The sequence below is a fragment of the Canis lupus genome, chromosome 37, assembly GCF_011100685.1.
Source record: "Canis lupus familiaris isolate Mischka breed German Shepherd chromosome 37, alternate assembly UU_Cfam_GSD_1.0, whole genome shotgun sequence".
Classification (NCBI taxonomy): Eukaryota; Metazoa; Chordata; class Mammalia; order Carnivora; family Canidae; genus Canis; species Canis lupus.
This window is the reverse complement of record NC_049258.1, coordinates 14,097,464-14,385,821: the sequence shown is the minus strand read 5'-3', so window position 1 is coordinate 14,385,821 and position 288,358 is coordinate 14,097,464. Positions and strand designations below refer to the sequence as shown.

Genomic DNA, 288,358 nt, shown 5'->3' with positions numbered 1-288,358 from the left:
GACCCCTCCTGAGTTTTCTTCTCCTTCTCAAGCTTTTAAAGTTTTCTATGTGGACTTTCTCCCTCTCTGTGGTTTCTTAAATACGGGTGTCTCCTGGGTTCCAGCCACGCCTGTGTCTTTTTTCCTTTGTTTGCTGTCTTAAGCAATCCTGTGTGCTTTCCCTGGGTGACATGCCCCCCAGGATTAGCTTGGCCTGTGAGTTCCCGCATCCCCAGCTCTTGTTCCCCACGCCGTCGGCCTCCAGGGCCAGAGGTCAACACCCCTGCCCGTGTCCACACAGACCTCCAGAGCGCACTCCGCATGCGACAGCCTGACTTGATGGCCGCTTCCTTCTCTGACTCCTTGCCTCTGCTTCCGAATTTCCACCCTTACAAATGACATCATTTCTACCAGGCTTTTAAGCTGGACCCTGGGAGTCATCCTCGACTCTTTCTCCTTCCCTCCCAACACCCATGGGTCACCAAGGTCGGTTGGTTTCCCTACCCTGCTCTCCATCTGCATGTCTTCACCAGCTCCCTAAGCCACCCTGGGGGTGGCTCCCCCTCTCTCTACCTGCTTTCTCTGCCTCCAGCCTCCTCCCTGCCACACTTCTCGCCCCTTCCCAACTGAAGTCAGAAAGACCTTTCTCAAATGTGGATGCCATCCTGCTGGGATCTTTGTGATAAAAGGTGGGCTCCCTGCCAGGAGCACGAGTCCTGTGAACTCAAACCCCTGCTAGCCTTGTCCCATTGTCCCAGCACACCCCTATGGTCAAGGGTGCCATGATGTTCCAGCCCCACAGCCCAGCAGCACCCTGACTCCTCTGGGCTCAGCTCTCCTCGCAGGCCAGTCACAGCTAGCCCTCATGAGTGGGCTTGGGGCCGCTACCACAAGGATGCCTCCTCAACCGACCTCTGTCCCCATGTGGGTGTGGAAAAGGGGCTCTTCTGTCATTGTATCTGTCACACTGCATGGCAATTTTTCTTTCTCCCACCATGGGTAGCACAGGGGCTCTGACGTCTTTCATTCCTTGGCCCAGGACAGTGTCAGGCACACACTCGGTGCTCAGAGGCCATTGGCTGAAGGTGCAAAGGGTGACTGAACAGGAAGGACCCCCCAACCATGAAACCCAGTACAACTGAAAGCCTGTGGTCGTCAGGTGGCGCACCTGCTGCAAGGGTCGGAAAGGTGAATTAGACTCAGAACTGCCCTCCATGGAAACACATCTCGAAAACCAACACACAATGCAATGAATGGTTGACGTGGCTCTTACTCAGCTTTTCAGGTCCTGGTGAAGAACTGCGTCATGGTACCTGCGCCAGAGTTTACCTCTGCTCAGGTCTGTCCATGCCTGGAAGCCACCGAGGGGCCCTTCTGTTTCTCATAGACCAGCCTCGGCTCTCAAAGGACATCAGCGCCTTCATTTACTTTAAGTGGCCAGATTGCCTTGCTTGGGGACACCCAAGAAGGTCAGCAGATGACTTCAGCAGAAGAGAGCACAAAAAATGGAAAGAAAGATCATAAACGCCTTGGGGACTTTGCACCTGGAGACAGGTGGGAGATGTGGAGAGACTCAGCCCCGCAGATTCCCTTTCTGTTCGGCCGTGGACTCAGGAGGGAAGCGGTGCTGGGGGGTCTGCAAGAGAGGAGATACATGGTGGCCACAGGCCCCTTCCACTCTTGGATTCTTGGCTCTGTGGAGACTGATCTATTCTTGCTAAAGGGATGTGATGCAAGGTCATCATGCTAAAGCGTTGGTGGGTGGTCTGGTCGCCACACAGAGGCACATGGCCACAGTGTTTGGAGAACAAGTGACTGGGACCTTTTGGCTGTGTAGACCTCCTCTCGCTCCCTCCCTAGATGCTTATGGTCTCAATCACATTCCATTCAGAGTTGATTTTCTGGCAATGTCTCCCACGCGGCATGGTATCATCTATAGTTCAAGACTTTTCTTTATGCTCAGGTTCTTTTAATCACAGCCAAGGGTCCCCTAGTTCACCAGGATCAATATCCTGACAGGATGCAATCCATCAGCTCGGGCAGCCTGCCGGGGGAAGGGCTCTGAGCACGATGGTGGCCAGAATGGGTGGGCTTGGCCTTGCCGGGCGGACGCCTGTGTTGCCTCACCAGGTTCAAGTCAGCAGGGCCCGCCAGGCTAGTGAGAAGCCGAGGATGCCAGAGTGTGAAGGCCAGTCCCTGTGGCCCTCGGGAGCTGGGGTGCTTCTGCGTGCACCTGCTGGCTGTGAGATGCTTTGCCCCTGCATGCCGCCGTGGGCTGAATTGTGACGGTGGGACATGTGGCTTGCGGGTCTCCGCACCCGTGGGTCATCTGGTCTCCCCTCCCACCAGGCAGAGTATTCTCCAGAGTGTGTTTCTTCATTTCTGTCCAGCACAGTTATATGAGTCTCGTGTAACAGAGTTTCGGCCACTTTCCTTGAGGGAGTAATTCCACACACACAGGCAGTTGGTTTCACAAAGTCTGCAGCGTTACATGATGGATGCCGTGTGGGGCAGAGAGCATTCCCTGGTTGGGCACTCGGCTCTTCAAACAACACAGCACAAGGCTCCTTAACTCCTTTACTCTCTCTTTTAATTCCTTCCTTTCTTTTTAAAAATTAAATAAATTGAATTGCCGTAAGAACTGCTGCTTCATTCCTAAATATCATCCCTAAATATCATAGCGCTTTCAAATCTGGTGTCTGGATTTTCCTCTAAGCTGAGGATCTTCTATAATTTTAAGGCCCTTTCTAAAAGTGCTTTCCTTAATTTTTTAACATGCTGCATTGTGGTGAATTTAGCAAAAACAAATCCATGGGGCTCGTTTCGTTTATCTTTATTTATTTATTTTTATTGGAAAAGATTTTATTTATTTATTCGAGAAATCGAGAGAGAGGCAGAGACACAGGCAGAGGGAGAAGCAGGCTCCACGCAGGGAGCCCGACGTGGGACTCGATCCCCGATCTCCAGGATCAGGCCCTGGGCTGAAGGCGGCGCTAAACCGCTGAGCCACCCGGGCTGTCCCCATTTATCTTTACCCCAGTCAATCCACATGCACGGCTACTTGAAATTAGACTGACATGGGTTGAAATCTAAGAACTGTCCCTTTTTACTGGCTGTGTGACCTTGAGATACTTGTTTAGCTTCCCTGAGAATCCAGTTCTTTATGTGCCGTGTGGGACGTGCTTAGGGGAGCTTGGCACGTTGCAAGGATACTTCTTAGTATTCACTTGATATCAAAATGGCCCTAATAGGCAGACCCAAAGAGGTGTCTACTTATCACTCCAGAGCCGGGCTGATGTTATTTGAGGGGAGAGAGACTCAGAAGTAAGAATCAGGAGTCCCAGCTCTGCCGCTTACTTCCCTGCCAGCTTGACAAGTCACATCATCTCCCTCAGCCTCATGCCCTCACCTAGAAAAATGGCCATTGCCAGGATGACATGAGGTGATGTCTGGAGAAGCAGGTGGCTCTGTGCTTGGGACTTGCGGGCCTCTGTTGCAAAGACTGAGGAAAAGCTGTGAAGCTAACTGCTTGTTCCTTCTCTCAACCCCACTCACTCCCCCTCTTTCCTGCAGATAGAGACCTAGTAGCAGCACCACCTTCTGTGTGATTCTCAGTTCTCACCACCATCCCAGGAGATGCTCACTGTTTCCAGGTTACTGATGAGGAAGCACCCCTGGCCTCTGTGTGATAATGTCCCACAGGACCTCTGCACTACGTATCATGCTCCTGACGTGCCTGAATCGGTGGATTTTAGCAGAAGAGCCTGGAGAGTTTTAAGCAGTTTGAAGGCATGTGGGGGATGAAGATCTTAAGAAGGTGCTCTACACGGTACCCCCCTTTTCTATGGGAGGTGTTTGGCTAAGTGAACTATAGCAGCCCAGGGTCCTGCTGAAACACGGGCCATTTGACTTAACTCTCTGAGGAAGTGGACTCGAGTAGCAGTCAGTTAGAGAATCTTGGTCTCTATTCATACTCCACTTCCTTTCAAACCCTGGCTGAGGCCAGACCAGCACTCATTCACCCAGAGATACAAGCAATCGATGGTATTTAATGCATAAACCCCGCCGCAGGACCTTTCATTTTAATATCGAAGGAAACCTCAAGTTACAGGAATGTCTCTCTAATAAGAATCTTAGAAGTGAATTTTAGGCACTATCCAGTGAAGGAAGTATTATTTCAGCCAACTCAACCCTAAGATCACACCAGCAGTTCTAAAGACTGGCCTTGCAGACACAAATGCATTTTATTATAAAGGCTTCAAGGAGATGTCTGGCAACAATAAGTACTGGTACTCCATGGAACCACGACAGGCTTTTGGGAGAAAGTCCATCGAAGACAGATTTGCTCTGCAGATGGAGAAATTCAGTGGCAGGTCTCAGGCCACCATTTCTGACAGGTGAGCCCTTCTCCACCAGGCTGAGGAACACAGCTCTGGGCTGTCATATCCAAGGCTACGTTCAGATGCCTTGTGCCCAGGCCTACTTTGGCCCCAGCAGCGGCCACCCGGGCCTGCAGGCAGCTGGGGGACTTCTTTTTTTAGGATCTTTTCTACATACACAGTTTAGTTTAGTATTCCACGGGTGCCATGAAAAAAAGTCACGGAATTAGGAGTAGAGAAGGAAGGAAGAAACAGTTCAGCAGATCAAATGAATGGAAGTGGGTCGTAGGGTAAAAAGCGAGCAGATATGGTAAATTGAATTTCCAGGAAAGGCAAAGTGGAAATGAAGGAGCGGCCAGAAGCACTGTGATATAACCATCAAGCAGGGCAAACCCAACCAGGTTGGGTTCTCCAAATGGGAATAAGCAGGATCCTTGGTGGCAGGAGGGAATGGTGCCAAGGAGGGAACAGAGTGAGGAAAGAGGCCTTTACAGACACCTCGTGATTGGCAGAATGATGGCCCCTCAAAGGTGTCCGTGTTCCAATCCGGAATCTATGTTACACGGCAGTGAGGAACTCAGGCTGCTAATCGACTGACCTTACGATAGGGAGATTATCCTCCGTTATCCAAATGGGTGGCCCAAGCTAACCACAAAGGTCCTCTCAGTGTGGAGGAGGGAGGCTGAAGTTCAGTGTAAGAGAGAGATTTGGCAGATGCTTTGAAGGTGGGGAAGGGGCCGTGAGCCAACGAGTGCGGGCAGCCTCTAGAAGTTAGAAGGCAAGGGTGTGGAATGTCCTGTGGGGCCTCCAGAAGGTCATGCAGCCCCACTGACTCAGGCCTTACCTTTATAACCCAGTGGGACCCCAGCTTAGTCCTCGGACCTCCACAACTGTGACATACTAAACCCACATGTTTTGAAGCACTACCTCTGTGGTGGTTTGCTCCAGTGGTGAAAGGAAACCAACACACGCACTTTCGTGGCCTCACCATTTTGCTTGAGGCCATCACCGAGACTGTTGACTACAGTTAACTTAGGTACCTGCTCACTGTGAAGTCTTCATTACTTTCATTGAAAAATGGGACGGGTCCTCAGATGTTTTAAGCTTTAATGAAATACATAACACTAAAACAAGCCCATTGGTAATATTTCTTTGCTAATTTGAAGACATTGGCAGATCCTAGATGTCCCTGGATCCCCATTTGGAACGCCGATAGCCAGTGGGCAAGCCTGCCAGCTCACAGAAGTTTCTGTTTGAAGGGATGCCAGACGAACCGACGTGCATGCCACAGATCCAACCTTCCACACACGAGTTATAAACACACAGAGAAAGTGGACACTGGGTCCCCCTCCTTGGAACCTAAGCTCTGAGAAGGCAAGCCCATCATCTCCTGTGTCTCTGAGACGAAGCCACCAAGTGGCAGATATTGCTTGTTAAAGTGTTCATCAGACTACCAAGAAGGAGATCCCTGTTTCCAAATAGAGGCCTCTGAAAGGGCCTCACTTTAGTACATACCCCATGATTTATGGAGGAGACAGGGACACATTAATTGGGGCTGGGACTGAGGTCCCCTTCTTCCCTGCCTCATGTTAATGCTCTTGCACGAGGCCATAAGAGCAGCTGTAAAGTCAGCAGCAGCCTGCAGTACATGTTCAGCCCTGTTTTTTAAATACACATTTCCTCCTGCGTTAGTGCATTACTGGCTGACCTGTTAATTAGTCCTCTGGTCCTGGTAAGTCTTTTTACTTACAGGCTAGAATCTCCATTAGCACTCCCACAGTGGCAGTGCTCGCTTTGCCCATTATGTTTTGCCATGGAAGAAAAAGCATAGGTTTTTGCCATTTCTTTTTAAAGGAAAGGAAACGAAAAAGCACAAATACAAAGAATGTAGCTCTGGGTGTCAGCTGTGGCCCATGTCTTGGAAAACTTGATTAGGTCCAGTGGATGAGTGACTTTCTCTCATGAAGTGATTGTAAAAACTTCTTTTCTTCTGCTAGAGCTTCCCTCTGGGGACTTGTTGGCAGAGAGAATGCGGTTTCTCAGCAATAATACATTTCGAAGTTATTATGCGAGGGTAGGAAAAATACTGGGATTTGAGAGAATGTTTTTATGACAGGCCAAAGTGCTAAAAAATAACTAAACTAGTGCAATCTCCAGACACAGTCAACATTTCAGACTTGGCTGAAAGTTGGTTGATTGGAGAATGACTTGCTCGTCTGGGTTGTATCCTAAGATAAGGGTAGTAAGTGATACACTTGCGCTGAGAGACAGAGGGGGCAGACACAAAACCTTCCTAAGAGAATCATTGTTCTCTGCAATTCACAGAAAGTTTTGCTGTTTATTTCTCGTTGGCATCTGCTTACTATCTTTTTATTTTTAAGGATGAGATTAATTGTCAAAATCAAGGAAATCACAGTGTTGCTAGGAGGTCAAAGGGTGGGGGCTTGGGGTGTTCCTTTGAGCAAAGGGAAGGATCTGGAAGAGCAGAAGGACCCTCAGTGGAGGCTCAGTAGATCAGACTCACGAGGGATGAAGCGTGTGGTTTGGAAAATGGTTGTGTGCATTCATCCACACGGCGGGAAAGCAATGAATCCAAATGATTGCTGAGCCTGACGCTGTGTGGCAGAGCCATCCTGTCGAGGGACATCTGAGGGACAGCTCTCAGGACTTTGCTACCTGGCCGTGGAGCTGGGTCATTGACTCATTTGACCTTTTCTGGGGTCACGATGTAAGGTTGGTTAGTTTTATTGAACAGTTCATTAGCTATTGCTGAGGACTTAATTAGTGTCAACCAAGTCAAGGCTGTGCTTAGCAAGAAGGATTAAAACACTTGAGGAGTGTTCTCATTCTGATTTTCTATGGCGCCGGGGGAATCAAATCCTTTGTGGCCTTACACTCTTGATTCATTTGTTCCTCACCCATTCATTCATGCATGCCTGCATGCATTCATTCAACCAACATTTACTTTTGCACAGCAAATCTTGGGTCACGGTGACACCCAATTGCTGAGCAGTCTAAACACTTCAGAAAATGGGCTTGCTGTTGAGTTAGGTACAAGAGCTTAGAGCAGGAGCAAGGAGAAGACGTTATGAAAGGCATGGAATTATTTGGCTGGTCTCCATTATGTAGGTGCAATGTTTCAGATGGGATTTCAATTAGAAGTGTTGTCAGTGACATTAGGCACTGAACCTTATCCTAAGCACTTTGGATGAACAAAAAAGTTATTGTGACCTAATGAATGGGAACAAGATGTTTCCCCCCCCACCGGGGGATGTGATTAAACAGTCATCATCATTAATAAGGCATGCAAAGGAGCAGGGAATGAGCACCTTCCCTGCTGGGGGGTTAAAATACATTTCTTTCCTTCAGCTCAGTATATTTTAATTTTTCATTGCACCTGTAAACCTGATAATGTTCTAGTCTTTTTACCTAGGTTGGTTGCTGTTGTTGTTGTTGTTGGGGGATGAGTAGAATGAGGGTCTAGGTATATATGTGGCAATGCATTCTCTGGGGCCAGATGATACTGAAATCTGATTTTGTGGGGTTTGTCCTAGGTGCCAGGGACTGCGTGAGGTCATTAGCTGTCTTTCAACTGGGGTATGGATGCCTCTGGGAGTCTGTGGAAACTATAGGGGCATGGATAGCTCAAAGGGCATAGATCTCCTGGAACCCAAGTTCCATACATCCTCTGGGCTAACCCAACTCTATGATGTCTGTCTGTGCTCTGCCAGATTTTTTACTTTCTTTTTCGTTTTTTTAAAAAAATTATTTATTTTTATTTAAATTCAATTAGTTAACATATAGTGTATTATTAGTTTCAGAGGTAGAGGTCAGTGATTTATCCGTCATTGCATCACGTGCCCTTCTTAATGTTCATCACCCAGTTACCCCATCCCCCCAACGCCCCTCCAGTGACCCTCAGTGTGTCTCCTGTGATTAACAGTCTCTTACTGTTTGTCTCTTTCTCTGATTTCATCTTGTTTTATTTTTCCCTCCCTTTCTCTATGCTCCTCTGTTTTGTTTCTTAATTCTACACGAGTGAGATCATACGATAATTGTCTTTCTCTGATTGACTTAGTTTGCTTAGCGTAATGTCTTCTAGTTCCATCCATTTGACTTTCTTTTTTCTAAGTACCTTTCCCCACATTACAAAAGAAAAAAATTTTTCTCACCAATCTTGGCTTTTATGATGGTGTATATTCTTGGGGGATAGGATACCCCCAGGACAACCCTTCAACAGGAAAATTTAGTAACATTGCCGTTGAGTGTAAGATCTCATGAGACCAATGCAGAAAGAGCTTTCTTAAGAAATTTGAAGGAATATTTGCACACCCATGTTCATTGCAGCATTATTTACAATTGCTGAGAGATGGAAGGAACTCAAATGTTCATCACGGGATGCATGGATAAAGAAAGTATAGAATGTACATACAATGGAACAGTATTCAGTCTTTAAAAAAGAGGAAATCCTATCACATGCTACAACATGGATGAAACTTGAGGACATTATACTAAGTGAAATAAGCCAGCCACAAAAAGATAAACACGGTATGATTCCACTTATATGAGATACATAAAGTAGTCAGATTTCTAGAAATAGTGTAGGACTATGGTTGCCAGAGGCTGAAGGGAGAGAAAACAGGGAGTTGTTATTCACTGGATAGAGTTTCAGTCTTTCAAGATGAAAAATATCTAGAAATCTGTTCCATAACAATGCATATGTGGTTAACACTATACAACTGTACACTTAAAAGTGGTTAAGATGGTAAATGTTATGTATATGCTGTTTGCCACAATTAAAAAAATATTGAGGGAGAGGACACCTTCTTTCATCCAGGTGATAAACTCATGGTAAGGCTCTAATCTATTCATCCACCTGCCCATGAATCCATTTTGGAATTAGAATCCAAAACAAAGGATATAGTCATGGGAGCCTGTATAAACACATTTGTTTGAGTTAACAAGGTAAAATTAGACTTCTTCTGGCTTAAAGTGAATTTGACTTGATAATTGGTTTGACAATAAGATTAGGTTTTCTAAACAGGTTGTGTGGGAGACATTTTCCACAAATTGGACTTAAATTCTTAGCTCCAAGACTATGATAAAAATATATTTATAGTATGCATCTAATATACTGGAAGATATATCCTTTACCACTATTTAAATAACATAATAAAAGTTTGAGGTATTAATTTAATGACATGCAAGAGGAAAATCAAATATAGACCATGACTTAGGAGAGAACTATATTAGTTATCCCCATCATCTGCCTCTTCATTTAGTAATTTAGCTAAGAGTTGTGAGAAACTTCTTTAAACCTGCAAATAGGGATCCCCAGGTGGCTCAGTGGTTTGGCCCCTGCCTTTGGCCTCGGGCGTGATCCTGGAGACCCAGGATCAAGTCCCACGTCGGACTCCTTGCATGGAGCTGGCTTCTCTCTCTGCCTCTCTCTCTCTCTCTCTCTCTCTCTCTCTCTGTTTCTCTCATGAATAAATGAATAAAATCTTTTTTAAAAAACCCTGCAAATATTTCTTATATATGAACAACATTTCCAAGCACAGGAACAATTATTTGAAGCCTAAATTCCATTACTTTGATCAACAGAAAGTACTTATTAGGTAGCTCCTACTGATAATGGAAGAAGTAAGCTCCTTCTTGTTCCTTCTCCCAGTCTATAGATGTCTCGTATAGGAAGGCAACCCAGTATCTTGGCCTGAGGGCTTATCCTTTTGGCCATGAAATGTGAAGCTAGGTCTGAGGAAGTCTCTGGCCAACCTACAGTTAAGCCTATTTATTCAGTAATATTTGGTCCTGGCTGAATGGCAGCATACCTAAGGGCTTGTCACCCTGACCCTGCCTGGTTGCTCATGGGCATGGGCTCCATTTGGAAGACACGTTATTAGAGTGCAGAGCAAGAAATCAGATACCAAATCTGAAAGACAGAATCTAAATCTGGAGGACCCTTCCTAGACACCCCCAGCTTCACTGTGCTCTTACTGGGATCCTATGCAGGCATGGTGGTCATGAACCCTGGGGCTACTGTGTTCCTATCCTACCCCCACCACATTCCACCTGTAGACCCCTGGGTAAGAAAGGTACACATATTTGATTGTGCCTTCCTTCCATGGAAGTAAGTGTAAAGATTTATACATGAGGCTAGACCTCGTGGGATTGCCATGATTTTGAAGGTGTAGGCAGAGAGTACGCTCTAGGTCTAGAATGGTCTAGGCTCATGAATTATTTCTCGAACGGTAATTCAGCAACATGAATGCCACAAACCCATCCATCATCTTGTTTCTCATTTGTGTCAGGAGAACAGGAAAACAATGGGAGAGATAGATGGTGATGGGGAAAATGGTAGATTCTGGGTGCAGAGACAGAGAAGGCATAGAGAATACTCTGAGATAGTTACAGTGGGTGCACATGCCAGTGTCTCTGCCATTAGAGGACAGCAGACATGCGGGGGTACTTAGAGTACTATCAGAGAACATGAATTCAAGTAGTACTAAATGGGGCCCAAAGGTCTTTTTCCCTTTTGTGTCTTGGTGAAAGTTCTTCAGGGTCAGTCTCTACGTGAAGTTGTGAACTTGAGGTTTCATCTTCTTGTCAGATCCCCTGCCTGTGGCTATGCAGCTCGTGTACCCCACAAGGGGGCCTGGCTGAGGAGAAGAGTGGGAGCTGATGGCCAAGCTGCATGCCCTGCCGTGGCGCTGTTTGTCAGGAGGAAGGCGTACCTCTCCCCATTCCACAGAAGTGCCTCCTAGCCTCCAGGTGTAGCTCGTTGGACTGTACCCTGAGCACCTGTCCAAGTTTGGGTAGAACTTCCCCGACTCCTGACCTCCATTTCTCTTACCCTTAGTTCACTTTGCATCCTTAAATGTTCACGATTTCTCCTTTGCTGAAGAATTTGCAAGTATTATGCATGGTAATGAGCAAGGGATACGACATCTCCTGGGAGGAGTGTGTGGGAAAAAGCCATTCTCAACACACAGAGGTGACTTGATGCATCATGAGGGAGGTGGGTTTTTTTGTTTTTTTGTTTTGCGTGTCTGTGTGTGTGTGTGTGTGTGTGTGTGTGTGTTGGAGGGGGCAGACCTTCATTTTCTGCATTCCCTTGGTATTACCAAATGGTGTCTAGAAGACAAGGCCTGTGTCCTGACCTTAAAAGGGTTGTAGAAATGTGCAAAAACTTGGGCTGTGAATAATTCTCTAACAAAGGCAATGTATTTGTGTCAGTAGCTTCCTGGAGACTTCTCATCTTTTCTTCTTCCGGCTCCTTCTGTTGCTTTTCCATCCCTCTCTCCCTTCTCTTCTTTCCCCAGCAGTCCCTGAAGGAATATTGTGGCAGGGTTAGCACCGACATCTTCCAATCTTGGTGAAATGGGAGCCTCCTTTATTTCCAGGATGAACAGATGTGATCAAGGAGGGACTGGACTGTTTCGTGTTCTCCAAGGGATGGATGAAACCCTCTATTTCCTCCAGTGAAGAAATTAATGTTAATGAGTAAAATTCTGAATTTCAGGTCATATTTCTAAATGGCAGAGAAGATCACCTTTGTTCTTATGATCTTTTGAGCTGATAAGGATTTGTTCTGTGAATCAAAAGGTAAACATCTGGCATCCCTGCATTTGTGTTTCCATAGCGTAGATCGTGTTAATCTCCGTTCTTCCTTGTTCGTGCTAAGATTGGATTTCATTATTGTATTAACCCCAGGTCCTTACATACTGTTATTCTAAATCACATGTTAAGGAAGGAGAGAACTGCCAACATGCTGAATGGTATAAAATATAGCTCTATCCTAACCGAAACCTTCTTGGGATGCATAGATAAAGGATTTGGGAAAAATACCCTGTGCTGTTTGAGGCTTGTCAGGCAAATCCATGTTCTGTGTAACAGTTGGATGACAGCGTCCCAGGAGAGGTTTCACGGCTGCCGAGCCTCCCCCAAGTGTGACATTGGAAGGGAAGCTGGGCCTGGCTCTTGATCAAAATGGCCATCCAACTGGCAACTGCTGAAATCTGCTTCTGGAGGGGTCTTCCTGCCTGACCCAGAGAGTCCTGAGGGAGCATGTGCTGTGGGCTCTCTGGCTGCATTTATTTAGACTCCCTGGACTGTGAGTAATAAACGTGGTTAACAACCTGGCTGGCCAGTTAGTGCCAACCCAGCAGAAATAAAACAGGGTAGTAGGTTGAACTATCACCAGGAAAAGAAAGCTGTCTAATTCTATGAATTTTATTGAGCTGTTTGAAACAGAGAATGGATCAGAAAGGCACTTGCCTACCACCACCACCACCACCACCACCACCACCACCACCACCACCACCCTTGGCTATGTCTCAGGGTAGAGAGAGCCCTTGTGGTTTGTAAACGACCTAGCCTGTTGCTGAAGGCTGGTGAGCTCACGTTCATGGTTGTGACTACATTCTTAACCTTCAACAGCAGTGGAAAAATCATGATGTTTCCTCCCCATAATGGAGCAATCAAACTACACAGAGTGTGTGTGTTTATGTGTCTCGGAGATTTAGAGGGAGAGCAAATGCACGCATGACTTCTACGCAGGCAGGGATGCAGGCCAGAGAGAGGGAAGCTTAATAGCTATTTAACCATTTTTAAACAAACCATAAAATCATATTGACCAAAGGCCTACTGGGCATTCTCCACATCTGAGCATCGTCTAGTGAGGTTGTTTCCCAAATGGAGGATTGTTAGCAGAGACTCACGCATCGAAGCTGTCAGAGTCAGTGGGCTCGACGTAAGCGTGTGATTTCACGTTGGCCCTTGTTAATATGCTTATGTAACTTCCTCTGACAACAGCTGTCTGGGGTTTCTACTGCAGAACCTTGAAGTGTTTCATGCTCTGTGCTCTGAGATTCCCTGGGCCCCTAATGGAGGGGTAGCTGGCTGGTCACTGGAGGATGATATACTATCCCTGCTGTTAGCACAGGCAAGCTCGAGATACGTGGGAAAGAATTTTCAGAGACACCAGGGTAAGGAATGAGCCACAATCTACTTCTCATCTTGGCAGCAGGAGTGTTTCTGAAACAGTTTGTGTTGCACAAAATTGTAGTTTATGGAGAGTATTTTTGTTGATTCAGCCATAAAAAGGTGACCTACAATATGTTTGTTGAGGGGAATGAGCTCTGTTTCTTTTCTCTATTGAAGAATATACTCTTCAGGGTTGAACCCAGCTTCTAAAAGAAGTCTTTTGTGAAATTCTGGCTGTTTTTAATGCTTCTTTATCAGGGACTGAGGAAGTGATTCCTACAAAGTCTAATCTTACTGTTTAGAACATGTTAATTTGTTAACCAAATGCTAGTGGACACCCGTGTCTTAGGAATAAGAGTCAAGGTTGGTTGTTGGGGTTGGCCGAACGATGGCCCTGGTAGAGCAGGTTCTAGTCCCTGGAACCTGTATGTGCCACTTTATTTGGCAAAAGGGTCTTTGCAGATGTGATTAAGTGAAGGATTTTGACCTGCTGAGATTCTCGTGGATTATCAGGGTGGACTCTAAATGTAATAATCACAAGTGCCCTGTATGAGAGAGGCCAACAAACATGGAGAAGGCCATGTGAAGGTGGACGCAGGGTTTGGAGTGAAGTGCTACCAAACCAAAGAAAGTACCAGCTCTTCAGCTGGAAGAGGCAAAGAATGAATTCTCTCCTAGAGCCTCTTGAGGGAGTACGGTGCTGCCAACAGCTTAATTTTGGCCCAGCGATAATGACTTGAGACCTCTGACCTCGAGCACTGTGAAAGAAGAAATTTTTGTTGTTTTGAGCCACCAGCCTTGTGGTGATTTGCTACTGCAGCCACAGGAAACCAATATGTCTTCTATTAATTCATTGCATTTATGTGAGATGTATCTCTACCTATGTGGGTGCAAAGATGAACATAAGTATTAATACAGACATTAATATAAATATAAATATTTACAAAAGACTGTGTGTGTGTTGTGCATTGTGTGTGTCACACTGTGGGAGGGCACACTGTGAGGATTATAGAGCTTCGGAGCTCTCCTTAGAAGCTTACAGTCTAGCACCTTGCTTAAGTGCAAGGGTCACGCTAATTTAGGCTCAAATCTATGACTTCTGAGCTCGATCTTAGAAAAGTTATATAACTTCTTTGGGACTTAGATAGTTCTTTAAGGATTAAGCACACTAATCCATGTGAAAGCAGAGTGTCTGTCCGGAAGTTCTCTCAAATGTCAGACACCTGGTGATGGTTATCTAGGTTGTTCAAGCTATAACCAAGGCAGGATTGGACATCCACCATATTTATAGAATGAACCAAGTGTGTTCAGAAAAAAGGGGAAAGAAATCGCTTTTGGTTGGGGGATCAATGGAAACATTAAGAACAAGAGGGTATTTAGGTCTAGACTTGGAAGGCAGACAGGTTTTCAATAGGCAAAGATGGGTGAGGTGGGGCCCCCCCCCAGAGACAATCTAGGTAAAGGAGACACTGTGGAAAAGGAGGCTGAATGAAGAAAAACCCAGGATGTCGTCGTGGTCTGGAAGGATGATTCCAGGGACAGAGGAGGTCAGGCAGGTAAGACAGGTCAGGCCCTGCTAGAGAAGGGTCCTTGCAGACTTGGAATATTTGCAGCTCCACACAACTATGGCATGACCAATGAAGCCACAAGTAATTAAACCTCCTGCTGGAAGTGTGAGCAAATTCCTGGCACAAGTTGCTTGTGGAGGAGCAGGGGAAAAGAGTCTTCCACTTGTGAAGTGTTGGGCGAGAGAATGGCCAGACATTCCTCACCAGTCTGGAGAAAGGATTGCTTTCGGCCTGGCAATTAGTGGCCAGGTTTACAGTAATTGGAGCGGCGCCTTCTTTATCTGCAAGGGAATCATTTCGCCCTGCCTTCAACCATTGCTTCAGAATCTGTCCTGTCTAATGCATGAACGTCTGCCCATTAAATAGGTAAGTTTTACGCTAGTAGTTCTGGAACAAGCACAGAGGATAAATGGACTTTTTACAAAGCAAATAGCAAACCCAGTATCTCTCACATGGCTTGCTGCAAGGTGGACTCTCACTGCAGTCAACCTTCTGGGATTTAGGTGCTTGCACATGCAGAAGTCAAAGAGGGAAGACATTACACATTTAAGGGTTTCAAAGAGGCAACTGGGGCCTGAGAGCCAGCTATTCTGGGCTAAAAGGATTGACTCTGGAAAAGCAGCAGCCTACGAGTTGACACTGTGCTTGTATCTGGAGCTCAGTTGTCACAGCAAAGAGAAGTACACCCGTAGTCCCTTTGTTACAGAGAGTGAGACGCGGAAGGAGCCTTCCACTTAAAAAGGCATCAGTCCTGAGATACCCGGATAACATATTGAAATTAGCTTGCTTTATAACCAATGGGGAATGTCCCCTGGTTGGGTTGAGGTCTCAGAGATGTGATGGGGAAGGCGGAGGAAGCCAGTCATTGGGACCCTTATGTGGGAAACGTGAAAAGGAAACATTTGTCTCAAGTCACAGTGGATTCAAAACTCTAAACAGAATCCGTGGGGTTTTCAGTGAGATGTTTGAGTAGGAGGTAATTTCACTCTTTCTTGCTCAGCTAGAGGTAGGTGATAAAAAAAAGGCTTTATTTATGATGGAGGTGAGATATTTGGAAGGAGAGCAAAGTGAAGTACTTGCAGTGACAGATTAAGATGAATTGGTGACAGTGGGTCTTGGGGAAGCACAGTGGGGGAGAGAGTTACAGACTGTGGGAGATTCAGGGGATATTTCCAGCTCCTTCTTTTTGTTCTCTTAGCTTTATATCTCCACTGGTGATTTGTTCCTTCCCAGTTCTGAATCTTTCCTTAAGGTGGGTTTCCTGTTGATATCAGGGTTGCTAATTCTAGAACAAATATAGACAATCTGTGTTAGAATATATTGTAAGAACCCAATGTTTCCCAATTTTAGGATGTCCTCAAACTTTCAAGATAAGATTCGAAAAACCCTTAGCCTTAAATAAACTATTCCTACATGTGATAACATGGATGGAGCTCAAATGGGTGAAGGAAGTCAGTAAACAAGAGTCCATATTGTATGATTCCATTTATATAAAACTCTAGAAAATGCAAACTAATTTATAGTCACAGAAGGAAGATCAGTGGTTGCCTGAGAAATTGGCTGGGAGAAGGGTGGGGTAACACAGGGAAGTGGAGAAACTTTGGGAGGCAATGAATATGTTCACTGTCTTGATTGTGGTGATGGTTTCATGTATATAAAAATGTCTCTATTTACCAAAATTGTACACTTCAGACACGTGCGATATTTTATGTCAGTTATAAGTCAATCAAGCTATTAAAAAAATTCCCAAGTAGCTTTAGGATACCAGCTGGTATGGCTGGTACCACGTGGCTGAAGGTAAGGATCAGAGGAATAACCAGGTGGTCATAATGTGGTGTGGGAAGCGCTGGGCCAGAGCCACTGTGTGCAGAGAGGGGACCTCCTTTGTGGGAGGGCGAGCTCAAACACGCCATTGTTCCTGTGATTTAGGATCGCTTCCCCCTTCTTGCTGAGCTAACTGTTCTCTTTGATCAGGTCTACATTCTCCATGGAAAGAAGAGAAAAATTTCCCAAGACGGAAAGCAGGGCTTGTTGGTCCAGAACCAATGAGTCAAGTTCTTAGTCCCACTGTAACAGACCCTGGTAGAAAAATATGGGCACAGACATTTTATGTCCTAAGACTTTATCATTTATTTCAAAAGTCTTTGTTGAACAGATATTATGTGCCAAGATCCAGGCTTATACTTGGCAGTAAGGTGGTGAAGAAGATGGAAATGGTCTCTCATTGCACTTACTGTTTAAGTGAGATGACAAAAAAATAACCAGGCGATTATGACATGGGCTCTCTGTATCTAGAGTGGGCTGGGGAAGACTGGAGAAGACACTTGAGATTTGAGGAGTTGGAAGGTGCTTTTTAGTGTAAGACTGAGAAAATACTTAAATTTTTCTTTATGAAAATATGGAGGGTGATCTTTTACAAGGAAAGCGATTGACTACCCTAGAAATACTTAAGAGCTTAGAATAAAGACATATAGGGTGGAGTTCACTGGCCTTTGAGGCTGCAGCGAGGTCCTGGGAGGACGGGGCCCTCAGGTAGAGCCCACTGCGGGCACTGGACTGAATGAGATAGGGTGACAGTGCTGTAGCCCACTCAGGCTGGCACCCACAGGGTGAGACAGGCAGTACAAAAGTCCTAATGCAATGGATCTGAGACCGAGTGACAGGGAAATGGACACGCAGGTGACCCAAAGGAGACATGAACCCACTCTCCCTTCTCCCATGTGGAATTGTGAAGAAGTCTCAGGAAAAACAAGAGGCTTGGCCAAGATAAGAAATCAACTGTGATAACACAGGCCATAAGCTGTCGTAGGGAAAAAGTCACGACTCAGCTGACTTTTAGATTTGTGATTGACAAGCAGTTGAGCTGGGGAGATGCACTGTCCAGGGTCCCTCCTCCAAGTGGGGCTAATAATCACAGCAATAATCTCCTGTTGGACTCACAGCGGCCCTACTTGGGAGATGACGGCACACTCAGTCTGGATGCTGAGGTGGTTTTCTGTGAGCTTCCAGGACGTGCGGCATGATCCAGGCGGCCCAGGGAGGCTGCTGGGGCTGCCCCCGAGGAGATGGGTGTTCTACAGTTCTCCACAAGCTGCTTTTTCTGTTATCAGGATGGTCACTCTCTGGCTAATGAAAAACATCTCTCTGGTCCAAACATGACCTTGAGGTTTATCTAAATCGTTTGTTGCTCAGCAGAACAACATATATCAGAAGTGAAATATATGCCAAAAGACACTTCTAATGTACCATTTATCTTTTCTGTAATTGATTCTCATGCAGGACAAATGCCCGGTGGGGATTCACAGAGGGCTTAACACGCTCTGCCATTATGATGACATCATCTCACATAAAGCAGCCCTTCTGGATGCTTGATAGATGACAGGGTCTTTTTTCTTTTTTAAGTGCTGCTCACAGCACTACATTTAACCGTGAGACTACAAGGAGCGACCGTTCCTACCATACTCTCCACCCTTCATTTTCTGCCGGCACTGTCAGGCTAGTCCCACACTCCAATCAAAATGAAATTATTTCAAAATCTATACCCAATTGATTGCTCTTGCCAAAGGAAAGTATGTAACAATACATAGCCATCGACTTTCAGTTCTGGCCAGTGTTGAGATTTATTGTCTCAAGGCAAATATTGAGCTGGGTGAAGTTTCGGTCAGTTATGTCTTTCTCAGTCAATAAATAAGTGTTGACTTTGGGAGGAGTCAATGCTCACCATCAAGCATTTGTGTAGACTGATGCCTTTAAAGACTATGAAGGTGACATAGAGCCACACGATTCATTTCAAAACTTTCCAGGACCTGTGGGTTTTCAACAAAGGACCTCAAGATGTACAGTAAAACTGATAAACCAGGTTGTCAGAGGATACTCCTGAATGTCATGCAGGTGGATCAAGCAGCCTCCTTGCTTTGAAGAATAGCCAAGGAAGAAAAGGTCCCCACCTTTGAAAACCATTATATGCAGTTATACATCATAATAATATTAATTACATAATCATTGCAAATGGCCCTCCAGGATGTCATCCTCTGACCCTGAGGGCTGCTCCACGCAAGGCTGTTGAGTAGTAATTGGTAGTTTCGCTGCATCTGTTAAGTGGAGGGGGTAGGAGGCTGAACCTCACTGCTAAAACTGATGTCTTAAAGTGGGCAGGGGGCCTTGAGAGATGCTATCAAATCCATTATACCAGCTGGGGTTCATAGGTTCATTGCAAACTGCGAGAGTATCACTCAGCTAAGCATATCTGTTCTTTGAAACTTGAGCATACGGTTTCAAGTCCTAAAATTGCATCAAACTATTCTTTTCAAGCTCCGAAGGAAGGAGGGGGAAAGGAGCACATTGCTAAGGCCTGCAGAGATTCTCAGCAGAGTCCAAATATACCCTGCATAGTCAGGCTAGGCTAGGCTCTAACGCAGTAACAAATACATCTCCCAACCCAAGCGACTTTGCTCAACTGTTTATTTCTCGGTCTCGTGTGATCTAAGCGGCTTTCCTTAGTAAGCTCCTCTTTCTAGCTTGTGTTCCCCCCATGTTGAGAGTTTAGCTGAGCTACTCCATGGAATTGCTGCCTTGTCACTCATTTTATTTGGCCGAGGGGCCTGCAGGAGCATGGACCTGCCACTAACCCCTCCTGCAAGCACATGCTCTAGACAGTAGCTGAAGTGTCCCAATCACATGTAAGCTTCTGTTATGGATTTCTCAACTATCCTTGTGACCCGCGGTCTCCCTACCTCCCAGCATCTGCATGCCTTATGCTTACTAAAACCCCACTCTTTTGATTTGAGTTGACCGATCTGGGTCTGGCCAGGGAACCCCAAAGCGTCCTACCCATGTTGCGTAATGAAGGAATGTGTCCCAGGTCCTGTTGCTCTATTTCTGCCTGCACTCTGCCTTGACCTCCTCATGGGGCCCCTCCAGGGGTGCTATGTACTTTCTTCAGGAACTGTGAATAGTAAACTTCTCTATTTCAGTTTCTCTTATGATCTGTTGTTGAACTGCAGCTCACCATCCGCCCCCCTGTGCTCCACTTAACACATGTTAACAAAGTCACAACATGTCATTTAAAACATGTGGCCTCCAAGTTAGTCACTGAGAGGCAGATCACCTCGGAGGTTTTTAAGGGTCAGGCCTGGAAGGGACTTCTATCTCTTCTTTCCATATTCTACTGGGCAGAACTTAGTCCAGTGGCAATCCCTTCCCCAACTTAGTTGTGAATGAGGTGGCTTAATTACAAAGGAGCTTGGGACATGTGGTCTTCCTGTGTGCTTAAGGAGAAATGATGTGATGAACACATAGCATTGTCTCTGCCACAGTCTTTTAGAAGAGAAGCTAACCTCCAGTAAGGCAGGTGATGTGGCGGTGGTATGCTGCTGATGCTCTGCTCTTATCCCCTTGGCCCACCTCTGTGTTCCCCTTCAGGTGCACACCGATGGCTCCATACTGCAGATGCCATTGTCTCTGCTTCTCTGTCTGAGGGAGTCAGCCCCAGCACAGGGTGGGCCCCAGGTGTCCGGAATTTAATGGCCCCAGGGTATTCTTAGCCAAAAGGTTAAGAACTGGTGGATAAATACTTCAACTTCCTTGGTCTTCCCAGAGACAATTGCAAGATGTACGCTATACAGTTCTCTGATGAGGCCAAGCTCGAGAGTCCTCCCATGGTAGCTCACTCACCAGCTTGCCCTTTATTGCATGTTTCATTTTCTCCACTGGCTCACTTGTTCATGCTGGCATCATTCTCCATCACCCCTTCATTCTCAAGTCCTTGTCCCAGCATCTGCTTCCAGGAAAACCCAAACTATGGACAGATGAGAACAACTTAAAAGCCAATTGGAAGTGTAATCCTATGGGGAAGAGGCCCTTAGATGGATTCACGCAGGTCTCTTCATTGTGTTCCCTTCTCCAGGAGAGGAATATGGTTCAAGGAGCAGGGTCTTCAGTGGAAAGGCTGGGATGGAAAGGCCAGGGGAGTGTCTCATCAGGGATCGTGCTGACAGGGTGAAAATATGAAGTACATCTCACATAATTAAAGGCTCCTGATGAGGAAGGGATACGAATGGTGAGCTTTGGTAAATGCTGCTAATGTGGAACACTGTTTAGGGAATTTTTCCAAAATGCAAACATTTTGCTTAAAGTTCTTCACCTGCAAGATAAAAATTAAAACTCCAGCTTTCTGAACATGGCATACAGGGTCCTTCATGACCCAATCTCTACTTACATGTCCTCCCCTGTAAGCATCCGGTCACACCACCTGCCTGGTCCCCAAGCATTCCAAGTAGACCCTCTTGTCCTACTAGGATGCTTGTACTTTCTTCAAGAAATAATTTCTTCAAGACTAAGTTCAATCTAATGTCTTCTATGAAGCTTTCCCTGACTTCTCCAGGAAGACTTTCATTATTTATTCATTCAACAAATATTCGTTAAGTGCCTACAATGATGCCAGGCGCTGTTTGGTACTGACGAAACAGTAGGGAAAAAACTGACAAATATCCCTGCCCTTATGAGGTTTGCGTGATGGTGTGGGGAGTTAGAAAGAACCACCCATCTTTTCCTGGCCTTTAAGCCTCTCTCAGTCAATGGCCGTGTCTTTCCATCAATTTATCCCCAGTGTCTAGCAGAATACTCAATTCAGCTGCTTCCTGAATGTGTTCTCAGTGCTGGGAGATGGACACAGAATAGCTAAGCAGTGATAATAGTTGTATTTAGTAGGAAAAAATATTCATACCTTGTTGTCTAGATTTCCTTTAAATCTGGCTCCATATTTTATTTTTTGTTTATTCATTTCTTAGGAAAAGCTGTTAACCTATTTCAAGTTATTTTATTAAGAAGAGATTTTTAAAATTAAAAAGTGTGATGAAACAACATGGTGCACGTACGTAATGCCACTGAATTGCACACTTTAAAATGGTCAGTTTTGGGTTATGTGTATTTTACCATAATAAAAGAAAACAAAAATGAGACTCCACATTTCATTTCACAATGAGACACTCACTATGGACCAGGCACTGCTCTAGGTTTGGGAAATACCCAGACAGTAAGACGTGGTCCCCATCTTCAAGGGACTTACAAGTGTACCAGCAGGAGAGAGTCACATGAGCCATAGGGACAATCAAGAGTTGTTCTTATGCCTGGAGACAGCTCTCTGTTCAGCCCACATCACCTAAGTCACTGGTGAGAGCCACTGGATTTGGAGGCCCGATGAGGGCTCAGAATACAGAGAGGAATTAATTAGTCTTGTAGGGCTAACTTTGTGTTTTTCAAAATGCCAAGTAACGGAAATGTGATGGAACATTCATAAGGGCAGGTTTCCAAGATATCAGTTCAATGGTAAACTGAGGATCTAGCCAAGTGTGTTCCCATGTGGCAAAGCCACTTGATAGTAAAGCACATCCCAAAGTGATCGGACACTGCCCAGCGAGACACAGGCAAATTGCACTTGTCAGGAATATTTAGAAAAGGGGCAGCTATTTTGAGAAAATTGTCAGATTGACATTCGGTTGAGAGAGATGGGGTATGGACAGCAGTCAAGGAATCACACCGACTCTTGGCTTGAGGCCAAGGAAGGGCTCTCATCCACCAGCTGCATTACTCTGCTTCTTAGCAACGCAGACAGCAACGGGAAGCGCTGCAGTGGGCCGGTGTCTGGAGTCCTCCAACACAGAGGGGCTGTGTGCGGCGTGATGGGAGCAGGTTATCGGAGAGTTCGTACACCCAGCCAAGAAGAGAAAACCCGAGGCGTATCAAGGCCCCGAGGGGAATGGACCTTGCCTGGGGGTGAGATGGCTGAGACAGGGGACATTTGGGAAATTACGGAGGATGCCTTTAACAGAAGACAGATACATCATAATTGTCTGAGTAGTGGATTTTTGTAGCCAAACCCAAAATACTGATGGTGCCCTTTTGATCAGCCCAGTGATGCTTCTATTCTTTTGTTGTTTATTCACAGTAAGGAGAGAATATTAGTGAAGGACTATTTATTGCAGGGTAGTTCTTCTGTGCGAAAGAGTGGGAAGGGCTCTGAGAGTGTGTGTGGGACGTCCAGTACAACGTTTGCTCTGTTCCTGTGTTCCTTTTGGATGATATTATGTGACTGGTCCCCTTTGGAGATGGTTTTCCTTCAGGCTGACTCTTAGAAGTTTGGAGGGGGAGGAAATCTCCTTAATAATGTGTTTAACGAAAGTCATTTTAATTTACATTCTTTGAACTTAATTTCCACTTATATAAGAGGGATAGGCTTGTTCCTTTGAACTTCTCTGATATCTCCCCATGGTGGCTTAGGGCAGGTACCTTCACTTGCCAGACCCTCAGTTTCTACATCTGTAAAATGGACCAGTTGGACAAGTTGATTTACTGGGTGCCTCTGGTTTTGCCTTTGACTGATTAGTTCTATACTGATAATCCCTTCCACCCAATTATATACCCAACTGGTGGCTTGTGTCTATAATTACAGTAATGAAGCCCCAGAGGCTGAGACAAATAGTGAGAACACCAACTGTGGGATCACTTGGAACCAGGAAGATAATGATATGTTGTATGGATGTGTTTTGTACACACCTATCAACTTTGGAAATTTACTTAAGTCCTAAGAGAGTTAATGAAGCTCCAAGTTGCTGCTAATGTTGATAAATATGAGTAATACAAGACTACTGAACATTTCTGGTTTTGAAACAAATACTTTGGATTTTACTACTTTAGCACTTTCTCTTTCATTGTTTTTTTCATCATATATTTATTACTTCAACAAATATTTACTGAGCATGTTTCATGGGTCAGGCCTTGGTCCAGGTCCTGGGAATAGTGTAGTGACCAAGAGAGACAAAAATCCTTGACCTCATGGAGATTACACCAGAGCAGGGGAGAGAGTTGTAAAACGAGTTTCAACTATTCACAACGGCCATAACAGCAACAACAAAAATGGGCATAAAACAGAATTAAAAGGGAAAGAAGTGACTGGGATGAAGGAGATGAATGGTAAACATGCAAATCAAGGAAGGCCTTCCTGAGGAGGCAACCTTGGAGCTGAGCCCTACTTGAGGGAAATACGTCTAGGCCGAGGGCATGGCAAGGTCAAGAGTCCCGTGAATCAGACAGGACATAGATGGTGCCTCAACGTACACAAGAAAAGGCTGAGGCTCAAGTGGATTTTCTGAATCCTTGCCCCTTGTTCTTAAAACTAAACCATGTTGGGTAGGATCAGCGCAGATGTTTTAGCTATCAACAAGCATTTATGGAGAGTTCTTTGTGTAGTAGGCTCTCTTTTCTGGGATATAGCAGGACAAAATGAACAAAACCCCTGTTAGGACAGAGCTCATATTGCTAATAATCAAGGGCAATCATATGTGGGACAAAGCTTTCCATGTGAATTTGTCTTGGGATCATTCAGTTAACATAGGCTGGGAGGATGAACCACTGGGCTGACCATTTGGGTCTCCCCTCGGCCACTGCCTCACTGTAGGGCTTGGAATTAGCTGACAAATCTCTCTGGGTCTCAATTTTGTCATCTGAAGCTGGCCATCTGGGATGTAGGTGCTACCCAAGGCCCTCCCCACTCCTACTTTGAACAACGTGGGGATGTAGTTTGGGGTGGGGAGGAAGGTTTTAGGTGACTTAGGGCCTACTGAGGGCTTCTCAGTTGTGGACATGGGGACGGTCAGAACTTACTATTCTGTGTTTCCATGGAAGCAACCACTTCCCATGCCATTCTGCGTAGGTAGCTCATGTGCTATTTTATGGTGGGACCAAGCGAATGTTTTCCTCAACCTTTCCATCGGGATGCCTGGTTACTGCATAAAAGGGCCAGCCACAGGCATTCAGACGGTTGAGATGTGTGGAGACAAGTCTCCCTAAACAGAAGCCGTGAGTTTAATGAGTGGAATTAAAAATGCAAATGATGGGCACGATTGCTGGCTAATTACATGATTAGAGCAGCTCCATCAGACAAGGGCTGCAATGGTCTGTTTGTGGATCTGTGTCCTGTTTATGTCTAGGCAACTAGCTGGAGGCCTCCCCTTGCCTCGGGCTTGCAGTGTTGGGGGGACCCACTCAGCACCCGCCTCCTTCCCAGGGGGCCGTGGGGGCTAATGAGGGGGGCTTTGAGAGTCACTGATGAAAGGCGCTGTAAAAGTACAAAGTCCTCTAACACTATTAGGAAACCACATTTCGGCGTCTGTTATCCACCAACACCAGAGTGAAACCCGACAGCCTTTCAGCCCGTTTGTCAAGCGCCGTCACTTCGCCTCTCGGCACAGGTGAAACAACAATAAATAGAAATTGAATGTGTATCCCAGGTATTTTAATAAAGTCGATAAAACACAGTTGCGCTGGCCCCTTTGGCTCTGGCAACCCTCGCTCATAAACAGAACCCCCCATGGGGATATTCACCGACTGAGGTGGGTGCATGTAAGGTGCAAGCTCAGAGCCCGAGCTCGCTGTTTCATTTGGAGGAAAAGTGCTTGGTGGATGCGCTTGGGTTACCATGGCGACCGAGGGACAATGCTCTTGGGCGTGCAGACCCCATGTTTGCAGCATTATGCTTCAGAAGGGGGATTTAGAGATGCAGAACAAAACATAATAAAGAAGCGTCAAACCTAATAAGACTAGGGACTGAAAGAAAGCCAGGGACTTCTGTTTAGACACCACAGCGTTCTCGCGTTGTGGGTCTGGGAACCGATCCAAGACTGAAGCTTGTTCATTATACCTCCCAGGCCGCAGGCATTCAGAAGGGCTCTCTGCATTGAAATTGCAACTTTTTCTCACCTGGCTGCAAAGAGAACCCACTGAGTTTAGAACAGTACACGAAGGAAGAGATTTTCTCATTTAAACAACATCCCTTTGTACCTGGTCGATAAGATAGAAGGAAAAAAAGAAAAAAAAAAAAAAGCCCAGCTTGAATATTGAGCAAGTTGCCAAAATTGAGCCCGGAACAACCCCGTGGTGTCTTTATCGGGTAACATAAATATCATTCTTGGATATAGCCTCATTAATCAAAGCCACAAATGCTCCGAGAGTTCTGATGGAAAGGATGTAGCAAAAGGTGGCTTTCATCATTTACATAATTAAAAAAAAAAACCCTGGATTTTTGTCCCTTGTTTGATGCCTCTGGGTTATGGACAGCTGACACCTGCTTTCTGGGTGCACACTGTTTCTTCCTACAACTTCTCTTTTGTTATCAAGGAGTGGGGCCCCCCATTGCCTTGCAGGGAGGGAAAAGTTAACACAAAACAAAACAGAGCACTTTGAATGGAAGGTACATTAATCAAAGAAGCATATGGGTAGACAAAAGAGATGAGGAGTCAGGACCCCTGATTTCTAGTCCCTTAACAGCCATGGATTTGGTGTGTACAACTTTGGTCAAGTCGCGGAACCTCAGAGCCTTGATGTTGCTCATCATACGAGGCTGGGAGGTTGATTCTACTCAACTGCAATATCGAGGATGAGCACTGTTACTCTTTTCTCTCACATTGCACCTGGTCAGCACGATCTAACTATTTCTTGAATCGTTGAATCCCCAAGACTCTGCCTGTTTCCTGTAAGACTCTTGCCCAGAGTTGACTAACAGACGTCATTTGGCACCATCCGGCTGGGGTGGGCAGTGAATGACATTTCCCATGGACCTACATCATCTGAAGCTGCTTCAGAGTCTCCTCAGGGCAGATGCAAACGGGGGCAACTTGTTTGGCCTTAGAACCTTAAAACCACTGCTTAAATATTGAATTCCATCTTGGAGACCCTGGTCTCCCCCCTGGTTCACATAATAGATTACTGATGGGGCTTGGGCAGGGGGAAATCGGGATTTTAGGAGTAGACTTCAAGCTCTTCCTTCAGCAGGACAGGACCCTCTCAGTATTTTGATTCTTTTTTTAATTAAAGATTTTATTTATTTATTCATGAGAGAGACACACACACACACAGAAGCAGAGACATACGCAGAGGGAGAAGCAGGCTCCCCGGGAAGCCTGATTCAGACTCGATCACGGGACCCCGGGATCACGCCCTGGGCCGGGGGCAGACGCTCAACCACTAAGCCACCCAGGCGTCCCCCAATATTTTGATTCTGAAAACTTCCTTTATTGTAGCTCTACCTCCAATATTTGCTGATTGAGAAAGTCTGTAAAGTGGTAGGCAGCATTAATGTTCATGATTATTTGTTCCCTCTCATAAGAGGCTTATAGATTCCTGCCCTTCCTGGGCCTCCTGCAGGTGTTGTGATGTTTGCACTCCACAGCGGCGCCAGATGTGACTGCATAACTTGGCTAGGTCTCCTGCAGCTCGTTATAGTGGGGGGCTACTCCTTCAGCCCGACTCCCAGCATGAGGAGACACACAGAACAGAGCAGGACTCAGCCTCAACCAACCTGCAGACTACGTGTAGTCTGAGTGAGAAATACATGTTGCTTGTTGTTAAGCCACTGGAATTTGGGGGTTGCTTGTTACCACAGCAACCAAGCAACAGTAGGAAGCAACAATACAATGGAATGTATCTTTTTTTCCCCCCAGTGGATCGTATCTTAATCATCTTAACATCTACAGGTGTTTGAGAAATAGTGGGATGGCAGTTGGACTGATGAATGAATGGATGATTCTGTAAGACAGTCAACTTTTGTCTTTCCAAGTTTTTGGACCATGTCCCGTCTGAATTAGGTTTCTTGCCATAGCTTGGTATTCTTTGCCATGATTGGGTTTCTGACCCCCTAGTGTGGGAATATCCATTCTAGAGAAATTATTCTCCTTCAGATTTGTGGCAATTTGGAAAGAGAATGGGTATTTGAGATAGTGGGTGTGGGTTTGGGTCCTGGCTCTCTCATACATTCCCTGTGTGAACTTGGGCATGACCCTTGGCTTTTCTGAGCCCATGTGTTCTCTTAAAACTCTTACGTACGGAGCGTTGGAGCATTAAACGAAGCAAGCCATGTAGATCTTTCTAATGTGAATTGTAGGTGTTATTCTTGGAGTAAATAACCCAAGGATGAAAGAGCTCCTAACACTCTCACTTCTCCTCCCCATCTCCCTTCTCATGTACCTCCCAACCCACCAGCTGTGTGCTCCCACACATCTGAGTCTGAAAGATGGCATTGAGGAAACTCAAAGTCCTTATTAAAGGCACGGGGGCATTGGCAGCTCTGGCCCGAGCAGGGCAGATCTTTTGTTTGAGATGAAAGTTGATTCAGATTTTGACATCTAAAGGAAAGCCTCAGCTTCGTATTACTTCCTGTGAAAGGCCCTGACAAGTTGACTAGTGGTGGCTTTCTCCTTCTCTGCCCCCCACCTTCTGCTTCCTCCTCAGACATGGGTCTCTCAGTACCCAGTGCAATGGAACTAAAAGCGACTGAGTTAATTAGAACCGAGGGAAGCAGCACAACCAGGCTGCTTAAGTTACAGTCTCTGTGCCTTGCATGGAGTGGGAGGCACCTGCCTACAAGCCTGTGTCCAGGGGGAGCTGCTGGAGGGAATGATCAGAGTTCCTGTCCTGGCATCAACTCTCTGGGGTCACGAGAGGAATCCTGCAGGGCTCAGATTCAGGGGGAGAATTTCTGTCTTATGAAAGTAATTTCTCTTTCCAGAGCCTTCAATATCAGTCTAAGGCTTCTCATCGCGGTTGACCTCGACCTCCCTCATAGGCCCCCATGCCTTCCTGCAGCCCCCGCTCCCCAACTTTCCACCATTGCAGCCCAATCTGTGAAATGGAAAGAAAACTGTCCTGAGGTTGAGAGAGCCTTGGCCACCTTCCAGCACTGTGCTGAGCGCTTCCCATGCACAGGTTGAACCCCAAGAAACTGCTGGCATCTGCTCAATTTTTAACCTGTATAAACAGCAACTTCCTACAGTGCCATCACATTTGATTTCGCAATCTTGGGAAGTATAATTATATCTCCACTTTTTCGATGAGGAAATTGAGATGTTGAGTCACTGGCTCTAAATTGTACATTAGTAAACCACAGAGTGAGGACGTCTGTTCAGCGTCCCGACCCCAGGCCCAGCCCAGAGCCATCACTCTACGCTGATAAACCTATTTATATTAATGTCTAATTGATTGGTAACAGCTTCCAATGTCACCACCTCCGCGGGACTGGGCAGGTGTATTAGGGAGTTGCTCTAATGCTGGCACTGAAAGCTACTGGAATTGAGGGGTACTGTTTGCAACCAGGATGTCTCTGATTTGGTTTACCAGGGTCTGCCTGGCTCACTAGGCCTGTGAGACATGTGCTGGAAAGGGGGTAAGGGGTGGAGGTGGGGTGGGTGGAGGCGGGATGGTAGAGCTAGTGCAGAAACTCATTTCCTTTACAAAAAGTTACTGCTTTTCTTATTTAAGAAGTAATATCCCTTCACTGTAGAAAAGGAAGAAAATGCAAAAATAAAATAAAACAAAAATACCAGCAATCTTCACCTAGAGATAGTCCCAATGTCTGCATATATAAATTTTGGACAGGGGGATCTTTTGTAAACACTATTGTCCTTATTTATTCTTTATTTTATTCCAGCAAAGATTTAACATGGTTTACTAGGATGCATAAAATATGACACGATAGCACAAATTAAAAGTGGGGTTAAGAAAGAAAAATTCATTCCATGACATATTCAGATTTGTATTTTTTCTAGCTTTATTGAGATACAACTGACATATAATATCATGTATTATCAGCACACTGCTTTGATACATTTGCATACTGCAAAATGATTACCACTATAGCATTAGCTAATACCTCCATCACATTACATAATTGCTACTTCTTTTTTGTGCTGAGAATATTTAAGACCTGCTCTCTTAGCAACATTCAGGTATATAATACAGTCTATAACAGGATGTGTATTCAAGAATATAATACAGATTTGTAATTTTTAAAAAAAGATTTTATTTGTTTATTCACGAGAGACACAGAGAGGCAGAGACACAGGCAGAGGGAGAAGCAGGCTCCATGCAGGGAGCCCGATGTGGGACTCGATCCTGGGTCTCCAGGATCACGCCCTGGGCTGAAGGAGGCGCTAAACCACTGAGTCACCCAGGCTGCCCCAGATTTGTAATTTTTAAAAGAAAATTCTGTTATCATTTTTATTAAGTAAGCTTGCTTGCTTGCTTTATTTATTTATTTATTTATTTATTTATTTATTTATTTATTTAACGTGATCTGTGCACCCAACATAGGGCCCGGACTCATGACCCTGAGATCAAGAGTCACATACCCTGTTGACTGGGCCAGCCAGGCACCGCCAGATTGGTATTTTAAAAATTTAACATAGCACCCAGAATATTTGCCTATGCTATTAAACATTCTACAGCATCTTTTAAAAATGTAATCCCTTTCAAGTAAGTAAAACATATCAACACAGAAAAATGCACAGATTCGAAGCAAATGGCCCAACATAGGTTCATTTTTAATGACTCCGTGTCATCCCACTGATTGGTGATGCGGCTCTTTACCTGATCAGTTCTCTCCCATTGTCCCTGTAGTCCGTTTCTAAAATTTCAGTATTAGAAATAAAGCTGCAAAGCAGGTACATTCCTAGGACTGTTTGCAGCAACACCAGAAGCCACGGAGGTATCACTAGGTCTGAATCCCACACTGTCCTTGAAATGAAAACCATCTTCTGGGGTACGAACCCAGTGGTTGCCCCAACTCCTTTCTGCCCAAGCACGAACACTTGGAACCCTCAGCCAGGTCAGATCACCTCCCATCTCTGTCCCGTTTCCTCCAGGATGCCCATTTGCTCTGCCAACTCCTGTCCCTGCCACAGTGCCCTCCGTCGGGAGTGGGGTTCAGATTGCTCCCCGGAACCCTCTCTGTTGGATGCGGTAGAGAAAGGGAGTCAGTGCTTGCAGCAGGTGAATGGTGTTGGTGAGGAAAATCGCCAGCCTTTCCTTATTTATGTTTGATCCTCACCAAGTTTTCTTTTCTTTTAAATATTTTATTTTTTTTAAGATTATTATTTATTTATTCGAGGGAGAGAGAGAGAGAGAGAGAGAGAGAGGCAGAGACACAGGCAGAGGGAGAAGCAGGCTCCATGCAGGGAGCCTGATGTGGGACTAGATCCCAGGACCCCAGGATCACACCCTGAGCCAAAGGCAGACGCTCAACCACTGAGCCACCCAGGTGCCCCCTCACCAAGTTTTCCATAACGAAGATGCTTCAGATTCCTCTTTCTTAATTGCTGAAAGGGAAAGTGTGTCGGTGGTAGTAAAAAAGCAACAGGACTGGAAAGATCTTCAGCGCCAGTAACCGACCTGCCCACGAGATGGCGCTGTTCCTCCACCGCAAAGGACTAGAGTCGGTTCTGGGCGAGGCCGCAGAGGGGACCCCTGATTTAGAGCAGGTGGCTAGAGGTTGTGGGTGGGCGGGGGCTGTGAGTCTTTCCTGTCTTTCTCCTCCTTCTCAAAACATCTCCTCTTTCTCAGCGACTCCACCCCTCACATTATCCCCTGGGCATCCTGGGAGGCTGCAGGGGCAGCCCTGCCCCATCTGTGACCCCATCTCTCTGTTCCAAGCATCTCTGTCTCCTTCCCGTGGCTTTCTTGCCCCTTCCATCCTGAAGTGGCTATAATAAAAAATATCATATTATTATAAAAACAGATATTCTTCTAAAAATAGTATATTGGTGTACTTCATATTAGTTTTAGGTGCCCTTCTAAAATTTAAAAAGTAGGAAAATTGATCTATTTTTGTATTCCTTTATTAGCTCTTTTTCTCTGTAAACAGAAACACATGAAACCGAGATTAAGTTTTTCCTTCTTACATGAGGTCCCTGGTTGCTTGTTATTTTTATATTTATTTATTTATTCTGTTGCTCGGTGGACCTGAGGAGAAAATTGATGAGAAATATCACCAATAGTCGTTAGGCTCTTGGCCTTTGATTCATCACAGTGAGGGCTGTAAATGTAAGCACATCTGCATGTGGGTGGAAGTAAGGCGGTGAGATAATTCATAAATCGCAGCTGCGAGGTATCGGCTAAGTGGGTGACTGTCTTCTCCCGGGGTCCCCGCCCTCCAGGTGAGGAGCAAGAGCCTCCGTGAGTGCGGAGAACCTGGCCAGCATGGCCTGGACGAGAAGGGGGTGCAGCTGGGATTTGATGCCAGGTCTCAGGGGCTTGCACATCTGTCCCCAGGCCGCCAGGTGGGTGCTCTGACCCGGGCAGTGATCTGGCCTGGGAGGTCCGGGAGGCCCCTTCTGACAGGAGCAGAGTAGGAAAAAGGGTTGTTCGGATGTAGTTTCCACACCTGTGGTCGGGGCCTGCTTCAAGCAGGAAATCCTGACTTCCTGACTCAGCCTTAAGTCTGGGCACTGACCCATTCCCTGCCTTCTCCTCCTTTCCTGGGAACTGGGGCGTGATTGCATCTCAGGGGCCGACCAGAGAGGGCTAGGAAGGTATAAAGAGCCAGCCCCCCAAAGAAGATTTGGGGCCACTCCTGTGGGACATTAAGATCCAAGATGGACCCAGGTGAGTCCAAGGCTTTGATTCCTTTCTGAGGTTATGGACAGAGGGAGCTGCTCTTCTCAGAACCAGCACCGCTCCTATGAAGGGCAGGGCCTCGCCTGCCCCCACCGCCCCCCAGGACTGACTGCTGGGAGTCAGGGGAATCGCCTCCTGACCCCCCAGGGTTGTCTGCGGGTCAAGACTTAGGAAGGAGGACTAAGCAAGCTGCTGAATAGTGGGCCCTTTGATGAAAGAGCCCCCTCCCAGGGCACTCCACTAAGATACTTGATGTTTACACCACAGGCTGGGAATGGAGCCTTGTCCTCCCTCACCTCTGCTGCAGGGCTTTCAATGTTAAGCTTTAGCTCATTGAAAGGAGAGTTCCTGTCCTCAGTCCAAGTCCAAAGCGTTTCAGGCCACTCCAGGAGGCCCAGGAGCTCTTTCCAGGGCACTTGAGGTGGTGCTGCGGAGGTAACTGTGACTTCACGCCTCTCCTTAAAGGAAGAGTAATGACCTGGTCACACAAGCAATTATAGCCACCTTAGAAAATTTGGAATATATAGAAAAGCACAAAGACAGAAATAAATCACAAGTCTTTTCAGCTTAACGTCTTTACTTTGTTTCTCTAAAACAGGGAGTGTAGCAAGGAGGCCTTAAGCTACAAACTCTTCACATAACAGAAAAGCCTCCAACTCCTCTCAAGCTGAAGGAAGCGCAGACCTGGGGCTTGGACCCCCTCTCTTGCTTGAAATCAGTCATTGCCCACTAGTGATATTTTCTGAGATTAAAAAAAAAAATATTTCCTTGTTGGCAAACGTTGTCACGGGGCAGGGGGGCGCAGAGATGGGAACATTTTTGTTTGATCACTGCACTCTACATTTTTTTTTTTTGCTTTGTTTTGTTACATTCCGTTTGTTTCCAAAAATAATGTTTTCCTGCTTTGCTGTATTTGATAAAGTACACTCACATTTGAGAAAAAAATTTTTTATAAGCTTTTTCATGAGTTGTTGCATAAACATTCCCCCGAATCCGTCTTCACAAAGAGAAGACCTTCTTCCAGGCTGCCTGGAATCCAAGTAGAGAGGGAAGGATGGGTGTGAGCCTGAGCCCCAGGCTGGAGTGGGAGGCAGTGTGGAGGGTGCTGGCCCCCGGGGCCGCGGGCTGGCGAAGCCTTCCTCTTCTCTTAGTTATTCCCCAAAGTTGCTCAGCAGTTCTGAAAAATGGCATGAGTTCTTTCAAGGCACCATTTCCAAATATGTGAATCAATTTTACTAACCAAGAGATTATTATAGCTATTATTCCCACTGCCCGGAGATGACTGCTCATAATATTTTAGTAAATCTATAGCATCTTTTTTATATAGAATATTAAAAATTCCCCTCTGTTCTGAAGCCAGCTTCTTAGACTTGAAAATATGTCGTGAGCCTTTTCTAAGGGCGTTCGATATGTCCTTACAGTGTAATTGCCAATGACTGCAGAGGATTGCATCCCCACTTCTTTAAGTCCCATCGTCGGATATGTAGATGCCCCTTTTCTCAATTTTTGCTAATTATTTACAATGTCTCAGTTAACATACTTGGGTGTATGTCTGGGCACGTATCCATAATTACTTCCTTAGGTACATTCTTGTAGGTGAAAGGATATGTATGCTTTGAAGGTAATTAATAGGAGCTGCCTTAATTTGCTCCAGAAAGTTTGCATCAATGTGTAGTCCTATCACCGCATGAGAGCGATGCCGGCAGGCTGAGTCCAGGAGCCCAGGGGAGGGTCCCACAGGACCAGCCAAGGGGGCCCTTGGCTTCCCACAGGATCGAAATCAAATGGGAGCCAGAGGAAGTGAAAGCAGAGTTTATTGAATGGGGTGGGGGACAGAGAATAGCAGACAGGGTGTCTGGGGCACTCAGAGCGGGAAGGAGAATGAGTCTCATTACTTCTTAGCCTACGGGTTTATATTGGAAGAGGGTTTAGGGTAAATGTTCCTTCAGGAATCCAGGATGGGGTCCAATCAAAGGAGAGTGTCAGGTGAACAAAGGGTGCTATCCCAATAAATTGCCAAAGGTAAGGGCATTGATGCCAGTGCCAGCCAAGATTTGTTTGGAGCCAATGTCCTGGAACGTGACTTGGCTCTTCTTGGGTGTTATCAAGTACTGGGGGCCTAGGACAAAACTCAGAGAAGGATTAGCGTTCCTGCTTCCTCTTGAGGTCGGAACAGAGCTTCTTTGGCTAATTCGGAGGCAAAATACGGAACGTGAGTAAATGGGGCCTGGCACAGAACAGCAGAGATGGAGCCTTTCTAAAATGGAGTCCTTTCGGCTTTCCTACATCAAATGGACCTTCTCACCAATCCTAGGAATTAGACAGTCATTATTTGTCAGGGGCAGTTAGCTCAAAAATAGTATCTCGTTGGTTCAACTTTGATTTCTAGATTAAAACTGCATCTAGTTTTGAGTAATGTCTGTACCACTTTTAACCCAAAGGGGGCACCATCCCATTGCTAATGTTTATTGAACATTTACTTTGTGTCTAGCACTAGCATGTATTGCTTCAATTATGTCTTGGAGAAGGCCCTATAGAAATTGCCCCAGGTTACAGAGGTAGTAAAAGGCAAATCTGGGAACTGGACCCACGCTTGTCTGATATGGAAGTCCTGATCGTGTTCTTTTTAGTTTTTTCAGCCTGCACCCAATTTCCGTGGGGGGTTTGATTCTTATTCTTAACCATCTTGCCCACCTCCCTTCCTCCCAGAGCTTGCCAGGCCAAACCTTGAGTCTTGTGTTGAGCTCAAATAACATCGGCCTGAGGGAGAGAAAGAGATGAATGATAGATAACTGGAACCAGGTAACAGAAACACGATATGGTGAATATTTTCTCTCGTGTCCCTTCTCAAGCATAGCTCATGGCCACACTAGCACAGCGGGGTGTGTGGGTGGAATTCGGCTGAGCCTTCCATGACTTGCTGCTGCAGAATAAGATAGGTGGGCTCTGAACAAACCCAGGATGAGGATTCAGGACACCTACATCTATATCTAATACTTTGTGTTTTTGCTTCAATTTTTTTTTTTTTTTGCTTCAATTTTAAATGATACTTAAAATTCAAACTTTTTTTCTCGGTTCTTGGTATTAAGAAATACAATGATTTTTGCATTCTGTGTGTCCAGCAATGCTGTTAAATTTTCTTGTTTTAATAATTTGAATACACCAAGTATTTCAATAAATAAATCGTAGTAATTTATGTGTAATATCTTTTGGTGGTTTGGTGTTTTTTTTTTTTTTTTTTTATGTAGACAATGATAGTAACCAAATAGTGGCAGTTAAATTTCTTCCTCTCTCACTGAGGTGTTGTTTTTTTCTGTTGTTGTTGTTATTGTTGTTTGGTTTCTTGCCTTAGTGCTCTAGCTGAGACTCCCAACACAGTGTTGAATGCCCTTGCTAATAATGGGCATGTTTTCACTGTTTCACCCTTGAGCACGATGTTTCCTGTAAATGTTTTGCAGATCCCTTTGTCAGTTAGAGGAACCCACTTCTGCTCCTAGTTGGCCTAGCTTGTGGACTCTGCGTCCTCCCTGCATGAAGTCAGGCTTCTCAATGTCTGCCTTCACCCCCTAGGACCTCGAACAGGTTTTTGGTGTTCTATATTCTGGAACCACAGCAAAGATATTCACTTGAGATAGTTTGGGGGTGGGCGTTGGACAATCAGTGGAGTCCCTCATCACAGGGGACCATCCAGCAGGGAAAGGGTGGCATGAAAGATGTTCAGTGGGTGGTGTGACTAGTTCACCTCTCAGGTGCTTCTGAGGCTAAGATTTTCTGACTCTACTGAAATTGGTATCATTTTCTATTTTCAGTGAAAACATACAGAGATTAGGAGTAATGTGACTTAAGCATTCCCCCAAAGTGGAGGGCAACGTATGTTAACCATAAGTCAACAGTGTGAGGTTGGTCCTTGCCCTTGAGGGCCTTGCTCCTTTCCTGAACCCTGTCCGTGGGCTTAGTGAGGGGGACTTGGCAGTGAGAGGTAGAATGAACTGTGTCCTTCCAGGCCCTGGGAATGTCCACACCCGTCTGGGGTGCCAGGCAGCTGGGATAACTCAGCTGAACAATTGAGACAAGGTGGCAAGTTGATTTGCTGCTCGGGGCAGAGGCGGCCCCTTGCTAATGTCCCAGCCGGCAGGCCAATGACAAACACCTGTGCCTCATCCCATTGGTGCCTCACTCCACCACGGGACAGGGAAACCTGGAGGGGATGAGCTGACCACACAGGATGTCAGAACCAGAATCCATTTTCTTCCCTCTCCGTAGGTGCCTGTTCCTTATCACCTGACGATGTTACAGCAGCTGCTTGAGAACCCTACAAGTCTCACATTTGCCAGCAAGCAAAATCAATATATAAGTAAATTAAAAATCCATCATCAACTCCTGGCCTCCTGACCCAGTGTCGAACAGTGTTGCAAACACGCTGACACCGAGGTTGCTGTATTTAATGGCAGGCAGCAGCAGACTCCAGCTTATACCTGGGCTGGGCTCCACATGAATAGGCTTCAGGACCTTCTGCAGGCCGTGGACGTCACAGCACACTCAGAATGATAAATCCAGGAGAAGGCAGGAGAGGCAAAGCAGGAGGAGAAGGGGTCTGCCTTCTTCTAATGCCTTCCTTTAAATTTGAGAACAAGTAATGACAATGGCCTTAATTAGATCTTGAAGTCCCTCTCCTCGATCAAGGATCTCAAACATACCAGATGCCACTGTCTCATTAATCTTTACCTATGGTTGATGAGCATTCAGTTTTCATTTAGAAAGGCAGCTGGGAGAGGAGATCACTTAGCCAAGACTGAAGAAAGATAGAAAAGTGGCTTTAACCCAACCCTGGCTGCATATTAGAATCTCCTGGGAAAGCTTAAAAAAATACTTGCATATTACCCAGACCAATTGTTCCAAACATATTTAAAAGTTTTCCAATAACTGGGACACCTGGGTGGCTCAGCGGTTGAGCATCTGCCTTTGGCTCAGGGTGTGGTCCCGGGTCCTGGGACGGAGTCCCACATCGGGCTCCCTGCATGGAGCCTGCTTCTCCCTCCGCTTGTGTCTCTGCCTCTCTCTGTGTCTCTTATGAATACATAAATAAAATCTTTAAAAAAAAGTTTCCCAATAACTGAATTGAGTATAAGTTTTAAAATTGAAATTAAGTCAGAATCCATAGGATTAGGGTCTGATCATTCACCTCTTTAAAAAACTCTCCAAGGTAATTCCATTAGTTGCAACCAGTGTTGAGAGTCACTAATATGTATCCTTGTGGATAAGCTAAGCAACCAGCCTTCCCCAAACCTACCAGTGGAGGTAATTCATGATCTGAATTTAGGTGCCCTGAGTGTCTTATCATCCAAGGTTTTTCTCTCTGGCTGCTGAGGGGAAGAGAGACCTATATTTACTGATTGCTTTACTCTATACCAGGTGCTCTGTACATACGAACCCATTTTGGTCTTCACAGCAACCCTATGAGGTGGATGTAATTAATCTAACTCACATGTGAGGGAAAAAATGTGAGGCTTAGGGAGGTTAACTTGCTAAAGGCAGAGGACTGGGGGACATGTGGAATCTGAACCCGGGTTGGAGTCCATTGAAGCAAAGCTGTAAATGTGTACTGTTATCCCTTTCATGTGAGTGGAGCTGTGTCTGAGCCTCTTTCCTGATGGGGATGGGAAAGAACACATTTGTCAAATCAAGTGCCACATAACATGGCTCTAGAATACCATTAATCTGCTCTGGGAAAGAAATCCCATCTGACATGATGGCTGCATTTAGGGTCTCTACCTGTTGAGTTCGCGGTAGTCTGTTGTACTCTGGGATCTGTCTGGTGTTTGCAGGAGCCAGACTGCTGAGTTAAATGGAAATATAATTGGAACCACAACCTCTGCATCCTTTAGACCAGTGCTTTCCACTGTGTAAATGATATGAGCCACATATGCAATTTAAAAATGCTTAATAGCCACATTTAAAAAGGAAAAAGAGGGAGTGAGATTAATTTGAGCAATACATTTTATTTAACTCAATCTATTAACAATATTTTAATATGTAATAAGCAAAATACTATTGATATATTTTACAGTGTTTTTTTTTGATACTAAGTGTATTGTATGCTTACAGGATATTCCAATTCAGATGTTATGGTTTTATCAGAAATACTTGATCTAGGGATGCCTGGGTGGTTCAGTGTTTGAGCATCTGCCTTTGGCTCAGGTCATGATCCTGGGGTCTTGGGATCGAGTCCCGCATCAGGCTCCCTGCAAGGAGCCTGATTCTCCCTCAGCCTATGTTTCTGCCTCTCTCTCTCTCTGTCTCTCATGAATAAATAAATAAAATCTTAAAAAAAAAAGAAATACTTGATCTAAATTTAGGTTTCATAAAATTTACAATTGAAAAAGTAGACTCATATACTCAAGTTCTTCCAAACATATTTAAACATTTTCCAATAACTGATTTGACTATGTTTTAAAATGTTATTATTACTTTTTAAAATAATATTTCAGTAATCTTTTTTTTAAAGCATTTTATTTATTTATTCATAGAGACACAGAGAGAGAGAGAGAGAGGCAGGCTCCATGCAGGGAACCTGATGCGGGACTTGATGCGGGACTCGATCCTGGGCCCCCAGGATCACACCCCGGGCTGCAGGCGGCGCTAAACCGCTGCACCACCGGGGCTGCCCTAAAATGTTATTAATTAAAGTTAAATAAAATATTCAGTCTCTCAGTTGCACTAACAGCATTTTAAGTCCTCAGTAACCATGAGTGGTTAGGGATAGGAATTAGAGGGTACAGCTTTAGATCTTTGAGAGAGGCCCCATTTTTTGACATATCTTCTGGGGTAGGATTTTATTTATTTTATTTTCTTGTCTGGGAGGTGGCAGGTAGAGGTTTCTCCACTATAACTGCTCAACCTCTCAGTCCCAAAATGCAACGTAGGGGTTGTGCTCACCACTGAGTATGTCCGTGCTGATGATACATTTGGGAGCTGAGGAAATGACCACAGATGAGTCTGCAGACTCAATGGCTCCACTCTTGAGTTAAACTTTGGCTGAGATTCCATCTGTTATCTATCTCCCACAGGCCCCTACGATAACAGGCCTCTGGGTATCATTGTCTATCCGGATGCTATGTTCAATAGTCCTCAAAATGTTTGGGTATGCCCCCTTCTCTAACCTGAACAGTTACCTGACCAAGTAACTGAAGAATGAGGGAATCAGAAGAGTGTGTACTTGCTGTGGTTTGTAGGGTCTTTTCCGTGGGGACCTGGCCTGTACTTCAGTCATTGGGCTCTGGGTCATAACACTGGGCAAGAGATTATGATATTAAAACAACTGCCCCTGGTCTCCTAATCATTTGTATGATATCTTTAGTTGGGACAAGTTGAGTAATACCCTTGTTGGCAGCCTATTTTGCCTGAATACTTCATGTTTTATGAACCGACAGCAGAAACTTTTTGCAGGGCAATCCCCTCTCTCTGCCTCTGTCCAATCTTGCTGCTCCTTCTGACAACTGAATTCACCTAGCTCCTAAGGGTTAGGAGCATTGCCGACTTGCCCCTCTGGTTTTGGTGTCTCTTCATTCCTTTATTATCCGTGAGTCTACTGCTAGAATGGCCTTCCCCACTGACAGCCTGGGCCTAGAGAGGAGAGCTTCCACTGAATTTCTTAGCACTACTGGTGCCCCTCCAACTAGTACATTCTTTAGAGTCTTCTTTGGGAACATAATCATCTTGTAGATTTTCTGGCCTTTCTTAGAATATCCACCCGAGTAGCTCCACATTTCTGAGACTTTTAGTCCCTTCTTCCACCACTAGCCTTGGCAGTTCTGGCATTTCAACCTCACTTAATGTGAGCATTGCTTTTTGCATTCTTCCAGCAGCCATCTTGTTGTGAGCTTACACCATCTTCCAGGGTTCTTGCCAACATGTTAAATCTTTCATCCTGGGAGAGGATCTCAAATTGACAAACTCTTATTTATCCAATCTTATGCCAACCTTCTTGATGAAGCATCTCCAGAATGCAGTTCCATGAATACTCTCCCAGCTTTTGTTGGTGCATGCTAGCTAGGTCTTGGAGCTCCTTAAAAGTACTGTTCCTTTGGGGTGTCTGGGTGGCTCAGTCAGTTGAGCATCGGACTCTTTTTTTTTTTAGAAATTTATTTTTATTTATTTATTTATTTATTTATTTATTTATTTTTTAAAGATTTATGTATTTATTTATTCATAGAGACAGAGAGAGAGAGGCAGAGACACAGGCAGAGGGAGAAGCAGGCATCATACAGAGAGCCTGATGTGGGACTCGATCCAGCGTCTCCAGGATCACACCCTGGGCTGCAGGCGGCACCAAACCGCTGCGCCACTGGGGCTGCCCAGCATCGGACTCTTGATTTCAACTCAGGCCTTGATCTCAGGGTTGTGAATTCAAGCCCCGTTTAAGTCCCACATGCAGGCATGGAGCCTACTTAAAACGCGCGCGCACACACACACACACACACACACACACACACACACACCTTCTTTTTCCTTATCTGGCATGTCATTTCCTCAGTAGAGTTATGTTATGACTTAACCTAGGTGTAAGATTAGTGATCAGGAAGGAAGTGGAGGCAGATGTTGAGTGGGGCACCTGTGGCCTTGCGGAGGTGAAGACTGTCATAATCTCCCAACCAGTACTGTTTCTTTTTTTTTTCTTTAAAGATTTTATTTATTTATTTATTTATTTATTTATTTATTTATTTATTTATTTATTTATTTATGCATGAGAGACACACACAGAGAAAGGCAGAGACACAAGCAGAGGGAGAAGCAGGCTCCATGCAGGGAGCCCGGCATGGGACTCTATCCCTGGTCTCCAGGATCCTACCCCAGGCTGAAGGCGGCGCTAAACCGTTGAGCCACCGGGGCTGCCCTGGAGTACTGTTTCTTGATAGGAAGAGTGGGCCACTTCTGCAGGCTCAGAAGGTTTAGGAAATCTGTGGATTCAAAATTTGTGGGGAGGGGAGAGACGATATATCAGCCATTCCCATCCCTTCTGTCAGGTTTCATTTGATCCTAACCATGGTCCTCACCTCAACAGAACAGTTCTTCCTTGGTTGGGAGTTTACAGTTTGGTTCACCTATACTGACCATTATGTTCTGGTCCTGACCTTCAGCCGTCTCTGCTGTTGTCGCAGGAGAGATGAGAGATGAGATGAGATGAGATCCTCTTTATATGCTACCAGTGAGGTCTTCTGGCTTTCTTTTTCTTTCTTTCTTTCTTTCTTTCTTTCTTTCTTTCTTTCTTTCTTTCTTTCTTTCTTTCTTTCTTTCTTTTTAAAAAGATTTTACTTCTTTATTCATGATAGACATAGAGAGAGAGAGAGAGAGGCAGAGACACAGGCAGAGGGAGAAGTAGGCTCCATGCAGGGAGCCCCATGCGGGACTTGATCCCGGGACTCCAGGATCACGCCCTGGGCCAAAGGCAGGCACTAAACCGCTGAGCCACCCAGGGATCCCGTCTTCTGGCTTTCATACTTAGATTTAGTTGGGGTTAATCCCTTCAGCTTTTTCTTATATTTTTTTCAGAGTATTATTGAAACCGAGTAACAGCCAACATTGGTCTTATGATTACTATTATCACCACATTTCTCAAATGCCTGATGCACTGCAACAGTTAATGCATTCCCTTCCACTGGCTTCTATCTCAGTACACCCCCAGTGGCTACTTTTATAACAGGACTGGACTGCTCTGTTGTACCAGGGGCTAGCAGTGCTCTGAATTCTATGAAGGAGTCATGGGGTCTCTTTGTCAGCCAGATGGGAAATGATGTACCACCCCAAGCCCCTATCTAATCCCTTGCTTTCTCTTACCACTTATTCTACTAATTATTGCAGGTTGGGTTCCTTGGAAAGGAGACTCTGAGGTAGAGTTTAGCATGCAGGTTTGTTAAGGAAGGCCTTTGGGAGGGGAGTAGAAGAATGTGCATGCAGGGCGAAATCAAGCTTCCATACAGGTCTAGGACTGTCTCAGCTGAACTCTTGGCAATATCTGCAGCTAAATGGCTCTTCAGACTTATCTAGAACTGGTATCAGATGACTAGGCCTGTGTACTCGTGCCTTGTCTGGCTATTTGATGAGGACTATCAGAAGGGACTGGTATGTGGACTCTGTCTACTGTGGTACTTAAGACTGGGGCAACAAGTCCTTCATTGATTGGGTATCAGGATGGTGCAACCCTATGTCCACCATGATGTCCAATCCATGGAATCTTTTTCTTTTTTTTTTTTTTGAATCTTTTTCTTTATTGAGGTATAATTGACATATAATATTACATTAGTTTCAAGTATTCAAAGTGATGATTCAATATTTGTATGCATTGTTAAGTGATCACCACAGTAAGTCTAGTAAATACCTGTCACTGTACATAGTTACAATTTTGTTCTTATGGTAAGAACAGAGATTCTTTTTTTTTAAAGACTTTATTTATTCATGAGAGACACAGAGAGAGAGACAGAGAGAGAGAGAGAGAGAGAGGCAGAGACACAGGCAGAGGGAGAAGCAGGTTCCATGCAGGGAACCTGACGTGGGACTTGATCCCGGGTCTCCAGGATCATGCCCTGGGCTGAAGGCAGCACTAAACTGCTGAGCCAACTGGGCTGCCCCAAGAACAGAGATTCTTAAACTTGTTAAAATGAAGAGATATTATATACCTACTTTCATGCACTTCTGTTGGAGTCCATGGTTTCTAGAATTAGAATTGTATGTTTCTTTCTTTACCACTAAACTGTGAATTCTTTGAAGGGAGAGACTTTGTCTTCTGTATTCTGTATCCTGGGTCCTGAGTAAATGGCAAAAGACCTGGGTTTGGACACAGAGCAAGTATTTAAGACTTGTTTGTTATTGACTGTTGACTAAGGTTTTATGACTGATCACCTTGGATGGACTGATAGGCTTTTGGGAGTAAAGTTGTTAGTCATCAGAGCTCAAGTCTATAACTAAAATGATCTTTCCCATTGGCAATCCTGGTAAATTAATTCAGCAAATGCTAATGAGCATTTGCGTAGTGCCAGGCATGATTCTAGATGTTATGAGAGATACGATGATGAGCATGACATCATTCCTGCCCTCAATGGGGTGATAATTTTGAGGACCAGAACAGAACAAAGGGATTGGAGATGTCTGAAGTTGTATTTTTAGGTTCATCAGTGGGTTTTGATCTTTGGGCATCTCTGTGCTGATTCTTATAATTCTAACTGAGTGAATTCAGGCCAGGTAGGTGTGATAGGCTAGACAAGAAGAATTTGTGCAGTTCAAGCCTGCTTAGTGATGCCTTTCATGGTATTGAGTAGCAGTACGCTGAGGTATAATGTAGGGTTGCACATAATGGTTTATACCTGTGTTGTTTAATATGGTGGCCACTAGCCACATGTAGCTATATATAAATATAAAATTAAAATTAATTTAAAACTAAATAAAATTTACGAGTTTATTTATTTATTTATTTATTTAAATTTACAAGTTTAATTCCTCAGTTGCACTAGTCACATTTCAAGTACTTAATAGTGACATTTGACTAATGGTTACTCTACTGGGGAGAACAAATTTTAGAACATTTTCATTCCTACAGAAAATTCAACCGGACAGCAATGGTTTAGACTATCACTGACTTATAGAACATTAGAGCAGAAAATGCCTTTCTTATTTATTAGATAGAGACACTGGGACCTATAAAGCTACTAGGTCTGGGATCACCTGAGTCTCAGTTCAATGATTCTTTGTTTACAGATTTCTTATAGTTCATAGGCTTATGGGAGTCTCTTTAACAGCCCAAGGTACCTAATATAATACAAATTATCCATCCATCCATCCATCCATCCATCCATCCATCCATCCATTTCTCCTCCTATCCTCCAACATACTTTACTTCTTTTTCTGCCTGTAAGGGTTGCTGGGTCTATACCCATCAATAGGACACACGTCCTGCTGAGAAGATCATCTAACGACTTAACAGAGGAGATGAGAACATGATGATACGACATGATTAGTGATATAGTTGAGTAGGAGCGCATTGCATAGAGCCCAGAGGATATAGGATAAATTCTGCCTGAGGGCTTGGGATAAGCATTACATAGGATGTGACATTTAAATTGGGTCCCAAAAGATAACAAGAATTTATCAGGCAAGGAGGAAGAAAAGACATTGTAGGAAGAGGAAAGAGCATGTGGCGAGGTATGAAGGCATGAACTGTACTGACCTTGGGCTTGATTAGTCCTTTGTGGTTCCAGTGTGACTGTGGGAGCCATGGTAGGAGACCAGGTTGAAAGAGTAGGTTGGGACCATCTATATAAAAACATTCATGCTAGTACTGAGAGGGATGAGTTTTATCTAGCAAACAATGGAGGCCTTTGGAGGTGGCTAAAAGGGAAGGATGTGACTGGATCTGTGTTTTTAAAAGAAAAATCCATGGGAGCATGTAAAGAATGGATTAGGGGTACAGTTGGTCCAACTCTCTGGATTTGTCCAAGATGGAGTGAAGCTCCCAAAGCTAGCACAATAATGATATTGAGTCTTGGGGTTAAATAATAGTTAACATCCCTCCAATTAAGAATTTTCAACATTTCCAACCTACTTTTGCCTCTTCTCTTCCTGACCTGCAAACCCATCTGCCTCCTACTAAACCACATTTTCTCTAGCATCAGATCACACGGAAGGGTGAGTAGTATGGGAGAGGTGCTAGATAGCAGCCAACTGAGCTACTTGAGGCTTCTGCAGTCCTAATGCCTTTGCATCCCTGGGGGCCTTCATGAACCTTGTTGAGGGACGCTGCTCCTGTGGTTGCATTTTCCTGGTGCATTCTGGGATGATGGAGCATTGTCCCAATACCCGGCTGGAAAAGAGTTGAGGTCATGCACAGAGACCAATGGAGTGTTTCCTTGATTTTTGTCCAAGAAAACTAAAGGCAGAGAGCTCAGAGGGACTTAAGGAAACCACGTACCCAGTGGGAAAAGATTAGGCCAGGTCCCTATCCCCTTCTCCTGAGGAGAGAAAGCTTTGTTGGGCTAACCGTTATGTTGGACGAAGAGCTTTGACAATATGCAATTAATAGTGAGTTTCTTTGTAACAGATAATAGTCAAAACATCTTGAAGCCCATTCAGAGACAACTTTGAAGGGAGCCTTGGCTGTCCACACACACATCGAACACTGTCATTAAGCCCTCCTGGTATGACAGCAGCTATAGTTCATTATCCTGGGTGGTGGCTGTGGGGGGACTCTGGTCTTTAAATTTTCTTTGGGAAAAAAAATGTCCTTTAAAAGTTAATTTGCAACACAACACAGGCAAATAAATGGAAGGGGATGTGGTCTGGTGATTCATGAAGGAACCCAGAGGAGGAGGGGCCGTGCTCAATTTCTGACAGCTGAGTGATTTATTGAAAAAACAACCTTTCCTCCCCCATTGGCTACTTCTACTGACCAGAGGAGTAGGAGAGTTTCTCTGCAGTATCTTATGTAAATAAAATTAAGTCATTTCTTTACCTTTGGATAGAAATGCCCAAACACATCATTTCAAGACTTTATTTTTATGAATAAAAGCAGGCTGGTAATTTCATTTTGATCAATGTCACATACTGTGGTTAATGCTTCAACATCTATTCTGTACTTCTTCCTTCCTAAGGAACCCTATTTTGTTTAGAGTAACCATGTGCCTAGTTAAAAATCTCTGCTTTTCTGACACGGATTCCATTACTCAGGGGACGGCTAAGTGACTCAGTTTTGGCTAGCGAGGTATAAAGGTAGCTTACTGGGTGGATTTTTAAAACTGACAGGTATTATTTTTTGTCCTGATAAAAGAAGGTGAACTTAGCTGGTACATACCTTCTTCTCCTTATCTCTTCTCTTTTCTCCCCTTCATGCTTGAAAGCAGGTGAGATACCCAGGGTGAGGTAACAAATGGTAGCACCCTGTTAGGTCTGGGCATTTGGGGGTAAACAAGAGGGTTTCTAGTGCCGTGGAACTGTGCCAGAACACATACAAATGTGTAGATGGATATCCCATTCCTTTCATATACATCCCATGTGTATATCCCAAGTCCAATAATAGAAAGGGGGGGGGTTGTAAAATAGGTTTAGATCATGAAAAAAACCCACTCCAAATTTGTATGAAAACCCCCAAATTATAAAGTTGATGACCAGAGTTGGAACATTCCTCATGCTTATCTAAGTCCTGAATGAGGAACCTGGAAAAACATGGCCAGCCAGGATCTCGTAACTGAGAATAAGCATTCAGAGTGAAGAGTCCAAGAGTAGGGCAGCTGAATCTCCTTTTCTGAAATCCTAATCGAGGTTCCTGTGTGTGTCAGACCAGTGCTGAGCCCAGCTTGGATGTGATTCTAGGGAGCATGTGAGACTTGGCCCTTAGCAAGTGTCTCTTTTGAGAATGATTGAACCGCTGTACTAACCCAGGAAAATGAGTGGATTTGACAGCTCAAATTGGTGGAAGAAACACTTGGACCAGCCTCAGGCACTGCTTGGGCACTTGCCAGCTGAAGCGGGCATGACTAATCATGAAGCTCATTTGGTGGCATAAAAGGGACAGTTCCATTAGGGTCAAGTGAGGAGCCTGGGGAATATTCCCAGGCATGTGCTTCCCAGAATCAAAGGCAAAATGATTTTTTTTCTTTTTTTTAGCAATGACAGGGTGGGCTGCATGATCATTTCTACCATTGTTCATTTCTTTTTTCCTCCTATTCTTTATATTACCAGAGGGGCTGGCAAAAAAATATATATATAGAACCATCAATATGGCAGTGGGGCCAAATCAGAAGAGAGGTGGGGTGTGTAATGTGGATGGGGCCTCACCGAATGTCATCTCTGCACTGTCTTTGGGCTTCTTTCTCAAAGGCTCATATTATGTGTGCAACAACCAGAGCACACTGCTGCGTGCTGCACTTCCAGAACAGTGTGCACACTGCCTACTGAACAGCTGTAAGCCAAGACGGAAACCCTGGTACGGACAAGTGGCTTGGACACTATGTCTATGGGGTGTTCTGTGAAACACGAATCCTGCAAGGTGGTACGTGAGACCAAAACCCTTTTTTGTGATCAAACAGACTTGGGGAAATGCTTCATCTTCTGTTTTTGTCTTGGTAATCCACAACGAACATTTATGGGCTAAGAGCTTTGAGAAGTCTTGCAAGAAAAAAACCTATTTCATTTTGATATACTAGTCTTTCTTTTCTTTTCCTTTCTTTCTTTCTTTCTTTCTTTCTTTCTTTCTTTCTTTCTTTCTTTCTTTCTTTCTTTCTTTCTTTCTTTCTTTCTTTCTTTCTTTCTTTCTTTCTTTCTTTCTTAAAATCATAGAGCTTTCCTGCTCTCCTCTCACCCCCAAGGAATACCTATTCTTGGAACAAACTTTGGTCTTTGTCCTCAGATACATAAATAACAAAATAAAAACAATAAGACAAGATACAAATAAACAGCAAAAGTTTGTAACCATCTTCAAGTCAAGAAAATACCTATTTTCCTATTGGATCCAGGTTGGCTATTTAAGGTCTGTATGATTTCCTGCCTATCAAGGCCACAATCAAACCTTGAAGTACTGTTCAGCTAGAGGCAGTGTTCTGGTTACCAGTTTCTAAGGAACAAACAACTCTGGAACGAAGTGGCAGTAAATGACATTATAATGCTTAGGATTCTTCTGGGTCAGGGATTAGGATAGGGCTCAGTGGGAGCAGCTCATCTCTGTTCTTGACGATGGGGATGGCTCACGGGGCTGGAGATTGTTTGACCAGTTCAACTGGGTTCACTGGGGCTGTGATTTCAGCTGTCACTTGGCTTCTCAGTTTTTCTCCATGTCACATCTGCTGGGGATGAAATATCTGAGATGGCTTCATCTCTTTCATGTCTGTCTGGCGCCTGAGCTGGAATAACCAGAGCATCTTGGGCTTGGGCTGGCCAGTCATTGTTCCATCTCTGCTCTTCTTTTTTTTTTTTTTTTTTTAAATTTTTTTTTTATTGGTGTTCAATTTACTAACATACAGAATAACACCCAGTGCCCGTCACCCATTCACTCCCACCCCCCGCCCTCCTCCCCTTCTACCACCCCTAGTTCGTTTCCCAGAGTTAGCAGTCTTTACGTTCTGTCTCCCTTTCTGATATTTCCCACACATTTCTTCTCCCTTCCCTTATTTTCCCTTTCACTATTATTTATATTCCCCAAATGAATGAGAACATATAATGTTTGTCCTTCTCCGACTGACTTACTTCACTCAGCATAATACCCTCCAGTTCCATCCACGTTGAAGCAAATGGTGGGTATTTGTCATTTCTAATAGCTGAGTAATATTCCATTGTATACATAAACCACATCTTCTTTATCCATTCATCTTTCGTTGGACACCGAGGCTCCTTCCACAGTGTGGCTATCGTGGCCATTGCTGCTAGAAACATCGGGGTGCAGGTGTCCCGGCGTTTCATTGCATTTGTATCTTTGGGGTAAATCCCCAACAGTGCAATTGCTGGGTCGTAGGGCAGGTATATTTTTAACTGTTTGAGGAACCTCCACACAGTTTTCCAGAGTGGCTGCACCAGTTCACATTCCCACCAACAGTGTAAGAGGGTTCCCTTTTCTCCGCATCCTCTCCAACATTTGTTGTTTCCTGCCTTGTTAATTTTCCCCATTCTCACTGGTGTGAGGTGGTATCTCATTGTAGTTTTGATTTGTATTTCCCTGATGGCAAGTGATGCAGAGCATTTTCTCATATGCATGTTGGCCATGTCTATGTCTTCCTCTGTGAGATTTCTGTTCATGTCTTTTGCCCATTTCATGATTGGATTGTTTGTTTCTTTGGTGTTGAGTTTAATAAGTTCTTTATAGATCTTGGAAACTAGCCCTTTATCTGATATGTCATTTGCAAATATCTTCTCCCATTCTGTAGGTTGTCTTTGAGTTTTGTTGACTGTATCCTTTGCTGTGCAAAAGCTTCTTATCTTGATGAAGTCCCAATAGTTCATTTTTGCTTTTGTTTCTTTTGCCTTTGTGGATGTATCTTGCAAGAAGTTACTATGGCCGAGTTCAAAAAGGGTGTTGCCTGTGTTCTTCTCTAGGATTTTGATGGAATCTTGTCTCACATTTAGATCTTTCATCCATTTTGAGCATCTCTGCTCTTCTAGCTGAGCTACCTCACAGGATGACAGTCCCAGAGGAGTCAGACTCACGTGGTGGCTGGCTTCACTCAGATCCGGTGTTCTAAGAGTCACGGTGGAGGCTGCAAGGCTTCTACGACCTGGCCTCAGAAATTCTAGAATATCACTGCCTCTGAATTCTATTGGTCAAGCAAGTCATGGCCAGTTCAGGCTCCAGAGGACAGGAAACATACTCCACTTTTTTAATGGGAGGAGAAGCAAAGGACTTGTGGTTATCTTTAATTTACCACAGGCGTCTTTCTGATTGGCTTTCTTAGGCATCAGACTCTTAGCTGAAATGTCAGTTGGATTCCACTTGGCCTCAGATTTATCTTAAGCAATGCTTGGAAAAGTTCTTTTAGTTCGGGATGCCATTTAGAGAACATGAAAAATTGAGATGACCAATCCATCTAGGCACAGAATGGAAAACAGTAGTTTATTTTCATTTTTTATTATTTATTTATTTATTTAAAAAGATTTTATTTATTTATTTGAGAGAGAGAGACACAGCATGAGTGGGGAGGAAAGGGAGAAGCAGGATCCCAGCTGAGCAGGAAGCCTGACGCGGGGCTCGATCCCAGGATGCTGGGACCATGACCTTAGCTGAAGGCAGATGCTTAACCATCTGAACCACCCCGGCGCCCTGGAAAACAGTAGTTAAATGTTATAAACACAACAAACAAAATCGCTATTGCGTGTGGTTCTTGTGTTAATGCTCATCGTCCTGTATGATGGATGGATTGCTAGAAACTCTCTCCAAACTGCAGGAATCCTGGGAAATGCCTTGGATTTGGCCCTCTCCACTCTCCTAACATGCTGCTCCCATCTATCTGTTTTGTTATGATCTTCATTATTAGTTTGGGCTACTTTGGTCACATTTTAGGGTTTTATATAGACTTCTGAGAATTCTCAGTTTTTTGCCTAGAATTGCTGTATTTTTTGAGACAAAAAAATACAGACGTTTACAGAGAATATTTAACCAACATCTTTACTCCTACTTCCTAGAATTTACAAATATCAATATGCTAATGAGTTGTCTGCAAAATTTTTTAAATGAAAGAGAAAACAATGACAGAGAAAGTTGAAATATCTTTTGGTCAAAGGTTTTCCCCATACATCCCAGAGGCAACCATTATTATGAATTTAGTGAGTAGGATATTTTAAGAATAGTGTTTTCATCAACTATTTTATAGCTTCATCCTTCTCTGTTTCCAATTTATGGCTGTGCAGATATGCAGCTGAAATTTAAGGAGGCTGACCCTCTCAAAATTCTCTGCTGCTTTATTATTTGTGAGTGTGTGCTAGGAAGAGGGTTATTACCCAGCCTTTGGTGGACAAGAACTACTCCTAGGAAGAGGCCTCCTGCAAATATCCCCCAGTCTGAGCAGAAACAATGTTATGTCCCGTTCTGTGTGGTCCAGTACCTTCACCATGAATGTTATCAGCAGGGATTTAGTACTCAATTGTTTGGAGGCCACCACATATGTGACTTTTAAGCTATAGGCATGGAAGCCACAGAGCTTTGTCGGACAATACGTGTAAACAACTCTGTCCTGGCCAGTACTTCTAGTATCTCAACGTCATCTCATTTTCACAGATGCAAAGTGATGGCACTTCACTGACATGATTCGGCGAAGTACATTACAGAATGCTTACCACGTTGAGTGCAGTTCCCATCTGTCACCATGCAAAGTTATTACAATATTATGGGCTGTATTGTCCATGCTGTACTTCTCATCCCTGTGACTTATCTATTTTACAACTGGAAGTTTGCACCTCTTGATCCCCTACACCTATTTCGCCCATCCTCCCCCACCATCTCTGACAACCACTATTTTGTTCTTTGTATTTATGAGTTTGTCTCTATTTTTTGTTTGTTTTGTTTTTTTGTAGACTTCACATACAAGTGAAATCCTACGGTATTTGTCTTGCTCTGTCTGACTTATTCACTTATCATAATACCCCATAGGTCCATTCATGTTGTCACAAATGGCAAGATTTCATTCTTTTTTATGGCTGAGTAATATTCCATTGTGTATATATGGGAATCTTCCTTATCCACTCATCTATTGATAGACCCTGGGCTGCTTCCATATCTTGGCTACGGTAAACTATGCTGCACTAGACATGGGGAGGCCTATATATCTTCCTACTAGTGTTTTCATTTTCTTCAGGTAAGTACCAGAAGTGAAATTACAGGATCATATGATATTTCTCCTTTTAACTTTTTGAGGAACCTCCATAATGATTTCCATAGTGGCTGCACAAATTTACATTCCCACCAACACTGCATGAGGGCCCCTTTACTCCAAAGCTTGTTATGTCTTTCTTGTCTTTTGATAACAGATATTTCACCTGGTCTGAAGTGATATCCCATTGTGGTTTTAGTTTGTATTTCCCTCATGATTAGTGATGTTGAGTGTCATTTCATGTGTCTGTTGGCCATCACTATATATCCTTTGGGAAAATGTCTATTCAGGTCCTCTGTCTCTGTCCTTTTTAGAAAGTGACATCTTAATGGGTATGGGGTTCTCTTTTGAAGGATAAAAATCTTCAAGAACTTCTTTTAGGGTTCCTAGACCCAATTCAGTGCATGCATGTGGCTGTGGGCTTCCCCACACCAATAAGGAATTCTCTGGTACCTACCTGTGTCTGAAATTCAACTCTGCTCTGATGCCTATCTACCTGGAGATAGCCTTAGATACCACAGGTTAAGGGTTCAGTCCTACAAGATTATTGTCCCAGCACCCTTCACCAGCCTCCCACCCTCTGATGCTCATCATAAGTCCAGGTTATCCCTTGTGTCTCTGACCAACCAGCTGGAGACCGGAGGTTCCAACAACTCCCTCCTTGGACTTCAGATGCTAGTTCCAGTCCAGGTTGCTTTTGGCAGACTGGTTATAAATCTGCAGTTTCCACAACCTCCTCCTTGGGTTCAATTAATTTGCTAGAGCACCTTACAGAATTCAGAGAAACATTTTGCTTACTGTATGACTGGACTATTATAAAAGGATATAACTTAGGAATAGCCAGATGGAAGAGATACAAAGGGCAGGGAATGGAACAGGGTGTGGAGTTTCCTGCCCTCTGTAGAAGTGTGCCATTCTCCCCAAATCTCCATGTGCCCATCAGCCAAGAAACTCTCTGAACTCCATCTTTTTGGGTTTTTATAGAGGCTTCATTTCAGAGGCAATGTTTGATTAAAAATCTTTGGCCATTGGCAATTGATTCAACCTCAAGCCTCTTTCCCTTCCTTGGAGGCCAGGGGGCAGGATGGAAAGTTCCAACATTCTAATCACATGGTTCGTTCTCCTGGTAACCTCCTCTTAACCTAGGTGCGGCCCAAAAGTCCCCTCTTTAACATAACATAACACCATTGTTGCTCTCAATCACGTAGGAAACTCCAGTGGTTTTTGGAGCTCTATGGGAAGACCAAAATATATATATATAAATCACAACATCACACAACTCTGTAGGACAACAATGTGAACATACATTTACATTAGTGTGCTGATCTGTACACTTGAGGATAGCTGGTTTATGTTATATGAATTTCAGCTCAATAAAAAACAAATAAAATAGTAAAATCTGCCCTAGATTTACACCGTAAGTGCATTTTCAGAATTCAGTGAATATTAAAGCCAAGATGCTTGATGTCTACATGTAAATCCAAGTCAGGGTCCAGGCTCAATTAAACATATAAATAGGTTTTTCTCCTACACGATTGTGTGGTGAGACATTTGAAAGTTGGATAGGATATGGTTGAGCAGGCCAGCCCCTTCCCTTGCAGATTTTCTAGAGTCTGCATCCCCAGAGCAACCTCACACATTTCTGGCATGCGCTGCCCTAGCGGGGAGGTAGAGCTGAGGCCCAGTGGTGAGTGAGACGGTCCTCTGTCTGTGGCCTTCCACGGTCTGTGCATGCACCTGCCAGATCTGTGTCCAGTGCTCATGTGCTGCCTTGCTATCCTGCTCCAGGAATGGTTAAGAGAAATCACTGTGAGACCAGTGGGACAATGTTAGAAACATTATACCCTCTCCTCATCTTAAAAGAGAAAGCCTGGTACTTTATTCCTATGCTGACAATCCCAGTGCTGTGAGCAGACCTTTGGCTTTGAGATGTTGTTACATTTTGGTTTTGTTTTCTAAAGCACTAGTGCCAAAGTGATGGTGCTTAAATCCACTGTTTCTTTGGCTCCGTTTCTCTTTGGCTTTGGGGAGAGATGCTGATGCTAATGTTGTTTGGCTTGATCTGGCTGCCTGGTCTTTTAGAAGCCACTTGCTCTTTGCTTTTCCTGCCTCACTCCCCTGAGTGTACCTTCTTGGCCAGCCTTTCTCTGGGGTCAGCTGCAAGGCAGCCTACTGACAGTTCGCCTCTGGTAATGTCACCTTGTTTAACCACAGACCCCTGGGGAAGAATGACCGAAAAGGCGGTGGTGGGGAAAAGAATGGCCCAAAACATGGAGGGAATCGGTGGTCAGGTCAGGGCACACCTGTATGAGCACTCTCCTCCTGTTCCTTCAGGACCCGCATCATTCTCTAGCTGCTTGTCTGAGGGGCCCCGGGAAGGCCCTGCTCGGAAGGCCACAGAGGGCTTGTGTTGTTCCCTTGGGACCAGCTCAAGGGGACCGTGGGTTGTGGAGAGGATGCAGGCAGGAGGGGATGGTGCTGGGGGAGAGGACCGACCCCAACCCAGCCTGGATCCTGGCGGAGCAGCGTGATGGAGGAACCTGGGGAGGACCACGTCCAGGCATCTGGGAGTGATTTCCTCCGTCTGTCAGAACCAATGTACGTCTCAGATGTTTTTTTCTCTGAGCGCAGCTTTCTACCTCTTGCCACCAGTCTCTTCAGATGTTTACCAGGAGCTCGAGGCCAGCCACGTGGCGGCAGCCTCATTTGCTTTTATTTAGTTCACATGAATTTGAGCTGGTTTGCACATAAAAAGGAACCAAAGGAACATTAACTGCTAGCCACTCATAACCCTCGACGTGCACGTTGTCCGTGCACACGCTTGCACTGTGGGAACAGACTGTGTGGGGCTCTGCTTCGTTCATTTTGCATCATTGCATGTACACATGGCATGCACACTTGCATTTTGGTGCCCAGGTAGCGCTCTTTTGTGAGCAAACACCACAACCAGGCCATTCAGGCATTGCATGCTGTCTCGGGATCCCGGATTTGCTTTCATGTAACAAACAACGTTTTAACCTTCTGTATCATACTTTTTATGGATATTCCTCCCAAAAGGAATTGCCAAGTTAAAACTGTGAACTCTGTTGCTCCATTTACACACTCCTAGATTATTCCAGGATGATAGGCCCAATACTCACAGCCTTCAAGGAAGCAGGACAGCTCTCTTGCTCATCATTCATCCAGAATGGGTGTTTGGGGTGAATCTACTGTGTGCAAGGCCCCTGCCCGGAGCTGGGGAAACGGTGGCTGACACGACGCAGGCCCTGGTCCCTGCTCCCTGGCCTCTTGGTGCTCCCAGTTTCTGTGGTTTCTCAAGTTGTGGTCCTGGGTCATCACATGGGAATGGGCCACAGGCAGGTCCTGGAATCACCTGAGGCAGGTGCTTATTAAAAATGCAGAACCCTGGGCCTCGCCCCTGACTACTGAATTAGAATCTCTTGATCCGGAACGCCAGAACCCGCATTTCTGATGAACCCTCCCGACGCACGTCCCGTGTGAGTGCCATTGATCCAACAGAGTGAGCGAAGTTCCCCTTTGCTCAGGAGGAAACACGAAGGACTGGGATGAGGCGTGGGAGACCGGCTTGATGGGTCACCTGGAGCAGGGATGTGACGGAAATGTGCGGGTCTCCCTGCTACAATGTCCCTCGACACATAGACCAAGCCGCTGAACTCAGGACAGGCTGTGACTAATGAGCAAATCAAGTAGATAATCTTTTTGCGGCAGCTGAGCGGTCCCCTCCCACGGGCGGAGCAGCCTGGGCCACAGAGCAGGATTAGAGCATTTTCTGGTGTCGAGATCACTGTTTCAAATTAGTTGAGCGCAGCCAAGCAGCTGGGGAGGGAGCATGTGGTTCTGCTCCGGGAGGGAGCCAGGGAGGCATGCGTGCCCAGCCCTCCCTGCGTGCAATGCGGCCAGGCGCAGAGCAGATGAGCCAACCTGTCCAGAAAGATTGCCATGCTGCTTGGGGCGGAGAGGGGGGCATCGGGCCGCCCTGCCAAGTTAGGGAAGAGCGCAGATTTTAGCGGGCAGGGTGAGGTGGGGAAGAGGGCTTGGACCAGCTGTGTGGGAGTGGCTTGGGCAGGCCACCAAGCAGGACGGCATGGCTAGCGGCCAGTGGTAGTGCCGGGTCGGAGGAGATACAAACATGCAAGTGTCAAGTGTGTGGCCCTGGGAAATCCCCCAGGCTTGTGACATCCAGTGGCCAAAACTGAGGTGGCCTTAGCTTTCCGCAGATAGGGTTGACCTCTTCTGTAACGTACCACCCTGGAGACTCGGTGTCTTCCATGGCACACGGCCTGGCTCTAAATGACCAACATTCTTCTTCTGGCATTTTCTTGGGTGCTGCTGTTGTGTGATGGCTCTGGGCCCACTGGTGGTCTCAGCTCTCATTTAGTTCCCTATCTGGAAGTCCTCTGGGGTAGGCACGTACCCCCCGAACCAACAGTAGGCCGAGGTCTTACTGTGTTGCTCTTCACAGGTGCCAATGTCCTCTTTATGACCCCCAGCAAGCCAGGTTTCTGGAGCATCCACTTTCATTAAGGGCTGGGTCACTGCGAGTGTTAGAGTCTGAGTTGCAGTTTGGAAATGCTCCAGTGTGGCTCTATTTCTTAATTTGGGAAAATGACCGTCAATCACTTTTTTTCAGGCCTGATCCCACAAAGGCTGAGGCAGCAGAGGCCAGTCTTTGGATACCGGAGTGGCTTCCAAGTGAGCCCAGTGAGGAGGGCGCAGGGCCTCAGGTGGCTAGGCCCTCAGGACCCTTCTGCTGAGTACCGGAACCCACTCACATCATCTGATCAGGAACATCTCGTGTTTTCCAACGACTCGGGGTGTTGGTGGGGATTAGCATAGCTATAGAAAGAGCACGCCAAACACAAGGAAGTATCTGTGACCTCATTTATACGAACTCAAACTGCTTGCCATCTGTGCTGGGAAACAGAGGCTGTGTGCAAATGCGTGTGCGTACGCGTGTGCATGTGTCCTCAGAGAGCGCAGCTGTAATGTTTGGTTGAGGAGGAGAGAACTGAAGCAAACGACTGGGGAAGACCATCTATTGATCAGCCGAAATGCTGTATTTGGTGTTGGCTTGAAAGGAATCATTCATCATAAGTAATCAAAAAGAGAACAGAGGAGAGAGCAAACACTTCCCGCCCTTAAATCCCTCACTGTTGCCTTTCACAGGAACAGTTTCTCACGCAGAAAAATCTGTTTTCAGTTGGACTGAAAAACTGCCCCATGAGTCATAAACGTCTCTATATTTGTAAGGCTCTTCACAGTTGACAAAGCATTTTTGCAAAGTTTTTTCATTTGATCCTACCCACAGGGGTGGAGTGACGAATCCAAGACCGCACAGATAGAGAGATCGGCACTGTGGAGCTGGATTCTGACTCCAGTGAGGCCTCGTTCAGCTCCTGGGGTGGCTGGGTCTCCAAGACGGAGGCAGCTGCGATTGCGGAGGGGCTGTTGAACTTGACAGAAGAGACATTAATATTTTACATATTTTACATCTTGCCCTGATTTGGGGCCTGGGGAAACTCTCAGCCTCATTTTCCCTCGCAGGCTGAGGGTGGTGACATGGACCGCAGTCTCAGCAAGCAAAAAGGGTCAAATAGGCTTTCTTATCCCATGGGGAAAGGGACTGTGTAAATATAAAAACAACAAAAAATAGATTCCTGGAAGAATTTTTGGATACAACCACTTATCTTACTCATTACTTTCAGGAGCAATTCTGTTTCACCTCCCCAAAGGTGGGTCATGCCCCCAGGACCTGCTGAACAGCACAAACCAACTACCAGCAGATTTGCTTTATCAAGGATATTTCATTTTTCTAAGTTTTTATTTTATTTAATTTTTAGTTTTAAAAAGATTTTATTTATTTATTTATGAGAGACACAGAGAGAGAGAGACAGAGACAGAGACACAGAAAGAGGGAGAAACAGGCTCCTTGTGGAGAGCCTGATGTGGGACTCCATCCCCCTACCTAGGATCATGCCCTGGGCCGAAGGCAGAAGCTCAACTGCTGAGCCACCCAGGTGTCTCCTAAATTTTTATTTTAATTCCAGTTAGTTAGCAAACAATGTTATATTAGTTCCAGGTGTTTTGATTCAACAATTCCACACATCATCCGGTGGTCATCATGGTAAGTGCACTTCCTTATTCCCTGACACCTATTTTATTCTTTCCCCCCACCCACTGCCCCTTCTGATAACCATCATTTTATTCTCAATAGTTAAGAGTCTGTTTCTTGGTTTGTTTTTCTTTTTTCCCTCTTTGCTCATTTGTTTTGTTTCTTAAATTTCACACATGAGTAAAATTATATGGTTTGTCTTTCTCTCACTGACTTATTTCACTTAGCCTAATACTCTCTAGCTCCATCTGTGTTGTTGCAAATGGCAAGATTTCATTCTTTTTAATGGCTGAGTAATATTCCGTTATCTATATACCTCATCTTCTTTATCCATTCATCAGTCAGTGGATACTTGGGCTGTTTCCATAATTTGGCTGATGTAAATAATGCTGTTATAAACAGGGCTGCATGTATCCCGTTGAATTTTTAGTGTTTTTGCATTCTTTGGTTAAATACCCAGTAGTGCGATTGCTGGATTATAGGGTAGCTCTTGTTTTTAACTTTTTGAGGAAGCTCCATACTGGTTTCCAGAGGAGCTGAACCAGTTTGCATTCCCATCAAAAAGTTCCTTTTTCTCTACATTCTTGCCAACACTGTTGTTTTTTATGTCGTTGGTTTTAGCTATTCTGACAGGTGTGAGGTGATATCTCATTGTAGGTCTGGTTTGTATTTCCCTGATGATCAGGATGTTGATCATCTTTTCATGTGTCTGTCGGCCATCTGTATGTCTTCTTTGGAGAAATGTGTGTTCATGTCTTCTGCTCATTTTTTAAATCTGATTTTTTTGGGGAGGTATTGAGTTCTGTAAGTTCTTTATATATTTTGGATACTAACTCTTTATCAGATATGTCATTTGCAAATATTTTCTCCCACTTTGTAGGCTGCCTTTTAGTTTTGCTGATTGTTTTTCCTTCACTGCAGAAGCTTTTTATTTTGATGAAGTCCCAATAGTTTATTTTTGCTTTTGTTTCCCTTGCCTCAGGGGACCTATCTAGAAAAAAGTTGCTATAGCCTATGTCAGAGAAGTTATTGTTTGTACTCTTTTCTAGGAGTTTTATGGTTTCAAGTCTCACATGTAAGTCTTTAATCCATTTTGAATTTATTTTTGTGTATGGTTTAAGGAAGTGGTCCAGTTTCATTCTTTTGCATATTGTTGTCCAGTTTTCTCAACACCATTTGTTAAGGAGATTGTCTTTCCCATTGGATATTCTTTCCTGCTTTGTCAAAGATTAATTGATCATATAATTGTGAGTTTATTTCTGGGTTTTCTATTCTCTTCCATTGATCTATGTGTCTGTTTTGGTGCCAGTACCATACTGTTTTGATTAATTCAGCTTTGTAATATAACTTGAAGTCCAGAAATGTGATGCCTTTAACTTCACTTTTCTTTTTCAACATCGTTTTGACTATTCAGAGTCCTTTGTAGTTCTGTACAAATTTTAGAATTGTTTATTCTAGTTCTATGAAAAATGGTGTTGGTATTTTGGTAGGCATTGCATTGGATGTATAGATGCAGCATGGACATTTCATGGTTTCTAGGAGATCATTGCCATTCCTGGGACAGAGGTCATCCTCATAAGCATGGAAGTTAATAATACGAGTATAAATATGAATATTAAGCAAGGGCTTTTAAATGTTTCATCGTTTCAATGAATTTTGATTGTGAATAAGTAATATGAATTACATCTCAACTACCAAAATCTGCAAGACAGCATCTGTTCTTTTTAAGTCAACAACTTGAGCTTATTATTACTATTAAAGGCTATAGACATACTTTTTCTGTGCTTCAATCAGGAGCATAATCTGAATTTGTCTCTATATGCCTACCCCTGATCTGTTACTGGCTTTCCACTTCTATGTGTGTTCAATGCCTATCATTTCTGGACATAGACAAGCAGCTAATATTGCTAAGAATATCACTCTGAACAAACTTGCCATTTCTTTGTTTCCTTTGTAAATAACGATGCTAAATTTATATAAATCATCTCTGCCATATGTCCTTGAATTGTCATGTATGGAACTGAGCCGATATAAGAAAGATGCAGATACCCTTTTTACATCTTGCCTGGCTCAATCTACCATAGGATAACTCAGAGGCAGCTAGCCATACAGGACATAGAGTACTTGGCTGTGGCATGTGCATGTTCAACTTCCTAGTGTTGACTTCCCCACTGTTACCGCTGACAGTGAACTCCTCGGCGGGCGAGAGGAGCAGCCCCCCTTCACACACAATCAGCACCAGCTGTAGTCCAATTAAACTCAACAGTGAACAGGTGTTCACTGTAATGACTTCCACACAAAAGCATGCTTCCATTTAATACTCTTTACATCTGATACACTAACAGCCCCAATGAAAGGGAGTAGTAGAAAAGGAGATGGAATTCAGTGGAGGAAAAACAGCAACCCCCAGACTCCTTCACAATCAGCATCAGAAGCCCCAATTAGCCTCAACATTTCACAGGTGTCCACAGGAGGGTATTTTATGCAGAACATACTCAAGTCAATTGTCTCTTAAGGACTTCTTTGAAGACATTTTGAAGTTTTTCAAATTCAGACAGCTTGCTCATATTACTGTTACTACCACTATTTAATGGCTTTAGGATTCTATCCTGCTAGACACCCATGGGCAGAAATATTAATCACACTTATGTAAATCCTAGAAATGCTATTGGCTCATTCATTGCTCCTCTCCACCCCGCCCCAATTCAGGGTCTGTTCTTTATTTGAAACAGAGAAATCTAGAAAGCACTTCTTAGGAGAAGATGCCTAATTGTGTTCCAATCAGTTATGGAATTTCCACAGTATGCCCTGTTGGGGAAGAGAGGAATGACAATGGACACCTTTCCTGCTGCTGGGAATCGATGCAGGATTGGTTGACAGTTCAGAATGCAATCAGATTCACTTCTGTGGCTCACCCCAGGCTTGATGGAAGATGAATATTATGAGGGGACTCTGGTAAATGGGTTGGTGGCACTCTGTCCAGACCCTTCACTCTATGGCATGGTGGCCGCCAGCACTGCTAGCGCTGCTGCAGTTGGCCCTTCTTTGACTTTGTGTTTAACAGAGATTAATTGCCTCTGAGGACAGTGGGGAAAAGAGGTGAGTAGGTCTGAGGCAGGGACTTTAGAATTCTGCTTCTCAATTCAGTCAGGAAGTAAGGCCCATTCCTAAATGTACCATAGTTCATGGTGCAGAAAGCCATTTTTAAAATTTTGCCAGAATCAGTTTGATAACTCATACCAGAAAGAAATTTAGGTAAAAACCAATCACAGATGTGGAGCACATGCTGGTGAGGGTGTCAACTGATAAAATTACACTGGAAAACTAGGGGGTTTCCATAATGAAGCTGGAATTGTGACCAGACAACTCCATTCCCAATAGAAATCCCAATAGAAATTGTTGTAGGCAGACACAAAGATGGCTTCCAATGAGCTCTACCTCCTGAGATTCATGCCCTTGCAAAATCTTCTCCCCTTGAGGGTGGATGGGACCTGTGACCTTTTTCTAACCAGTAAAACACAACAATTATGATGGGATATGACCTGTATGATTACATTTCCTAAAATTGTAATTTCTGTCTTGCTAGCAGACTCTCTCTATTGCCTTCTTGGCTTCCATGCTTTGATGTTGGAGAGGCTTCCATGGCAAGGAACTAAATGTGGTCTTTGGCCAATAGCCCGCTAGGAACTGAGGCCCTCAGTCCAGTAGTCTTCCAGAAATTGAATTATGCTAACCACAGTGGGAGCTTGGAAATAAATCTTTCCCCACTTGGGATGTCAGATGAGATTCCAGCCCTGGCTGACACCTTGGTTTTGCCCTGTGAGGGACCCTGAAGCAGAGGATCTAGCTAAGCTGTGTTCAGACTCCTGATCCACAGAAGCTGTAAGATAATGTGTGTTGTTTGAATTTTTTGTGGTAATTGGTTACACAGCAATAGATAACAAATTCAGAAATGTTTACAAATGTGTTCCCAAGGAATGTACATAAGAATTTTCATAGCAGTATTCATAATACCAAAATAAAAAACAACTCAAAAGTCTGTGGACGATAAGTAGATAAATAAATTGCAGTATATTCATATAGTGGAACACTATAAGCAATGCAAAAATAACCAACTCTAGCTATCTGCAACAATATGGGTGAGTCTCACAAATAATTGAGCAGAAAGAGCCAGACACAAAAGAGTACATGCTCTATGATTCAATTTACATGAAGTTCTAAAACAGACAAAACTAATCTATCATCCTGTTTGAAACTTAGGGTGGTGGTTGCTTTTGGGGTTAGGTAGTGACAGGGAAGGGACATAGGGAAGCTTTTGAGCTGATAAATGTCCTGTTTCTTAATCCGGGAGCCAGTTACAGGACTGTTTTCCACACTTTTATGTATGTAAGTATGTTATAAATTAAAAAGTTTCCTTTTTTCTAGCAGGTGATCTTTTCAGCACATGATATTAATAGATGTGTGCTCAGAGGGGTGCATTATCTTTGTAGACACAGTGTCATCATACATCAGGAAAGGAGAGCACTGATTTCAAATGCCTCATTTAACAGAAGAGGTAAACAGAGTTGCAGAAAGGCTCAGAGAGTAAAATGAGTTGCAGAAGTCAAGCTTCCAATTACTACCAGAGCAGAAACTGCAAAGCAGGTCTCTTGTATATTCTGGTTAGATGTGAGTGCAGTCTGGCTGTGGACTGTCTTTCATGGAGATGCTTGAGTCCCTTTCTTTACCACCGCATGAGATTGCCTGTTGATGTCACAAACTGAGTTAAAGATTACTTTCCCAGATCCCACGGTGCCTGGCTCAGTCTTGGACTTTAAGCTGGCCAATATCCAATGAGAAGGAGCCTCTTGATATGCTGTTTTCAAGCTTCCACCTTGTTCTGTTTCACTGAAAGCCTCCTTGCTATTTGTTTCAGATGCATTTCTTGCACCATGGCTAGTGATCTCTATCTGACCCTCTATCCACAGTCTGGTTCTCACCCAGTAGAACTGAAACTCAATCCTTTTCCCTGGCACTGAACTTGGTGAACTTTCTTGGCTTTGATTAGGACTCATCTTACGGTGTGTATTTGCTGCTAGCAACTCTGGATTACGACCTTGACTGGGAAGCCTGCAAGCATCTGGCTGGGTCTGCCTCAGTCTCTGCAAAAGAAGAGAGAAGATTTTTTTTTTTCCATTCAAAGATTTATGAATATCCAGTCCCTCCATGTTCCAAATAAGTTCTGACACTCCATTTTAGGAAAATATCAGCTGGTGTAGGCAGAGAGGAGCACGAACTATCTGCCTTATCCCCTTTTCTCCTCTTCTGAGATCTGAGGGCCAGGTTATAAAATTAACACAATGAATGAGACTAGACATACACAAATGTACCTTAGAGACAAAAAGCTGGCCGTGTCAGAAGAAGGCAGAGGGTAGGTGTGACAGTAACCCTAACGATGGTCTGGATGTGTCTAAAGAAAGAATATGTCAATCAGAAATGGACTTGGCAGGCATGGAACTCAGAGGACAGGCCAGAGGTCAGGCCCTACCAAAAAGTTGATATGAATGTTCCAGGGGTGATGGTTTCATCAGGTCTCAGCCGTTTGATGCCATTAAGCTTTCAAGTCATCTAACTAAACTGCCCTTGCTCTGATTCCAGACTCACTAAGGAGCTTTCTGATTATAATTGACTTCCTGTGTAGACTTTCTTCAGGGAGAAAAAGTGCTGGGGAGAAGAGTGTGTGTATTTGATCCTTCTGACAGCTACACATTCCCTTTTCAATAGAGGTATTGACATTTTGGTGAGAAGTCTTGGTATTTTTTTGAATTTAGTTCACATAAGTCAGGCCTCTCAAGTCAGGCAAATCCTGGAACACTAACAAGATTGAATTTTTGGACCTGTAAGTCTTCTGGCCAGACCTCGGACTGTGAAAAATTCATTAAGATAATGCCACTTTGGAAGGCCTCTTGGTAGACAGCCAGCCAGCCATTTCCTGGTAATATTCAACATGGCTTTGGGCCCACTTTCAGAATCCTGATGGTACCTAACTGGATTGAGAGGATAAGAAAAAGAGCAGAGAGAAGAGGAGGTAAGTGAAGTAGTCCTTTCAAATTGGTTTCCATTGAGGCTACAGATGGAATCTTATTGAAAATAGACTACTTATGTGTTTCTTGAATGGGGATAGATATTCTTCTGGGAATATGTGGCAGTGTTCTTGGAGTGCGTAAAGATAGAGGTTAAAACTCAGTACAGCTTTCTGGAAGATTAATATTTATTAATCTTGGAGATTAAGATGATTTGGAGAGTCATCTTAATCTGACTTGGAGAGAGGGAGAAGTTAAGACATTAGTTAATGAGGTAAAGTTACCCAGAGTTGTTGCTGGGTAAACAGGGATTATATTTCCCAGCTTCTCTTGCATTTAAGTGGAGCCATGTGATGACTTTTTGCTCAAGATGTGGAGAGAATGGTTATGCATTCTGGGCTCAAGCAATTGAGGAGCACTCCTTTCTCCATCTCACAGTTGAGTGGAGGCGTTGCAGAGACCCTGAAGGAGGGTAGAGTCACAAGACCAAGGGGCAGGATGTCCACTCACTAGCCACACCCACATGGACTTCATATGAGTGAACACATGTCTAAAGAGTTAAACCACTGAGGGTTTGGGCTTGCTCTGTTACAGCAGATAGCATTACTTTCATAGAACTGAGCAATGATTTAAATATTTCTACATGGGGATCCCTGGGTGGCGCAGCGGTTTGGCACCTGCCTTTGGCCCAGGGCGCGATCCTGGAGACCCGGGATCGAATCCCACGTCGGGCTCTCGGTGCATGGAGCCTGCTTCTCCCTCTGCCTGTGTCTCTGCCTCTCTCTCTCTCTGTATGACTATCATAAATAAATAAATAAATAAAAGAACAAGAAAAAAAATAAATAAATATTTCTACATGAAAGCAAATAGTCATATGATAGAATATAAACTTTACATGAATTCTTAAGCTAAAACTGAGGCTTCAGAGACTGATTTTGCTCATGGCAGTCTGTTGGCCCTTGGTGCCTAGTTACACATTCACTTTCCTCCGCTATTGGGTGAACTTGATGGGAAAGTTTGACAAGGGCCAGATAAATTCACATAATGGGGGAGTAAAAGCTGTGGTTGTCCTCCAGACTGTAGAGTCTGTAGTACATACTCACTCAAGGCAAGACTGAAGTAGGTGAGGTTAGATTTCAGATAACTTTTCTCCAGTCCCCTACCCAGAAACTCACATGGCTCATACTGCCTATCAGAGGTTTATACCCTGGCCTGCTTTTTAGGCAAAACCCTCATGTTTTGGACCCTTCATAACTTATAACTGTTCATTCCAGTTTACTTTCCCTTAGGGGCCTGTGAGGTGAGGCTATATTCAAGGAATTCAGGTGACGTGACAGGTATGGCAAATATGTGGCATTTCCCATACCAAGCCTCTTTCCACATCCTTGAAGACATCAGTTGAGTTGTTTTGATACACACTACTTTCTGCTGAACCAGGTGGGGCCTCAGAGCCTTCTCACACCAGAGCTCCAGGTAGCTCCTGTGAATCTATCAGTGCTGGCTCTTGAATTGAATTCAATTTGTCATCCTGGATGAATGGTAGAATCTAGTAGCTTCATGGATTATCTCTCCTGGACAATATTTGCCTTCCAACATTTCTCTTTACTCCATCAATCTAGTAGAGGAACCTGGAAATTCCTTTTTTTTTTTTTTTTTAAGATTTTATTTATTTATTCATGAGAGACAGAGAGAGAGGCAGAGGGAGAAACAGGCAGAGGGAGAACCACACTCCATGCAGGGAGCCCGATGTGGGACTCGATCCTGGGTCTCCAGGATCACACCCCGGACTGAAGGCAGCGCCAAACTGCTGAGCCACCCAGGCTGCCTGGAACTTGGAAATTCTAGCACACTGGCAGCTACAGTAGGAGAGAGATTTGGGACAAGGACCATTTTTCCATTGCTCCTCCTACACCATTAACCTGCTGCCTTTCAATTCAATTCAATTCAATTCAATTCAATTCAATTCATAGCACATTTATTTCACTGACAGTAAAGCAGGCTTTGTCTAGCAAGTCACACTTAACTCCATCACCAGCAAGTTTTTACTGAGCACCTGCTGTGTACATGACATCAAACTAGGTGCTCAGGTGTTTCTTCTGTGATTATGCTGATTTGTAATCATCATTATCATCCCTCTCTCTCTCTCCCTCTCTCTCTCTCTCTCTCTCCATTTTTTCTCTGGGGAGCTGACTTCCTGAAGGAAGTTCCGCTGTCTACACAACCTGGGTTGTTTTGACTGCACTCAGACTCCTCTGACTGCCCTTCTCCAAGCACACTGAGTGGAGGGAGCACTTCTTCACTGTGCCAGCTGTCAGGACAGATTTGCCCTACTCTCCCCCTCTCCAGTGTTCCCAAGTCATGGATTTCTTTTTTTTTTTTTTTAATATTTTATTTATTTATTTAGGATAGTCACAGAGAGAGAGAGAGAGAGAGGCAGAGACACAGGCAGAGGGAGAAGCAGGCTCCATGCACCGGGAGCCTGACGTGGGATTCGATCCTGGGTCTCCAGGATCGCGCCCTGGGCCAAAGGCAGGCGCCAAACCGCTGCGCCACCCAGGGATCCCCCAAGTCATGGATTTCTGATGGTGCTACAACCCTCCCTGTGGGTACCCAGCAGCCTCTGCTGGTGGCTCATCAGACTTTTTTGTCATAATTTCCTTCAGGGCTGCTTCACTGAAATGCTGCTGGGGCAAAAGAGCAAGTTTATTATTTTTTAAAAGATTTTATTTATTTATTCATGAGAGGCACACAGAGAGAGGCAGAGACACAGACAGAGGGAGAAGCAGGCTCCTTGTGGGATCCTGATGCGGGACTAAATCCCAGGACCCCAGGATCACAACCTGAGTCCCGAGTCAAAGGCAGATGCTCAATCACTGAGCCACCCAGGTACCCCACCAAAAAGCAAGTTTAGAAAATCCTCTCTGTTTCTCTCTCTCTCTCTCTCTCTCTCTCTCTCTCTCTCTCTCTTTGAGAGGAGGAGACTTCAGTAGGCAGGATTTTTTCCCCACCCCACCCCACCCATTCTACATCATGTTCTAGACTGGTAAGAGCAGATAAATCTCTTTCCCACCAGTGAAATGTGTTTAACTAGATGACCATGGCTGCCAAGCAGAGCTGTAGCCATCCTGACAGCTGCAGAAGAGATTGGGGGAAGGCATCTGCCAGGACTCAAGGCTGGACATGTGCCTCTAGGTGACAGCCACGTGCATGGACCTAGTTACTAATGCTCCTACTTAAACCTTGGAAATAGAGTTAGAAAGGCATGGACATGTGGGCAGAGAGCAAATCTCAGCTTTCCCCAGCTGGGGCTACTTGTTGGGTGTTGAGATTTTATAAAGCTGGGCTGTGAGGGGAATGGGGCTTTGGTGCCTACCATGCTAGCTATGGATACCACACCACAGTGGGAAGGGCTGCAAACATATGATTAGTTAATGAAAACTTGGATTTTGCAGAAAACAGCCAAATCTGTGGAAGGATGGCAGCTGCTACATTGAGCTAAAGCCTTAGGAAAGCCCTGAAGTTGTAGAATCTGCATATTTCCCTTACCCCTACCTAGGAGGCCAGCACAGAGCAGTCATTATAGGACTTTCCTGGAGGCATCAGGAAGCCAAGGGTAGTGATTTGTTTAGATTTGTCTGAATAGTTGCAGGTTGCCAAATTGCATAGACAGCTGCAGTTGGTTGCTTTCTTCAGGCTGTTCAATCCATGCCATGCATTTTATCAGCTGCATCTCTGCTTCTCTCTGGACATCTTGGGAAATCACAGCTTCATAGATAGAGTTCTGAATCTGTTAATTTTCTGCAATATTGCTACATTTGCTCAACTGTATTATTAGCTGGAAGGTGATAGCTGACTGCAGCTTAATCATTTTTCCAACTTGGGGATTTGTTTATGGAATCCATGTAGGAGAACAATGGACTATGTACATCACTCTTTCCATGCCTCAACGTGCCTTCTTCCAGAAGTAGTGGTGATGGGAGTGAGAAAGAGAAATTTAATTACATATGCACTAGGAATTTGATATAATAGGAATTCCGTGGGCAGCCTGGCTTTATCTGGGATTCTGCCCAGAATTCCCTTGGATAAAAGCAAAACACTTTTTTCATGAATGATTCTTTTTGGTCAGTTTCCTGGTAGAGTAGAGATAAAATCTGGGAGCTGGCCTTTGTTGTGGTCTTTCTTTTGTAAGACTCAACCTGCAATGATCCTGGAGCCTATTACTGTTAAAATAGGAGGCAGCAACACTTGCACAGAATGGAGTCTGGAAGTCAGGCTGTAGGAAAGAGCTTATGTTTCCCTTGCTTGATCCATCAATTAGCTTAAACCAAATCATAGAATCTTACCACTGAGTGGAAACTTGGAAATAAATCTATTTCAATCTTTTCATTTTATAGATGAGAAACCTGAAGTGCAGAGAGATGACTTATGTTTATAAAGACCCAGACCAGTGGCAGTGATGCCCAGGTGTAACAAGTCTCCAGGTGTACCAATATTTTCTGGTTGCAAGCCATGGAATCCAACTCTGAAAACTTTACAGGAAGTTTATTAAAAGTTTATTTGGATGGATACTGGGGGCTTCCAAAGATGGCAAGCAACCTAGAGAACTAGATTTGGAAATGGATTCAAAACAAGGCGTCCCGGGATCCCTGGGTGGCACAGCGGTTTAGCGCCTGCTTTGGCCCGGGGCGTGATCCTGGAGACCCGGGATCGAATCCCACGTCGGGCTCCCGGTGCATGGAGCCTGCTTCTCCCTCTGCCTGTGTCTCTGCCTCTCTCTCTCTCTGTGTGACTATCATAAATTTAAAAAAATAAAAAAATAAATTTAAAAAAAAAAAAAAAAAACAAGGCGTCCCCAGAAGGCTAGGAAGGGAGCCATCTAAGCCATCCTAAGCTATTAGGAGCAATGTAGTCAGGGCAGAAATGGGCCTTGACCTTTCTAGTCTCATGTAAGTCCACTGACTTTTCAGTTTACTTTCGCAAGAGCTAGGTTAAGACTAGTCTCTTGCAAGCACTTTGGTTAGAGGAAAACATGACATCTAATTATAGTCCCATGAGATCATATCCAATGGAGAGGAAATCATTCTCCCAAAGAAAATTTCAGTGCCTTTAGGAAGGTCCTTTGGGAAGACTTCAGAACAAATATCCACAACACTTGTCCACTAACATCTTGGATTCATTTATTGGTTTGTGGAATGCTTTCTGACACTTATGTTCATTATAGATTTACCAATTCTTTCTTCAAAATACCTCATAAGTCCACTGTCTCTATAGCCTTCACCTGAAGCAGAGCCTGTTCATTACCTCCCAGTAGCCCTTGTCTTCTTCTTCCCTTTAGACCTAGATCACCTTGAAATTCATCCAGATAACATAGCCTGCCCAACTGAAGGTATTACCCAGCTTCCTTTGTAATTAGATGTGCCCAGGGGACCAAGATTCAATCAATGGGAGGTAGTTAAAGAGATAATGTGATATCTAGGGCATCTCCTTTCAAAAGAAATGACTTGTCCTCTCTCTCTCCCTTTCTCTCACCTTAGATTCACATAATTACAGTATTCATGATTCTTCATTGGTCCATACAGGCCATCCATCCATTCATACATCTGACTGTATTTATTTTTTATGTAATAGGCCACTATGAACACACCACCAGCACAAAAACCAGAATTATGTAAAAAAGTTTACACTTATGGTCCTTCTCCAGTCTAACCTCTTGCCTTCTCCCAACCTAAGTAACCAGCATTCTGAATTCTGTATTCACCATTGCTTTATTTGCTTAGATTGTTATATCTCATTGTATGTCAGGGTTTGATCATAGAAAGAGAGCCATAGGAATGACATTGAATATGGAATTTGTTAAAGAGATTCACCTTCCATGTAGTTGCCAGACCCTGTTAAATTATTGCTATATGGTTATTGTTCAGTATCTGATGCTGGGTATAGACCAGGAGTTGGAGAAGCTGAAGGAGAAGACCCAGCAAGAGCTGAGGAGGCATGATTTCAGCTGCTGCCTGAGGAGCTGCCCTCACTGGGCCAGGATTCACAGAGCCTGGAGGAGAAGGTGGAGTTGCTATGGACCCACCTGCTGCCCCATGCCAACATGATGAGCCAGCAGCTCAATGACAATGTGTGTGAGCTGCAACAGCACCCGGTACCTTGTACCAACCTGAACGTAAGGAAGATCCACTTTCTTCTTCTCCTTTTTCTTCTCTTTCTCCTCCTCCTCCTCCATCTTCTTTGTCTTTTCTTTTTTTTTTAAAGATTTATTTATTTATTTGAGAGAGAGAGAGAGAGAGAGAGAGAGAGCATGTATGTGAGTAGGGGGAGGGGCAGAGGGAAAGAATCTTTAAGCACAGAGCCTGAAGAGGGGCTCCATCTCACAACCCATGAGATCATGACCTGAGCCAAAACCAAGAGTCAGACTCAAACTACTGAGCCACCTACGTGCTCCAGGAAGGGCTGCCTTCTAAGTATTGTTCACAATATCTTTTGAGGGCCTTGCTAACCCAGAAAAATTCGGGAAAGAGAATTCTGGGAAATGTAGTTCTAGTTTAGCTAAGTTGACATAGCATAAATTTACCCACACTCAACCAATCATATGCACAAAGTATTTTTTTTAAATGTGCTTTTAATTTGATGAAAAGCATATTATGCTGTACTTATCTATTTAAGACCTACTATTTAAAAACAGCATTATATTTTTAGGATTTATTCATATTGCTGTGTATAGCTTTAGCTTAATCTTATTGAGTGATCTGTCATATTCTTCTTTCCTTCTTTTGAGGGGGGAGGGAGAGGGGCAAAGGGAGAAGAGGGGGAGAAGGAACCTTGAGCAGGCTCCAAACCCAGCACAGAACCCACCGTGGGGCTCGATCCCCTGACCCTGGGATCATGACCTGAGCTGAAATTAAGAGTTAGATGCTTAAGCAACCGAGCCGCTCAGGCGCCCCTGCTCTGTTATATTCTATTGTGTGAATATATCATAGTTTGTTGATTTGCTCTCGTGTTAATTGGTATTTGGATTGCTTCCAGGTGTTTTAGTTAGCTTGGGCTTCTACAACAAATATCATAGACTGAGTGGCTTCAGCAACAGACATTTGTTTCTTACAGTTCTAGAAGCTAGGAAGTCCAAGATCAAAGTGGTGACCAATTCAGTTCCCGGTGAAGTTCCTCTTCCTCATTTGCAGATGCCAACTTCATGCTTGTCTTCACATGGTAGAGAAAGAGAGAGCTCTGATTTCACTTTTTCTTGTAAGGACATTCATCCCATCATGGTCCTACCATCATGACCTCATGATCCAAATCTAATTACCTCCCAAAGACCTTACCTCCTGCTATAGCACTGGGAGTTAGGGCTTCAACCTCCAAGTTTTGGACAGACACAGACATTCAGTCTGTAACAACAGGTTTTCTGTGGCGAATAGCACACCTATGAACATCCTTAGAGCGTCTCCAGGTGTTCATGAGTAGAAGTCTCTCATAACTTCACATCAGGGATAGAACTGCTGGGCCTGACGGGGTGGCTTTGCATCGTGGTTGTCCTGGGACAATACCCATTATGCCTATCATCCAAGAATAATTATTATATATTGCCCCTATCTTTTCCCTATTTGCAGCTTGTTTTCACTTTCTTTTGATGGATAGAAGTTTTACATTTTAGTATTGTCAAATTTATAATATTTTAATAATTAGCATTTTTGGGGAATATTAAGAAATTCTTCTCTATCTCAAAGTTAAAAAGATATTTACCTGTGATTTTTGTGAAGAGTTTTAATATTTTAGTTATTGTGGTTAGAGCCCTTCATCCATCTGGAATTAATTTTGTATATGGTGTGATAGAGGAATCTAATTTCATATTTTTCTGTATGGATAACCTTTTTTATCTTGCTATATTTATTTTCCCACTGGTTTGGCAGGCCACCTGTGTCATACACCAGCTTCATACGTATGTGACTCTCTATTTGAGCTTTCTTTTCTATTCCATGCTCTGTTTGACCCAGTACCAATATCATCCTGTCTTAATTATTGCAGTTCCACAAAAAAAAACATGATATCTAGTGGGGCAATTCTTCCTTGCATGCTATCTTCTTCATAAAAGCCCAGGGTATTTTTTTCCCCCTCTTACTCTTCCATTCAGCTGTTAAAATCAGCTTATCAAACTCCATGAAATGCATATTAGTATTTGATTGGAACTTTATTGAATTGGGGAGATGGACAACACTCTACTATTGTCTCACTATGCTATTGTCTTCCTATTCATAATGTGATGTAGCCTTTAATTTATCTGGGTCATCTTATTGGCTACTAATAAGGTTTTATAATTCTCCCTGTAGAGGTTTTACATTTATATTTATATTTATTTCTAGGTTCTTGGTATACTTTGAAACTATTGTAAATTTTATCTTTTCTTTAATTACATTTTCTGGTTGTTTGTTCCAAGGGTACAGAAATGCAATTGACTGTCACTAAACTTGGTTACTATTTCTAATAATTTGCTCATAGATCTTTTTTGCTTTTCTGGGCAAACAATTATGTTACCTGAAAACAATGACAGTTCTATTTCTTCCTTTCCATTCTTTCCTTCTTTCTTTTTTTTCTCTCTCTCTCTCTGTTTTTTCTAAAAAGCTGAGGCCTTAAAATTCATGAAGAATAGAAATGATAAGACTGAATTGTCTTGACTCATTTTGGATTTTAGAGAGAATTATTCTAATATTTTCTCATTCAGGATGATATTTTAAAGTTATTTTGTAAGTACTCCTTATCAGGCTAAGGAAACTGCCCCTGGCTTTAATTTACTAAGGTTTAAAAAAAAATCCTTTCTTATGGTAAAAAATATATAACATAAAAGTTGCCATTTTAAGCATTTTAAGTATATAATTCAGTGGCATTACCTCCATATTGTTAGGCAGCCATCACTACAATGTTTTCCCAAACTTTTTCACCACCCTAGAAAGAAACTCTGTGACCATGAAGCAGTGACAGCTCTTCTGCTCCCCTTCCCCAGGCCTTGATAACTTCTAATCTATTTTCTATTTCTAAAATGTGCTTATTCTAGATATTTCATGTAAGTGAAATGATACAATATTTATTCTTTTGTGTCTGGATCCTTTTGCCTAGTGTCATATTTTGTCTTTGTGGTTTTGTTTTTGTTTCTGTTTTAAGTAGGCTCCATATTTAGCTCATGACCTTGCTCATGACCCTGAGATCAAGACCTGCACCCCTGCATAATACCATGTTTTGATGTTTCAAATCCATGTCATAGCATGTATCAGAATTTCAGTCCTTTTTGTGAATGAATAATATTCCATTCTATGTCTAAACAACATTTTGTTAATCCATTCATCTGTTGGTGGACACTTGGATTCTTTCTACCTTATAGCTATTATAAATAATTATTTAATAAGAGTTTCTTTTTAAATCATGAATTTATGTTGAATTCTATAAATGTTTTGTTTGCATCTGTTGAAATGATCATGTGTATGTATTGCTTTTTACTCTGGTACTGTGTGAATGACAGTTCAAGTCATGCAGCATCTCAATCACTTTACTCATCAGCCCTTCTCTGCATCTCATCAGCCCTGTCTCAGCATCTCATCAGCCCTTTCTCAGGAAGGAGGATATGTTCCACCAAACTGAGGGTGTAAACCAAGAAAGAGGAAGACACAGGAGATGGGAAACCAGACTCAACAAAGGAGAGAGGAGGAGCCTGGTAGCAGCTACGCACCCAGAAGCAAGGTGCTGAGGCCAATCTGGAACAGGTCAGGAGGACCCAACAGGGATTTTTTTTTTTTTTCAATAAGATGAAACTCAAAGTCTCTCTGCTGCATTCAAATACATGGAGAAGAGGAAACTGTTGAGTTGAATTAGTGGTAACAATGTTAATAATACGAAAGCAAAAAATCAACATCAGAGAAAAAATGTGCACAGGAAAAGTAATCACGATCATAGTTCATGGCTCATCTGTAAAGAGAATTTACTTAGAGATATAAACACAGAATATTAATCTACCTAAAAATGTGATGCGTGTCTTGGAGAATTGAGGGTGAGGGCAGAGGGAGTTGTGTGTGGGAAGGATGAAGACATTTGGCAAAAAAAGAGCTAGATCTTCATGTTTTATGGTGCGAAGTCTATGCATAATGCCTCAAAAAGAACAATCAAGAATTTAAAATACAAACATGTTATTTGCTGATATGGACATAAACGCCCAGAGAACTCATGGAAATAATTGAAATTAGTTGCCTCTGGAGATGGGAATAGAAGGGCCAGGAACTGCTATTTGTGTCAACAACAAGTCTTAAAGAATGATTTGACTTTTTAAATTTTGTGCTTATATAACCTTGACAAAAACTAAATTAAAAAGAAATGAAACACTTCCATCTCTACTATCCTCATATCCAATCAATCCCCACATATCTCCAGTATGTACTTCAAATCCATCCTCTTCTTCCATCTCTTTGTTTCCTGACTCTTTTAACTTTTGTCTATTTCAAAGGAGAGTTGAAGGGACTATTCAAATAAGCACTTGACTATTTAAAATCAAGAGAAACCAAGGTTTAAAATTAGATTTCAGAAGGAGAACAAGCCCATAGACAGGCACTCTGTCAATTTTCTGCCTCTACATCTGAATCCACACCTGTCCTCCTTCCTTTCCTGCTTCAGTTAAGAGGCTGGCTCTCCTCCTACCTGAGAATCATTTCTACACCTACTGTCACCCTCTTAACCTCCTCATGTATTTATTTCATTTTCTTTTCTATCTCTTCTCCTCTGGCCTCTTCATATGAACACTTCAACAAAATTTTGCCTCTCTTATTTTTTTTTAAAGCCTTTCCTTGATGTCTCAGCTCCTTCAAGCTACAATTGTCTTCCTTTACTTACCTATCTATTTATTTATTCATTCAATATTTGTTGAGTGCCTACTATGTGTCAGTCACTCTTTCAAGCCCAGGGGCTCAGTCCTTGCTCTCAGGATGCTTTTAGCCTAGCTGGGGAGTTTATAGTCTAGTTGGGAAAATCAGCCTTAAATATCCACACAAATAATTCTTTTTTTTTTTTAATGTTTATTTATTTATGATAGTCACAGAGAGAGAAAGAGAGAGAGGCAGAGACACAGGCAGAGGGAGAAGCAGGCTCCATGCACCGGAAGCCTGATGTGGGATTTGATCCCGGGTCTCCAGGATCGCGCCCTGGGCCAATGGCAGGCGCCAAACCCCTGCGCCACCCAGGGATCCCCACACAAATAATTCATTGCACTTGTGTTAAGTGATACAGAGGAACCGTGTAGGGGGCAACAAGAGATTGTAATAATGAAACCTAACAACATGGGTAATTGGAGGAGAAGGTGGGGCATCAGGAAGCCTTCACTAAGGACATGCCATTTAAGCTGAGCCTTGAAGGATGAGTAGAAGTTGGTTGGCCTGTGGATTGGGATGTGATAGAGGGAAGAATGAACTCTAGCAGAGGGAACAGCGTAGGTGATTGACCCTGATTTTGGAAGGGGACCTGAAAGAGGACCATTGGCTGAGTTATAATGAGCAAGAGGGTGGGGGCACCAGGTCAGCTTGTGTTTGGTTAGAGGGATGGGCAGGGGCCTCTTTAGGCCTGAATGAGGACTTGGGATTTTAGCCCAAACTCTGATTCAACATTTACTTCGTCATCCCATATTCACTCGTCCCACCACACCAGGTTCCTACTTTAGTGAAAGTCCTTTTTCTACATTACTAATGAACTTTGCTGCTAAACTCACTGGACTTTTTTCTTTCATGTAATTCACTTATTTTCATTCAACAATTATTTAGGGAGTACTGTTCTGGGCACTGAGGATACAGTCTCCCAACACCAGTTAATTCTATCGACTTGTCTCTTGAATTATTCACTTTCCCTGACTTCTATTTTTCTCTTAGTTTTTAGTTAGTCTTTAGTCTTTTTTTTTTTTCAGACTTTTTTCGACCCACTCTTAAAACATTGGTGTTCCTGTGAAGTCCATCCTAGGGGCCCTCTAATCTTCTCACTGTACTAGATGTATTTTAGATCCTCAAATTCTTTTAGTTCTGGTCTTTTAAATGTGCTGCTCCTTTTGTCTTGAATACTTCTCTTCTCCACGCTTCTACTTCATTTGGTAATTCTTTCCATCCTTTAGCTTCTGCTTAATTGTAACCTTTCTCAGGAAGTGGTTTCCCTAAGTGGATTTATTAACTACCCTGGCTGCAAAAAGCACGTATATTCTCTTGACTCCCAAATATGATTATAGATCCCAGATTTCTTTCCTGAGCTGTAGATCTACAAGTTCAACTACCTACCTAACAACCACATGTGAAGGTCCTTCTGACACCCATAAACCAACCTGTGCAAAACTGAACTTGTCTTCCTTCCAAATCTGTTCCTTTTCTGGGCTTCTTTTTTCTTTTTTTTAAAGATTTGATTGATTTATTCATGAGAGATACACACACAGAGAGGCAGAAACACAGGCAGAGGGAGAAGGAGGCTTCATGCAGGGAGCCCGACATGGGACTCGATCCCAGGACTCCAGGATCATGTCCTGGGCTGAAGGCAAACACAAAACTGCTGAGCCCAGGGATCCCTGGGCTTCTTTGTGTGCACAGATTACATGATCATTCACTTATTTTCTTGACCCAGAGTGTCATCATTACCTCTCTCCCCCAGGCTCCGATTCACCCTACTATCAAGTCCCTTCACTCCAAAAGAACTCTGTCCTCTTTCCCTGTACCCACTGCCATTCATTATCCCAGTTGAGGCAATTATCGATTATCACCCATCTGGTTTTTTGAAATAGCCTCTAGCTGGTTTCTATCTCTGTTATTGCTCTCCTGTAGCACTGTTCACATTGCAGTCAAAGAGATCTTTGGAAAATGCAAATTCCCTTGCTCCTGTTCCAAATCTTATTCTCACTTCTCAATACTCTTAGAATAAATGTCAAGCTCTGTGAAGTAACTTATGCGGCCCTATGAGGTTTGTCTGCTACTTACCTCACCAGCATCATCTCTCCTACGCTCTTCCCCACAACTCAACTTACATTTTTAGTTCCTCAAGTTCTTTTACTGCTGGTCCCTTGAACGTGTGTTCCCTTTATCTTGTACAGTTTTTATTCTACTCCATCACTTCATTTGTTAATTTCTACTTATCCTTCACTTTAGATATCACTTAGATATCACGTCTACCAGACAGCCTTCTCTGACTTTCCCTCATGGGAGGGGTGGTCCCTCCTATGGACTCCTAAGGATCCTTTCTCTCCCTCACCATACCAATTATTAAATTGGATAACGATTGAGTTATTTATTCTCAAGTAGGCTGTAAACTCTATGAGGAGAAAGATTATATCTGTCTTGTTCACCATTTTAACCCAGAACTTTGCACTTGGAAATGCTTGGCAAATGTTTGTTGATGAACTAGCTGGATGTATAACCCAATCTTCTTTTGGGACCTGGGGCTCCTTCGCAGGGCTGAGCCAGCGGGAAGAATGTTAAAAGCTCTATTTGTGGTCTCATTGTTTTTAAAGCCCACTTGTGGCCTCGGATTGTTTTAAAGCCCCAGAGCATTTGAACTAATGGACCTAGTTTGTGAGCTCCAGATGTGCTCAGGCCAACACATGTGCAAATGGGGAACCACATCAAAAGAGGAGGAAGATGGTACCAGCTGACAGAGACAGGGATGGTGGAGTGACAGAGGACATAAAGTGGTGAGCTACCCATAGCAGGGCTGGTTCTGCTGGTGGTTAAAAATGATGCTAACTTGACTGGGTTTCATTTGGGACCACAATAGTAGAGTCAGGGAGGTTAGCAGGAAATTCTCAAATCCTCTTAGAGAAATGTTCTCGAAGTGTGGTCCAGGTTCCCTGGTGGTCTGCGAGGCTGGTCTCCTGTAGGGTGAATGTTAATGTTAAGCTTTTTTTTTTTTTTTTTTTTTTTAAAGATTTTATTTATTTATTCATGATAGTCACAGAGAGAGAGAGAGAGGCAGAGACACAGGCAGAGGGAGAAGCAGGCTCCAAGCACCGGGAGCCCGATGTGGGATTCGATCCCGGGTCTCCAGGATCGCGCCCTGGGCCAAAGGCAGGCACCAAACCGCTGCGCCACCCAGGGATCCCAATGTTAAGCTTTTGTTGCTGGTATAGATTAGTAATTATTTATGATGGTCCTCTTTTGGTGTTCCTGTTAAAGCACCACCATTCTTCTCTTGAATTCTGCATTTCTCTTAGGATGGAGAGTAGGAGCTGTGAGGGTGGCATCTTTGTCTCTCTGTGAGCAAGGAAGTCTGAGAAGCACAGCATTGAGGGGTAACTTGGCCAGCAAAGGGATAGAAGCCAGGAAATTATCCCATGTCTCTTGCTGTTGCCCTGCAGTCATTCTTCATGGGGCTGGCTGCTAGCCTCTAGCTTCTAGCTGCCTGGAGTGAAAATTGTAGGAGGAAAACTGGAATTACCCAGAAAGTGTATTTTTTTTTCTGAGACTGCCACAGTGCAGCCACCATTAGGTCAGCAGGAAGCCGCTGTTGATGATAGTGGTGATGATAAGGGTAAATGAGTGCTTCAGCTCATCTGTGCAATTTTAGATGAGGCTCTCTAATAGCAGAAGGGTCCAGTTTTTGTTTCCCACTTTCTCTCCTCTGGAAGATCCATTCATCTATTCACTCAGTCATCGATATTTTTTTGAGAAACTATTATGTAGGAAGCCTAGAGCTGACTCTGAGATAACACTGGTAAAGAAAACAGATTTGGCTCCTGACTTCAGGATACTTACAGTCTAGCAAGGAAGGTGAATATCAGCCAGGTAAAGAGTCAACTGCTTAATTACAAATGGCGATGTTTGTTATAAAGCAAAATAACAGGGTGCCCTGAGAAAAATGGGGCAATGTGATTTAAATTGAGGGGTCAGAGAAGGCTTCTCTGAGAGGGCAAAGAGGGGAGGAAAGAACATCTTGGGCAGAAAAAACACGTGCACAGGGTAAAGCCTCAAAGGAGCCAAGAAAGATCAATGCAGCTGGAAAAAGTGAGCTAGGAGGAGATGATGAGCAAGAGGAAGGTGAAGCAATAGGCAAAGGCCAGGTGATGCAGGCCCTTGAAGGTCATGGTGAGGATTCTGTACTTTATCTGAATCACAATGGACAGGTGATGAAAAGTTTTAGGCAAGGAAATGATATACTTTTAAAAGATTACTTTGGAATCTTTGTGAAAATAAATAGGGGGCAAGAGTGGAAGCAAGGAATAAAAAGGAATGAAATACTCATTCATGCTGCAACATGGATGAGCCTTCAAAACATTCTACTAAATGAAAGGAGCCAGACACAAAAGGTCACATATTGTATGATTGCATTTATATGAAGTGTCCAGATAGATAAATCTATGGAGACAGAAAGCAGATGAGTGGTTGCCTGGGGCTGAGGGGAGGCGACTGCTGAATGGAGATGAGCTTTCCTTTTGGGGTCATGAAAATGTTCTGCAGCTAGATAGTGGTGATGGGTGCACAACATTGTGAATGTACTGAATGCCACCCAGTTGGGCATTTTACTACGGTAAAAAGGATGAATTTTATGTACGTGTATTTCACCATGAAAGAGAGGTTAAAACAAACAAATGAAAGGAAGGAAACCAATTAGGAATCCTTTGCCTCTGTCTTTGTGAGAGCAAAGGTGGCTTGGACCATGGTGTAGGGGTAGACATGGGAGAGAAGTGAATGGATTGATATAAGAGGGCTTGGTGATGGATTGGTGGTGGAGAACAATGAAGAAAGAGGTTTAAAGGATTGCCTTCAAGTTTCTGGCTTGAATAAAACTAGCTGGTCTGGAGTGGATTTGGGTGGGAAGGCTAGGTGTAGGGAGTGATGGGGGAAGGCAGACCCAGAACCCATATTTGGACAAGTTAAGTTTGAGGTTCCCATGAGACATCTAGGAAAGATGTCTAGTCAGCAGTGAGTCTGTAAGCCTGTAAGTGGGCACAGGAAAGGGATCTGGGTTTGAGCTGTGGGCCTGGAGGTAAGTGTAGTCACTAAAGGAGGCTGTGGAATGGTAGAGGAGAGGGCCAGGACTGAATCAGAGAGTTCAGTAGATGAGGAGGTGCTAACAAGAAGATTAAGAAGGGAGGTAAGGAGGATGGTGGCAAGAAAACCAAAAGAAAAGAGAACAGGAGTACTAAATGAGGAGGAAGATGGCGGAGTTTGGAACCTACTATGGGCTTCTGAGTAGAGAATAGTAGTAAAGTCAATAATGAACATTTATTTTTTATTTTTTAAATAATGAACATTTAAAGACTCACAGTTTACTAGATACTGGGCTGAATGCCTCACATAACTTCTGGTGAGTCTTCACAAGAACTCTATAATATCTCCTTTTTACAAATGATGAAACTGAGGCATAGAGGCGTTGAGCTTGCTCAAAGCCCCACAGCCAGTAAGCGGTGGAGCCAGGTCTCATACCTGGTTCTTGCTGACTCCAGAGGATCTACGACTAATCTCTACCCTTACTGCCTTGACTTTCGGCCCATATGGATGACGATGGATGTGCTTCAGACTCCCCGTTGATGTACTAGAGCTTAGATTGAAAGGTCTCACCTTATTGGCAAGTACACCTGAAAACAGCTTTGTTTTCTAATAATTCCTGCCAGCTGTGCTCTGTCGACCATGAGTCCCTCCCTACCTGCTGGAGCAGCAGTTTCCCTTAGCAACTTCTCAGTTGGATTTCATAATTTTTCACTCACTTCTGCTTATTAGAACAGTCTCCTTCAGGTTGTTAGAATTCGGCCTCATTCATTTTTCAGTTTCAACTTCAACCTCAGGTTCTATTCATAGCTCTTTGCCTTCCTCCCGGCACTGGTTGCACTCATGGCCCCAATGGCCCAGAGAGGAGGTAAAGGTTTGGTTGGCTGTCTTGTACACCCTTCCTTCCGATGCTTTTCCCACTATGGTGAAGGGTGGGGGTAGGAGGGAAGGGAGTATGCTCTTTCTACCTGATTACTAGTGGGGACCTTGTTTGTTTCCTTTCAGGAGATCATTACACTGGTGCAGCTTGTTGATCTTGGGTTTGGTATGGAGAAGTGGAAACCCCAACAAGCCCTCAAGGGTCTATTGATGGGAACTCAACAGCTACTGAGCTTTGGAATCCTGGACTATATCTTTCAGACATCCCCTAGGTAGTATCCTGGAGCCACATTCCCCTGATATTGTCCCAATTTGGCCCATGCCTTGGTGGTATCAGATAAGCCTGCAGCCCAGTGTTTACACTCCATGGCTTCATTTCTGGGCCTATAGGCAGAGGTAAATTCATCTTTAGTTCTCTGGAAACTGGCACTTTCAGTCTGGCCATCTGTCCTCAGTTCCTGCTATCAGGACTAGTCAGGAAGTCCATGGGTTAAGAAGCCAACCAACCAAACTGCCGGCTTCCTTTTCTTACACACATCCCTAAATGTGATGAGTGAATCTCTGAGGGTACCCACTTCCCTGACCTTGAGAGGGGTACCCTCTCTCTTCTAACAGCCTCTCTGCGTTCCCAGGCTTGCTCTTTCCTCTTTATGATGAAAACTATAATCCAGATCTGTGGTCTTGCCTCTGAGCACCAGAGGCTTCTTTGAATCCAGCTGTGGAAAATGTGGAACTTTTTCTTTTAGTAGAGATTTCTCTATGTCAGGTGTCATTTCTATAGCCTTAATGGTTGGGAGAAGACACCAATCGGTCTCACACCAGCTTGCTACAAGTGACTATATACCTTTCAGAAAGTGGCTGCCATGGAATTTTGGTGATCATTTGAATTTTTAGATCCAGAACACCCGTGAAGGAGTAGAAAGAACTTGGGATGTACCCCTTAGGCTGGAGTAGAGGGGGTTAAGGGGACATAGCTCTGGACTTTTTGCCTCTTTACATTTTCCCCCCCTCAGAGATAGGAAGAAGGAATGAATGATGTGGCTACACCTCTGAACATTAAGGGCTTCCAAGGGTAATGAGTGAGGTTCTGAGGCCTAGTTTTTTTAGCTACCCCGAGAAAGGCACAATGTTGCATCTTCCTTCAATACAGATTCTACTACCATATGTCAAAGGCACCTGCCCCAACATTAGCTTATTTGGTCCTCAAGATACCGTAAAGGAGACAGGATATTTCACAAATACTGAAGGTCAGAATGCTAACATATTCTACCAATGGTCACCCAATAAGAAAATGGCTTAGAGTTTCTGGCTTCACATCTGACACTGCTTGCTACCTCTCTGAGGAAGTAAGGAGGTGAGAGAGGGAGGTAAGACTGGCCATGGAAGAAACGGTATATCTGTGTGTGTGAGGGTTGTGGGTACATGGTTGAGTGAGTCTGTGTGTGTGTGTGTGTGTGTGTGTGTGTGTGTGTATTGTCTCATGTGTCCTTCTAGTCATTGCAGTAAGTAAGCTTCATGATGGAGTTGCCAGGGTTTCTGATGGGCATAAGAATTTAGAGGCTACCTTAAAAAATGTCAGCAAAGTGGTTAAAAGCACTGACTAGAATATGAGTTTAAGTTATGACTCCATTCCTTACCAGCTATGTGGCATTGAGTAAGTCACTTCACCTCTCGGAGTGCCCTTGGAGTGTTTAAATAATACCATCTTCTTAAAGTCTTGTGAAAATTAAATTAGTACATGTAAGTGCCTAATAAACACTATTATATTTAATATAATAAGTGCTATTCTTCTTAGTAATTACATCCCTATGGAAGATCACATTCTCAGTAATCAAACTGGTATTATTTTTAAAATATTCTGTTACATCTACTCTGCAGAGTTGCTATTAAAGCTACAAAAGCTGCAGGACAGTATTTAGCCTCTATATGCAAAGAAAAATTAATACATGTAAAATGTGAAGCTAGGGAAAAGCTCCAAATAGTCAATCAGTAGTAGGCTATTTAAGGACCTTATGTGTCTGTTTTTAATAAAATATTAATTTAAACAACTTTCCTGTTAATCTTATACTAAGATGACAAAGATTATAGATGTTAAGATCACGGAAGCCAGACTGAAATTTAACCACCCTGCAAATGGCTCTGGACCGGTCCTGAACTGCAACGTTTTGAGTGTGATGCAGATAAAGGCATAAATAAGCGTGCTTTGCTCTAAGGATCACATGCCAGGAAACATTGTAACACAATATCCTTAAAAACACTTGTATTTGCAGTCGGCCTCCCTTGCATTCCATTTAGGGCAGAGATTGGACTGATCTACCTTGCTGATCCTAACTTTAGAAGTCAGATATATGTCTGTGTCTATACCTGGCTTCTAATGTTGAAGTCTATGATGGAATTCAAAGCTTGCAATAGGAACTCTATGTCAGAATTGTGCCAAATCGAGCTATGTAATCAATCATAAGGACTAGATTCATCAAAACCATGAAGTGCTTCAGCTGTTTGTTATCATTTAAGAAGCTTTTCAAAAGGCACCATCTATGTGGTTGGATACTTAATTAAAGTTTATTATTTATTTGTTATTTTTAATTTTTTTTATTTTTTAAAGTTTATTATTTAACCTTGTGTACGCTCTTTTTTCTAGATTGGTTTAAAATAATTTCCAGTGATCATGATAGAGCTTTCCTTTCCTAAACTGAGAAGTTTTAACAACAATCTGCTTCTAATTATACTTTTTACCACTGTGGTGAATCCCAGCACCCATACCTCCTTCTGTTATCAGCATTCCAAAATCCCTTAGGGGGATTGTAGCACATGCTAGTCCATGTTTCAGGTGAGTCTTCCCATCAACCACCTAGACATGAGTGTAGCATCCAGGTAAGATCAGTCAGTCTGTTCTCCACTCTACTGTGACTGAGTGATGACTAAATATTCTGTTTTGGGGTGGAGTTCTTTGGATGTCTGTTACATTTTGCTGGTTTATGCTTTTGTTCAAGTCTCACATATCCTTGTCAGTCTTCTTTCTAGTTGTTATATTCATTATCAAAATTGGGGTATTGAAGTTTCAACTATTATTGTTGACTGAACTTTTTCCCTTCAATTCTACTAACTTTTGCTTCATGTATTTTGAGGCTCTACTGTTAGGTGCATACAGGTTTATAATGGCCATATCTTCCTGATGAATTAATAATTTTATTATTATAAAATATCCCATTTATTTTATAAATCATAGATATTATAAAATGTGTTTTTTATTTTATAATCCAGTGACACTATTTGTTTTAATGTCTCTTTTGTCTGATATGAGTATAGGCACTCTTGGTCTTTTTTTGGTTGCTGGTTGCATAATATACTTATTTCCATCCTTTCACTTTCAAACTGTTTGTATCTTTCAATCTAATATGTGTTGCCTGTAGACACCATAAAATTGAGTCTTGGTTATTACCTGGTCTGACAATCTCTGCCTTTTGATTGGATTATATATTCCATTCATGTTTAGTGTTTCTACTGATGTGGTTAGATTTATGTCTAACAGTTTATCTTTTTTTTTCTGTTTATCTCATATCTTTTTGATTCTGTTCCCCTTTTGCTGTCTTATTTTGCATTAATTGAATATTTCCTAGTGTAACATTTTAATTCCTTTAATGATTTTTAAACTATATTTTATACTTTTAACTATATTTTTTGAATTATTTTCTTAGTGGTCGTTCTAGGGCTTTCAGTATACATATTATCATATATTAAGATTTAGTAGATTTTCCTAAATGAATGCTTCTCCATTTGATGTACCTCTTAGAAAAATTTTCAGAAACTTTAAATGGTTTTTATTTTATAATTTTCAGTACTTAAATGGTATTCACCTGGGGAGAGGGTCTTCAGCACCCCTTACCTTGACTTTCTACAGTCAGTCCCCATCATACTACTTTTAAATCTGTTTCATGCAGCAACATCCAATCTGGGAATATCTTGGGTACAATTTGAACTAACTCCTGTCTAGAAAAAAATACCAGAAAAGGTTAAGCCATTTACTGTTCCACACAGTAGAGTCTCTCTTTATCTTGTGCCAGCCACTTCAAACAAAAAAATTCAAAGCCACAGCCAAAATGCCATGGTGATGGATTAAACTGATGATTTCTTTATGATCATAGCTCTCCAATGTTACCTGTTCTTACAGTTAGAGACACACTAATTTATCTCTGTTTTGGTCTTTGAAAATCATTTTAAAGAGCATCCTGTGCCTACTTCTCACTCTGTGAGTGTTGAGAATTATTGATTCATCAGGAAGATACGGCCATTATAAACCAATTGTTTAGATCTATGACAAAATTCACATGCAAGGAACAACTAGTGAACTATTAAGAACAAAACAGGGCAATCCTGTGTTGAAGTGCAGTAGAAATTAAGATAAAGGAGATGTTAGTGTTGGTTGGAGAATCTAGTGAGGACCCCAGAGGGACTTGAGCCAGGCATTGAAGGATGAATAGAATTAACTCAACACTGAGAAGGAAAGATAACTATCTGCATATGAAGGACCACAGATTCCTTTTCTTACCAGGGAAAAATTGGTTTTCAATTAACATCTATTGTGGACTTGATTGAAGAGACAGTAATGACCTCTTCTGATAGCAGTTTTCTTAAAGGTGGTGCTTTACTCAAAGTGTAATCTACAGACCAACACCATCATTACCCTGTCGGAAATGCAACTTCGTTTTGGAAAAATGTAGTTTTTCAGACCTTATCCCAGACTAACTGAGTCAGAATCCTTTGGGGTGGGCCTAACAATGTGTACTTTATAGTTTACCATTGGTTCTTATGCATGGTAAAGATTGAGAACATTTTCTCAATGTGTTTTTCTCAAGTGTTTTTCCTGGCCACTCTTGGCATCCAGAGCATATTTGGAATGAAATAGCCAGGGTCAGCGTCTAGGACCTCTGAGCATGGATCACGGCTGGGCAGGTATGGATATCCAATTAGCAGATCATGTAAATGGAAAACCACATGATTGTACTCTGGCCAGAGGAGTAGTTAAATAAATAGAAAGATGCCTGGCTCTCATCTCCCACAGCTGCCTCACATTTTTCGACCCCAGGCACTGGGCAGCAAAAGTAGTAGGAGTGGTGCTGGCTCCCTGGCATGAGGCAGTCTGGTTATCTAGGGAGAGGGAGCAGCTCACTTAAAATGCCCTCATGAAAATAACTCACTATCAGCAAGGTAATTACTCAGAGCTTGTTCTCCTGACAGCAAAGCAGAACCATAACCAATACTCCTAGACATTTTGTCAACCTGATTTTATACTTCCCCCTTTATTCTTTTTGTTAACACTAGTTTAGAGAAAAATTTCCTGATTCATTGAATCTCCAAGCCCACAAATCATTGAGTGAATCTTTGCTCCCACTCTAGACAGGATCTAGAGAGTGTGATGAGAACCACTCATGTATTCTCAAATTAGTATTGGTTTTTTATTTATTTTATTTTATTTTATTTTTTTAAAGATCTTATTTATTTATTCATGACAGACACACACACACAGAGGCAGAGACACAGGCAGAGGGAGAAGCAGGCTCAATGCAGGGAGCCCAACATGGGACCCGATCCCATGTTTCCAGATTCACGCCCTGGGCTGAAGGCTGCGCTAAACCGCTGAGCCACCCGGGCTGCCCAGTACTGTTTTTCTAATAGTCTCTTTTAGCACAATAATGCTAAAAAAAGACATTCAATGCTGGGCTTAGGGGAAAGGGTCTCCAGGGGAGGTCAGAATCCCTTAGAAAATGGGCTGCCCAGATGGATGGGCTGGGTTTTCCAAAGCCCAGCAGTTTGGTTTCCAATGGTGGTTGGATCCAGCTGCCAAGAACCCAAATTAGGGAAGGTTTCATTGACAGCTCATAAGAGGACACTTTGAAAGACTGATTGAAGGTTATTGCCAACCCTAGACAATAAGTAGAGACATATACAACCCAGAGAAAAAACATGTGCAAATATGTATTTGTAAGTGTATATATGTTGCAGTGTGTTACCAAAATAAGTGTGTTTCTCACAGTCTTTGCCATGGCTGAAGTGATCTAAACCAGCTGCTCCATGTAGTTCTTCATTGAAAGTAATAGAAGGGTGGAGCTGGCAGGTCAGGGGGATCCTCAGGCACACTTCAGCATCAGGCTGACTTATCACTTCTCTGGAAATGGTTAACATGCCTGGTTCGAACCACCCATCACGTGGATGTTATGTGCCTCTGAACATTTGTGTAGATGACAGGTATTTACTTCACCCCCAAATCTGTGGGGCAAAGGGTCACATCACAGGGGAAGCCAGTTTTCTTCTGAGCCAGTTCATTTGCATTTCTCATTAATCCAGGCTAGACCCTTTTCAAGTCTCCACCATAATCTATTCAAAATAGTTCAAACATTTGACTTTGTTTTGGTTGAGTTTACTCTAATGTGGTTTCTGCATAGCTCTCTCTTTTATGGTAATCAAATGTTCTGCCAACATTTCTCCTGCTATGTGCACCAGCTAAGGAAACCAGATGCTTCGGGTTGGTCTTTTCAATGTATCCGAGTGTTGTTTTTGTTTAGAATTTCAGAGGTTTGGCGAAAGAACACTGTTTTATAAATCTGACCCTTGATGCACTCCATTTCCCAACCTACTAATAGTTTTGGCTACTGCTCACATCTTGATTTGAAATTGCTCCCCATCACTATGCAGATTAGCATGTGGAAAGAGAAGCTCACTTAATTAATCTTGTTGGATTTGCTTAATTTTCCCGCTCATCATTTATTCCATTTTGTAAGTTAAAGAAGATGAGTAGAAGAGCTGCACAGTTGACCCAGAACCACGCCCTGTATTGTCTCTCAACCAATCACAGATCTGAGTAGGACTGCTCTTTGATGTGCGGCGTGTTGTTTTCCCATCTCACACCATCAGTGTGGGAAGGAAGCAAGCCAGCTCTCGTGGGAGTGTTGGCTTATAGTGCAGACTGAAAGTGTTTCAGAAAAGTCACTTGGCATTGAATCAAATTAATAAGTGGAACTGCTTGTCTGTATGGATTGAAAGAAGACTTTCTAGGGCCTCAAGAGTTTGTGGGCAAGAGAAGAGGAAAGGACTGAGGTAAACTCTGTGAGAGGGGAGCTTTGTAAAATATGGGGGCTTGAAGTCAACTTACAGGGAACAGTACCTCAAAAATGGGAAGATATAAAATAAAAACAACCTGGGAACTTTAGCCCTCTCTGACCCTGGTCCTATCCTCTTGCTTGGTTACTATGAGTCTCTAGTCTGATTGATTCTATACTAAAGACAGGAGGGGAAATTAGAAATTCAAATTCAGTAACTGAAGAAAACCAAAAAGGACCTAATGGTCCCCCACATCTGAGCACAGGATGGGATACCTGAACATATATAGATGGAAGCAGTGCTTGAAACTACATATAGTTATTAATAATTGCTGAGCCATGGAAAACAGAAGGAAAAGGCTAGACTTATGTTAGACAAAATCAGAAGGATTAGTCTTCCATTTAAGGGTCTTCAAGTGTTGTCCCTGAGACCTAGAAGTTGAGGCTCTAACAGACACAGGGTGAGGAAAGTATAAAGAGAACCAAATTAAAAAAAAAAAGGGCAACTGTTAATGGATTAAAGTTAGTTTAAAGCTATGAGTCTAAACTAATCCAAAGAAAAAGCACCAGACATTGGTTTTTCAAGAACAATAGCTATAACCACACACATTCAAACTCAAAAGAAAGACAAATCTGAAATCTCCAGGGAAGAGTGTTCAGACCAAAGTCTTGGCATGTATTCCAGATGTTCAAAAGACTGCACATTTTCATTATAAATTTGTGTCTTTGTGAAGTCCACTGACAAAGAGGTGGTCCATTTGAAATGGGTCCTGTACTACCATCATAAAAGATAAATACTTAAGTTTCAGCTATGTGCCAAGCAATGTTGGAAAGCTTGGAGGACAGAACGGTGGTGGGGACCAAGACCTTTGCATCTAGAAATCTGTTTAATAAGAGATAAGGTGAAATAAAAAAAAAGAGAGAGAGAGAGAGATAAGGTAAAGACATGGGCATCTTTGGAAGAACAGCAAGCAAGGGTTGAGAATAAAAATGAGCAAATACATAAAAATGTTTCCATTTTTTAGCCCAAATAGGACATTACACTCCAACTACAGCTTTTAGTTCTAGAAATTATTCACTGTGCTTGGATCTTTTCAAACATACTTTTGAAAATCCAGGGACATTTTATTTCCCTCATGGCGCCAATGAATTTAACAAAGGGAAAATAATCTTGCTTGGGAAGAGATGATTACTTTTGACAGTAGCTATATCAGTAAGATCTGGATTAATGAGTTTTCCAACAATTATGTCTGTATATTTTAAGTAGTCAGAGATGGATATACAGCATGAGTGACTGGATTGAGGATTTGATATATCATTTTCATAGTTTTCCAGGATTTGGCTCAGTTAGAAGAAATAGGTAAGCTGGATTTCAACTTTTGTGCCATTTGAGTTAGTTGTTGTTTTTCTTTCTTTTTCTATTAAAAAAACCATTCAGCTATTGATTCCTTTCTTCTTTTAATTTTTGAGATGTGGCACACCAATCTGTGCATAGGTGTGCAAATGTTTGTGGAGGAACATGACCAGCAGCAGAAATTTTTATCAGAGGCCAAGAGGGTCAGAAAGACATTCAAAGAAGGGGAATGTAGGTCTCTGTTTAAGATGACTTGTAGGGAATAATGGATCCCTGGAAATGTAGAAGTTGGTGAGGAAATGACTGTAAGAGCCAGGGTTGGATGTGATATGAAGAAAAAAAGATTCAGAAAATGCTGGAATTTTGAAGTAAGCTGAATGATGGTTTTAAATTTCGAAGCTTAGGGAGTTTAGGGTCTTGGAATGCTGCTAAAACTGCCAACAAAGTCGGGCACAAAGGTTAGCTTTTTCTTTGCTTGGACTTAAATGATGGCAGGAAAATTATGGTATAATAGACTGATTGGGAAAATGGCAGATATATGAACACTCCTAGTTGAAATCAGTTAAGTCAGATCCACATCACAAACCTATCCAGAGCACTCATATACTCACAAGCAATAAAAATTGGTTACTGTTTTAAACCACTCAGTTTTAAGGTAGTTTGTAATGCACTATTATGCGACAATGGATAACTGACACATGTACCTTGGGCAGAATTTATGCTGCAGAGCTAAAAGATAGCAGCTGGGGATCATACATCTAGTTGATAAGAAATCTACATAATTAGATGAAACACTTATTGGAAATGCTACATGGAGTAGAGTTAGAAGGGATGATCATTAGGCAGGAGGAGAAATCAGAATTTGCCGAGGAGTTATCAGAAAGGTTGGAGGTGATCTGCTATATGGACACACCTCTGAAGTCGAAACATAAACTATCATAGTACTAGAAAAAATGGTAAGAAGAACACAATTTCTAGAAAGATTTGTATATAAGGAAACTACTGCGTTTGACACAAATACAATCATATGCGGTGATGAACAGGAACCAGATTACATGGTGTTCAGGAGGGAGGAAGAAGAGACAAACCAAAGTCAACAAGGTTTTCTATGCATTCTAGGGGAACAATATGGTAGGGGCTCTAATGGATGGTGGAATGACAAGACAGCTTTTTAGGAGCAGATGATTAGATGTGTTCTTAAGTGGGCGGGGGGGGGCGGGGGGACAGACCAGACACAAGAGAGGGATGACTTAGGAGAGGGGGTGATAGTACAGGGGCTATTAACAGCTACTCTATAATGATAATACCATGAAATCAACATTCAACCTGAGGCCCTTTAGGATTTGCAGATCTTCATTAATTCTGTGAAATTCCTCTGTGAGATTTAGTTACACATTCAAGGTTGGGTGCAGCCCAAGAGCCAAAAATAACATGGCTATCATATTGTTTTACTCATGTTACAGATGAGTAACTTTAGATATCAAGTAGTTAAATAACTTGCCCAAAGTCAAACAGGAAGCCTGTTATTGAGTTGCTGAAAGACCCCAGTTCTGCAAATAAACTTCTAGTCCACCAGCTTTTCACCAAATGAGTTAGTTAGAAGTCAGATTAAGTTCATTTATTTATGGATCCATTGACTTAAGAAAGAAAAAAAAAAAGAAGTTATTTCTTATGGGAGGTCCTAATATCAGAATTTCCTTACACATGAGGTAGTGTTTGCTTTTCCATTACTTATTTATTTTTCTTACTTTTTACACACCCTTTACCTTCCATACAGACATTTTAGGTTTCTTTCTGTGTTTTAAGATAGTACATGTTAGGTCTGAGTCACAGCAGCCAGTTTTTTCATGATCTAGGTTGAGTCTAGTGAGTGTAAGACTCTTAACTTTTTATGGAAATCCCTTCAATCTGCTGTTAAGTGTAGGATGTGAAAAGATGATCACCATCTTTGGGAAATGCACATAGGTGAATTCACTGCTGAAGTTTATATGGCTTATCACTTTGAAGCTTAAATTTCTCCCCCAAGATCTTTTCTTAACTTTGCTGATCTCCCCTTTCCTGGGTTGGTCCAAGGAAAGTCTCAAACTCCTCCCCCCAGAACTTTTAGGCCTTCAGGTTCTCTATGGAATGAGAGATATTATATATTAAAAGATATAGACTGCTAATCAACCATTTGACACAAGGAAAGGAATCATTTTTTTCTGTTTTTACTGGAGATTAAGAAAACTAATGAATATTAATGACCAGATGTATTCACCTATGAAATGACATTGCATTTGAGATGCACTCTAGTTTCTGAGACAAATGGAAGGCGTGAGAAACCTAGGAGAGTCAAAATGGCCGGCAAGACAAGAAATGGAAACCAGGAGAGGAAAGCAGACTGAAATTTGATAAGAAAGGAAAAGCAGCTAGGAAAAAGAAAGGCAGAATGTAGAATATAAACGAAATAGAGAAAAATCTTAAGCATGGAGAAAGTATATGGGTTTTTTCATATTTCAAAAAGCTGAAAAGGTTGCATTTCAGAAATCCTTGGGTATATATATACATACACAGACCATTCTCACTGCATCAACAATTAAACTTAAGTTCAAAGGTTTGAAGCATACCACGGAAATATTAATTCAGTTAATCCTCTCCTGCAATTGTGAAACACATCCACCAACTTCCCTTCCACCGGGAGGAAACTAAGACAGAGGAAACAATGCTTCACTCTGGGACATGGGTGAAGCTGGCATGAGCCCTGGCGACCCACGCGGTGCCAGTCCTGCTTTTCCAGTCAGGCCTACCCTGAGGGCAAGGCCACTGAGCTTGGCATTTTAATGATAATTCATGGGATGTTATTTTCAGTTGCAGTGGTTTTATGGATTTTAATTAGTGTCTTAACATACTTTACTTGGGCCCCAGAAGGACTAATCCAAACAAACAAAACCCCAAACCCCAAAATACGACAGAATGGGTGAGTGCAAATTAAAGACAATCCTGGGAGTCCTTGGCTTCCCAGCCTGTGTCATAACCAGTCGAAACTCCTGCTACCCTCCCCCCCTTCCCCAGCTCCCCCTCCGGGAGCTCGTTCAGCCTCCCACTCCCATCTCCTCAGAGCAGCCAGGAGCATCCACATCTTTTCTGTGGCTTTTCTTTGGGGATCAGTTTCAAAGATCCCCCCGCAGCCAAAGGCGTGTTGCCAGTGCCTTTGTCCCTGGCCTCTGCCGGCCTTCCTTATTTGCAGTCCCCAGTGCGCTTCTTCCCCACCATGCCTCTGCGGCCTTGCCTCTCTTTTAAGTCCACGTTGGACTCTTTTCATCACGCTGCCTCAGCCTGAAAAGACGCCTATTTTTTCTGCTCCCAGCTTAGATTTATGGCCCTTGTCAGGCCTTCCTGCCGTGGCCTCTGACAGCCCCTGCCTTTCCTAACATCAGATTCATTGCTGTTCCTAAGGTCCTTTAAGATTTTAATGCTAAGTCTATAAATTTCGTTTCCTTTCTGCTTTAACCTTTCCTTAGACCTTCCCATTGTCTGATGGGATGTCCCCCAGGCGTTGATTTGCAGCCCCATTTCTCCACTCCGGGGAGAGCTAGAGGAGGAGGGGGGCGCCAGTTGGAGCCCGTGGAGGGGGAAATGGGGAAACGAGCTGATGAATTTAGATTTCCATCAGCTCCAACAATTCTTCGGGGTTTGATAGGGATTGACATTTTCCTTCAAAGCTGTGATTTGCTGAGGACTTGTGGTGGCTTTTCATTAAAATAGTATCTGAGAGTTAAAAAAAAAAAAAGAGGAGGGTTGGCTGAACAGATATCCAACCTCCCTTAATAGATGCATCTGAGCTTACATTTTTCCTCTCTGATGTGTCAGCTGGAGATTCTCTTCCATCTCCAACACACATGGGCACTGCTTAAATCACTCTGATTTCTCTCCCAGGCAGACTTCTGCCGAAGAAACTTTTCTCACCTTAAGATAATAAAGCCCCCAGTTGAGAGAGGTGGAAATGGCAACCGGCTTGAAATTTCAGGGGAGAAGACTAGGTCACTGCAGAGAAAGAAAGAACTTGCCAGCTCCGCGAAGCACAATGAGTACTTTGGAAGTATGATTTTTTTTTTTGAATTCATTCTGTCTTTTTTTGGCCTTGGAGGTGTTAACAGCCTTGTGGGCCTCACTTTGCCTTTACTCCCATTCAGGGCGGCTGTAATGAGGGGGAAGGTTGGAGAAAGAGTGGGAGAGAAAGACTTTTGTGTCCAAATCACTTTGATTACATTGCTTGTTCCATCTTAAATTTATTCAAGGTGACAGTAAAAGTCTAGGGAGCAAGCCATTAATGGAACGGTGAATTATGTAACATGTATGGAAGTCTTGCTTCCCCAGGCCAGACTTAAGTGGAGTCAAGGCTTTTGTCATTTGATGGTGTCTGTCTCTAAGAACTCACTCCTTTTTCTTGTTTGGATTCCAGGCCTTAGAATCCTGTAGGTCAATGATGCCTCGAATGCTTTTTCTTTAAGTTTTGGTGTAGTTTTCTGTTCCTTTGAGCTGATTCGTGTTCGTTTTATTGCTGCTGCTGCTACTTTTGCAGCTGTTCAATGTCCTCAAATCTAGTGCCAGGACTCTCCTCTATTCCTCCAACTGGGAAGAAGTGGTCCCTGAAACTCCCACAAATAAAAGATTCATACTTTTTAAAGTCAACTTCAGATGGCTTGACATTCAAGTAAAGGCAGCTTGATATAGAATGTGGCAGAGACTAGCCAACCATTCACTTCACTGGTCTCCTTTTCCCCTTGGGCACACGGCCCCATTGCATTTCCCAGTCTCCTTTGCAGCCGTGAAATTTGCAATCAAATGACTCAGGCCTGACCAATAGAAGGTAGAAGCGGGGTTTGCTACTCCCAGGACTGGCCCATGAAATTCCTCCCGGGTCCTCCAGGTCCTCTCTCTTCCCTTGAGGGATGGTCAGATTTAAAACCTGCCACTGAGGATGCTGGGGGACCTACACACCTGAAAATGTGTAACCTGATAGCAAGCACTTTGTAACTGCCTTGGAACCCATTGATTCCATCTGCCACCCATTAGCAAAGCCCAGCTAAGTTTATAAACACACACTTTGATCTGTGTTTTCTACAATTAATAAGAGTTACCTTGAGTGAGTTGGGTCAACTTAGGTGGAGGACCTTTGCTCTAAAAAGTTATAAAAGTTGGTGGGAAAAGTATGGAGGAATTTTTGCCATTTAGGAGAACAGAAGCAAAAGGTCTTCTGTGTGGGGAAAGAGCTGTGATAGATTGGATTATAGCTCATAATTCTTTACTCTTTTCTTTGTCATTGTGTTTCATCATTCAATTTTTAAAATTATTCTTAATGCATTTATGTATTTCCATTTTTTTATCAAGGTGTGATTAACAAATCAAATCGTGCATGTTTGGGTTGTACAATATGATTTTTTAAAGAGGTGTACAATGTGATGATTTAATGCATGTATATACTGTGAAATGATTGCCACAATCAAGTTAATTAACACATTTGTCACCTCACGTATTTGCATTTGTGTGTGTGTGTTAAGACTTACTCTCTTGGAAATTTCAAATGCACAGTACGGTATTATTAACTATAATCACTATGTGATACATTAGATCCCCAGAACTTATTCATCAGATAACTGAAGGCTTGTACTTTTGACCACCATCTCCACATTTCCCCCACCCATAGCCCCTGGTGACCACTGTTCTAGTCTCTGGTTCTATGAATTCAACTTTTTCAGACTCCCCCTCCAAGTGAGATCATACAGTATTGGTCTTTTTGTGTTTGGTTTTTTAACTTAGCACAATGTCCTCTAGTTTCATCCGTGTCGTCTTTCAACTTTGCAGTTCCTTTCACCTAAGGGTGGGAGTGTGCCTCCCTGCCCTTGGTCCTCAAGCTCAGCTGTGTGACTTGCTTTGGCCAATGAAATGTTAATAGACACGTTATGCTGACCAAGGCTTTAGATATGTTCTAGTATTGGGTATGCCCTCTTGTGCTTCTGCTGTCACTATGAGAAGATGCTCTGCTTAGCTTACCAGTGTGAGGGGCCTGAGAGACGTGGGAGGCAGATTTGGCTCCAACTTGTACCCCAGAACAAAGCCCAGCCTAGCTCACACTCAATCACTTTATCCACAGATGACCTAGAGATAAATGACTGAGTATAAATGATTTTTTTAAATAAAGGTTTTGTTTTCTTTAAGTGATCTCTACACCCAGCAAGGGGCTCACACTTACAACCTAACATCAAGAGTTGCATGCTCCACCGACTGAGCCATCCCGGTGTCCCACGAAGGTTCTAATGTCTTTACATCCTCACAAACACTTCTTCTTCTTTTTTTCTTTCTTTCTTCCTTTCCCTCTCTCTCTTGCATTTTTAAAAAAGAATTTTTTACAGATAGCCATCTTACTGGGTACATAGTGGTATCTCACTGTGATTTTGATTAGCATTTCCTAATGACAATGATGTTGAACATCTTTTCATGTGCTTTTGGGTCATTTGTGTGTCTTCTGAGAGATATCTGTTTAAGTCCTCTGCCTATTTTTAAATTGAGTTGGTTGTTTTTGTTTGCTGTTGAATTTTAAGGGTTCTTTATATATTCTGGATACTAGGTTCTCATTAGATATGTGATTAGCAAATATTTTCTCTCATTCTGTGGGTTGCTTTTTCACTTTCTTATTTTTTTAAGATTTTATTTATTTATTCATGAGAGACACAGAGAGAGAGAGCCAGAGACATAGGCAGAGAGAGAAGCAGGCTTCCCGTGGGGAGCCCGATGCAGGACTTGATCCCAGGAACCCAGGATCATGACCTGAGCTAAAGGCAGACTCCCAACCACTGAGCCACCCAGGTGTCCTGATTTTTTCACTTTCTTGACAGTGGCCTTTGTTTGCACAAAAATTTACCCATTTTTTTTCTTCTGTCACTTGTAATTTTGGGGCATCATATGTAAGAATCCATTGCCAAATCCAAGGTCATGAAGATTCACTCATATGTTTTCTCTAAACTCTTTATAGTTTTAATTATTATAGGTGTGTCTTTGATCCATTTTGAGCTATTTTTTGTATATGGTATGAGGTAAGGGTCCAAATAATTTTTTTTTTAACATGCTGATATTCAGTTGTCCCAGCAAAGCTATTGGGTTTTGGGGTTATTTGTCACACAGCTTTGTTGTAGCAATAGCTAACTGATACAGAGTTTATTTTTTCCACTTCACATTTCACACATTCTTACTGCTGGCATATACCACATTCTGAAGTACTATGCTGAGTGCATGTTTTGGGGGCTCCTTACGGATGAGAAAGTGAGGTATAGTTGTCTTGACAATTCCCTCACATACCTCCTTATACATGTTATTTTTTTTTAAGGCTTTATTTATTTATTTGAGAGAGAGAGAGAGGGAGAAGGAGAGAAAGAGAGAGAATGAGTGTCAAGGAGGGGCAGAGGGACAGGGAAAGGGAGAAGCAGACTCCCTACTGAGCAGGGAGCCTGACCCAGGGCTCAATTCCAGGACCCTGGGATCGTGACCTGAGCTGAAGGCAGACGCTTAACTGGCTGAGCCACCCAGGTGCCCCCTCATACATAATGATAATTATTGGATGCAAAAGCAGCTCTGTTACCTTTAGGTGAGTTTGCATCATATCTCTGGCCACTTGGATTCTCTTGCTTCCCCACATGCAGCCCAGAGCCCAGAACAGAAGTGAAGATGGTGGTGCCAGCCCTTCGTAAAGCTGGTGACTAACTGAAGCATCTTTGGGTATCTTCATCCACAGCTGAATAAAATTGGGCAAATTTCTCAATCATTTTAATCTCTTCACCTGTAGAATGGAAAGCATAATAGAACCTCCCTCAAGGGGACACTATGAGGATATGAGTTGGTATTTGAAGCACTTAGACAAGTGCCTGGCACAGAGCAAGACCCATGCAAATGTTTGTTAACTGAGCTTTAAAAAGTTTTGCGATAAGAAGTCATCTGCATTGAAGGGCCTGACTTGGCTTGAGTTTCATTTCCTAACTTGGTCCTCTTCATCCATAAACTTCTTCCATAGCCTTCCTGGTTCTTTCTGACTCCAGGAGACATTGGAGTAGTTCTTTTACCTATGGCCTTTTGTAATGAGTCCTGCATTATTTTGTCCCTGAGCCTTCCCTTCCTCTTTCAGTGGAGCTTAGGGAGCCAAGGTGACAGGTCCTTCCCAGTGGTTCTTTCACTGGAGCTGGGATGAGCCCATGCAGGTGCCTGAAGCACATCAGAGGGTTGGCATATGGCATTGTTGGAACCTGCAAAGTGAGTCAGATAAATCCCTTACCTGAGGGAAAAACAAAGGAAAGGTTTTCTTTAGAAATAAAATTAAGACACTGTTTTCTCCCCAGCTCATTCATTATGCAGTCTGTTTAGAGAACTACAAGGAAAGAAAACAAATGGTTCATCCCCCACTTTTTCCATTCCTTTTTTTTTTTTTAATTGTCAAAGTTTAATACAGCTGCTTTGCTTTCCTATTCCAGGAGTGGCATCTGATTATGGCAGAACTGATTTATGGTGGGAAAATCTGGGGGTGAATTATTTATTCTCCTCATGTAAAGGATTAGCTATTTCTACTTTTAATGGATTTTTGTTGCAGTGTGTTTATGTATTTTTAGATGGATTAAGAAGTCCTCTGACCTCTGATATCATATCACACAAAGCTATTTGCAAATCACATTAAAAGTCTGAATTGAAACTGATGAAGGCAAAGGAATAAAGAGTTATAATATTGAGTCTGTGACCCAAGAGATTTCTCTTAATTTATACTCTTGTGTCTCAGAGGAAAACATAGATTTGAGAATAGGACTATAGCCCAATAGACTGTGTTAAGCTAGCTGACACAGGTGTCCAGTTTTCCAGGCACAGTGGTTCATCTCAAAGGCTGCATCATCCCTCAGTGGGTGAGGGAATAGCCTGGAGGATAGGGAACAGACTGGTCAAAATGTTGAACTTTCGGGGCATCAACTTCAACTCTAGAGCACTGGCAGATAAACATGCTCCTTAGATTGTTGTAAGACTAGGTTTTCTTTTTACTTGAAAGAAAGATGGGCTTATTGATCTATCTTGAATTGGTAATTTAAAGGTTTACAGTAAAAAGTTTTCCTTTCAATCCTTACCCTCCCCCCACCCGTCTAATTCTCCTTTTGCTGTCATGACAATTATTCTTCTCAGTTTCCTTCATACCCTTCCAGAGCTTCTTAATGTAGAACAAATGCAACTTATACCCCCATCACCACTTTAATACATTTGGAATGTTTTATACACTGTTATTCTGTGCCTTAAAAAAAAAAAAAACTTAGCAATACATCTTGGAGATCTTCATGTAAAAGTACGCAGAAAATGTCCTCATTGAAAATTTCTTCATTACTAAATAATATTCAAATGCTATGTTTCTCCCAAAATTTATTTAATGAGTTCCCTATTGATGGATGTTTATTGTTTCCATTTTGAAATTTCAAACAAATCTGCAATGAACAATCTTGTACTTATCATAGGCCACATGGTTGTGAGTTAATCTATAGGATAAATTCTCCAATGTGACCTGTTGGGTTGAAAAGTATTTGTAACTTTGATAGATGTGTTAAAACTGCCTTCTGTAGGAGCTGTGCTGCTTACATTCCCATCAGTAGTGCTTGACAGACCGTACTGTGTGTGTGTGTGTGTGTGTGTGTGTGGTGGGAAAGGTGTGGTTTCAATTTCTTTGAAAGTTATGATATTATTTGAAAAACAAGGGTGGAGTGAGAGAAGGAAGTGAGAGAGGTTCTTCTGGCTTCCCAGATTGTAAACAAGGAACAACTGGGACTCAAGATAATAATAACAGCATTAACTGTGAATATTTTTATAGTGGTTACTGTGACAGTAAGTGCTTTACTATGTTCACTCATTATTGGATTAGGATGGTTCATTTTCATTTGATTTTTTTCTGATTTTTTTTAAACAAGTATTGAGTCTTTATCATGTGTAAGACATTCTGCTAGGTGTTAGTTGATGTAATGTTTGTTGACAGAAGTCCTGCCAAATGTCAACAGAAAGGAAATTTAGGGGCAAGCTCTTACCAACACCAACCAAGATTGTATGGAAAATACGGCGATCTTGTTTGGGGCACCATGTAATGTCTCCCAAAGGATGTTTGCCTTGGAAGCTACCACACAGGCAAGCTGTGTGGTTGACTCACCTGGTATAGGCCGAGACAGAGCAAATTCCAATAGTTGCTTTACAATGATGGGCACTGACGGTCTGCTTTGTTTCATGCCTCTGTGTAATAATTACAGTTTGGGGTCGGATGAGTAAGAAGAGGGAGGGAGGAAGAATTTGATTTTGTGTGAGTGAATAAGTATTTGTGTGTGTTGTAATACTAAACTAAGAAATAAATCCAGTTCAACTACATATCAGATTTAGTCGATAGCTGGCAGTTATAATTAGAAGATGCAATGTATTACTTCAGAGGAATATTGAGAAGGAAAAAAAAAACGCCTGAATGCATATAGATGGAAAATATCTTCCAGACCTGCAGGCAAATATTACTGGTACTGAGTGGCAAAAAAATAAATAAAATCAGAAGTCAGATTTGATTAATATGGAGAGCTAGTGCATCTCGTTATTTTCTAGTTTTTCTCACTTTCTTTTCTCTGCCCTAGGCCACCTTCAAGATTACTCTAGAACTCTGTTGTTTTCACTCCTGCCCCTAGCTTCCGGAGACTGTCTCTTCACTTCAGCTGATCCACCTTTGTGGTTCCTAACCCAAGTTATCCTACCCTACCAGGAGATGATTAACCTTTGTTTGCACACCATGGGGCTATAATGCCAGTATTTCCCCTGTCTTCAGGGTGGATTTGAATAATGGAGGGAGTTTTGGGTAGACCATGATTAGAGTGTTAGGTGTTAGATAATAGTTTTAAGGATAGTACTTATAGCTAGGGAGAGTGTTTGGGAGTAGAAGAGCAGTCTTCTGGGGGTATCACTGCTATATGGAAATAAAAAAACAGGTGATTTAGTAGGAAAATAATTTACAGTAGTTGGAGATAATTTACGAGTCAGAAGCAGAGAATTGGGTTCTGATTCTAGAAAGCTGGGTTAAATACCATTTCAGTCAATGTCCATTCAGGTTCATGTAAACCACAGTAGCTACTTCAGCCAGTTGGAGACTTCATAGAGAGATATGGATACAAGTATCATATCTGGGAATAATTTACCTAAGCTTGGAACCAGCTACACCCTTTATTTTTAAAATTTTATTTATTTAATTTTTAAAAGTAGGCTCCATGCCCAGCATGGAGTCCAATGTGGGGCTTGAACTCATGACCCTGAGATCAAGGCCTGAGCTGAGATCAAGTGTTGGACACTCAACTGACTGAGCCAACCGGGAGTCCCCAACTACACCCTTTAGATAGGACATGTACTTTGCTGTATACCATAGTCCCTGCTTGGCCCATTTACTGAGTATAGGCTGGCTAGACCCCTGAGTTTGTGATCCGGATTATAGAGGAGTTTGTAGCAACAGAATCAGGATATGTTTCTTGGCTAAAAGCATTTTGCCTTGTTGATGTTTTTTAGACAGACAAAGATTACCTTTCAGTAGCTTTTGACAAGTGGGCCTCTGAATTCTTAGACCTGCACTTTACATGCCTTAAGAATAGGCCCAAGGCCCTCTCTTCTTCTGAGGCTTTTTGTCCCTAAGAAATCCCATTCATAGGATGGCTTCAATTGTACCAGGACTATTTTGTGCCTCTGGCATAGTCTTCTATTCTGAGCTCCAGTCCTCCTGGATGCTTCAAAGGTAACTCATTTAACACGTGTGAGACTGATCTCACCATGTCCCTACAAAATCTCATTTTCTCCCAGTGTTCTTCCAGGGACAGACATCACCATCCATCCAGTGCCTCAACCCAGAAACCTGACAGTCATCTATGACCTTACCTCATTTCCCCACATCTAATTCTTTGCAATATCCTCTTACTTTACCTCCTAAATATGTCCTGAGTCTGTCCTTTTCTCTCCATCTGCCCCTCCCACCCTAGTGTAAGCTACCATCCACTCCCTCCTGAAAAACTCAAATTGCCTCCTCACTGGTCTGTCTCCATCTATTTTGATTTCCCTCTAGTTAATTTTCCAACTGACTCTCGTGTGCTCTTTTCAAAGGCATATCTCATGCTAACATATTTTTCCCTCAGGGATGCTTTCTCTGCCCTTCACATCACTTATCACGGTGGCAATTTTGCAGTTCTGAGTGTGATTCCTCAATTACTGCCTGCCTTTCCCTGTGGACTATCAGCTTTTGGAGGATAGTGGCCATGTCTGTTTTTCTTTACTTTTCTGATGCTCCAGCCCCCAGTGTGATAGATAGAACATAGCAAGAACCCAGCAAATATTTTCTGTAATACTTAGCACAGAGTTTTATACTTAGTGCTCAGTTAATACTAGATATTTATAAATACCAGATATCAATTGAGCAAATTGACTTTCGGTTTCAAAGACGGATTGATAAGCAGTTATCAACCTATCTAGGAGTATAAAAGGAGGTCTGGTCTGTGAGCCTCTATTTTCCAAGGGTTATAAAGGAATACTTGTCAGGGAGTTTAGCCGCAAGTGACAGAAGCTGAGTCTGGCTGATTTGTTCCAAGGGTACAGAGGAGTTCATAAGGTCATCGGGAGAGCTGAAGAACCAGGGTAGAGGCTAAACCTCTAGAGAGATGCCTACAACTATGCTGTCAAAATGGTCTGTTGGGGAAGCCACTGCTGCCACTGCCATGCACTTGACACTATAATTTGCTCTCTTGCAACCTCTTTACCAGGATCTAGACTTGCCGCTCCCACCATTGCATCTGATTGGCAGAGCCTGGGCCACATGTCTGCAGATGTCTGCACTGTAGCTGCAAGGGAGATAGGGAAGTAAGACCTTCCCCAAACATGAGAAGCATGAGTGGGGCACCTGGATGGCTCAGTTGGTGGTGCATCTGATTTCAGCTCATGATCTTGGGGTCCTGAGATCCAGCTTAGAGTTGGGCTCCATGTTCAGTGGGGAGTCTCCTCCCTCTCCAACGCTCTGTCCCTCCCCCAATAGTGCCCTCTCTCTCTCTCTCTCTCTCTCTCAAATAAATAAAATCTTTTTTTTTAAAGAAGCATATGTGAAAGATGTCAGGCAGCCACCAACATGTCCAATGTCCTCTGCAAATGGACAGCCATAAAATAAAGCCGTCACTTGCTTCTAGCTCATAATTGTGTGTCTGGATGTTGGCATGTACCAATAAGCATAGTTACATAGATAAACAGTCAGAGCTTGACCCAGTGTACTCTAAATTCTTTTCCTACCTTTGCAGCTGATTTTGCCTTTCACCATTAGATGCTTTAGCTTAGCCATCTAGAAAATTAATGTAACACTATCTACCAAATGCTGAGAATCAGCAGTAATAGTAATGTATTTTGAGGTCCTTGGATAAAAAGCACTCCAAAGATTTGCTGTATCATTATTTAAAATAGATGATTTCTGATGAAAAAGCTAAGTTCAAAGGGCTCGATCGCTTCTCAGGATGCAAAATGGGCAATGCCTGGCACATTCACTTAATAAACCAGTCCCAGAGATGTGTGCCTGACTCTCCTTCCTGCTCCTCCATGGGTTTTCCAAGGCAGGAATATGCAGGAATGGTAATGGGCATAATCGGTCACAACACGTGAGCTTATTATATTGGCTGCTTGCACAGTTGGAGCCTTCTGAAACTAATCACAGCTTTTTTGCAAAGTTCAATGGGTTGGACTTCCTAACGCATCCTCATCTCAGGTAGGTTGAGAAGCAGAGAAACTCCAGATGAGGCCCCTGAGAGCACCATTTACTCATGTGTGATGCAGTACGAGAGAATCACACATGATAAACATATCTTTTCTTTCAGTTCTAATAGATCTGAAATCTCTTCCAACAGGATAGTATCAGCAGTTGAATTTCTTTTATGGCTCTCCTTCCTTTTCTTTTCTAGTTCTCCTCCTCCTCTTCCTCTTCCTCCTCCTTCTTCTATTTATTTTTAAATATTTTATTTATTTATTCGAGCAACAGATAGAGAGAGAGGCAGAGACACAGGCAGAGGGAGAAGCAGGCTCCATGCAGGGAGCCTGACACGGGACTCTATCCCGGGTCTCCAGGATCAGGCCCTGGGCTGAAGGTGGCGCTAAACCGCTGAGCCACCCAGGCTGCCCTTCTTCTTCTTTTAAAGCCTGGTAGTCTTAACTCCCTTCTTCCCTGAGACTGCCAGCCAGTTCTTTGTCATTGACTTTTCTGCAAAAAGTGGCTATTCTAGTTTCTTAATCCTTCCTAACCTCTTGCAGCCTACCTTCTTTGATACAATGCTCTCCACCCCAGAAATGCCTTCATGGATGCTCACCCTTCCCCTTAACACTCTTTCCTTCTTTTCTCATTCATTGGTGTAGTGTCCGTGGATTTCCAATTTAAGGTCCTGGTGCATCTATGCATCTCTTCTCTCTTCTGGCCTGCAGTGAGCCCTGGTCTTTCCCCCTTTACTATTTTCTCTCATCAGCCTGTTCTTCCTGTAATGACAATGGCCTCCATGTTATGGGGTGTCTTATGTGGACCGCAGCAGGTTCTCTTTGCTTGTCAATAACACGAGGCACATAGAAGGATAGATGCATTAGGTTCCTGTATCCTGTCTACCAGCTAAGCTGATCTCAGCCTAGGAACACTTTAGAGAGACTCTACCAACTCCAGTACACTCACACTTATTTGGTAGCAAGCTTTTTTGGAGTGAGAACAGCATCAAGAATTCCTTTTTTAGAGCAATCATTAGATGCAAGCACTAAAGAAAGGTTTTTTTGAGCTAAATCTGGCCTCTGATCAGTTGGTGATTGACTATGACAAGAGAGGGAAAGGCACAAAGCTTCCCCAAATGGCATACAAATTATAGTGGGGTGGCCATAGACTGAGAGGATGTTGGAGAAAGATTATTTATTAAAATATCTTTTGTCAGCCAGATTTATTTTCGTCTTTCTTCATAGGATGTGATAGTTTTGCATCAGCGCATCTAAATGAAATAATTTGCTAAAGGTCAAATGCAATTCCCTCCAGCCAGCTTTCATTTACCTTCTAATTAATAACTAAATGTTCACACATACATTAGCCTGAGGCTCATGCATAAAATAATAACTACTATTTATTGAACACCTATTATATCCCAGGATTTTGAATATATTATCTTAAATTCTCACAAACCCAGAAGGTAGGAATAGCCCTTTAATAGAGGAGGAAAATGATGCCTGGAGAGGCTAAGTAATTTGCTGTTGGTCATGCAAATTAATATCTGATGCCAAATGCTCAGTGCATTTTCATTCCACACTGTAGGGCAGTGGCTTCCTGCACAGATTTGATGTCTTGTGCAAGCTGCTGTTATTGATGAAAAGGAAGATGAGAAACTGGTATGGAAGACTGATTTTGTGAGTCACACTTCCCCACTGGAGGATGTCGTGTTGCCCAAAGCTTGTAGTCCTTGATGGTTGTCATGGTGCTAATAGCTGGGTAACTGAGGTAGGGACCTTGAGGGAAGGGCCAGAAATGATGAAAGCTTTAGGAAATGTGCTCTCTGACAAATCCTTGGCTCCACTGAGCCAGTATGGGCTGAACTTCTCTAAGAGAGGATGTGTCTTAGTATGTATTAGCTCATATTTCTTCTCTGGGTGAATGAGTGCCACGATGGGTCAATGAAAAACAGATCTTCCTCGCAGAACCCAGGTAAGAAGCCATTCTTCTTACTTTTCTATTGACCTATGGTGGCCATAGGCTTTCCACAAAGGGAAATTACAAAGGTTCCTGTATTAGGGCCACCCTCCCCTATGGACTTCTCATACTGATGGAAGAAGAGAAAGAAGGAGGTATGTGCATATTTGGGAAGGAAGAAATGCTGTTCTGGGCAGGGTGCTTTTACATTCAGTTCATTTTTTCCCCCCATGTCCTCTCAGTTGAAGGAAAGGTTCCAGTTAAATCAGAAGAACATGCTTTGTAGTGGTAAGGCAGTTTTGGACATGCCTCACCTGGAGAGGTAGGTTGATAGGTCAAAATGGAGATTTGCAGCCAAATGGTGACTTCTTAATGCAGACATTAACAATTTAGCTTGACGTGTATTATGAGGTCATTACTTCCAGAGAGACGCAGGTGGAACTGAAAAGTAGATAAAGCTTTTTTTTGTAGCTCTCCAGCCTGTTTCTTGACTCCTGTTTCCATGTGTCGTGGAATCCCAAACTCTACTATATATTAGCCATTTACAAATCTAGTGCTTTCTTTTCTTGCACATTACTTTTGGTATTGAACCAGTAAAAATCATCTGAATTCCTTATCATTCTCTTAATATTTTAAATTTGAACGAGCCAAGTAAGCTTTGAAATATTTATTGAGTCATTACTTGACTACATCACATTTAAATGACAAAATCACTACCTTCTGACCTCTCACAGCTCTCCTTTCCCTTATGCCTGTAATTTTGATAAATTTCCACCTGGTGGTGATTCTTTGCTTTAGCTGCCTCAATCCAGGACATTACCTGGTACATAAATCCTAAGAGTAGCTTCTCAATAGTGAGATGTAAATCCCTTGCATCAAATTACCTTGGGCTTATTTCCTGTCCTTTGTTAAAACACAAATTCCTGAGCCCCAACCTTTCATGTATCTAATTGGACTTTTTAGGGCCTTGGGTTCAGGAATCATCATTTCCCAAAAGCTTCCTTGTGATTCTGATGCAGATAAGTCTTGAGAATCACTCATTTTGAGAAAAATAGAAATGCAAATAGGAAAATCTCATTATAACTTTTTAAATAGTAAGAATAGTATAGAAAGTGACACTCAACTTCAAAAAGCATACAACTAGTATGCAGAAATCTACATGCAGCTTATGTTCTTTGTCTCACTAGACTTCAATTATCAAGCAGAGTTTGTGACTCTATTTTTCCTTCCTTCACTTTAAGTAAAACTTATCTATTTTCGATTATTCCCAGAGTGGTAGACCAATTCTCTGGTCTCCATAAGTTGCTGGCAATCTTCTTCATCCTATAGCTTTTACTAGATACCTTCAGTAATTTGGCCTCATCACCTGGCTGAGAGGTTCAACTAGTCTCTTTCCCAAGAAAGACTGGCTTTGGTTTTGCTAGTCTTATAGAAGTCCCCAAACTACTTTCTTCCTGTGCATTGTTCTGAAAAAAACAAACAAACAAACAAAAAAAACCGACTGCATGGCAATTTGCATAAAATTAAGATTTTTTTTTTTTAAATAAGGAAAATGTTCTTTTGGCAATCAAGCCACACCTTCCCATGTATAACTGGTTCCTCCAGATGTGGCAGAGGGATTTTTTTTTTTTTTTTTTTGGCTTAGATGGATGATGGTTCTTCAACTAAATTAGCAACTACACAAATCCCAGCTGTTTTTATTTCCTTCCATACTACCTTGGGTATTGAATTTGTAAAACTCAGCCAAACCTCTTTTCTCTTAATATTTTACATTTGAACAAGCCAGACAAGATTTAAAGCATTTATCGAGTAGTTACTTGACAATATCACACAAATACATTTAGGCACTCAAGAGCAATGTATTAAGCTGATCTGCAAAATGTTCCTCTTTTACTATATTCAAGAGATTTTGTTTTCACTTTCCAATTCTTGATGAAGAAATTTGACATCGGTTCTGTTTCATCTCCAGCTTCTGCCTACTGGGAATAGAATTTCAGCAATTATCGCAAAGTGTCAATGGAATAAAAATCATTTGAATATTTTATCGGTTGGCTGCAGGGAGGGGTGGGATTGTTATCATGAGATATTTCTTGTCTAACCCATTTTAGGGGTTGACCGATGAGTCATTCATTCATTACTATTTCCACAAACATATATCAAGAACCTATCCTGTGTCCTGTAGTGTTTCAGGTGCTAAAATGTTATGCAAAATTGGCTTTTCCATTAAAGTCGTCATGACAGTGGGATAAATGCAAGACAATATAGATGGTACAGGTATATATATATATATATTTCTCTTAAATAGATACTTGTTCCTGGTGTCCCAGGCAGTTCAGAAAGGGAGACATTCCCAAGGGAATGTTGGGGTTTGGTCCAACCTGTAAAATATTTTTACAGCCAATTTGAATTGAGTCCTGGAGTCTTCTTTTCTTCAGCTAAGGGATGCTAACATCTGCCTCTGATCTTCACCTTCTGTGACTCTGGATTATTTTACTGATTTATTTGTATTCTTGGAAGTAATTCCTCATCATGCTTCTTAACTGCCTTACCACTTATGTCACTTGGAGCACTTACGGGTAAGTCATGAGAGAGTTTCTCCCAAGAGGTGTCAAGTTGTCAAAATTTAAGCAATGTTTCCCAAAAAAGGGAAGTCCAGGGCTGTACTGAACATCGGCGTGAGGCTCAAACAATGGTGACCTGAGGGTTCATTTAACTTGATGGCGTGAAAGAATTCATAGCCAGATCTACCCAGGTGAAAGTAGGCAGCCTTTACTTCCAAAGTAACCCTATTGCGTCTGGATGGAAAATTCTGTTAAGTGGAACAGCTGAGAAGTATTATCACACTTTAGTTCGATATCACATAGATCATTTACATTGAATTTGGAGCTTCCCTCCTATGTGGTTAATGGTTAAGAGTGTGGGCTTTGGAGCTAGGATGTCTTTGTTCCAACTTGGTTCTATCCTTCACTCACAGGGTAATAGCAAGGAAATTACTGTTCCTCTTCAGACTTCAGTTTCCTTATCCACAAAATGAGAAAAAGAGTGGAATGTGCCTAGCTGGAAATCATGAGGATGAAATGAATAATTCATTTAGCACTTTATAGGTACTTGATATCTGTAAACTATGATGAGTATTTAGGGTTCAGGAGCATCTCAGTTTCCATTTATTTGGGTTGCACCATTCTAGAGACACATGGATGTGTCTTTTTAGTTAAAGACATATGTCCATTTTGTTATTACTGATTATTACTGTTATTACTGATAGATTCAACCAACACATGCATTTGATGAGATTTGGAGTCCCTCTGCTCACAGGAGTAGCACTTATTAACCTGGAGGACACCTGTGAAAGTAAATGCTGATCCCGGTGCCCCAGGCCTATCAAAGTTCAGGAGGCCGAGGAACCCTCACAGACACTGCACATACAGAGATAGAGAAGGAGAGAGAGAGAGTGTGAGAGAGACATTTTCTATTTTATTTGGCTTCCAGAAGCCCGAGTCCAGTGGCAAGTGAGCGAGTGATGAGAGAGAGGACAGTTGTGGTTTTCGTCATTACAGTCGGATGGTGCTTTCTCTGAGCTTCTTCCCATTCCTGGGACTTCCACAGAGCAACATGGACTCACTGAGAAGTGTGAACGGAAACCTGTGTATTGCTTATAGTCCCTGTGGACTTTTGTAGAGCCCTGAAAACTTTTTCTTAATTATCTGAATTTTTGACTAGATAACTCATCCAGATGGCTCAAACATTAAAAAAATAGAAATAGTGGAAATTCTTTCCCTTTCTCCTAGTTCTCACTCACCTCTCAGTAGGTAAGCCTTATTCCTTATTTAGTATTTCAGGTTCACCACATGATATCATACCAGCAGGACTGGTGATGTGGGTGTGGAGAATGCATGCGTAGTCACACAGGACCCTGGGTTCAGGAGGGCCCTGACTTTGATTTAATGCTCTGCTATTGCTGTCTTGCAGTTCTTGGTAATTGTTGACTCCCCTGCCCCTCCATTTCATTTTGCACAGGGCCCTGCAATTTATATGGTCGGTATTGAATTCTTGACATGGTTCTCCAGTTTGCTTCTTGGCTTAACTATATGTCTTGAAGATCTTTTCATATTTATACATAAAGAACTGTCTTGCTGTTATGATTTTTTTTTACAACTGCCTAATAGTTTATCCTTGAGGATTAAAAATACAAGTGATATACATGGCTGCTTTAGAATCCCTGTGCCAGTATTCCAGTCCTTCGATGCTTCCAAACTTGGGAGAGAGCAAAAAGATTGATTGAGAGAAGTAGCAGAAAAATCTTCCCTCTGCCTGGACCCCTTGTTCCACCCGCCTGATTTTAGAAGCCCTCAGAAGCAACTCTCATTTCCTTACTAGCTTCCTGAGCAGCAGTGTCCCCCAGTCTCCAGGGCTCTTTCCCTGCCACCCCCCACCTCACTTTACCTTTCAATTCATGGTTTCTGAAATTCTTGACAAGAATCATCTGGGCTCCATCAGTCACGGAGAACTACTTCTGTCTTTGCCTCGATCTAGAGACAAATACTTTGGGCTGAAGGACATAGTGGTCACCAGAGACACACTTTTAAAACTCCCCTTCCATTTCTTCTTTATTCTTTCTAATCATTATTTCTGGATAAATCTGTGGTCATGGCCCAACAATGTGGCTGCTTTTCAGAAGACAGCCTAAGCCTTCCCTCCTAAGGAGTCTCCCAACTGTTGCAAGGCACCAGAGTAATGTCCTGAAGCCCATAACTCATTCTGAAACAGCCAATAGCTCTGGCTCCATTACAGACCTACATCCTTGAAGGTCTCCCTCAGAGTTCGATAGGACTGTTCGCTCATTCAGGAAACAATCCCCAGTAGTAGGAAGTGTACTGTGCCATAGCCGTTCCGAGCAGCCATCCCTTCGGAGGAGAACAGAGCTTTCTATGAAGTCCACATTCCCTGGAAGGCTAGTGCCAGGGCCTTGGACATGAGCACATGTCCTGCCTGTCACTCCTCTTCTGGCCATGGCTTGGATTTGAGGACCTGGATTTGGGTCGCTGTGCCAGGTTGAACTGTTTGGGTGTACAACTGTGCCAGCAGCATTTCTGCAGAGCTGCACAGAGTGCTGGCCACCCAAGGCCTGCAGTGGCCACCTAGGCCCTGGCTTGCACAAGAGCTGGATGGTGCACCCACTGGCATGCATTCACGTGGGGTGTAGACACATGGAAGGGAGTGGTGGAACAGGTGGGTGAGACAAAGGCCACAGTCTAGTTATGTTACCGCCTCTGTTCCTTACCAGGGAGGAGAAACCACAAACCACTCAATGGCTTACTGCTCCTTGTTTCAATCAAGCCATACCCTCGGCACCTGAAAGGAAGATTAACTAGATGCTAAAAATGCACTTTAGGAGTCCAATTCCACTGCCAGGGACAGCTTCCAGGTACCCTGAGACTCCACCGGGAGAAAACAAGGCTACACTTCCAATTAAACACCATATTGAGTACTTTGGTCTCGGCACATTCTATTTGTTTAGTTTATTTGAATATTTGATAAGAGGAGTGCTGGGGTGGCAAAAAATTAATTAAAATAAGAAAGGACGATCTTAAGAGAGAAAGGGGGCGGGGAATGCTAAGAAGCCGTAGATGGCTTCTCCCCACACCTGCCAGCAATTAATTAATCGCTAATCCGTTCATTATTTCCAACTTAGGAATCTCTGTCCCCTGGACCAAAAAAAAAAAAAAAAGGTTATTATGTTTTAAATGTCTAATTAAAACATGTAGAAAGAGAATCTTTGAAATGGGTTTGGCCACTGCTAATCACATCTGTGATATGGCTGGAAGTTGTTGACGTGCAGTCTTGGGGATTTCTGGAATTGGAGAAATCCTTTCTCATCAAAACACTGAGCCCTTGAGGCCTCTTTTCCTTAAAGCTCACCGTGTGCTGCTTCTCAGCCCAGGTATCAGTGGGCAAGGACAGGCTTGACCATCAACAGCGAGATCTCTTCCGTCTTCCTTGCGGTAGGTGGAAGGGGAGGAGGGAGGATTTCTACCGCAGTCGTCGGGACAGCTGGTTGGAATCCATGTATTTATAATAGCGTTATGGAGACATTGACGCTCTCTAAAGTTCACCCTAGATTGTACTTTAACCCTCTGCAACTGACTCAGGACAGTGCTGTATCTGTGCTTGGTCTGAGGAGCGATGGATGGAGTTGTGAGTTTTGTGCATCTCTATCCAGGGCCGAGCCCAGCGTCTTTATCCCACAGCCCCAGGCCCACACAAGTGCTTGTCACCCTATTTTTCTATTACCCGCTCCCCCTTCTTCACTCTAGCAGCTGAGAATCTTTACCCAAGGTGATTTATAGCCGTGTGTGTCAGGACGGGTCTGACACTGATTGAGTCCCTTATCTCCCTCCTGTCCTCCCTGCTGACAGCCTCCCCCTCAAGTATCAATCAGGGCATCAGCTCCCTACTTCTGGGGGAGCCAGGGGCTGTCAGGGAGGCATTCTAGCTGTCATCTTCATCCGAACTGCCACCTGCCCTTCATGGCTTAAAGGTACACACGCTCTTCGCGACCAAGCTGCATGGCTGGGGAGGATTCCACGTGTTTTGGACAAATTTGGGGAATCTGGTGTCTAAGCGGCAGCACAGGGGACTTTTACTTGCATCAGCTGCTCAGCCTCTGAATCCCCGGCAGGGTGTTGATGGGGGTGGCGACAGCCTCACCTGGCAAGACCAGCATGTTGTCCTCCTGGCAGGCCCAGCCCAGGAGCCTGGTGAGTGCTGAGGCTGACGCTCTGGCAGAGTGCGGACGGGCGGAAGGGGTGGCCACCAACGCCAGGTGATCCAGGAACCAGGAACAGGCGTGGAGGTGCAGGCCCTGAGGACTTGGCTGGGGAGAAGAGCTCGGGGGGCCGGGGAGTGAAACAGAGCATCCCCTAGGCCTGGCTTTTGCATCGGCCCCAAATGCAGTGACATTTTCTTTCTTGGCTGCTTTGAAAAAGGAAGTGAGGTGAAAACGGGGACTCTGATGTTGAAGATGGATGGGGCTTAGCCCAACAGAACCGCTTGGAAGGGTCCCCGGCAGGAAAGGGCTGGGGCGCATGTCCTAAGAAAGCTGTGGAGAGATCGGGCAGCTTGAGCCTGGCCAGCGGGGAGCGCCCCGGCCTCATGGGCGTCGTCCTGGGGTGCCTGGGGCTCGCTGGGCCACCGCGGGGTGACGCTGGCAACAGGAGCCCCGGGAACCGGCTGGGCCGGGCTGCGGTGAGGAGCTCGGCGCAGGGGTGAGGCCAGGGTACCCTGCTCGGTGGTGGTGTGTGGGGGCACCCGCCTGGGCCAGAGCCTGTCTGTCCCTGGCCTGGCCTGGTGGCACATTTGACTTTAAAAGCCGATTCAGCGGGCTGGCCCCTCGGCACGTGAATGGCATCTGGAAGGAGCAGAAATCCCATTAAGGAAGAACTATTGACCCATCTGTCTGCGTGCTGTTGACTCTCCGCTAAGCTTCCATTTGTGACCTGTGATTCTTGCATGTGGGGAATGCTACTTGGAGAAGAGGGATTAGAGAGGAATTGGGCAGTGACTGTGTGTGACACCGGATGGCCAGGCCTTGAAGGCCACTTGACCTGTTGAGTCCTCTTGGCCGTCGAAAAATGGAGACTCCCTGTTCCTGGTGCCCCAGAACTTGTTGGTCCAGAGGGGCCCCAAACACAGTGTGTCTTACTCACCTCGGTCATCCTGCTGGTCTCCTGCACAGGTTCTCTGGCACCTTCTAGCTCCTCACCGGTCTGTGTCTATGTCGGGAAAGGCTGGAAACGCAAGCAAACCAGGGGACCAGCAGGGACGATGGCCAGGCACATTTTTAGGGATGCAGGTGCACCCAGGATGAAAAGCAAATTATCTGACTGCCCCTCCTCCGAAAAAAAACCCACCCTCACCCTGTCTTTTTTTAAAAAATATTTTATTTATTTATTCAGGAGAGACACAGAGAGAGAGGCAGAGACATAGGCAGAAGGAGAAGCAGGTTCCATGCAGGGAACCTGATGTGGGACTCGATCCCAGGACCCCAGGATCACTACCGGAGCCAAAGGCAGATGCTCAACCGCTGAGCTGCCCAGGCGCCCCCTGACCCTATTTTAAGGCCATAGATAGGTGTCAGACACCGCAGTCATAGTTGGTGTTTCATGTAGCATGCAGGTCGAATCTGCTTCAATTGGCTGTGGCTGCCACCGCGGCCCCCCTTCTGATTAGTATTGCTGAATTAACTTCCCCGCCTTTGGGCTCTGCTCTCACCATGCAACACAAATTGCAATAGTGGGGTGGCAGGCAGTGGTGGTGGGGGCTGTGGTAGGGAGGGGAGCGCGGGGACCGTCCACCTTGTTAATGTAACGCTTCCTTATGTGATGGGAGCTGAGAGCAGCCTGTAATGAATTTCTCCTCTGGTAATCATTCACCAGTGCATTGTGACCCGTGTGTTTTTGCTGTGCTACACATTTCCAGACTTTCCGCAGTGACTTGTCAGCACCTAGTAAAAATGAATTGGACACGACCCATCTTCGTGAAATGCCCTCCCCAGCTGCCTTTCGTCTCGGTTGAGAGAAGGAGTAGGTGGGACCACCTGGAACGGCAGCCGTGGACTCCAGGGCTGTGGTCTGATTCCAGGCCCATCTCGCAGGCAGATTAATGCAGGCGTGCCAAGTCCGTGGGCGCTCTTGTTATACTGAGCCATGTTCTGTGGTCCAAATGGTTCCAAAGTGGCCTTTGCCTTTTGCACCTGTTGTTTCTTGCTGCATGATGAGCTGTGCAGGCAATTTCTTTCATCGAGAAGACATGGGTGCAAGCGGTGGTACAATTAGGCATCTGGGCACCCCATGGGTTCTTACCAACTCTGGTGTGAAGACGCATTGATGGCGGGGGACAAGGCCATCGTCTGAGTCATACGCTTGAGCGTCGCCATCTGCAACTGTAATTCTAGCCACGTGGTCAATCATAAGAAGGGGTTTACAACCAGCTTTTACTGCATTTGTAGATCGTGATGATTAAACAACAGATGGGAAACCCAACCAAGATTTTTAATCTCTACCTCTTCGCTGATGGAGCGACGGAGGGCTGAGGGAGTCACTCATGGCCTCTGTCTAGGGCTGAGTCTATAATTGGGGCAGGCATCCTCCTGATTTCCTGCGCCTATCTTGTACGCTCATTCTTATCAGACCACAAGCACGGAGTGTGGTTTTGAAACAATGGTCTCTGAATCCTGGGAAGGTTCTGGGAAGCTTATGGTGAAGATGAAGCCCCTCGATTAGGGTTGAGAGAGAATACAGGATACCCAGTTACACTGAAATTTCAGATAAACAGTAACTTTTCAGTTTAAGTATGTCCCAGGTATTAGACATTTAAAAAAAAATGAGACTTTTTAAAAAAGACAAGTTGCATTTTAAAATTGTGGTAAAATATACACAACATAAAATTTACTCTTTTAACCATCTGTAAGTGTACAATTCAGTGGCATTAAGTACATTCACAATGTTGTGCAACCATCACCACTATCCATCTCCAGAGCTTTTCAATCATCTCAAATCCTGTACCCGTAAAGCAGTAATTGCCTATGCTTCCTGCCTCCAGCCCTTGGTAACTTCTAATCTACTGTCTGTCTGTCTCTGGATTTGCCTGTTCTGGGTTCCTCATCTTAGTGGAATCGTATGATGTGTCCTTCTGTGTCTGACCTAGTTCACTTAGCACGGTATCTTCACGTGTCATCCCTGTTGTAACATGTATCAGAATGTCACTCCTTCTTAAGGCTGAACAGTGTCCTCCTGGATGGCTCTACTCAATTTTGCTTATTTACTTATCTGCTGATAGACATTGGGTTTGTTTCCACCTTTTGACTGTAGTGACTAATGCTGCTGTGAAGGTTGGTGCACAAGTATCTGATCCCCTGCTTTCCATTCTTTTGGGTAGAGGTGCTTAGACGTGGAATTGCTGGATCACGTGGGATTTCAATGTGTGACAGTTTGAGGAACTGCTATATTGTTTTTCCGCGGTGGCTGCATGGGATATTTTAATTTGTTAACTCTGGCAAGCGTCCGACTTTTTCAACAGCATTTTCATCTGAATATATTTAACCTAAATCATCATATTTAAATGGAAGCAGATAGTGCCCATCTCCATGGTGGAACTTGTGGGCATAATTTCTCAGGGCAGACTCTAGGAAACCTACTTTCAGGGCTTCCTCTAGAGTGAAGCATACATGGAAGTGAGGGGAAATGAAAACCGCTTAGCCTCTGGTCTGTACACACTGGGCAGCTTGAAGCCCATCACAAAGGAGAACGTATACATGTCATTCATTCATTCAGTGAACATTTCTTGTGTTTGTACAGTAAGTGCCAAGTATGAGTTGGAGGTCCTGATACAAAGGTGAACAAGACGCTTCTCACCCACCCCCCTTCCCCCTGCCAGGTCTCCCTCTGGCTCTGAATCTCTGTGCATCCTGGCCCTTCATGCTCTCCCCCTGCCCTTCCCATTCATCTGACTCACCCTGAGGGCTCAGCTCCCAAGGGCCACAGTGCTCAGGCTTCCCTGACCCCTCACACACTCACGGCATTCCACGTGTCACTTCATAGCTCCTACCACACTTGTTCTGGTAGATTTGTGTGGCTATTTGATTCACTTGTGTCTTTCTAGACTGTAAGCTCCCTGAAGGCTGGGACCATGGCTGTTATGCTTATCATAGTCCCCAAGCACGTAGCAAGGCACATGGGAGGCATTTAATGTAAAATGTGTCAACCACATGCATGAATTCATGCATAAATTCTCTTCTCAAGAGCTAGTGGGGGACAAGCAAAGTACGTCCACGTCTATGTAAATTGCTGTGAGTGAGAGTGAGGGGCTCTGGCAAAGGGAGCACTTCTGCTGAGAGAGCTTGGAGCTGGGCCAGCTCCACAGCAGAATCAAGCCCAAGGATATGCTCCCCGCGCCTCTGCAGAGGGGAGCCGGCGAGAAGGTAGGGACAGGAGGCTCTGCAGAGCTTTACCCTGGCAGAGCTGTGTGATGCACATTCAGACAACCAAACAACTGTTCCACCGGCCAGGATGTCAGAGCTCGGGGCTCGGAGTTCCCTTAGCCGCAGTGCCCTCTTCCCAGATGTGAAAGCCAAAATGTGCATGACCTTCCCGAGGTCACAGAGCTAGAGGTGGAACTGAGGACCCTGGTCTCCCAAGCTCTGGGACCAGAGCTCTCGCTCCTCCTCGGCATGTCCATGTTCAAGGGGATAAGAGCCCTGCTGCTTTCGAACCCTCTAAAGGTTTTTTTGACCTCCCCGAGGATTTAAGCCTCGTTGGCTGGGAATGGAAATGTGAGTGCTCCGGAGACGGGAGGTGAGGGTTGGGGCTGGTGGGGGAAAGGTTGGGAAGAAGGGCAAATCTAGAAAGGCCGCCTGCCGTGGCTCTGGAGGCAAGGCCCTGCCAGGGCGGTTGTGTGTGAAGCTTGGCAGGCAGTGGGGCGGCCAGCGGGCGCTCGGAAAGGCTGCGCTTCAATTCCCAGGGGAGGCAGTCAAGGGCTTCAGGATGGAGATTTATTAGCAGGGCTGCGCTCCAAAGCAGGCCAACCTGGCCCTGCAGACAGCGCTGAGCAGCCTGGGGGCTGTGGAGGCTGCAGCCTGCACTTCGCAAGCACAACTGCTCGGGGTTCCAGGGGACTTGGTTTGAATGGGGGTGGAGGAGGGTCCACGCCGGACCAAAACCGCTGGGGCGTGCTGGTTTGGGGATGGCCCCAGGGCAGAGCACCCCAAATCTTCACGTCCCAGGTCCTTGGCCCGGAGCCTTACCTCTCCTCTGATGGAGGGTTTTCTGGCTCCCTCTGTGTGCACACGGGCCTGGATGGCCCTCAGGACCCCAGGGCCTTTGCACCCTGTGTAGGACCCGCTTGGGCCGGAGAGGGGGACCCTGCTAACCTGGTGCCACAGGGCCGGAGCGGGGATGAGGGAAGGCTCAGACCCCTGTGCCAGGGGGGGCATGAGGCCTCACTGGAAGGGTCTCTTTTTCTCATAGCTCTTGAAAGCCGGCTGTGACGGGAACTGTGCTCCTGCACACACGTGTCCTAAAGGGTTTTTGGAGGGGAAGAGAGAGGAAACAGGTGTCATTCTTTGGAGAAGTGGCAGAAACAACTGCAGAGCCTCCCTCCCAGGTCTCCGGCCCTGGTCTTCAGGAGAACACAGAAGGCACATGCCCTTTCTCCAGGAGCTCCTCTTAGAGTCCAAGGAAGAAAGAAAAAGGAGGCCCAGCCTTGCAGGCCTGGGATTCCTGAGAGGTGGGAATTCAGAAGCAAGCTGGGCCCCTGCCTCTCAGTCCTTAGGCTTCTCAGGGCCCTTCCCATTTTGTTGATGGGAACGAGAGTCACAGTTCCTGTGAAGCCCCCGGGTGGACCAGAGGAGTCTCTGAGGACCCCCGAAGGTGGCGATTCCTAGTCTGACCATCACCTCCTCATCTTTCGCTCAGTCCCCTGGCGGTGGGTGTGTGTCTGGTGGTGGAGGGGGCACATTCCCCCAGGAATTTGTTTAGTTCAGCCTGGGATTAGAGCCTGAAGTCTGCAAGACCTGGAATAGAGTCATCTTTCCATTTCTTCTTCAGGCTTCCCTCCCTCCCCCCATGGCTACCACCAACGTTGTAGAGACAAGGGCACCTCAGCATCCAGATGGGTCCTGTTTCCCTCAAGGATGGGCCTGTTCCAACTTCATTTCACTCCCTCCCCTGAGGATTGTATAAACATTTCCAGAAGGATGCAGATATGGAAAAAAAAAAAAAGACCTTATGTAAACACTAGATGGCTAGGGACCAGGAGATATTATTAGTTTATTAGGGCTTTAAAAATCCCCAAAAGCTCAACTAAAGGAAAGTAAAAATTTGCTTTCATTTTAACCTCTGGTATGGTTGCTAGGGTCAGTAATGTGATAGAAGCAGGCATCTCAGGAGACACATGATACCGTAAAGATCACGGAGAGGCAGGGAGGGAAATTGCAGAAATTTGACTGCAGTGACCTTACTGGCCAGTGAGGAGTGGGAAGGGGGTGGGGTGGGCGGTGAGGGGCCTGGGTGGGGAGCTGTCTTTCTATAAATTTTAAGGAATGCCAAGAGTGATAAAGATTAGAAAGTGCCTCCTCACTGTGCCTTAAAGGACCTTCCCCCACTCCCAGCTCAGTACCTTTCCCTTCTCGTGATCCTGCTTTAACCAACCACTGCTCTGCGTTCCTAGGGGCGCAGCTAACTCTCTCCCACAGTGGGGATCTCTCAATGCTGTTTCTTCAATTTGGAAAGCTTCTCCCAGGCACTTGGCTGAACCGACTCCTCCTTATCTCTTCAGGTTTTAGCTTAAATATTACCTCCTCAGAGAGGCCTTCTCTGATGAACCACTTTGTGGGAATGACCCTAATAATTCTTTTTAAAAGGAGTTTTCAAGAGCTCTACTGTATTAGATTTCAGATTCCTTAGGTTTCATTATGGTGAGCGTTGTTGATTACAGAAGACCTTGTATTTAATTACTGCAAATCCTATGACATCAGTAACCAAGAGCCGTGCTTTGCAAATACGAACTCAAGTAACACAAATATTACAACTTACTGTCTAGTAATTTTCCATCAGAGCTACCTGTTCACTGTCTTCATCACGTTTAAGTAACCAGTCCTTATTTTATGTGCTTGGCTGTTTGCTTTCCGTTCTCTTCACTGGAGTGTCCACAAGCTCCGAGAGCTTACAGAATCAGGAAGTGCTCAAAAACATTTCCTGAGTAAATGATTGAACCAAATTTCTTTTCTGGGGTGAACAGAGCCCCAGAATGGGGGCAGATTTCGTTTGTTGAGACTCCTGTCTATGTGCGTCTGGGGGAAGTTCATAATAAAGCTGTTCCCTCCTCTTCCCTTGGGAACTTGTACTACCTAGAAATGAACTCGACCTCCTTCTGCTTTCCCTGGTCAAAGTCTAGTTTGTTTTGACTCCAAAAAACCCACAGGTGGAAAGATCCCTAACGGTTTTGTGAGGCCAGGCTACTTTTCCTTTCTCCTAGACCAGAAATTCTTAAAACTTGAAAGTGTAAGGAAGGCTTACAGTGGAAGGCTTGTTAAAACACAGATCCCTAGGCCCTCCTCCCAGAGTTTTTGATTCAGTTGATCTGGAATGGAACCCAAGAATGTACAGACCTTAAAATCACCACAGATATTGATACACAAGTATTGGGACAGGAAAGAAGCAGTGAAGAGTCAAAAGTTGTAGGGCATTGGTGATGTCTTGGGAGGAAGAGGCTTTACAGGGATGACGATCTTGGAAATCTACCAGCAAGTCTTTGAGTTAAAATAGCCCACCTGGCCAGGTAGCCCAATCCCCATCCCCATCATATTTTCAATTTTATAAAAAGCCAGCCAGCCAATCAACCTACTAACTCCATAAGAAATGTTAAGAAACATTGTCCCTGGGCAGCCTCGGTGGTGCAGCGGTTTAGCGCCGCCTGCAGCCTGGGGCGTGATCTTGGAGACTCTGGATCGAGTCCCACGTTGGGCTCTCTGCATGGAGCCTGCTTTTCCCTCTGCCTGTGTCTCCGCCTCTCTCTCTCTGTGTGTCTCTATGAATAAATAAAAATCTTAAAAAAAAAAAAAGAAAGAAACATTGTCCCTGGAGAATGACCAACCATCCTTGTTTGGCTGGGATTGTGGGGTTTCCAGGGACATAGGATTTTCAGCGCTAACACCCAGGAGAGTCTTGGGCAAACTGGGATGACTTAGTCATCCAATCATCCAAACTCTTTGTCTCCAATAAAAAACATGCAGAAAAATATCTCTGGTATAATGTTTATTTAAATAGAAATTTTAAAAAGGCTTTATACAAATCATATAAACACAGTTTGACCTTGTTGTTTATTTTTTACATTGAAGAATCACAGTAAAAGCTCTCAAGTTCCCGTGATCTGGCTCAGCCAGTGAATGGTCAAATACCTTTAACTGCAAACCCTGGAAAAGTTAACCTTCTGTGTGACAGTTTAACTTTTCCCCTTGTTTTCTTGCATTCATGCTCATTCCTCGGACCCTCATCCCTGTCAACTCCCCATCCCCACCGAAGAGAGAAAGCAACCCTGTGGCCCTGTTGACTGCCTAGTCCGGGAGAGCGTGGAGGTAATGTGTCATTCAATACAAGGCAAAAAAGGAGATCAATACTGTGAGTTGGGTTTCCCAAAGGGAACGACTCAAAGAGACGGGTCAGCTAGCCTACCTGCAGATAGAGACCACAAATGCACCAGGGTGCCCCCTGGCCGAGTTAGAACCAGGCCCCACTGTCTTTCTGTCTTCCAACAGACCAGCCTCCAGTGTTGGTGAGGTATCTACATGTAGCCCTGGGTAGTCTGCTTTTGTTTAGCAGGGCTCATCCAGGGCCTCAAGCCGGCCAATGGTGAGTTTGGATCGAGCACTGTCAGCGGGATGCAGGTTGGCTTGCGCGTAACTTAGAGGCGAACTGCAGGCTGAAGACAGGACTGGTCTTTGAGGAACTGTCAAAGGACCCATGGAGCATGAGAGGGCCAGGAGCCCCGGGGTAGGCTTTTGAACTTCCCTTCTTCTGCAGGCAACCTCTGGAAATCCCTAGGACTTGCTAGCTTCCTGAAAACTGAGCTACGTGGGAAGGCGAAGAGGAGAGTGGGCTAATTAATGACTTGGTTTCGATAAAGTGTAAAAACTTGCTTCTGCTGCATGCCCAGCTTGGGGGGGGTCCTAAAGCTAAGCCCTCGGGCTTGACAGCTTTACTTTTCACCTCTAACTACCACTGTGCCAACGAGTGCCGAGATCAGCAGTTACACTCGGGGCCCTAGGTCAAAGTCACAACAACATCACGGAGTCCCACGTGACCATTCACATACACAGTAGATACAGAGAACTCAAAGGCTTGCAAAGACACACACACATATGAATAAATAGCTGTCGGTTTGGACTCTCCCTCTGCGCATACAAAACACTGTGACATTACCATTTGAACTAGCATTTCCATAAGTTAACATTTAAAGGAACCAGCCAGTCCCATTCACCTTTTTCCTTTCACCTGGGTATGAGACAAATGAACTTGTGGGTGACCATAGCAGCAAAAACCGTCTGACAGTTTACCACTGATAAGCGATGGGCTGGGCATCCTGGGTTTCAAATGTATTTCCAGCACCCAGGTGATCTTTAGGCATCACTACAAAATCAAGATTGGGATCTTGACGCGGACAATCTTAACCTTCACACAGCTGGATGCCTCCCCTCCTAGAGTAGCTGAGAGTCATCTAGGGCTATGACTACCTCTCCGGCAGCAGGGCTCAATCCATTAGTAGGATCAGTGATGAGCTGGGGAAACTGGCAGTGGAGTCACGGGGCTTAGGGAAGAAGCGATGCCTTACTTGTATGATACTCACTGATTTCTACATAGAGGGGAAAATACAGGTTTTCTTCATTGTTTCAAGGCACTTAATAAAAAACACATAAATTGTGTGTGTGTGCGCGTGTGTGTGCATGTGTGTGTAAGAACATAGGTCTCTCTGGGGTTGAAGCAGTGTTGTTAGTGTTTTGGTCCATAGTACTTGCACACTTGTGGTTAAGATCAGCTCGCGTACATCCTACTTGACTCTCCTGAAATACTGAGGTGGCGGCTGTAACCCCGAGGAGAACTCAACGTCTACCAGCCTGTCAAAGAGACTAATTCATCCAAATGTCTCTGTACTGTCAGCTTAGCCTGTGCCATGACGTGATCACAGAAGCTGGACTTCTTATTCCCTCTGCACTGCTCTCCTTTTAGGTCCACTGGTCACCAGTTACATCTCACTGGTGGAGAAGACCTACAAACAGCCTGTATTTGCACCCACCTTCCATCTTTGAGAATGTCAAACAGTGCTCGTCTTGGGGATCAGACACCTGACGGATGTGCGTGTGCGTATGTGTGTATGTTTTAGAAGAACAAGGGGGAGGGGAAAGAAAAAGCAAAACCACCACCAGAGGCCCCTTGAAGTAGCCTCACAGCCACAACTTCTGGGTCTAGATTTAATGAATGGCTCCTAGTCACGAAGCACATTAAGGCTTGTCCGCTTTTAACATGGAGGTGCTTCTGTGGATTTTGACGTGTGAAGTTTCCTTTCTGGTTTGTCTTACATCACATATAAGAAAGAGCTATTCATGCTGACCCTAAAATGGCAATTTTCCCCTGGATAAAAAAAGTTAAAGGCAACAACATCCTACTTAAATGCTAGGACTGGAAACGGCAGCTTGTAGGGTTGGCTGGTAGATTGGACACCACAGCAAATCCCGTAAGTCATAAGACGATCAGAGGACAGGAGAAGTTGGACGGCTTTTTTGTTTTGTTTTGTTTTGTTTTGTTTTTTTTAGGTTTTTTTTCCCCTAAAGATGAAAAGTCTGAAAAGACCTTTTGCTTCTCAAGTGTTGACTATCATGAGAAAGCAGAGTACCATGACCACTCCTCTGCTTCCAACTTGGAAAAGTCATTCTCTTCTTCCGCCTCTTGGAGTTGCTCACAGACCAAAGAAGTAAGATATAATAATAAGAACAAACTCACAAACAAAATAGAACTGTGACCCCAAAGAGATGAGCTCCCGTCTTAGTCCCAGCAACGACTCAGCCACGGTGCTCCCAGGTGGGTCCCAACACGCACCCCCCTCCCCGGGGCAGCCGCATCTCCCCACCTCCCTCTACTCGTCCGTCTGTTCTGTCTACACCTTCGGTATTCTGGATCGGTTTGATCGAGATTATGGCATTCAGTTCCCAAAGGGGAAAAAAAATGTAATCTTCCCTAGCCCCTCTTGCTGGAATGAAACGTCAGATGTGATTTGGGTGCAATCCGTCATGCTTCGGAGCAGCACTTCTGGTGGTTCATCTTGACCTTGTGCTTGAGGCCGTCGTAGAGCTCAAAGTTGTAGTTCTCCAGGGTGGTGCAGCTGCGGGAGCTCAGCCCTGAGTAGGAGCAGGTACAGTAGAGCAGAAGCCCCGCACACGTGGCCCCCAGGAGGACTCCCAGGGAGCTCATGGCGATAATGGTGATGAGGATGGGATCCAACGTGTAGAGCCAGCTCTTTTCTTTGTCGGCCGAAGGGGCTCCAGATCCTGAGGTTGGGGAAGAAGAGTTGGTCCAGTCCACCTCGTACTCATCTGTGACATAAAGCACATGAGAGATTGTGGGCGCTGCCTCTTTCAAGGTGATATAACTGAGCCTTCCCACATCATTGCTGTGCAACTAAGTTTATTTAACCCCCCTCGTCTCAGTCGTCTCCTCTATAAACCGGGGATACTGTTAAGTCTGCCTCACTGGGTTACTACAAGGATTAAATGAATTAACATTTGCAAAGTTCTTGGTGTCCAGCACACAGATGGTACAGTCTAGTATTTGATATTTAAATAATTTGACTCCTACTAGGTAAGTTTGGATTTTGACAGAAACTTCGGGGTGTCTTTGGAGCACTGGGGTGGTCCCGTGTTCTGGGCACGCTTCTTTTTTGCCCCCTCATCCCCCACTTCCACTTGCTTCAAGTTACACCAAAGGATAGGCTGAGACTATTTTTATATGACAGGTTTCCGAATTTAGCATTCTTGGCTGTCGGAGCAGCAGACTTTTTTCGAACCACCACACCTCACTTGATACACATCTTACCTACTATTGTGGGTTGAATTGTGCCCCAAGGTTCATATGTTGACGTTCTAACCCTTAGTACCTTAGAATGTGACCTTATTTGGAGATAGGCTCTTTAGAGAAATAATCAACCTAAGGAGAGCTCATTATGGTGGGCCCTAATCCAACATTAAAAGGGGAAATTTGGAGACACACACAGATGGGAGATTGCCTTGAAAACATGGAGATAACCATCTATAAGCCTCATGGTCCTTGGGAGGAAGCAACCCTGCTGACACCTTGATCTCCAGGAAGGTGAGAAAATACATTTCTGTTGTTTATGACACCTAGTTTGCGGTACTTTGTTATGACAGCCCTAGCAGACTTATATACTTAGGTTTCCAGAGCGTGGCCAAAGCATGACCACATCCATAGCTCATTTTGTGGAATTTCCTAATAATCCCATGAAGAAGGCAGGGTGCTATTATAATTTTTTTTTTAAATAAATGAACAAACTCAGGTTTTTTTTTTTTTTTTTTTTTTTTTTTAGAAATTAGGTGGCCAGGTAACTCACTCAAGGTCCCGGAGTTAGCAAGCAGTGAAACTAGGAGTAGGATTCAGGCTTTCCGCATCCTCGTGCCCTGCTCTCTGTCCCCATCTGCTTCTGCTGCTGCCTCTCCTTGTAGGCGAGTTCCACAGCTTTGCCCATAAAAGGAGCGTTAGCTGGGGCTTTGCAGGGAGAGTCTGAGCGGAGTTAACAAGGTGCTGTTTGGGTTAGTCACTCTGTTTCTATAACTACACTTGAAGTGTTTGATTAAGGTCAGGTTAAATACAGCTGGTTCTATAAACTGCTCTTCTTAAATGCATCAATCTTGGTCTGAAGTTGTTCTTTGAGGGAAACCTTGGTGATCTCTCTTGGAGATCAACTCTGGCACTCAGAGAAGCCCAGAGAGACCTGCGCTGCTCTGAGTTGATGGAAGAAATTCTATCTACGTGTTTGTTCAGCGGCCCTCCAGTTAGGGCTCTTGCTTTGGCCCCTTAAGTATGTGTATTTGAAGTAGAATAGAGCTTCTAATATGTATGAGAATACAAGATGGGGATTGTAGCAAGGAAACCTAAATCTTGCAATGGGCCTCAACTTGGAGTCTTGGATAGTGTGAGAAAGGCTCTGTCCAAGCCAGGGAACAGGAAACCACAGAAAGCCTAGGAGAATATTCACGTTTATACTCATTGACTCAAGGTCTTTTTGGGAAGAGGTCAATGGGTTCAAGTAGCAACACATATAAGGGAACCTGGCTTTTACTTCTAAAGGGTTTATCCAGATTTGAAGTCCATCAATGTCGAAAGTTGCCTTAAGTAGGGGACCTGTTTCAGATTAGGCAGAAGCAACTCAATAAGCTTTCTAAATTTGACCCTGACAAAGCAATTGATGGTTCCTTCATTCCTCTCTAGATTCTTTTCTCTTATATTTCTGACTGGTAGTTCTAAATTCTGGCCTTCTAATACCCCAGGCATTATTTTTGTTGACGTCTTTATAACCAAACTTGAATTTCGTGATTATCTGCTAAATCATAGCAATACTCACCATCAATTTCATCTTCATAGCCTTCTCTCCCATGTATTTCTGGAATGTCCACTATAACGAAAAAGAAAACAAACAAATCAAGTTATAACGAATTTTATCGCCGTGGCTAACAGGCAGAGATGCAACTTTTCTCAGACTGACTCCCCGGTACAGTAGGCAGCAAAAGATTCACATCTGCTTCTAGATCATTTAGTATGTACATTACTGGATTCTTTCCCCTTCAGAAGATTTGTCTTTTATTTCCAATAGTGACCCAAAGAACAGAAACAAAAAAGGTCTTCAGCACCCATAAATCCTTGTGCCGTTGTAATGACTGTAGTTCGTTGCCAATATAGGTCTACGTTTATCCAAGGCAAAATGGATGGCATGCCCATCATCAGTTGCCATCACTGTGATATTTATCTAGGATAACTGACCCTCCTCATATGTGTGCATCTAAGTAGACATATACTGCGAGAGTTTGTCCTCTGGATTTCAAATAAACATATAGTAATTCAACAAAGTGATGTTTCATTATTTTATATTTTAATGTAGAACTGGAAAGAATGTCATAATAACCTGTCTACCTCCACGTATCTGTGCTAATATCTCTCATCTTTCCTTCTCAGCCTTTTTTTCCTATTGGCTTTCTTTACGGCTTAGAATAGGTCAAACATGGGCATCCAATCTGACTAGCCCAGGCTTGAATGGCGCTAAGTTAATTTACTGTGAATTTTCTCCAGCATTATCACTGTCTATCTTTTCTTTTTTTTATGATAATTTTTTGGGGGAGGTGGGAAAGACAGTCTTCCTATTCACGATGCTGTCCATCTTACAGAAATCAGAGCCAATGAAAACTTCCTGACTAAAATGGTAAAACATCAAAAAAGAGAATCAAATATGTACTGATTCATCATTTCTTTCTTTCTCACAAATTAATTATGCCTGCCCTGGCTGTCAGCTCAAGGTGGCGCCAGTGAATGTATGGGCCCTTTAGGAATTTTATTGAACCCCAAGTCAGGTGAACAACCTTGAGGTCAGCACTATAAATTGATAACTGAAAATCCAGGCTTAAGCCAAACCCAAATCCCAAAGAGCTAACACTCTCAAACAAGAGGAAAAAAAAAAAAAAAAAAAAGAACTTCGGACTGGCTGAACTTTTCCCTTATCAGCACTTCTCAGAGAAGATCTACTTGACCATGACCTGAACTGAGGACTGATCTATCACTGCCACACACAAAATTCAGTCCTTTCCTAGAGGCTGTGGTTTTAATCATGTTAGATAGAAGTCTTCCTCATTCCTGGCCAAGTGCTAAAGCACATTCTTATCCCCCTGGTCGCTAGAAGGGATACAACAAAACAACTTGCCAACACCCCACTTGAAAGGATCAACGCCATGTGGCACTGATTCGCCGTAAATCCAGCCTGTGTCTGGCATGTTTATAGCACAGCAACTGGCACCTGCAGGTCACACCAGCTTCCCCACCTCAATGCCCACCCCCTGCATTATTCTCCAGGCCCCTATGGCACAGGCTGTTTCCTTGGAATGAAGATGTGAATATGAATCAAAAAGAGGCAGGTGGTGTCTGTCATAGGGATCAAACTGAGCTTTTGAAAGGAAACCTGGAGATTTTTTTTTTTAACCTTATGAAACAACAACAACAACAACAAAAAAAAAAACAGAAGAAAACCATCACATTTCCAACAACTAATCGTTTTGGTGTGATGCTCATATATCTTAAGACCTTCATGGTTAAGAGATGCAGAACACTGGAAAAGAATATGTCTATCAGCCTAGCACAAAAACCGTGGGGCTCTTGCCAGTGACTTTTGGGCCAAATCCTCTTCTTGCTTTTAGGGATTTGGTCTCTGCCAAGGATGTGACAGATTCTTGGAGGCTAGAATGCCATTTTGCTCCATCTCACACCCTCAGGGAAGAACTCTTAGGACACTATTGATCACGGCTGGAAAGGGGGTGGATGTGGCATTGATCTTGAAAGAAAAAGGGTAAAAGGATGGTAATCAGTATTAGAACATTTTGCCCCAGGAGACCACACCCTCTAGTCTCTGGAGATAGAGGACTAGATGAGATGACCTCACAAGAACTGGTCCATTTCTAAGGTTCTCCGACATTGATTGGCCAGATGTGGCCGAGATTTCCGCACCTGGAGAACCAAAGGCTACTTGAGGTGAAGAAGAACACTTTAGAGGCTTGACTTGGCTTTTTGTGTAATCACTGCTCCCAGGAGTTTAGGTGAGTGGGAAGGGGTCGACAAAAGGATAAGTTAATCAACACTTTCAAAAGCGCATCTGTTCACCAAGCCTCAAAGAAAGAATGGCACACGGGGGAAAATCCAAATAAAGGGAACATTTGTACAAAAAGCAATTTACTTTGATAGCAATTTTCTCTGGTCCCCTTGCTAATATTATTGATACCTGTGTTTGATTAAAAGCTTTCTTTTTTAAAAGCCCCTTTGCCCTTCACGGGCCACTTTCCTTTCCTGTTAAGCTCAATAGGTAAACCTCAAGAGTGTTTCCTCAGGACGTTGGCAGGAAGGAGTGTGGTTCTCCCACCAGGTCCCTGTCATTCTAGAAAGAAAAGGCAAGAGTGGAGAGGAGGGAGAAATGATGAGCTCCAGACACAGTGGAGGCAGCACCTTCCTGATAGCAGAAGTTCTAGCAAAAGCATGGAGGGACCGGGGACTTGGAATTGAACTGAATTTTTCTTCTTTGTCAAGGACAAACTTGGAGAGGAACTTCCAGGACTCTGGGTCAGTGGGTGGGTGTGTCTCTGAGTGGGAGATGGATGAAGGAGAGTGGAATGGGCCACACCTATAGGATAATACAGATCAGGAATGGATCTTACCACCCACATGACTTCCACTTTCAACCTTTGTGCTCCCATGACCCTATTTCCTCTGGGATCCTGTGTGAACTCAATTTCAGGCCAGTTTGACTCCAAATCCTGAATTCTGACACTCTGTACTATGTTACGGCCAGAGTAGACCTCCCACTGCCACCCCCACCCAGGTCTGCCTGCAAGTTCTCCGGGTGGAGGCAGGACACTGCAATTACCACCATATCATGACTACCTACCCTAACAGTAGGGATGGATCCTGGTTGACTGGATATACACTCTCTGGCTGTTTGCCTGCATTGCTGGCTCACCACTTGGATGGGAACTCATGAGGACTGCTCATGAATGTGAAAATATGATCTGAAATTTGAGGCTCATGGTTTCTGTGACAGCCATTGCTCAGAGGGGGAAGGCTGCTTTACCTCATTCTTCCAAGGGCAATCTTCATTCACCAACCAATCAACCAATCATCACTTATAAAGGGGATTCCCAAGGTGCCCGGGAACTGTACTGAGGACTATGAAAAATGGAGATGTATGGGACCAGGTGTCTACAGTCAAGGCCCTTCAGCATGGTTAGGAAGCAAAGACTAGTCCAAGCCAAAACAGCAGAAAAGAAAGTGGGGTATTATAGAAGGGACTCCAAGTGCTACTGATGTCCAGGGTAGGGATGGGGCACATGAGGCTGGGCCACTGCCAGGAAGGAAAACATGAGAGTGGGGAAGAGGATGCTTTGGAACTGAGGCAGCTTTGAGATGGGGGGTGGAGTTCTAGCTCCTTTATCTGATCCATAGGAATGGTTTCAAACATGGCACCTGAGCCTTTGTACTCATATACTGATCCCTTGGTTTTGGCTTGAATTCACTTTGATCTATTAAGGAATTCAAAGAGATTGCCACGGCTGGCTACAAATCTTCCACCTGGATTTCCCTACGTGAGAGTCAGCTGTCTGCTCCTCCCCTCTGGTGGAGGGGTGTGAACCAGCACCTCGAGAGGAAGTGAACTCATGCAGGACTGGAAAGGAGTCTAATAGTTTAAGTAATCTAGTGAGCAGAGTAGCCACTGCTTAAAAAACAAACAACTCAATTCAACAAAATCTGGTTGTTTTCATATCATCGTAGAAGCCTTAGGCTACAAAGTCCCATTTCCCCAGGAGTCCCTTCCTTTAGTATCATCAAGCAGTGGGTTAGGTACACAGTGAAGAGTGATTTAAGGTTCTACTCATGTCCTATAGTCCTGGTTTTTCAGGGCAAGAGGCCTGTAGGGGCTAGTTATTAAAACATTCACTCACTGTTCCAGGAACTCCCTCCACCCTAGAAGAGTCACAGATTTTCAAGTGTCAGTAAATTGCAACACTATGGCACGAAAGGTTAACGGCCATACCCAGTCACAAACCGAACCTACTCTAAGGAGATGTGTTTTCCCTGTGGGGTTTGGAACATTGCCTGTTCAGACCACACATGCTATGCAGGGGAAACACCCCCAATACTCCAACCTGCAGCCAGGAAATTCCCCACCGAGCATGATTTAAGTCTCAAATACGAAAGCTCTCTCTCAGTCTTTGCCCCTCAGTCTCTTGTCCCTGTCTTGTGTGTGTGTGTGTGTGTGCATGCACACACAAGCACAGGTGCACACGAGCCCATTATCTATCTTCCTCTCATCCTCACTTTCTTCCATTTTTTTTCCCTCTTAAATTAAGGCTCTTTGGGGTGAGGCTGCTTTTCTGCAGTTACTCATAGAAAACTTTCCACCTTCACTTTCAGCACTTCTGCTATGCTGTGGTCTCCTGCGAGTGTATTGGCACTGACATTGTTCTGTTTACTTTCTGCATCTTAAAAGGAACTTCACAAGATTGCTCAGAGAGTGAGAGGCCTGCCTCAGACCACTGGTTACTTTTAGATAAATTATTTAGGACAGCCCATTCCTGGGTCACTTGAACACAGATCATTTCAGGCTACCAACATACGCTGGTTTTCTATGGAGAGTCCCTTCCATGCCAATTCTGAGCAGTGGATTAAGAGGCCTGGTTGATGCTGATGACAAGTTCGCCAGCCAGAGTGTCAGCTCTGCTCTGTATCTGAAGGGAAGCAGCATGGGCTATGGAGCAGCACTGCATTGGGGATAGGCTGCCTATTTCTTGCTGAGTTTGGCTATCCACCCCAGGTGTGGGAGCCTGGGTGAGGCCTCCTGAGCCTCAGTTTGCTCCTCTGTAAAGTAACCACCAGCCTTCTTCCCTGCTCTAGTAGTCTTATGTCTTATAGGAAGAAAATGAGGAAAGTCAGAGGGCCTTTCCAATGAGGGCTCTCTCAGGTGGCTGCTGGTTGAAGTAGACAAGGTGACTTCCACAGAAAAGGGCCCCATATTACTCATTGCCCCAGCCTGCACCCCACACTACTTGTGTCCCGGGCGTTGCTCCCTGAAGGCAGCCATCTTAAGGTGTATATGGAAAGAGAAGACCACAAAAAGAACAGGTAAAGGGAAGCCATGAGGTTCTCTGTTTTCGATACTTGCTCATTTCCTTAGATACTAGCCCTGCTAACCTGCGATCAAGGAAGTATGGGGGTGTACTGTGCCCCAAGTTTTAAGCCTCTGCCTCACCTGATGCCAGCCTGATAAAACCAACCTAACATGGCCACTTAACCCACCAAACTGCAACCGGTCTTTAAAGCAAGGATTGAAGGGTCTCTTACGCACAGGAGATGGTCAAAGTCATTCATTTTCACAGGTACAAGTGTCATCGCTTCTACTTTAAAGAGGAGGAAATTGAGGAAGGAGGGGAGAAAAATGCAGTTAGTCATTGAACAAATCGGCGGTGAAGTGAGTAAGCCACATTTTCGACACCTTGTTTGGGGCTGTGATTTATGTGGGATAAGCTCTTGGCTACTTAGAACCCTTGCTGAATTTGATTCCAAGTTCCTGAAACCCCTGAGGCAGCTAAATCACTGGCCTGTTCAGATGGGAATAGTCTTCAGAAAATTCTCTCAGCCATTTTGTTTTGATCCCTGCAGGAGATATAACACCGAGACTGAAATAAATGAGAAATAATGAAGGACTAGGAGATACTTCTTGGCCTTTCAAAGTGTTTAATTCAGTTGAACATTTAGTATTGGCTGAAGATCCCCCCGCCCCATCACACTTAATTTCCCTAATTCAGTTTGTTCATCCCCAGTTGCTACAAGGAGCCAAGAGTTCAGATGTTGATGAAAACTTTGCCAAAGCTCCTCCATTAGAGAGTCAGGGTACTTGAGAGCCATTTATCCCTTGCTGGGTTTGGCTTCAGTTTAGAAACACCACCAGAAGATCCTTTATCATGGGTTTTTATCTCTTGGGCTGATAGCCAAATACATGCAAAGTCATGGAAAAATATTTTTTTGGAGTTTTCAAATGGTTTCAAGCTGGAAAACACAGGGGCCTTGGTTTGAGATATCTGGAGTCTGAACTTGAATTTAGCCAAAAAATTATTTTTAGTTGAATAACCAGGAGAAAATACTATAAGGGCCTGGAAATACCAACTACAAACGAGGAGGCTGTGAAATGACCTAATAATATTTTCAAGTGTGGAGGCGGATGAGCAGCTGAGGCCAGAATGGCTCCACTGAGCCCCAACAATGGCGTGAAAATAAGAAAAATGCAGCCAGAGAAATATTTAGCTGTAAAGACAGGATTCACAATTGTGCAGGCTGGAAAAACCCAGCAGCGGTGATGGAGGAAAATTCTTGGATCTCTCCTCTACCCTCAGTCTTGGAAAAGTCAGAGCTAGTCTTCATGTCTATAAGTGGATATGTCACCAAGAAATAGGCTCTTCTTTTGTTGGCCACCTTCTTAGAGTAGGAAGGTGAGGAAACCAGGAAATTTCAGGGAAGAAGTGTCCCTCCCCATTCTTATCTTCTCCTGAGATAAAAGTCTTATATTTTTACATTTCAGAGAGCTCTGCCAGCAGGCTTTGACACTTCTCTCCTCCAATCCTGACTCAGTGAGTGTGCACACTGGGAACAGGACTGAGGTGGAGTAGTTTCCTATGACCTGGGTGAAAGGACGGAGTCAAAGAAAATGAAACTGCAACCACTCCCAATATGACAAAAGATGTCTTCTTAAAGCTCTCATCTTTTGTAAGTCCTTGAAAAAAAAACACACACACACACAACCTATGTATCTCACCAAGGGACTCTGCTATACTTGAAAGCTGGGCTCTTCTTCAGAACACAAGAATGAACGACTCTGTGGGAAGATGTTAGGAGTTCCAAAAAGGTACCTCTCTCTAGCCATTCAAGAGGTGATTTCCCCCAGAAGCCTGCTGGTGACCAAGGACTGTAATTATCACTGAAGAGAACAATTTGGTGTCCAGTAAGAATGCAACTACTCGGAGGAAAGTAACCAATTGAGCTTTTGAGGGAATTTGCTCCACACTTTTCTGGAAAGGGGTTTGGTGAAGGTGTGAGAATGACAGAGGAGAGAAGGGGCCACCAGGAGAAGGGGATGATGCATAAAAGGGAGGCTGGAAGTTGGAGATGAACAATACCGGCACAAAGACAGAGGGGTGGAGACAGGGCCTGCTTGGGGAAAGAGGGGATGGCGGTCCTATGGAGTCGCAAAGCCAGACGGCGATGGCAGGGTTGTGGGCCTGGACTTCCCGTGAAGGCTATTATTGAGCTTACACCCTTGGTCTACAGTTGGCCAAGGCTGGTGAGGACCCTGAGCGGCTGCTTTTACAATCCATGTCAGCCCCTGTCTAGGTCCTAGTTCTTATCTCCCCACCTTCAGGCCAGCTGTTGAACTACTTAAGAAGACCTATGAGGAAGTCCACCTGGGGCCCTGGGGTCCTCATACCCCTTCTCCCAGCCCGTTGGTGGTAGTTAGGAAACACAAAGGGACAAAATGATTCTTTAACATTCTGCTAAAATGCAGCCTCAATAACCAGCAGGCTGGCTGAGCATAGGACTTTGGTCAAGGCCACCTTTGGCTCAAAGCTTTCTCTGCACTCCCATCATTACTGGAGCTGGCTGCTGCTCTCTAGCAAGTAGAGAACTCTAGTCCAGGCATCGTGTTAATGAGTCCTGCTGCCTGACAAAGAAAGTGCTATTGCTGAAAGCCAAGACACGGTACACTATCATTCCCGCTCTGGATCGGAGCCCTTGCTTAGGGGTATGGTAGTTAACGATCTTTAAAGAGTTCAATTTTGCACAATTAGAAGACAAAACAAGGCTTGTGTGTGTGTGCGTGTGTTTGCAGTAACATATCACTAGCTCATTCATACCTTATGCTCATGCTGCTTTCTTTCCTGAGCCACTCACCCCGAGTTACCTATGTGAACCCCATGTCCAAGAGGCAGAAGTCCTGGATTTTTGGCAGGTTGGAGAAATATGCCCATAAAGCCCATATATGGCAGTGGACACTGTCCATTATACTCAAAGTCCTATTATTAAAACCCTTTGTCTTAGTGCATAGTAGACACCAGGGTAACACTCTTGGAAGAAATGGTGTTTTGAACAAACAGATCTCTTGGCTTCTCTTCCACTTGCCACTCCTTGCTGGAGCCACGTGGGGATAGCAGCTTGGCCTATGTATATAAACCTCCCACTAGACAACAACCTCACCTCCTGGTGACTTTCCTTGGGTCACATTAGCCCTGAACCCCCTCAGAAGAAAGCTGGATGACACCTTTTGGCCCAGAAAGCCTGTGTCTGCTCAAGGCCAGTGTGGGGGCTTTGGTCATAAAGCTCCGAGGATTGGAGACTTTCTTTTGGCATGTGGGCCTACTTGTGGCTGCTGGAATATTTTAGTCTGCAGCACAATACTGTGCACTGACCTTAAAGGATGTTTTTTACATGAATTTTTTAGTAGGAAACATAAATAAATAAGAGCAAGGCACAGCATAGTCACTCTTTGAAGAAACCAAGTGGAACTCATTAATCATGGAGAACAGGGCTGTGCCTACTGAACCCAGGGATGGAATTAACTCCTGGGCCACAGCGGCCACAGCTCCAGTGAGCTACCGCTTACAGCCAGGCCCACGTTCTCCACAAATTGACAGTTTGAAAAAAAAAAAAAAAAAAAAGTCCCCACAATTAAAATTCCCTTCTGTTAAAACTATCTAAAGTCTTCTCTTGCAAGTACTCCACCCACTTTAGGAAAGAGAGATAGGCACAGGGATTAAATGGCTTGTGCAGATGGGGCAGGGGAGAGAAACCAGGATATCCCTAGATATCCACCACCTCTCAAGGGGGGACAGGTTCACTGTGGAAGGTAAGCCTCAGCCATTTGCAGCACCTCTTAAAATGAAAACAGGCACCCCACTGGACCCAGGAATTCTCCTGGAGAGAAACGTGCACATGGAGGCAACTTCGGAGCTGTTCCTCACGGTATTGTTTATAATAGGGAAAATAATGAACTAGGCACAACCTGAATGCCCACCTGAATGCCACCAGTAGGGGAGCAGTTAATAAACTTGGGGATATCCACACAATATGGAATGCTATACAGGAGTGAAAAAGGGTGGGCTAAGTCTGGCAGTGTGTACGAAGTATCGTCAAGATTTTGTTAAAGGAAAAACAGGAGGCTGTCCAACAAAGGAGGAAAGGCGTGATGCCATTCACGCAGAACAAAACCGAGCGGCAATCAATACAAGCCACACGACTGGACACAAACATCCTTGTTTGCAATGGTATAAAACAAGGCCTGGAAACAGATACCTCACACCGTTTCTCATGATTACTCTCTTTGGGGAAGAGAGTGGGACTTGTTAGCAATGAAATGGACTTCTGCTTCCTCTGTGTTATTTGCCCATTTCCAGGATGTAGTTGTGTATACCTTGTAAGTTTGAAAAAAGGGTTGGGGGGGAGAAACCCAACCAGTTATTATCCTAAAATTTCCCCAAAAACTTCTTTCAGGGTCAGTAACCACTCAGGTCATTAAGCCTCTAATACAAGATGTTTCCCTACTCAACCCCTCAGTCTGCCACCAGAATGTCCATGGCTGATTTTTCAAACAGCCTTTCTTATTTCTTGGTCTGATGCCTGCGGGTCTTTAGCTTTTTTGGGCTCTTGGAAGTCAGGGACAGCAAAGCCTAAGAACAATTACTTTGCCCAGAAGAGGGTGGAGTGATTCTGGATCTTTGCTCGCTGGGCTGGAGGCAAGATTGGTTTCTGCTGGTTGCCCGGAAGCACCTGGACTGTCCCTTGTGCCATACTATGCTAACGGGGGTTTTGTTCTTTGGCAGTCTTCCAAATCCTCTATCTGCAGGGTCTGGGGCCAGTCAGAACTCCACCGCATAGTTGGTGCAAGCATACTCTGGCTGAGGCATGTGGCCCGACGCCTTCTAAGGGTGCAGGTCCCTGATTGTATCTAACCTCTAGACATACTCTAGGGCAACTGATCTATGTCAGGCTTAATTAAATCCTACACTAGTCCTAGCTTTTAATTTATTTATGTAAGGCGATTCTTTTCCCTGCCGATTGTAAGACCATCAGCTGGTGTTCCCCTCTCCCCTCCTTTTTCTCTGGCTGGATTTGTTTTGTGTTTTCTTTGGGCCATCATTGAAGTGGATGAAAGGCAAATTACAGCTGTGAGAGCCCCAGAGATGTGCACAATTAAAGAGAGAAAACAAGCTGTACCTACAGATCTGCAGTTTGGCTCAGATGTGTAGCCCACAACGCAGACAAATCAAAACTTAAAAACGAAGCTCTTTTCATCAAAGATTACAGAAAGGCCACAATGTTTGTGCAAAACAACTGCAAAGTCAGGGAAGAGGGGTGATGAAAACGAACGCAGCGCCACAGCAGATTGGCCGGGCTTGGGTTATCTGGGCTGGGAGGGTGGTATCTTGCTTCAACGGCGAGAACACACATTTAAACCATCATAAAGGGCCAGGTAGGAGCCAAAAAAGACATACTGGGCCTCGACATCTGGTATTTATGATCCATGGAAACACAATTTCTGTAACATTTATGCTTGGGCTCCCTCTGAAATACCACACTGATAACAGTGCTGTGTTGGACGCCTAAGATTAGAGTCCTAACAGTCTTTTGCCCTTTTGGGGAAGAGAGAATACTTCTAGAAAATGCCTTGGGACCAGAACCAAAGCAGGAAGAGCAACGATGAAATGCTCAAAGGTGGTTCCAAAAATGGTAATGCTAACGAAGCATAAGTGATGGCCAGTTTAATTTGGTCTGGCAAATGTGGATCCCAGGCCAGCTCAGGAAAATGTTGACTGAGCCTGGGTCTTTGCCTGAAATAAATACATTTGAGATGCTTTCAGTTTATCCTTTACTAAAGGGAACAAATGGCTTTGAGGAAAGCCAAAGGTTATTTAGACAAAATGGGTAATTAGGCTTGTCATTAGACTAACAAACAATGCTCTAATCATGGGCATTCTACTCTCTTCTCCTGCAGAGGGCAGACAGCGACATATATACCGCGCCATCTGTACTAACAGAGCTTCCTGTAAGATCTGAAAACCAAAAGCCTGCTTCCTTTCAGCACCACTTGGACACGTTTACGGATGTAAAAAGGTCTTCCTCCTGGATCTAGCTTTAGAGGGGAAAAGGCAGGACTCTGGTGGAAATAGGGTACCTGGAGACGTCCCCTTCCTTAGGACCTATAGAGATGGTTCTTGTAACCCCCAGAAAGGCTCACGGGTTGATGGAATGCCTAAAACACCCAACAAATGGGGGTGTGGCGGAAAATCCTTCCATCACTTCTTGACCACTATTTAGAAGCATTAAACAGCTGGCAGGTGGTGTTTCCTGTATTTCCCCCCCCAATCCTCCACCGATAGAAATATTTTATATAACGAATCATTAACTTCCCAAAAAGGAGAACCAAACAAAAATACATGTCAACACAATCAGGCTTTTCGAGTAAGTTTCCCCAAGCCCCTCTCAAAGTTTTTACAGAAAGTTCCTTTTACAAACTGTTCCAGCCTGATAGTTGCAGGTTCATAGTCATCATATAATTATCTTCATTATTTGCTCCAAAATGAAGTCTGGAATATTTTGGAGCCTTGAACATGCCATAAGTCCCCATTTTGTCTGGGAAAGTGCTCATAAACTAGAGATCAATGTCCCCATGGAAGAAATAATTTGGTAGGCGAGGGGTATGATGTCGCCGCTTCTTCTCCAAAGGAAGCTATCTGTCTCCATAGGGCCGAGTACATGATTCAGTTCCACTGGTCCCATTCCCCCTGGGGTCCCTTGAAAGTCGAGTCCAATCGCCAGGGATTTGCCATCAAGAGAAATTTTGTAGAATCACACTGAGCAATTTAGCACTTAGCAACTTTTGCAAAATCCCACACCAATCATAAAAGTTGGCTCAGCTGCACAAATTGGATAAAACTCCTAACAAGCAGTAATAAAAAATAAAAGAAGAAAAAGCTGGCATTTAGTTGCAAGGAGAAAACCCACCTACCTCCCACAGCAATGCCCTGTAGCTCAGAAGGCGATATGCAAACTTTGGGAAACATCAGTTTGTTCAAAGCCTACATTTCAACTTTGTTCTCATAGGCAAAAGGGAAAAAAAAGCCCAGATGTTTGTATAAAAATATCATCATTTTATTACATTCCACACAATACATTTTCAAATAGTTTCCAATGTCCACAAGTTATTTTGACACACAGGCAACTGAGCAATGCAAGAGATGTCACAGTTATAGGAAGAGGGAATAAGAATAGGAAGTAAAAATCTTTAAGTTTTCTCGTTTTGTTGTTCTTTGGTAATTTTCGATTATTTAGGAGTTTGCTTGCCTGCTAGTTTCATTTTAAAGACAGGGTCTTTTTAAAGATAGGGTATCAATGTCAGAAATATCACTGGATTTCCTGTCCTATTCTGGCTTTAGTCCCAAAAATGTGGGATAAGGGAAAAGTCAATTTCACTTCACTTTATTTTCAGTGTCCTGTTTCGTCAATGGCGATGCTATGATTTTTTTTTTTTCCTTTTTCTGCCTTCACCAGCAATTAGGGGAATAGCAATTGTGAGCATAATAGCAAGGAAGGGATTTTTTTTTTTTTTAACCCCAGAGATAAGGGTTTCCCTCCTGGAGCTGTTGATACGAAACCCCTACTAAGGCAAAAATGTTACCAGTCCCAGCTAGACCTTCAATTCATTCATTCATTCGTTTATATTTTAATAGTTGCTATCACCTCTTTGTCTTCTGAGAAGCAACTCTAAACACATGCATGCATGCATTCACCTGTCCAGTCTATTTTTCTTAGAAGAGAGTGATCCTTCCCCCCTCTATGAAATACAGAATTTTGCTTTCTAAAGCTGCAAAGCATGACTTTATGGAAGAGTTGCCCTTTGAGCATAGTACCTGGATAATACTATGAAAGTTGCTGGGCGAGAGAGAGAGAGAGAGAGAGAGAGAGAAATGTGACATCCCCAGCTGAACTGCATCGTGGGATTCACAAAGATTTGAGCAGCCTCATATTCTCAACTATGGCATGTACATAAAGATGATGCCACATGGGGCATCAGATAAAGACACAGCAAATGCACAAAGTTGTTGTCATCTTCTTTTAAAGAAGGGAAATCCTCAAGGGTATATAGTAACTCAGACAGTTTGCTACACTGGCTGGATTTTCCAGGTGTAATTTCCTGACACCATGCCTCCATGGGGCGCCTACAGGGATGTCAATCATTTTTGAGGCAACGGCTGGCCCCAAGCGCACAACTGGATGTGGACACCTGAGATAAAAAGCCCTTAGTGACTGGCATGGAATTCATCACACGGGATGCTGGGCTCTTGGCCCTCCTCCCTCTCCTGGCTGCTTTTTCCATCTTCAGCTGGGGTAGGACACTTGAAATCTCAAGGTGGCTCATGCTCTAGCCTTTCATCTTTTCTCTTCTTGGCAGGGCTGCTGTGGTTGAGACAGAGTAGCTCTTTGAAATAGAATAAGAGTGGGAGAGCACCTTTCTTTCAGAAGGATGAAACAAACCAGATGCGAAAGTGAGTGTGTGCTGGAGGGACCTGCGAGTACAATTCTGAAAGAATGCTAAAAGTCTCTCTCTCCCAAGCAGCCAAAAAAAAAAAAATAATAATAATAATATTTTGTTCTCAGAAGGTACCTGGAGGCTTTCAGCCCAGGCAACCATCTTTGGAGAGAATCTTATGCCTCCCCAGTGGGTTCCTAGCAGGAAGGTGAGAAATCAACACCCCCCAAGGCTGAGCCATGGTTCACTGAGCCTCTCATTAAAAATACGCATTTCCTATCAATGAAATCGACTCCATTATTGAATCTATCCTCTCTACAGTATCATTAGGCAGTTTATCTCCAACACCCCTCTCCGTGCGTTGCTTAGAGAAGACACATGGGCAGCAACAGATTTATTTTCATTATATCCTCTCCGATGCCGCAACATCTGGAAATGCCAGGCCAGCCTACGAGGGTGTATTTGCCAGATGCTACGAACGCTTTAAGGGGTAGCACACTGACACGTTACAAAAAAAAAAAAAAAATGACTACTTTTTGTTTATAATCTCATAATATTTAAATTAAGTCAGGTGGACAGTCTTATGTTTTAGCGGCTATAGATTCAGGCACACGTTAACACCACGAAAGGAAAGCAAACGATCCCCTTTCCCCCACATTTTACAAATGCGAATACAATGATCAATATAATACCAAAGAATGTGATTTTTAACCTTCTTACTCCATTCCATCCCAAGTCGGGCACAATAAACCCCGCCCCCCCGAGGGAGGAGACTTGTAAAAGACCCCACTTCTCAGTCCTTCCTTCTCCTCCCTCCTCTCCTTCACCTCCTGCTCCCAACTTAAAACAGGCTACTGCTTCTGCTACGCCAGTCTCAGATTTGTTATTCTCTATGACTTACTCCAAGATTGGACTTCACTGATCAAAGCTAAACATTCATTATGAGCTTCTCTTTTATAAGGCAACATGAGACAGATTTGCTTCAGGGCTGGAAGTCGAGATGGTTCTGCACGCACCCAATGGCTGCTATCTTGCTGCTTCAAAGACTCCAGGAGACGTGACAAGGGGTCACGTCTGAGTGCGTTGGGGGAACTTTCCTCTTGGGCCAGATGGGTTGGGAACGGGACAGGGACGGGAGGGGCCACATTTCATTTCACGTGGCCTCTAGTTTCTTAGGGACCTGGAGATGACAACGGTAGCCAACAGAAACCCAGCCAGAGCTAGATAAGGCAACAAAAAGCTTCAATCTCTTCTCCGAGTAAACAAAACTAGTACAGTATATTATTTTCTTGTAAAATGGACCCCCCCCCCCCGGGGAAATAACACAAGAATTAAAGGGGGGGGTCCTCTCTGAACACACCCACACACTCCCCCCCACAATGAACCAGGCTCTCTTTCTCACACTCCCCCCACCCCACCACCACACACAACATAGAGCTATTCACACGCAAGTGTATATTATGTACAAACACACAGAGCCAGGTTTCCTCTCCAGTCTCCTGGCAGACTGCCCACCGGGGGGGAGGCACGGGGTAAGGCCGGGGGAGAAACGGGGAACCAGTCTCTGCAAGGAAACCAGCTGAGCCTTCAGTTGTGGAGTGCTGAGGGGTGGATCTCTTCTCATAGTCCAAGATGCAGCATTAGAGTGGAGGGGTGGTGGGTTGGGAATCCACAAAGGAAAGGGGAAAAAAAAGAAAAGAAAAAGAAGGAAAGAAAGAAAAGAAAAGAAAAGAAAAGAAAAGAAAAGAAAAGAAAAGAAAAGAAAAGAAAGAAAGAAAAAAGAAAGAACCCAAGGACTATGGTCAGGATGAAGCAAAGCACACAGGGTTCGGGCCCCGAGGGGGAGAGACACACACACACACACACACAGAGAGGGAGAGAGAGAGGCGTCTGAGAGTTCACACAGAGACTAGGCGAGGAGAAAAAAGTGCAAAATCGAGGCAACGTGTTTGCAGTCTTTCTCGTTTGTTTTGGGTGCCGTCCTTGGCTTCGGCCCTCAGCAGTGCGAGCCGCGGTCTTGCTCTAGCTTAATGGTTAGGGTGGGCTCCACCGCCACAGGGGCCCCGTTGGTGTAGTGGGAGGTTTTGTAGGTGATGGAGTGATCGGTCTTCTTGGCCGCATAGCGGAACCGGTGGTAGTGGAGCACCAGGGCCAGCGCGACGGAGACCAGCACCAGCACGGCGCCCCCGGCGGCCATTACGTAATACCAGTAGGCTGGGATGGGCTGCACGGGCACCGTGTCCACTGTGGGCTCGGTCCCTGGTGGCAGGGTGCCCCCTGGTGGAGAGACACAGAAGAGTGTTGCTAGGCTCAGAGCATGCAGACGGATCCCAAAATTAATTAAAAAAAAAAAAAAAAAAAGAAACACATACATGCTTTGGAGTGGAGGGGGCAGGGGACAGGGGGGTAAGATGGTACCGGGTCATCTCCTCGTGCCAAGCACTTTTAAAGGACTGTTATTTCCTACTCACAACCTCATGGGATGGGGGCCGTCGGACCCATTTCACAGATGCTGAGAGGTTAAGTGGACGCGCGGTGACGCAGCAAGTGGGTAGGTGAGTATGGGGTTGGGCCAAGAGCTGCAGGGTTTCGAGGCTCTCTACGTCTGCTAAAAACACAGTCACTCTCAAACAGCCAGAAGCGTCACCGTCCACACACGCGCACACACACACACACACACACACACGCGCACACGAATGCACACAAGGAAGTGATGCTGAAGTGAGTTCCGGGGTTCCGCGAGGCTGATTCTCCGAATGGGCGGGAATCCTTGGTCGGGCTGGCCAGCATTCTCTTAAACAATGTGTTCATGAGGCTGGCTAGACGCGAAGGTGAGTTCCACTTTGGCTTGCCAAGGCCCCCGTGCCCATAGACATCAGCCTGGCCTTGTCTAAACAGGTCAGTTATCACTGTCAAGCCATGACTAACGCATCTTCATTTTTTTTTTTAATTGGACAGAGGGTCTTCAGAACCTGATTGGAAAGACGTTGCAACAACAACAAAAAAACGTGGGCACAAATGATAGTGGGGATGTAAGAGAGAGAGTAAGCGAGAGCCAAGGGAGGGAGATCATTCTTAATCACGGAAAAGACAGAGGAGGGAAGAGAAGCTAGCAGAGGATTTCGAAGGCAAACCACATTCACTGGCCGGCCTCTGGTTGCCATGGAGATGATATAGCAGATTTAAGCCCAGGGTAACTCTGGGGAAAGACTGGCTAGAGTCCCACTTGATGCAAAACAGTGCTACGACTTGATTCTCCCAAAGATTTACATCAGATGAGAATCTGGCCCAGAATGGGACTAGGAGCTTTGGAGCTTGCCAAAACCAGACATGATCTTTACTTCTGAAAAATGATGTATGCTTAACCTGTGAAAGCTTACATCCCTAGCTGCTTACATCAACTGGTGGTGGCCAGAAAGATGCCTCCTCTCTATCCCTGGGATCTCCTCAGGGGGGGCCACGGCTGGGAGGGGCCGCTGCCTTCTTCACCCATCACTGGTCCCACCCTGTGGGTGCATCGCTGCTCAAGATGCAGCCAGGGGGCGTTTATATTTTCATGCCTCCCCCAGGAGACCTGGAGCAGTGACTAAAAGACTTCCTGAGGTGAAGACTCCTCTACTTGTGGGTCAGTGTTGGCCAACCCCTCAGCCTGAACACCAGGGAATAGCTGAGGGGTGGATCAGACCTTCTGGTGTCTTCTCAGAAGTGGTAGAAAAATGGTAGCATTTTTTCTTGGAATATCTTTTAGAGCCTGCCCACCCTCCCAGCCTTCAATCACTGGCTCCCCCAGTTTGACGGATCCCTTTCCACTAACGTGTGGGGTCTGTAGGTGCCTCTTGGCCCTCAGGGGTGCCGCGGCCTTGGAAGAGCTTTGACAAGGATGTGTCACACCGCAGACACACTGGCAGCCACATCTACAGCCCCGCTATCTCCTTTCTACCTTGTCTTCTTCATTACCACCTACTCTATTTTTCTTTATTTCCAAATCATTTCTATCTTTTAATAATTTCATTACTGTAGCTGAGAAAGCTCTTTATCTCCCTCTTTCTCTCCCTCCTCCTCCCCCTTCCTCTCCCCCCTCACTCTGTCAATCTTTGTGACCATATTGAAAATTATGCATAGAAACAGAAAGAGAAAGCAAGGCGCCGAAAACGGCTCCTTGAAATGGCCAGCTTGTGAGCCACAGTGAACCGGTGTCAACTCATTATTCAGGTCACCAAGAGTATCTGCTGCCTGGCAACCATCCTGCTGTTGGATTTTCATGTGGGCTCAGAAGAATGCACGAGAAACAGCAAAGTGTGTGGGGATGGGCCGAAGTTCCCCAGTGCCAACCACCTCTCCCCAAAGGGCATCCTTGGGTTTGCCTCTCATTTCGACTTGGTGCCACAGTGAGAGCCCTGCTCTAATGAGAAGAAAGGAAAGTGATACGTCCACAGGGTTAACCCTCCCACCTGAAGCACCCGAGCAGACCACAAAGGTAGGAGCACACATTTTTGCCAAGCAGAAAACAGTCACAACTGCCCACGTTCCCTCCAAACCATACAGTCTCAGGTTCAAAGGCTTGCTTTCCTTCAGTCAAAATGTTGGTTTTTGACATAAAATACACCCCACCCTCCTCACCAAGGCTCAGAGTGCCAGGGCTGGGCCTTAATGCTATTCCTAAAGTGTTTCATGTGATAGAGACAATATTGGGGCACAATGGGGAGGATCTAGGAGGCCCCCTGGAGGAATGGGAAACCACAATACGTGGATTACACATTCAGAGTCCGAGCTAGACCTCTGGTCTCAGAGTTCTGCTCTGCTCTGGAAGACACACTCCACGTGAGGTGTAAGACCCGCCTCCCCTTTCCTACCAACGCTCTCCTCCCCCTGCATTATCAACACGAAGAAGATTTTTGGGACAAAAGCCATGTTATGGATGGTGATGGACTGCGCATTAGCTCCTTAGACCTTCTCCTTGGACATTTGTTTTGAGAAATGAGAAAACATGCTATGTTGAGTTTGTGTTTTCAATGTTAAGGGAGTTAGAAAAGAGAGGATCCATTTAACAGTTCTCCCCTCATGCCCCACAGGCAATTTTGGGTGACCCAGAGTTGGGGCCAGAGTTTCTCAGAACACTCTTCAGGGCTAAAGAGACTCAACTCTCACAGGCAGGTGGATTACTGGTTTGGAACCTGGCTTTGCAGTAGCCTTCAAGGGCTGTATACTAAGGCCCTGCTTTGCTAGATGGAGGAAGGAAAGTTGACAGATCGGTAGTGGTTAAACGCCCTTCCAAAGCACCATCCCAGACAATAGCAGCAATCCAACAAATGTCAGACAGATGGATGGATGTAAGTATGGGGGAACGTATTGGAAACAACATCCAGATTCCCTCGAAAACATTAATGACCCACTGGTACTTCATGTAACAGTTATCCTTGGAAAGTGCTAGTGATTTGGCTGACTCCTACTGCGCCTCTAGGTGAAGTTGCAAAAAAGGTGCCACCTTCAGACAGATGTCGCCAGCCCCAGGTGCCCAGGTTGGTGAGTGGCTCTTTTTTGGCCTCGCTTGTCCCCATATGGGGTGACTGGGCCATTGCTTTGCAACAAAGGAGCCTCCCCAACATGGGAGAAAGAGCGTGGGTAAGCCTTAAGCCTTGTCCAGAGCTGGCAGTGTGCTGACCCGAACGTTCCTTTTGACTGTATTAACTTTTATCACTTACTCACATCCCTCTTTTTTTTTTCCCTCCATTGGACCATGCTTTCAACTCTTGAACTATTTTCTTCATTAATTACCATCCTCTAATTCTCCACAAAGTTTTCTCATTGTGTGAGATAATGAGAAACAGATATTTGAATAGTCAATAACTCCAAGTGTATTTGCAAGGTTGAGCAGGCTTCCATCTGTAAAAGTTCTGAGCCCCCTGGAGAAAGGGGCAATGCGAAAGCAAAGAATCTGAATTGTGACAAACAGTAAATGTACAGGAGGGGACTAGGGGAAAAAAACGAGACAGTAGGCAGTGCTCCTCCCAGGCCTACTGGGTTATTGAATGAACGAGCCATCGGGAAATGTGGCCAGTGCAACAGCTACGGTGAGTGGTCATTTCCTGTGTGCTGCTTCTTGGGTCTGCATCACCTTATTTATGCGTTGGGACCCTCAGATGGGAGACTTGAGAATCTCAGAGGATAAGTGAATTTCTCCGGAGGAAAATTGAGGAAGAGGGCAGAGCAGTACGCAGTAAAACCCTGGAGATAACGCAGTGTCAGGGCCAGAAGCACGTGCACGGAATCCGCGGCCGGTGCTGGAACCCAGGGGTCAGCTAACCGCTCTAGCCCACAGCCTCTTTTATGTCCATTCTGGAACACAGCGACCCTTATTACCTGTTGCTTATGGCTACTTTGGTGCTGCAGGGTCTCATAAAGCCCAACGCATTGACCTTCTTGTCCTTCTATAGAAGAATTATGCAGACCCCTGTTCTAACCAAGCTGGGATGGCACAGAAGTGGTCCTCTCCCTTTCTGCCCAAACCTGTCCGAGGACTGTCTCAGTCAAGTTCCCACTGTAAAGAGAAAGCATCTCCCACAGCTGAGTTTATAAAATGTCCCCTGGACCTGGAGGAGTCACCCTAGTCTTCAAAAGAAATGTTTTGAAGGACACCAAAAAAAAAGAGAGGAAAAAAAAAAAAAGGCTCACTGCAAATAACTGTAGAGGCCTGGCCTATCTCAGAGTCTTCTCTGTACAGGTTGAAAATGAGGTGCTGCTGAAGGAGCATTTCAGATAAAAGGCTTGTTTAATTTGTGAGATTAAACGAACAACAACGAAAAAAGGGTTGCCTCCTCTAGAAGAGTTTACAGAAGATAGTAGAAGAATGTGGTCACGCCTACAGATCTGTTTGGAAGAGGAATGTACAAGTACAAGATCTCCCTGAGAAATGACTCTTGGCTTTGCCTTACAGGCAGTGCACGGAGCTCCCTGGAAGGGTCCCCCGAGGCCTGCAGACCCGGCACTGGTGTCCCACATCTATCCCAGATGCCTCTAAATTCGGATCTGGGGCCGGCTGGAGTTTCGGACACTGCTCTTCAGCAGCCCTCTCCTCTTGGACAGAGGAAAAGTCGGTGAAAAAATTTTTCTTCTCCCCTTAGAGAAAACTGATGCTGGCAGCTGTTTAGATGAATGGCAAGCTTGCAGGGAGGGGGCGCGTCAGGCCCCTCTGTGACAGGAGAGGCAGCTTGCACAAGCAAACCTCACAAAGAATGCCTCAGTGTCCCCTTAGGCAAGCAATGGCAGCCAAGCAGTTCCACGGTTTACACACATCTGATCTCCATGCTTCCTTGCTCAGCAACACCTAGCCTCAATCTGGCAGCTGGAGACGGAAGGGGAGGGGGGCTATGGAGAAGGAGAAGGAGCCACACACCACAGCTGCCTATCTGGAACTCTGGCAGAGTTTAGGAATACTTCTCTGCCTTTCATCCTGCACCCCCTCTTGGAAGTGCTCCTGGGAAGGAGGAGTGGGGAAGCCCAGCAGAGAAGGAACTCGAGGTCAACCCCAGGTCCCCCTGGGATGGAGGGGCACTGCACTGGAACAGCTCTGGGAGGCAGCCCGTGGGGAATGAGGGTGGGGATCAAAGAGGGGAGGTGGCAATGGGAATTGGCAGAGATGGACCAGTTGGCACCCAATAAACAGAACTTAAAACCCGAGGCAAACCCCGGCCAGCTCTGTCGCTTCCCCAGAGTGGGTCTCTCGTAAGACTGCTCCTCTCTATGCCCAGGAGACTGACTGAGATGTTCAGTTTCTCCTTTTTACCTGGATGAAAATGGAACAGGACTGTGGAGAGTGAAACCCAGAGATGGGCCTCTGGCTCTCAGAACTGGTCCGACGCTTAGCACCCAAGCTCACAGCCATTGCGAGAGACGCTGATGTTCCTTCTAGCATCCATCAGTGGTAGACACAGCGGCTCTGAACCCTTTACCGTAACAACCACCCTCCCTGAGTGCACCAGTGCTAGCAATTTCCATGGGTCTCTAATGGGGAGGGAACCAGACCTAGTCTCTCTGCTCCTGCATCGTTTAAAGTCCCCAGCCCCTAATGTGAACAAAACCTCTTGCTTCTACTGTGAGCTGCTAAAAATAACCACCTGGACAACAAGTACAGAGCTCTGATCATGGGCTTTCCATATTTTTACTGGCTTCTTTCTTTTTCTTTTTTCTTTTATTGAAAAAAGACAGTATTGGTTAAGAGGAAATAATCCATCATCTTAATTATACCACTTTTTGGTTCTTTTTCTTTTCCTTTATATACTTTTTCATTTGTTAAAGCTCAAATTCTAGAAAAAGATACATGACTGGCACTATGTTTATAGCGGCTGCTAAAAAAAAAAAAAGAATGGAAGAAAAAAATGCACACCCAGGCCACATTGTTTAAAATGTGACTCATAACAACAACAACAAGCATCTTCTTACAAATCACATGACAATGCAGCTTATTCATTCTCTCTCTTTCTCTGCACATTCTCTTTTTCTCTATGGCTTGTTTCTCTTCATTAGGGACTCACCCCCTGGTTTACAATCAAAGTATACACGCTAAGCAGAAAACACAAGGTGATTGGAATCAAAAGAAAATGTTTCATGGCAAGAAATGCGTAAGAGACAGAGAATGAAAAGACACTTTCAAATATAAAAGATCAAGGATACCTCATAAGACCCAGCCCAGAGGCCACTTTTATTGCATTTCCTTAAAGATTTACCTAGTACACACTGATCTCTCCTAAAGAATGAGATTGCTTTTGTCTCATGGTTAATTTATAATAGAAAAGAAAAACAACCTGTATTCAAAAAAAAAAAAAAAGTACTAACAATGTAACCGCCTATTGTCATTAGTGTTACACCATCGACTTTCCACATCCTGCCTGCCCAAACCTGATGTCTCTTTGTTTCCCTTTGGGAGTGAAAAGGCTGATTTCACCCCGGACCCCCCACCCCCCACCAAGGCTGCGGCTGCCCCGACCAGGAGAGGAACCCTATGCCAGGCCCTAGGGGCGACAGAGCGAATGGTCATCGTCTTTCCTCTCCCCAGCGGAAGGCTTTGCTTGAGTCAAAACACAGAATCACACGCTGAGGTCACAGGGGCCTCCGGCCAAGAGAAGACGGGCCCTGAGGTCATCTGCCTACCAACTCCCCGAGTTCCACGTAAAACTTGCCAATGTGATCGAAATGGTCCATTTTTCAATTCCAATCCTGCCCTGGCCTCTATGTTCCTTGGCCAAGTCTCTGCCCCTCATGACTTGGTCTCCTTCTTCCAAACTGCTCCTCATCTGCAGAGACAACAGCCGGGGCCCAGCCGGGCCAGCCGTGCGCTGCTTCTGCTTCACCCCCCGATCAGCCCATCGGGAGCGCGCGGGAGATGCTTACCTTCAAGTCACTAAGCCCTGTGTTTGTTTTGGCTAAATGAGCACTGCGGCTCTGATGATATTTTATTTATGTGTTTTTTTACAAGAGAACATGACTGGACTGTGAAGCCTCACGGCAGACACAGCATCAAGGAGAGCGCATGTGCCCTGGTTTGTTTGTTCTCTTACAGAAGCAAAGCACTTGGCCCCTGTGCTTGTCAGTCATGGACTCAGACACGCGTGCTCACACACAACTGTGTCTGTGGCCGCTGTTGTGTAAGCCTTTGGCCGGCCTTCCCGGGGGGCTTTGAGTCTTAATCAGCAGATTTGACTTGCCCACCAGAGACATTACCTTGGGTCCTGGAATTCCAAGAAGTTGAATTCAACTGTGATCCAAGCGACTCAGTTGGGATCTCAGCTTCCCTCCCCATACTTGGATCCGCATTAACATAAATCTCACACCCGAAGAGCACCAACACATGCGCACGAATACGCTTCATACTGGAAAATGTGCAGTGGGGAGCGGGGATGGCGTTCGGGAGGCCAGGAAGGGTGGGAGGGGAAGAAACTGTACTCTATGCTGGTCTGCCATTCTCTCTTTCTGCCACTTTCATCCCCCTGCTATGGTCTTAGAGGGTGACGGGTGGAAAATCAGGCCGGATGATTTGGAGTCAAAAGCGCATCTAGGTGGCAAACCGGGAATTCATCTCTTTCTAGCCGGGAGCTGGACAGATTCACGAGAGCGAAGATAACGAGTCTAGACCTCAGATATAAAAGTGACTTCCCTTATCTCTGGAATGCTGTCACCCGGGGTGAAGGCCCGCCAGCACAAGTAGGGCGCACCAGGCCTCGCAACTGTTCATATGGAAAACCCCAGCCGGCAGGTGAGGTGCAGTGGCGGGACTGTGCTCCATCACCCAGGCCAGCAGGGCGGGAGCCCTGAGGGTGGCTTCTCAGCACGGGGCACTGGAAAACTGGGTGGCAAGTTCACCAGTGACAAGTCCCCGGAGCGCAAGGAGGGCAGGAGAGGCCCGCTGCACCCTGCGCGCAGCACAGGCCTCACCACCACCCACGCTCGGCGCCGAGGCCAGCAGCCCACCTTCCCTCCTCTCTGCTCTGCTCTTTATTAGCGAAATAAATGTCCTGTTCTGGTCTTCAGTCCCGTATTCAAATGCTCTAACTCAGCAAATGCGCCTCCCTGTTCCCTTTACCAGACACCAGCTCCAGAATTCCGCAACTTTTCCTCCTCGGGATCATCAGTCCTTTTGTGCCTTTTCCCTAACTTTCGACCTCACAAGACCACCTGCCGCTGTACCTCCCTGAAGGTTCATTGAGACCGCTGCCTTGGAGCCCTGCGGCTGGAAAGAAACCATCTTCAGCCGAAAATAAATCATTGCCACCCCATTTCACTTGGAATTCTACTACTGATTTTTGTTGGTCAGTCTCCTCCACAGCCTCTCCTTTCTCACCACTCAGGCCATTTTCAGCCTCATTGCTCCCCGTTGGACAATGCAAGGCTGAAAGGTTTATCTGTAACCTATTTGTCTCTATTATAGGTTTCTAAACTTTAATTAAACAAGACACAGTGAAGATCTCAATCCTCCTTCCTGGAATCTACAGGTGTTGCTGGTGCCATCTAGTGGCGGGAAGGTGTGGCGTCTGTTTTCTCTCGAGGGATTTGTCAGGTTTGGAGGTTTCTTCCCCACACCAAATTCACATCACACGGGTGGTAGAAAAAGACATGCAAAAAAAAAATTTTTTTTTTTTACCTTTAAAATTCTCACCTGCAAAAGCAGAGATGGGTTCTGGAAGAAAAAAAAAAGAAAAAAATACTGAGTTAGATAAGAGGAGGAAATAGTGGGGCAGGTATAGGGTGTGATGAAGAGGACTTCCAATAAGTTGCTTTTTTTTTTTTTTTTTGGTAATACCCCATGGGAAGTGTCCCCATGTCCTCCTCATGCTGTAGACTGTGTCTAATACATCATCATGACAAGGGCCGGGTCGATGGGGAGAGATTCCCAAAGTCGCTTTGGAACCAAAGTCCTTTATGGAGCGATGCGTCCCTGAAGCATTGTAATCAGTCAGCTACCACTGATGACTTTCTCAGAGGCTGGATTACGTTTGGATGCCCAGGGCCTGAGAGCTGCCTGAAGGGACTGGGGTGGTCCCAGGTGCTTCTGACATCATCAGGCACACACATCCGGGACGCATGGGCCAAGAAAAGCACTCGGTGAGTGATGACAGTCGCTCTGCCGAGTAAAAGCAGGTCCTGTTCCTTCTCAGGATTCCCTCTTGCTTTTGGAAATGTGCATGGCTCTCCTGGGAGATGGTCAGGATACCCTTGGGGTGACCTGGGTAAAATGTGTGCATCTTCTCAGTGCGTCTGCTCAGCACTTCTGTCCAAAGGGACAGTCATGGTGTCCTTCCCATCTGGTCACCTGGCATGCAACGTTTAATCTTACAACTCTGGGATCTTGGGCACTGAAGGAATTAGCCTCAAAGCAAACTCTAAAGTCTTACTTCCCCTGCCATAGTTTGCCCTTCAATTCAACTTGGGTAATGTGTTAAAACAACTTGGGTAATTGTGTTATCAGTCTGATATAACATATGTACTATTTTCGCTTCCCAGTGAAGGCTTCCATTAAAAACATCAAACCTTTGCAGCATGTAATTCTGACTGGCAGTTGCTCTTATCCTCTAGCATTTTCTTTGCTAAAAGCTGGAGTCTGATGATGGGGTCTTGGCACCCTGAGTCTCCATATACTTAATGCATGTCTATTTCTGAATGGGAACAGGAGATAGAAGACTTCACCTCATGTTACACTCCTCCCATCCTGAATGCAGCCTAAGACACGACGACATTCATACCTCATCTCCTTCACAGACTGCTGCTATTCTACCCATTGGGTGCAACTGGTTTTTAAAGGGCGCGCTTGTATATCGTCTGGTATATCCCTGCCCCTGGTGTCTTATTTGGAAGAGCTACGAAGAGACAGATATTCACGTACCCATACAGTTCTCCAGTGGGACGTCCGTGCTTATCCGAATGTCATCAATGGCAATTTCTCCTGAACGTCCTTTTCCTATGACTCCCTCAAACACAATCTGGAAGCCAGAAGAACAAGAGCCATGGTAAACCGAGCTCCTCCGTTCGAACAGTGCAAAGACTTCCAATTTTCTGTTAACTGCAGCTTAAAATGTGTGTGTGCGCACGCACACGTGCGCATGTTTCTGTACCTGGTAGCCATCTGTTGACCACATGGCTATGGGCTTGAAATCTTAATTTAAAAAGAGTTGGTTCAAATCAAATGCATATCTGAAGGAATTAAAAATATATATATATATATAACAAGGTGATGGATACTGTTGTCCAGTAACTAACATGTACTGATTAAAAGGACCAGAATCGGGACATGTTTAAAGGAGGGTTGGAATGTCCCAAGCCATTTCTGTGGTTCCTTTCTCATAAATCTTTCAAATGCCCAACCCAGGCCTTTGGAAACTCAGAGGACAAAACAGGTGGGGGTAAGGTGAGCAACACAGTACACTGGGTCTGGATGGCCTTTGGCACAATAACATTGTCTTGCGGCTCCATTATTATAACGAGGAGGGAAAGGATTTTTTTCCTTCCCCAATACTTTACTGAACACCTACTACGTGTGCCAGGCACAGGGACAGTTACAAAATCTAGTAAGTAAGACCTTCTGCCCAGAGAATCTCACCATGTGGCGGGTGAGACAAACACGCAAGCAGATACTTGCGATACAACGCATTAAGGTCTCTAGATGGGAATGCGGGCAGGGGTGGGGCAGGACGCAGGACAGCTCACAGCCGCCAGGGCGAACTGCAGGCTGCGCACAGAAGCCCCTCTGCTCTGGGCTCTTCAATCACTCCTCATTCTCTCCCTCCCTAGGTTCTCTCTGCAAACGAGCACATGTCCTCTGGCAAGCTGAGCGAGCAGTTGGCTGCCTCACCAGCCATCTGTTGCTGCCTCTCGTCTGGGGAGGAGCAGGTTAATGCCTTGGCTGGTTCTCAGTCACCTCTTCCACTGTGTGTCTACTCCTACCCAAGCCTCAGCCGCAGCTGTGCATACCCATCTGTGCCTCAGTCTTTCGCTCTGTGGGGCAGAGATAATAGAACTCAACTCCTGGAGCTGTTGGGAGAGAAGCCACTCCTTTAGGAGTCTTTGTGGTCTGCTGGCCACCGAGTGCAAACAGCACCCCTCCCCTTCCTGCGCTCACGGTCCCATTCCCGGGACAGGTCTGGCAGGATTTTCCCCTCTCCTTGGAGGGCGAGGAGGAGCTCAGCAGGCTTCCTCCCTCGCGTGTGGAGGCTGGTTTGTGTTTATTTCCCGGGCTTCTGTGTCCCTTTGTGCAGCCTACCTGATAGCAATCTAAACTAAAATGGAGAGAAGAAACATTTGTTGGGAAGATTTCAGCAATATAAAAGGCAATAGGAGGAACAAAGAACCAAGTCTGGGTGTAGAGATAGGCACATTTTGAATAACAAATAAGAGTGTCATTTAGTTGCCATGGCAATGTGAGAAACACAATGAAAACAGCAGCGCCGAACCACGTTCCCTAATGATGAATGGGCACGGCCCTTTGAAATATTGAAACACGGATCACAAAGATTCCCCTGGATCTCTGCACCCACCTGCTGGCCCCGCCCTACCTGATACTCCATGTCGTAGCTGGGCAAGATGATCCGCCCGTGTTTCCACTCATTGCCCTGGTCCTCGCGGATGACCCAGAGGAGCTTGCTCTCCTGGCTGGCTTCGCGCACCACCTGCAGCGCCAGCCCGCGGCCGCCCGTCGCTTGGTACTGGAATTCCATGCACACGGGGCTTCGTGGCAGGTGCACCGGAGGGCTGATGAGCCGCGCGTACTGGCCCTCCCTCCGGCCATCGCTCTGCAGCCGCAAGAAATTCCTGTCGTCTGTGGGAAAGACACCCAGAGGTTCCTGGTAAACACCTGGGGAAGAGCCACAGTTGGCGGCTGCGGCCCTCCCCTGCACCCCGAGTTTGGGGGTCTTGTTCATTCCTGTCCTTCTCCAGGCCCTGGGTTTCCTTCTCAAGGTTCTTTCAGACCTTGGCTCACGAGCTGCCTTTTCTGGACCTCAGGTGGGTCCTTCCTGCCTACTCCTCCGCATCAGTCTCTCTGTGCCTCTTCTACAGCTGGCACCTGGTGCGGCTGGCCTTGCGCTTGGCTGGCGGTGTCTGCGCTGGCCTTCCCCTCCCTAGATCCCAGGGTGCCAGACCCACGTCTTACTCACCGCTGGCTCACCCAAAGGGCCAGTGCAGCCAAATGAACTAAATAATAAGGGGACGAGGTGCTGCTGGACCGGGAGAGGATTCCAGCCAGGTGGTTTGTGCTTCACGTCTTTGTCATCTTGGCTGGGCACTGTCCAAACGGGAGACCTTTAAAACCGTCCGTCTCCACCAGTGCTAGCTACTAGGTGGGGCCTGGACTCGAGTGACTGTAACCCAGAAGCCAGCGTCAACCGCAAGCGGAAGAAGGGACGGTGGCCGTGTAGGGGTGAGTCAGCGGGCCTGACACCCTACTCTCTTCCCCGTCCGGCCTGCGGAGGCCAGAACTGGCCTTTTCCAGAAAGCCGGGCAAACGTCGCTGAGAACCGTCATCATCAGGAACGAAGGCGACGTGTTTAACAGCAAATATACACATGATGGGAAATTAAGGTCTCACCCACCCAAAGGCTGGGAGAATGGGCCTTCTGGCTGACGAGTTTTCAATTCCATCAGACACTATGCACAAGACTGAGTTCTTGTTGCCATTTGCGGAACTCATGCCCTGCAGACACGGGTATGGGGGCCCGTACCTGCAAACCCAACGTCCGCAGGAGATTCGTGGCTGCTTGTACAGAAAACAGGGTGGCATTTGAGAAGACAATCTCACTGCCTCCTTTTGGCCCTGAAATATCTTATGCTAAGCACTTCTGCAAGATGGCAGGGGCACTTTCACACCACACAGCCAGCACATCAGACACTTCAGGATCATGTTAATCTGAGACATGTGCACCCAGCGTTCTTACTCACCGGGGACTGTGAACATCCCGTGGTTGTCAGGGGAGAACAGGCAAGGAAGGGCTCCAGAGCCCTGAACCGACAGGTTACTCTCTGGACCACTGGTTTGCTGTTGCTACTCCTGCTGATATCATTGCTTTAGCAAGAATGAGCCTGTGATAGTCCTCCCATCACTGGCCCCCAACCAGCTCCTTCCTTCTTCCCCACCACCATTTCTCTCCCTCCTTCCTGGCTCCCGTAAGGCCTCCACTTAGATTCTCTAGGGTTACTGCTCCGGGAGCTACCCTCCCCTGAAGTCAAATGAGACCAGTTTAGGGCGCATGGTTGGGATTCCAGTTTGTCTCCTTAACCATCCAGAGCCAAAGTCTAATTCCCCCCCAACACGAGACCTCTTCAAGGCCAGATAACGAGGCAGCTGTTCACAGCACACTTTAAAGGTGGTGACCTGCCAAGGGAGGAGACCCTGGTGCCGCAGCCAGGCACTCCGAGATCCTCCACACCTACGCTCCTCCTATCAGATCTCATTACTCCCGCTAGTAATGATAATAATTATAAGTCGTGTTTGCAGAATGCTTTGCAGGCTCCAAAGCACGTGCACATACGTTATTTCATCTAATCCTTCCTGAATGCTCGTGAGCTCTAGCTTCTGAATCTTATCTGCACAGGATGAAGAAACTGAGCTCAGAAAGGTTCAAGTGACTTGTCCAAAGCAGAGAGGGTAGCGAGTGGTACAGCTAGACCTGACATTAGGTTTTCCACCTTCCTGCGGTAGGGTCTCCACTTTAGCTGTGCCCCACAGCCGGGCGATCGGTCACACTCCATTCCAGGCAGACTGGGCTCCCCCCACCGCCCCTGCTCCCGCTTCTCCTTCCTGCCGCCCCTTGCTCCCCTCCCACTCCACCTCTCCCAGCGCTCTTGCCAGTTCTTCTCCTACCTACTCTGGCACATTTCTACTAATGCCTCTTTTCTCTCAACAGCTCCGACATTTACCAGCTGTACCACTGGTCCTACCTGGTTTTTAAAAAGACTCAAGGCCATTTCTCATGCATTTCAGCAGGTAACCACCCACTGCCTCGTGCTGTAATTGAACTGTTTTATGTGTGTTTTCCCCATCGCTCCGGTTAGGAGATAAGCGTCCCAGGCTTACACGTGTCAGGGTTACACCGCTTTTTCCCCCTGCCCCTAGACAGTGACATGTATATGCTGCTTCGCGAGAAATTTTTGTTCCCACAAATGAATGAATGACAAACACATGGATAAAGGAAGCATATGAGGCTCTATGCTCACAAGAGAGAAACCAGAACAGAGGGAGAAACAGCCAGTCTTTGGTAATCCCACAGATTCCGATCATCTCTGCACAATTCCCTCCCACTCTCCTGGGCCAACACCCCTTCCAAAGGCGAGGTGAGCTGATAATAACACGGTGGCCTGGGGACGCACCGTGGAGCCACCAGTGAGACCCCCCCGCACCCCAGACGCTCCTGTGCTCCAGTAACTTCCAAGCCCTGACTGCTTCCACCTCAGATATAAAGGAAAGCAGATTTCAGAGACTTATTATTCAGCCTTCTTCCTTCGGTTTCACAAATAAGACCCACTTGCTGCTTGAAAATTGCTTGGCAGAAATACTGTCACTTGTGTGAATTTACATTCTTAAGCGGCAGGGGATTCATAGCATAATGGTTAGAATTTAGTAAGTAAAATGTGTGTGGAGGTGGAAAGAGCCGCGCTGGCTGGGTTTTACCCGGGTCTGTTCTGTTTACCCAGCCTGTTGCTAAAACTTTAGGCATCATCAGGCCAAAGGTCCCCAGGCTGCCACAGGCCCGACCCAGCCGCCCCCCCACCCCCTCGGCTCCCCTCGCCCCCTCCTCTGCGCGCTCGCTCTCTCACAATAAGACGATAATCGCTCCGCATGATGTAAAGGACCATTGGAAGACCGGGGAGTTAATGCTGGTGGCGTGCTAAGCACGAGCAGCTGAAGGATCATAATTCAGTGCTGACATCTAAGCTAATCCACTAGTTTGCAGAATCTCAAGACAAGCAGGCCTCTGAATTTCACTTAGTGAAATCATTTGTGCCCCACTTGTCTGTTAAGTGCTATGAGCTCGAGGGAAGAAAGATGATATGTAAATTTAAGGAATTAGCAGTAGACATCAGTCAGAGGGACGCTGAGCTGCAGAACGTCCCTGCCTGTCACGGAGAGGGGCCTGATTAGAACCAGGACGTCGTGAAGCAATGGCTTGGGCCAGGCAAGGTCCAGGGAGGGGATAGGAAGGGCCGGGGCAAGAGAACCGGTGTTTGCTGAGCACCTACTGTGTGCCAGCTGTCGCGCCAGAAGCCTTTTCTTACGTAACCTTCCCTGCGAGATCTAGGTCCGCAGAACAAGATCCGTTTTCTTCATTTTTACCAGAGAGGAAACGGAGGCTCAGGGAATTGAAGCCACGCGTCCGAGACGGCTGCTGGAATCATTACAGCAGCCCTGACCGGAGTGAGCAGGATTGCTGGGCATGGCCTCTCATCTGGGCTGGAGCCCTCATCTACTGCTCACTAATCACTTAATGCCTCAGTCTCCCCATCTGTAGCATGGATAGAATGAGGACGTTACTGGAGAGGGCTGTGAGAAGGAGCAAGCCATGCGAAATGCTTTGCCCAGTAACAGGGACGCAGTAAGTGCTCAATAAAAGCTATGATCTCGGCTACTACTACTATTGTGATACGCTCTGCTTCCTATGCTTGCCTTTTTTTTTTTTTTTTTTTAAGAAAGAAAAAGGTCAGAAGACCACAATAACCTGGAAGACCAGTCCTAGATTCCCAAAGAAGTATGTTTTGGGCCAAGGGCAGTGAAGACGCTCTGTGGAGTAAGTCGGTTCCCCTATCCGTCCAAGCCCAGCAACCAGACAGCCCCTACTTGTGCATCATGCACTGTGTACCACGTCTTTCCTGTCACTGTACGGTAGATGAAATAAAATACTACACGGCTCTGGAATGAGAGTGGGACCTCAAGAGACAGTTTAGATCAGGTCAGTCCGGCTGCCCAGAGGAACCACACTGAGCACATCCCCAGAACAGCTGTCTCCCCTCTGCTTTAAATTCTCTAGAGAAGGAGCTTCCATAGGCCACATCGGCAATGCGTCTTCTGGGTCACAACCCGAACTGTCAGGAACTTCCTAAATTCAGTTTTAAGTTTTCCTGCTGTCATTTAGACACATGTCCTCCTTCCATCCCTGATGGAGCACAGCCAATTCCTGTCCTCTGACTTGGAAACATTTTCATTCGTGAAGAATTCAGACCCTCAGTCTTCCCTGTCTCAGGAAACCTGACCTTTGTCTCTTTAAATGTCCACTTGTTGGGCCTTTACTTATGGTGGTAGGTCTATACTAGCGCTCCTCTAAGCTAAGTGCTTCAGTTCTTTTAAGTCATGGCACCCGTACATGTGCTGTGAGTGAAGCACATGTGCTGTAAGTGAAGTCTGTTCTCGTAGAATGTTCTAATTTATGGCCTATCACTGCCAAACAGAGAGGAAGTGGTAAGCACACAGTGGCTGTTGATTACTTGATAGAGCAAAGGGCTGGCATGGTGCGGGTGGACCACTTTAGCGATTTACTTTAGGGACTTTAAGGAAAAGCCCTTTGGGTTGTTAAGAGGTCCCCAAACATGACAACCGACCAGCCTAGTACCAGCTCTGCCTGCTGGAGACTGTCTTCTTGTTCTTGTAGCTGATGGCAACGATGCCGGCAATGGATGGCTTCCAACAAAAAGACAATAGAAAGGATATATGTTCAGTTGCTAAGAGAGAATGAAGAAATAATGTCCCAGAGATACAATCCCTCTCCTCCTGGACCTGACATATTTTGGAGGCATTTTGCTAGGTTCTTGACTCAAAACATCTGTTGTTGCCCATGACACGGGGAAAATAATCACATGGGAATCAACAACAAGAGTTCAAAAGGGCAAAGAGGACGTGCACAGGACAGTCGTTCAGGCATTTTAACCTGCTGCTGTCTCTAGAAAGAGTCTCTTGACATTTCACCTGGAGATTTACGGCCGCATCTGGCTTCAGCTGCATGAGTGCTGTGTGGACACATGACTGTGGTTGGGCCCAACAGCAATGGAATCGATTGTGTCCACACCTTACCAAACCCTGAAGTAAATCACCAGTCGGATCTTCCTGGCTATCGCAAAGCCAAACGCACCATCTGTCCAACACACACATCTCCTGGCTAGCATCTTGCCCTCCTACTAGAACAACCATCTGAAAGAATATTTAGTGCTGCAGGAGACGTAATCTCTTTGTATAGGTCATGCTTAAAACATGAGTCAGCCCCTCAGCTGGCCTCCCAAGGTCAGTCGAGCTCTGCTAAGGTCCTCAAATTAACAACTAGTTAAGGGAAACACTGACTTTGGATGAACTCAGCAGGATGTTCTCAAGGTTTACAATTGACCATTTTGTGGACATTTGAGGTTTCAGGTCTGGTCTGTGCAGGAGTCTTCCTAGAGCTGGTGTTGGTTTTTTTTTTTTTTTTTTTTTGGTATGTCAGCTTTCATGAAGGTTTTGCAGTTGAGGCAGCTTTGCCATTATACTGCCTCTTCATTATCAATTTCCAGTTCCCCAGCCAATCATGACTTTCAGAAAAAAAAAGGAAACAAAGCAGATGAACATAGGGGAAGGGAAGGAAAAACAAAATACGAGGAAAACAGAGAGGGAGACAAACCATAAGAGACTCTTAACCAGAGGAAACGTACTGAGGGTTGCAGGAAGAGATGGGAGGGGACGGGGACGGGGTAACTGGGTGATGGGCATTCAGGAGGGCACAGGATGTAATGAGCACTGGGTGTTGTATGCAACTGATGCATCAATGAATTCTACTTCTGAAACTAATGGTACACTCTATGTTAATTAAATGGAATTTAAATTAAAAATATTTTAAAAAGGAGTAAGAGCTTCTCTTTACTGCTGTCTTTTCTAGAAAGTCAGAGATATTTTCCTTCCTATTTTCTTTAAAGAAGAGTCTCTATGATTTCCTTTTCCAGTTAAAGGTATTCTTTGAATACTGGCTTTCTTTTAGCCAAGTTGCTCCTGGTCTTTAATTATCTACCATAGTCTAAGCCTAAGAAAGTCTCCTCTCTGTCTGTGCAGTGGCTGTGCCCCAGTCACACCACATCATCCTCCTTCCGAGGGCAACTCAAGCTAACGCCAGTAGAGTCTGGATCATTTGCTGCCAGTGGCCCACCTAGGCGGAGGTCTTCTGAGTTCAGAGAGAGTGGCTTTTTAATTCACAGAGTCACTACTCGTTCCCTGTCAAATATCAAGCCCATCACGAGCAAGTTCACTCATCACTTCTCTTCTGTAATTTCTTTGCAACCATCTGCACCCCGCCCCCTCACCACACACACACTTAATCTTCTTGTGTACATGTCCCCCTAGTGAATCATAGTTCTGGTCCTCTACTCTCATGGAGTTTATAAATGGCCCAAGCTGCATCAAAACAGCCCCACAGTACGTTAATAACCCTACCACTGACATTTGATGGAATAGCTACCATTAATAAAATTTAAATATTTCAGAACATTGTATTCTTAGTCTGTCTTGAGCTTGTTTTTGAATCCAGAGTAATAGTTTTGTTTTCTCAATCCCATAAACATATAAGTGCCAAGCAACCAAAGTTCTGTCTTTTCATAATGGTATGACATTACAAAAAGGCATTTCCTGTTTCATTGTTTTCACTTCATTTTTATTTTATTATTATTTATTTATTTAATTTTAAGTAGGTTCCATGCCCAATGCGGGGCCTGAACCCAAGACCCCGAGACCAAGGGTCACATGCTCTAGCAACTGAGCCAGCCAGGTGCCCTACCTGTTTTCTTTGTACCACTTCCATGATTTGGAGTTACTGAAATGAAGTAATATCATAACCATACCTCATGAAGTCAACAAACATATAAAAGAACACCCATTTAGGGAACCCACACCCTTGAGGATTCTGAAGCTGACCCGGAATGGTACGCTCTTTCTCTAGTCTTTTTGTCTCATTCTTGATAATAAGGATAATAATAACTATTGCTATTACTCTTATTGGCATTACTTAGTATTTACCTTTTCTTTTGGTCCAGTGAAATAATTCCTACACTATCTAATGTTCTGCTACTTGCTTACTTTACTATGGTTGCTCACTGGGGTTGAATGATGCACTGACAAAAATAGCTGCCACTGGACACTCCCATCAAGGAACCACAGAGAAGGCACATCCACCTAATTACTTGCTTCTTGGTTTACACTGCCATCCATCCTCTCTGTGGGGAACCAGCATCAGCAAGGACCCCAGAGATCACACACGTATCAATGCCAAAAGATGCCTGAGCAGTCTGGCCAAGACAATTCTGTGACCATGGCCACGTTTTACATCTGTGCTGTCCAAAATATCATGGCCACCAAGCCCTTGAAATGAGGAACTAAAATTATAGCTGTATTTAATTGTAATTAACTAAAATTAAAATAGCTAGTGCCTACCATATTAAACAGTGCAGCGCTAGACACGTGGACTCACCATACCATCTCAGAGTTTTTACCTTGTCCCTTAAGCACATGAATCTGATCATCCTCAAAACTGGGTTTATGATCATCGCACTTGAGAATGTCTGTAAAAAATACCAAGGCTCCCACAAGGGAAGACATCTTCTGTGCCATTGTAGCTCCAGAAAAAAAAAAAGGCAAAGTGGCTTCCCAGAGGACACGAGGCTGGCTCCTCTGCAACCAGCAGGGGTCACTGATTTCGGGACAGGGTCCTCAGGGGCTGTGGCATGAGCACACTCTGGGCTTCTAAGCCACAAGCAGAGAGCTAAAGGAAGGGATTCTGAGTGGCTCGAAAGATTATCTTGAAAAACAAAAACAGTGGCATGAAATCCATGGGTGTCTCATCAGCCTTAAGCAACCGTTACCACTGGCCAAAAGAACAGAACTAATTGCTGACTTAAAAGGAAAAGGAAAAAAAAAAAAAAAGACAAAACAAAACATGAGTAAAGAACTAAATCAGAAAATATCTACGGAATGTGAGTTGTTTCCACAGACGCTTCTCAGCAAACAGGCTGTGTATGATATTTCAACATGGCAATTCCGTTCTCCTTTTCCTCCCTGGTCTCTCCCAACGCCCTCCACCCTCAATGGAGACACCCCCTTTCCTACAGGCAATTGCTTTTGCTGAGCTATTCCGTAAGGGGATAAAACATATGGCACACTTCTCTTGAACAACGTCTCCTCTTTGTGGAGTGGTGAAGTGTGGGGGACACAGGGCTTTTGGGTTTGCCTGGGAAGGTCCAGCATCTGCCCTGCCCCTGATCAGGGACAGCTGTTTCCTCTCTTCCGAACGCTCCCCTCGGCCCCCAGCCTTTTTATTTTGAAGAAAGGACCACCCTGAACAGAGAGGGCTTTCTATCCTCCCCTGCTGAAAGCCACATCTCGAGCTTCGTAAGCAGGAGGGTGGCAAATACAGCAAGTGACTTTTAAAATCATCAGAGGATAAAGGAAGGGTTCTGAAAACAATAGTACGATTTTGTTTTCTGGAGACAGGTGACAAGTGCCACTTTTTCGAACTTCGGGGACTCCTCTCGAAGAAGAAAATGATTATTTTCCTTCTCAATATCTTCAGGGAGAAACAACATTAGATCTAGCAGTTCCTTATGGCCCTAATTTTCTTTCTGTCCCCATCCAGCCAGCCAACTGTTGGACTTTTGCCTGCTTCGCGAGCTTGCTCTGAAAAGCCCTCCCAAACCACAGGGTGTAATGAACCAACTGGAATGAGGACAAGAACTCGAATTTCCAACTGGTAGCCAGGGTGGCGGAAGGGGCACTCAGGTGAGGGCGAGGTCTGCGCCAGGAGGGGGCGGAGGTCAATGGGCAGAGGGACAGAGGTAGAGGCCAGGCTCAAATGCAGAGTAACAGAAGCTCTCGCCAAAGTGTCACTTGCTAATTGGTGGCCTTGTAGCCTGGACAGGGCTGGCCTCGGACATTCTTAGAGAAAATCTGCTCAGAGGAGCACAAGGGAGAAGGCTGCATTTTTAGGGCCAACCTGAAGACAGTCTCTGAATAAGAGCCAGTAGACCTCCCGGCGCTGGGTCATCTGTATCCCTTCATTTAAAGTGTCTCTGCCAAGCTATCCCCTCGTCCCCACCCTCATGCAATGCTCACGCCCACGCCTGCGCGCAACTCATGCGTACAAACCACAAACACACTCCTCACATACACACACAAACATGCACAGAGGGTTCACATGTAAAACATGCATAAACACACACACATATTCACAGACACATCAACATCTATACGTGAAACGCAGGACATGTGCACGTACACACAAAACCCACAAACACTTTGAGAAAGAAACAGATGTGCTGACACACACATACACACATAACCCACAAGTACACATATGCACACACACACTTACGCATACCCCACAAACCCTCTTTATGTTCGGGTAAAGAGTGGAGGTTGGGAAAAACAACCAATTAATTGGGCCAAGTCTCAAAGGAGAGGAAATGAAATGAAAAATCCAAGCTGGGTTATAAAAATAAGTATTTTTTTTTTTTTGCAACGTGCAGGAGGCTCATTATATTAATTAAACATTATTGCAGTGAATGAGAGGGGGGAGGGTGATTAAGGCTGGGACGAGGGTAAGTGTTCTCTCCTGTTGCCCGAGGCCGTGGTGATCTTCAGATATTAATCTCTCTGAGCACTCAAATGCTGAAGAGATAAACACTTGAAATATGAAAATGTTTTTCTCCAGAGCAGACGCTGTGACCCTCCAGGAAAGCAAGTGCAGGCTGTGTCAGGAGGCCAGCCCGTAAAGCTCTCCTGGCATCTGTCCCACTGCTGTCCCCTGGGGACAGAGGACACCTCCAGTCCTTGGGGTTGAGGGCAGCAGAGCAGCTCAGGGGCACCCGGAGGGGAGAAGGGGAGGCCCCGTCTCCCTTTTGTTCTCTAGTCAGGCAACATTTGATCTACTAATTTCCAGAACTGACCCCTTTCCTCTCAAATGCTTATGGGGCACCAAGGTCCAGGCCGGCGGTACAGAAAAATGAAAACCTAATGCGTGGCGTGCTACAGTCAACGTGTACTGGCTTGTGAGAGCCAGTTGTTAAATTTTCTGGAATTTTATAAGGCAGTAGTTAAGTGCAGTCATTATTAAAAATTAAATTACATAAAGTTACCATTAAACAGGTTACATTAAAAACAAAAGGTCATAAATTCTCAAAACTCAACACTTCCTAATTATTTGAATACATTTTGCCAGTATCTACGCTCCTGAAGTCATTCATACCTGTCCTGACTGTCTGACGGCAGAAAACTATGCGATGCTGTTACTGTACCTCCCAACTCCGCCTCTGGTCATGTCGGTAGCTTAACCACAGGGGGATTATTTACACCACCGACAGTGGCAACATTACAAGGCAGGGTTTCTCTCTTTTTCCTGGAGGTAAATCTTGGACCAGAACACCACGGGACACACGCACTGCCGTGGAGAGAGGAGACGCCTCTTGCTTCTACAGGTTTAGGAGGGCCCAGGGCCGCCCCTCTCCGCCAACAGTGCCGGGAGAGCCTGCCCTCGGAAGGGGGAGCTGAGCAAGATGTCAAGGACCATCTTCCAGCAACACTCTTCCAGAAGCCGAGGGCCAGGAGGCTCTACTCGACCCCTGGTCACGGCAGCATTCTGGACTCTCAGCTTGGTTCGCTACCGACGTGATGATACTCTCCGAGAAGTATCAGTCAGGCTGGAGGCCGGTGGTCTCCCAAGGAGGCATTTCAGGAACAACAGCCAGCTCGGAGTTGACAAGAGGCTCTGTGATGTCGGCTGTGAGCGCTAGTTATGGTGACAAGGGGGCACTGACTCAACCCACCTCCTGAAACCTCCCAACTGCTCTTCCTTTCTTCCTTTTCTTTCTTTTCTCTTGGCCTGTCTTGCTCCCTCCCGGCTTCTGAGCTCTACTGTAATCACAAGACAGGGAGAGGAACCACCGGCCAGCTCTTCTGTAGGGTGACGTTGTGAGCAAAGACTGCAGTGGTTTGTGGGCGCAGAGCAGAGGATTGCTCTGTGGTGGGAAGTTATGACGCTTGTCAGGGAATCTGGGGCTGCAAGACGTGCGGCAGGCTAGCCTTAACTCTTTCCTCTCCGAATCTGCAGCTGGCTTACCTGGAAACGTCCGGTCGTTGGGGCTGGAGCTGCTGGTCCAGGTGCTTCTGAGCCACTTGGCATGGTCATACATCCAACCACAGGGCTCCTCGGGCAAATCAAAGTTGCAATTGAATCCTGAAGGGAGCTGCAAATCTTTGTCTGAAAGGGGGGAAAAATAACCCAAAGAAGGCAAATGAAATGGGTTCGGACAACAGCCACAGTGGTGCTATTGAAAGCGCTGGCAAGGCCTAAGTGGAGGGCAGAGAAAGAAGTGGCTCCCTGTGCTTATTCATTTAACTCATCTTGGCGATCGTTGGCTTTCGGGTCAGCCTTTGGTCTCATCCTTCCCAGGCATGAAAGCCAAGTCTGCCAGTGGTTCCCATAGTAAGCAATTATAAATGAGGCCACCAAATGGCTTCAGGCTCTAATCAGGCTCTTCTGTCCACCTCGGAGAGCAGACAAATGTGAAAATTGCTGTTCCCTAAGTGCCAGAGAAGAATGTCTCCCCAGTGCCTCAGTGGAAGGCTGGCTCCTGCCAACCTGGCTCTCACAAGTGATGGGGCACAGCCCATTAGCATCCAGAGAGGCTGACATGGTGGGGAGGTGCTGGCCAGGGAGGAGAGAGTGAGCTCCGAAACAAGGAAGGGCTTGTGTGTTCCCCTTCACCTCCTGTGACAGGTCTTTTGTTCGAGGACAGAGGGTCAGCTCGGCATCCCCACAGGGTGGCACTGACAGGTGGGCAGATTTGGCCTGGTAGGGCAAAACGAGGGGGCCAGGCCAGCCGGCCGCCTCACTCAGCGCTGACCAGGAGGAAAAGAAAATAATTTTGCATGGCCCTGAGTGGCTGCAGGCCACGATCCCAGGGGCAGCAGAGGATGCCTTCCTCCGGGCAACGTCAGAAGCCACCGCACAATGGCTTGTCCCGTCTGCTTGGTTGCTCACCTGTCCAAGCTAGAAGACTGAACCCAAAGAGTTTCTTTGGAGGCTCCACTCAGCTCTAAAAATCTAATGTGAGCTGGTGCCAAATATGTGATTAAGTGGGGGCGGGTGTGGAGGTGGGGGAAAGAGGAAATGGGAATCCAAATTTGGATGCTTGCCGGCAGTGGCTGCAGAGACAGCGGAAAAGTGCTGGCTAATGCTAGTAGCAGGGAGGAAGTGGGGTCTTTGGCCTCCTCACTTCCCTTCTCAGGGTTCCCAGAGAGGAATTTCCGTGGGGAAGGCCTAGAATGCAGGTTAGGAAGTCTAAAGGGAACAACAGACTGGTGGAAACAAATTGCTCACACCATGGGGGCGAGGGGAAGGGCACTGCCGGCCACGGAGGCAGACTGCCACCAGGCCCTCCCTGGTTTGTCCCCGCTTCCCCAGGGAGGGCATTTCATGTTGCCCGCCCTTGGCCAAAGGCAGCTTGAATCAAAAAAACACATGGAATCTATTACAGAAGCATCAACCTGTGGCTTGGAAAAGTCAGCCCTTAGCCCTCACCCCCCTTCTCCCGACAATTTCTGAATTTCTATTTTTCCGTTAAAAAATACGGAGTAATTCAATATACCATAATTCCTCTCTAATGTTTATGCGCATACTCTATCTCAGGAACCAAATTCCACAAAGAAACCTTTTGCAGGAAAAAAAAAATAGGGAGGAACCACCAAAGAAACCTTAAATGAAACACGCCACTATAAATGGGCAAATTACATTAAACTTCTGAAAATTTACAGCAGAACTCTTAAATTTTCCTCTGGATTGCCATTTAGATAGAACCCCCTCCCTCCGGGCCTCCCCCAAGCTAACTCCACTAATCCGATACCATATATTAACTCCCTATGCATTCCACCCTGAGCTCACAAACTATCTTAAACATGTCTTGGAAGATCCTCCAAGTCTCTTTCTCCTCTTCATAAAACAAAAACAAGTTCATTAAAATGTCAGAATCCTGTATTCAACTAACCCTGACCAATAGTGTCCCCCTCGCCCACACAATACACAAAAGCACATTCCTAAAAGCATATGCATTAAATTATCATTTTTCAGGCACACAACTTCAGCATTTATTTTTGGCTTCCCTCCCATTCCCCTCTGTAGCCCTGCTCCGAAGCCGGCCACTCCATAGGTGCCGCATGGCCAAAGCTGATTGCGCCACCTACCTACCGAGTCAGCGCTACACCGGGTCTCCCCCACTCCCCAAGTCTCTCCACCAATCTTCCCTCATTTCGTTTAATGAACGTTTAATAAGGATCAGTAATTTACTGTAAGTGGAGGCTGTCAAGCCTGAAATTCTAGCCAAAAATGCCAGGTGCTCCAAAATTTGTGGTTTGTTAGGAATGTCCTCATACTTGGTAAGGTGACGTACTTTTGGGCTCTGCCAATTATTGTTTTTATCTCACTTGGATGCGTTTAGATGAGGAAAGGAAGGTGATACAGAGCTCCCATGTGAAGAGGCTGATCCCGAACCAGGAGGCCCTGGGATCTGAAGGTAGTGTTGAGGTGCCTTTGCACATCCCTGCCTTTGTCACTGACCTCTGCTCACCCCCCGCGCCCCCATGGAGGATGGGATGCACCATTTTATGCAGCCAAGATTATCACACTTTCTCAAGTAGCAGTGGGCAGAGACACAGGGAAATGCAATCACGGAATGGTAACTGCTGAGTTCACCTGACGGCCACGCTCCATGGGCCAAGTCACCCTCATGACCACCACATCTTCACCTGACTGGACAGTGGAGACACAGCCCAGTACAAAAAGGCTGAGGATTCTAATGATTCAAAGTGAGGGCTAGAAAGGGAGACTTCTCAAACGAGGGGTCCTCTCTGGACGGACCCTTATGTCAGCTGATGACCAGTAGGTTCACGCCTGTAGGCTGCACTGGTTGGTTTTGCTCCAATATCTGAATGTTTCTAAGATTGCCTGTAAATGGCCAGTGCCCCAAGCCTTGACTACTCGCACCTCCCTGGCCTCTGACTGGGGGACGTCCAGGTCCCTGCCCCAGCCACAGGCCAGCTGCCTCTCATTGTCGGCACCGTGCCATCCGGGATGAACTCTGACCCCCTCTCACCATCTTCAAAGCTGCAGTTCTCCCCACACTCCGTGGCCTCCTCATCGATGGGATACGGGGTGGTGGTCTCTTCGCTCTTCACAGTGGGTCCCAGTGTCTCTACGGTGGGCTTCGAGTCTGCATAAAGGCAAAGGGTCGGGGGAAGTGAATGCTGCATGCAGCAGCCCGCATTGAAACCCAGTAGAAGATGCCCCAAATTCTCAAACTGTTTCCTTTCTAAGTGTGGGCTTTTAAAGGAGGAAGAAAAGACAATGAAAGAAGATAACACACACACACACACACACACACACACACACACACACCCCTGGAGTCACCTCTGTGTGCTGTCAATGAAGTCAGGAGCATTGCCTGAGCTGAATGAGAAGAGTCCCAAGCTGCGGGAACAGCCAGGACAGAAGCAGGGACACAAACCCAGGCCCTGTACTCCGCAGCAGAGGCCCTGGTGCCAGCCCAGAAGGCCACGTGGGGCCATAATGCATGTGGGCAAAGCTGACCCCAAGGCAGGCTAACCTTGGGTGTCCTGTTTGAGACAGAAGCGTGGGTGCTGCACACACACACACACACACACACACAATGCCTGGTGTCCATCCAGAACGGTTTGAAAAAGTCTCAGTGCCTAATGAAGTGAGCTTCCTGTGCCCTGCCCCTGGGGTGGCTGCTGACGTGCCTTCCTGGCCGGCTCACCCCTGCTCTTACGTGGAAGAGACATTCTCTTTTCAGCCTTTTCTGACTCAGACAGAACTTTTTTGAACCAAAGCTAACTGACCTAGGGGGCCCACCTATCACAAGATAATCAGAAGCACAATAGCTGAAGCCAAGAGTGAAGCCAGACAGCTGCGGAGGTGTGACCCCAGACGTTGTTGTTCGTGTTTGCACAAAACTGGACAGAAAGGAATACGGGCTCAAAGGCACTCAGACTCCACTTGGCGGAAGTAACTGCAGCTGTGCCTCTAGGTCAGGGAGTGGCAAACTCAAATACTTCCTGGATGCAAGCAGCTAGTGCAAGCCAGGCGGCTGACGGGGGCTGGGGAGAGTGAAGTGTGGGATAGAGGGTGGCAGAGGGCACCTTGCGAGCCTGATTCCAGGGAGGCCACCAAGCCCGGCTCCAGCACACTGAAGGCCTGAGGAGAGGTGGCCCAGTGTGGCCAGATCTTGCAAAAAAAAAAAAGATGTTTTTCCAACACGAGGCCAATTCCATTCCCATGGAAGATCTCTAGACTTGTCAATGTTGGCAACTTAGTCGAAGTATTACAACAAGTAAAACTTGGCCGGGCCGGACCTGGCTGCAGGCAGTCACTTCTGCCCTGGGCTCCAGGTGATTCGTTCACTCATCCATTCACTCGTCTATTTGCTCACGCCACTCATTCATTCAGCAGCTACTTATGAAATGAATGAAACAATGAGTCAGGCCCTGGGTGGGGCGAGGAGGGGTTCTGGTAACTGGCGTTCAAGTCCGTGCCTCGTGGGGTGGGGTCTTCATCCCAGGGCTGCCCTCCAACCAGAGACTCCCCGAATGAGCTGGTGCATTGTTCCTCCCGTTTCTATACGTGTTCCTTTGCGCTATTGTACGTGATTAGGCGCCTTTGTCAGGCACACTTCGGGAGACCATTTAATAAAGCCAGGAGCTGAAGGAAATTGCTAAATACGCTGAATAGCTTTTTCACGGTCGACTTCCCATCTTTCTGCTATTAAATACGACGCACATAACCTTTCATACTTCCCTTTGCCGTGTCTGCCTCTTGCTCACGGTAAATAGCAAATAACCTCGAAGCGTCCTAATTTGTAAGTTCAAATTTGTCACTGTGTCATAGGATCTCAAACTCAATTGTAAAGCAAACTATGGGCAGCAAAGCAAGAAGTAATCATTTGGAACACAAACAAACTAACAGGTGAAGCCGCCCTGTCGAATCAGGTGGCTGCAGTGACTCAGGCCAGCCCTATTAGTTTTCCGGCTCTCCTTTTGGGGTAGGGGCAGAGAGGAATTGGGAATCTGAAAAGCCAAAAAAAGCCACGTGGCCCACGAGAGCAGCTGCTGGGGCGGTTAGGTAGCGGGTTGGTAAAGATCACGTTAAATCCAGGGGCTCAGGGGGGCTGACGAGGCAAGGAGAGGATGGGGCGCGAGAAGGACAGTGGGAAGGCAGGCCAGGCCGCTGCACCTTACTGGGAGCTCAGGGCTAACTGCCCATCAAACTGCAGCGCGCCCCTGCAATTAAAACCAGATGTCAGCCACTTCAAAGGGAAGGAGGCTGGGCGGAGGGTAAGAAGCCCCAACTCTGATCTTCCAAGGAATGGCCAGGCAGGACTTTGAAATGAGAAACCTGTTGCTGACCATCGCCAGGGTAATTTGGGCCAGGTTAGGGTCGGGGAGCAATAAGTGGAGAAGGACATTAGCAACTGTCCAGCCAGTCGTAAAGCGGGGCCGGCCCGGGAGAGGCAGGGCAGGGAGGGGGCCGAGCCCAGGAGAGAGGAGGTGGGAGTCGGCCCCCAGCGGGCTAAGCCACCCTAAGCCACCTCTGGCAAGTGGCTTCCTCTCTCTCTCTGGGACTCCGTTTCCCCATCTGTGATGGAGACTTGCACCTAGATCTGTGATTTTTTTTTTTTTTTTCAAAGTGTGTGCCACACTCGTTAGTAGGTTGTGAATCGACGGGATGGGTCACGACCAGCAGTTTTGAATATGGACTGTAACCTGCCCGAGTGCGCTCCCAGGGGGAAAGTGAGCGCTGATCTGGGCACCTTTTGTTCCCGTTGCGTTTACTTATTATTACAGGTTTATTAGGTGCCAGGCAGCAGTCTAAGTACTTTATATCCATTATTACACTGAATCCTCCTAACAACCCTAGGGGAGTGAAGATATGTTATTATCATCCCCATTTTTCAGCTGAGATAACCGAGATGCTGAGAGGCTAAGTAACTTGTCTGAGGTCATGCAGCCAGCGATCGGCAGAGGCAGAGCTCATAGCTGGCAAGCTGTCTCCAGGGTCCAGCACTTAACAATATGCTATAACCTGGACACACGCACCATTGGGCTGTGCACTTGCAAGTCAAGTGGATTGTGATATAAATTTATTTTAAGTTGTGGATTATGGTCAAAAATGTTTGAAAGCCACTGGCCTAGAAGCTCCTGGGTCCCCTGCAGCTCTAACTCTTTGATTTCGAAGAGGCCGTAAACGAAGCCAGCTTGTATCACGGCTGGAGGGGCCGTTTTCTGCACCTGCAAGCAGGCAGGTGACTTCCATTCAGCAGGCTGCAGGGAAACTTGGCCTTTCCCCTACATGATGGGGAGTTAAGTATCTTCCCACTAAAACGTGTTCGCTGGGGCTGCCTTCAATCCAAAGGTGAGCAAGGCTCATTTGGGCCCGATTTCCAGCCTGCATTCCTCCACGGGGCTCCTCCTCTGAGCCATCAGAGTCAGCACACAGGCAGCACTTTCCAGAAGCACTTCTCTGACATGCCCTTATTAATCCTTCTGGCTACCCTGCTGGGTGAGCTGGTGTCGATGGGGCACAGACAGGAAAATGAAGATAACCTGGGGGCCTGGTGGGAAGAGGCAGGGCAGCTCTGTCTGTCTGCTGCTCCTGCTGACGCTGGCTTCAGGTGGTTCCCCTGAGCTCCTTCTGGAGGGCTGTGAGCCAGCTCCAGGTGAGATCTCGTGCCAGCTCTGCTGAAGGAGGTACCCAGAGGGAGGGTGAGGCCTGACTCAGAAGGGTGCTTCCCAGAAACAGGGAGGGTGGGCATGAGCAGTGGGCCTTATCTGCATTCAGGGCAGTTAGAAGTTTTCCCTGGGCTGCCACGCCGAGGGGCAGTGGGGCCAAGGAATGAGCAAGACTCCTGCTGCGCCGGGGGAAGAAGTCCTATTCCCATCAGCTTCCCTACAACAGGGTCCCTCCTGAGCAAATAAATGCCTTTTACAGATGTGGCTTCGAAATGAAAATGAAGTCTCTTAGCCACTGACATCTGGAGGCCAGATTCAGACATAAACCGATTACTTTATTATCATGAGGGTTTTTTTTTCTTCCCTAAATCAACAGCCACAGCCTTCTGGCCCGAAAAGTCAGGGTCTAATTGAATTTGGGTGGGTGGTGTGTGGTTATGATTTGTTTTTGAGAGACCTGGGTTGGAGAACTGAAACGATCCTTTAAAAAAGACAAAGCACATCCCTTGAGAAACTGTCCCCTGTCCAGAGGCTGCAGGGCCTGTGGTCTGAGGCAAGAGAACATGGTGGGGCTTGGGGTGGGGAGGATTTCCAGCTCACAGAGCCTCCCCGGGGGAGGTTGCCGTCCACATCATGGTCTGACCACCTCCCGGGGTGTCCCAGGATGCCAGGGTCACACGACCACGTGAGTGAGATGTGGGGTGGGAGGGCAGGCCTTACCTGTCCAGTCACAGCCCAGCACCTCCAGCCGCATCCCAATCCCTGCTGGAGACCACCTCTCGGGGTACACCCGCACGTACTGCGCCGGAACAGGGTCGAATCTTCGGATGTCAGGGGTGTCATAGTGCATGTTCCCTTCAAACAGCTGCAGGGGAGACAGGCCACTCAGCCCTTCTTCTGTGGCCCCCCCTCCCTTCCCCTTCCTTCCCCCTTCTTCCCCTTCCTTCCTCCTTCTTCCCCCTCCTTCCCCTTCCTTCCCCCTTCTTCCCCTTCCTTCCTTCTTCCCCCTCCTTCCCCTTCCTTCCCCCTCCTTCCCCTCACATCCCTCCAGAGGGCAGCCTCATAGTTGACTCGCTGGACATTACAACCCACAGGAGCTCTGTTCTCAGACCACGGTTTCGATTCATTTGGAAGATGGTTAGGCTAGATGGTTAGGATCCCAGAAACACAGAGAAGAGGGAAGCAGCTGAAAGCGGCAATTGCTAGGTTCTGTCTTCTATCCTGACTCGGGAAAGAATCAGGCTCTGAATGGACTTAGCTGGAGAGGAGAGAAGTGAATTTTAGGCCGCTTTGCCCATTGTCTTAAAAGTTCTCATTGTAATGCTTGAGAGTCTAGATGTAGACAGTCCTGGCTGACGGACACCTCCCAGGTTGCCGAGAGGCTGAGGGTTAGGTGACCACCCTCTTCTCTGGGCTACTGACCACACCATCTCGCCATACATTGACAGCCTGAGACCGTGTTCCCCAAAGCTTTGTGTAGTGGAGCCAATTCTGTCAAAACAAAGTTTCCCTAGAGCCCCAGTATGTGAACTGAGGACAGCGCGGCTGCCCTGGTCAAGGCCGGGTGGGGCACCCAAGCCGGAGCACACTGGGCACCATTGACTTAGGGGATGCTGGTGGGGAGACGTGCCCGGGGCTGTGGCTGATCCGAACCAGGGATGCCCTGGGATGCAGGCTACCTCATTTGCAGGATGCCCACAATTCCAAAAGGGGGCACTGTCATGGGGAGGGCAGGCCCTGACACTGGCTAAGATCAGCTCCTTTCCCAGGATCCCAGAATGGTCAAGAGCCAGGGTCGGCTCTCTCCAGGAAGAGCCACGGACCAGCTTCTGCTCTGTCCACTGAAGGTTCCAGTCACCAAGGCCCCTCAACTGTGAGCACTGCAAAACCCCCAACCCAGCCCGTGCCTCTGCATTAAGAATGGAAACATTTGCTGCGCAAAGGGGACCAAAGAGACAGGAAATTGCCCTTTCCTTGGCAAAAGAGGCCTCCTCTTCTGAGGGAAACGAAGGTAACTCAGCCGTTAGGATGGGAACCCCTGACTCCCCCGAGCTGCCCTAGAGAGGAACAGGCACGCCATCTCTTCCCCTTGCTGGGGCTCGTCCACCCCCGGCGTCGAGAGCTGACCCTTACACTCCCCAGTGGCGGGAGGGGAGGGCTGTGCTGGCCTGGAAAATTTCTCTTGCCTCTCCCAGCCTCAGCATGAGAGGTGGGAAAGATCGAGCAGAGGCAAGACTGGGAAAATACAAAGGAGTCCAGCGACATTCAAAACAACAGTTGATTTTGGAAGTGATCCCCCAGTTTCTATAGTTAAGCCTCCAAAAACCACATCTCCTTTGGACCGCTGGCCAGTTCCAAGGAAATGTCATCTGAAAGAGGGTGGAAAGGGTGTCAAACTTGACAGAAAGGCAGTGCTGGGTGGTGGGTAGGCGTCTGGGCCAGACCGTGTCTGAATCACGGCTTTCCACAGGTGCACACTGTGACCCCGGGGGGGACACCAAACCTCAGTTTTGTCATCTCTAACAGGGAGTGACAAAAGGCTCCTCCTCCTAGAGAGGTTGTAAGGATTAAAATACAGCATTTAGCACAGTGTCTGGCCCAGAGTGATCTCCCTGTTAATATTTGTTTTATTAGAATACAGGGGGTTGGGGCACCTGGGGGACTCAGCGGCTGAGCGTCTGCCTTGGGCTCAGGGTGTGATCCTGGAGACCTGGGATCGAGTCTCGCATTGGGCTCCCTGCATGGAGCCTGCTTCTCCCTCTGCCTCTCTCTCTGCGTTGCTCATGAATAAATAAATAAAAATCTTAAAAAAAAAAAAAAAAAGAATACGGGGCCTTGGTGGATGACTGTCTAGTTGGGAAGTCAGTACCCCCAAACGGAGCTTCCCTGTGTGGGGTAGGGTTAGGGAGTCTTCCAGGAATGGCCTACCTTCGGCTGCTGGGTCCTGGGGTCCTGGATGTATTCCCAGTCTCTGCCATTTAGGCTATAGGAGACTTTGAACTTGCGGACAAATGCCCTGGCTTCCACGGCAGTGATGCTGTCTCCCCCGCGGGCCCCCTGGATGATGACGCCCTTCACCGTCTTGGGCACTCCCAGGTCCACCTGCAGCCACTCCTCGCCCGGCTGGGCCTGCGGGATCCGGGGGAACCAGCCCGAGCGGCTGCTGACCAGGCGGGCGGCGCTGGGACTCCAGAGGTACTCGCGGGTGGAGGAGGCCGAGATCTGAGAATCCGGGATGAGGCCCGAGAGCATCCCCAGCATGTTGGAGCAGGGAGCGTCTGCGGAGGGAGGGAGACGCAAGGGCTCAGAGCTGGCACCTGCTCACCCGACCCCGCGTCCCAGTGCTAGGGAGCTGCGAGAAGCCAACCCGAATGCTGTAGGTCAGCACCGACTCCTTTGCATTTCGAGCGCTTGGGTTAAGAGTCCAGACCGGGAGCCCAAGCGCCCGGGTCCACTGTCTGCTTTGTCCCTTACTGGTGTCTGACCTTAGGCAAACGAGTCAACTGCTCTGTCCCTCAGTGTATCCAGGTCTGAAGGAGGGCTAGCGGCAGAGCTTACCTCCTGGGGCTTGTTGCAAGGCTTCCATCGGTTACTACGTAAGCAGGCGCAGCACAGTGCTAAGCATTAGCCAAGGACTCTCATATGCTGGCTGGTGACACCGGTGCCCACTGAGCCTCCCAGGGCGGTGAGCACAGGGGAGCTCAGCTGAGCCCCGAATTGCTTCCTGGATGATTGTTTTCCCAGCTGGATGGAAACTTTCCTGGGGTCAGGTCTTTGCTTACACATGTGTTACCACAGCTTGTCACTACCTTGTGTCCTTTGCACATGCTATTCCCGCCACTCCAAATGCTGTTGCCCTCCATCATCATCAGACCAACCTTTACTTAAGTATCACATCCCCAGGCCGTCCCCAGATTTCAGTCAGCAGTCAGTTACGTCCCCCTCACCACTCTTTCTCTGCGCACCCTGTCTTTTTCCTTTATACACACATCCTAGTTTATGACTATCCAGTACTTGGTCTGGTTATTATCTATGCTGCCCACCAGCCTGCAAGTTTCATGTGGTTAGAGACAACGTCCTCTCGTTCCCTTCCCCTGTCTACTTCCAATCCCAGTGTGGGCCCCAGCGCACAGCAGGCCTTCAAGAATGCAATTCATGCAGCCAATGAACGAGTGGCGAATGCATGGATAAATGGTATCCAGCAAGACAGGGTCTGCAGTCGGGGTGCCTTGGATACTGATAAACAGAGCTCCAGGTAAAAGCGAGTCTTCTGGAAAGGTCGCATGGTGCAATCAAGCTGTTTGCAGATGGGTGGAAGAGGGAGCAGAGCCCAGGACGCGATCAGCTCCCCAGCCTCACCGGGGCACCCCCTCACCTGTGACCCGGCAGCCGAAGAGCTCCAGCCGCAGGGCGATGCCCGAGTGCCAGGTCTGGGGCCGGATCCTGACAAACCTGGTCAGCAGCGGCGTGTGCAGCTTGTTGAGAACCACCTCTGTTGCATCGTTGTTGGCTTGAAACACCTGTCGTGTAAGATGGGACACAGCTGTCAAAATCCCTGTTTGTAGTGTGGCCACTCACATAGCCTCTGAACGGGGTGCAATGTTCTGCTGGACCTTAGTTCCTCAAGCTTAAAAATAATCAGCGTGTTTGTTGTTTGGGGCTCCTTTAGAAGCACCATGGAAAAAAAGTTTAATTTCGCACACTGCTCTAACTTGAAAACAATAAATGGTCTTCGCAAAAACTTTTAGAGGAGAGGAAAAATTGGGGATCCCTGGGTGGCGCAGCAGTTTAGCGCCTGCCTTTGGCCCAGGGCGCGATCCTGGAGACCCGGGATCGAGTCCCACATCGGGCTCCCGGTGCATGGAGCCTGCTTCTCCCTCTGCCTGTGTCTCTGCCTCTCTCTCTTTCTCTCTCTGTGACTATCATAAATAAATAAATAAATAAAAATTAAAAAAAAAAAAGGAGAGGGAAATTTGTCTCTGGGCTGAGAGACAACAGAAGAAGCAGAAATGGAGGAGAAAGATCATCTTTTAGGCTAGCGGACCTCACTAGCTTGACCTTGACTCTCCCCCTCCCTCCCAGCGCAGGCATATAGGAGTATTTGCAGGGTATTTTTATAAAGGGTTCACAGTTGTATTGTTAGTTACTTAGAGGCCTCCCTGCTCGGTGAAGGGGTGAGAGTGTGGAGGGCGCCATCTACCCCTCCCAGCCCCTGTGCCAGTCAACAGTTTCTTGGTTCTCTTTGGTCTTTGTTGGAGAGTCAGGGTTGCAGACAGTTTCTCAGAGTCCTGCTCTGGCTTCCTCTCACTATGGTACCACCCTGTAATGAAATCCATCCCTGTCCCCATCTGACCAATGTATCTCTGAGGGGAGGAAAGGCTTTTTGGAGTAGCTTCTAAGCCAACATGGTAGGAGCAAGTCCTAGTTTACCAGATGGCCCAAATCAATAACTGCCATATGGACCTTATGCTTTTCTGTGCTCTCCATTAAAAAAAAAAAAAAAAAAAAAAAAGTAGCTGGAGCAAGTATATGTGAGTTTCTTTTGGTTTCCTTGCTTAAGGGTGGAGGGAAAGACCCACTAACCAAGCATCCCTTCTAAATCACACCTGTCAGAGCTATAACAACCAGGAGACTCCTCAAATGTACTCACAGCCAACTCTGCTGGCAGTTTGTCCTAGGTTGAGGGGTTAGACCGCTCATGATCCCTGTAACATGCAGGGGTTTGGGCACTGACAGGGCTGGGACCAGGGGATGGGGAAACTGGTATGTTTGAGTACCCCTGAGCCAGACACAGTGTAAACACAATTACATCTATAATGCCTCGGGAAGTAAGTAGTATTATTCCTGCTTTATTGACGAGAAAACAGAGGCTCGGGGATGTCTGCCTGGATCCAGAGCCCCTGCCATGGTTTTAGGCTGCAGGCTTATGGTTTCCTACAGTGGCTCTCATCTTTTTGAACAAATTTGCAGCATTTTTATTGGTGGCTAGGAGTCTGGGAGTCCTTAAGGTCTCCGAGCCTGGGTTGAATGGAGGTGGAGTTGCTCTTTGGGGATGTGCGTTTATAATCCTGACTTCGGAAGCTCTGGGTAAGAGCAATGAGCTGCACGGCGGCTTAGAGCTAATTAACAATGTGGTCCTTTCTTTCCCATGAACTATAACTAGGAACGCTGCCATTTGGCAACCTTGAACCCTCTATATTTCCCACGTGCTGGGGTCAAAAGTTAGAGCCATTACATAGCACGCCACTGACGGCGGGGGTAAAGGGTAAGAGACATTACACCTTTTGCAGCCAGATAAGGGGAAGTGGCTTGCTTCAGGCAGATGCAGCAAAGGAGAGGAGACAACAGGTGTTTTACTGGCCCAACATATTCCATTTAAAGCCCTTGTTCCTGGTGCTAAGCCCACCGAAGCCAGGGGAGCTCCCACCCAGCCTGCCCGGTTTGCTGCACCCTCTCCTCACTAGGGAGCCCCCCCCCCGCCCCATCTTAAGGCCAACTTTCTTCCTTTGCTGCCTTGCTAACTGCAGGGAGCAAGAGCAGACCTGCTTGACCACCCCTCTCTCCCAGGTCTAATCTGGCTCCTTCCTTCCCTACCCTTAAGGAAGGACAGAAAGACAAGATAAGGGAAGACAGACCAGGGAAATAGGAGGAAAGAGGGCTAGAGTCGGGCACCTGGGGGAAGGCTGATGGAGAAGCGAGGGCGAGATGTGCCCCAGCCCCTGTGATCTTAATGGTGAAGGACCCTGCCTGGCCATGCCCATTCCACGGCTTCTTGGGTGCTTATGAAGAGCCCTGTAGCTCGGAGGAAAGGAATGGAGGAACTGAATCCAAGGGAAAGAGATTAATTAGTTCTCTTAGAATTCAGCATGAGGCAGTGGCTTTTGTTTGTTTTTTGTTTTGTTTTGGCAAGGGAGAAGCAAATGCAGCACTTTGCTTATTTTGGGAGGGTGCTGTGAGCAGTGGGGGGTCACTGCTGGCCTGCTCCCTGAGGATGGTGACGGGGACTGTGTGTGGCCTCCATCAGGAGATGCTAAGGAGTTCATGTGGGGAGGGGAGCTTGATTTGTCACGTGAATACATAACTGGAGCGTTGAGTGGATTTGAACTTTAACACAGCTGCTAATCCACAGCACATACACCACGCTGGTACCGTTTAGAAACACAGCACGTCTTATGTGTTTTTAATATCCAATTTTATCTTATCTGACCCCTTCATTGCTCAGCCTGGGCAGGCAACGCTAAGAAGCCTTTCCTTCCCGCCCCTCAGTAAGGAAATGACTGTGTCCTTGGAAGGCCTTTGGGAAGCTGGCACGGGTGTGTGCGCACACACGTGTGTGTACCTGCCTGGTAAGGGAATTGGTCTTCCCATAGACGCACAGGTCACTCGCTTTGGGGAAGCTCCCGGGATCTTTTCTTCTTCTTTTTTAAAAAAGGTTTTATTTATTCATGAGTGACACAGACAAAGAGGCAGAGACAGACAGAGGGAGAAGCAGGCTCCCTGCGGGGAATCCGATGTGGGACTCGATCCCGGGACCCCGGGATCACGACCTGAGCCAAAGGCAGATGCTCAGCCACTCAGCCACCCAGGCCCCATCCCCACCCCGGATCTCTTCTGACACCAGTCAGAAAGGGAGCAGAGCACCTGGCACATGGTTTATCTACTTAGGCCACCTACCTGGCTGCTCCCCTTGAGCTTCATCCTGCCCTCCCGTTTTGCTCATTCTGCTCCCACCCTGGCCTGGAACCAAATGATCGCTCATTCAAAGTGGCCTCGAATTATCCTTTGAGTTTCTGAGCCTAGTTCCTTCTTGGCTTCTTGTTTGCTCTTGACTTTGCACTCATATCTGCCCCTGCACCCTTTGCTGAAGGAATACCAGCTTACCTGATCAAACTCCTTATACACCTCTCACTCTGAGTGTGGCTGAGTGGGGAAAAACCCCAAACACCACTGGACCAGGCGTCGGGGCAGACAGTCTGCTGCTGATTAGCTAGCTCATCAGTGTGGGCAAATATGTCTACCTCCCCTAGGCCCCAATTTCCTCCTCTATTAAATGAGTTGATTTATAAGGTCCTTTTGGGCCCCCAGACTCTAAGCCTTTCTGCATAAGAGTTTCCAACTAGACCTGCCCCAGCAATGCCCATTTTGTAAAGGGCATTTTAGTTGTCCAGTGTCCCTTATCACCTAAGTGCTTTTGTGGATGAGGGATGTGGGTTTTAATACATTTCAAACAGTGCTCAGAACACACGGTGAGTGCCCCACTCAGAGGGAGCAGATACCTTGTTGATGTTTTTGCTCAATAACAGTTCAAATTATTAATAATGAAAAGTAATGAATAACAACACCTTAGTCCTTACATATTGTCTTTCACCCAAAGATATCAAAGTGCAATTTATGAAAATCCATTTTTAATGAAATATTAAGCAGTTTCTATTTCTCCGGACCCAATGGATTTACAAGGTTCTCTATTTTTTCTCCCTGCATCTTCCTATTTATAGCTGGGAAATGCTATCATATATTATACATCTTTATGACTTTCTCAATGCTTCTGTGGTTTCAGAATCACCCTTCATATGTTTTCTGATCAAATTCTCTGAGATGGATTCTTGGCTTCTAGTCTAGTCATTGCAAGGTAAGGGGTTGTGTGCATGGGAAATGATGCCAGGAAATTGGTTTTATTCCCTATTCCCTGCCGACTCACTGAATCACTATAGGCAAATCAATAATCCTTAGATACCTTGGTTTCTCCTTCAGGAAAATAAAGTCAGTAGCAGGCTTGCAGATAGAAGCTAAAGGCTACCAGCCCTCCTTGCTGGCTCCAATGCCTGCACAACACCCTGGACAGATGTGAGAGTAGAGGCTATGTCACAGGTGACACATGGAGCTCTGTTCATTGGGCAGGGTTCACGTTCTGAAAGCCACGGACTCCCAAGTCCCATCTCGAGGCCCCAAATTTTCAGGCCAAAGCTTGACAGTGGGGTGTCCATAATGCTAAGAAAACTCAGCGGATCGTCTGCGTATCGTACACCCAGATAAACGTATACTATACGTGATGATCGCGTTACAACATCTGCTTTAAAAGCTGGATGTCACAAATGGGATGCATTTTTATTAATTTCAAAAGAAAAATGCCAATATGGTTGCTTTATCACCCCAGAGAAAACCGGAAGTGTGTTTAAGGTGTCCCTAAGCCTTCTTAAGAGGTAAGGATAGTGTTGATTGATGTAATCATTAAATTAGATGTGTCTGCATGTATGTGTGTGTGTATGTGTGTGTTTATGTTGAAAACACAGATTTCTTCAAGTGCATCTCTGCAAACCAAGTTTAAAAAGCAGCTCAGGGCACAAAGTGGTTTGGATAATCCATTTGGTGCCTCGCTGAATTCTGAACATAATCCAACACTTTCCAATTGATTCTTGAGACCTTTGCTTTGTTTTCAGAAAGACCGAATCTGAAACCAGCAGCACTTCAAAGATTTTCTGATTTGCACCTCTGGGGGGAGGGGACATCTGCCAATTAACTTGGCTGCTGTCCAACATCCCAGCGTGGTTACTATCTCTATACCCCACCCAGGAAAAGGAAAAAACCAACATGTTTTGACCATGCCTAGGAGCTCCTATGGCACAGACTCTAATACTATGTAGAATAAAAGAAGATAATATATGTGATCTAAGAGGAAACATCTAGCCAGCGAGTAGCCCTGATGGTTTTGAGGTCATCTTTTCTCTATTTTTCACCCCATTTCCTGTCACAACCACCTTTCCCTGCTGCCCTGTCCTTAGGTCTTTTTTTTTTTTTAAGAACATGCCATGGCCCTGGCACTGCTGAGAGCACAGAGAGTGCTGGCCTGCCTACCTTGGCGGGGTGGGGCAGGGGGGGTCTCCTGCCTGGCCTAAATCCCTCTCCTATACACCAGTAATCTGTGCCATCAGCGTTCAGGTTCCTAGGGTGGTGTGGGCAGGGTGGTGTAGATGCTCCACGACCACCCCAGTCTTTGAGCTCCCTGGCACAGAGGTGAGGTGCAGGCTCGTGGTGGGAGCTGGCTGTAACCTTCCTTCACCAGGCGGGCCCTTCGACCGACAGATGCAGGCTCTCCTTATGCAGTCTGCACACGCCTGTCTCTTCATTACCTATGGTGTGACCTACGGTTTATTCCTATTTTGCTGTAAATATCTGAATGTGGCCAGCTCCAGGGACTGCAAAGAAAGCAGGAAATTTTTCAAAGACGATATAGTGCTGGAGCCCTGAGGTAGAAATTGTGCAGGAGACCTTCTTCTTCTTCTTCTTTTTTTCTAAAAAAATAAATATTTCTCTCCACTAATAAATGTTTCATTGCATCCAAAGTTCTCCTTTTCAATCTACTTGGCACAGACACTCAAGGAGGAGGAGACCAAAGCAGGCAGAAAAGAGAGGTGGCAGGAACGGAGGGTAGAAACTGGGGAAGCCAGTAGCACATTTAAAAAATTTCTCTCAGAAACAATTGAACTGACTCATCCTTACTGCAGAACCAAATGCCTGTCCTCGCTCTCTCTCACCCCCTTTCCCTTGCATTTTCTCTAAAACCAGCCATTGGGTCCACACATAAAAATAAATTGTTAATCAATGAATGCCATCCTGTTTAATTAATTTGTTGCACCAAACAGGCAAGGGGTAGGGGGCAGGGTAGGGGTGCTGTTGCACGCAGGGAAAATGATGTTAAGGTAATGGACTATTTTTTTTTTCTTTTTTGTAAATCATGGCCCTGACATTTCTCTCTTAAAACTCCTCCTTAAAGACTATAAAAAAAATTTTTTTTAAAGCTGCTTTCATTCTAGTGGATGTGGGAACTTAGCCAGACAGAGTCAGAAGGGATGCGTCTCATATATATGCGTATACATATACATATATGAGAGAGAAGCGGGGGAGAATTTAAGGGAGGGTGAGGATGGGGGTAGGGCAGAGAAAGTTCTCTAACCACCAAATGCTCATTTATGACCATGATGCCCTCCTGTCTCTTGCTCCTCTACTTAGAGCTGTTTCTGTCATCAAGCAGTTCTGCTGCTGCGGAGGAGACAGAGGAGCAGGAGCATGTCATGGGGTATAGGGTGGGGGAGGCCGGCTTCTTCCTGGGGGTGGGGGGTGGAGGTGGGTGGGACGTGTGCATCCCATCTGTGTGTGCGTTGTGGGTCCCGTTAGATTTACTGCGGGATTATGTTACTCCCATCGAGACGTAGAGCCCTGGAACATAGCATACTAACAGGATTAGGGTTTCGGGACTGGAGACAGGAAAGCACCAGGGAGGAGAGAGCAGGAGGGGAGGGGAGCTCAGGGAGTCAGGGCTGGGGGAGAGAAGGGGGGAGGGAGGATGTGGCATCAGGGCAATGGAACCCAACGGTCAGTGTCCTCCTGTAAAGGTGGATCAGCAGGGTCCTCCGTACTGAGAACCTCCTGTGACGCTGTCACATTTTCTGAGGAGGCACCTGTGACTGGCAGGTGGTCAGAGGGGAGCACGAAAGGGCATGGGGAGTGAGGTTCCTGAGCCTATCTGCCACCTGCATTCCTCTTCGCTGTGGGGGCCTGGGGAATCTCAGGAAGTCACAGAGCAAGGACATGGGGACCGGTGGAGAACCCGACCGTCTACCAGATGAGGTGTTCGCTCCGATGCTCCTCTAGGGATGCTGGGCTGGGCAAAAAGAGTTTCTCCAGCCCAAGCAAGATCACTATGCCCTTCTACATCCCCTGGCCGCTTGCTCTGTCCTGGCCTCAATGCACAGCAGTGAGATGGAAAGCACTGGGAATTTGGCATCAAGGCTGTAAGCGCCAGGGAGGCTGGCTTCAGCTCCCCGAGACAATTCAGCACCCATGGGAGTTGGGTGAAGCCAGCCACGGAGCCTGATTGAGAAAAGGTTCCAAGCTTATGTATAATGACATTTTCCCTTGGGCTTCCTAAGTGGAGAGGCTAAAGGTCTGAGCTCATCCCATGGCAAATGGATAAGGGACAAACTTAATTACCTAGGGCCCTGGATTCTTCTCAGTTATGACTGAGGGGGGCAGAAAAACTGGGAGATATGAATTTCAACAGGGCATCGGCCCTCTTCGGAATATACAGAACCCCCGTTCGACAGTGCGATCATCTGCGTGACTTTGGAAGTCTGATGCCCATTACCAGCTGACAGCTGGAGTCAGTGTCGTAATCTTATATACAAAAAACAAAACTGCAATGAAAAGGATAAGGGGAAACCAGTCATCCACCAGGAGGTTAAAAAAAAAAAAAGAACTTTTTGAAAACTCGAAGTTATTAATTGGGAGGAATAATTGCATCCCCAGCAGAAGAATGAAACTGAGAAGGGTAATGTTGATCTGAGGCAGCTCGAGTGCAGGACCCATCAGATGCAGGGAGAGGTCTGGATGACTTATCAGGTCCCTTCCAGACCTATGATTTTAAAAGAGGCAGATAAATATCCCATGGGGCCTTGTTACTTTTTAAATTGATAACTTGCTTCTGCTCAAGAAGAGCTTTGTGGGTCTAATACATTAATTATATCTGCAGAGAGCCTTCCATCTACGGATCCCACGGTGCTCTGCCAACACTAGCGGCGGCACCACTCCGTTTGGGCAAGCAGAAACACTGAGGCACAGAGCTATTAAGAGAAATTTCCAAGGTCACACGATGCATCATCTAAGAAGATCTGAAAATAGATGCCACATGGTTCTGTTAGCTGACTGACTTGGGGGGTTTGGTGTTTCTGACACCCGCTCCCTCTCCTCCTAAGTCTCTGATAATTTTGCAGAAGGTCTTAAATTCTCAAATGGCTTTCAAAGTGATTTGTTTTAATTTAGAAAATAAACATAGGACAGAGAATTTTTGAAGGGGGGTGTTTCCGTGTCTTGAAAGGATGCGGCCAAATCAAACGCAAAGCCACTTTTCTCAGCTCTACGTCCTTGGGGATTCTATGACGTTGCCCAAACCCCAAAATGATGAGCCTGGCTCGCTAGGCCGTCCTGTCCAAGCACAGCCTGCCTTCAGATCTCCGCAAGAACGGAGGTGCTCCAGGAAAATGCACACCTCCAGATGCCTAGACTGAACATCTCAGGAAGCCGATTTCCCTCTGGATGCAAGATGACAGCAAGGCCTGGATCAGATTGCTGGGAACATCTTCCTGGAGCTCAAAGCCCTGTGACCAGGTGCCTGTCATGGGGCCTCCACAGTTCCCCATATCCCTGGGGCAAATGACTCTAAGGGCTTCAATTCCAGTCTTTGAAACACTGTTAAATTCTGATGCCAGTGAGGTGGTACCTGGAGGTTCTCTGATCCCCTTGGGGGCCGTTGCTGCATTAATGTGATGAGCTTAGTGCATTTCTGCCCCTCATTACAGGGCAACTGTGAAAACTCCTGGACCTCATCCTGTCCTCACCCTCCCATCCTCAATCTGGCCATCTAGATATATTTAGCACCCCCGCAGACTCTCTCTTTGAGCCCAAATTTCTTCCAAATACATCAGAACAGCCAGCAACACCATGACTAAGAGTGAGGTAACCAGGGTTATATCAACAAGGAGATGCCCACATTTACCAAATAAGGGAGAAAGGAAGACAAGGGCTTTTGCCTAGATGAATAAGGGCAATGGCTTCTGTCCCCCTGTCTCGACATGGGTCTTGGCCTCATTCCACCCAGTGTACCCCATGGAATCAGCAATCTAGAGGTGAGCAGGGTCTTGGCCAAGGCCTTGAGCCTCCAGCTACTCCCATTTTTTCCATGCCCCTCCCTTGGCTTGTGTGTACATAACTGTGCCCATAATTATAGACACATACATGAACCTTCTAAGGCCGTATTTACAGCACTGCGTCTATGTTTGGGGTGTTATTAATATAGCTGGTGAAACCCAAAGCAGTAGTTTTCTCCTTGTGGTTTCTGAAGAAATATATGTGAAGCAATTTGTATCATCTAAGGGAGCACATGGGCTGGATATGGGCTGTCTCAGGCCGACAAGCTCTCTGCCTTGTGGTTATGCCATAAATATGCATAAGGAGGGCCCACCCGATAGGAGAATCATAGGTTCCATATTTATGGCATGTGCAATTGGATGAGGTTTTGGGGATATGCTTGCTGTACATGTGGCCTGTGTAAATGGGCCGTGTTTTGCCAGGAGGATGCTTGCAATACCCCCCACGTTAGTCAAATGCCTCTGTCATAGGCAACCTCACCATGACCTGTTGGGTAGAAAGAGACGAAGAAGAGGCTACTCACAGGCTGGGGGAAGCTGGAAAAGAACTCCTTAGTCTTCCTCACTTCCTGACCACAAGAAGGAAAGCATTCCCGCCCCCCACCCCCCACCCCAGGCCCAGGCCTTGCCTCAGCCCGCCTGGGTCCGAATCATAAATTGTGTATTGCAAGGAAATAGCATAGCTATCCCCCGCCACCTTCAGCACTCATTAATCTTGTTTTTCTCCGATTTCCCCAATCCCTTGGTCTTTGGTACACAGCACTGGTGTTGACAGTGACCAGGGAGTTGAAATCAAGTTCCCACATTTCTGCCCCAAACAGCCCCATATCCCCTCTTCGCACCCTGTGCACGGATTTGCGTCTGCAAACCCTCCCCCTGCAGGAGTGGCGCAGGCTGCTGCCTCTACCTCTGCTCTGCTTTGCTCACAGGTCCTGCTGTCTGAATTGTGCTTTCAAGCCCACCACCTAGCACCCGTTAGCTTGGCCCGGCGCCCACCAGCCAGTGGCTACAAAGAGAAACTCAGTGGTTGCAAGCGGCATAGACGGCATGGACCAAGCCTCTCCCCCCAGCTGCCCCCAGCTCCCCTCCTCGGCCGCCTCCCCTTCGTGGCATCAAATCAAACTGCAGCAGACTTGACAAATCTATTTGGCACGGTTCACTCAACTACTTCAACCCGAACAGACCAGAGAGCTGCGCTGACGCTCCATGAACAGTGCGGGATCTGCACGTCAAATACAGACATCTGGGAGAGAGACCTGCTAATGCAGGAGCCCAGCACTCACCCCCCAGAGCGCACGGGCAGGTCCCCTTCTTCACCCACCACCCTCGCAGTGGGGCAAGGGAGCGTGGGGAGGGGGCGATGCCTAATTGGCAAGCTTTCCATCCTCCTGCCTCCATGTAGGTAGCCAGAGAATGAATATCTACTGGGGGGAGAGGGGTTTTTTCCTCTGCCCCAGGGCTTTTTATGTGAGTAGGACTGATTTGCTAAAAAGCCAAACAACAACCAAACAAAAATGAAATTACCTCTTGGCCACTGAGGAAGGGACTCTAGCCAAGGGCGAGAAGGGGAGGTGAGAGAGAGAGACAAAATGGTATTTCCAATATGAAAAAGTTGATAATGATTCCAAAGGAGCCCAGCAAGCTCAATTCAATTCTCAGGAATATCTTCCCTGCAGACCGAACACCAGGGATAAAGCCAGAGAGGACAACATTCTGTCAAAATGTGCAGTGCTAAGGTATTTCCAAAAGCAGATTTCCTACAAATAGTGTTTTAAATAGCATCCCAGTCCATCTGCGTGCTTTTAAAATCAGCTTATGCTACAGTATCCCTCTGGCCAGCGCTGCTTAGTCATTGAGCCTGGACAGGGAGGCAGTCAGGTGAACCTCCTCCTTCTCCCCCAGGGCCCGCCCCTACTCAGCACCGGCCCTCGCCTGCCCTCCAGTTTCTTACTGAACAGGGTGGGTGGGGATACAAGGCATGGGCAAGAGTCGGGTGGGATGACGACCCAGTCCATGCTCCCAGCACCCAGTGCCAACCCAGGCTTGCCATTTCCAAGTGATATTTGCAACCGAAACAAAAGAAGTCAATGAGAAGCCAGACCCAGGTGAATATGTCAAGGTGGGGAGGTCTTTCAACTGCTACATACCTCACTTTCTTTATTTGTGAAGTGGAGGAAGTATGTGTGTGTGCATGTGCATGCATATGTGTGCGTATGTGTGCATGTGTGAGTGAGAGAGAGAGAGATACCTGGTAATATCTAGAAGCCATGATTTTCAGCTGAATGGTGCCATGTTACTATGGCGATTTTAATAATAAAAAAAATCCACTGCTTTAAAAACTCACACTTCCCAAGTGAATCAGTGCTGACATTATGGTTCAGCATTTTCTCCATCCGATGTTTCCTGTGGTACCAGCGAGGCCAAGCAACCTCGGAGCAGTGGCAGGAGCCGAGGAGGATGTATTTGGAAAAGATCTCCAGCCTTTCTAGGTTTGGTCGCATGTGTCCCATTTTGGCAATTCACAACCCGACAGGTCAGGGGCCCGGTGGAACCACAGCACTAAAGAGGACAGTCCCTTTGCTGGACCCCGCTTCCATCCAGGAAAGGATGAGCACTCTCCTCCCACAGCTGAGAGCCAGCGCGAGACAGAGTTCTCCCCCTGCCCAGGCAAGACTACCAGCTGTTTCCAATAAGGCCCCCATATGCTGAGTGCACCTTATTTTTTTTTTTTTTTTAAGATTTATTTATTTGACAGAGAGATAGAAAGAGCCAGAGAGTGCAAGTGGGGGGGAGGGGCAGAGGGAGAGGGAGAAGTAGACTCCCGCTGAGCAGGGAGCCCGATATAGGGCCCCTTCCCAGGACCCCGGGTCATGACCTGAGCTGGAGGCTGACGCTGAACCGACTGAGCCACCCAGGCCCCCTCCCCCGAGGGCACCCCATGACCGGGACTGCCAGTGACGGCTGCAGCCTGCTCACCGCCAGAATGCCATGTGTCTTAAGAAAGCCGAGCGCCAGACATCCATCCCTGTGTACAACAAAAGCCCCACATGGCCCCCACGGACACACCTCCGGGAGCCACAGCCACTGAAGACACCAGCCGAGAGAACTCAATGCCTTGCTGCCAAGCGTGATTGCCAGTTCAGATCCCATCCCTGACAAACTGAATTCCTCCTCAGTATTTATTGTCCTCTTTCTTCTTTGGGACATTGTGATTCCCTCTCAGGATTTGTGCCCTTTCATTTCCAGACCTCGGTAACTCCTGAACTACAGTTTCATGTGGTTTTGTGATTGTTAACCCAGCATGTGGAAGGGACTCAGGCCATAAATGCTCAATGAATCCTGTATGGGGAGGCGCGGACTGGGGACACATTTTCCCCTTCATTTGCAGTCAGAGAGCACTCTGCAAGCTCACGCTCGCTCTCTCGCTCGCGCTCTCTCTCTCTGCGGTGCAACACGCCACGGCAGCCAGGCTGTCGGAGAAATGGTGTTTTCCAATCGCTTTAGCATAAGAAAGAATATTTTCAGGGCCACCGCCTCCTGTGCCTCCATCAATTATTTGAGCCTCACCGAACAAGGCCTCCGCCCCTCTGTGGGGTCCACTCGAAGCTCCTCTTGTCCCCAGGCTCCTGCGCCACCCCAGCAGCATGTCTTTGGGGACAGGAGTGGGTGGAGGTGGGGTGGGAGAATGGGTTTACCTTGTGGTTTTTGCCATGCCGGTACACCATCCAGTCTTCCCCATTCGTGCTGACTTCCAGCTTGTAGGATTTGACATAGTAGCCGTTTTGGGTTTCCCTGGAAATCGCTCCCTGCGTGGCAATGGCTGTGAGCATGGTTAGGAAGCGTAGGTCCACCTGAGGAAGAGCGGAGGAGGAATCAGGGCCCCGTGGCTCCTGACTGGAGGGCAGCCTTTGCTTTTCAGCTTCAAAGGATAAAACCGTAATACTTAGCTTACAACTCGTGTCTGTGATCCCCCAGCATCAGTGTGATCCGTATCAGCCCACAATTCCAGTCTGGATGGTTAAACTCAATGTATTAGACACTAGATTGGACACCTTTGAAACTGTAACTTGACTCTTTTTATTTTTTATTTTTTTTTCTTTTTTGCAAACCCGAACGGGACAAACCGTTCAGTTTACCTTAAAGGGATCCCTGAACATCTAGAACTGTGACCTCTTCTTACTGAACTACAACCTGCTTTGTGTAGTAAAAATAGATGCTGTTTAAAGGAACAATGGCTAAATCCACTCCAGCCCACTCCAATCCACTTAGGACGCGCTAGTTGCAAGGTCTCAGCTCAGGGCTACCTCACCTCCCCTCCCCTCGGTCCCTCACTCTTTTGTGTATTTAGTCACTCAGGTCACTCAAGGGTCAAAGGGCATCCAGAGTCTGCCCAAGCAATTAGGCTTATGCACCAAGTCCTGACCTTTTGCCAACATTTTGAGGCACCTCTCTTCCCACAACACCAAACCCATTTGGAAATTGCTGGATGTCATTCCTTTGTTGGCTGCAGTGTTTCTTAATGGCAACCTCTGTGTGATCAAAATTTAGCCAACACTCACTGGTGAAATTTGATTCGGGAAGCATTTATTGGTACTTAATATGTGTTCAGCATATTATGCAATTCAAAAGAAGTAAGCAGTGCTGTATAAACAGCTGGATAGCAATAAGAGAGAGCTTATGACTGAGGACCAAAAATAAGGAGTAAAATCAATGGAACATTGATTATAAAGGAGAACGTTCTGGAATCTCTGCAGGATGAGAAGCGTTTTTGGAGGGGCAGAGAAGAGATAGTGACAAATGGCTTTAGGGTTGTGCTGTTAGAACCTCTGTGGACTCCCTGGAAGTTTCTAAGTGGTACTTGTCCCTGTCCTGTTGTCTGCTCTGCAACGTCCTCCTCAGAGCAGAGGTCACCGTGTCACATCAGAACTAGGACAGGCTTGTCAATGGGTCACAAGGCTGTCTGGTGTGTGTCATAAAAGCAGTCATTGCTCTAGCACGGGTCTAGCAGCTTGCTCTTCCCCAAGGGATGAGAACTGGACCAGTCTATAGTGTCAGGGGGGGATTATTCAACATAAACTGCAAGTCTTATTCAGAAGCAAAGCAAACAATAGTCTGAAAAGATGCTGCAGAGCATCTGGGTGACTAGAGTTTCATTCCCGGTAGGGACATTTTCTCATGTGTTCTTCCGATAGCTATGTGCAGAAACTTCCTGGCAGGGCTCCCTCCAAACAGCAAAGATCACGAGAAGCTGCCATGCTCAGCTAGCAACTAACAAGTCTGCCCTTAGGAAAAAGCCCTCCCCCGACCAAGTCTCTGATGCCTCCCTGTGCCAAGAATGAGGAAGATCTGGAACTGTTTATAGAATGTTCCTTGGATATCTATATTGAGAGGCAAACAGCACCCAGGCCAAATAACTTCTCCAAGGCCTGGTAGTCTTCACAAGGGCAGTGACAGTGTCTGTCTTACTCATCGTTTTATCCCAGCAGTTAGCACAGTGCCTCGCTAAGTCTATTTGGGCCTGGTGTATGTGTTTGTTTGGATGGATGAATGAATGGAGCTCTCAAGCACGCTGTGTTTGTTTTCTTTGTGTCCTCTGTCCACTCTAGCCGAGGAACCACCTCCCTTGCCCACCACAACGCTCACACTCTGCCCACCCTCCGATATCTGAGTAAGTACCTGGAGGTACTCCTTGCTGGAGTCCAAGTTGGGTGTCCAGCCATTGTCATCGCCATGGAGCCGGCTTTGTTGAGGTGTCCACCTTTCATCAGAGTAGGTGGATGAGGCACTAATCTGTTCATTGGCAATCCGGCCAGATTCCATTCCCAGAGGGACATTGCACTGAAAGTCTAGGGAAGGGAGACGATCAAGGGCAGAGTTAGACCTCTCAATCTCAAACTCCTGAGACCCTGAAAATGTTGCTCCCTTCTAGGGACAAGTCTTTGCAGGAACTCCCTCATCTTAGAGACCTAATTATACACTCCCATTTAAAAAACATCTCTGCCAAGTCATAGAGCTTGACAACCCCTCTGGGTCTGAAAGAAACTAAATTGGACCTAAAAGAAGTCAGGCTGTGGGTAAATAAGAATCATCATACAAATTAAAAATACAATCTAAAGCACAAGAACTGTTGGTGCTGCAGGCTACGGATGCTCACAGATGCCAGATGCACCGTTATTGAAATACAGGTAAACGTGTGATAGACTCGTGGCAATCTGGGTGGGCTGATACATCGTGGGAAGCCTGCTTTCTTAATAAACACCCAGGAGGCACTTTTGCTTCGTTCTTTCACTCAACTGTCTCAATTTCTGGCGCAGAAGACCGACATTACAAAGCAGTAAATACCTGTCTTTGGGATACTTTCTATGGGCACATGCATGTCACTCTCTTCTCCTGCACCTGTCTGGGCAAATGGACCCAGAAGTCACTGACTTTGGCTATAAGTTCAATTGCTGTCCTTCCCATGCAGGCTGCAGACACTGGTTAATTTCTGCACGTGTAGGTGTCTGATAAAGACCAGCAATTTTTTCAGGTATCAAACCCATTCTTGAGCTCTGTGACTGTCCTGGCCAACTGCAGAACCTGGTGCAATTTGCAATGCAATTTCCCTGTTACTCAATCTTCATGAGCTCTTTGAAGAAGAACAAAAGCAAATCCAGCGCAAAACCCATCACCTTTCCAGCAGGCCGGGCTGCCATGTCTGTAGCTGTGCACGTGGTAAGCTGTCCACAACCCATGGCAGGATTTCCCCAGCTCTAGTCATCCTTAAAGTATTTCTTTACTACTTAAAGTTATCATTTGGGTTTCTAAGTGGAAATGGCAGTACATCTGAAGCACATGTCCTAGAGGAGCTGATCTGAAGATGAAGTTCAGAGTAGATGTGGGCGTTGGCAGGAGACTCACGGTCTCGATGGGCAGTTCCAGGATACCGGGGTCAGAGCTACACTCTATGCTTTGCACAGTACCTGGCACACAGTAGAAGCTTGGAAACTGCGTATATTGAAGCATGAAGTGAGAATCCAAGCATGTGCCAGTCTAGTTGGAGAAACCTTCCCAGGGCTGGAGATGTTTAATGTAAAATATATATACAAGGAAAGTTTAAAAATTGCTCAATTTTCTGACCATGGCCACAGAAGCTTAGAGAGGGAGAGAAGACTCAAAAAATGTTAGAATAGAGCAGGGAATTGATGTAGATCTCCTTTCATTCACAGATGAGAAAAGTGAAGTGTGAGATGGTCCTGTGACTTACGCTGGGAATAACTAATTCTTGGTGCAAGACCTGAATACCCAGCTGACACTTGTTTGACTTGTATTGGTCTCTGCCTAGCAAGAGGATACAGCCCCCCTTCCCTGAACTCAGAGGCTGCAACAAATTCTGGAGAATTTCCCTCTCCTCTCCCAGAGGCTGGCCTCTCTTCACCGCACATCCTCAAAGGCCTGATGGAAGGACAGGACAGAGGTTCCCAACTGGCCAACTCACTCTCTGGTGGGTCTTGGTGGACCAGGTAGTAGCGTGCAGAGAAGCCATCCTTGGCCACCGCCATGTCTGTATGGAAGGTCAGGGAGAGGATCCCCGTCGACGAGCGGAGTTCAGATGGTGTTTTAGTCCCACAGTACTTCCCAATCAGAGGGCCGACTGGACACACAAGACAAAGACAGGGCCGTAGAAATGGAAATGTCAAACTCATTTTCAATACATTCACCCTGGCCACAATCACAGGTCACTTCACAGGGCATCCTTTGGGTATGCCTTGGCATAAAAGAACGCCCAAAGATAGACTTAAAGAATAATATCTAATATTTTCCCTGCACATTAAAAGGTACAGTTGACCCTTGAACAATATGGGTTTGAAGCATGTGGCCCACTTATACATGGATTGTTTTCGACAAATACAGTACTGTGAATGTATTTTCTCTTCCTTATGGTTTTCTTAATACCATTTTCTTTTCTCCAGCTTACTTTATTGTAAGAATACAGTATAGATAACATACAGAATATGTGTTAATTGATTATTTATGTCATTGGTCGGGCTTCCAGTCAACAGTAGGCCATTAGCACTTACATTTCTGGGGAGTCCGAAGTCCTATGCGGATTTTCAGCTGCATGGGCAACTAGCCCCCTTAACCTTTGTGTTATTGAAGGGACAGCTGTATTTTTCTTGACCTGGCCTCATTCTCTTCTCTTGCTCTGTTCTGGGGACGGGCCAGAAAGCTATCATAATGTCTGTCTTAGAGAAGAATAAACTGAAGTTCGGAGTGGTCATGTGACTTTTCCATGTTCATACAGTTAGGAAATAACTGAGCTGAGACTCAGTCCCAAGTTTTCTGACCTAGTCTTATGCTTTTCTTGGGAAATCAAACTGCTTAGCCATCAAGCCTCCCTCACAGTGCAAAACGGTGTGGCTGACGACAAAAGTGAACGATTGGTTTTCTCACTTTCTTACGAACTACGTTGGTCTCCACCTGAGAAGTACTGGTTCCTTTGGGCCTTGAGTGATACTCCTTTTTGACATCTATTACTCTAATAATTATAGAAAAATCACAGTAATAATAACGATGATGAAAGCAGCTTATTTATATGGATAAGACACAGGGTTTAAATGACCTGCCCCGGGTTGCAGAGCTACTTATAGCAGAGCCAGCATCCCAATCTAGTCAGCCTGGCTCTCGCATCCTATTTGGGCAGAGAGGGTGGTCACTGGGTCACTTTCTGTGGAAATCCTGACAACCCAGGGCAGAAAAGAACATTACCGATAGGTTCTCTCCTCCTTATCCAAGTATCTACTCAGTCTCCTCCTATGCTTTTCCAAAGAAATCTTTCCAAGAAAGGGAGCTGCCTTCCTGCAATTTCTCTGAAATCATCCTTGGTGAAGAATAAAGAAAGTCATCATGGGTCATACACAAACCCTAAGGAGCTTTGAAGTCTTTGTTCTCTTTTTTTTATTGTTACCAAAGCAATTCACAGGCAAAGACGAAGCTACCGAGAAGCGCCTCGTGACAGCGACATCACTCACCATGCGGAATGCCGTCCCAAATGTCCAGCCAATCGTATTTGCAGTCTCCCTCTCCCACCTGCAAAGGGTCGTGCTCCAAGTCAAAGGTCAGGAACTGCAGGATGATCTCCATCTTGGGTTTGGCCAGGATGGTAAAGGTGCAATCCAAGTTGTGTGGGTACTTCTCAGGAAACCCAGGGGATTCGATGGTCCCATTGGGGCTTGTGAAGTTTTTTGAACAGTCTTCAGAGCCTGTATGTAAAAGAGATTAAGCAAGGAAAAGATGTCTTTCTTTGCCGCCTCCGTCACATGGGTTAGTTGGACGCGTGAGTCCCAATCCCCCTACTCATAAGGTTTTTGTTTCCACTGGAGTGGCCCTTGAAGCAACATACTCTTCACATCCACGCCTCAAGCCTTTGAGCCAGACTCTCTTTAGGAGAGAAATTAGGGGAGGAGAGCTGGTTTGCTCTACATAATAGAGTAAGAAGAGCAGCAATTGAGGAGTTGTGGGGGGGTAGAGTGGAGGGGGGTCAGAAAGAAGTGTGTGAATCACAGAGAGAGAGAGAGAGAAAGGGGGGGAGAGAGAAAGAGAGAGAGAGAGAGAGAGAGAGAGAAAGGGAGAGATTCTCTTGAAAAGAGGAACAGAGTCTTCTTTCTCAATTACTCAGCTGCCTGCTCCAGAAATGTAAGTTATTTCAATCCTTAAGGAAGGCTTGCTGATTGCCAGCAGGGCAAACAATGTTACCCCTTATTTATCGCTGACCTCAACACTAGCCCCCATTGTACCAGAGCCAACCAAGTGCCCCCTTCTCCCTCCAAGATGCAAGGTGCCTCAGGGGAGGGGCAAAGGGGAGCTTGGGTCTCATTCATGTCATGACTATATTAAAACGAGCTGCTCTGTAGTGGCCAGACAATTAACAATCGACTTTTGTAGCTGGTGGATCACAGCAGGGCGTTGGGGATGTTAAAGGCCGCTCCAGCAGCAAGTTTGGAAAAATGCGGCAGTGTATTGACATTTGGAAGGCTTCTGGTCGCTTTGTGGCAGGGATGGCCTTGTTTCTCTCCGAAGCTCCTGCGTCTGCTTTCTTGGGACTCATGGAGGCGTTCTTATTAAATGCGGCCCACATTCACACCCGGTGCAGGCTTGGACGGCAGTGGGAGCTCTAAGAGGATTACAGCCACCAGATCTGCTAATGCCTCGAGGTGGAGTCACGTTAAAAGGGCCCTCCTGTGCTTTCGCCCAGCCACCATTTGCCAGCACGGTTGGGCCCCAGGCAGGTCCCGGGACACTGCGGCCCAGGCCACGGGCGCACGGAGCAGCCCAGGGCCAGAGGCCACGCCAGTCACTGCAGCGAATGGATAAAGGCTGGGCAATCACAACTGATTTCACTACATTCTGATTTTATTTCATTCCATTTACTTATTTTTAAAAGATTTTATTTATTCACGACAGACACAGAAAGAGAGGCAGAGACACAGGCAGAAGCAGGTTCCATGCAGGGAACCTTCTGGATGTGGGACTCGATCCTGGATCCCAGGATCACGCCCTGGGCCAAAGGCAGACACTCAACTGCTGAGCCACCCAGGCGTCCCTACATTCTGATTTTAAAATTAAAAAGGTCGCAGGATTTATGAGGAGGATAATAAGCACTCTAAGCATGAAGAAAAAATACAGAAATACTCGATAAACCAGGTGTTTACTGGCAGGAAGTGTCCTCTAGGGATCCCACTGAAATATAACTGTGTGATGTCAATACACTGATCTTAGCCCGCAGCGATGTCTTTATCGGCGCCTCCTGCAGCAGGCCCCTCCGCGAGGCTCTTTATTGACGACGGCTTTCTGGAAAGTGCACACGTCTGACTTGGAAAAGGTGCCATGCAAATAAGCGGGCGAAGGAGGACCGGGACTTCCTTTAGCAGCAGATGGGAAATTCCGACATCCCTACCTGCCCATCCATCACCTCTGCTCTTCCGACCAGACCAGCGCTCTGCCCTGGGTCCCCGGATCCCGGGGGAGCCAACCTCTTCAGGATTCTGAACATTCTCCAGGTGCCCCACGCCTGAGGCTCTGCACCGATCAGGGGCAGGGCGGCCCAGTGGGCAGCCAGGTCCAGAGGGCTGAGCTGGGGAGGCCTTTTCCCAGTTTGTTTACCACCGAATCCCCAGCTTTGTTTACTGTCAAGCCCCACGCTCCGGGGGGGCCTCCTCAATGGTCCCAGGATGAGGCGGTCTGGCAAAGCCAAGCCAGCTGGCAGGTCTTTGGGGGGCTGAGAGGAATCTTGAAAAGGTTAGTGTTTATTGCCATTGTGCAGCCTTCTCCATGTGGGTCACTCAGCCAGAGGAAATTAACTCTCTATCCACGACTTGCTTTCAGAGCTAGAAAAGGCATCCTGACATTCCCTCCCCGAGTTCGCTCTCTTGTCATTCCTGCTCAAGGCAAGGGGAATCCCCATCCTCCTGAGAGTGAGGAATTTCTGGTGCAATCTTTCTTTGGTTCTTCCCCTCCATGGGAGACAAAGTCTTCCACAACAGACACCCAGGGAGCTCAAGAGAGGCCTAGGGAATGTGAGATTCTTAAGTACCCACAGTTTCCAGGGTTCCCAGGTCCTGCATTTGGTCAGAATTTTTTAATACGACATTTGTAAGGTCGACACACACAAAAACCCACCCAAAAAGAGCATGTATTGGTCTCTCTCTCTCTCTCTCTGACATATGGATATACATGGGTATGTCCCCTGGCTTATTTTAAAAGAGGAAGGAAAAACAGTTTTATCCTTTCTCTGCGGAACAAACTCGTGCATTACAGTGGTGCCTTCGTCTGTAAATGTGCCGCTCATAGTTTGGACTGTGGTCAAAGGGTCAGAAAGCAGGAAAGCTGAACAGTAACTGTGGAGAGGAGATCTCAGAAGAGGGTGACCATCTTGGGACAAGGCTGGAATCTTGTAGACACCTAACCCAAGATCCCTGTCTGCAATGTGTTAGAAGAATCATCTCAGGTTAAAAAAAAAAAAAAAAAAAAAAAAAAAAAAAAAGGCTCAATCAACAAATACTCCAGTTCACTCAATGCGGAGATTGTCCACACAAGCTGGGGGGATTTCGGCTGCAGTGAATGATTCATACCAAAGGACTCTGGTGTGAAAAATGCACACTCCGTGTTTTTCCAGTGTCAATTTTACAATAACTCTGCAAGCAGAAGAACCTGCATGCACAGAGCTATTTAAAACGTGGTGGATTTATCCCAAAGGAGCTCAGCCTGACCTCCAAAGGTATTTTCGGTTCAGGGAGTAGGAGTGGGGGGGGGGGGGGGTGCACACTGAGGTTTCTCTACTTGTGAATGACCCCAGGGCGTTCAGTTTCTGAAATGTCGCCGGACACCAGGAAAGCCAACTTAATCTTGAACTTGGGTCAAAAGTATCAGAAAACGAACAAACAAAACAAAACAAAACAAAAAACCACATTTTCCCGTGATTCAGTGTCCAATGTTACTTTTAAAATTCCTTTGTCTGTTCTGCTCATGATTTGGCAATCTGAGATCCTTTATGTTTGTGAGCTGTCTTGGTTTGCTCTTTAACATGTGGATGGTCTGGTATTATATAGACTCTTTTATAAACCACTTCATTCAGGGTAGACATGAACCTCCCACCCCAGCCACACGCCCGCCCCTGCCCCCCTCTGTCTACACCCGAACTGAGGGTTTGTGTCTGTCGGTGGCATTCCGAGGCCGGGGCTCGCCAGGGCAATGTGCCGCTGCAGACTTCCACGGTCCTCCGTACGGTTATTTTGTGTATCTGTGTTTACAGTCCCCCCCCTTCTCTTTATGAATCTGACTAGCAAACGTAGCTGTGTTTGTTTGGATTTCTTCAGCATGTTCACGAATTTCTTTCATGTTCTGTGGGTGACGTAAACTTTGTGTATTTTCTTTCAGAACTCCGATAGTGGAAATGTGGGTGCAGGGAGAGGAGGGCACCTGGAGAAATGCTCATCCTCCCAGACTTCTCAGCGTTGAACTCTGTAGCCTGCACACGTATGTGTTTTATATAGGGTTGGCTTTCATGCCAAGATCTGCTCTCTTGGACAAGCATGATGGCAGGAGACAGCGCCATCCCCCCAGAAGACCACTGGGTTCCCATTTTCTCTCTTATGTTCCCCAGAAATTTGGCTGTTGTTGGCGGGGTTCTCTCTCCCACCGCAAGAATCTCTTTCCTCTTTCCTTGGGCAATCCTAGTAATTGAAGTAGGCTGCCCCATTGCTCCACGCCCAAGCCAACGGCATGGCTGGCGCTCCTGTGTCTGGGCATCCCCAGACTGGCTGTCCTCAAGACAGCAGCGCTCCATGATGCTACCCTCTTGTGCGTTTTAACTTTTAACCTCATCCCTTCGAAGGTGCATAATGGATAGGGTTAGCATTCACTCTTTCTGTGGCTTTCCAGAGAATGTGGCACCATCCTTGGTGAAAAGGGAAGCATCAAACAGATGAGCTTTAGTGGTCCTGCTCACCCTTGTTGTGACTTCCCGTGGCCAGCTCCCTGGAAGACCCCGCTTGGAGCTGCTTTCCTTTCCCAGTCAGCACAGTGGAGCCGAGTGACAGCTTTAGCACTGGGGACCTTGCTATCTAACTGACCACCCAAGTCCACTCAGCAGAGCCCTCATTTTCAAAGCCAGAGCACATTGGGATCCCTGGGTGGCTCAGCGGTTTAGCGCCTGCCTTTGGCCCAAGGTGTGATCCTGGAGACCCGGGATTGAATCCCACATCGGGCTCCCTGCATGGAGCCTGCTTCTCTCCCTCTGCCTGTGTCTCTGCCTCTCTCTCTCTCTGTGTCTCTCATGAATAAATAAAATCTTTAAAAAAAAACAAAAACAAAAAACACCAGAGCACATTAATCATACCCTTCCTTAGTGCTGACTCCCACTGGCACATATTATAGTTTTCCTTTCAATTTATGTAGCTATTGATCTATGTTCATGCAACGACATCCACGTACGTCTGTTATGTGTGAGGGTTTACACATCTGTTTGTCCTCTTCTAGTATTTTACTCCTTTCTACCTTCTCTCTCCCCATTGCTCCCCAGTTGAAGAGGGCATGATGAATGTTCCAGGGGTGACTGATCTGGATCTTGAGCAAGACGCTAGGGAATATGGATCGAAGTATTCAGGAGCCTCACACCAGCCCCCGTGACACTGGACACACAGATTGTCAGTCCCTATGACCTCATGTGGTTGGGAGCATGATGACCCATGGCAGATGGGCCTTCTTGGGACCCGTGCCCTGGGATGGTCTGTGCTCCCACTCTGGCTTAATGACGCCCTGATACAGTTTCCTTGGCCCGCCCCGTCATTGGATTCTACATCTTGCTCTCAGGCAGACAAATCTGACAAATATTTAGACAGAGTGGATATAAAAAGTGCTTTCAGCAGCTACCACTTCCTTTCAAGAACTGTTTAGTGAAAAGAAAATATATATGAATAGGTCCCCTTACACTGAACTCAGTAGGCGCCTGACTTGGGCCTCTCGATGACAAGACGGACAGCCTCCCTTTGCACCAGACTCCCTCCACAAGCTGTAAAACACAGGCTCGGAGGGGCTACACCAGCAGACGGGGTAGGAGCCTGTAGGTGGGGGAGTGGGCTGGGGCGAAGGGAGATCTGGAGGGGGCACTTCGCTTAGCCTCAAGATAGGGAGCTGTTACACTGAGGGGAAGGACACACGGCCTGAGCGCTTAAGGGTAGATACTGGACCAGCACCTTGCGAATAAAGGTTGGCTCACTCCCGTTATGGAAATAAGGATGCCCAGAGCCTAAAGTCATCTAAGGGGGGGCCTCATGGAAAGCAAGGAAGTCAACTTAAAAGAAGGGCAGTGGTCTTTCTTCCTATCTTTTTGGTTGCTTTTCAGGAGGCGGCTCCATTGGCGTTTAGGAAGTTGACGTTCAACAGGTGGAAGTGGTAAAATGGATCGGCCACGGGGACGTCCTACAGGCCACATCTGAATTTAAAAGCTCCTGTATGACCCCACAGGTAAGATCTTAGAGACTCTGAACACCAAAAAAGATTATGTCCTTCTGCCCATGAAATTCCAGATAAAGGCGACATTAAACCATGGAGTAAATAGGAGGGAAGCTCAACGAAGTTTTGCTTTTCTCCCACGAAGAGGATTGTGAATTTGAAAAACACACAAAAATAAATTTCTTTGCAGAAGCGTTTCTCGGTTTACTTGACGCTGCCCTCTTTGGGTGCCGCGAACTAAGCCCGTCTGCCCAGTGGGCAGCACCCAGCACTAACCTCGCGACGATGCACCCTCTCAGGTCGCAGCAGGAGTTAAACTGGCTTTTTGTCGCCGGCTATGGCCGGGTCACCCTGAGCCTCCGTTCCAGCTCCGAAAACGTTTGTAAGCCTCCCTGCCTGCCTCCCTGGGGGCATCCCTGCGCCCGTAACTATCCCCTTGCACAGCGCCCCACGGCCGGCACCCAGGGCGGCGCGGCCTCCCGGGGATGCCCAGCGCCCCACTCCGCCCGTGACCCTGACCGTGACCCTGACCATGGCACTGACCTGTCTTGAAGATCTCGTAGCGCAGAGAGAAGCCTGCCCCCTGCCGGGCGTAGTCGGAGGTGAACTTGATGTAGAGCACGGAGCCGGAGGAGATGATGGTGGGGGGGGCGATGTTCCCACAGTGCTTTCCCAGGAGGTCTGCGGATTCACTGTCCCCATCCCGGATCTCGATGAAGTCGTACCTACGTGAGGACGGTACAAAGGGGCACGTATGAGCCAAGATCACTCTCAGGAGAGGAAAGGGATCGTCGTCTCGCTCCGGCCGCCCTTTCTAGATGGATGCTCAGGTGTTTCCGAGTGATAAACAAGGGACTCGGTGTGCTTGCACAGACCGGCCGCCCTAGATCTAGGAGCTGCATCGCCTTATTGAAGCCACGGAGAGAACGGGTGTCCCAGTGGATGGCTAGATTTTAAGGCCTTCTCTCCTGCCCACGTAAGAGCGGTAGCACCCCTCTATCAAAGATCTCCGAGCAAGTGTTTTTCCTTCTTTCCATAGCACCATTTTTACGTCCACCACGATCTCCCTGAATCTTAGTCTTTTTTTCTTAGCTCTGCGTCACTGCAGGCTACTTAACCCCTCTGAGATCAATTTCTTCATCTGTAAGATGAGGATAAAAATATCCAGTTCAGAGGGCTGGGATGGAGATGAAATGAAAAATATAAGTAAGGTGCTAGGCCCCGAGCCGGGCACACTGGGGACGTTCCTGAGATATCTGCTTACTCCCCTCCCCCTCCCCCGTGTTTCAGTTTCCTCCTGGGTCATCCCCTCTTCCCTTATCTTTAATTGTTAGTGACAAAGACTTCCATGCTCAGGCCCCCTCTCTCCTGGAGATGACTCTGCAAAGCTCCCATCAGCAGCAGTGTCTAGTCAACAACACGTTTTTAAAAGGAATCAGCATCATATTAGATAAGGCAATAAAAACCTTTCTCCAAAAGCAGGGGGGTGAGTCCCCGGGGACCCAGCGTCTATGAGCACAGAACTCTTAGCCTCAGCAAGAGGCAGGTTCGGCCCTGCGCTCAGGCTTGAGCTCATTTCAAACAGGATCAACCCGGCCCCAGGTTGGGGAAGACAAGTCAAAGACAGACATCCTTGGCTTGGTTCACGGGATGCCAATCTGCACAGGCACACATTTTGAGCCTTGGTGGTGCTCGGGCAGTCTTCCCTGTGCACCTCTGGGCTCCTTCTCTGGGCTCCCAGGGACTCCCGCTGTCTCAGCTGCTGAGGTCCTTTCCTCCCTGCAAATTTCCTCCCTGCAAATTGCTGGTCACTGTGCCACTATTTACCGACAAGCATCCATTTCCTTCTCCCTCCCTGTTTATTTATTTTGCATCAACCTGTTAAAACAACATGTAAGAAATGTCTCTCTTTGGGGTAAAGAGAGGGGCCTGGGATGTGCCTGCAGGCTCCTGCCACACACACCGGGTCTGTGAGAGCTGGCTGCCTGCAGAAGTGGCTTATTTGAGCCAGAGCAGCCCGAGGCCTCACGACAGCCCCCAGGAGCCATATTTCAGATTGTGCAGCCACTTATGAAAAACAGGACCGTGAAGGAAGTATAAGGAACCGACGGGGATTAGTTCAATCTTAGACCCCAGAGCCCTAGAAACCTACAGTCCAAAGAATCACAGAAGCTGGTTAGTCTGGAGAAGACAAGATGGCAGGGTTTCCCCTCAGGAGCTCTGGGGACACAGCCACAGATTGAGAAAGGCAGTGGAGGTTTGGGGGGGGATCTGTGATTTCAGTTTGGGAGATGATGCCGAGTTTAAAAGTGTGCTTCCTCACTTCCAAAAACCAAAGTGAAAAGACACTTAGTTTGTTCTCAAAGGAAATTCCCCAAACCTTCTGGAAAATCCCTCCTTAGTATTTCCACACTGGGGTAAGCACCCTGGGCAATCACTCTGGGCTGAGTAATGGTGATGCAGGGTGCACAACTGTTGAGAAGCCAGCTGTGTTCAGTAAGCACACATTCGCCAGTTCACAGGGAGTAATGAATTATGAACCTGCATGGGGGAGCCCGTCCATCCCCCCACCTGTACCCCCTGCCATGCCCTGGCCAATGCCAAAAGTAGAACTGGATTTGGATCCTTATTAGCTGGGTGACCTCAGGTAAGTTACTCAACCTTTCTGATCCTTGGCAATGGGGAAAATGATAGTAAAATAGGGATATTAGAACCTTTCTCCTAGGGTTGTTGTGAGATTTAAGTGACCAACATAATCTATATAGTGTCAGTGCTCAGCCTGGTAGGTAGTGTTTGGTTAACAGTGATTTGTTTTATTCTCATACCCATTTCTGAGGCGAAGCGATAGAGCAAGCGCATCGAGGTACAGTGTAAGTGGAATAAACATCTGTTAAAACATTTTGGAGCGCATTTTGGCAGAAATGTGACAAATCCTTTAATCCAGCAATTCCACTGCTAGGAATTTTTCCTAATAATCAGGTAATTGTGCAAGATGTATATGCATCTTGGTGAGCGTAGATATAATTTAAAAAGCATAGATAGAATTTAAATTAAGAAAAGTGAAAAGATGCTTTTTTTTTTTTATAAACAGCATATCTAAATGTCCAACAATGGAGGTGGGTAAATCAATTTTGGTATATTTATAAAATGGAATATTCCACCACTGAAGTAGATAGGGAGTGCTATAGGTCTAGATATTTTGTTTTTATGGGAAAAATGGCCATGATATATATCCTGATAGTTTAAAAAATAGATTTTTAAAAAATGTGTTAAAATACATATACATACATACATTCTTGCATACACAAACAAAAAAGTCTGAAAGACTACATACTAAAATGTTAACAGTACTGAGATATACAGGTGGTAGAAACTGGAAATTTCTACTTCCTTCTTTGTTCTTTCCTATTCTCTGAATCACTTACAATGATCTTGCATTTCTTAATAAGCCACAAATATATAAAATAAAGCTGCTTCCATTAAGAATTTTTTTTTTTTTCAAAAAAAAAAAAAAAAAAAAAAGAATTTTTTTTTTCACCGTGACAGATGGTAACTGCACCGTCGTGGTGAGCATTGCGGAATGTATCCAATTGTCAAATCACTATGTCACACACCTGAAACTAATATAACCTTGTATGTCAACCATACTTCAACAACACATAAAATACGCCATAAAATAAAAGAAAAAAAAAAGACTAAAAAAAGAATTTTTTTTCAAAGTAGGAGAGCTGAGAATGTAGCAGATGAAAGCGTAAGTACCATCCTCATCGTCACCATCCGTCTCACAGAACTGTCCTGAGGACTAAATAACTCACAGTGTTGGGGCACCTAAAACAGTGCCAGGGGTCGTGGCCCACATTCAGTAACTACTTAAACATTTTTTCTTTTTTTTTTTTAAAGATAACCAGATATCTCCAGTCTGTGTTGCCAATTTCTCCGGAAAGGACAAAAAGACGCCCAGACATCCCAATGGCTGGATGACCAGAAGGGGAGGTTCTATCTGGTTGCCTAATCATGCATGGAGTAATTTAGGGGATTAACAAAATCAGCGATGAAGCAGGGCTCCCCAGCAAATGCCATAGCTGTAAGCTTGCCTCAATTTACTCAGTGGATATAATGACCCCAAATCCTTTTTTCTTGTCATGCTGGCAGCTACAAATACATCTTTACAGGGGCAGCCTAGGTGGCTCAGCGGTTTAACGCTGTCTTCAGCCCAGGGCGTGATCCTGGGGTCCCGGGATCGAGTCCCATGTTGGGCTCCCTGCATGGAGCCTGCTTCTGTCTCTGCCTCTCTGTCTCTGTGTCTCTCATGAATAAATAAATAAAATCTTAAAAAAAAAAAAACACATCTTTACATACTTACCTACACATACAGTGAAGGGATGCATTTTTGAAAAAGGTTCATATACATCAATCGTATTATAAATTTTCTCTCTGACCTTGTTATTTAAAAGGATTTCGGTGAATCCTTTTGTGAAGCAAATAATCAGCCCTCACTGAAACTTCTCAGAGAAACTGGATTTTCCCATCAGGTTTGCTTGAAGGGAAAGGGGCACAGAGTCCCCACTGGGTGATGAACCCCCCTCCCTCCAGTGCCCGGGCTCCGCCGTGTGGACAAGCTGGGCCTCTGGCTGGCCTTCTCCTATAAAGGGCACACACCAAATGACACGCTCACTTCCCACAGAATGTCTCATTTACGTCCTGTGTGACTGACTCATTTGGGGAACTTTTTTATTATTAGGGATTTGCTACAGCTGGCGTAAATCTCCTTAGAAATTTCAGTGCTGTCAGGTTCATTTGGAAGAGCTTGCAGGAGATTAGGAAGTTTGTGGCCTTGGAATAAACACGGCCCTCATCTAGCGCCTGAGAGCCAGCATTTGTTTGGTGAAGGAATCTGGGGTCCAACCTCGAGGCTCACCCCAACCACAGTCAAGGAGGATAACCTACAAAGCCGGTCCTCTTGGAACACATTATGCATTTTCTGGAAGAAAACATAAACCAGCTAACGGACATACTAAGTACTGTGTTTGCATTTCATTATTCATAATCTCCCTCAAATGAAAAAAATTCCTTCCAAGCTTTAACACTACCTTTTGTTATTTTATTCATCTATTTACTTTCCTAAGCTGAAGTAGCCATTTCCACTCCTTACCTTTTTTTCCCTTTTCTCTCCAAAGTGGTTCCCGGGTGCCTTTTTACTTTTCTCCTCACAGATTCCGACATCTGCATGTCGAGCATTTGTCTAGAGAACGCTTTCTGTACGTTCTTCCTCGACTTCAAAGTCTTAATTTCTCTCCCCAAACCCACATTTGGGGCGTGGGAATCTTGACGGTGGAATTAATTTTCAGAGTCCACGGGAGAGGTATGAAAAAGCAACAGTCTCATCTCTTCCTCTCATCACTAGGCAAACATGAAAAGAGGCTTTCTAGTTTCCATAACTCTATCCACGCTTGACACTTCCCAGCAGGCCCCGAAGGCTGGGTTAGACAACAGAGCCTGTGCTAGAGGATCCACTACGCCGAGGCCCTTCTTAAATGGCCAGATGGTGTCCGGCCCCTGCCAGGGTCCACCTGGAGGGATGCGCTTAGAACTGCTTGTGAAGAGATTTCTCTGTCACAGGTGGAGTACTTGGGTACACTGGGGAAGAGTGCTGTGCCCATTTGATGATACTTGGGTCTACACATCACCACCCAAGTCCCGAAGCCATAACCTTGGCCAACCAATCAATGTCTCCTTTTATGCTACCGTGTCATAAATTTTTAAGACCTCGCGCTTTGCGCATGGCGAGCTCTTTCCGGCCACTGGGCCTTTGCACTTGCTCTTCCCTCTGCCTGTGATACTCTGTTACCTTCTTCGGTGGCTGATGCCATCTCCTTTTTCTATGTGCAAATGTCACCTCCTCAGAGAAGCCTGTCTTGACCACCCTATTTCAGACGGCATGCCCTCATTCTCCGCCACGCCATCCTCTTACCGCCTTTATATAGCGTTATAATCTGCAAAAGGTCAATATACGTGTTTATCTGTTTGGAATCTGTGTCCTCACTACACAGCAAGCACCACGAGGGCAAGGACCTCGCCTTTTTGCTGCTGAATTGGTAGCACCTGCATGGTGCCCGGCACAGCCCAGGGCTCACTATGTTTTGTGGCGCGAGTAAATGAACGAGGGGCTCGCGGTTGGTAAGTCCAGGAATAATTTCCTCTGTGATGATGTTTCCCAAGGGGTTGGATACATTTGGTCCATTTTATACCCTTTGCCTTTGTGATCCAGCGCATTCACTGAGCTATTCTGGTTTTATCTGGAAACCGAAATGTTGCCTCATGACTCGAAAACATGAAATATAACATTTTGAGTGGAAGAAACATCTCAAATCATGCTGACAGCATTTTCACTATTAGCGGCAAACAAATCAACTATAATTAAAATGCTGTCAAAGTGATTTGAGATTTTTCTCACACTTTCAAAGTTCCATATTTCATGAGTAGATTATGGAGGCCAGAGAATTTACCACCTCCTGGAGTGCCTTTCTTCCGGGAAGCTCAAAGACATCTACACACACTGTCTTATTAATCCTTACATTAAAACCTGCAGGGAAAATAGGAGGAAAAAACAACACTGTCATGTACAACTTCCCCATGAAGAAGCTGCCTGCGACACAAAGGGGCTGCGGGCAGGTCTGCACGAGGCCAAAGTCTCTGGTCCAGTCAAGCCCAAAGCCAGGTCACCTGATCTCTGGCTCAATAGTGAAATCCAGCCTTTATGGAGGAATCAGATCAGATCAGATCAGGTCTTTTAAGAAACAAATTTCATTTTCTTGAATTTCTCCCTTTCATTGGGGCCATCCATTTGAGAACTTGGAACATTCCCAGGAATATCAGTGAGAAGAAATATCAATCATCTACTGAGCATTTGTTATAGGCTAGACCCCCGTTTAGATATTACTTCGTTTAGTCCTCATTGAATACACGCCACGCCCTGTTAGGCTCCCACCCATTTACAGATGCAGAAACTGGGGTTCCAAGAGTCTAAATGACCTGCCTAAAGTCCCGTGAGAAGGACAGGTCAGAGGCGGGCTTCAGACCCAGGTGGTCTCACTCCTGGGCATATAGGCCTCACCACCATCCTATCAGAACATCCGACCGCCAAAGCACAATAGCATTAGAAGGTACCGGGCGTAAAGAAACTGCTTGGTTTCCGTTAGAGACTTACCAGAATCTTGCTCTTTTTTATTTAGCTGTTTTGTTTAAACAAAGCCTATAAGACTTGCCAAAATTAATAGACAAATCACCAATAGAAGCAGTGAGCAGATTTGGAATTCATGGTTTCAAGATTCACCCTGTTGAAATTTAGCTTTTAAGTGTTCAGATGGGATAACATATTAATGTTTGCAAGTGAAGTATTTTTATAAGCACATATATGCCCATATGTGAACATATGGTCCATCGAGTGAGAAAACAGTATCCTGTGTATTTATAAGCTCTTACAGTATCATCTAGAGCACATATTCCTAAACGTCTGGATTTCCAGTAGGGTCCACAGATGAATTTCAGTAGGTGAGGGGACCCCTATAGTCACACGCAGAAATTTTTGCGATTGTGTAGATGCACATTTTCCTAGGTCTGTGACACACACACAAAAATCTTAAATTACTGTTATACAGAAACATATCTGTCTATATGTGCGTGTGTGTGCTGAGAAGTGTGGCGCACGGGCTTTGCAGGCAGATCCAGCTGTTTCCAGCACTCGTTAGTGGCATGAGTGCAGGCAAGGCATCGAACCTCTCTGAGTCTCAGTTCTTTTACCTATAAAATGCAAATAATAAGGGGCCCCACCTGTAGGATTGGTGGAAGGACTGCAAAAATACATACGAGCCCAGGAGAGTGCTAGATGCCCATGAAAGTCACTGGGAGACGCTCGCTATTTTTCCTATTACTCGTGTTTTTACAAAGCAGGGTGGCAGACTTGGGGGAGAGAAGGGTTACCTCCACATGAACTGAACACGTGAAGAAGGAATGAAAAGCCACAAAGTTAGACAGTCTCGATGCCCTCCCCAACCTCAATGCTAGGGACGGTGGTTTCTAAAAATCCTCCCCCTGTACAAATCCATCAATAGTAGTTCAATCACTTGCGTTTTGGGGATTCCCTTTCCATCTTATGTTTCTGAGCCCTGGCTCTGGAACCAGCCTGCCACGCCGGATTCAGAACAATCTGTGCCTTCTCGCCCCCTGCCCCTGCCCCGCCGCCCCCACCCCTACTCCCACCGCTTCGTGGGCCCTGAACTACGTACTGGACCCCCTTCAGTGTGGGGAGTTAATGCATGTCAACACCTCAGTGCAGCGCCTGGCACATAGGAAGTATTCAATAAATAAATGTTAGTCATTGTTACTATTATTCCTGTTGTTATTGTTATTACTTGTTAAATAACCGCAAGGACTGCAACGGAGCCAAGACTCCGCATCTGTTTGTGTATCCATGTTGGTGCCACTGCTTTTTTTTAATAGTGACTGAAGGCAGTTTCCTTTTCTTCCTTCATTTCTTCCCGCCACCAACCGCTGGTATCTGGAGCCTAGCCGCAATCCCCGCCCCTGCCAGGGTCATCGCAGCTCTTCAGAAAGGAGGAAATCTGACCACCCAGCAAAGGAAGTATGCGAAGAAAATAACCCAAAACAAACCGAAGGAATTATTCCAAAAAACCTTGAAGGCAAGAAAATGGAAATACAAATAACATCTATTTATAATTGCTGGTTGTTTTCCTGCAGAAGCCCTGGGATGATGGAGAGGGCCCTGCCGATCTCATTGTTCCTGATGGAGCAGGCTGCCAAGAACGCCGCACGACGTGAGGAAGGAGGCCGCTCCAGACAGGGGGTCTGAGAAGTCTCGCTGTGGATGAACTTGCAGAGAATGAAGGGCACTCAACAAAGCCTCCAGCACTTCTCCCCGGCCCCCTAGCTGGACGCCGCTTCCCCCACTGACCTGGCTCCCCAGCAAGGCGCATTCTTGGGGCTGGATGGCCACGGATCCGGTCCACTCCTGGACCAGCGAGCGCGCTGGAGGCCGCCTTGGATGGAACGTGTTTGCTTATGTAAGGAATGATTTTCTAGGCAACCAGGGCCAATGTGAAGTTTAAGGCTACTGGGCGGGCTGTTTTCAGCGTGAAGGTTGGGTCTTTTTCCTGTCTGCTGTACACGTCTATAAAATCCTCACTCTCTGCAGTTGGCTCAAAGGGCCCCTTGTTAGCAAGGGACACCGGGGCAGGAGGTAGGCGAGAGTAACCCGTATTTTATGTCTGTTCTCCAGCAGGCTGGCACTGGGATGTGAAGGTGAGCCCCACCCAACAAGGCCAGACTGGCCGGGGTCAATCAAGCTTGCATGCCTCGGTTTGCCTCATCTCATAAATGGGAACAGGAACCATGCCTCTGTGCCTCCCGGGGCTGGTTGGAAGGGGCAGAAAGCGATCCACTAAGGGGAAATCGGAGTACACCATCCCAGGGCCTGGTGTGCTGGCAGCAGCCCCGCACTTGGCCGGGCGAACGGTTCCCTCTGGAACGGGCGCTCGCTAACCCTGGCTCCCAGAGGGTCTAATTGTGAGAGCAAATCATAACCTTCCCATCTGTCCGAAAAATGGGAGCCTGCTGGGAATGAGGCATACGAGGCACCAGGGAATCAATCACTGTATCGGAAAAATGTTTTTCTAGGGGTTTAGGCTCCCAATCGTTTTTCTGTCCCCTTCTGCTGGCAATCAGCCTCAGTAACAAAACGTAGAAAATACAAAACTTGCCTGAAAAATGTACCACGCAGAAATCCTAGCAGGGGACAGTCTGGGAGTACGGGGCTGGGGTGATGGGCCCTTGTCCTTGGATTTCATTCACTGCAAGCTGCAGCTTACAGAGCTCAGAGCTTCTCCTGGCTTCAGGGGCCGATTTATCAGAATCGTGCAAAAAGCACCTTGGTGTGGAGGTGATGGGCCTGCACTAATGTCCAGGCGGGAAGGGCCGCTGCCACGCCGGGGTGGAGATTCTGAATACAGCACTCAGGGGCCCGTCGGCTGGAACGGCTTCCCTCTCCAGCCACTGCTGGGTGACTGCTTTCCTCGACGGCGGGGCGGTGCGGGCGCCGTGTGAGCACTGGGAGCCAAAGCGGCCTGGCCCACCCAGGGCATCTTAGGGCACCTGCCTCTCCCCGGCGCAGAAGTGGCCCTGGGTTCTGAAAGAAGTGGCCAGCGTGTGTCGGGGGTGGAAGCAGCGAATGTTCGGGAATATGGGCTTCTCTTGGCTAGAGGTTGCATAAGACTAGAAGAAATAGGTCTGGGAAGGACAGCAGCTTCTACAAGAAAGGGAACCAGATTGCAGGAAGTCTCCTAGCAGGATGGGAGCAGTGGGAGTCAGACCCCGAAGGACCTCTCTACACCTCACAGCATCGCAGACTGCTTGCTCTGTGCATGGAGCTGCTGGCTGCCGGGCTGCACAGCTAGCGGACTGCAGGGCCCCCAGGCCCCTGGCCTCCCGGGAGGGAGCACTAGTGCCAGGGAGGAGCTGTGAGGGCCACACAAGTGTCAGGGCCCTGGTGGGCAAGGGCTGTCAGTAACCCAGCACTTGACCCAGCTGCCTGCCCCAAGGCTTAGGCCGAATCACCCATCTGCTTGGACCTCAGTTTCCCAGCAGATAAGACCAAAAAAAAAAAAAAAAAAGAAAAGAAAAAAAAACTTTCTTACCCTCCTACCACTCTCAAAGGGATGACACATAGATAAATCACTTTGAACTTTTAGATGAAAGGTGCTCTCTATAAACTCGAGGTCTCATCAACCGTAATTGTTACGGTAATTATTTTAATGATAATAATGATGATAATGGGAGAAGGGGGGGCAGGGTGAGGACGAAACCTCCTACCTTGAGACAAAGAAAAACTCTTCCATTAAAACCTGCATCACGATGCCTTCTGCTCCTTGCTCTCAACCATCTCTTTCAAACTGCCAATTCCCGGGCTGAAATATTATTTACTCCTCTCCTTCCCAATAAAACAATTATTTGTTCCACCGTTCTCCCTCTCGCTCACTCTCTGGCGTGTCTAGCTTCGCCCTGACAGCTCAGCCATGGACTGTTTACATGTCTCGCTCACCTCCAAGACTCTGGTTCAGCTCCATTGACACTGAAGGCAGGAGAATTCTGTGTGTGTGAGGAATCAATTACTTCCGCTGACACTCTATTACTGGCCCTCACATCTTCAGATTCCAGCTGCAGAGTGAGGCGGTGGGGGGATGGCAGGGAATGTGAAGAGGATGGCGAGGGGGGCCGGAGGGGACTGGGGAGTAGGGGGCGGATGACAGGGAGGCAGTCGGAGACTATCGATGGAGAGTCACAGAAAGATCTCTCTCTCCTTGACTGCCCTGCTGGCATCCGGAGGTGACCGCATGGCAGGAAGAGGCGAAGAAAAGGGGTAAGAAACCGAAGAGGAAAAGAAAAGACTTGTCAAGGATATCTAAGGGATGTCTAAGGGAATCAGAGGCCTCAAATACCTGAGCATGGGGACAGTGGGTGACAACTCTAGGTACATGGACACAGGTATATAAAGGCAGCTTTGGGTGGCGGGCTTCAAATCCCAGCCCTACCACTACCATCTCCCAGATGGGAGATCTCTCTCATACTGTACCTACCTGTTAAATGGGAATAACAGGAGTACCTAGGAGTACCTATATATAAATATATATATAACTACAGAGAGAGAAGGACTGCCAAGATGCTTGGATACCAAAGGTAGGAAAAAAAGCATAAAAAATCATGTGGATTTCTTTCATCATGTGAAGTCCTTGGTAGCTTCCCAAACCTAAGCCCAGTTCACATGTTTTTCTCTCTTCTTCTTTTTAAAAATTTTATTCTGACCCAGCTAACATTTTTCAGGGATTTTCCTTCTAGGAAAAAGAAAATGCTGATTATGTAAATTAAATACAACCATCTACTCTGCAATCACTGAGATGAGTTGTGAGGCCCTAGGTCTTATAATGAAGGTCGATTATGGAAGCTCCTTTCTGGAAGGAAAGACAAGGGCAGCTAATATGTATATATTTTTTTCTGGGATGATTTATCCAGGCAGAAGTAGATGAATGGAATTAAATTATCTATTGAGTTTCTCTTAATCCAAAGGTTTCAATCCCCCTGCTGTTACAAAGGACAAAACAAAGAGCATATATTATTTTCTATAGGACTCATGACTATAGGAAAATACACAAATCTCTTTTTAAGAAAAATCTAATTTCTTTACTTGGCCTCTTTCCTTCTCTTCTTTATACCCTCCACACCCTGAACTCCCACTGAATTTCAGAAGACAGACTCTCACCCAGCGTAATTAGCTGGGAGAATTACACACAGTTACATGGGGTAAGATGCTGGCCCTCTGGGACCTCCAGGTTCAGAGAAGGTGCCAGGCTTGAGAGGCAGAACAAGTGAGATTGTGTATTAGAAAACCTCAAGTGATTTTCTCAATCAGGAGATAAAATGCATTGTTAAGAAGGACATCCACAGCAAAGCTTGCATTTGGAGAGTTGCGATTGCAACATCGCAGATTTAAAAACAAACTGCCAAAAATAACCGTTGTCCCAACCGCTCTTTAACCTTGGTAGGAGGAGGAGAACAATCTGTGATGTTTTTTCCCACTTGTTCAGCAAGCTAAGTTGCTGGGTGGAGTCCTTGGTCAAGGTTGGTGAGCTGGGGTCGGCTGCCAGCTGAGCTGGAGTCCGTAGGACTGTTCCACTTTATTGTACCAAGTACCTGCAGGGGGATCTGTTTCTGTCATTAGCAGGGTCGTTGCAATACAGAAAAATATTGCTGCTCATCGGTTCCTTGGGGGAATCAGAATATTTCTGTGGTTGGGCAGGCAGTAAATCTATAATAATGTCATGAGTAATCAACCTGAGGCTCTCTCCTGAGTGCATGACACTCTCTAGAACCAAGAACTTACACTCTACTTCAATTTTCAGAGGCTCAGTGGACACCAGCTGAAGCCACCCCTCCACGTGGGCAATGTGGCCTCCTGCTCTCTAGTCTTAGGAAAGAAACATGTGTTCAGAGAGAGGGTCCTGTGTAGGAAGGAATAAACTGACAGGTGGAGGTTAATCCAGTGTTACCTGGATTTTTCCAGGCCCAAGTTCAGGCATTCACCTCCCCTGGTGGCAGTGGGATGGGGTTTGTCCCTGGACATAGGATACGAAATTGTAGAGACCCTGGTCAGAGAGGGTGGTTGCAGCAAAGAGTCCTTAAAATCCTAGTCTTTCCTGCTTCCTGACTACAGCCCCTCTCTAAGATGGTGAAGTCGCCTGGCCAGGAAACAAAATTCAATAGCATGGCTCAGGTACCTCTTCACTGAAAAGAACTTTTGTTGATCAGCAAGTCACAAGGATGGCCTTTCAATTACTGTGGTTCCCTAAGACATCAAATTATTTCTCCTTCCTTGCCTTTGATGTGATGCTCTCCACCTGGACCACCAGAGATATATACTCCCCCTGTCTGGCTAACTTCTTTGGGATTGATTCAGGCATCACTTCTTCCAGGAAGCCTTCCTTGATCTCCCCAGCCTAGGCTCAATCTCCGTGCTGTGGGCTCACATAACATGCCCATGTTAGATCCCCGGTTGGCATGCACAGTGCCGGGGGAGGCCACAGAGCACAAGAGTAAAGAGTACAGGTTGCAAAGGAGGGCATTCTGGCTTCAAATCTCTTCTCTGCCATTTCTACGAGTGGGACCTGGGGCCAGAAGTTATTTCTGAAGGCCAAGTTTCTTCATCTGCAAAACGGGAAGAGTAACAATGACTTTGCATTTTTCTGATTCCAGGATCAATGAGATGATATATGTGAAGCACTTAGCAAAGTGCTGGGCTCGGAGGTGATGCTCTAGATATGGTAGCTTTATCATCAATAACCATGTATTTTTAACATTTTTGTATTTTATTTTACTTTTTTAGAGAGAAAGTGTGTGTGAATATGGGGGCGGGGAGAGGAGAGGGAGAGAGAAAGAATCTTAGGCAGGCTCCATGCTCAGTGAGGAGCCCAACACAGGGCTTGATCTCAGGATCCTGAGATTACGACCTGAGCCGAAATCAAGAGTCAGATGCTTAACTGATTGAGCTACCCAGATGCCCCAATAACCATATTTTTAACTTGCTGCCAAACTCCTAGTTCCATGAAGACAAGGAATTTACTCACCACTGTATTCCCAATACCATCATCACGGGTAGCACACAGTAGGTGTTTAGTAATTATGAATGAATGCGTGGTCCATTGCCATTTTGTTGGTGAAAGGCCAAGTCACAGAGAGCTTCGGGACTTCCACAAGCCTGTCTCACCCTCTTGCTGTCATTATATCATATCACAAGATGGATGAATAGGGAAGACAGCTGTGTCTGCTTCCAGTGCAGGTTCATGCCATGTGACCTATGTCCTGGCATCTCAAATGTAAAAATATCACTGAAACAATCACGTGCATGCACCTGCTTAGTACTCTAAGACCAGGTGCCCTGGGGGTATAGAAATGAAATATGTAGTCCATGCCCTTAGAGAATTTGCACGCTCAGAACACAACACTGACCACACATGAACTAAAGGCAAGCCAGCAAATCAAGGCAATACACAATGCCCTGGGAGTTCGGCATTGGGACCCACAGAAGAGAAACAGAAGAATCAAGGAAACAGAAGGGAGCAGAGTATGCAGCTGGTCATTATGGAGGGGCGAGGGAGGAGGGTCCAAGCACTGGGTACTCAGAGGATTTCATGCAGGTACAAGGTGGTGTTGGGCTGTTTGACTGAAATGGAGGATGCTCACTGTTCGTTGGATGGGGAGGGGCTAGATTATTGAGGTCCGGTCTGTTCCCTCTATTGACGGTGGTCATTTTACCAACCTGGGAAGCTGTTACCTCTCTAAGATATCATCCCCTACTCTGGGAGAAATAGACACATCTTCTAAGATTTAGGGAGCTCCTCTGGCCATAAATACAAGAGCACTTTGTTTATCTAGGACACTTAGCTAGAGGCCAAATATCCCTAAACCTTCAATATCTAGAACATGGGTGGGCTTTGGGGGGATGGTTTCAGAAGAAAAGACCTTGAGTACCTCAATTAATGCCAGGGACTCCGTGCACCGATGCTCTTTCCACTCTGTCCCTGGGGGTGTGCCCCACCCCCCACACACCCCGTGCCTGGTGTGCCATGAGCTTGGCTGAGCCGACATGGTGGCCCTGGGATCACATTGGTTTGGGAGCCGACACCCCAGATCCATAATTTCCTAATGGACAGCAAGACCTCCTGAAGCGAAGTCCATGCAACACAATAAAGGTTTAAAACAAATCAGAAGAGGAAGGCTCCAGGAGGCAGGCATACACCTAACAGGAAGTGACAGCAAGAGTACTGCTAGAAAGAAGTCCCAAACTTGGGGTGCCTGGGTGGCTCAGTGGTTAAGCCTCTGCCTTCAACTCAGGTCATGATCTCAGGGTCCTGGGATCAAGCCCTGCATGGGCTCCCTGCTTATCAGGGAGTCTGCTTCTCCCTCTGCCCCTCCCCCCACTCGTACACATGCTTTCTCTCTCTAATAAATTAATAAAATCTTAAAAAAAAAAACAAACCAAAATCACAATGCAAACTTTCCCAAGACAAAGGACAAAGATGCTAATGTGGTTGCTAATTGATCATGTGTATCCACATAAACAAACAGCAATCTTGCAAAGTACTTATTATCAGTTTTGCAGGTAAGGAAACTGAGGCCTGGAAGTTTAAAAGGTGAACAAAAACTCCACTCTCAACCTCTCTGATCCAAACAGGATTATCAACCGGTCTTAGTCACCAAAAGCGAAGTTTAAAATTAGAGCCTGAATCATCAAGGAAAAGTTGACTCCCCTCAGCATTGGTTTTAAGAAGACAAGGAAGTATGGCGCATGATTTAGAATGTTTTTTTTTTTTTTAAGATTTTATTTATTTATTTATTCATGAGAGACACAGACAGGGAGGCGGAGACACTGGCAGAGGGAGAAGCAGGCTCCTCGCAGGGAGCCAGATGTGAGACTTGATCCCTGAACCTAAGGGACTCCTGGGTGGCTCAGTGGTTGAGTGTCTGCCTTTAGCTCAGGGCATGACCCCGGGGTCTCCGGATCGAGTCCCACATGGGGTTCCCTGCCTGGAGCCTGCTTCTCCCTCTGCCTGTGTCTCTGCCCCTCTCTCTCTGCCTCTCATGAATAAATAAATTAAATCTTAAAAAAAAAAAAAAGAAATCTGTTCAAAAAAGGACTTTGGAACTCTAAAGGAGTAGGTCTGGGTATCTAAAAATTTCACTTGGATGGAGCGCGGTTTTTCCGTGCCTCGTGGTGAACGAGATGACGCTGCACTGAATGCACACATAAAATCATTCGTATCAACTTCATGTGCATATTTTAGCCCAAGAACTGTTCTTTTAGTCTTCCTAGTGGTTTGTGCACTTTGTGAAGCACGTTTTCCAAGACACCCATCTGGGAATGACCAATTCTTAACAGGGCCCAGACTCTGGGTTTTGGTTTTACTTGGGCCTCCAGGGTTGGGGGGGCGGGGGATGCCTGTTTGAGGACTCGTGAATAAGCTGTGTGTCATACGCAGGCGGCTGTTCTTAACAACACGGACGTATCTTCAATTTCAGAAGCGGGAAAAGATTCAAGTGTGGCTGTGGGTGTTCGTCACACCTGCGATCATGACCTGAGCCACCGGGCACCCTAGCGCCGTGACGCAGGTGGGGAGCAGGAGCAGCCCCGCCGCAGCAGGGCCCGGGGGCTTCGCCCTGTTGCTCAGGTGGCCCTGAGCCCTGCCCCTGCGTCCCTGGGAGGTGGCAGGGGTTTCGGAGCAGCGGCGGGAGCTGGGGGTGCGGAGGCCCGCTCGCAGCCCGCGGGGGGCGTCGCGGGGAGTCGAGGGGTGTCGAGGAGCCCCGCACGAGGCCGTGGCTCAGGCCGGGCCCGAGCGAAAGTTTCCCAGCTGACAGCAGGCTCTCGGGCAACAAAATGAACGAGCGGCCGTTAAGGAGGGAAAGGTCTGTCTGGGGTTTTATTCTTCAACGGGCTCCACCTGTGCGTTGTCGGATCGCAAGGACTGGAGAGCCAAGGGCCTGTGTCTGGGTGTCTGGGTGTCTGGGTGTCTGGGTGGCCGGCGGGGTGGCAGCCCCTGCAGGGCCTCCCATCGTCGGGAGCACGGGGAGGAGACGCGAGGGCAGGTGCTGGCCCGGCGCTGGCTCTGCTCGGGGTGCTGCTTGGGCGCTGGGGGGGGCCCTGTCTGCGGTTCGCTCCCCATTAAGGATCCCCCATAAGGATCCCCGCTGGGGGCCTGCAGAGCCAAGTGCAATTCCAAACAGGCACCGGAAATGAAAGGAGAAAGGAGTCTAATTTCCTTCGGTAGTAAGTGCTTTCCAAAGCCAGGAGCTCCGCTGGAACGAAGGAGGAGAGGTGGGGAGAGAGGAGGAACCACCCAGAACTTCGAGGACCTGCATTAGGTTAATTGTTCCTCTGCCAGCGCGGGGTCGAGCGGCCGGGGAGCAGCTCAGTTACTGCGAATGCAAGTGGCCGGGGAAGAATGTTAAAGATACTTGCAGAGCAAGGGATGGAGAGAACCCGATGGGTGTTTCTAAATACAAAAATAAGCAGGAAGGACAGAGAAATGGGGAACAGAGGGGAAAGGGGGCGGCGGGAGGGAGAGAGACCCACGGGTGAGGTTGAAGTAGTGGAGGCTGGACCCCACCAGAGCCTTTCTGACAATCTGGCCCTGCGGAAAAGAGACCCCAGAAAGATTTTTCTTTTCTGACCCTCCAGACCTTTTCAGCTCAAGCGAGAAGCATCCATGGGGGAGCGGGGAGGAAAACAGGAAGCTACTTAGTGAGGATGATGAGCCAGGAGAGAACCGGACCCCCGACCGCTTCCCCTAATCCAAGTCCAGCAAGAGGCAACATCCTAGTCCCCTTCTGCTGCCGGAGACGCCAGCAACCTGAGTTCTCTGCAGCCCTGGGGCTCAGTCCTATGAGGGGAAGGCGGACCCCGTAGCCCCAACCGGGGCAGGAGCATGTCCTCCTGGCCTTTCATACTGCCTGACACGTGTTAAGCCAGGCTCACTGGCTCCCTGAGTTTTTCCTTCCAAAAGCCATGCCTTCTCCTCCTGCCACTATGAATATACATAAGATGACCTCTTAGCAATTTCCCCGGGAGATCTGCTGGCATCAGCATAACAGAATTTGGCCCTCAGTAGACAGAGGTGCTTAGTCAAATTTCTCTGAGCTCAGACCCGAGCTCTCTGTGCATTACGCTTCGGTGTGTGCCAACCTTCTGCAGCCCAGCCAAAGGGACTAGGAGCAAAAACACCCAATATAGGAGCTCTTCCAACAGAAACTCTTGCTGAAGTCCACTGCGGGGAATCAGCAGGCCCGAGATGCTGTGCAAGTGTATCAGGCTGCGCATTTCACTCAGACAAAGAGGAACTGATGAGCTACCCTATGTCATCCACCGAGTCAAGAGCAGATCTGGGATTAGAAAATCCGTCTTATGACTCTTCGTCACATGAGGCATCCATCCTGGAAACCCTCCAGTTTTCAGTGAAGACTACCTCTTGTTAGGAGAAAACCATTATGTAAGTGTGAAGTAGCCCTAGGAGGGTAACAGTGACATTCACTGCCTCCCGGGCTAGCCCTGGTTAAAACGGGGCCTTGTCTCCCCCACATGGATGAGCCGGCCTAAAGGGAGGTCTGCTCCCTTGCACTTTCTCGCCAGCTGGCCCCTTTATTAATTTTTCCGTTCTTGCAACACCTTGGCCACAAGGAATGTCCAGACTGTTGATGAATCATAAGGGGATACCAAACACCCATCAGAGCAACGGCACGGTGTAAGTGCACACTGGGAGCATCACTGGTACGTTCTTCGCTGCACAGAAAACTCACACTACTGTTTCAATAAGCAGATTTCCAGAGCCCACAGGTGGTACAAAGCACATTCATTCTTGACATTACAACGTTACCTGCTCCTTCGCCTTAATTTAAGGGACCTTGGCGTCAAGAAGGCATTTCTAAAGCTCTCACAGATGTCTAAGTGCCCACTTGGTCTCTACACATTTCCAAGATGGCAGGACTGGTGTTATGAGCCCAACTGAGCCTCCCTGGGTGACAAGTGCTCTGGGGCTTTGGTTTTCTCATCTGCAAAATGGAAGTCCTGACAGCACCAACTTCCCCAGAGCCACCGTGGGCCCTGGATGGATTGATATTTGTAAAGTAATTAGAACGGTGTCGGTGAAATAAATCCATGACACCAGCTTTGGGACTCCAACCTGTGCAGCCCAGGTAACAAGAATCGATATGAATCTGACACCCACCAGTGTAGACTCAGATTTTTAACTCCCTTTCCTTAAGGAAACCAGCTGCTGGTTCATAAAATAACAGCTTGATCCTCTGGGGCTGGATGCAGAGAGGTCTCCACTTGGGGATCTGGCTACTAGTTTAGTAGGGAAGCTGGTGGGGTTTCCACATGCGGTGGCAGTGGTGGAAATGGAGAGCTCTCCAAGGGGAAAGTGAGTCCCAAAGTCAAGAGCTGGCATATTGTACTCCACCTCATGCCCCTAGGATAGACTTCTCCTCCACTGCCCACTTTGAATACAGGGTACTATTCCCTACCCTCTTCACTCAAGAAGGCTCTTCCCTCTATACTATGGGATCCACTGGGCCTTTATTTCCCTTGAAAGAGAACATCATCTTGAGGTTTCCCTGTGGGGCCCCTATTCAGCAGGTCCTGGGTTATGGGGGCTGCCATCAGGTGGCATAAGTGGCAGGAGCCCAGGGACGTGGGTGGGAGTGTGTGTCCCGTTGGATATACAATTAGTTGCTTACTTGCAGTCGTGCTTCTCGATCTCGAAGTGAGGGTTGAAGTTGAGGACAATCTTCTGGTTGGGTTCGGGGGCGTAAACAATCCACTCGCAGTTCTGGTGGGATGGGTAATCCTGGGGGTAACCTGGGGAGGTGATGTAGCCAGCATCTTTGGAATTCAAACGACCTCCACAGGGTGAGTCTGAAAGAGAAGGCAAAGAACCCAAAGAACTTCAAATATGCTACAGCCTTTTTTTTTCCTCCTCTCCTTGTTTCTCTTCCTTACCAGTGGCTGATTAAAACTGTTTTACAGACCTTTTATGGCAGTCCAGAAGACTAACCTACTTACTCATTCGGTGGAAGAGATTATTTCAGCTCATCCCCCCAACCCCGACTCACCCAACTGAACACACACACACACACAGATGTGTGCACAATCATACACACTCCCAAATTAAAATATTCCAGAAAGTGGTCATAAATATTCCCAATTACATGGTCTGAGATGAAAAAAACACAAGAGCGTAGCAAACATAACATGCCCCCCCTCCCCCCGCCTGCCTTTTCCTGTCTCCTCTCCTTGGTGCATCTTCCTTTTGCTCAAACCTCTCATCTCTATCTTTATCTCATAAATCCTTCATTTCATTCGGTGTCTCCCAGCCCAGCCCAGGCAGCCAGAAGTAACGGCTCCGGGAACTGACAATAGTGGTTTTGTGGTGCCGACCCACAAGCGAGCCTGGTAACAATTACATGTGATGCGGAGGAAGCACTTTCAGCTTTGGGCCAGAACAGGCCCTGGAGGGTGATTTTAGCTTCTTCTTCTTCTCTCTCTCTCTCTCTTTTTTTTTAAGAAAGAAAAAAAGCAAAACCCCCAAACATTTAATTCCACATACACCACAAATTTGATTTATTATTTCATTATACACCGAGTGGAAAAATCTGCATTGGAGAATTCATGGGCTCTGACCTCAGAGTTTCGACAAAAGTGCTTTGTGTTTTTCTCTTGCTTTCTACCCACTGTCCCTCCTGCCTGGTCACCACCACCAGAGTGTGCTGCTGCTTTGTCCAGCAGCGACCAGTAACCAGCCATTTGAAAGGCCACTGCAGGGGAGTAGCTGCCCCCCCCTCCTTCCCAGCAGTGCCTGGCTGGAGGTAAACAGCTTCATGTGGGCCAGGAGGCAAGGGGGAGACTTCAAAGGCAGAAAAGGTGGGTGATGACATTTGAAGAATATCATATATTTGGGAGTGAAGTTCTGTAATCCCCAGGAGGGGTTCCTGGGAAATGGGGGGTTTTGCTTAATACCACGGTAGAACAGAAGATAGGAAGGCACGAGAGACCTGGAAATATTCAGAAGCCTCCCGGAGACCTTCCTGAGATGTGCGCCTCTCTTAGCATCAATCACGATTTAATATCGCCATCTGCATGGAGCAGCATGGGCCCGTGAATTATGTATTACGGCTCAGCAGCCACCCTACAGGACGGGGTCTTTCTCCTGTGTTCAGTCTTTGAGGGAAAGGGTCATGCATTTTTTAACTCTACAGGTGCACTTTACTATTCCCCATGTCTGTTGGCATTACTGTCTCCCAGACCTCTGCTTTAGATTACCAGCCTGACAGGCTTTAAATGCATAAAAGATGGGCATGCTGCACAATGGTGGTTGGGACACACAAATCCACACAAGTAGCCTTTTAGGCATCGTGCCTCCAAGAGCTCAAACTGTGCCGTGTTGAACTGCCCAGAATCTAATGGATTCAGGTTCCATTTCCTACTGGGTGGAAAACAAAAGCAAGCCATTTCCTCTGGCTAGCAGAGACCACATCATCCTCTAACTAATGACCCTGCACCCTCCCCAGTCCAGCAGGACAATGGGCCCAGCCCTCCCGCAGAGAGAGGGGAGGCCAGCAGAGGCCCCGTGCCGCCCCTGTCCCCTGCAGCCAGCGCCCCTGCCCACACCACTGCCATGCTGGGCGCCCGGCACCTTCCAGCAAGTCAGACTGTGGCCTGTTGGTGCTGGCTCCTGCGTGTGAAATGGGGCCGAGAAGGAACCTCGGAGAAAGCGGAGGTGTGGGGGCTCAGATGGCCAGCTGCTCTCACCAGGCTAGCAGGAGAGGGGATTACTCTCCTGGGTACAGCTCCTCTGCCAGCTGTTTGGCTGGAAACTGCAGCCCCACTGCACACTCACCCCAAACCACACTGTTCGCCTTGGAACTCATCAGAGGGGATCAGAGTTGAGCTCCTGTTTAGTAATTGTTGTGGCTTCTACATCATCCACACTCTCTCCCTCCTTCTCCGAGCCCTGCTCAGCTTCTCTCCAGCCACTCCTCCCCAAAAGGAGAACTTCTCAATTCCCTGCACCCCCAAAGTTCGAGCTTTTAGGAATCAGACCAGGCACACATAATCAGCAATAAAGACAGGAAACTTCCTCACAGGAAGGTTTCATTTCTCATCCACACCAGGAGTGATCACTTCCCCACTCAAAAAAAATTGGAGACTATATATAATCCATGGCTGATGGTCTATTTTCCGTGGTAAAAACTCAACGGAAAGAAAAAGGGGCAACTCATTTCTTTTTTTTCTGTCCTGTTTTTATCTGAGGAAAATCAAGGCTCTTTATGAAAATTTTTGAAAACTCATTAAAACATCTGCTTTGCTTTTGTGTAGTTAACCCCTTCCATACCCAAACATTTGTGAACTCCCATGCTTGTTCGGATGGCACTCACACTCAGAAGCACACGCAAACATAGATACGGAGCGTGCGTCGGGTACATACACATATTGGAAAGTCACACTTCGGCCCCATACACGCTTTCACACCCTCTCGTAAAATATCACACATCATTTACACAGACGTATATCCACCAAGATAAATACCACAATTTCTGTTTCTATCTTTCTTGGAGAGCACCGAATTCTTGAAATATATCCATAAAACTCATAAAGAAAACACAATCCTTCTACTACACCTCTTCTTGATCACTGATATTTCATTCCCAGGTTGGAGGAGCCTTCATTTCTTGAATACAGACATGTCCCCAATAGAAATGAACTAGACTTTCTTCTGAAGAGCTACACCGTCCATTCCTTTGGAGGCCTGTATTGTGTCCCAGCAGGCACAGCATAAATGCTCTCTGTCCTGTGGTCAGAGGAGCCCAGCTCAGCCAAAGCGAGTTGAACTCAAGGGCAAACCCCTTTAGGCCAATCTCCATAGACACAAGGAAAGCTGGCCATGTAGAAGTTTGAGCTACCGAGCCTGTTTGGTGAGTTGACAAGGGACTTCTTTCTCCAGCTATTTTGCAAATACCTTTCACCTGGGGCAAATTCATTTCCCAAAGAGAAGCAGGCAAACCCAGGCTGTTCAGAGAGGTTTTCATCGGAGAGGGCAGCCTGAGGGATGAGCCAGCTCAGGCCAGATGAAGACCTCTGAGGCCCAAGAATAAAAGGATTAAAGTGACACCACTAGACGTAATTGGAAAGAAAGGGAATAGTAAGTCCTAAAGTCATAAAGGTCTGATTTTTTCCCCCCATGATGAGTATTTAGGTGTTTTTATTTGACAGGTGAAATGTCAGATTATTTCTGGCATTTATATCTTTCTGTCTCTCTTTGTGCTGTTTTTATTTTTGTTTTTCTCCTCCTCAGATGGGCTCGTTTTTGTTGGTGGCCTAAGCAGCATCTGATGCTCCCTGGAGGTAACCTGGTTGTGGGTAAGGTAAAGGGATTTTGTATCCATCCACTTACAATTCTAAGGCATTTTGCCAGCTCCAGAAGGACCTTACCCTTCTACAGAACCCAGTTTAAGACAAACCACTAGTTTCTTGGTCATATGTGATTTTTAGGAAGTAATAAGTAGAAGAAAATCTTTTGAAAAATCTGGTCTGCCTTCTAAGGAAATTCAGCTGGAGGGGTCTTAAAGGAACACGGTCTGGCCTGAACTTGACAATAATATTCACCAAAAAGAAGCCTGACTGCTGTGAATACTTTTAAATAATTAGAATTACAATGGCTCACTCCAGGACAGGCAGAGGCACCAGGTGACACCAGGCAACAGCCTGCTGGCAGTCCCCCGTCCCGTCCCGTCCCCCCCCTCCCCTGCAAAACAACAATCAGATCACTTGGTTTAGCTGAACCGAAGGAAAAAGTCCTTGGCAAAACCAGGGAAATGTAGGACTGGCTGAACGTTGGATTGGAGAGTCAGGTTGTTGTCAAAGGTGGGTCTGGGATAATGGGAGCAAGTTACTAGGTAGGGGGCAGGGTGGTCCCATAGTAGCAAGAAGAGGGCATGCAGCTGCCTGGCTTTTCACTTGGGGACCTTCCCGGTCTCAGCTTCCTACACTGCAACTCAATGAGTGGATTAAATCAAGTGTGTAGTTTTCAAAATTCTTCTTAGAAGTGTTTGTTTGCTCTTGGAACAGAACTCCAGTGTCCAAAGCAGACAGAAGCAGAAGTGGAGCTCTCTTGGGTGCAGGAGGTAGGGCAGCAAGAAGGGGTGTAGAGTCTGGGCCTCACAGTTCCCCATCACCTCTGAGGGGCTTTGGGGAACACAGTCTGAAACCCACTGAAGAGATCTCAGTTCCCTTGTTACTTTAAAGTGCCTTGTAAAAGGGAAGTGGAAGGATTAGGAGACATCTATTTCTTGCATATACCTAAGGGTCATGTACACCATATACCTGGTGGAGAAGAGCAGTGGATCCTGAAAGAGGATTTCTCCTGAAAACAATATACTTTATTTAAAGCATAATTTATCCTTTATCCACAGCATAATCCCATCCTGTTCCTACTTCCACAGCTAGCTAGCTAGCTTGTTCTTTCTTTTCTTTTCTTTTTTTAAGATTTTATTTATTCATTTGAGAGAGGGAGAAAGAGCCACAGTGAGAGAAAGCAGGGAGGGGCGGGGCTCCATCCCAGGATCCCTGAATCATGACCCGAGGACCTGAGAGGAAGGCAGACACAATGCTGTGCCCCCCACAGCACTGCTTTCATTTCATGATTAGTGGCAAGGCAAAGAAGCTCTTTCTCCTATTGCAAAAGAGAGACGGTTGTCACCTTGCCACGTCACTAGCAAGAAATCTTGTCTTCAATATGGTCTCACCACTGGCAGGCTGTGTGACCTTGGGTAAGTCTGGAGACACCTCTACGACTTTGTTTTCTCACCTAGAAAGTGAGAGGGGGTGATTCTAAAGGTCAGTTCCAGTTTTCTAATCCAAAGCCTATAGGATGAGGTGGGGGGAAAGGATCCTGTAACCCAAAGATTGAACGGAAAATTAAAAAGATTTCCTCTTCTCCTAGAGAACAAGGTGTCACTCCTGTTTCATCGGTATGGTAAGCCTTGAAACAACCTCTAGGATTTTTCCGAGGAGCATGCCTGTCTTGCATTACGGAGGGTTCGGATGTCTCTTTCAATCACATTAGCTCTACTGACGTGGGTTTCTTTCCTCAACCGAGTCTATGGCTGCATATTGATAAACATTGTGGATGTGTAGTTGTGTGTGTGATCATGTCAGCAACAGTGATGCATAAAAAGGAAGACCAGAAAGAGTTTCTTCAAATCCCTTGCCTGAATCATCTAAGTCCTCTGCTCAGGGTTTTAACCAAATTTTGCTCACTAACCCCGGATAAGCTGCTTTTTAAAAGTTATTTCTGTGAGCTGAGGCTGGATTTTGTTTTATTCAAAGCGACTTCAGTCTGTCACAAGACAGTCTCATAAAATCTGTATCTTGGCTTAAGCTGGGAAGAAATGAGCCAATCCATCAGCCCAGGAATGTGGCTGTTTGACCACTTCCTAAGGCAACCGGGAAGGGATGCAATCTATTCAATTTATGGGGCCGGGTGGCAGTGAATGATGCACTCCTGAAGGCACAGCAAATGGAAATCCCTGTGAACTTTTGCAGTGATAAAGTTCAAAATCTGAATAAAAGAACCTCTGGGAGGGCAACAAGGAGGGGATGAGAGGGCGGGAGTGGAAGCCAGCACATAAGCATAGCAAGAAAGGAGTCAGGAACCAGGCAAGCTCCCTCTTCAGAAACACCTCCAAAGGATTCACCAAGGACAGAACTGGGAGTTGGGTCTGGAAATGGGACCTTCGCAAAGTCTTTTCCCCCTCATCTGGATTCTAAAAATGAACCTTCATTTAATCGTTAAAATGTAAGTTTGATGTGATTACCTCCTCTGACCTCGAATCATGCCACCTGTGGTAACCTTGTTATTTGTCATCTTATATCATAAACAAATGCAATTCCAATAGGGCAGCCAATATAATATCATTAGTTTATATTTATGTCCACTCTTTTCCAGCCCTCTTTGCAAATGCAATTTTGATGCCATTGATGAGAGATCTGGGATTACAATTCCTGACCATGTCAACAGACATTTGGGGAAGGAAATAGAGGAAGAATAATTCTGAAGTCTCTCCAAAAACCGAAGGAGAAAAAAAAGGTAATATGATTTTTGTTTCATTTATTTTGATTAACTGAAGGCTCATGTTAAAACGTCAGTGGCGCCCCATTGGTTAGTGAATGGAATCCAAACCCCTTGGCCTAGCAATGGGGCCTTGCATTTAGCCTAAGGAATCATTTCTGTGTGCAATCCTTATTTGCAATTCTTTCCCTCCACCTATTTTAAACTGCAGCTTCTGAGTGTTCCCCAAATAAACCCAGTGTCCACTTCTCTGCTCTCATCTTCCCCTGATACCCATTTTCCAGCTCTAAAGCCCATCCATCTTCTCAGGCTAACATACCACCTCCACCCTCCCTAGACTCCCACACCAAGAGCACTCTTCCAGCCTCCGTATCTCAAACCTCGAACCTCGGAGATGGAAGCTTTTTTTTTTTTAAATTTTTTTAATTTATTTATGATAGTCACAGAGAGAGAGAGAGAGAGAGAGAGAGGCAGAGACACAGGCAGAGGGAGAAGCAGGCTCCATGCACCGGGAGCCCGATGTGGGACTCGATCCCGGGTCTCCAGGATCGCGCCCTGGGCCAAAGGCAGGCGCCAAACCGCTGCACCACCCAGGGATCCCAAAGCTTTTTAATGTCTTCTAAGGTGTGCAAGAGCTCGGGACAGCCTGATCCATTCCGCTGGACCACTGCAACTTGAGAGTATGACTCCTTCCTCATTCGTCTTTGGTGAACTTCATAGGATAAAACCCAGAGCCTTCCCCAAAAGTCCGACTCAGTGAGGTATGATGAATTCACCAGTTACTAGTTGACTAACATAAGGCCAAAAGAATCACTAGCTAGCCCAAACTCGAGGAAGCCTTATCACAAATTGTCCTGCTTCCCTAGTACTACCCTTCCTTCCCAACCCACAGCTGCTATTAAATGTGAAGATTTTTTTTTTTTTTCATTGTGAGCTATGAGTTGCAGTTAACTTGTTTGGGATCATAATAACTGGTCATGAGTTAAGGTTGAGTTATGTGAATCATGTCTCCAAAGACACTCTAAACCTTGGATAATAATGATGATGCAGTTCAAAGGGATATTTACACATTTTAATCCTAGTGATGGTAAAAATAATTTATCTGAGGGTTTCTTTGCCCCATCCCTCCCTCACTCTTCCAAAGGTGAGTTCTAGATATCTGTTACTGGTAGCACCAGGAAGACGCACACTTGCTGCTTCATCACAAGACTGTTTGCTGGTAATAGATGATCTCTTGCTGGGTTTCAGGCCCCTTCTCTCTACCTATCCCTCCCCATCTCCCTTCTCCCAATATGCCTTTGGGGCACATCTGTTTTATTTATTTTTCCCCTTTATCAAAACAATTATTATTATTACTAGTGCTCGGCCCAGTAGTTCACAGTTCCCTTTATCTTCTCTGCTGAAAGACTGGCCAGAGCCCAGATCATTGGTTATCAGGATCTTTGGAGGCGGTGAGCAGGGATTCACTGCATATGTGCATTAAGCTGGCCAGCAGCCCCATCCACTGCGCGCTACTGGGGAGAGCTTTCCTTTTGTTATTCCCAACCCCCTCCCTTTTTCCTGGATTAGATCATGCCTCTTTTATGAAGACCCAGAGGGAAATGGGATTATTAAGAGTCTTGCTGGGTAAAAGCTATTTTGTCTTTATGATGACTTTCTTGAGTTCAGCTGCTGAGGGGCCTTAACGCCGGAGTAGAAGTTATTGCACGTTCGGGGGAGCACCTTCCACACAGTGCTCCCTGCTGAGCATACTTGCAGTGATGAAGGATGGACGAGGAGAAAAGGAAAGGAAAGGGGGAGAGATTAAAAAAAAGAGATGAGATGTAGAGATGAGAACACTGAAAGCAGAAGAACAAGGGGAGAGGGAGAAAAAAAAAAACGCAACAAGGAGGCGTAAATCTAAGTTGAAAACCCAGCAAAGAATATTGCTCTCTGAAGAACAGTGTGCTGAGAGAGCATCTGAAGCTTATAAAACACAGACAAACGTTCAGTGGGGTAAGAGCTGAGAATGACCATTATTTACTTATTACAAACATGCATAAAAATAACATAAACTTACCACAATGGTTATAATGTACTTTCTATGATCATGAGATACAGTTCAACCTCACTGAAGCTCTTCTGAAGATAAATACCTTCGGAATTGGACCAAACAGTAGTCTATGTAACCTGCCATAGCACCAAAAAAACCCCCACAAAACCTAGGGAGTAGGTATTACTACCAAACACACTTTCCAGAGAAAGAAATGAGTTACAGAATGATGAAGTGTTCTGGACCCCAGAGCCGGCAAATGGCTGAGCTGGATCTTAAACCTAGGCAGTCTGGCTTCGATGCTTCAGAAGCTGGGAAGCCCAAGGCAGGGCTCCCCAAAACTTCTATGTGACAAACTTATGTAGTGGCATTTAGAGAAAGAAAAATGTTTTGCCTGTGTGAACTCTCCCTTTGCTTTTCCCGTGCCAGTAATCCTTCCGTGTGAACAATGAGAGATGTGTTCGGGGCTGGGGTGTGGGGAGGGCTGGAAGCACTTAACACCTTCTCCCCTCCCTGCACACATTGGCACCCTGCTCCTTGTCCTCCTGGCCCTCTTTCCTGTGTACTGGAAACCGAGGTGCGTCTCTCTGGGGGAGGGAGGGTGGTGTGGATAGGATGTTCGGGTCTGAAACCATGTGTCACAACATTGAGGGTTTTTTGCTGGCAACTCCCATTTCTCTCCTTACTCCTCAACCCCACTCATCCCTATCCCAAATGCCACATTGTTATTGTTCTACTGGATAGGAGCAGCATTTTCAGAAATGGGGGATTTATTTTTATAGCACAGCTGGTCTGCCAAAGGTCACATAATTTGGCAACGTTCCCAGTGGTTAAAAATTAATTTCTTCTTATTAATACAACCAAGGTCCCAAAGGATCGGAGCTCAGCCTTATCTAAACTTGACAGCTTCCTAAACCTTCAGAAGATGCTTTCTCCTGGAGGGCCAGCCACACTACAAGGCCTCGGTGTCCAGGAATCCAGCCTCATCGAATCCTGTTAGGTAATGAAACCATTAAGCCCCTTGGCCATTTCTCATCAAGGCTGATAAAGCTTTGAAAAAACGCTGTAGGCTCCCCCTAGGTCAAACTCATCCTGTGTCTTCCAGGAATGGGTTAATAAAAAAAAAAAAAAAAAAAAAGTGAATTCCTTACCTGGAAGGAAAGGTACCAAGACTAACTTCAGGGGATCAAACTCATGTCTGCCACTCAAGGAGGGTGCTTCAAAGATCACACAGTGGCAAATAACGGTCAGACGATAAAATACTTCAAATACGTTAATGACAACATAAACTACCGCCCAGATGTCACGTCTCAAGTCCTTTCTCAACAGTGCAAGAAATTAAAAGGTATCATGCTTCTGCACCATTTTCTAAAAAAGGAAAAAATCTCATCTCTGTTTCCTAGACTTTCCCAGCTGGACTTTTGGGGAATATGTTCTGAAAACCCTTATGAATAAGCCTGGCTCTGAATCCTATCAACCAAGAACTGTCCCACACTCTGATCACCCAAAGTCAGGTCATTCTCTTGATTACTGTAATGAGCAGTTGAATGACATGAAAAACACCAAGCAGGGGCCTCAGAATCATCTAGTCCAAGGCATTTCTCTCCGCGGATGCCCCGAGACCCCTCCCAGCCCTTGTTTACATTCATGCCCCATTGCATATGAAATGGCATTTGGATTCCTCTAACTTTTTCTATACTAGGAAGATAGGAGCTGACCTTTCTGGTTACAGAATGTGGACTTTCACATTCAACAGCAGGGGATGAGAGCCATTTGGTAGCCAGCAGGGGTCCTGTCTAGATAGCCTGGGGTTCCAGTCACTGCAGCCTCCCAACCTTACATTTCGCCAGTTGGGTGCTCCGTGACTTAATCTGAAGGCTCCGCAGAATGAACAAACAGTCCAAACCTGCAGTGTGCCCGGGCATTCACAGCCCTAGCAGGCACATCCTGGACAAGAAGGCGCTTGCCTGGAGCTCGCACGGGGAGCTCTCCTCTTCCCACTGTTTTTGCACTGTGTGCTCTGTTGGCAATTGGTAACAGTTTCACTACCTCCGGTGGCTGCTTATGGGGTAAAGTTTACTGGGCAAGCTCCGAATGTGGGCATGAGACCAGTCCCCAGAGCCTAGAGCAGGCCAGGCTGTCGGTACACAGCCTAGGAGTTGGTTTTGCTGGCAAATCATTATACCTGCGCCGAGTCCTCCAGCATTTTGGGGAGAGAGGCTAAAAAAGAATCCCTTATCAGGCTCCTAGAACATCATTGCCTCTCCTTTCGGATTTATTTGAACCCAGACCTGTCTCCCACAGACAATTTACACCTCTTATCTGATCATCCACTCCAGACGCAAGGTTGATTGACCGCGTCTGCCCGTGTCCATGGCAATGGTGTTTAAACCCAAGCATAGATCAAAGCTCTGGGGGCGGCGGGGATGGGGGGGGCGGGCGTGGAGGGGGAGGCAGGTTGTGGGTTATACGGTCCGGGTTCTTTCGGGCCCCAAGCGGTGTGTCCCGGAGGTGGAGACGTTTGGGCGGGGAATTGCCACCCTCTGAAAAAAACCCATTGTCAGGGCCTGAATAATTTCCTGAGCAAAGCCCAGACCACCCCCCCTCCCCATTAACTCTTGCAAAGGGGAGCTTCGAGGCCGGGCGCGGACCAGGGGGCTCTGCACTCAGCCTGCAGCCCTTACGAAGGGGGGCGGGGGAGGGCGGGGGAGGGCGGAGGGGGGTGGCGGGCCGAGCAGCGCCGGGGAAGCGGGGCTCGGTCCCCTCCCCTTCCAGAGAAATTCAACCGGAGCCGCAGAAGCTGCGACACGGACCAGCCGAATCCCCTAAGCTTTGCCAGGAAAGCGGATTCCCACCCCGCCCCCACGGTTCCCAGAGGAGAGACCGGTTCATCCCCCCACCCCCCACCCCGGCCATGCCCCTGCCAGTCCCGGGACCGCGGCTCCGCGGGTGCCCCCCACCCAGCCCCCGGGCGCCCGGGACCCGGCTGGAGAAGCTGCGACGCAGTCAGCCCGCCCGAGCAAAGGGGGGGGGGGGGGGGGCGGGACAGTCGTTTAATCACAGCTCGCCTCGCCTCCATTAACTCGTGTGCATATTAAAAAGAAATCAATCAGTGAAAAATGAAGCGTTGGCCGTGCAGATTTCTTTTTCTCACGTGGAAAAAGCAAGGGGCGAGGGGGCGGGGGGGGGGGGGGGAGGGGAGGCGGACCGCGCCGCGACTGCAGAGGTTCCTCCCCAGCCGAGAACCCTCTGCGCAGCGGAGACTCAACTTTCTGGCCGCGGACCGCGCGGAGGAAATGCCGCAGGCCTGTCCCTGGGGGTGTCCGGAGTCGGGGGGAGGAGGAGGGGGGCGGCCCGGAGGAGTTGGAGGCGGCCAACGTCCCCCGGCCCCGAGCCTTGCTTTTGCTTTCGCTGGGGATCTCTTTGCCCTAATAGAATGTTTATGGATCGCTGGGCTCCGACTCTGCCGCGGAGCCCACACAAATCGATGCGGGGCGTTAGAGACCGCGCGGAGGGGGGCGGGGGCCCCCACGGCCCCACCACGTGGACGCCCGCGCGCCGCGAGCTCCTCACCTGCCCGGGCGGGTGCACGGGGGGCGCGGGGCGCCGCGAGCGCGGGGCAGGTTGCGCGCATCCCCGGGGCTGCAGCCGCCTCCTCTCCGCCCCCGGCCCGGCTCCCCGCCACCCGCTCGGGCCAGCGCGGGGCTCCCCAGCTCCGCCGGCTCTCCGGGGGCGCCAAGGGCAGTTCGGCGGCAGAGCCGAGCGCGGGAGGCGGGAGGCGGGAGGGGGCGCTCAGCGCAGGGCCCGCCCGGCGGCCCCGAACCCCGAGCCCGCGAACCCAGGCCGGGGGGAGGCAGCAGGCGGCGGGGCGCGGGGCGGGGAGCTGGTTCGCGCCGCGCGTGGGCCTCCCTGCCGCCGCGGCCCTGGGGCTGTCCGCACAGCCGCCCCCCTGCTGCACCCTCCGCCTCCCTTTGCTCTGCCTCCCCCGAACCCCCCACCCCCGGCGGGCGCGCCCCGGGTGAGTCACGGGTCTAGTGGGGCCTCGCCCTTTGCCCCCCCGCTGCCAGCCTCCCGCGTGCCGGTCGGTGCTCCGACGGCCAGCCCGAGCTCCCCGCGGTCTGCGGTCGCCTTTTGGAGGGGCTGGAGAGGATCCACCCCGGGCGGGTCCCGGATGCGCGTCCCACAAGGGGTCCCACCCCGGGTGCGGGGCTGCCTGCGGCGAAAGCTGCAGCGGGTGACCTGCCCCGCGCGCGGCGCCTCCGGGCTTCTGGAGAAGTGACGCAGCGCCGCCCGGGGCTGGGGGGGTGGGGGTGGGGGTGGGAGGCTCTGCGGAGGGCGCCCCAGGCAGGTGGCGGCCGGGACTGGGTTCGAGCGGCCGTCGCGCGCACACGTACGCTCCGCGCAGCGCTCGGGGACAGATGTGCGAACATCTGGGGTAGGAGATGGCCCCGGAGTCTTCACGACCCCTCCCGCTCCGCAAAGCACACAGAACCTGAAGTTGGGTGTGTGTGTGTGTGTGTGTGTGTGTCTGCGAGCGCGCGTGCCGGCGTGTGCCCCAGTGTGCGCGCGCTCGCCGGGGCCTGCTGGAGTCCGCGCCTGAATACACCATATACCGTGGGCATCCTCTCCGCGCGCGCGCGCACACACACACACACACACACACAGCGGATCACACAAACATACATAATTTATGCAGCATCTAGGTCTGTGGGAGGTAATTTAATTTCGCTTCAAGCTGGGAACTTAGAATTAAGGCAAGAGGGCTCGGGGAGACACAGGAAATCTCCCCAAGCGGGACCTGGCGCCCATCTCTTTGATACGATTTGCAGCTGCCCTGAAGCCCGGCTACCGCAGAGGGGGGGCGGCAGCAAACGTGTGCACGTAGATGGCAAAGGCACTCCTCAGTCCTGCTTCCCCTCAAGTAGACGCTCAAACTGAAATGGGGGGTGCCGGCGGTGAGAACCAGAGCACCCGGCGCCCAGCTTCCCCTTTGGGCTCCCACGGAACCCCCAGGCCGCTGTGATGGAGGGAGGGTGCCCAGGGAGCTGCAAGGGGTTAGCCCTGCCACTGCGGCAGGAGCCTTCCGGGAAGGGCACTTCAGGAAGCCCGTACCTCCTCTTTCCCCTGTTTCCTCCACAGATGGTTTCCCCATTCTCAATCACCTGTAGCAGCTTCCAAGAGTTTTGTCAGATTCCCGACACTGTTCTCCGAGGGGAGAAGAGGCTCACTCTGGAGAGTGGCGTGGACAAGGAAGGACAAGCCCCACTGGATTCCCTGCGCCCAGAAAGCCCTTCTCGGGCGGGGTGCCCCTTGCCAGCCCTCCTCCCGCTGCCAAATACTGGCCCCACACTGTTCTGGGCCTTGCAGTCCTTATCTCTGCAGTCTGTCCACACACCCTTTTTGGCAGTGGTTGAGAACAAATTCCACTCAAAAGTTTCTAACCACTTCACAAGAGTAAGAGACCTTCGAAGGCCACGCAGTCTGTTTTATCTAATAATAATTTTTAAAAGAACATGATTTACTTTCCCAGAAAACACATGGATGCAGGAAAGAGAGCGGGGTCCACCAGCCGCCTTGGTTGCCAGCAGCGCCCAGCCCCAAGCCCCTAGCTCAGCTGCAGGCCAACTTGCTCCATCAAGCCTGAGCCCTGTGATTCTGAGGCGTATCCACACATTCTGCAATGAATCCACAGCGCTGGAAAACCAAAACTAGACTCTTGTGTTTCCCAAGCCCTTCAGTTAACATTGCTCAATGCAGCTAAGTGGAGAGAATGCAAATGATTTATATTTCACTGGCTAGGTTGAAGAAACTCAAGGGAGATGTGTTCTGCTTCAAGACAGGGGGAAAAAAAATCCCAAAAACTGTAATGCAAAGGCTTTGTAGTATTTTTAAACCTTTGATTCAGTCCATATGTGACATCTGAACACCGCCAAATTCTGTCTGTGTTTCAAAACACACACACACACTCGTAACAGGAGAGAAAAGTTGGGTTTTAGGAGCCGTGGTGGTGCAGGGAGGACCGGCTGGGATCCCTCTTGAAATTATTTAGTATAGAAGGAGCCTCCTTCTATGCCATTCCGTGTGGCCCATATGAGCAGTTGCTTATTAAAAGGAAAAGCATGCTGAAATGAACAGGAAAAAAAAAAAAAAAACTTTCAGGGGCTTACCTGGTTGGCCTCTCACTTCGCATCCTGAAAAGTAGAGAGCTAAGACGACCCAGGTGAGAGGAAACATATCCATTTTGGAGAAGGAGGCTTTCTCCAGAGCTGGATTCGCAGATTTCTTGTATGATTTTAAGTCTTTGTGTTTTTCTTTCCCTTAGGTTCTTCCTTACAGTATCTTCTGCAAAGGTTTGCACCGGTCAGTGTCCCCCCTCCTGGGTCCTGGCGGCCCGTCTTCACCTTTATTCCTGCTGGATCCTCACCTCCCCAGGAGGAGGGTGGCTCTCGGAATCAGCAGAGCGGGGGCAAGCCGGGAAGAGGGGACGCACGGCTTTCCAATCTTAAGAAGAAAACGCATCTATGTCCTCTCCAGTTCCTCAAAGTATCATTTCCTTTCTCCTACAACATCACGGAGATTTCCCGAAAGCCAAGCGTAAAGAAAAAGAATATGTATGTCTATAAAATAATAATAATAATAATAATAATAAAAAGGAAAGCCCAGACTTGCCTCGGGCATCCCCCGGTCCCCCAGGCAGCTGCGATCTCAGAGGCGGAGGCTGACGCGCATCCCCGGCCCCCGGGACCCCGCGCGGGCGGAGGCGCCCACGGCCGGACGGCCCGAGCGGGAGGCGGCCGCGCGGCTCTGCCCTCGCCGGGTCCCCCTGGCGGGAGCGTCCCCAGCGGCTACGCGCGCCCGGCCAGCCTGGCGAGGGGAGGCTCCGCGGAGAGGCGGCGGCGGCGGCGGCGGCTGCGGGCGGCGGGCGGCGGGGCGCGGCGGCGGGGCGCGGCGGGCAGGCAGCGAGCCGCCCTCACCTCCACCTCGCCGGGCGCCGGGCCGGGCTCTGCGCGCCGGAGGATGTGCCGCGGGCGGGCTGCGGGCCGGTGCCTCGCTCGCCGCCTGTGCGTCCCCGCCGGCTCCCCCCAGCCTTTTCAGGCCGAGCAGCATGTGGATGTCAGCGCCGCGGCACCGCGATCCGATTACGCGCCGGCTCAGGGCCCGCCCCCTCTGTGTTCCTGATTAAAGAGGCAGCCGCGGAGGCGCGCGGCGCACGGCGCGGCGGCTCCCGGCCCGGGCGGGGCGGCGGCGCCCCCTCCCCCCTCCCCCCCGCACCCCCGCACCCCCGCACCCCCGGGGCCGCGGCCCGATCAAAGTTGAGGCGGCTCCCGTGCGGCTCCGTGCTCGCCCACCCGGGCACCTCCGCGCCTGGCTGCGCCCTCCGCCCGTGCGCAAAGCCCGGGAGAGGGAGCGCCCCGGGGCGCGCTGCCCTGGGCCGCGGGGTCCCCGCCCGTGCGAGGCTCCGCGGGGGCGCCCCCCAGGCCCCTGCTCCCAGGCCACACGCGTGGAGCCCCGCGCAGCGCCACGCGCAATGGCGTTAGGAGAGGAGTCGGGGGTTCGGTGCAGGCGAGCGGGCGTCCGCACGGGCGGCGGCGCCGAGGAGGACCCCGAACCCCCGTGCGCTTCCTCCCCGGGGCCTTTGTTGTGTCGCCCTCCTCGCGGGGCCAGGGTGTAGTCCTCCCCGCGCACCCAACTTGTAACAGGAGAGACACTTTGTGCAAAGAATTTCTCCAGGTAATTCAATTGCATCCCCCCCACCCCCGCCCCGGCCCAAGCCTCCCCAAAAGTACGGGTCGGTGAAGGCTTCTCCTCCAAATGCTACTGTAACCACTTCTATTCACCTCCCCCCCGCCCCCCCCATGGAAATGTGGTCACGGCGCGCAGAGAAAGAAAACAGCATTATGCCAACTATTTTTAAATGGAGGTGTGAAAACTGTTTAGAGGGAGTTGTAAGCTAACAGCTGGGGAAACACTTGTATCTTTGTTTCCGAGGATGGCTTTGTGGATTCCAAACTGTCTTGCTTCACTAAGCACCCATTACTGCATTATCCTAAAGACTCCCAACAAGAACAGTCTAAATAACACTCCGCGTATACCTCCTCTGCCACTCCGCCGATGAAGAAAAATAAAGTTTCGGTGACAAGAAGCACACGCACATCTGACTGTCCCATTTATTTCTTTGCTTGTACTTGTGGATTCTTCTGGGTGGTTTTCCTCCTTATCTGGACTTGCCATTAGCTTTGTTTATCACTTTTAGTGTTTGAAAAATCTGTAACTCCCACTTAACTGTTATTTACACTGAGATAACCAAAACAAAATTGAATCAGAAGTGATTTGCAAATAGTTGAGCCAAGCCATGGAGGGATTTTACAGCGCTGCATATCACACTGCTAATCTTAGATGCCTGGTTTGAAAGGGCATTTAACAGAGGCCTAGTGAGTTCTTCCAGGGAACCTATCCTGCTGGCCGGCCTAAAGGCTACCTTCATTCCTTTCATCCCCCACCCCCACACCTCTCTCTTCCCTCTTGCCCGCCTTTCCTGGACTTGAGAGCACGTCCCCATCATTAAAAACTCCAGATTTACTTTTCCCCCCCCCTACTGAAACACCAAAATAAAGAAAGACTGCCACTCTCCAACATTTAATGGGATACAGAGGCAGTCTGGATTTTGAACCTTCAGCAGAGCTCCTGGCTTCTATCATTGCCAAGATGCTAACCTCAGGACAACCAACACTACTATTAGTGACACTACTATCTATTAGTGACACTCTAATGAGTAAAGAAAGTCATTTAGTAGCACCTCACCCCACAGCTCCCCGCGAGGGCCAAACCATTCATTCTAGCAAGTGCCCCACCTGAAAGAATCCTGTTTCTGAGAACATTGCGGCCAGAGTTTAGGTCAATGGCACAGGGAAGAGGAGAAAAGAGACAAAAGGTACACTGAAGCCCATTGGGAAGCCATAAGAATAGCAACTCTGGGCTTCTGCTCTTGGGGCCTAAGGATTGAGGGTCCCCCTCAGGCTACTTGGAGCTGCCTCGGTCTGGAAGGAAGAAGGAAGAAGGTCAGTTCAGCTCCTGGACCTGACTCCCAGCGTTACGGATTTTAATTTTTCAGCGGTGCCCTAAAGAGGGAGCTAACTTACTTCCTGGCAGTTCTCACTCCAACTGCTGCAAGCCTTCTCATCAATCCGCTTGAGTGCAGTTGGGTAGAGGGTGAGGCTGGTTCAGAGCCCCGGGGACTCCAAGCGGCCGGACCGTTCGTAATCCTCTAGGGGGCAGCACTGAATAAATAATGCGAATACTACCTGCAGCAGCACTGCAGGCGCTTCCAGGAGCTCAAAACCCTTTATCAGACCGCGGAGGAGTCAGAGCCTGGGCCGCATCACCCCAGCCCACTCTGAACAAGAGCCCACGGGGCCAGGGAGGACTCAGAATTTCTTTCATCCAGGGCTTCCAAGGACTCTTGAGGACTAAACCCAAATCCCATGTGTGCCTGATGGAAAATAAATCCCTAGGGAAATTCTCCAGCCTGGGGCCGGCCCAGACCTGCAGGCCCATTTTTGCTTCGACTTGGAATCCCAGGAGTTTGACTCTAGTTGGTTTGGTTTCAACCAGAGGTTCAGGGGTGAGGAGCCAGGCTCCGTACTAGGCATCCTTTAGTGAGTCCACAAAGGCTGCCTAGTAAAGGACCAGTAGCGTGGATGGAAACCATGGGCTTATCAACAGAAACACCGAACCAACGAGAAACCAGTTAACTAGTAAGGGTGAGATTCCTGGCAGCATCACTGACTCACCTGGGACGTTTCACATCATTATCCTTAATTGTGAAATAATAATAGATAATCCCATCCTACATTCCATTCCTTTGACAGGAAGGGATGTGGGGAACATAAAACGGATTTGTAAACGATGCTGAGAGAAAGCTGTAATGGCCACACCCCAACGGAAAGATGGGTGTTCCCAGCTAGACACACAGTCCCACCCCAGAGGGCGGGCACCTCAGAATCACCCAGGGCAAGTGTTAAAAATTCAGATCTCTGGGCACCATCTTCCTGCAGATCAGATTCCTTGGTCTAGGGTAGTGTCTGGGAATCTCTGTTTTTAACACACATTTTAGGTGATTCTGATGCAAATGCGGAACAGGCCAGCCATTGAAAAAAATCTCTGTTCTGAGATGTTTGTTATATTTACGCATAGCTTTCGATGTAGGCACTTCCACTGAAGGACACCTGGATAAGCATTTCTCCACATTTTTTTTCTCCAGGCACTTTTCAGATAGGGGGGCAGATGTTTCAAGGAAAACATTGGGAAGAGCCTCTAAGAACATGTCTCTTAAAATGCCAGAGTGGTGGTATTCCCAGCTTTATCTTGTGACATTTATTTAGCAGCCACAGCAAAGGGCCATTTGAAAACACCTCTGGGGGCGGGAGGTTTGCAGGAACATGTTCCAGGTGCCAACTGATGGGGTTTATGGAGCTGGATCCAGCCCTTTCAGCACCAACCCACTCAACCATTGGTTGTCACTAGAGGTTTGGTTCAGGTATAGGTTTTCCATCTGTGTTCATCACATTGTACTTATTAAATGCTCATGGAAGCGTGACTATGCAGGAGGTGTGCAAGCAAATAAGACATTTGGGTCTTGCCTCCTGGGAATACAGAATCTAAAAGCTCCAGAAGTTTCATGCTTCCACAATAGATGCCACCTGTCACATGGTGCCTCCCCTTATCTGAGGACTACCATCGACAAGCTCTCACCCTGAAAGGTGGAGATACGAGACGTAATTGCGTCTTAATCTGTAATTTACTACATTGCCCTAGTTAATATTTAGCTACATCTGTCTCAGAGGCAAAGCTTCAGTTAAAAAGTAATAAGTCCTCATTTTTTATCCTCTCTTTTGTTTCAGGTGAAGTCCCAGTTTCTGGTCAGTAGGGTCCCCCATCCCCCAGTCCTTAAACAATATTTTTCTTTTAGTTATTACATTTGAATATCACCTAATAGTTTCTACTTGATTCTACCTTTGGTGGGTTCCCAGAATCTTTATAGATTTCTATAAAATATCAAAATTCCCTCTACTCTAAATTGTGTATATCTCTCAACTCTTTCTCAGACATGGACACTAGATCAGGTGGGAGGGAATCTTATGAATGAAAGAAAAAATGAGCAAAATGTGCAAAATTCATTCAAATATCCCTGGAATCCTTGGCAAAGGAAATTAAAGGAGGCATATTGCTCCCTCTTCTCTGCTCTGCTGAAGTAAAATCAGCCACACTGATTTTTTGTACATTTGAGGCATTGGTGCTTCAAAGAGGTCCCCATCAACCCTTCTTTTTAGAGCAGCATCCTCCAGTACACCTTCCTGCAATGAAGGAGATATCTGTGCTTTTCAGGTGGCTAATGAGCATTTGAAATGTGCCTCATGTGACTGAGTAACTGAATTTTAAATTGTATTTAACTTTATTACATACGTTTCCAATCCCCCTCAAAAAATACAGATTCCATTTGTGTGTAACAGCTACCACATTGGACAACTCAGCTCTAGATAATCCAATGCCAGAGCTGGAGATCTCCCTAAAAGCCCGCAGGTATTCACACCCCTGTAAGTCTCTGAGGCTACTTCATTTGTTCACCAAAAAGGGAATCCCAGTATTAGCAGAAGCATCGTTTGAAAATGTTTGGTGTCTATTTGGCAAGGAGAGAAGGGCTGGATCATATTAGTATCTATCATCCTGTGCTCCGTCTGTGCTCTCTTGGATGACTTTTCCAGAGCACTCACCAGGAATCAGATCCTCCACAGCGCTCCCCGGGCTCCTGGCCTCAGTATAGAGAAGCAGGTTGGGGCAGCAGAAACCTTGAGTTCAGGACAGATGGACCTTAGGTCTCCACTGCCCTTGGGTGTCCTTGAAAAGTCTGTTAACTAATTTGGGACCAGTTTCCTCACCCGTAGAAATGAAGGAGTTCATTTGCATGACTTCTATCCCTTTACAGTTTTGAATTTGGGCTAGGAATGTTTCCTGACTCCATCCTCATTCATAAATCTAAAACTATTTTAGTTCTAATTTCATAGCCACCCTGAGTAATTAAAGTTAATAGCCATTTATCCCCCAAGAAGACATTAGTTCATGGATGGGACTTAATTGAATATTCCATTTTCACAGTATTTACATTGAGTACTTTTTTTTTCAAAGAGTAATAGTGAGTATGTTCAGTATCTTGACCAGGCTTTCAGAAGAGAGATTTTTGGGCAAAGGCTTTTCCTAGACCCTCAAACAAAACAAACAAAACAAAACAAAAACCCAAAACAAAACAAGGAGCAGCTTCCACTTGACAATCATAAACAAAAGCCAACAACTTATTTATAACTTCATGGCGTTTAGAGGTGATGTGATTGGAAATTTTAGGGTCATAACCTAAATTTTCTACCATTCAGGAGAATCTGATTCTGAACTGAAAATTCCCCGTCTCTCACTAAATTTACAAACTAATATTCTTGCAAACTAGAATCTTCCGTCCATGTGTGCACATGCTTTTCCTTCGTTCCCATGCATACATACCCTATCAACCCCCCATTGATTTACAAGGGATCTCTCTCTCTCCTTTTTTTTTTTTTTTTTTTTTTTTTTTTTTTTGGTTATTGCTGTTTTTGAATTTGTAACCTGTGACTTATGGTGCCTTAATTAGACATCTACATGTCAGGTGATTGTTACATTATGATGGCAATAGCTGCTAATTTGAGCATGAAAGTCATGATGGAAAGGCAAGAGTCAGGGAGCTGACCTTTTGCAATTGAGGATACTTCAGGGTGGGTTAATTCACACCCACTCTGGTCATTAGTTCCGACTCTCCTCCTTCATATTTACTCCTACGCAGTTTACTGAGCTGCCAATCAACCTTTGCATCGGGATAGGATCCCTGTTAGGGGGACGAGGCTTGGAGTGATGTTTATTTTCTGCAAGGAAAGAGAATTTGTAGAGGCATCTCCAGACTTGAATTCTATTTGTTTTCTAAATTAAAAAGAGAATAAATGATACAGGTAGATCGTTAAAAAAAAATTTAAACAGCACAAAAGTAGTCAATGAAAACCCAAGCTGCCCTCCCCCCTCATCCCCCAGTTTTGTAATTAGCCTCTTCATTTCACCTCCCCATTGATACCTGTTGGAGGGTCAATATCCTTCCAGAGTTATTGATTCTATGTTCCAAGTTACAAGCAAAAACACATTTTTATGTTTTTCTCCAGCTCTGTTTTCTTCTCTCTCTACCCCTACGCAGTAATGATCTTGAAAACCATTAGGGGGCAGCTGTGACCAGAAAAGAAAACCGCAGGAGCGCCCGCAGAACTAAAATCCGAGAGGAAGGGATGCGCAAGGAAACGAAAGGAACGCTAAGGCGAGACATCAGCAAAAGTAAAAAAATTAAAAGGAAAGCAGAAATCTACAACAGCAGAGCGTTACAAAATGAAAGGAAGTTATATTACAAAGCTAAGGGAAGGATAAGTGTAAAGGGAGGAGAAATTTATAAAGCCCAGGGATTGAGGTTGTTGCTGTGGTTTTTGTTTTTTGTTTTTGTTTTTGTTGTTGTTTTTGTTTTTGTTTTTTCTCCAGCAAACCTGTAGAACCTGAATTGGCTCAATGTTGCAGAAAGTGGGAGGTTATCTTGGTTCTGAACCAGGAGGCATTTATCATACTGGACTTTGCAGGCTTAGGACCTGGAGGGTTGAGAGCACCCTCTGTCCATTTGGGCTTGTGATGGGGGTGGGGGGGGGGGGGGGGGGGGGGGGGGGGAGGAGCAGTCCTTACATGGTTAGAATGCTTCAGAATGCTTTTAGCCCTCAGCAAGGCAGCAAAATTAGCCTGAATATAAAGGTGCAATTCTACTTCTCAATGCAGCAGGGCTCAGAAATGAGGGAATGGGTTTCTTTTGAAGCTGATGCCATAATCAAAGTGCTTTCAGGTGTAGTTCAAGCAAACCTCCCCTGGTTTCAGCAGGTTAACTTCATTAAAGCTCCTAGCTACTGCTTTAATGTTTTCTAGGCTTTCCCCCTGGGTACATTAGGCAGAAACAAGACCTCATGGGAGTTCTGTATCCTGAATGGAATGCAGGGGCAACATTTATGCTGGGATAATATTAAATGGAAACTTGCTTCTAGAGCATAATAAACATGATCACTTTTAGCGTAGTCTCCTTTTCCCTTTCTAATCCAAACTTCCTATAAACTGGAGAGAAGAAACTCGAGGAAACCCTGGTTTAGGGTCACCAGATAACATGGGATGCCTGGCCATCCTGTATTTATTATTTGCTAAATCTGATTCAGAGGATAGAATCCTTCCAAGCACTATACCCGATGTCACTGAGCAAAGTCCAGTGAAAACTTTTGTTCTGGAAAGAAAGGCACGTCCTCCCAATCTTCCATCACAGCTGTTAGACGCACGTATTCTCTAAGGCCCGGGATGGGCAGGGGACGTTTGGGCAAGCTGGAGTTATGAAAGACAAAGCTCAAGGTGCACTTGCCACAAGGAATGCTAACCCCCGTGCCAGCTGAAGCCCGGGCTTCCTCAAGCGGGCACTGGAGTTTTGATGAATTGCGGTGGGTTGCAGAATGAGCTATCTCCAACAGCGGTCGGTCATTTTGCAGAATCTGGGCTCTCCTCTGTGGCCTAAAGTCACAAGCTCTCTCTAGTCCACTCTTGTTCTTTTTTTTCTTTGACATGGAGTCCTAGAGTTCAGTTTCTAAGAGGTTTAAAAAAAAAAAAAATCAAACAGGAAATTTGGCCAAACAAAAGCCTCTCTGACCAGAAGCAGTTTGCTTCCTTTAAACAAGTCCCCCAAAGTTAAATCACAGAGCAAGTTTGTCTCTTTATTAGAATTTGGCTAGGAGCTAGGATGTAAAAACACTTCCCATTTGATTTCCCACTTGATTTGATCATAATTTAGAAGAAGTAAATGCAATTTTTGACCTTTCAACACATCTGGAAGTTTGCCTGTAGCTATACCCGACTGACAGGATTACCACAAAGGCTGAGGCCTCTTCAGCACGGAGCTCCCCCCAGCCCTCAGAAAATGGGAAAGTTGCACTTTAGGAGTGAGGAGTATTCTAGGACAAGTCAGCTCGATAACATTAATAACTAGGTTCGCATTGTAAGACAGACATGTCAGAGGGAATGAGCTCAGGCCCCTGAGCTGGGGTCAGGAGACCTAGTTCCTGGTTCTAGTTTTTTCACGGATGCTGTGTGTGCCTGGTGTCACAAGATCCATCCTCTCTTTGTGATTCTGTTTCTTCACTCATATAAGGCATGTTGTTATTCCAAAGTGATGGCCCTACCAAGCCATTTAGGTGAGTCTGCCCTTGATAGAAAGGAGGGTCCGTTTAGAGGCTCTCACTGATTCAAAAAATATTTCTTGAGCACATACTGCATGCCAGACTTTGCATGGGGGAATAATAGTAATCAATGAAGACAGATGTTCTCCTAGAGGGAGGGACAGATAACACCCAAGTCAACAAAGAGCAGGGTCCTCTCAGAAGGTGATAGTGAGTTTCTAAGAAGAAGACAAAATAAGATAATGTGAGAGACCGGCAAACCAACAGATGGGAAATCTGAACTAGCCCATCTACTAACCAAGCCGCTGCCATAAACAAGAGACTAACTCAGGCTCTATCTGTCGTCTTTAAGATACGGGGTTGTACCACTTTGGTGAAAGAACTTTGGTGTCTTTCAAAGTCCAGGATGAGACCCCTTAGTGAGTTACAAAAGCCACTGAGACGTTGGTGAACAACATTAAAGAAAAATGCAATCGGTCAGAGTAAAATCAGAGTATATATTGTTCATGAAACTGGTTTCCATGTATATGTGTATTTCATATATACATACACACAAGTGTTCTGGGTCACAAGAAAATCTATTTCTTTCTGTGGGTTGTAGTGAATTAGGTGATCTTTAAAATATTTTTAAGCTCTCACATTCTATAATTCTATTAAATTTTTATAGCAGGAGCTCACCGGAGCATAGTTCTTGCTTGATTTTACTCATTATTGAATAAACAGTAGCATTACTGCTGCTTATTGTCTATTCTCATCAGAGGATCCCAGTGTTTAACCCAGTTTTCAGGTACATGATTGGTGCTTGACAAATGTTTTTGAATTAATGAAAACATGAGATTTCTGCACTAGGTCTTAAATAAATACAGCAACTTAATATGAATTACCAAACAACTTAGCACTCAAAGTATCAAAATCATACATTATATTTCCCCAAATGCCAGCCTTACAAACCAAATTCAAAATTATATTGCCCGTGTGATGCTAAGAACTGTCTTAGAATTCTCAGAAACTCTGTTATGGTTTTTTTTTTTTTTTTTTAAAAAAGAGCTTAACGTGTTCTCTCAAGTAGGGTAAACTGCTTTCTTCTCACTTATAACTGTAATTCAATAACGCTTTGTAATGTTTAAAGAAAGAAAAGAATTAGTGGAGAAATTTTTCTATTTCTTATCCTTGGGGGATCCAAGTAATTCTGCTTTCCTAAAATTGGTCTTCTGTGGTTCCATTTCTTATGACTGCTTTTTCAAAGCAGTAGCATTCTTACTGTAACACAGATTTTCCTCTTAGTTATGGCTTAAATAGTAAGTTTCTGAGTCTCAGAATCATTTTTAAAAATTATACATATGATTAGAAATAGATGACCCAAGTCTTCCATCCTTCCCTGCCTGGATCTCTTGTTGACGTCCATTGGGATGGGAGAACCAGACCGAGGTGATCCCATTGAGGAATCAATGATACATCATCCTTAAGAAAGGCAAGAGTCAATGGACCCTGCTCAGGGCCCAACGCACATACCCATGAGTTAATTTTCAAGTCCATTTCCTTAATTGCCTGAAAATCCACGGCCAGGCAAATTGGCTCAGAGTTTAGAATTGCTACACCCACCCTTCTGTATGCATTCCCTCCTGCCTTCTCCAAAGGAAAGCAGACACACACAGACAAGGGAGAAATATCAGCATCCTGGTACCCCAGTCACATTGCAACTGCTTGCCCAGCTCAGGACAACTTGATGGTCATGGTTGCGTTTCCATTACAGGCACCTTGATTCAGGCAAAAATGTGCTCTTGAGCTATGACATAAGAAAATCACATTTTCGTGAGTCAAAGTACATTATAAATAATCTTAAAGAAGGCACTGTTTGAAGAAAGCACATATTTTTGAAGTGAATAAGGGTCCCAAGGGTGATCTGCTCTATAGGTATAGACTGACCTGGAACTAACTAAAGCATATTTGCTTGGAATCAGTTCTCAAACCACTGTTTAGACCAAAATGTATAAAAACCATGAGAGGCTTTTGCACTACTTTATGGTCTTTATTTGTGTTATTATTGCTCCTGTTACTAATGATGAATTTGCCCAGGACAGAGAAATTCAATGTATTCACATTTTTTTCCCTTTTTTTTTGCATTGCGAAATAGAAGTTCTATCAAATCCAAACCCATCCCACGTGTTTCTCTAATTCTAGTTTTCTCCTTGCAGGATCTCTCATGGAGTCATTTTAACAATGACACTCTGATAAAAATATACTAAGACTCATAATTTTTTTTTTTTTTTTTTTGTAGCTGAAGTTAACTGTGCTCATCATTTTGGGACTCGACATCTAACCGACACTGAGAAATGGCAGCTTTCAGTTAAACAAATGCAAAGCTGTATTTAGGTTCTTTTGCAACGTTGTGATGAGAAGAAATCAAAGTGTCTTCTGCTGCTATTTTAAAAATACTCACCAGGGCAATTCCATCAGAAATACTGTTACGATAGCTTTTGTATTTTGATCCTTTCTTTTCAACGCGTGGCAGAAACCCCAGATCCATTGAAAACAATTTGAAAAAGTCAATTTGAACAAATGCTGCTGTGCTGTTTGTTAGAGTTAATAAAACAAATTCTCAGACTCTTAAATTGTGATGGCTGGAGGATTGTTTAAAGAGGAGGGAGATGCCCACCATTGGTGGGAGGAGTGTCAATGTCTGGGAATCTCACAAAATGTTTCAGACAAGACCTTTTACCTTTTGCTAATTGCAAAATAAACAGATTTCCTCTGCTCCAGAGTTGTGTGGACTGTCTTTCTGCCTAGAGGTACAGGGATGTCAGCTTATTTATCACAACAGTTGTTGGCTAAGGAGGAAATTAAACTCTAAACCAAGTACTGTACTTTGACCACAAGGCAATGTCCAGACTTCAAACTCCAGCTCTCCCCACCTCTCCACATGGTCTGTTTACTACAAAGGAACTTAGTAATAGATCTCAAAAAGAAATCTTATACCACAAATCAGCATCAGCTGGCCCAACTGGGGTCTGTCACCAGGATATTGATTAAAAAAAAACAAAAAAACCAATATCACCACTATAGTAAGAACATATCACCTTACGATAGCATTTACTAAACACCTCATTGCTTTTGGGGTAGTTGGGGCTTTGCAGAGAGACGGCTCCTGCTTCAGCCTGTCTGTGAGTGCAGATCACATGTAGACTCTTCTAGAGAAGGAAAGACCTGGACATGACGTGCATGGCCAGTAAGATATCTGCTCCTGAGTGATAGCTTGTTTGTTGTTGCTGGGGCAGGGTCTCTCTGCGAACAAGCAGATAGGATGTGCTTAGGTGGGGAGAGCCGCTGCATACTCTTTCTACTAGTTCTGATGGGAATTAAGTTAAATAAACCAACTCCTATCTAAACGGGGACAAGTTGCCATTACTGGTCACGTGGCGTTCTCAAAAAGAGAAACATCTCAAATATCTTTTTTGTTGGTTTGTTGTTGCTTAAAAAAAAATGACTGCACTTGGCTCGGGTTTGGGCCTGCTAAAGCAGAAAGAACATTCTTTTAAGGGATAGGAAGTCTACTTTCTGTCATCCAGCAGCTCTGCAAGCAGGTTGTACGCAGTGCTCTGGGTTTCTGTTTCTTCCTCTATAAAACGAGGGGGTTGGACTAGACAGGTCTCCCTGGAAGATTAGTCTTTCTTCTATTCCATGGTTCTATGAAGCATCAGCTCACTGGACATTTGCATCAATAGCCCCCTCTCAATGTGTGTTCTTTCAGAGGTGGTTGGCTTTACATGATTTCAAATGGTCATCCATACTTTAGAAGAAAGAGCCTGGCAATTTATAGGTTAGTACCCTTTGTCCCAAAGCAGCAGGGTTAGGCACAGGGGCAGGAATACAAACAGCATGAAGGTCAAAGGTCATGACCTCTCTGGGTAAAAACCAAGACCGTTGCATACCTGTGTGGCATTAGAGTCTGGATTTGGGCCAGTCACAAGGTATTTTCCCCCTGGAGTATACTGTTACTGGGTCACCAGGGGAGACCAGGCAGTGAAATGGAGTTCAGGCTGCAGCTCTTCAAATGACTAGAGAAAGAAAATTGGGCAAACTGAAAAGTGAAGGTTCTGGTGCACGTAAGTGTTGTTTCAGAGACCATTTACCAGCGTCAGTGTGCGGTAACAAACTTGGTCTATTTCCCTGAAATATATGGAGCTTAAACAGTGATATGAAATCTTAGACCAACGTTAAGGAACAGTGGGATGCTGGGAGAGGCGCACCTCGACACAGGAATTTGAAAATGCTCTTCTGTACATATAGCACCATTTGGGCAGGAGGAGGGTCCTGAGGAGTATCAAGAAATTATGGTTCTTCTGGAAGAGAGAGGAAAACGTGGCGGTGGTGGTAGGATGAGATTGCTCGACGGATGTGGTTGGTACCCTGCATCTGGGCTTCCATTTGACCAAGTGGCAAAAGTGACTCTACTTAGTGCTGAAAACAAATAAACAAAAAGCCCCAGGCCGGAAAACACACACATACACACACTGAGAAATCTTAAAAGTGATGCTCTGGGGCACGTCCCTCAAGGATAAGTCAACAGAAGAGTAATCTGTATGTGACCAAAGGTTGTGAGGAGGTTGATATCCTTTTAGCTGAAGAAGGTCCCAAAGGCTTGCCAGCAGGGACAGTAGGAATCTCATCTATAAACTTAGGAAAACCTATGGGCAGAAGGTAAACTCTTGCAGCGTGAGGCTCCTGATCTATTTAGAATGTGCCCATAAGTGAAGGAATTCAGAGAGCAGACGACAGCGATTTGCCTCTTAAAGTCAAGCCTACACTGTGTCTTTCTTTCCTTCTCTTGACCACAAGGTCTTGACAAAGGTTCCCGTTGCCTTAACCAACAGAAGAAATGGGAACAGCCAAGAACATCTGTCCCTCGTGCCCCCAAAGATTTCTGAGGCACACAAGAGGAAGCTTTGGGAAGGCCGACAGCCTGGGAATGAAGGGGAGGTAGGGAATTAGGGAGAGCAAAGAAGACCCAGTTGCCGTTGTGTGTGTGTGTGAGAGAGAGAGAGAGATGAGGAGGGAGGTAAGAAGTGAAGAGTGTGGCATGAGGAAGGGATAAGAAAATCTTTGAAGGACATTGAGTGCTGCCTGAAGAAATAGCAGTGAGGTGTTGCCCCAAAAATCTGGACAGTGCAAGTCCATGAAACCCTATAGTTGGAATAAGCTGGTTAGCTCCTCTGTGGGACTCTTCCCCAAACTTTAATGTCCCTGAGATAGCGGGTATTATTGGTCCCAATTATTCTCCTCATTAGCTGCAAAAGGATGATACATCTTTCCTTTGCTCTGTGGTGTGCAGTGCCTTCTCTAAGGTTTAGTGCATGTCTCTACCCTTTTGATGTTAGACTTGACCATGTAATGTGCTTTGGCCGTTGGAATCTGAGTGGAAGTGCCACGGTGTAACCTGCAAGCAGATACTTGGAGAGCTCTCGTGAGGGTCAGTGTTGCCCTTTGCCATGAGAATGGCAGGTACCAGCCAAGGGCTGCCCCATCAGCCTAGATCCCGGCACGAGGAGGAAACAGAGAGCAGAGCTGAGCTGCAGGTGAGCCATGCTGATGTGTGCCGAGAGCGAGCCACAAACCTCACCATGTAGGTCACTGAGATCTTGGGGGTTGTGACAGCATAAGGTCTTGGACGCAGATTATGCAAACCTGCTTTACGTGGTATGGGTGCTCCCTGTGATCCTGGAACAATGTGATAGAGGCAGTGGGACTTAGCCCACTCTGAGGAGGTGTGACCTAGCCAGAAGGAGGTGTCCTTGGCCCTGCAGATGGGTCGGGAGATCAGAGGAGGTCTCTGCAATCACCTGACCAGCTAAGCAGTCAGATCAATGTTCCTGTCCTTGTTTCCTCTCCCCACAGGAGAGCTATAGTCACATCTTGTGGGGCCGAGAGAAGGACTCTGTGCCTTCTTTGTGAAGTCTTTAAAGAGGAAATAACTGGGGGAACTGACCCAGAAAAGGGGAAGTTTAGGGCAGAGGGATTCCTTGAACAGAGTGCAGGAAATTCCACTGAGTCAGTGTAGATGACCATGAGATGAGCAGTTTTGTTCTGGAGGTGGGCGTGGGCAGAGAGGGAGCTACGGTTCCAAGAATGAAGACTCTGGCTTTTTCACAAACCTTAAAAGGGAGAAAAACTGAAAAAGAAGCTACCAATCCTACTGAGAGAGAAAAAAAAACCTGTCGCCTGATAGTGGCACTCATCGGGTTACTTGTAACAGAGTCTTCCCACAGAAACTCAAACTTTTCTTCACTCAGTGGAACACTCACCAAGCTTCATGTCATCAATGAAGGCTTCCCGTGAACCATTATGTGAAAGAAGTTTGTGTGGTTTCTTAATAATTTGTGATAGAGCTGAAGTAGAAATCTCTCTCCATTTCACTGGACAGGGTGTGACGGAAGCTATGTTGGGTGGGAGGTAGGACTAGACGACCTCTCAAACTCTTCCGACTCAAACAGATTAATATTTATTATTCAGTGCTATAACTTATGACATTAAAATGTCAAAATTGACTTAATTAGGGCAAACAAGCAGAATTAAATCTGAAATGCAAACATACCATTTTATCGTCTTTATCCCTGTAAGCCACATCAAATTATTTATAGGAATAAAGCTGGGTGTAAATGACTGAATGAAGGAGTAAAACGTCATGTTGCTACCTAATGCCATATTCTACTAGTATGAGCGAGCCCTAGCAAGTTTTGAGAGGTGTAAGACCACGGAAGTGGAACCTTCAATCATGGGGAAAATTCTCATAGATGTGGGTGAGGAGGGAAAAGGACTGGCAGTGTGTCTAAGGTTCATGAGTTCCAACACTTCTACAAAATGCTGGAAGTGGTTCAAAAGAAAAGTAAACCATTAGGTGGTTCCCAGCAGGCACTGGTGCATTCCAACGAGAGACGTGCCATTGCTATGGCTTTACGTTAATTTCTTTTTCATCCCAAATGTTCATTTTAGTCTCCTGAGAGGATTTCCCCCCCTGGTGTGACAAATTTTCCAATTTTGTAATGGAAGCCAGGAGAAAATGGAATTCTCTTTATAGAAATCCATTTTGTAGCCAACTTTCTTGAGATGCATCTATCCCTGAAAGCAATTTTCTTCATCCAGTAGAGGCGGCTGAGGTGTTTAGGGCCGGCTAAGTGGATCGCTGACAATTTGCTCCTAGAGCTTGTGGGGGATTTAACAGCAGGGCCTTGTGGGGGAAATGTGTTGAGAGCCATCCTCTCCAGGCCTTTCTCTAGCTGCACTGAGTTCTGTTTTCAGAAAAGTGATTGCACAACGGGGTAGGCAGGATATGGGTAGTGGAGGGAGTCACTTCAACGCCCCAAGGCACGAGGTCAGTTACCCTTTAATATCTTCAGCATGCTTCAGAGGCTTCCTGGTAAGCTGCATATCATAGCCAGGTGCATGGAAGACAAGTCAACAGACCAGAGTGGTGTCAAGGTACGTCTCTGTCACAGATCAGACTGGCCACAGAGGATTTGTAAGGAAGTAGAAGGAGTTTTCTAACGAGGACTAGAACTCATGTCTGGCTGGCTCCTTGCCCTGGCTTACGTTCCAATACTGCCTCTTTGGGGGCACATTTGTGATTATGTAATGGCAAAACAAAGCGTTTGGTAGTAAATTAAATCAGTTTTATACTATGTGGGTGACTTGCATGCAGTATATACCGCCAGGCTTTGATGCGTTCCAATGTGGGAAATGTACTCTTGAAGCATAACAACTGGCTCTTCTCCATCTGTTCATGTTCCCCATTTGACTCATCCCTCCTCTGTAAATACTCTCTGACTTGTTAGCAAGTTGAACAAATTTCAAAGCTCTATGAATGAAGTGCATGTAGGTCAGGAGTTACCTTATGGGAGCCTCAGCGGACGTATAAACTTGCCTTACCATGAGAATTGTTTCATCCATTTGACACTCATGAACAACTATGTTTCTCACACAAGCAAAGGGATGCAAATAAAGATCAGATGAGGGCTAGTGGGGAAGGAAATCAGCGAAAAAGTAAAAGTTTATGTCCAAACATAGAGAGCAAAAACCTACCATTGGGACACAATAAAGAAAAATAAATGCTCATGAAAGTAACAAAACAGAAAAAAAAAAACATTGACAAGAACGAAAGGAAGAGCTCTGTGATTCTTAACCGAAGCTTGATGGGGTCCCTGGTCTCTTCTCGCTGGTTTTCGTAACAGTGTCTCGGAACACCATCCGTGACTTGCCGTGGCGGTGACACACCATCACGGACTTTCACGGTCATGCCACCTGCTGCCTAACCCCACAGGACAGTGATTCAGTGTGGCGAAACAAGCACCCAATTTCACAGCCAGAACAATCAGAAAAACTATAAAGTGCACCTTGTGTGGTAGAGGAGAGGGGATGGATGCTGTATCTCTACACCCACAGTTGAATGAGTGCTCTAAGGCCGACTTCCCCCTTAATAATATTAGCTTACATTTTTTGAGTATCTGCTATGATCTGGACACTATTCTATCTGTTCTACCGGCACCAATTTAATTTTCACAGTAATGAGGTAGCCTTATTTTTGGCCCATTTTTACAGATAAGGAGGATGAGACACAGAGAGGCAATAATTAGCCCAAAGTCACACAGTGTTTCAAGATTCGAACTCAGGCCATCTGGAACCAGGGTTGGAGCCCATCATCATGCACCCAATAATATACCCCAATCCAGTCAACAAAAATCCTGTGAGTTAAAACATACACATATACACACACACCAATTACACTTACGTATTTTCGATTGGCCCGGCCAGGTTGAGCTCAGAATTTAAAAAGTCATTCTTTTGTGCCTTGGCTTTCCCTTAAATCTAATGAGCAGTATGTCACAGCCAACCTCAGTTAGTAAACTCAAGATCCCACTATGTATCAGGCAGCGTGCTGTGCTTTCAGAGGTTCCAACCTTGTCCCTGAAGAGCTTTCATTCTACCCACCGGACCCAGGACTAACCCTACTGGGAATAATACGATGCAAATGGAGAGGAAGGGATGAGAATGAAGGCTTCTGATGGGGGCACATGCGGAAGAGAGGAGAAACGCCCAAACACTGGGACCTAGTGTCAGGTGAAGAGTCGCTGGTTGACCATTTGGCTTATGTTACAAGGAGCAGGCAGAGAGAATGGACACTAAACTTCTAATGATGCCCAACTGACTTGGAAGGAGGCCGACTATATTCTCTTAAAAAAAAATATAGTCAGAGACGCCTGGTGGCTCAGTGGTTGAGCGTCTGCCTTTGGCTCAGGTCATGATCCTGGGGTCCTGGTACAAGTCCCGCATCGGGCTCCCCACTGGGAGCCTGATCCTCCCTCTGCCTGTGTCTCTGCCTCTCTCTCTGGGCCTCTTATGAGTAAATAAATAAAATCTTTGAAAAAAAAAGAACAACCCCCCACCCCAAAAATATAGTCATTTCGAATCACCTTTTCTCTCTGTGTTATAGGTACTATGAAGATTCACAAAACAACCGCTTCATCCAATCATGGGGTTTGGGATTTTTGTGACTCACCCTCCCCAAAAGATGAACTGATAAATCTTGTCTATTCTTCATTGGTAACATCATGCCTATGTTAACCAAGTCTTTTATTATTATGAGGAACAGATATTCAACCCAAATTAAACTCAGGTAAAATGGGAATTCTTTGGCTCATATAATTAGGAAATCAGAAGTCCAGGAACAGCTAGACCCAGGAACCCACATAATGTTGTCAAGACATTATCAGTATTTCCCATATTAACACATGTGCCCCAAATAATCACTTCTCTCTTGCCTCGGAAAGTCCCTGACGTTCCCAGGCCGGATTTGTTCAAGTGGCAGGCAACTTGTATCCATCCTCCTGGCTTAGCAACTTCAGTGGAAATAGGACTTCTCTATGCCAACATCTGAACATCAATCATTGAAAAGACTCCAACTGGCCATGCTTCAGTTGGTGCCCATCCCTTAGGCCAGGGGATAGAGTTTTCTGATTGCCCAACCTGGATCATGCGCCCGCTCTCAGAGTGGGGAGCAGATGAGACTCTACATGAAAGCTGCACCATGACTACATGGTGTTGGGGAGGAGTCTTCATCAGATAAAGGAGGCTAGGAGATGGGGGATAGGGTAAGGGAGTGGTAAAGAAGCTAGACCAACAGAACCAGAAGTGCTACAACCCATCTGAGGATGCCTCCAAATTTCAAAATCCTAGAGCTCTTCAGCTTGTCTCATTGGTGCTACTTAGCCTGAATCTGTAGCCACACCCAGAGATGGCGACCTCAGTGTGATTTATGGCTATGAACAAATGTATCTTCCTACGGTTGCGGGGTTCTTACGATGACTCATCTCTTGCTCTTAGCAGCCACTTACACTTGTCTAGCTGTCAGGGTTTACAAAGCACTCCCACATAAAAATGATTTCATTCCAGCCACACAGCAACGTGGAAAGTATGTAGGGTAGCCACTGTTATTCCCATTTAATAGATGAGGAGACGGTGCCTCGGAATGGTTAGTGGCTTGTCCAGATAAGTGGCCGACCCAACAGGAAAGTGGAGTCTTGCAGCTCCAAGATGAACACAAGAGGATTCGGAAGCTTTATGTGGGGGACGTGGGGATGTTGTTGAGGTCACCCGGTGACTCGGCCCCTGAGATAGGATGAGAGTTGGAAGTCGTGATCTCCCTCCCAGGCTTTCATGACTAGAACGTTGGCCTCCTGAGCCTGTCTTAACCCTGTCCAGAACCGATGCCAAAAAGTTTCGTTTCAAAATGCATTTGATGAGGACTCTGCAGGCTGATTTGTCTCCAGCACACCCTGGAATGCCACACATGCTCACTTGATTTCCAGGCTTCTTTTGAAAGGAGCCAATACAAGAGATTTATGCTTTATGAATTATTGCACTTGTAATGAAAAAAGAATTACAATACATGCTTGAGATGCTCATGTGTTAGATGTGTGCGCAGCTTCTAGGTTGCTAACACGGCATCTAACTGCCCATCCCGTTAATAATGCCATTAAAATTTTTGTGAAAGGTAAGTTAACTTCTTTGGGGATGCACAAGGTGGGAGAGGGGTGCAACCTGTTTCTGGCATTACAGATGGTAAGGAAGAGGATTAGAAAGTGCAGTCGGAACACTGTAACTCGTTACAGCTGCTAATTGGGCTCTCATCTGACAAGCACCTTATTGCTTTACAAGGGAGGGAGAGAAATAAAACACGCAGCCCAGACAATTAGGGACCAAACAAAATTAAACAAGTCCTTATGGCCATAGGTACTGGGTGTAGTGCTTTGCCTTGCATTGTTAGTGACTCATGTATTATGAAGCACTTAGGGATGCTCGTTAATGGGGTCTCTCTCCCTCCTGGAGGGCGACTTGAACATTAGACTCTGTGACTCAGGTGCAAAAGCTCTGCTGTATTAACGCGGGCAGAATGATGCTTTCCTCTCTCACAGGGGTGTAGCGAGGCTTAATTAATTGTTGGGGAAGCACTTTGAGATTCTGGGATGAAAGGCACTATAGAATGATAATAATTTGCATCGACAAGGTACATTTCTTCAGTGGAATTCCAAGCACTTTACAAACATTAATTAATCCTCATAACACCCTGGCGAGGCAGGTAAGTTTTCCCAGGATACACTAAACAAATCCACCATGTTATGAGTAGGAGAGAGGCTATCGCTCTCTTGCTATGAGCTCACTTTATTATTTATTCTTGGTGGGAACTTCCAGAAAGGCTGATGTGGACTCTGCTTCCCATTAGTCCAAACGGTTTGCCATTCGCTTTTGATTACCCACAAATATCGTATTCTGCTGGAGCGCTAATCATTCTGCTGGGGGGACACGTGTCCTGTGCAAAGCGAGTCATAAACAGCTGTCATTCCAATGGATATTAATGCCTATTGTCTCCCATTCTGGTGCTCTGCGCCTTCCTCACGGAAAGAGAATGGTGGAGGAGTGGGTGACATCTGTTTCAAAGACAATCTGCAGCCATGCTGGAGAGAATGCACCTGGCTTCCACTTTCAAGCCCATGTAACCAGTGGCTTCTTGGCCTTTCTTTGTCACCAGCACATTTTATATTTTACATTCTGGTTTTTCATCTCCATGCAGCAGGGGGAAATGGAGTTGAGGAGGCTGGAGGGGGAGGGAGTCCTGGGCGGCATGCAAACAGGGCAACCAGCGTTTCTAGAATCACGAATCTGTTATAAATCAGTGGTGCAGAAGCAGCTCAAGTGTCAGGACCCAAACAGCTCCCCCAAACCCCAACCATTCCGCAAATGAAATAAACCTAAAGAGGAAAAACAATCCTCCAGCTAGACAAATGACTTCAACATGCTGAGTGGTCGACTTGTCAGTCTTGAGTGGCTCTCCGATCAGGCCTCTGTTCCCACACTGCTGGCTTTAATTCTGCACACATCCATTGACTGCAGCTTTTTCAGATTGAAGAGGAAAAGACAAAGAGCAAGGGAGCTTATGCGCTGTCATTCCGTACGGGCACCGCACTTTAAGGCAGTTGTTTCCCAGCAACTCTCTGGGGCTGCGAGAAAAGCGTGGTGCCCGTGCATCGGTGTCATTCAGCGCGATGGAGGTGAGATCCCCCAACGAGGGATGGGACTGTTGTTTCGGGGCTGCCCACTGATCAAAGGGAGGGAGGGTAAGTACATCCTGGCCAGGTATTGGATTTTGACCAAAGGCGATCCCTGAAACCGATGATCATTTGTAAGGTCCTTTTTAGCTCTAATAGTCTATGGAGGGATGGCTTCGTAAAATCTCCCCCTTGCTGACCTCCACAAAGCCCCCTGACCAGCATGCCCTGAAAGGCACATAGTATGGACAGATACTGATCCCCTCGGCCCTTGGGATGGTTGCACACTTGAGAAGGTCGCCTTCCCTCATTTGGGGATGCTTTTTAAATATTTTTTATTTTCTCTGTTTTGTGACATGAAAAAAAAAAGGGGGAAAGTGTTATGCTACTTACTGGCCTTATAGATGAGTAAATGGAATTGAGGAACGTTCAAGTGACTTGCCTATCGCTATATAGTGAGTAATGCATGCAGGTCTATCTGATTCCAAAGACTGAACTCTGAGCCGCTATTCTGAGAGTTCCCAATCCTGGCTGCCCATTAATACCAGTGGAGGAACTTTTAAAAATACCCATTCCTTGGGGGAAGCCAGCTCTATCTCCCACCCTCATGGGGATTCTGATCTGACTAGCTGGAGGTGGGGTGGGGGGTGGTCCTGACCTTTGCTATTTCCTTGAGTCTCCCTCAGTGATCCTAATGTGCAGGTAGCGAGAAACATGGAGTCATGGAGGAGCTATGAATCACCTACCTGATGTAGTGGAGGCAATCTTCTATTTTCATTCACACATAATGAGAACTGAAAATGTGTCTGAAAGTTAAAACAAAGTCCAAAAAGCAAGCCATAGGCTTTCCTATTGTAATGTCCAGAGAACTAAACAATTTAAAATCCTGCATTATGTGCTCACTAATTTGGTAAGTAACTGAGAAGCTTCCCTGGCTCCCAGAGCTGGGGTTAGAGATTGCTCTGGTCTGCCTGCTTCCCTTCTCCCTATCCTCAGGTTGGGGAAGTTGTAGGGCCCCGTGGTAGGATTATTTCCGGGGTGCAGGGACCCTCTCCCTCACCTCCAACAAGGTCCCAGAACCCTTTAGTGTTCACATCTCCTTCAGAGCCTGGGCAGGTATCTAGAACCATGGGGAAGGGAGAGTCAGGTAGGGCCTCAGTCCTGGGCCCCTATCCCGCATTCGACAGCCAGGTTTTCTAAGCTGCTGCCAATGCCTGTGGCAGTGAGACCCCGACTGGGGGCAGACAGTGTTGACACCTAAGGAATGGAAAGGAGTTGGGGCAGGTGATGCAGCACTGCTCTCAGTGAGGATATAATCTCCAGCCTCTCCAATCAGATGATGGCTCCTCTTGGAGAAGGCATGGAGGGAAGGCCAGCAAGACTTCCATGGGAGAAGGGTAGAGACCCCACCCCAGCTCTGCTCCAACAGCCAGTTTCAGACACCTGCTGCTGCCTTGGGGAAAGTCAGCTTTGTTTCCCAGCCCCATCCAGCAGGGGCTTGAAATCTCTACAGAGAAGATCTTATCCTCTCCATTTTAGAGGTGAAGTAACAGTCCAAATGCTGAAGAGATTGACACAATATATACCACTGGTAATAAGTGGAGGACCTAGGCTCCAGTCAAGGCTTTTGACGACAACTCCAGTGCATGGTGATTTGGGTTCTTCTGGTTCTGTGCTCATATGACGTTGGATGAGGCACTTGGGATCACAGCAGAGGTTACATGAAGTTAATACTACATGTGGAAGTGTCTGCCTCTGCCTTGGCAGTTACAAGTGCTCAAGAAATGTGGGAGGCATGGTGGGGGGCGGGGTAGGGGAGGTGAAAACATGAATAACATTGGGTCTTTGGCCCTTAGGAAATTCATGGTCATGGGGTAATGAAGAAAAAGGTAATAGCAGTTAGATTCTTGGACACCTGGAGTCACACTGCCCAGCTCATCAGTGAACTGCGTCACTTTGGGAATGTTACTTATCCTCTCAGAGCCTCAGTTTCCCCATCTCTAAGATGGGCATAATGGCAGTATATGCTTCAAAGGGTTATCGTGAAGATTAAATGAATGAGTGCATGTAAATTCTCTGGATAATGCCTGATACAGAGAAGGCTTGTGATAAGGGTTTGTCGTCAGTAGTGTTATATAAACACATAAAAATGTAAATAAAAGATTTCCATAACAGTCGATAAAAACAATGGAAGAAATGGCACAAAGCAAAAATGAGAAGTTTCAAAAGTGTTCTAAGGAACACATTCCGACTATGTCTGGAAACACACGCGGGTACAATTCATGGCCAGATGCCGGGTGATCTTGTCCTTAGTTGATCATAAAGCAGAGTCCAGAGGATGATGCCAAGCATTTCTTTAGAAATAGTGTGTCCTTTCTCCACTTGGGCCATGGTTTGCTCTGGGCGTCTTGGCTACCATGACCAATTAGCACAAAGTTAGTGGCGGCATAAAACAACACAAACTTATTAACTTACAGTTTTGGTGGTCAGAAGTCTAAAATTAAGGTGTTGGCAGGGTTGTGTCCCTTCTGGAGGCTTCAGGGAAAAACAGTTTCCTTGCTTTTACCAGCTTCTGAAGTTGGCCTACAGTCCTTGGCTGGTGGTCCCTTTCTCCATCCTGAAAGCAGCAGTGTGACAGCTTTTCTCCTCTCTGGCCTCCTGCCTCCCTCTTTGAAAGATCTTTGTGATTACACTGGGCCCCCCAGGATAATCTCCCCAACTCAAGTTCTTTAATTTAGTCACATTTGCCACCCAAGGTAGTGTATTCACAGGTTCTGGGGATTGGGATGTGGCATTTAGGAGGCCATTCATTATTCAGCCTATCTGAATAGGCTGAATCTGAATAAATAAATAAATCTGAATAAAGTATCTGCGATTCAAACACACTTTTCTCTTGCTAATACGTGCAGGCTTGCTTAGATTAATAACATGAGCTATTGTGCAAATTCTCCACTTTACTATGGATAAGGAGTAGAAAAACGCCAATGGTGAGGAGAAATGAAAACCCTACCAAATAATAATTGCTATGGGATAATAATAATAATAATCCTGATGGGGGGCAGTAAGGAAAGGCTCTTGCTGGAACTAAGAATGTTAAAATATCTTGGGAAAGGAATAGGTCCAAAATTTATTTTATAGCACTTAAGGTATGTGACGTCTATTCTAAGCACTTTACGGTTATTCAATCCTTCTAACAATCCCATGAAGTGCATTCATTTATTATTATCCCCATTTTACAGATGAGGAAACTGAGCCACAGTCAAGGTTAGGGGATATGCCCAAGGTCATACAGCTATAGGGGCAGCTCCTTGTGAGATTATGTTCAATGATTTTGAACCAGCGAACGCTTGGTTCCAGCAGCCTTTGGACATTCTCCATTCGGGCCTTCTTGTGTCCTTGAATCCAAAATTTTCAGTGTCCATCAGGGTGGCTTCTTCTTCTTCTTTTTTTTTTTTTAGATGGTACAACATGAATACCAGGAGTAATTTTCATCTGGTGGAATGTCTTTGTCTCACCTCTGGAACAAACAAGCCCCAGGAAATAAAGGAGGATGTACTTTCAGAATCCAAGAGCTGGAAGAGACCTTGATGATCATCCCGCTCATGAAGGTTTCCTAGACTTCTAACCCTGGGAGCAAAGCAAAGTAGGGGAGCTGGCCTGAGGGTTCAAGTGCTTTGCCTGGATTTCCTGCCTCAAGCAAGAAAATGGCTTTCAAGTCTCAAATTCTAGCTTAAAAATTCATGAAGCATTTTGCATTCCATATCTATAATGTCTCTGTTAATGAACTGCTTTTTCAAAAAATAAATCTTTGAATAAGATTATCAAAATATTATGCAAGGCATAGCTGGTGATTTTGAATGTCCTCCAGACCCGCTTTGGAGCTGAACACATAATTTCCACACCAATTTAAACAGTGTAGACGCTAGCCCCATCTACTCGTGAGTCTAAGCTCCAAACTTATCAAACAATGGTTTAGGCAGGGCTTGGACACGATCCATTAGGAAGCAGAAAGGGACCAACTGCTAGCTCATGAAATGCATGAGATGCTGTTGTCAATCTCAGTCTTAGAGCTGAGAGCTGAGTTCTTACTTTTACTTCTAGAATCTTTGCATATCAGATCATCCAAGCTGGTGTGGCAAAAGAGGCAGTGGCAGTAGATGGGGACATCGGGACCCTCCCTTCATCTTGGGCTTGGCTGGGCTCCTGGGGACAGGACTGCTGCTTTTAATAGAGAAGCACGAATGGTTGAGAGCTTGGGCAGAGAGCAGTGGTGCTGAATCCTCTTAGGACTTGAGGGGTTTTTAGCTGTGTTAGAAGCAAATAGCACCTGCTGTATGGCCAGTGGGAGCCAGATCATTTGGTTCAAGTTTAGTGGGTTTTCTCAAGCAGAAATTGTTAGGGGCAGACGTAGGGCAGGGTTTGGGGAGGTGGGGTCTTGGGGGTGGGGTGGATGGGAACAAATACACTAAATAAGGCAAGGGTTTATGTTCCAAGCTCTGGTTGGCTTTTGAGTCAGATGGTAAATTCTCAGTGACCAGCTACCTTCAAGTCTTCCTTTACCTGTGCCGAGAATCACGGTTCCAAATAGGTCAGAAATTGGTTGCTTAGGCTCCTAGCAGTCCGAAGGTTGTGCACTTGTACGTATGTACGTGCTCAAAGCTTCACAAGACTTTTCACTAATGTTTGGTTTGGGCAGATGACCGGCTAAGAACGTGTTTCTGTGTAGGCATATTGCCCCACCAACCTGGGCATCTCTCACTCAAGAAAAAAAGAGACGGTGGTGAGGGGGAAAGAGGAAACCCTGGTTTATATTTGGGTCCTGATAGGTATTGAGGACCACACTTCAGGTTTTCAAAGATCCATAAAATGTGGAAGCTCCTCCCAACCTCAATCTAAACACCGGATGAACAGAAAGGACCAGGCAACATTAACACGACCCTTAGGATCAAGATGGGGAGACGGCCACTTCGCCATCCTACTTGGAAAGTAGGCTGTTCAGAGCCTCAATTTAGATTTACTTTTAGAAATGTGGTTCTAATCAGGAATAAAATCATAGGATTTGGAGAATAAGATGGAGGAACCCAGGAGCTGTGCCAGGGGCTTCTTGGTTTCAAGATCCGACCCGCTGGGAGCTCCAAGACGCAGCATTTCAGCTTATGTTGCTAACAGGGGGTTCTTAGCGCAGCAAGGGGCCAATTCAGAACGTGAAAGAGTCTTCCTGTGAAGACTGTCGTTCTCTAATAGACACAATAATGGAAGGATCCGAAAAGAGAAGGGACGCAGCAGACTGGGAATTTCTATGGGCAGGTGACAACTTCGCCGGCAGAGGTGGAACCTGCGGACGGTGGGGCTACTTTTCCTTCCTGTCTCTGCTTGTGGGAGAGCTGCCTGCAGACTGGAAATCAAACCCGCTTGTGGCACTTTGAAGTCTCTTCCCGTTTGAGGTTTCGGTGGAGGGATAATGAGTGGATGAAAGGCCTTTTTAGCTGGGGCTGTGAACAGCCAGTTCCAGATGAATGGGCACCAGCAACACAGGGCAGCCTGTGAGGCCTGTTCAAGAGGGAAGGGAGGAACAGAGCAGGCCTTTGGACGGCGTCTGCCCCCAGCTCCAGCCCTGGAAACAATTAGTGAGACGAGGGGAGCAGACGGGAAGCAAAGACGGAAGGACAGTCCTCCCAGACTGGGTGACTCACTGGCTTCTGGGTTTGCCTCTCCTTAGGCCTCTGAATGGACTGAGGACAGTAGAGGGTGTGAGCTTGGCGAACAAGGCAGATTCTGGCAAGATCTCCCTCTTTCCCAGTTGGGAGCCCTTTCATCCTCCTGTATTTATGGATCAAAGGCTATAATCCACCACCCCCCCTTTTGGGGCTATGAGGCGATCTCTCAGATTCCCTGGCTTTGGGGTCCCTGGAAGACCCTTCTTCCTGCCTGAGCTTCCTGGACTCCTCCTTGTTTATTGTGGAGGAAATCTCCCTCTTTCCTCTGCCCTTACCTGAGAGAGCAAAGGCCTCCGGACCTGGCTTTCCATTTTCCCTAAAGCACATCCCTTTCCAGGTCATTCCTGTGTTGCTGTAAAAAGGGCCACAAACTGGCAGACCTTGGATGAGCTGTGGGAGGTTGAATTCTGTGTCGTCACTTAATCATCAGATCCCATGTTTCAAAGAGAATTCTAATTCTGCAGCTCCGTCAGCACCATGCCCTACAATTGGCCAGAGTCGAGGGGAAGCCGCCACCTTTGGATGGGACACAGATTCCTCTATTTCCCAAGCCCAGCCTCTATCCCTCCCACCTTCTCTCAGATCCTACATCCTCCCACTGCTGCTCTTGACCTTCTTACACTCTTGCCCACAGTGCTTTATCCTCCCTTAAGCATTTGGGTTTGTGATCCCAGCTGGGATTTATAAGGGGAGCACCTCATCTCACCCTTTCATGATTCTACGTAGAGAAAGTTTCATTTGAATGTCACTCCTGGTCTCTCTCCTTCCCCTCACCTGGTAAGTTTGGAAGAAGAGCCAGGCATGCCCAGCTCAGCCCCTCCATCCTCACACTTGCCTGTCTATAGGAGATGCCTCGGCTCCCGCCCAGAGGGGAGGGCAGTCTCTGCAGGAGGCCACTGAGGCGGTCTATCACTGCCTGCACCCAGGAGGTCACGTTGAGCTAATTTAGGGGTGAAATGTCAGCAAGCTGACTTGGGTGGTTTCAAGCCAGGTTCTTAGTTGACTTTATCTGTGGTCAAGCTGACTTTTCCATCAGGGATCTTGATATCTGGCTCAGAAGGTGAAGGCTACAGTTTATATATGCTGATACATGCGTCTAGCTTGGGACCAGCACAATTCTTACCCCACCGTGTTACCCGAAATCCCCCAGGCCTCAGGATGTGGGTCCACCCATGGGCTCACGGAATTTGATGATCCCGATTCTTTGGCTTGTGCTCCCTTTCCTGTTTGGGGAGGACTTCAGCCGTGTGCAAAACACTCCTCCCCGAGAGTCAAGGAGACCTGCAGGGCATCTCTTTTGCCCTCACTCAGGGCCTGTGCATGTATAGCTTCTGCCCACCTGGCGATGTCCGCTGATTCTGTCGTTCCCCAACACCATTCCTGACTGGCATCCTCCCTGGGGAGGCTGACGCCTGTGCTGATGGTACTCTTTCTGGATGCCCGTCAAGTTCCCATCCTTGTGGTGACTAAGCTCTGCTGAGTTCTCTTGAGGCCTCACTGTACACAAGCAATTTTGTGTTCTGGGCAGAAGCGTCAGGAAAACGTTTTTCTCCCTCCCTCTGGGTCTTGCTTCGTCAAGCCCCAGAGTAGCTCTGTGCGTACTCACATTCCATTGCTGGCTACATCCTCTCTCCCTCCATGGGCCTCCATGGGACCCAACCACGGAGCCCATCTGACATGGACCCTTGGCCGTCTTCCCCACCTCATGCTCTCTTGAATCTCCTCTCTCTACCCAAACTTCACGTGAACCTCTTCTCATGCCAGCTGACATCTCAATCCAACAGTCCTGTCCAGACAAACTGAACAAGTCAACATTGACTGAGCCAGACGCCATTCTAACCACTCCACGTAAAGTAAGCACTGACTCCCCTCAACAGCTGCCTGAGGTAGGGGCCCCTGTACTCATCTACATTTCAGACACAGAAACTGGCTCAAAGGACCTCAGAGACCTGCCTGCACCACAACCTGGTCATCTACGGGCCACTCTCCAGATACAGGTGGTCGGGATTCAAAGACACCCTCCCAGCTTTCCCAGCTCTCCTTGGGAACATCACATCACAGAAGTAGTCCAGAGAGGAAGAAAAAAAGGAGAGGAAGATTTAAGGAAAGTTGGAGATGGGCCGGAAAGTAAAAATTGAAAAGGGAGGAAGAATAAACAGGTGCCCCAGCTCGCAATATTTGCACGAGCGATCACTCCATCACACCGTGTTGTCAAGAGCATGAAGGAGCTCAGAGAATCCATCTTCACTGCACCAGAAAGCGGAGACCCAGAGCTGTGGGAGAAACGTGCCCAACATGAAGATATGCGTATTCTGAGAGGAAAAGGAAGGCATGCAAAAAGAGCTTCTAAAACGGAGATGGTGCAAATCTTTGTTTGGCTTTATAAATGGAAAACCTGAGCCCACGGGGAGAAATGACTTGCCCACCATCAAAATATGTGCATTTCAAAAAGCAGATGGGAAAAGGAACTAAAAAGAGGGAGAGGAACCAGCCTGGGCGAGCTTCTAGAATGGAGATTACTCTATTTTCAAGTTAGACATTGAAAGAAAAATTCCTATGAAATACGAGTAGTGTAGTAAGTATGCCGTGTCTACCACTGTTGAGTAATGGTGAGAATAGGAAATTTGCCTGTTGATCTCTCTGAGGGTCGTGAAATCGAGCAGTTTTCTAGCTGGAATCTACTGGAATTTGGTGCCAGATGCCCTCACATTTCATTAATTGAAAAGGCTCTTCCTGAGTATTTCTCATGTGCTCAGGACTGTGTCTGAGGGTTTCGGGGTCGAGGAGAGGCAACATCAATTCATGGAGGTTTGGAAGGTTGACGACAAAGGTGTGCGTGGTGTGGGGCTCCCAGGTCCACCCCTGTGGAGGCCAAAGGACAGATCGATGATTAGGAGGCACTGAGCTTTGCAAACATTAGGCAGATGTTTAAACAGGAGACACTGCAAAAAGGCTGAGGTTAATGCAAATGCCTTCACTTCCCCGGTAGTGAATGGGGCCACCCGTGCCTCTACCCCCAGACTCCGTGATGCCTGTGTAGTTTCCGTGTGGTCAGAAGCATTAGTTAGGGTTTTGTCCATATCTATTAGGAGGGAGGAAGCCCATTTAGCAAATTAAAATTGTTTTTATTTCCCCAGCTAATTGTTTTTTAATTGTTTAAGTAAAAGGTTTGGTCTTGATTAGAGGCTTTTAGTAAATTAAATCTGTTCACATTTTACAAGTCTAATATTTAGATCATCGAGAGGCAGTAATGGTTAGTGAGGTTTGCTATGGCAAGGGTTCTGGAATATAAATGTTGACTCCGAAGAGGCCTCGGAGATTATCTGGTTCAACATTCTCATCCTATCACTGAAGGAACAGAGGCCCAGAGAAGCTCACGGATTTGTCAGAGGTCACACAGCTTGAAAGTGGGAAAAGCTAGGCCCGAGCTGCCAGGGTCTGCTATCCTGGGCTATGCAAACCTTTTTAGGAGGAATGCTTCTAGTCAATACGGAAGGCTTTAATTAAATATTTAACCTCAAAAGGAGCCTACACACACAATAAATGGGGCATGCAGAAACATTAATTAATGTGTTTTATACTTTAATGTAAATTATGTGTTTCACACTTTAGTGTAAGCTGGTCAGTACTTGATATTTAACTGAGCAGTTGTTATGGGAAAATTTAAGACACTATTAGGATATCGGAGCTAAGTGACCCAGAGAAAGGTACACACGTAAGTGTGCACACACTCCTTAAGAGAAAGGTGATATGCTTCACTATGCTTTTTAGGACAGATGTGGGGTGGGGGGGAAGAACATCCATACAATGCAGAATTTCCCGAAGTATATTCTTTGGAACTCCACAGAATTCGGTGCAACGACAGGGCTCATGAAAGGGAAAATCATCTCATGGTCTAATAAAGATGGAAAATACCAGGGGAAGCAAGGCGAAACAGATTTTTTTTCTATTTTCCTCCTCTGCTTCACTCTCCTCCCCTCTCTCCCTTCCATCCCTCCTCCTTTTTTTTTTTTTTTCTTTCTTGCTCTCTTTAACATCAGGTCCCTGAGAGAGTCATAGCCTGTGTTCCTGGGGGTGGGAGGGGGGCAGCTGTATGCCTCGGCTGGGAGGACCCCTCCTCATTTCCAGGCTGGATCTGGGGAAGGCTGCCCTGAGTCATACCAGGCATTTCCCTCCATCCAGGATTCGGGCTCACCTGAGCTTCCTCACTGCTCTGCCAGAGAAATCCCCACCTTCTCGAGGATCCCAGCACCGCACCCCTTCCTCAAGGCTTTGGGAGGCTCTGGTCCAGCGTCCCACCCCCACCCCTTCTTCTCAGGCCTGCCTTTCACAGCCAGGCTGCCTTGCTTCCTAGGGGTTTGTTTTCTTTCTTTCTTTCTTTCTTTTCTTGTTCCCCCCCTTCTTTTCTCTTCTTTCATCCTTTTTTCCAGTTTTTTTGTGGGGGGAGCGGAGTAGGAGGAGGGGGGGGGGGGGTGGGGGAGGGGGGGGCGGGAGGGGGCGGGAGGAGGAAGAAGGGAGGGGGAGTTGGGCGGATGCTTTCGTGGGTCTTGAGGGGGGGGGGGGATTTGACGGAGGTCAGGTTCTGGGTGAGGGTTTGGGGGTGGGGGGGGGGCTGGGAGGGGGGCGCGGCGTCCGCAGTGCTCGTCTTTTAGGCGTTCTTTCTTTTCTTCCTTCCTTTCTTTCTTTCTTTTTCTTCCTTTCTTCTTTCTTTTTCTTCTCTTTCTTTTTTTTTCTTTCTTTCTTTATTTTTCTTTCTTGATTTTATTTATTCATTGGACACACAGAGAGAGCGAGCACACAAGCAGGGGGAGCGGCAGGCAGAGGGAGAGGGACAGGCCGATTCCCCACCGAGCAGAGAGTGGGAGGCAGGACTCGATCCCAGGCCCCTGAGACGGTGACCTGAGCCCAAGGCAGAGGCTCCACCGGCTGAGCCCCTCAGGGGCCCCCGGGGTTCCTTTCCCCCGGGAGGCCCCCGCAGCTGTTGCCAGGGAGCAGGGAGGCATCGGTGGATGCTTGGAAGGGCCGTGCCCCCTCCTCCAGGCTCTCCGGCTCTGCCCGCAGAAGCAAGGTGCCCCAGACCCTCTCTGCCGCCTCCAGGCCGCGGCCCCAGCCCAGTCCCCTCCTTGTCCCGGAGCCCTGGGCCTTACCAGCCGCCCAAAACAAGCAGCCCCGGCCCGGAGTGTGGAGGCCTGAGACCCGCCGCCCGAGGTCGGGACCCGCCGCCCGAGGTCGGCTGCGAGTCGCACTGGGCTGCGTGATGCGAGATGCAGGAGAGCTCGGGCCTGCGGGTCTGAATTACCCTGAACTACAGCTGACATATGTGAACTACAGCTGAAATATGGGCCGTCCCTGGGCCTGGGCCCCTGCCAGAGGACCCCCTCAGCCTTGGCCCGACTGGGGGCACGGAGATGTTTCCAATGCAATTTCCATCTGGCTGGCTTGCCAAGGTGGGGACCCAGTTGGCGAAGTCTCTTGGGATTTTCGGAGGCAGGTGTAAGGAAGGGAAGCCTGGCCACAGGGCCACCACTCCCCGTCAGTCTCTCTGATTTTGGAGAAGGACTTTCTCCTTTTTTTGGTTGTCCCTCTCCCTTAACCTCTGCCTGGTTTCTTTTCCATCCCCTCTGGGGACAGGAGAAGGGAAGGGGGGGAAGAAGGGGAAAGAGTACTTTCTTTTCAAGCCTGTGACCATTTGGATTCAAGTCTGCAAATAAAGGTTAAACCGAGAGAGAGAGACGGAGTGAGCACAATAAATGCCCACTTGAGCTTATCAGGGCCTCTCTCCCCCACTGGTCCGTCTCCAGGAGCCTCCCTTGAAGAAGCAGCTGCAAAGATCAAACCTTTTAGCTATTTGGTCTCCCGAATCCAATCTGACTCGGCCCCACTGTCACCAACTGACATTTGAAATGTGTCTATTTAAAAAGGAAAAGAGAAAAGAGCACAACACAACTAGGAGGAAAAAAAATATGCCGGAGATGCCATATCCTGCAAAGCAAGAAAAAGAATATCCTGTGTGTCTGTGTGTGTGTGGTTTTTTGTTTGTTTGTTTTTTTGTCTTGGTCTTTTCCTGTCTCTCTGCCTCACACTGCCACATTTATTAATATGGTGATAAGGATGACTTAAACTGAGTCTTTCTAGAAGGCGGGAGGGAGGGGGCTTGGAGAATGAATGGACTGAGCCAACCCCCCTCCCCCGACTTAGTCACCCTGCTTTGAAGGGTGTCCTTAGGCTCTGGGGCTCTGGCTGGTTGGGTGAGGGAGGTCACTGGAAGACGTTGGCTGGCCAGAGACAAAGACAACAGACACATCCTACAGAGGAAGGATGTCCTTGACCTGGCCTCTGAATCCCAGACCACGGGACTGGCTCCTCCAGGCTTGTCACTTGGTGGTCAAGGAGCATTAGATGTGCCCATTGAGAGTCCATCCAAAGAGGATTCTGAGAAGAGGAATTTGTAACTGGGGATTGTGGCGTCCTTTCTGGTATCTGTAGGGGTCTACTCCAGTGCTTTTGAGTCTTGTTAAAATGTACGTTCTGGTTTGGTTGGTCTGGGGTGGGATCCAAGATGCTTTTCTAATAAGCTGCTGGGTCATAATCATGCTGCTGGTCGTGGACCACAGTTTGGATAGCAAATGTCCTTGGCCTAAATGTAGGTGTGCACAAGGGGGGAGGTTGGGGCCTGAAGCCACAGCAGTGAGGGCAGGTGTTATTCACAAGGATTAGAAACGCTTTCGGTTATTTGAAGGGAGACCAAGGTGGCACTTGGTTTTTCTCATATTTACCCATATTCAATACACTAGGCATCTTATAACCTTAGGAGAGATTTCTTCCCAATAAGGAGGAATGCATATCACAGTGTTTCTCAAAGTGTTGTCCCTGGATTGGCTGTAATAGCGGCACCTCGAGAGCTTCTTACAACTATAGCTTCTGAGGCTTTTCCCAGACCTCTTCAATCAGAAGCTCTGGAGGGTTGGGCAGTAGGGAGACCCTGGAATGGACATTTATCAAGTTTTCTTTCTTTTTTTTTTTTTAAGATTTATTGATTTATTTATTCATGAGAGACACAGGCAGAGAGAGAAGCAGGCTCCTCACCAGGAGCCTGATGTGGGACTCGACCCCAGGACCCTGGGATCACAACCTGAGCCAAAAGCAGATGCTCAACCCAGGAGCCCCAACATTTATCAAGTTTTCCAGCTGATTCTTAGGAACACTGAAGCTGTTGAAGTATTAGGTCCCATGTTCAGTTGTTCTTTTAATCTCAGTAGAGTAATAAGCACCGCAGAAAAATAGAACATTTAAGAAACTATAAAACACAAGTAACACAATATATGTTCAAGCGAGAAATTGAGAAAAGACAGAGAAGCAAAAACAAGATGAAATTCATCTTTATTATACTTAACATTTTGGCATATGCTCTTCCAGACATCTTTCTCTATGCATTTTAGAAACAAAAATGGAAACATAATTGTAATAAAATGTTAACTTTTTTTTAAAACTCCATCATGGCATTGGAAAACTCTTTAAGCCACTACATTTCTTCCATATGTTTTAATGATATTCTACTGGATTTTTCTCTTTAAAATCCATTTTCGACGAGTGTCCTCTATTAAACAGTGTTTCCTTGTGCAAAATGAAGTACCTTTCTTTCCTTCCTTTCTCTCTCCCTCCTTCCTACCATCCCCCCCCCTTTTTAACTTTACCTTACAGATCAGGTGACAAACAAGGTTTCAGAGTTTTGCAATTTATTTCCCAGGTTTTTTTTTTTTTTTTTTTTTAGATTTTATTTATTTATTCATGAGAGAGAGACACACACACACACACACACAGAGGCAGAGATAGAGGCAGAGGGAGAAGCAGGCTCCATGCAGGGAGCCCGATGTAGGACTCGATCCCAGGACTCCAGGACCACACCCTGGGCCAAAGGCAGGCACTAAACCACTGAGCCACCCAGGGATCCCCAGATTTCCCAGGTTTTGTTGGGTCTCACCTGATGACTTGCTGAGTCACCTCGAGAAAGGCTCATCCCTTCTCTGTGCTCCAGTTTCTGCATCTCTAAGATAAGACTAGTATGCTTGCTCTTAACCCATTCACAGAGATATTTCTAGAGTTATATTAGGATAAAATCTATAAATCCCTTTGGATTACTGAGAGAGAGGATGATAAGAAAATCTAAAGCACTATTGTTATTTCTTTAGTACTTATCACAGAATTACCAGCTGATGTCCTATAAAACATTTTTAAAAATCCACTTTAAAGGTCTTCACTTCTGCAAAGGATACATTTCTCATCTCTCCTTTTGGACACGGGCATGACTCTGGCTGCAAAGGGGCAGGAGACAGAGGGGGCCTATTTACAAGCTGTGTCATTTAATTCTATTTTGAATCTGGTTTCTAAAAAATGGACAAGATTAAGAGCTGTATCACTAAGGTACCACCAGAAAGGAAGAGGCAGTAGGAGATGTTAAGTAGGTAGGTAGGTAAGTAGATAAACAGATCATGTATATATGGATTGATTGAGATATCTGGGCTCTATCTACATACGTTTATGCATAGGTGACATATGGGTGTCTATACATGAGTACACACACACACATGTGCGTATATAGATACAGGTTTAGTACAGGGTGTTGGCTTACCCAGTAGGGGATGACTGAACAAGTCTATAGGGCAGGCTGTTAGGAAGAGAAGCTCACAGGTAAGCTAGAGCTTCATAGGCTTCGGCTGAAGCTGTTGTCCCTAGGTGAGAATGTCTTCTTTCTCTGGAGAAAGTCTCAGCCTGCCTTTGAGGCCTTTCAATTGGTTAATCCAGGGGCCACCAGGACAGTCTCTCTGATTTAAGGTCAACTGATTAGAGAATGTAATTACATTTGCCAAATCCCTTCACGCAGCATCTAGATTAGTGTTTGGTTGAATGAGTAGGGGCTGTCATCTAGCCAAGGTGGCACATCAAAAAGCTATCACAGTTCACTTCTTGCCAATCTGGCACCCCCACACACCTCCTTAAACCATACTTAATCTGCAAATAAAATTTGGGACTCCACCCAACATTGCACAATTATCCAGCACACAACTGGAACAGTTGTGAAATTTGCATACCCCCACTGTCTCTACCACTTTCCGCTCTACCACCTTTACACGTGCTCTATCATTCTTCCATAATTTGTTCACCTCTACTTCCATTAAATCCCTATCACTGATTTTTCAAGGCCGATATTCCTCTTGGTTCAATTCCATTGTTTTTGTGATAGAAAGCCAACTCAACAATAAGAGAGCAGTCAACCTGTTGATGTCTCTCCTTGAAGTATCTTTCCTTAGGAATGGTTCTCCACATGGAGCACTTTCAATTGCCAGGATCGGTGCTTACATCATTTACATGGTATTTTATTCAATCCTTACAACAACCTTAGTTAGGATATAGGTATTATTGTCTCTATTTTCTGGGTGAGAAAATGGAACCTTGGACTGGTTGACTAAGTTGTCTAAGATCACAGAGCTGGTAGTAAAGGGCAAAGCTGGGATTTGTGTGAAGTACAATTTTACTCCAAAGACAGTGCTCTTAAACACAACTAAGATATTTTGAAGGCCACTAAGATAGCCTTCAAGTGTGATCTGTAGACCATCTATATCAGAATGAACTTTTGTACAGGTTAAAAATGCAGATATCTGGCCTGGCCTCATACCTAGTGAAACTGCATCTTCAGAGACGGGCCTAGGAGCCATCAGTTTTAATAAGCTCCCAGGGGTCTTGTACGTGTACCATGTTTGGAGAAATTTTGAGGTAGGAGTAAAGGAAAAGATTTTCAAAGATGGGTCATCTTGGCTATTGGTAGGTTTCAATTATTTATGTTGTTGAGAAGAAGCCCTGGCATATGTGGTGAGCAGCATTCTAGATGTTCTAGATGGGCTGGGGCTAACAAGGTGGAGGACTTTCCCTAGCTTGGAGAACTGGGTATGCTAACTAGGGAAGTTTGCTTTTCATGCAGGATTTTCCCAGTTTCCACAGAGTTTCCCAAAATGGGTCCCTACCAAAGCCACATATCACATGCTTAGAGGACCAGTCTCATCACATACTAGTCGCCTGACACATCCAACATAACCATGAAATGCTGTTATTCCTATCCCCATTGCAATAAGGATGGTGTTGGATGGACCAATAGTTCAGATTACAATGCAACTCTTGGTAACAAATATATACACCAGAGATTTATAAGACCTTTTGATTACCCTGGTTTTGCAGATAAAGACAAATGTGGGGGAGGAAAGGAACCCAAGGAACTCTGAAAGGCAATGATTGAAAAAAAAGAAAAGGTGGGGCTGGGGGCGGGGGGTGAGGAGGTGAAGCTTAGTTTCATTCCCAAGCTAGATCAATCATTATTCCAAAGTGATTTTTAATCAAATCCAACATATGGTTTTTATTAATTTGGGGGCAATTCCCCTACCATCTAGTGCAATAAAAAGGGATGTTGATATCATAAAAGATTATGGCATCCCTTATCAAGCTAGCAAACAAGAAGTGTAAAATCCAAGATAATGAAATAAGTTGAATTGCTTCATCCTTCCCTCCCTGGTTTTATTGTTATTATTTTTTTATTGTCAAAAGTTCTGAGGGGAAGAGATTCAGAGCTGGGTTATGAATAGATTGTGAGTCAGGTTCATTTCTACGATGAAGCTGATACCAAGGGCCCAAACTTCTCAACAGCCTCAGTGGGAAGAAAGCAAAGCACTATCTTTAAGCTCTAATTTGCGGGAATGAATCACCCATATTCAACTTTCCTTTTTTTGAAGACCGAAAAAAAATCTGAGCTTGGGAGATTTTCTTTTTTTTAAGATTTTATTTTTAAGTAATCTCCATACCCAGTATGGGGCTTGAACTTACAACCCCAAGATCAAGAGCTGCATGCTCTACTGACTGAGCCAGCCAGGTGCCCTGGGAGGTTTTTTGTTGTCAGTTGGTTTGACCACCTTTTGTTCTTGTTAGTGTAGGTTCCTACTGCTTTCTCTGGGGCTAAACTTCAGGACAATGGAGACTATAGATCTCCCATGACAGTCCCACTGTGAACATTAGGTTCCTTCTCCGGGGAGGCTGGCTATCAAGGCTTTTTATGTCTGCCACCATGAACTTCTACAACTTAGCCTCCAACTCTGATCTACTCAGATACAGCTTGGAAGAGTGAGGTTGGTTGTATAGGAGGGGATGACCCATTATTTCTGGGAGTTGCTAATCTTTTTGTTGAGAAAGCCTGGGAGGGAGGGTCAGTGAGAAAGCTGGTGGAGTGCTGTGCTAGGTATGTTTACGCAGGTATCTTAATCATCTTCTTCGACATCCTACGAGACAGGAATTATTGCCACCTGCCCGTATATGAAGACCCTGTGTCTCAGAGAGTTTCAATGATCCACTCAAGGTCATACAATTTGTTGGTGATGGAGTAGGCAGTCCAACCCAGGGCTGTCAGACTGGGAAGCCCAGCATTCTCTCATCTAAGGTGATCACCTCCAGCCACTGTGGTGAGGGGAGAAGCCAGGAGGCAGGTGGCAGAGGATGCAAGATGTCTTTCTGTTCCCACAGCTCTTGGTGCAGCCAGGTTTGGGGAATAGAAGAGGAGCTCATGTCACCTGCCTCTCTCAGGAGAGCTTGAAATTGGCCTTTCCATGAGGCAAGCAGGTTAGTGTAGATGCCAAGCTGAATGATGCCTTTTTGTGAGCCAGCTCTGTGTTTCAGAGAAAAATTCTGAGCCACAGAATTTTTACTGCCAAACCACTCTTCAGGTTTGCCACTCATCATGCGGACTGCCATAGCACAAGTATTCAAGAGAAGTTACCACAGATGGGGTGATTCATAAAGAAGAAATGATCATGCCACACTTTGTGGATGAAGGATTATCTTAGCTCTGGCTGCGGTAACAAAAATACTACAGACTGGGTGGCTTAAACAACAAATATTTATTTCTCACAGTCCTGGAATCTGTGAGTCTGAGATCAAGGTGCTGGCAGGTTTGGTTTCTGGTGAGACCCTTCTTCCTGGCTCGGAGATGGCTGCCTCACATGGCAGGGAGAAAGAGAGCAAGCGAGCAAGCTCTGGTCTGTCTTCCTCTTCTGATCAGGACTAGCAGTTTTAAGGAAGGTCTGAAGGTCCTACCTCATGACCTCATCTAAACCTAATTAACTCCCAAAGGGCTCACCTTCAAACACCATCACATTGAGTGTTGGGGCTTCACTATTGGAATTCCAAGGAGGGAGGAACACAGACACTCAGTCTGTAGCAGGGATTCAGTCTCTGCATCAATGAGAGGATGTCGGCCATTTTCTGTTGTCCGGATCTAATCCTTGGGAGGCATGGCGGGAGCGTCCGGCTGCAAAGGAACAGTGTCTGAGGATCAAGCAGACCCAGACAGAGCTTCCTCTCCACTTCTGCTGCTCTTGAATTGCTTTCAACCGAAGAAGAGGCCTCACAGATGCTTTTCAGGGGGCTCTAAGAAAAGCTCGCAGGGAATTTCTTCAGCTGAATGAATTGCTGTTTCAGGCCTTAGGAACCAGGCACATAAAAAAAAAAAAATCTTTTCCTGTCATCCTTAAGTAATTTTTCCAACCTTGACGCCTGGAATAGAAGAATTTCCTTGCAACATCAGCATCCTGTTTCTAAAAGTCAGGAAGCATCTCAGGATAGTTTGTGGAATGCAGGATAGTTTGTAGAATGCTCTGTGTGATATGTGGCGCGTGAAGAAAAAAAAAATCAACATTTAAGGCACATTTCTTAGATTAAAATGCAAGAGAAGAGCACACACCATAGATAGAGTTTGGCAGATGAGAGGTTTCTCACTAATAGGGCTAACAATTTAGAAGAGAATGTCATCAATTGTAATATAAGTTTACTTTTCATCTAATGAATTTTAATGGCAGCTTTCACCATGAACTCCAGGAATACGTAAGAAATAGGAAAACCTGCCTGGAAAGTTATTTGATAGTCGCTAAAGCAAAGTCTCTAGTATTATCTCTGCTCCATTTCTAAAACACATTATTTTCTCACAAAACATTTATCGCACAAAGAATATTCATCATATTGCTTGTACTCACTGCAACTTGAATGCAGACTCTCTTCGAGAAGTCTTACTTTTTTTGCATATCTTATTTTGTTATTCAAATGATGAAGCATATTTTGCAGGGAGTTACACCTTTTTCGAGGCAGATTTTGTTCTGGAAAATGGTGCAGCATTTTTATTTCTCCCATCTTTACATAACTGGTTTCTTGTCAGCAGACATAACTATGTTTGACAAACCAGTCCTGTAACCCATCCTTGCAAGTGGTGGGCTGCAGTGGGGGTTTCCAGACCTCTAATGAGGAGGCTGTACCTTTCTCAGGAGACGGAAAGTGGACAGGCGTTTCTCAAGATCTTGAGACTTTTGACTTGAAATATAGACCCTTGTCACCTGAAAGTCATCTTTGTCCTTGACTTAGCCTTCAGGTTTTTTTTTTTTTTTTTTTTTTTAAGATTTTATTTATTTATTCATGAGAGACACACTGAGAGAGGCAGAGACACAGGCAGAGGAAGAAGCAGGCTCCCTTTGGGAGCCTAATACAGGACCCCGGGATCACACCCTGAGCCGAAGGCAGACGTTCAACCACTGAGCCACCCAGGTGTCCCCAGCATTCAGGTTTAAGCCTGTCTGTTCTCCTGACAAGGTTGTTCTCCCCATTAGCCATGACGGAGGCTGGCTGGACCACACAAGCCCACATTGACCCCAGTTCACCTGACTGTAGAGGTTCAACAGAGATGAGGAAACCCCAAAGCTTCTTTTTCCGTTGTCTTTTTCAATGGAATTTTTGACATTAGAAGGTGGTATTTTCGGTGAGAATGGGGCAAATTAACAAGGCAGGAAACAACAAATGTTGGAGGGGATGCGGAGAAAAGGGAACCCTCTTACACTGTTGGTGGGAATGTGAACTGGTGCAGCCACTCTGGAAAACTGTGTGGAGGTTCCTCAAAGAGTTAAAAATAGACCTGCCCTACGACCCAGCAATTGCACTGTTGGGGATTTACCCCAAAGATACAAATGCAATGAAACGCCGGGACACCTGCACCCCGATGTTTCTAGCAGCAATGGCCACGATAGCCAAACTGTGGAAGGAGCCTCGGTGTCCAACGAAAGATGAATGGATAAAGAAGATGTGGTCTATGTATACAATGGAATATTCCTCAGCTGTTAGAAATGACAAATACCCACCATTTGCTTCAACGTGGATGGAACTGGAGGGTATTATGCTGAGTGAAGTAAGTCAGTCGGAGAAGGACAAACATTATATGTTCTCATTCATTTGGGGAATATAAATAATAGTGAAAGGGAATATAAGGGGAGGGAGAAGAAATGTGTGGGAAATATCAGAAAGGGAGACAGAACGTAAAGACTGCTAACTCTGGGAAACGAACTAGGGGTGGTAGAAGGGGAGGAGGGCGGGGGGTGGGAGTGAATGGGTGACGGGCACTGGGGGTTATTCTGTATGTTAGTAAATTGAACACCAATAAAAAATAAATTAAAAAAAAAAAAAAAAAGAAGGTGGTATTTTGTACTCATCAAATACCAAAAATCCCAGGACTGCAAGCCAGGCGCTTTTGAGAGAGGTGAGCTGTACAATACCATGTACGGACATTGCCTTGTTTACGCCTGTAGTGCCAAGCTCTGGTCCCTATCCCCACAACTCCTCTAACTAGCAGGGCTGTTGTGCTGCACAACTGCAGGAGGCACTGTTCACATCGTATTTTACGAATGGCATTTCTGGGCCGACGTGAGTGTCGCCGCCTGAGTTGTGTATCGGTAGTGCTACCTGCTACATTAAAACAAAGTCTGCCATACTGCCAGGCAAGATCACTTTCTTCCAGAAATCTTCGGGGTTCTATGCCATGGTGGGATTCTCACCATCCCTGGTAAGCAGATCCTCAACATTTCTCTAAAGCCCCTGAACTACGCCTCTGGATGTTGCCCCAAACGCCATTATTAATTGTATTAGTTTTCTATTGCTGCTATAACAAATGATCACAAACTTGATAGCTTTATGTAAATTTATTATCTTCTAGTCCTGCAGGTCACAAGCCCAGTATGAGTCCTAGCAGGATAAAATGTAGGCTGGCTGTGTTCCTTCCCATCCACTCCAGGGGAGAATCCATTTTCTTGTTCATTCAGGTGTTAGCAAAATTCTCTTTCTGTCTCCTCCTACATGCCTCTTCTGGTCCCAACACATAGATTCCTATACCTCAGAGCAGAGACAAAGCATTGACCCCTTCTCACGCCACCATCTCACTAGCCTTCCGCCATTGACTTGCTCTCTCATCCCAATCCTCTGCTTTAAGGACTTAAGGGATCGGATTAGACCCACCTGGAAAATGCAAAACAATCTCCCCATCTCCAGGTCCTTAACCTTGATCACATCTGCAAACTCCCTTTGCCAAGTGATGTAACATATTCATGGTTTCCTGGGATGAGGATGAGGACATCTTTGGGAGCCCATTCTTCTGCCTACCATGTTATTGATTTAATTATTTGGCCTTTTCCACCGGTTCAACAATAAAACCAATTAATTATTGAGAACCTACTGTGTTTTAAATAATATTAACTGTTATTGCTTTTCTCCATCCAGAGACATAGATTTCCTCACTTAATCCTTTCAGTGACCCTATGAGGTAACGCTGTCATCCAAGAGTGCAGTCAGCTGTAAGAATTGGAAGCCCCAACCAATGCAACTTCATTGTTTTAAAATAAAAAAAGAGAAATATATAGCAGCTTGATTGTGCCCTCAAGATCCCCAGACTCTATCTTTGCTGAGAGGTAAGAATACTGTAGAAGTTACTAGCATGGACCTTGCAGCCCATTGCCTGGGTTTGAGCCAGTTTCCTCCTCTACAAATAGGAATAATAATATACTCAGACCACAGGGTTGGTGGAGTAGGTGAGTTAATACATTTAATGTGCTCAGAACCATGCTTGGTGTGAATTAAATGTTCAATAAGTGTTGACTATTTTAAATGTTATTTCCACATGCTAAATATTATTTAGCATGTTGGGTTTTGGCTTCATATCCTTATGGTTGACATCTCACGGGAGCAAGATGGTTGTTATAACTTCTAGCTATGACAGGTAGGAAAAGGGAGGAACAAGTGAAAAAGAGAGACACGTGTGCTATTTGTATCAGGAAACCAAAAGCTTCTCAGAAATCCCCAGCCACTTCTCACTTCTCATTGGGCAGGCAAGTGAGATCTACGACCTTCCCTATATTGAGGGAAAATCTGAGAAAGCAAGGTTTTTTTTTTTTTTTTCCCCTCCCCCAGATAATGATGAATCTGGATGGGCATTCATTACCTCAATCCTTTGGTCACTGTTCCCTGTCTCCCAAGAAAATGGTGAGCTTTTCAGTGAAGAAGGAAGACAAGTGGAACACAGGAAGGTACTAGCAGGGGTTTGCATGGGTACATTGGTTCGTGTGCAGGAGTCTTAACTGCACATGGGGCAGAGATTTTGATGGGAGGCTGGTGGGAGGTGCGGAGATGGGGGAGGGCTGGACGATGGATGGTGTTGTGGGTTGAATTGTGTTCTACTCAAAAGATATATTCAGGAGGGAGGAGCAAGATGCCGGAAGAGTAGGGTCTCCAAATCACCTGTCTCCACCAAACTACCTAGAAAACCTTCAAATTATCCTGAAAATCTATGAATTCGGCCTGAGAATTAAAGAGAGAACACCTGGAATGCTACAGTGAGAAGAGTTCGCGCATCTATCAAGGTAGGAAGACGGGGAAAAAGAAATAAAGAAACAAAAGGCCTCCAAGGGGGAGGGGCCCGCGAGGAGCCGGCCTGAGGCCGGGGCGAGTGTCCCCAGGACAGGAGAGCCCCGTCCCGGAGGAGCAGGAGCTGCACCGACCTTCCCGGGCGGAAAGGGGCTCCAGGGAGGTGGAGCAGGACCCAGGAGGGCGGGGATGCCCTCGGGTTCCCGGGGACACTAACAGCAACTGCGCCCCGGGAGAGTGCGCCGAGCTCCCTAAGGGCTGCAGCGCGCACGGCGGGACCCGGCGGGACCGGAGCAGCTCGGAGGGGCTCGGGCGGCGGCTCCGCGGAGGGGGCTGCACGGCCCGGGAGCGCGAATCCACCAGCGCAGGCGCCGGGACACAGCCCAGGATCCCGCCTCCCCCGGGACAGGCAGAGGCCGGGAGGGCCCAGGACAGCGAGGACGCTCCTGCCCCAGCTGAGCAGATCAGCGGCCCCGCCCGGAGCCTCCAGGCCCTGCAGACGGAGTTCCTGCCGGAGCTGAATCCAGGTTTCCAGAGCTGCCCCGCCACTGGGGCTGTTCCTCCTGCGGCCTCACGGGGTAAACAACCCCCACCGAGCCCTGCACCAGGCAGGGGCACAGCAGCTCCCCCAACTGCTAACACCTGAAAATCAGCACAGCAGGCCCCTCCCCCAGAAGACCAGCTAGACGGACAACTTCCAGGAGAAGCCAAGGGACTTAAAGTACACAGAATCAGAAGATACTCCCCTGTGGTTCTTTTTTTTTTTTCTTTTTGTTTTGTTTTGCTTTTTGATTTGTTTCCTTCCCCCACCCCCTTTTTTTCTCCTTTCTTTTTCTTTCTCTTTTTCTTCTTTTTTTTTCTTTTTTTTTCTTTTTCTTCCCTTATTTTTTTTCTTTCTCTTTTCTTTCCTTCTTTCTCTCCTCTCTTTTTCTCTTTTTCCCAATACAATTTGCTTTTGGCCACTCTGCACTGAGCAAAATGACTAGAAGGAAAACCTCACCTCAAAAGAAAGAATCAGAAACAGTCCTCTCTCCCACAGAGTTACAAAATCTGGATTACAATTCAATGTCAGAAAGCCAATTCAGAAGCACTATTATACAGCTACTGGTGGCTCTAGAAAAAAGTATAAAGGACTCAAGAGACTTCATGACTGCAGAATTTAGAGCTAATCAGGCAGAAATTAAAAATCAATTGAATGAGATGCAATCCAAACTAGAAGTCCTAACGACGAGGGTTAACGAGGTGGAAGAACGAGTGAGTGACATAGAAGACAAGTTGATAGCAAAGAGGGAAACTGAGGAAAAAAGAGACAAACAATTAAAAGACCATGAAGATAGATTAAGGGAAATAAACGACAGCCTGAGGAAGAAAAACCTACGTTTAATTGGGGTTCCCGAGGGCGCCGAAAGGGACAGAGGGCCAGAATATGTATTTGAACAAATTCTAGCTGAAAACTTTCCTAATCTGGGAAGGGAAACAGGCATTCAGATCCAGGAAATAGAGAGATCCCCCCCTAAAATCAATAAAAACCGTTCAACACCTCGACATTTAATTGTGAAGCTTGCAAATTCCAAAGATAAGGAGAAGATCCTTAAAGCAGCAAGAGACAAGAAATCCCTGACTTTTATGGGGAGGAGTATTAGGGTAACAGCAGACCTCTCCACAGAGACCTGGCAGGCCAGAAAGGGCTGGCAGGATATATTCAGGGTCCTCAATGAGAATAACATGCAACCAAGAATACTTTATCCAGCAAGGCTCTCATTCAAAATGGAAGGAGAGATAAAGAGCTTCCAAGACAGGCAGCAACTAAAAGAATATGTGACCTCCAAACCAGCTCTGCAAGAAATGTTAAGGGGGACTCTTAAAATTCCCCTTTAAGAAGAAGTTCAGTGGAACAGTCCACAAAAACAAGGACTGAATAGATATCATGATGACACTAAACTCATATCTCTCAATAGTAACTCTGAATGTGAACGGGCTTAATGACCCCATCAAAAGGCGCAGGGTTTCAGACTGGATAAAAAAGCAGGACCCATCTATTTGCTGTCTACAAGAGACTCATTTTAGACAGAAGGACACCTACAGCCTGAAAATAAAAGGTTGGAGAACCATTTACCATTCGAATGGTCCTCAAAAGAAAGCAGGGGTAGCCATCCTTATATCAGATAAACTAAAATTTACCCCAAAGACTGTAGTGAGAGATGAAGAGGGACACTATATCATACTTAAAGGATCTATTCAACAAGAGGACTTAACAATCCTCAATATATATGCCCCGAATGTGGGAGCTGCCAAATATATCAATCAATTATTAACCAAAGTGAAGAAATACTTAGATAATAATACACTTATACTTGGTGACTTCAATCTAGCTCTTTCTATACTCGATAGGTCTTCTAAGCACAACATCTCCAAAGAAACGAGAGCTTTAAATGATACACTGGACCAGATGGATTTCACAGATATCTACAGAACTTTACATCCAAACTCAACTGAATACACATTCTTCTCAAGCGCACATGGAACTTTCTCCAGAATAGACCACATATTGGGTCACAAATCGGGTCTGAACCGATACCAAAAGATTGGGATTGTCCCCTGCATATTCTCGGACCATAATGCCTTGAAATTAGAACTAAATCACAACAAGAAGTTTGGAAGGACCTCAAACACATGGAGGTTAAGGACCATCCTGCTAAAAGATAAAAGGGTCAACCAGGAAATTAAGGAAGAATTAAAAAGATTCATGGAAACTAATGAGAATGAAGATACAACCGTTCAAAATCTTTGGGATGCAGCAAAAGCAGTCCTAAGGGGGAAATACATCGCAATACAAGCATCCATTCAAAAACTGGAAAGAACTCAAATACAAAAGCTAACCTTACACATAAAGGAGCTAGAGAAAAAACAGCAAATAGATCCTACACCCAAGAGAAGAAGGGAGTTAATAAAGATTCGAGCAGAACTCAACGAAATCGAGACCAGAAGAACTGTGGAACAGATCAACAGAACCAGGAGTTGGTTCTTTGAAAGAATTAATAAGATAGATAAACCATTAGCCAGCCTTATTAAAAAGAAGAGAGAGAAGACTCAAATTAATAAAATCATGAATGAGAAAGGAGAGATCACTACCAACACCAAGGAAATACAAACGATTTTAAAAACATATTATGAACAGCTATACGCCAATAAATTAGGCAATCTAGAAGAAATGGACGCATTCCTGGAAAGCCACAAACTACCAAAACTGGAACAGGAAGAAATAGAAAACCTGAACAGGCCAATAACCAGGGAGGAAATTGAAGTAGTCATCAAAAACCTCCCAAGACACAAGAGTCCAGGGCCAGATGGCTTCCCAGGGGAATTTTATCAAACGTTTAAAGAAGAAACCATACCTATTCTCCTAAAGCTGTTTGGAAAGATAGAAAGAGATGGAGTACTTCCAAATTCGTTCTATGAAGCCAGCATCACCTTAATTCCAAAGCCAGACAAAGACCCCGCCAAAAAGGAGAATTACAGACCAATATCCCTGATGAACATGGATGCAAAAATTCTCAACAAGATACTGGCCAATAGGATCCAACAGTACATTAAGAAAATTATTCACCATGACCAAGTAGGATTTATCCCTGGGACACAAGGCTGGTTCAACACCCGTAAAACAATCAATGTGATTCATCATATCAGCAAGAGAAAAACCAAGAACCATATGATCCTCTCATTGGATGCAGAGAAAGCATTTGACAAAATACAGCATCCATTCCTGATCAAAACTCTTCAGAGTGTAGGGATAGAGGGAACATTCCTCAACATCTTAAAAGCCATCTATGAAACGCCCACAGCAAATATCATTCTCAATGAGGAAGCACTAGGAGCCTTTCCCCTAAGATCAGGAACAAGACAGGGATGTCCACTCTCACCACTGCTGTTCAACATAGTACTGGAAGTCCTAGCCTCAGCAATCAGACAACAAAAAGACATTAAAGGCATTCAAATTGGCAAAGAAGAAGTCAAACTCTCCCTCTTCGCCGATGACATGATACTCTACATAGAAAACCCAAAAGTCTCCACCCCAAGATTGCTAGAACTCATACAGCAATTCGGTAGCATGGCAGGATACAAAATCAATGCCCAGAAGTCAGTGGCATTTCTATACACTAACAATGAGACTGAAGAAAGAGAAATTAAGGAGTCAATCCCATTTACAATTGCACCCAAAAGCATAAGATACCTAGGAATAAACCTCACCAAAGATGTAAAGGATCTATACCCTCAAAACTATAGAACACTTCTGAAAGAAATTGAGGAGGACACAAAGAGATGGAAAAATATTCCATGCTCATGGATTGGCAGAATTAATATTGTGAAAATGTCAATGTTACCCAGGGCAATATACACGTTTAATGCAATCCCTATCAAAATACCATGGACTTTCTTCAGAGAGTTAGAACAAATTATTTTAAGATTTGTGTGGAATCAGAAAAGACCCCGAATAGCCAGGGGAATTTTAAAAAAGAAAACCATATCTGGGGGCATCACAATGCCAGATTTCAGGTTGTACTACAAAGCTGTGGTCATCAAGACAGTGTGGTACTGGCACAAAAACAGACACATAGATCAGTGGAACAGAATAGAGAATCCAGAAGTGGACCCTGAACTTTATGGGCAACTAATATTCGATAAAGGAGGAAAGACTATCCATTGGAAGAAAGACAGTCTCTTCAATAAATGGTGCTGGGAAAATTGGACATCCACATGCAGAAGAATGAAACTAGACCACTCTCTTTCACCATACACAAAGATAAACTCAAAATGGATGAAAGATCTAAATGTGAGACAAGATTCCATCAAAATCCTAGAGGAGAACACAGGCAACACCCTTTTTGAACTCGGCCATAGTAACTTCTTGCAAGATACATCCACGAAGGCAAAAGAAACAAAAGCAAAAATGAACTATTGGGACTTCATCAAGATAAGAAGTTTTTGCACAGCAAAGGATACAGTCAACAAAACTCAAAGACAACCTACAGAATGGGAGAAGATATTTGCAAATGACATATCAGATAAAGGGCTAGTTTCCAAGATCTATAAAGAACTTATTAAACTCAACACCAAAGAAACAAACAATCCAATCATGAAATGGGCAAAAGACATGAACAGAAATCTCACAGAGGAAGACATAGACATGGCCAACATGCATATGAGAAAATGCTCTGCATCACTTGCCATCAGGGAAATACAAATCAAAACTACAATGAGATACCACCTCACACCAGTGAGAATGGGGCAAATTAACAAGGCAGGAAACAACAAATGTTGGAGAGGATGCGGAGAAAAGGGAACCCTCTTACACTGTTGGTGGGAATGTGAACTGGTGCAGCCACTCTGGAAAACTGTGTGGAGGTTCCTCAAACAGTTAAAAATATACCTGCCCTACGACCCAGCAATTGCACTGTTGGGGATTTACCCCAAAGATACAAATGCAATGAAACGCCGGGACACCTGCACTCCGATGTTTCTAGCAGCAATGGCCACGATAGCCAAACTGTGGAAGGAGCCTCGGTGTCCAACGAAAGATGAATGGATAAAGAAGATGTGGTTTATGTATACAATGGAATATTCCTCAGCTATTAGAAATGACAAATACCCACCATTTGCTTCAACGTGGATGGAACTGGAGGGTATTATGCTGAGTGAAGTAAGTCAGTCGGAGAAGGACAAACATTCTATGTTCTCATTCATTTGGGGAATATAAATAATAGTGAAAGGGAAAATAAGGGAAGGGAGAAGAAATGTGTGGGAAATATCAGAAAGGGAGACAGAACGTAAAGACTGCTAACTCTGGGAAACGAACTAGGGGTGGTAGAAGGGGAGGAGGGCGGGGGGTGGGAGTGAATGGGTGACGGGCACTGGGTGTTATTCTGTATGTTAGTAAATTGAACACCAATAAAAACATAAATTAAAAAAAAAAAGATATATTCAAATCCTAAACCCTGATACCTGTGAATGGGTACTTATTTGGAAATAGGTTCTTTGCAGATACCTATTTCTACCTATTTAATTTTTTTTAAAGATTTTATTTATTTATTCATGAAAGACAGAGAGAGAGAGAGAGAGGCAGAGACACAGGCAGAGGGAGAAGCAGGCTCCATGCAGGGAGCCCGATGTAGGACTGGATCCTGGGACTCCAGGATCATGCCCTGGGCCAAGTCAGGTGCTAAACCACCTAGCCACCCGGGCTGCCCTACCTATTTAATTTTAATCAAATTAAAATGAGGTCATATTGGATTAGGCTGGGTCCCTGTCTAATGCTTGGCATCTTCATAAGAGGGAAATTTGGACACAGAGACACACAGGTAAGATGCCATGTGATGACAGAGGCAGATTGAGGCCTGCACTAAACTACATAAGCATGTAGCCCAGGGCTTTGGGAAAAGTAAAGCTTCTATTTGATGCTTGTCATACTTGGGTAGAGTCTGGCTTGTCTCTGGCTTTAGCAGGAGACTCAGCCAAATGCCCCCACAGTCACCCACTGCTGGGAGATGAGAGCAAAAGGACCCATGGACACATGGCCAACTCCATGTGTCCAAACTCCAGCCAGGAACAAGGCCAAGGGCCAGGCAAGATTTTTCTTGGAGGAAACCTGCCTGGTCTCTCTTAGAACATTCTGGTCTTGTGTCCTTCATCTACAGGTTACCTGGAGTCCTAGGGTTCAGACAAACAGCTCGCATCCTCTAGAAGTTACTGTTTTCTGGAAGCCCCAGAGGCCCCTGGACACCTCTCTATTGGTTTAGCAGAGTGTTTCTGAACTTCATTTTTTGGCCATGCCATGGTTGTTACTATATGCATTTGTACCGTTATTTGCTTAATGTCCACCTAAATTATTTTTTTATTTTATTACTTATTTATATTTTTTAAAGATTTTTATTTATTTATTCATGAGAGAGAGAGAGAGAGAGAGAGAGAGAGAGAGAGAGAGAGGCAGAGACACAGAGGGAGAAACAGGCTCCATGCAGGGAGCCAGATGTGGGACTCGATCCCAGGACTCCAGGATCATGCCTGAGCCAAAGGCAGATGCTCAACCACTGAGCCACCCAGGCATCCCAATTACTTTATTTTTAAAGATTTTTAAGTTTATTTTTAGAGAGAGAGAGAGCATGGTGGGGGGGTAGGGGCAGAGGGGAAAGAGAGAAGCAAACTCCCTGCTGACCTGGGAGCCCCAGGTGGGGCTTGATCTCACCACCACGAGATCCTGACCTGAGATGAAATCAAAAGTCGGATGCCCAACCAACTGATCCAGCCTGGGACCCCCTAAGTAATTTTATTTTTAGTGAAAACATACTTCACTACTGTAAGAGGAAAAAAAAAAAAAAAAAGCCAGGATCATTTTGTCCCAAATAGAAGACAGTTATAAAATTAATACAATTAAAGCAAAACAAAGTTATTAAATTCAAGCTAGAGCCTGCAGAAGTCTGAGATCTGCTCTCTGTTAATAAAAGAAATGAACAAGTTGGAGAGGGGTGTTGAAGACATACTAGCAGTTGACCAAGTCTTTCTTCCTGTAGGAAGCAGAAATTTAGAGATGAAATGCTGTCTCATGGTGATCGCGTGCGATTTACCACTAAAAGATTCTTTGAAAATCAGGCCAAATAATGGTAAACAACATTGATGCTGCTTCAGCTGATAGAATAAATGCTTTATGTACATTTTTTTAGGTCATCTTCTCACCACCTAGGAGGTCAGCATGATCATCACCACCTCAGGGGGGAGCTGAGGACTCAGGAAGCAGCTGGGTCACCCCCATGTCAGAGCCGCTGTAACTCACCTACCGCATGCCAGCCTAGGAGGGCTTAGCCTCCCATGGGAAACTGGGATGGAGGGGGTGCATCTGCCAGTTCAGACCCCAACCTTGGCCCCACAGGACTGTCATCAGCCCCACTCCATTGAGTCTGCTGGGGCAGGGTGATGGGGCTGGAAATGAGTGACAGACTGCAGTAAAGTCTTAGCAGAAGCCCCAGATGGAGCTGGGGACCCCGCTAAGGGGGGGCAGAGATGTCCTGATGCCGGGTCCTCGGGAAGGACCTCACTGCTTCTCAAAACAGCATGGGCGGCCCCGGCAGCAGGGAATACTCAGGTTTCCCTGCCGCCAGCCTTACCTGGCACAGGCCTGGGTCGTGTGCTGGGGGAGGGGGCGCTGTATCAGCGCAGGAAAGTTCTGGGACAGGTTTGTACCTGCAACACCTCTAAGAGTCATTCACCTGCAGATGCTCCTGTGTCCACGGCTGTGCTGCACCGGGCCCGCATCCTGTGAGTTTGCAGAACACGGCCTTGAGTTTGCAGAACACGGCCTTGAGTTTGCAGAACACGGCCTTGAGTTTGCAGAACACGGCCTTGAGTTTGCAGAACAGGGCCTTGAGTTTGCAGAACGCGGCCTTGAGTTTGCAGAACGCGGCCTTGAGTTTGCAGAACACGGCCTTGATTTTGCAGAACGCGGCCTTGATTTTGCAGAACGCGGCCCGGAGAGCAGGAGCCTTTGAAAGTGGGTCTCGCAGCAGTGTGGCTGCACCTCTCTGAGGCTTCCCTTTTAAAGCCTGGCTGGGAAAAAAAAAAAATCCCCGCGAAGAGGCACAGCCCCAGGCCAAACACAGTCACACTGCGAAGGTCAAGAGAGGGTCAGGAGAAAAGCAGATACTGAAAGGCCACCCGCAGAGCAGGGCGCGCACCTGGAGGCGGGAGGGAGGCCGGGTGGTGGGAGGACACAAAGCCGGGGCTCCACTTGCCAACCACCCCAAGTGCTGCTTATCAAAGGCATTTTGAGTGGAGGTGGGAGAGCGGAGGGAGCGTGGCCGGGGGAGGAATCCCAGGGCCACGAGCCGCCCTCCGGAGGCACCGGGCTGGGGCTGAGCTCCCTGACCGCAGGCCAGGCCAGCCCGCAAGGCGCACGGTGGCCCGGGGGCTCCGGGGCCCATCGACAGCTCTGAGCGACACTACAGCGGCCACCGGAGGCCGGAGGTGGCCGCACGCTGCACTATACCCCAGGAGCACGCACAATCCCAGGTGATGAGAAGGCTGAATGGTTCGGCCCAGAAACCTTGGAAAACAATTAGGCAGAGAAGTGAGAGAACCTGTTGAAATTATGGCCCCGCACTTTACTGCTCTTAATAAATTTTCTGGCAGCCTCTTTCCAACGCCGAGTCCTGGTCTGTTTATACTTTTAGTAGTTGGGGGAATTAAGTCATCAAAGTTTCATCTACCTGTCTGACTTCAGCCAGAAGTACAACTTATTTGTCTGGATACCTTTCAAAACTGCTGTCTACATAGATTATAATTTAATATATAGTGGAACTAACACAAGGCTGCCTGTTTCTTTGAGTCTCAAATGTCAAAATCTGCATTTACACGTTCTGAATTTTCTTCAACGTTGCACACACTTTAGATAGTAATCAACAATGGAGGCTTCGAAGAATTAAAAGAAATGGCACCGAGTTGGCTTTTTTTTTTTTTTAAGATTTAAAAAAAAATTTATTTATGAGAGACACACAGAGAGAGAGAAGGGCGGAGACACAGGCAGAGAGAGAAGCAGGCTCCATGCAGGGAGCCCGATGTGGGTGGGACTCCATCTCGGGACTGGGATCATGACCTGAGCCAAAGGCAGATGCTCAACCCCTGAGCCACCCAGGCGTCCCAAGTTTGGCTTTTAATCTCCACTTAGGCAGCAAGGGGAATTGTGGGTCCTGAGCTGGATTTACTGGCCACTTTACCAACCACAGCTGATCCAAGTCTCACCTGTAAAATGGGGTTAGTGTGCCCTCTTCCTTGATGTGAAGAAGAAATGAGAAGAATGTAGGGGAAGCACCTCTCACAGCTCCTGGATACTCAG

At 46.1% G+C, this 288,358-nt stretch overlaps 1 protein-coding gene and 3 long non-coding RNA genes across 11 annotated transcripts; 3 read left to right on the top strand and 1 right to left on the bottom strand.

Annotated features, from left to right (window-relative positions):
* Nucleotides 1-119,715: 119,715 nt before the first annotated feature.
* Nucleotides 119,716-234,870, bottom strand: NRP2 (neuropilin 2). Of its 4 annotated transcripts, none has more exons than XM_038585497.1 (17): nucleotides 234,264-234,868; nucleotides 219,676-219,853; nucleotides 200,368-200,549; nucleotides 193,845-194,075; nucleotides 192,311-192,466; nucleotides 190,510-190,679; nucleotides 188,529-188,684; nucleotides 175,509-175,653; nucleotides 174,062-174,411; nucleotides 171,854-171,998; nucleotides 167,482-167,598; nucleotides 164,451-164,591; nucleotides 152,901-153,163; nucleotides 151,235-151,331; nucleotides 149,996-150,031; nucleotides 125,104-125,154; nucleotides 119,716-123,061 (listed from the first exon to the last, which is right to left on the bottom strand). In XM_038585497.1, exons 1-17 carry the CDS (start codon nucleotides 234,334-234,336, stop codon nucleotides 122,757-122,759), a joined length of 2,796 nt encoding a protein of 931 aa, XP_038441425.1. In that variant the 5' UTR covers nucleotides 234,337-234,868; the 3' UTR covers nucleotides 119,716-122,756. The 4 variants fall into 4 exon arrangements, with proteins under 4 accessions (XP_038441425.1, XP_038441426.1, XP_038441427.1 ...); XM_038585498.1 differs by having other exon boundaries at nucleotides 150,011-150,031; nucleotides 234,264-234,867; XM_038585499.1 differs by lacking the exons at nucleotides 119,716-123,061; nucleotides 125,104-125,154 and adding an exon at nucleotides 137,462-141,138 and having other exon boundaries at nucleotides 234,264-234,870.
* On the top strand, nucleotides 141,316-151,893 carry LOC111094421. 4 transcript variants are annotated; one of them, XR_005385268.1, is made up of 7 exons: nucleotides 141,613-141,692; nucleotides 143,074-143,338; nucleotides 148,944-149,110; nucleotides 149,441-149,663; nucleotides 149,783-149,911; nucleotides 150,334-150,456; nucleotides 151,022-151,874. It is a non-coding gene; the product is annotated as an uncharacterized LOC111094421 (long non-coding RNA). The 4 variants fall into 4 exon arrangements; XR_005385267.1 differs by having other exon boundaries at nucleotides 141,316-141,759; nucleotides 149,783-150,456; nucleotides 151,022-151,882; XR_005385266.1 differs by having other exon boundaries at nucleotides 141,820-143,338; nucleotides 149,783-150,456; nucleotides 151,022-151,893.
* Nucleotides 202,313-203,770, top strand: LOC119867942. The gene is made up of 2 exons (XR_005385271.1): nucleotides 202,313-202,471; nucleotides 203,725-203,770. It is a non-coding gene; the product is annotated as an uncharacterized LOC119867942 (long non-coding RNA).
* LOC111094422 lies at nucleotides 224,434-229,184 on the top strand. 2 transcript variants are annotated; one of them, XR_005385270.1, is made up of 4 exons: nucleotides 224,434-224,763; nucleotides 225,942-226,082; nucleotides 226,689-226,825; nucleotides 228,962-229,184. It is a non-coding gene; the product is annotated as an uncharacterized LOC111094422 (long non-coding RNA). The 2 variants fall into 2 exon arrangements; XR_005385269.1 differs by lacking the exon at nucleotides 224,434-224,763 and adding an exon at nucleotides 225,228-225,791.
* Nucleotides 234,871-288,358: the final 53,488 nt, after the last annotated feature.

What these genes read in the sequence shown, in the direction of transcription:
- NRP2 (XM_038585497.1), bottom strand. Translation starts at nt 234,336, where the DNA reads ATGGATATGTTTCCTCTCACCTGGGTCGTCTTAGCTCTCTACTTTTCA. An exon ending in CCAGCAAGGAGTACCTCCAG is followed by an intron (nt 188,685 to 190,509) that starts GTACTTACTCAG and finishes GCTCTTCCTCAG; the next exon opens with GTGGACCTACGCTTCCTAAC. An exon ending in CTTCGGCTGCCGGGTCACAG is followed by an intron (nt 174,412 to 175,508) that starts GTGAGGGGGTGC and finishes CTCCCTCCGCAG; the next exon opens with ACGCTCCCTGCTCCAACATG.